We start from the raw sequence: 288,358 nt of genomic DNA on the forward strand, positions 1-288,358 counted from the left end.
TTCAAGAGGCTTCCTCACTAAGGCCAAGAAAGACTTTCTCGTTATGGTGATTCTGAAGAATTGATAATTTAGCACTGCCACAAAAGCCTAGGCATAACTAATCAAACTCACGATGTAGAACGGTCCCACAGACTTAGAACTTTTCAGGGAAAGAAACGGAAGTCAATAATAGTAAAACTTGCACACTTCAAGGATAAGCATGGCATCCTTCTTCAAGTGGTAAACTGAACGGCGCTGAGTACGGCATCAGCGAAAATTTCGATCTCCCTGGAAACTCGCCTGGCCCAAGGGCACCTAATCGAATTTGCAAAACCGCAACGATCTTTGTTTAAGCTCCGCCACGACAAACTCATCTCTGGGCGAAAAACCTACGATTACGATCATGCTACACAGTCGGTTGTCGAACGCCAATCCTAAGAGCAAGTGCAAAAACCAGTGAGGCCGGATCATCGTGTTAATTACAATCTATCATTGCTCTACGCTAACATCCGCAGCCTAATAGCTAAACGTGATTTGCTATGCAGCCTCTTTATATCGTCGTCTAGTATACATCGTGTTATTAATAATCGGCAGCTTGCTTGGTTATGTTCCACAGTTTACTTGATTCCGAAACCCTTCCTGATCTATCAGTGCAGGACATTTTTCGCGAAGATAAGAGCGATGGAAACCGTGGAGCAGTGTGGCTATTGCTACCCATCGCCAACTTAAGTGATCTTCTGTAAACATAAGAACGCCTCTAGAAATTATAGGGACGTGCTGCTACGCCACTGCATCGTTCATCGGCTGTTATCCTTCACTCAGAACTGATAGCACCTGTCTTTCGTTTGTTCGCGACGCGTTGTTAGAACTAACAATGGCCCATCCTGACACCCCTTTCTTGTTGCTCGGATAGTTCAACTTCCCATCTATAGATTGGAGTAATGTTGGTTCATGGTCTAACACGCACACACACACAAAAAGAAATATGGCTACCGAATTTATAAACAAGTGCTTGCTCTTCGGTCTCTCGCAGCTGGTTACTAAACATACGCGCATAACACAACACTCGTCGTCGAATATCCTAGACCTCGTCTTGACGTCACACCCCGATAATATGCCTCCACTTATATATGTACATCAATGGCCTTAGCAATCACACCGTCGTCCATGTCATGTTTTCTTGCAATATATATACTCAAGAGTAAAATACCAAATAAAGTACTAATGCTGTACGATAAAGCTGATCGTACCAGTATGAATCGTGAACTTTCATTCTTTCACGCAGAACTTGCCCTTGCCAGCGGTCGACCGCGAGTAACTGGACGCTTTTCGCAACAAAAATGTTGCGTTTAATAGGTCTTTGCATTACGACTGGCACAATAAACGATAGATTGCGTTCTAGGTGGTTGAACAGTACATTAAAGCGCTTGAACAATAAAAAAAACGATGATTTCGCTTAGCTAAATCTTCAGGCTCTCTTTCCACCAGCGAAAAATATAATGAGGCCTCTAAACAATACAAGTCACTAAACGCAGACATAAAATGTGATTTATTTTCTACTACCGTTCAAAACATGTCGCACTCCAACCGACGGCGTTTCTGGAAAATCATAAAAGCCGATAATTATAGCTCTATTTCACTTTGTAATCACTATGGTTCGCCCATTTCTGACTCAGGCGTTCCTGATGCCTTGAACTTTGCATTATGTTCAATGTTCACAAAAGAATCCGCCGACGAACTTCCAAATTTACGATTTTTCGATTTCCCCCCGTTGAAATGTACTGATCTTAGGTCAGAAGGCATCGTTAAGGTTATAGATGCCCTGAAGTGCTCATCGTCCTTTGGGATAGACAGAATCAATGCCGAATATGTTAAAAAATATACGAAGTATTCGTGTAGTTCGATCCTGTATCATTTTTGAACGATAACTGGACACACATACACAGTTCCAAGAGATTGGAAAATAGGGAAGGTCATGCCAGTCTTCAGGAGAGGTGACCGGTCTTCCCTAGGTAACTATCGTCCCGTTTCACTCACCAGCACATGCTCCAAAATCATGGAGCACGTCATCTACTCTCATGTTACTACCTACCTAATTTCAGTGAAGTTTTTTCACCTTAATCAACATGGCTTCCGGAGAGATCACTCACGCGAAGCGCGCTTTATTTGTTCATGCTATTCATTTAAACCACGACCAACCAACCAACCATTGCAACTGACGCCCTGTTCTTTCGGCTTTCGAATGGGTTCCACACCATCGTACTTTACTGAAGTAATCACGCCTAAACATTCATCCACTTGTTAAGCATGAAATGTTTTTAGCTCCCGTTGTCGGCTACCTTCAAGTGACCTTGAGCCTGAAGCCAGAACCTTTATCCGGGTACTCAAACGATTAACATCTGGCAACTTGCGAGAACAAAACGAGATCATCCGGGCAACCAGTCAAGACCGCATTACACACGCTAGTTACTTCCCAAACAAGTCACAAAAAATATTGCTTCCGAGTTCTTCCAAATGTTTGTTCACAATATCACTCAAGCCGTAACTTCTAGTATGCTGAAGTATTTGCCATTTCCAATAGCGACCTTCAAAAGGCAGATACAGGGCACTCTACACTTGATTGTCAGCTTTTGGCGCTGAGTGCGCTCTTCAACGCCAGCGGTCCGCGAGTTCCGCGGCGCGTCCGGCGCGCCGCGAATGGCTGTTTGACCGAGACGATACTTGCAATGAGGTTCTGTATGCGACAGGAAACTATTGCGCCCATGTGGACCAGTGCACAGCATGGCGTGTTGTGGTGTGACGTGGTGGGGTGTGCCGTTGCGAACATGCACTACGCCTATTTTAAGGCTGTGGCTAGCATCATCTCCAACCAATCTGCTTTGCCGGTAGCCATTTCACGCTTGCGTCTACTCTCGATTACGGGAGAGCTAGCAACTTTTTTTTTTTGGTTATACAATATTGCCGACATTGCACAGGCACAAGCAGGGTGTGTAAAGAAGCCGGCAAGTGCTTATGATGCTCCGGTTTCTGATGAATACGTTTCGAATACTCCTAAGTAACCTGCACACTCCGTCAGCGCGAAGTGCAAGGCAAGTGCTGGGAAGCTCTCAATTCAGTACTTGCTACTCTTGAGTAAGCATCATGGCTCATCCGCATCATTAATTCGCACTGAAGTCAGAACGGCTGGGGTTTAGCTTAAAAATATACTGCCACGCACTGCAACGTACTGCTGACGCCCACCGGCTCCTTGGTTTTCACTAGTGACTTCAACGTGCATCACCAGCTATGGAGCACCAAGATTAGCTTCAGACAGCAGAGTGACGGCAGCCTAACGTATCGACGGAGCACTTGCTTTGTCTTGACTGATTTCCAGGCGCTTTGCTGCGTGCACAGACAGTGTTCCCTATATCCCGCTTTCCTCTTTTCATTCCCCCAGTGTAGGGTAGCAAACCGGACGTTCTTCTGGTTGATCTCCCTGCCTTTCCTCTCTTCGCTATCTCTCTCTCACTCTCTCTCTCTCTTTGAATAGACTAAAAAAAAGCCTCACATGTCAATCAGTAGCAGGTACAATTGCATGGAGCCGGTATCCGGTTCCAGTCGTAGACAGTTCGTGGAAAAAAGAAACACTTGAACACTTCAGTTCATGCAAAATACGGGGTTGAATTGTGGAAGTGGTGGTGCCGGGTGTGTCTAGTTCTTAAGGGTTTAATATATACATTGATGGCTCAATAATTAATTTATTACTAATAAGTGCGACGCGCTGGGAAGCCGCGCTGCTCAGCCCCGCCCTCGAGGATCAACTATGGGCCGTCCAGCGGGCCGAGGATGCCGTCAGGACCCACGAACTCCTGGCCGTCACCTAGGTGGGGCCTCTGACCCTCCCCACCAACTCGCAGGGCACACAATAAAGTTTTTTCCTCCTCCTCATAAGTGCGAAAGAAAGTCAAGGCGCTTTTTTTTTTCTTCGTAAAGCTAGTAAATGTATTCCATTTGTTACCATTACTTTCGTGAGAGAATCGTACTGCGAAAGTTGAGAAACAAAAATTGAACTGATTTTCTCTGCATTCCTTAGAGCTTTTTAATGTTAACTTTGGTATAGGGATCCCAGACTATACATGCATATTGAAGTATAGGTCGAATAAATGATCTGTAGCAAAGACGTTTTACCCTAGCCGGGGCATTTCTTAATTTCTGTCGGAGTAGACTGAGTTTGCGAAAGGCTGATGCGCATACGTTGTCACTATGACTGTTCCATGATAAATTGTTAGTAATGGTGACTCCCAAATATTTGTAGTTAGTAACCTCCTGTAATTATAAGGAACCTAGATTATAAATGTGCATTAGTAGCTTTTTTCTGCGTGCAACTTGTAAAACATAACTTTTTTTTCCGCATTCAGAAGCACTCCCCACATGCATGCACCAATTTGAAATGTTGTTGAAGTTGCTAAGTTCAAGTTGGTCGTTACGGGAAGTTATATCTCTGTGAAAAAACACAATCGTCAGCAAATAGTCGGATGTGAGGCAAGTTCATTTACAAGATCGTTAATGCACAAAAGGAAAAGTAATGGTCCGAGTGCGCTACCTTACGGTACTCCCGATGTCACCGGTAGACGGTCCGACTGTTGCACGTCGAATAAAACATTGTTTTCGATTGCTCAAGTAATCAGTAATCCAATGTATATTAATAGGTGGAAGCATTGCATTTTTTAAAATTTTGTCATGAGTGAATCGTGAGGTACACGGTCGAACGCTTCGCTAAAATCTAAAAGAATCATGTCTACTTTTCCGTTAGTGTAAAGAGATGAGGCTAGTGAGTTAATCACCGTAATTAGCTGGCTTACCGTTGAGCGTCTTTTTCTGAAACCGTGCTGGTGAGGTGATAACTTTGAGTTTTTTCTCGAGAAACTGATTAATTAGTTTAGCGATGATGTGTTCAATTAATTTACAAGACGATCCGAACTGCCCGATGCATCCGATACAAACTGCACTCATTCGCGATACAGCGATCTTCGGACCTGCCATCGAGTGTTTTGACTCATCTTTGTAACGTCATCTTCATCATTTCTGCCTTTTACGTGCCCGCCCCTCATGCAATGCCCTATTGGGACCCTTGAGGTACCAATAACTTACTTAAAAAGAAAGAAAGGAAAAGAAAAAGGGGGCGTACCGAGGCGTTGCGATACTGCATGGCTATGCGGTCGTATGAGAGGCATGCCCTCCGTTTATAATATCTGCAGCTGAAAAGGGATTCTGGGATAACAGAAGAATAATATAGGTTACAAGCAACCTGGCAGCTGTTGCAAGAAATATGAACCGCCTTCTCTTGTGCAACCACCCGGTGCTTTGATGAACGGCGTGGTGTAGGGTCCCCTATATATGGGCCGGTGGATCGTTTCGCAGCGGACGACGTTAGAGGTCGGCGTAAATATGTGTCGGGGTCATTCATCATATTGAAACCAACTCAGTGTTGTACCTCCTACTATCGGCAGTGGTATACGCAACAGCGAGGTGATTAAATGTCCGTCTGAGCGCCAGATATTGCGATGTTTGTTGCCCTTATCACGCCTTGTCCGCTGACCTTCACTTACTCGGGCGATTTCTCAGTTTTGGCAGATGCCATACGTAGAAAGGAATGACGTGTCGCATTGTTTAAGTCGACCAGAAAATTTATGGTTGCACTTGAGCCATGAGAGTGCCGTACGACATAGATACCAAATGTACGATACGAAGGCGCTTCGACATGTCTCATATGTTTCTCGTGCATCGATTCAAGATAATACATTTTAAGGAAATAGAAGGTTCGGCTAGGCGGGATGCAGGTGTGCGTGCGTGCGTGCGTGCGCGCGCGCGCGCGTGTGTGTGTGTGTGTGTGTGTGTGTGTGTGTGTGTGTGTGTGTGTGTGTGTGTGTGTGTGTGTGTGTGTGTGTGTGTGTGTGTGTGTGTGTGTGTGTGTGTGTGTGTGTGTGTGTGTGTGTGTGTGTGTGTGTGTGTGTGTGTGTGTGTGTGTGTGTGTGTGTGTGTGTGTGTGTGTGTGTGTGTGTGTTGGTGTGCGTGCGCGCGCGCGCCTTATTGTGCGCGGCCTGCATATAGTGATTGTGTCTACAAACACAATAATGTCGGACTGCGCAATATTTCTGACGGAACACGCGGCAGGTAAACACACACATCGGAGCGTGTTTCCCTTCCGTGTGTTCCGTCAAAATGTCGCGCGATCCGACATCTAGCATGCTAAGTGCCAACACGCCCAGTCGTGGAAACTTATAAACAGGACATGTCGGAGGACCTTCGCGACCCCTCTCCAAACATCTCGGCTCGCGCTGCGAACGCAGCAGTCGTCTCAACCTGCGGGTCGCCTGATTACCGCCGCGACGACAAATGACGAGGAACGCAATTACGCGCTTAGCACGCGCTGCCTTGCGTCTCGCCTCGCGCTGCTCGAGCGCTCGGCAACGTGGGTCCATCTCCCGGCCTGCGAGCGCACTCAGCAAGGAGCATATATATGTTTACTCACCCTAAAGGAAGGGCGTACGCGATGCTAACGTAATTAACGCTTCTCCGCGTGCTCTAGAACACGGCGTTTCAGCGTTTCCCGCGTGACCTCGGGTGGAATCCACGTTGTCGCGAACACCCTGGAGTGTCGTTGTATATACTTTGTGGCCACACGAAGCGACGAGTCGCTTTCGGGTGGGCCCGCGCAGTTGCCCCAAGCTCTCACTTAATAAATGAGAGAAATGCAACCCATGCAGTGCAACGTTACGCGTCGTTCTTTAATTAGTGACTGAACCTGCGAGAAATGCGGTGACTGCGGCTTTCTGTGTCCCTGCCTCCGGGCATAGTATGGGGTATAGGAAATGAACCGCGTTTCTCCCTCGTGCCCGCTTACGACGCACACGACCTTCTGCGCCAAGGAATGGCAGAACTGCGGCAATATAATTCCGCAAGGATGGCGCTCGAGTTCCTTTCTTTTTTCTTTCACGCACGAGTAATTAATACACCGGTGTGATCGCGCTACAACATGTTCTTCTGTGATTACATGGTGCGAAAAAGCAGGGCTGCCCGTAGTCACAAAAAGCTCTTACTCTATAGTTGTTCGTAAGAACCAATTTTAACCAATCCTGACATTGGAGAGAAGAGAATGAAGAGAGAGGAAGTGCAGGTAGGGGGGGGGGGGGAGTTACTAGAAGCATGTCTTCGGCTTACTACGCTGCACGTGTGTCGAGGAAACAGAACTCAGTGAACGTTTTTAGTACTTCAAGCTTACTTCATTTGTGTTTCTTTTTGTCTGTTTCTCTCTCCTTCTGCCCCTCCGTTCATACTGGCTCCAGAAATATTATTAGTGAAGGCTGCCGGCCAGTTGCAAGAAGCACTTACGAACGATAAACCTTCGTCAAATTGGTACCAGGCGTCCGCATTCGCAACAAAGTTCAAGCTATCGAACTGCTCGCAAAAGCAGATGCCAGAAAAATCGGAAAGTCGGATCTGTCGTATTCGAAAGCGACCTGCCAATAGCAAACATCACTCGTCATCGAAAAGCTTTGTGGATTTCGGACCGACGCCGCACCGCGAGAACACGCATTGACAGCCGGAAGAAGTAAGTGCTGTAATGCAACTCTTTCCGTGCGGGGCTTTTAGACGTGGCTCATTTTCATGCAGGACGCGCGTTCCCCGCCCGCATCGCTGATTCTCCGCCATGACAAGCATCATACTCTCGCCCTTCAGAGACGACGCGTAGCACCAGAAACTGCTCGGGCCCGGACGTGTAGCATAAAAAGAGGCGTGACCTGCGTCCTAAGAAACGGGAATGCCATGCCGCTGCCCATCACATATTTTGTTCACTGATCCTTCGGCGTTCTGTGTAGCACGGCAACCTGTTTGCAAGGAACGGAAGTGCAAACATCGAAGTGACGCGAGCAATCTGGCAGTCGTTACTCTGGCACGTGACGTGCTCTTGCGCATGGCGCTCGCACTTCTTTGTGCCAATTGTCCGAAGGCTTCTCCCACACGTCTCACTACATATTACATCGCTTCGCGTAGGTCCTTGGCATTTGGTCGGTCGAACACGGATTCTTTTGATGTGGACTACGCTGAGAGACTTGCTGAGGCGTCCAGAAGATCCTTATAGGCATCACGATATGAGTGTCCGTATATTCCCGCAAAAGACTAAGATAAAGTTATTTACCTGCAGCGAGCGTACCTGTTAAGGTATTGTCTGTACTTATCGACACACTCACTCTAAACGACCTCATGTATTTAAGCCCTAGAAACTTCCCGGATATATTATATTAATCACGAAATACTTGAATGCTATCAACAGACGTTGGTGCATGTCGACACCACCACTAGGCTTTTAAAAAAATTACAAAACAATAAAATTAAAACAAAAAACAAAAGACAAAGCGTGTGTTCTGAAAAAAAAAAAAAAACGCCATGCCAAGCGGTAGCAAAATCCGCGAAGTGCCACCCACGATATCGATGGCACTCGAACGATTCCAGTTCGTTCCAGGCAGCACTGCGGCAGCATTTCTCCGATGCCGCGAGTGACCACTTTGGTACGTCCGATCACGTCCACTACACGGGGCGGGCGCCACCTTGGGGGTAACCAAGGCGGAAGGCCAATGCAGCACCGCCGTGCCTCTCTCTGGCATCGACCAAGTGGAACGCCCTTGGCGACCGCGTGATTCCCATGCGCGCACCGCGTAGTAAACGCCGCGCCTCCTGGCGCGTCCAGGCGGCGTGGCGACAGGCGGGCCGCTGCCGGGCTCGCGCCGTCGACGTCGTTGAATCATTCTCCGAACGATTCGCTGTCCTCTTGCGCGATCGATCGAGTGTTCCCTGCTTCCTCTGTGCACAGACACACACACCGATGCGCGAGCGGTGTTTGGTGCAGTGGCTTCACCGGCACCCTCCAGTAACCTGTGGGCTCTTTCTTTGCACTGCCATCTAAAAAGAAGCGCTCGCTCGCCTCCAGCTGCAACAAGCTTGATGAACGTGCGATTTCCGAAGAAACGCTACTAGACGATCCAGATCTATATTGTTATTAGGAGTTTAAGTACTCTGCTTCGCCTTTAAAAAACGGCGATCTTATGTTAAGGACTATTACTGTAATAGCGCGCGGTCGTAAGTCCTGGAGTGCGCAACGAGCGCATATACCTTCTTGTCTTTACTCCAGCTCTTTGCGTGCCGCAGTTGGTATAGCATTCACATTTGATACAACTGCGAAACCTATTGTGAATAATTATAATTTATTAAAGCCTATTTTATGTGACCATAGAGCGCATATAAGCTTGCGAGCCTGACGTCATGAGGATGGCGTGGTGCTACCACCACATTCAGCGGAGCCATAAAGAAAATAGAGAATTACACTATCACTATACTGACGTGCTACGTTCTGAGATACTTTTGCACAAAACGGCGAACAGCGCATGAGAAAAGAAGTGTCAACACATGATAGTCATGTGCTCGTGTATAGCTTGCGCTATGCCTGCTTGTTTAGAAACGTACATTGCCTATTGTGAAATCTTCGTCATGGACGATATTTAGAAGAATATGTTGCGGTATACACGTAGGTATATTGGGTATTGTTCGCCATGTGCCTATCAGATGTGGCCTCAGTGCGTTTCTTTCCGAGAAAAATGTCAATCCGAAGCCTCCACTTCTCGGTATTTCAATGCACGCGACACTATAGTGCAACGCCACTTTTCACTGCAGGATATATTTGCAAGCACCACCGCACTGAAAGTACAGGTACCAGCGGCAGCACAAACCTTGCGAAGTGAACGAAGGCCCATCGCTAAAGTGAGCTATGGGCCAAAACCAAGCGATACGTGAAAGCATAGGAGAAAGGAAATCTTAGTATAGTTGGAATATGCACCAGCTGCATGCCTAACCCCTTGTGGAAAATGGCCGCTTGTTGAATACGTCTCAGGAAGCACTGAGCGATAGAGCGAAGGCTGCGTGGACTCGCGTTGCACAATGCGCTAGGGACTTCGTGGTAGATGACATTGGATTTGCTGGAGGTCGAGCAGAAGAAAATCGAGAAACACGTTTTTTGGTTTACGGTTCATTCTTTTTGTGTGCCCGCGTCAGAAAGCAAATGCATACTGCACACTTGAAGTACAGAGCATCCACCGATCCAAAATTGTCACTGTGCCATACCTTCCTGCGTTTGCGTTTGCGATGACCATAATCATCAGTCATCATTCATTAATACCTTAAAGGCCCCTTTCCGGAACTATAGTTTCCTAGAAAGTTACTATATAGAGGCAACTAAGGCGCTTCCTTTTTTTCCGCCACCGTGGCAATATCAGTCAGTACATGGATTTGTTTAAGCTTCATGTTTGGGGCTTCAAAGGTTCTTGCGAGCTTATTTGTTATGCTTTATTGTTCTAAATTTCCAAGCAGCCATAATTTTCTAAACACAGTGGCATTTCCAACACGACATTTAGCGAGAAATAACTAATTTGTCCAGGAACAAGGCCGTTCTAAGCCAGAAGGACGAAGCTTAGGCAAATCCACGTGTTGACCATGGGCGCTCTTCCGGATACCGTCAAATTCCGTCGTATTTTTGAATTCCCTAATGGGGGCGTTTCGAGCCAATCAGAGAGGCTGTAGCAGCTCTCTGGCCCGATCAGAGCTTGCAAGATGGCGTATTCACAATATGGCGGAATTCGACAATTTACAGAGTAGCAGCAGTTCCCTCTAGCAGGTTCCCTCTAGTAGTTTTCGCAGGAAGCTCTGTGACGCCAGATGCATTTTCACAGATGGCATGCGCCTTACCGGCAGCAGAAGCGCAGCAGAAGAAAGCGAAAACTGCACTGTCGTCTGGCTTATTGACGTTCTTGTTTTTTTGTTTTTGCACCTGCACGAGAGAGCAAATGCACATTGCACGCACTGTCAGGAACTACAGGGCGCCTGCCCATCCAAAGTTGCGACTGGGCAATTCCGTTCGGAAACTTCCTTCTGGCTTTACCTCGGCGGCGACAGTCGATCGGCAACGCCATGTGCACCAAATGTCTGTCTTTGTGCAGCTTTATTCGAAACGACGCTCTCGAACTTCTCTTGTCTCGCAGCAAATTGTCGAGCTCGTATGGTGGGACGGCAAGATTTGTGCGTGCGACACAATACCCTGACTTCTCGGGTGATCATGGGAAGTGATGCCACCGATGGCTAGCAAAATATGCGAAACAGCTTTTTTTTTTTTTTTTTTTTTTGTAGAACCAAAGTCTTCAGAACCTTGGAAAAGTCCGAGTGCTATTTTTTGATTATTCGATCTTCTTTGTCTGGGCTGCATACACAGTAATGTTGCTGCGTTGAAACTAGATTTAAGGGACGGTGGCATTCACGGCTCTTTTGTTTTTCTTTTTCCTGGTGGAAGCTTACTGCTGTAGGCGAACTTTGAATCACGGATGTGAAGTGGAGTGCAAAAGTTTAAGGACCAGAGGTGCCACTAAAATATTCTTTTTTTCTTCGCAGCCTATGCATAAAGGCTGAATCAAGTGGTACTGCCTGCGTGTGCCTGTATGACCAGCGTTATGCATTAATACAATTTCACGTTGCGCGGCTGTGCTAGATTTTTTTTTTTTTTTTTTTGCTGATGCCGTGGTCTCTAGACTTTTGCACTCTACTGCACATTGTTGACATGCTGGCGAAGAGGCGAAGATTCGATGAACAGCTAGATTCCGCATTCACAAGTCATCGGTTGCTTACCCTCCGACTTGTGCAATCAGGCTGCAACCCTCCCCATTTAACACCAGCACTTGCAAGAGCAATATGACATGGCACGAACTTGCAAGCCCCGGTTCCCTTCACTCAAAACATGTGAGATCCCCTCGACAAGCTGTCATCGCTGATGCCGCTAAAGGTTAAAGCTTTGCGATATCATTAAATAAGGCGTAGCTGGGGAGTGATGAAGACACGCGATCCAGTTTATGTGGCTTCCCCCTGGACAGGGCATAAAACCTCTGCAGCGACGTGAAGCTATGCATGTCACCGCGATTGCGCCAAATCCCGACACACTTGCACCCGGATGGTAATTGAGAGCCTTCGCTGGCGTTGTCCGACAGAAGATCGTCTATTTCCAGAACGACTAGCGCTTGACCTTAGGGACGTATGCTTTCTCGAACTGAAGTGAAAAATCTTTCCGATTCCAGACAGCTCACGAGAACGTTCAGACTAGCACAAAATACGCGGGGTGTTCCAACCTCGTAGAAAAGCCTCCTTCTTTCTCCTTCCTCCCCCCACCCCCACCCCCCCCCCTCTTTTCACTTGACTCCAGTACGTATTTATCACTGCTCCGAACGCCGGACAGCTTGGTAGAGCTTTTACGTTTAAAATAATGTTGGCCTTGTGTTGTTTGTCCTGAGAAGTCCCCTGAGACGAAGACTGAAAGGAAAGCAAAGTAACGCAAATAAAAGAAAGAAAGAAAATGAAAAACGACACCTTACACCGATGAGCGCAAGACCTCTTCCTTCGGAGGACGCCAAGGATGTGAGCAAGACGAGATCTTGACAGCAGTTGAAGCTCACTACAGATCCAAAGCGCTTCATCTTCCTGTCCGGTTGTTGTCGTTTTTGTTAGGCCCGCAGAAAGAAGATGCCGTTCTTTTAGGAAGCGGCCGCACTACGTCTTACTAAATCCTGGAACGGTGTACTAGGCAATGCTGCCTTCGCCTTCCGAGACGATGCAACGCGTCGACTTGTGGTGTTCCATCCGAGCATGCGCATCCGCGGCTGTGCCGTCTGCTTTCCATAACGGAAGCAGACGACAGCGAATACGAGCCCAGCATAACGGATACCCTAACAAATAATATACTGCAGCCTTTCGAAGTTAATTTGCTTCAAGCAGGCTTATTACTAAGAAGCTTATTACCTTTGGTGCTCGGCAGCTGATAACGAGGTTGCGGGCGGCGACTGTATTACGGTGGTGGTGAAATGCAAGGAAACAGGCTTAGGTAAGTTTTAAGTAAACCCAGCTTATCAAATTTAACTCCGAGCCACCCCGCCACGAATTTTCTCGTAGAACAACTGTGAATCTTCGGAGCGCAAGCTACAAAACTCACCTGAAGACCGAACAGGTATCTCCGAAACACAAGTTGACTATGAAAACTGATAGCGGTAAAGCAAAAAAAAAAAATAAAATAAAATCGACATCTGCACCCCTAGGTTTGAGTTAGAACAAAAACAAAGCTCGAATCCGAAAACAGCTTACGTCACTGCAGCGAGATGTATAAAATATTTACATAATTATTCCGCCAAATTATCGCTAACAACAGCCTCGATCAAGTTTTGAGCTCAGTTTTTGCTAGGATCCACCAGTCTCGTTCACAGGAGACCGTGCTTGCAAAAATCTTCTTATGTTTGAACTTATATATGGCTTTGGCAATTCAACTCCAATCAGTCTGACTTTTCAGTTATACACATCCTTGTTTCTTGTCATTTTTTTACATATTTTTTCTCTTTTTTAAAATACTCCCTTGTCTTGCGCGTCCCCTTACCCACCCGATTCTCGCTCAGTCTCCAGATGTGCGTACGTTCCATAGTTCAGTATCATTATCATCAGGAGTAGCTGTATCATCATCGTGGTTGTCATCATCATAACCCCACCAGTACCGTAATAAAAGCATCATCATTGAAAAAGCACTCTAGGGCTGTTATTGTGGACACTGTATTCTCAGTTCTGATTGACCACCAGGGCGGCTACGCCCCCTCTGATTTGCTCAAAATGTCAACATGGTGAAATTATTGAGTATACAGAATAGTCACGTAGCTCGGCATACTTGAAATGCCTTCGTCGTTTTGCGTTATAAATTATTGTTACTATAATTTGCGGTCCTTGGGTGCGTCAACTCTTGGACACAGCGAAAGGTCGGTTTGAGCTGCCATCTAGAATTTCTTGTAGGGTAAATGCGAATTAAACTACAATATTAAGCTTTATTGGTTTCTTTCCTTTCTACGAACTGCACTTCAATTTGCTTTATTTTTTACATTTTCTCATTCATTCCCCGAATTTCTTAAATTCATACTCTCCAATGTCTTTCTTTTGAAAGCTCTTGAGCAGCTTTGAATGACGGGACAAAGACAACATAAGGACGCCCTTGTGTTATCGTTTTTTTTGTCCCGTTGTTTAGCGCCCCTTCAAAAGTTTCAATGTACCAACAAGCTCAATATCGAAGGCTTCTGCGATCTGTTTTGATCCCAACCTATCTATTTCGAAATTAAAATTCGTTTGAATTTTTAAATTTATTTTGAACTAAATGGTCCTTGGCCGATCACCCAGAACGGCTATGTGCCACCAACACACGAGGCACTCACATTTGCACCTACCTTCAAGGACTACCGACTAGAGATTGCAGTAATCAAACGGAAGAGCTGTCCTTTGATCCGTCATCGCTAACATCAATTACGGGCTCTTCGTTTGTTCGAAGTCCTCCCATCTTCTACATCTCATCTTCAAATAATTCCTGTCGTTATTATCATTAATCTGCGCGTTACCTACAAGCGCAACGAATCTTTGCCCATACTCCATTGTGGATACGTTCAAATGTTTAAAAAAGAAAGGGCGCGTCATCATCACAATATGCACGTCATCTTCATCACGAATCATCGTCGTCATCATCATCGTCATCATCACGAAAGCACGTGGCACGTGTGCCACGAGCATTGAGAAGAACAGCACGGAACTGAGGCGACGCTCGTCTTCCACGTCTCTGCAGCGGAACCTGCGAAAGGTATGGATTTACGGCCATAGCTATTTCGCCTTATTCGCCAGGCGGCCTCTCCCATTACTCACTCCCGACACGGGCGCCGACGCCGCGACGGAGATCGAGCGGAGAGAGAGAGAGAGAAGGAGATTCTTGAGTATGGGAAGGAAAGGTTGGGGTAAAGTGCAGCGCAGTAACTGTCTCTCAGCAGAGGACACCTCAACCGCGCTGCACAGGGGGTAGGGAATGAAAGTAGGGGGAGAGAAGGAGCACCAGAAACAGCAGCACGCCGCGGAAATGTCATGGAGCTAAAGGCGGTCGGCGAGGCCGACAGCCTCGGCGAATGTCAGGAGCGCACGCAGAAGTGTCCTGTGGCGTGAAGGGCAGCCCGAGGGGTGCAGGAGTTCAGTCACGGTGTCGCACGGCAGGCCGTGCTCACGGTAAACACGGGCAAGGGACGCGCGCGCGAGCGAAAAGTTGGGGCACTCACATAGCAGGTGCTCGAGTGTCTCGATCGCGCCGCAGTCGCGGCAAAGGGCGGACAATGGGCTGATGTTCCGCCACGGAGGAAAGAGAAAACTACATATGTGGTGGAGCACGGCGTCGATCAGGCGGGACAAGCTATAGTACTTTGACGGCGTCGCTTTGTCCCTGCTTACACTTGCGGTCTAGAAGAGTTGATTGTTGGGCTAGTCGGTTTTCCATAATTCTGTTCGTCCACCTTTCTTGGTTCTGTGGTTTTTGTCGCGCTAAGTTACCACTTCAACTGCACTTGTGGAATCGCGGCAGAATCCGCACATCGCGCGTCGAATCCCGGGGACAACCCGCCGCACGCGGTTCGGTTGGAGTACGCACTGCTTTGGTTGGAGTACGCACGGCACTGTTCGTGGCATAGGTTTCTGTGCCACCCCTTATTTGGATCGCACCGCTGGTACGAGTTGTTGTGGTCGTACCCGCTGGTACGATTTGTTGGGAACTCGGCGCTGACGCCCGTGGTTGTACCTGGGTCGCAAGCCCCAAGAATAGCGTTGGCCTGGCGGCCTGGGGTACAACTGGAAGCATCCGAAGGTCCCGGCAAAGCATGAGTCGACTGGTAACAACAAAACAACTTGTTTATTTTAACATCGCAAAGAGTTGGCGGTCAGGTTGACCGAAGTAGAGACGGGAGAGCACTTTACTCAACAGAAGAAATCGGAGCCCTTCCTTTTGGCGTCCGGGGGCAGCTGTTTTTATACTCTCGCAGTTGAGGGCAAGAAGGAACCCCTCAATAGACGAGCACGTGATTGTACAATGGGTTAAGGTGACGCATACTGTCGTAGCGCCGCTGGTCGGGCACAAAGACTGGGAGGAGAAGGTAACTTCTGCTCTCGTAGCGCCTCTGGTCGGGCACAATGACTGGGAGGAGAAGGTAACCTCTGCTCTCGTAGCGCCTCTGGTCGGGCACAATGGCACATACACTCACACACGCACATGAAGACACGTGGCATCGGAACATGCCTGGAAATGCCTGGAAACGCCTGGAAACGCCTGGAAACGCCTGGCGGGGAGCGTAGCGGCGACGCCGAACGGGCCAAAATGTCTGCCGCATTGTTGCAGTCGCGCCGGCTAAACCGCGCGTCGTAGGCGAAACGTAACAGACCGCCCCGCCGGGGGAAGGAGATCCCGATGGACAGGGGACTGCATCCGCTGTCCGGAGGGATGTCGCTCGATGATGCTCATAACCGAAGTCGGGCGTCCCTCGACGTTTCTTGAGCGCAGCGCACAGAGAAGGCCTCGTTCTCTCGTTCAGGTTCGTACGGGACACTGCAAAGTGACTTCGGGAGAGTTCACATTTTTGTTCTCGTTCCCGGCAAGCGTTAGAAATACGCTGAAACTCAACCGCTCAGTCAGCAAGCACGGCACAACCCTCACTAAGCCCTGCCAGGCTCTTTCCCCTTTTCTACCACTGCCTAGTTCCTTACAGTAGTCTAGCATCACTCAGAACGCGTCCACAAATTGGAAAATTGCACTAGAAAGCATATCATCACTTTGAAACACTAAACAAAAGCAATATGGTAAAAAATCCTGCCTCAGGAAGAAAAACATCAGTAACAAACAATTTTGAGGCTGATTCCTACGTTAGGGGCTTCGACTTAAGCCATCGGCGTTACCGTTGAGACTCCCCTTTTTGTAACGCACCTCAAAGGAATATTGTTGCAAAGCGAGGCTCCAGCGCAGGAGGCGGCCATTTTTGGGAGAGATGGTCTGCAGCCATTGGAGAGGGCAGTGATCCGTCTCAATGATAAACCTCGAGCCGGCTAGATAGCATGACAATTTCTGAACGGCCCACACGAGACACGCACACTCCTTCTCGGTGGCGCTATACGCCTGCTCACGACTGGTCAGCTTATGACTAGCATACAGGACGGGGTGTTCTACTTCTCCATTTTCCCGTTGGCACAGTACAACGCCCGTGCCTCGCTCACTAGCATCGCACTGAACAACGAACCCTTTTGTATAGTCTGGCGATCGTAGCACAGGCTGGCTTGTTAGGGCACTCTTTAGGGCGCTAAAAGCTCTTTCCTTTGTCTCGTCCCAGACGCCTGTTTGAGGCTCTGTTTTTCTTAGAGCATCCGTCAGGGGAGCCGCGATATCAGAGTACCTGGGGATGTACCTCTGATAGTAGCCGGCGACACCTAAGAACGACCGAATATCGGTCTTCGTGCGCGGTTGCGGAAAGTCTCGCACAGCGGCCACTTTTATTTCAGAGGGGCGGCGACGACCCTGACCAATCACGTGACCGAGGTAGACAACCTCGGCCTGTGCTAACTGGCACTTAGGAGCCTTTACGGTCAAGCCCGCTTCGCGCAGGCGGGTTAGCACTGCCCGCAAGTGTGCCATATGCTCAGACCAGGATGCGGAGAATATCGCTACGTCGTCTAGATACGGTAAAGCGAATTCTTGCTGTCCCCGCAACACTTTATCCATGAGGCTTGAAAAACAGTATGGCGCGTTCTTCAAACCAAAACTCAATACTTTAGGACGGAATGTTCCCATTGGTGAAATGAACGCCGCATACCTACTAGCCTCTTCTGTAAGTGGAACCTGCCAATAACCCCTGACAAGATCTAGGGTGGAAATAAACTGAGCGCTACTAACTTTCTCAAGGCGCTCCTCGATGTTAGGGATCGGATAAATTTGATCCTTAGTGATGGAATTAAGCCTGCGGTAGTCGACGCAAGGACGAGGTTCCTTGCCCGGTACCTCAACTAAAATCAAAGGGGAGGTATAATCACTCTCACCTGCCTCAATAACACCGAGCTGTAGCATTTTCTTTACCTCAGCCTCCATAATATCGCTCTGGCGGGGTGACACCCGATACGCCTTGGATCGTACTGGCTCTGGGGAGGTAAGTTCTATATCATGAGTAAGTACAGAAGTCCTACCAGGCCTCTCAGAGAACAGACCTTGAAACTCTTGTAAGAGCTGGTGTAGTTCGGTTTTCTGCTCAGGCGACAGCGGTGCTTTACTGATAAGGTCACTAATGACTTGACCGGTGTCTTCCCTGTTCGTCACTGAGCCTAGTCCCGGAAGCTCGACCGGAAGCTCTTCAGGAACGTTTACCATCATGCACACCACTGCTTCCCTTTGTCTATAAGGTTTGAGCAGATTACAGTGGTAAACTTGCTGTGCTTTCCGCTTTCCTGGCAGACTTACCACGTAGTTAACGTCCGACAGTTTCTGAACAATTCGTGCTGGGCCCTCCCACTGCACGTCTAGTTTGTTGTTTAGCGATGTGCGCAATATCATGACCTCATCGCCCACCTCAAAACGCCGGGCCCTGGCGGTCCGATCACAATAAACCTTGGCCCTCTGCTGGGCCTTTGTCATTGCTTCACCTGACAACTCCTGTGCCCTTCTTAAGCGTTCGAGGAGCTTAAGCACGTACTCCACCACGACTGGGTCGTCGCCCCTGCCTTCCCATGATTCTCGAAGCATGCGAAGCGGAGACCGAAGCGAGCGACCGTACACCAGCTCAGCTGGCGAAAACCCCGTAGCTGCATGCGGCGCGGTTCTTAATGCAAACATCACCCCAGGCAGACACAGCTCCCAGTCAGTTTGATGTTCAAAACACAAGGCTCTCAACACGCGCTTCATGACGGAGTGGAGCTTCTCAACGGAATTCGACTGTGGGTGGTACACTGAGCTGTGTAGCAGCTTTACCCCACACCTTTCGAGAAAAGTTGTCGTCAAAGCGCTAGTAAACACTGTGCCCTGATCTGATTGGATTTCTGCAGGAAAACCAACTCGCGCAAATATGGACAGTAGTGCATTGACTATCTCCACTGAGCTGAGTTCTTTAAGCGGCACTGCTTCAGGGAACTTTGTCGCTGGGCAGATCACAGTCAAAATGTGTCTGTACCCCGTGGCTGTTACCGGCAGAGGTCCCACTGTATCAATAACGAGCCGTCTAAAAGGCTCCGTAATGATAGGTACCAATTTCAACGGCGCCCTCGATTTGTCCCCTGGTTTGCCCACCCGCTGACAGGTGTCACATGACCTCACGAAGTGGTCTGCGTCCCGAAAACACCCTGGCCAATAGTACTCTTGCAAGAGACGGTCCTTAGTTTTCTTAACTCCTAGGTGTCCGGACCACGAACCCCCATGTGTCAAGCGCAACAGATCCTGACGATAGCATTGAGGCACGATCAGCTGATCGAACTCCACTCCTCTGCGGTCTAGATACTTCCGGTACAGGACTCCACCTCTTTCCACAAAACGCGCATTTTTCCTGGCGATACCTTCCTTGACATTGCAGCGTATGTTTTCTAGGCTACCATCCTTCCTTTGCTCGGCTATCAAAGCCGACCGGCTGACTTTTAGCAACCTATCAAGTCCGTCTGACGTAGGCGCGATGAGCAAATCTGTAGATAGCTCTTCTAACTTTCCCTTATCGGGCATTTCCTCTCCAGTATCTGGCGCCTTCAACGCTACAGACTCAATTTTATTCAGTTCGGGCGTGCTCTGAATATCAGCTTGCTGCGCCTCTGACCCTTTTTCGTTGTTTGATAACGTCGGCCCCGCAACTACCGCCTTTGCAGCGAGCTCCCGAACCTTCGATCTGGTTAAGGCCTGAACACTAGCTTCACCAAACAAAAGCCCCTTCTCGCGCAGGAGGTGATCGGACCTGTTTGAAAATAGGTACGGGTACTGGGGGGGCAGCATAGATGACACTGCCGCCTCCGTCTCAAGCGCTCCGAAAGGTCCTTCTATAAGCACTTTTGCTACCGGCAGACACACGCTATGAGCTTCCACGGCTTGCTTGATCCATGCGCACTCGCCCGTGAACATATGGGGTTCTACGTAAGACGGGTGAACTACATCCATCGTAGCTGCGGAATCGCGAAGCACTCGGCACTCTTTCCCGTTCACGAGGAGGTCTCGCATGTAAGGCTCGAGAAGCTTCATGTTCTCGTCAGTGCTGCCTATTGAAAAAAACACAACTTTTGGTGTTGTTTCCGGACACTGCGCCGAAAAGTGACCCGGCTTCTGGCACGTATAACAAACGCGCGCTTGCCTCATCTCGAACCGCTTTCTGCGTTTGGCTGCCGCCGTCTCTTTACGTTTGGTCGGACTGCTTTCAGTCGCATCCTCACTACGCGTGTCCCCCTTTAATCTCATGGGTGTGAACTTCGGCCTCTCAAACTTCGAGCCAAATTCACCCTTTTGACCGTCCTTAGCTCCGCGAGCCCGACGCGTCACAAACTCCTCGGCTAGCCCAGCGGCTTTAGCCACCGTACAAACGTCTGGCCTATCCAAGACCCAGTATCGCACGTTCTCCGGTAACCGACTATAAAACTGTTCTAGCCCGAAGCACTGCAGAACTTTATCGTGGTCACCAAACGCTTTCTCTTCTTTGAGCCACTCCTGCATGTTTGACATAAGCCTATACGCAAACTCTGTATATGACTCACTTTTGCCTTTCTCATTTTCCCGAAACTTCCGACGGAACGCCTCTGCTGACAGCCTGTACTTCTTTAGCAGACTCGATTTCACTTTGTCGAAATCCTCTGCCTCCTCTCTATCCAAGCGAGCGACTACGTCGGCCGCCTCGCCGGGTAACAAAGTGAGCAAGCGCTGTGGCCACGTTTCCCGAGAGAACCCCTGCTTCTCGCACGTTCGCTCAAAGTTAACCAGGAACAAACCAATGTCCTCTCCAAGCTTAAACGGCCGCATCAGGTCAGTCATTTTGAACAATACGCGTTCTCCTGCACCGTGTGCCTGACTTCCATTACGAGCGCGTTCCATCTCTACCTCAAGACGCTTCATTTCCAAAGCGTGTTGACGGTCACGCTCTTGTTTTTCTTTTTGTTCTTTAAGTTCGCGCTCTTCTTTTTCTTTCTGTTCTTTAAGTTCGCGCTCCCGTCTTTTTGCAGTCTCCCTTTCCTCAATGGTCTCAAGGCATTCCGACAGCTCGTCATCCTCAGCTTCTAACTCAAGAATAGCCTTTAGCAGTTCTGGTTTTCTGAGTTTGTCCGAGACATCCAGACCCAACTCTCTTGCAAGCTCCAACAATTTCGGTTTGCGCAACGACTTCAAATCCATGGCTGCTCTGAATGCTGCTTTCTCTACTGCCTAATATGGTCTTGCCGCAATCTAACCCGGCAGCAACGACAACCACAATTACCAGCTCTGTTTCTAACACTAACAAAAGCCTGGCAAAGCTCAGAAGAAGAAAGTCCCGCACTCACCAAACCTCGCAGGCAGGAATTCAGCGCAGTCGTTCCGCTGCAGGCAACCAGTCATCACACAGGGCTCGTTGCACTGCTCCCGGATCGTTGTTGAGCTGCTCAGCATACAGTCAACTGCATATCTTCGCTGCTGGCCTCCGTTGTCGCGATCTCACCGCTGGCAGACAGTTGTTTGGATCGCACCGCTGGTACGAGTTGTTGTGGTCGTACCCGCTGGTACGATTTGTTGGGAACTCGGCGCTGACGCCCGTGGTTGTACCTGGGTCGCAAGCCCCAAGAATAGCGTTGGCCTGGCGGCCTGGGGTACAACTGGAAGCATCCGAAGGTCCCGGCAAAGCATGAGTCGACTGGTAACAACAAAACAACTTGTTTATTTTAACATCGCAAAGAGTTGGCGGTCAGGTTGACCGAAGTAGAGACGGGAGAGCACTTTACTCAACAGAAGAAATCGGAGCCCTTCCTTTTGGCGTCCGGGGGCAGCTGTTTTTATACTCTCGCAGTTGAGGGCAAGAAGGAACCCCTCAATAGACGAGCACGTGATTGTACAATGGGTTAAGGTGACGCATACTGTCGTAGCGCCGCTGGTCGGGCACAAAGACTGGGAGGAGAAGGTAACTTCTGCTCTCGTAGCGCCTCTGGTCGGGCACAATGACTGGGAGGAGAAGGTAACCTCTGCTCTCGTAGCGCCTCTGGTCGGGCACAATGGCACATACACTCACACACGCACATGAAGACACGTGGCATCGGAACATGCCTGGAAATGCCTGGAAACGCCTGGAAACGCCTGGAAACGCCTGGAAACGCCTGGTGGGGAGCGTAGCGGCGACGCCGAACGGGCCAAAATGTCTGCCGCATTGTTGCAGTCGCGCCGGCTAAACCGCGCGTCGTAGGCGAAACGTAACACCCTGGACGCACCAGAGGTGCAGATCGCTTTGACCGACTCGCGCCGCTCGCTTTCTTGCTCGCCCGATTTGATGCCTCGCTTAGTTGATAACTCGGTAGTGTTGTTAGCCGTTGCGACGGCAACGCTGCCCCCCCGTAGCGTCCGCACGATTAGCCGCGCGTGGCACAGCTTCCCGTGCGGCTCGTCCGAAGCCGAATTCACAAGACTTTTCGTTCGGTAAGTGCCGTTCGGCATTGACTAGAATATTTCTTCTACGAAATTTTTAGCGTAAGAACCTCTCGGGAATCCGCACAGAGACAGACAAAGACAGAATCAGACAGACAGAATCCGCACAGAGACAGCAGACAAATCTAACACCGCAGCGCCCGGTGATATATATATATATATATATATATATATATATATACGTGCTTGGGTGTTTTCTTTTCAGTGACTCCTGGTTTTTTGTTTTATGACTATTGGCTTCATAATTGTCTCGTGACGCCCCGTCGTACTTTTCTTCTCCATGTGTGCAGCCTCCAGTGCTCTCGCGGGAGTGGTGTGAAGCAGTCTGCGTTTTCTACCGTCTGCAGTAGCCGGAGGCCGTTGGGCAGTGTCCGGTAATTTACCAAGAACGTCAATAGATTTGGTGAGTTTTTACCTAATAACATTGTTCTTAAGAGGAAATTCCAGCCAATACCTATGCTGGACATATTATTAGCGTACGATGCCGGCCAATGGCACAGAGCATTTACGAACTAAAAACTTTGTTAATCGGGCCGCAGTTTCGTGAAATATCATCCATAAACAAAAAGAGGAAAGGGGGGGGGGCGGATTGCATATAAATGCTGAATAAAGTGTGATTTGGCATCAAACAGAATCCAATGCTGTTAGAGTGTAGCCATTCTTTTCGCTCGATTCTATTTTCATGATCGTCCGGCGCTCAAGGGCGGCCGATACTCGTGATAACGCATAGACGGAGCACCGCTCGGACCACTGGCGAATCTCGCGAAGCAGAAGAACAGGAATAGAATCGCTCGAGAAGAATGGAATCGGAAAGAAAGGAATATGATATCCCTGTCCCGCTATTTCTGCGGTCCGGCGAAATGTGCTGGTGAAAGGCGAGGAGCTGAGCCGGTGTCTTGCCTAGAGGATGAAACGATTCTGATGGTAAGGAATGGAACCGAGCATAAGGAATATATATATATATGTATATATATATTGTTCTTTTTTTCAGGCAACCATGAGAAAAGGCAGTGCCAAGCACGGACGTGGCGGCAGACACGCTTACCAACGGAACGTAGACAAACCGGACAAGCGCCGGCCTGCAGAATCGCAAAGCGAGCAGGGCTCTCCAAAGCTTGTAACCGAGGGCGACGACCTGAGGACCCCTGCCATCGGCACCCCTCCCGCAGCCGCCATCACCACCGTGGTGGAAGACCATCCCGCGGATCCGACGGGTGCCCCTGAAAGGCGCGTTGTCAGTGACGTAGATAAGCCAGCGACATCGCTGACACCTATCGGCGGGACAGCTGCGCAACGGGAGCCTCAAGAGCATCGAGGGAAGGAGAAAGAGCACAGGGAATTAATTGCACCGAAGATTCCGTCCCCGGCGGTGCAGCAAGCGAACCAAACGACGGCAGTCGAAGCGGCGACGAAAGGCTTGAAGTCCCAGGTGCCACTTCTACTGCGATTGCGTTCGATTCGCATAAAGGGCCCCTAATGCACTTCTGTTAATTAAAAAAAAAGAAACACACATTCGCGTGCTCCTCTGCACTGCCGGTCTTCGAGCGTCCTAGCGCAAGCGGCGTCAGTCACGTGACGCTACCAGGGTCAAAGCTGTCGGTTGTACAGTTCACGAGAGACATCAGTTCCGATCTATCCGCTAGCATGTACTTGCCATGAACTCAGACCCCCACTTTTTCGTTGTCTCGCTTACCTGTCGTGCGCAATCAAGTGATTTAATCTCATGTGTCGCGTTTTCAAACAATAGCGCTAACGTGACGTTTAGTACTGACGTGATATCAAGTGTCTTCCAACGAAGTACGCGACGATGAAGACAGGGTAGCGAAGGCGAGAGTGAAGCCACCTGCTCACCTACGAACTCAGAGTGGGTTAGGGGCTCTTTAATTGATGCTACTACACTCTTTAAAAAATTTGCTGCCTTTGGGGTGCACCCTTGTTCCGCAACAATAATTGTCATATATCTTGGCCGCATTTCCTTTCTTTAACGCTGCGAACCCGGTACTTCCAGGTCACGAACGGCATGTGCGTTATCGGCGTGACATAACATTATCGACAGGAAAGTAGCGAGCGCAGAGTTTTCAAGAAATGAAAGGAAAGCGCAGATGATTATTGTTGTGGGTCAAGATAAGCTCCTAAGTGTGCAAGCTTCCTTAAGAGTAACTATACGTGCGGCGCTTTTTGAAGGCAATTTTTAATTCGAGCACAAAAAAATAAACACAATAAAAATAAAACAATAAAAAGAAAGAAGGGAGTCCAGTGACACGTTTTTGCGAGTCTGCTTATCGCACATATAACGCTTATTATTGAGAGGTCATTCAGAGCGCGGTGAGAAAGGCTTACTCTATTTCGCGCTTTAAAGAAATGTACGCCTTCCATTATGTGAATATGCAACACAAGATGAAATTAGAACTATACACAACATTGTCCCAGAACTTTATATTTCTTATGGGTCAGACATTTGCATTTGGCCTTCGAAATTGCCCCCCTCCCCCCACACAAAACAGTTATTTTCACTGGACAGCTTGCGACGCTCAGCTCTTTGAATTTCCGCCTACAGCATCGCAGCAATGACTTAAGAGCGATTTCGCTACACCCGGTATAACAAAGCCGAATGCAAAAGAAAATTTTAGAATTTACGACAAGAAAACGACTACGAAACTGCATTCACGATTGTTTCACCGCTCTCTCTCTCTCTCTCTTTATATATATATATATATATATATATATATATATATATATATATATATATATATATATATATATATATATATATATATATATATATATATATATATATATATATCCCAATCTGGTGTTGTAAAGAGTTTGCGTTACACTACAAATGGCCAACCAAGATTTTGCTCAAGATTGGCTCTGACTGGTGCAAAATAGACGTCAAAATGATTCAGAACACACATTTTAGAGCACAGAAAGGATCAAATGGAAGGAGGAATGCAATCAAGCCTTACCTTTGCAAAAGTTTACACATCTCGCTGCTTTCTTAAACATGTATCGAGCATGCGAAAAAAAAAAATGTTTTCGCTGTGTGATACCTCGTCCTGTCATGAATTTTCAATTTCGTTATAGTTATAACGCGTGGTCAAGAAAAAAAGAAGATAGAAAAGATTCATACGCATAGCTGTAACGATAATTTGCCATATCGGCGTTCATTCTATTAAGCATAGACTGCTTAACGTTGCTTCACTCTACCGCGAGGGCACCTGTTATGTACTCAGGGCCGTGGCTCCCAAGAAAGCCGGCTAAAGCATCAGCTTCGCGAAAGCGAAACCAAGGACTCGATAGGAAGCAACCTCTGCGGTCTGGTGGCTTGTTCCATATTGCAAGTATGTAGTACTGCGCGAGCTTACGTAGAAAAAAGCAAGCAACGAGAAAGGCTGGTATTCTATCTGCGTGTGTGATCATGCTGTACGTGTACATGGGCCGCTATAACGTAAACCATTCTGATTGTATTCCAATCTCCTGACGTGAAGCTTACGTAACCCCTTGACGCAATCACGGGCGTTGACACGTAACGTTGCTCGAACAGTCCAATCAAACTTTTGTTTGCTTTCAAAGCGAATAGCATATATCCTACCATGACAAGTTTTCTTTATATCATTGGCCGACGAAAGGCGAGGAGTTCGCAGAGGTGTAGAGGGTTTCAATTTGGCTACCACAGTGAAAGTATAGATAACCGGGTAGAGGAGAGTGGTACCAGCGTCTCCGATTGGTCGGCTTCTCCTCGCATAACTTGCAGTGGCTGGAAATCACGGCAGCATGTAACGGGGTGTTAAGAATGCGCTGGAAAGAATGGTTGCGAAGAGTAGTTGGCAGAGCGATGTCTTACACGTGCCAAAAGGGCTCGATAGCGTTATACTGCCACGCAAGATTTTTATACGCAAAGAAATTAATTCTAGCAGGCAGCCGAAAAGCCAGCGCCAGAGCGATCGGTGGGCAGCTGTCTTCTATTCCATTTGGAACGGGGCAGCCTCCGGCTATTAAAAGAAATAAAGCATTATTCGGCATCATAATGCATCTTTAGTACGTACATGTCAGATTGACGGGGTCGGTTCTCGCGGTTTTGTGACGCCTCGTGACAGGCAGAAAAAGTCCCGAAAATCTTTTGATCAGTCGCGGAGGGCTAATGAAGGAAACGACATAGAAACAGATTGCAAAAGCTTTGCGTTATAGCGTCCTCGCTGCGCACACCAACTACAGCCCAAAGAAACGTACGTCTTAGCTACCTCCAGTTGGTGTATGCACGCTTACAGCAACAGGAGCCTATACGAGACGCCTGGCAAGTATTCGGCGCAGAAAGAGCTCACCACCTGCACACAACGCGCTTACAGGTTGCAGTGCCGCAGCCAAGCGCAAAGCCCCTGGCCTTAGAGAAACATCGAAGTCGGCGTCAACGCTCACTGAAGCCACGCGTAGGCACCAAGAGCGCGCCCGGGGCGTCGCCGACATCCGCCGGGAGCCCCGCCGACGTCCGCAACGGACACGACGCTGGAGCGCGCAACGTACCCGGCGACCGACCTTCCGAAGTGGGAGCGCCGTCCCTCAGGTCATCGCCCTTGCGCGTCCCGGCCGGTGAAAAAGAACCGCAGCAGGGACCAAGCGTGCAATACCTTCTGGGAATGTCTCCTGACGCCACGTCTGCGGGACCGGCGGGGCCGCCGTCGAAGGTTCCTTCCCCTACTAGGTCCCCGCCAGAGGGGGTATGGCGTCATTCACTTGTGTTTTTTTTTTACGTCGTTATTCACTTGTGTGTTTTTTTTTACGTCGCTACATAATTATCGTTTTATTAGGCATAACCGCGGTGCGCTCACTGGTAGCACTCTGCGGGGGCGAAATGCGAAAACGCCCGTGTGCTTAGATTTAGCGGCACGTTAAAGAACCCCAGGTGGTCGAAATTTCCCGAGTCCTCCACTACGGCGTGCCTCATGATCAGAAAGTGGTTTTGGCACGTAAAACCCCTTTTTTTTTTTCGGTAGCACTCTGTCGGTCAACATTTCTAGCTGTATGCACAAAGTCTCAGCTAAGGGCAACACACCAACGGCGCGCGAAACCCGGTGGAAGAGAGAAGGATAGCTTCGCTTTAATAAGCTTATTTGAAATGGCCATGCTGGCACGACGCTTGCGACGTTTGAGGCTTGAGAAACATCGAACGCTGCAACGCCGCAACCGTCCTGGCATAACAAACGTACCGCTAGGAGCGGGAAAAAAAAACAGCGTATGATCACGCGGTCCACGCTGGCATACACGTATGGCGCCAGGTTCTAGCTGATCTACCATCTTCTGGTCCTTAGAACCGATCGTTGCGCGATCGTGGGTCAGATATCAAAACTGTACAATGGTGCGGTGCAAAAAAACAAAATGCATGAAAAATGAAGCAGTGAGGTTTAACGTCCCAAAACTGGACAGTGGGTTATGAGAGACAACGCCGTAGTGGAGGTGTCTGGATTTCGAACCCGCGACCTCTTACTCAACAGCAGAACGCCACAATCACAGAACCAGAAGAAACACGCTAACACGTGTCAACTCGCAAGCGAGGAAAATCCGTAGAAGAGCTGCTTCAGACGAAGTGTAATGCTAGAAATTGTCATTCTACAGCCCGGCTGTAGCGAGAGGCCACAAAGAAAGCTCATTCGGCATTCTCAAGAAGCAAGCTTCGCAGTTGAAGAACAATCAGTACTGATCCGGGGATGGAATTCGGGACCAATCATTTCCTGCGCGGTTCCGCTACTATACGAGCTAATCAGGAGGCCAGCAGATGGCACAGCTAGGTCAAATTATTCCAAAACTCGAAGCACGGGGACGGCAGCCCAACCGTAGTAGTGTCTGGAGATCAGGAGTGGTCACGCTCGGGGCACAAGACATTCCTAAAGATGCGCATGCGCATTCATTTCAGTGCTTCGTACCTATACGCATCTTTAAGGATTTCGTGCGGTGATTAAGGCTCAACCACATCACCTCGCCTTTGACCGACACATCTACAACGGTGCCCTCTATTCCCGCTGCGCGACGAAAAACTTCGAGGACGCTTAAACTCACGACAGCATTCAATGATCCATGGCTGCTTCTCACACTTCCGGGCAACTGCAGCGTACGTAACCAAAATGTTTAACCGGGAAACGCTTGCGGTTAACGCTGTGCACGAAGGCGAGCTTTCTGCTAGAAACGCGGCCTCTTGCGTGTACCGATCCCGGAGGCAGTGACAGCCGCTCCCCCCCCCCCCCAGAAGAACAGAACACACACACATAATTTTAGGATTTCTGCTATTGTTTCGCACTTTCACTACTTAAGTCTGAGGAGATTTAGCATGAAAGGCATGCACTATCGGTGTTAAGTTTCATGACGTTTGTTTGCGGGCTGTCATTCTCAAAACTCCGAGGAATAACTTCGTCAAGAATGTAAGACAAGGTATGAGCAAGTTTAGTAATAGAATGACGCGGCAATATAACCCGCATATACCGCGTATCATGTAGCAAGGAGTGGCATATACATACACCTAAATATATACGAAATATTTTTTCGCTCACGGATAACTGCGCACGACTCCGACGCCGACATCGGATTTACTGCGACACGGGGCACTTAACGTTATCGCGTTAAAAAGGCGGATTCTCTACCGCTTGGCTGCGACCCGTGCTTTTCCTGGACGGTGTTGGCCATGCCTGCACTTGTCCACTCGTGCCATGTACGCACCTGACGAGGCTTGAAGCTCAGCTCAATCAAGATGTTGGATGCTTTGTTTAGTGACCCTGAAAAAGATGCGTAAACATGCGTAAACGTACCATTAGCAGTAAATCAATGACATTCACTGCGCCAGTCTAGCCTGTGGCGCGAGCAGCGTTGCTATCGCGCGGCTTTCAATATGGTTACGTGCACAAATGTGTAACTACTTGTTTTGGTGTGAGCATGGTCAGCCCGCAGATTTCGCCGCATTCGTGAACCCCTTCTCGCAGGGCAAACGAAGCCACGACGAATCCATCACTCATGCCAAACGCGCGTCACCGAAATCTGCGAATCTGAATGCTATGGCCGCCGCGGAATTGCTCGCTTCGTACGAAAAACTCAAGGACATGGTAAGTGGGGCTCAGCTCTGTCCCCGAAAAATACAGGCTGAACGCGCTGTGCTCCACCAAACTCCGTGTTTCCGAAATACCATTGCCCGACTGTAAATGCTCGATCGGGACACCGTGTGCGCAGTGAATTTCCAAGAGGAGGGTTGAGGGTCCTCGGCACATGTTACCACTGCTACGTTTACCAATGTATAGGCGCAAGACAAGTCGCCCGAACGTTTGTTAAGGCTATCCAGTGCTGACGCATCAGACCAATCGCGACTATTCAAGCTGGTAAAGCTGAGTTCGCATTCGCAATTGCCAATTTAGTAATTTATATTTCCCGCAGGCAAAGTCGAGGACACCGGAGACTGTCATGACGAAAACAGGATTCACGAAAACGACGTTGACGAAAACGTTAATCACAGGAAAGGCCGGATGGCCCACGGTCGCCATGACCCTCGGCATCTGCGCCCTGTTCCTTGGCACCCTGCTCCTTCTGGCCGTGCGGCGCTCCTTCAGACCTCTCAGGCTGTGCCGCGCCGAAGACTGTCAAAGCCACGCGACGCTGCTCACCGATCGCCTGAACACAACGCTCGACCCATGCGACGACTTTAGGGCTTTCGTCTGTTCCGCGTGGCAGATGTCGAGAAAGCACAGTGAGCAATCCAGGTCGGTGATCGACGACCTCAGATTCACTTGGTTCAACCGTTTCGAGGACACCCTGACCATGGGCGCGCTGAAGTTTTCCGCCGGGAGGAAGCCGCTCGCCATGTACCGCATGTGCAAGCGCTATTTCCCTTCCAACGGTTCGCAGGTTGAGCTTATACGCAACTTCTTCGATCGCTTCAGGTTTCGCTGGCCGCAGACACCCGAGGAGATAATACCACCACTCGTCTTGCTCGTCGTGCTAAGCTACCAGTGGCAGTCGCCGTACTGGATAACCGTCCATCTTCTGGAACCTTCCGCCACTGGCAGGCAGCGGGTGCTGGTCACTCCGGGCATCTACGTTCCCATGCTTCGCAATCAACATCGAAGCGTCGAAGAGGCGTACGATCGTTACTGGCAGCTGTACCTGGAGCTCTTCTACCCTGACCCCAGCACACGACCTACATCGAATGAGGAAGCCATCCGAGAGATTCGTGACATGGAAGGTGACGTGCTCGACAGCTTACACGCCGCGGCAGAGTCTCCTCGAAAGAGGCCCGCGAAGTTTACTTTCGACGAAATCGACACCCACGTCCCGAATGCGTCTGGCGCCATCTGGGTCGACGCGTTCCAGACGGGCATGTTACTGCACCCGAGTCTGACCGTCGACGACGAGATCGTCACCACCGACGTAGCCTTCCTGAGCGTGGTCGCCGAGCTCCTGGTCAAGTACGACGCGCTCATGTTGAACAGGCACCTGGTGTGGTTGATTATGCAGTACTACGCGCCCGTGACGGACTACGCTTTCCTGGTGGGCTATTATGGGAGCAACGAGAAAGCAGCAGCGTACATGCCGGCGTTCTGTGCGCACGAAGTGGAGACCTCGTACAAGGTCCTCGTGCTCGCCCTCGGCGTCGTCACCCGGTTGCCGGTACACGACCGAAGAGTCATCAACGCCGGCTTCCAGAGTCTCGTCTCTGCCGCTTTCGCGAAGATTCGAGACTCCATCTGGATAGACGAAAAGGACAAGATTCGGATGATCACCAAGTTTGCCGCCATAAAGATGGACTTCTTGCCACCGGATACGCTTCTCGACGACATCGTGCTGAAAAGGCTTTACGCCGGCTTTCCGGAGGAAGAGCCGTCTTTAGCCCATTACTGGTTCAAATCAGTGGCGGCCATGCAGGAAATGAACAGAATTCCAGAGTACAACAAGGCGCTGCTGCTGCCGCGCAACAACTTCCTGAACTACGCTGGCTACGGCTACTTCTCAAACACCGTTCGGCTGGCGATAGGCGCTGCCGCAGCTCCCGCGTACTACGGGAACGGTACCAAGGGCATGCTGTACGGTGGTCTTCTCTTCCTGTTGGCCATGCAGATGGTAAGGGCAATCGATGACGAAGGTATCAGGTGGGCCCCGAATAATACAGCACTGACGGACACCATGCTGTCCAACGCTTCTCTACAAGCGTTCCACCAAAGGGCTGCGTGTCGGTATGGCGCCGGAAATGAAAGTGCGTTTCCCGAGGTGCCAGCCCTCGAGATTGCCTACTCCGCCCTCGTGGAATCTCACATTGTGGACAAAACCGAGCCATTGGCACTCGGCGAGCAGCTGCCGGAAGACAAGGTCTTTTTCATGACGCTTTGCTACATGACGTGCGACAGCACGAGTATTGCAGCGGACTGCAATAAGGCAGTTCGGAATTTCGACGCCTTCGCACGTGTTTACAGCTGTCCAAAAGGAAGCAAGATGAACCCGGAGAACAAGTGTTCGTTTTTTGTGTAACACTTCATCCGCCTAATCAGGGTCCCAGTGTAAAGGAAAGATGCAGGCTTTACATATGCGAATGCTCGATGTGACGTTACTCGCTTTGCCTTTGTTTGCTAGCAAACATTAGTCATCTTACAAACGCGTTTCAAACTTTTCTTGTGCCCTCGATGGTCGGCAGCGGGAAATACTCTGAAAAAGTCTTGCAGACTTCAACCCCCATGTCGTGCTTCTCGATTTGAGAAAGAACTTCGACACTATGAATTATCCGTGCTTTTCAGGGGCCTCACGATCGTAAGGCGTCCCTGAGGAACCGCATCTAATTGCGCTGGCATTTCATTATGTTGTTAATTACGATTATTGCTAGATGCACTAAGGATGGCAAAGTGTTCACGTGATTTGCCATTTCGAAAAAAAGAAACTAGCGATATTGCCTATGCCTGTGGAGTTTCGTTACACACAGTTTCGTCGCTGGGAGAGATTTTCGTTAGAATTACGCAGTGAATCGATGCATTTTGCTTAAGCTTGTTGAGGTATTTAGTGTCATGTTTCGCAGTGCTGCTACTTACTTTCTGGTGTGTGTGTCGGGAAGTGCACAATGGACCAATGCCGCTCATCCCAAAGCATTCCAAGTTAATGGATCACAAATGTTACGTACGCACATGTATTGCTGTATGTTTCTCCGAGCTTTTTAAGACTGGAATATGCCCACAGGACAAGCGTGCGACTCGCTGTCTTCCACATTTATTTATTTATTTATTTATTTATTTACTTATTTATTTATTTATTTATTTATTTATTTATTTATTTATTTATTTATTTATTTATTTATTTATTTATTTCTATACCATAAAGGCCCAGAGGGCATTACATAGGGAGCCTTACTATACAATCATAAGGTAAAACAAGGTTAGACACCAAGGAAAATAACAAAATATAGGTACAATATAAATGGAGCATTTACAAATCAAAGCAGAATAGCACCTCTGTGGTGCTATTCTGCTTTGATTTGTAAATGCTAATTTGTGATGTACCGCTTTGTGCGCATTTCATTACAACTTTCATAGTTTACTACAGTGTACCGTTGCTTACTATACGGATTATCTGACTGCTAATTTCACTGCAAAGAACAGGCTGAATCAACGATGTATTTTTCCATGCGTCGGCGTATCGCTAACGATATGACAGTGCGAATAGCTAATGCGCCGACCAATCGCAGGCCAATCGCCGCTTTGGTATAAGTGATTTCTATCCAAAGGCGCACGTTTGCGCACTCTCTAACATTAACACTTCCAAGTAGAAATATACGAGCGATAGTTTTCTTGCTTTATTGCTTTTTTTTCTGAGTCTACAGAGTGTGCATGGGGCTGAACGGGGCATGTAACGACGAGCGCGTAAGCGTTACAGTATTACCCGCAGACAAACGGACAGCTTAAATTGCCGCACGCATGGCGGGTACCATTTTCAGGCTTCCCTGCACTGCAGCAAATTAGGAGGGCACAGTTTATTGAAAAGCTGTGTTCTAAGTCGCTTCCGTTCTTGTTGGAAAATTTCAGGCTGCCACTACTCGAGATCGCGGTCGTGCAGTCGCCGAGACTTGTTCCCTAGTGAAATGGCGCAAGCCACTCTGGGGAATCGGCCCACAAATCGGGCGGTGATAAAAACTTGTAAATTATTTTTGAATAAATTAAGATGACGTGAAATAACTTATCTCTCCGCAATCCCCGTACTCTCTTCCTTTTACTATAGGTAGAGTGCTATGGAGCAGGGTACCGCCTTTTCCGGATTCATTTCCAAATTATTGTTCCCGACGACTAACTTTCGGCCAAAATTGTAATCGACGTAAGAGAACTGTCCTCGCGATGAGCGCTGATATATGTTCAACTTGAAAATATAAAGGGAGAGAAGTACCAAAACATTTCCACTCCTGGTTGTCCCTATCACATGAGCCGGATGGGCAGCTAGTGCCTACAAGATTCCACAGTCATTTCGGTTCCTCTGTCTCGTTGTGCTGTGTTCTTTGTTCACACGCCGCCTTGGTGGTATCTTGTCCCGAGCATTATCACAGATTTTTTTTTCATTCATTTCTTTAATTTGCTTTCATTCTCTGCACCCTTCGCTTCCATCACTGCTATTTTTTTTCTTTCGGTCATCGAGGCCTACCTTGTATTCACACTGAATTCTACCACTTCCTACATTTCCGTCTTTTATTTAATTTTCGCGTCATACGCGAGTCGTATGAGAGGCCAACCAGCCATATCACACCTGATCGTGTTTCCTCGCACTGTAGTTGCGAATAAGCTTTTTTGCAGCGCCGTTTTGCATTGCAGCAAAGTATCATTGCCAGGAAAAAAAACACGTGCATATCGTAGTGGAAAGGAAGCTCGTTCTTGCGCAATCAATGAGTGCACGTAACATTAGGTAAGTCATTCAAGAAGAAGAAGAAGAAGAGGAACAACAACAATAATAATAATAATAATTATAATAATAATAATAATAATAATGAAAGGGGAAAACGAATCGAGCGATATCGAACCAACTTCACCGGGGTTTCTCAAGGACAGCAACCCGACACCTTAGCAAGCGGCACCACAAATGCACTGGGTATGCACCGTTCTTGAATAAACCTCTCGGCAACTTGGGTCGCTGAGTGTGTGCTTCTGGGTGCGCGGCAAGTGAGGGAATACTTCTCGGCGTTCGCACCCAACGGCGCGCCACGCTTCTGGTCTCGGAGGCCACATGTAGACTTCCCGAGAGTGCCACTAGATGGCGCAGCGCGTCAAAAGAATGGAAGGGCGATAGAGGAGCCCGGCTACCACAGGACGCGTTTCTAAGCGTTAGCATGAACCAGTGCACTTCCATGCATTTCGGAGGACACGCGCAGGCTTCGCGACGGCAGTTCTAGATGGCGCCGAGTGTTCTTAGGGAAGCGCGAAAGAGGAGTCCCGCTCCAGCACACGTAAGTCATGCGTAAGTCCTTTCGACGGTCGCAGTATTGTGTCGCTATATTAATTCAATTCCAAACGCATTACCGTCTATTGGATCACAGCGCACAATAAATCGACAGGGACTGGCAGAGGAAAGACATCACGAAGCGCTCGACTTCCCGGCACGTGGGCGTACAGCGCTTTGTGGTGTCTTTACTTTGTCGGTACCTGCCGATTTATTGTGCGCTGTGATCCAACAGACATGTATACCCAACTAGCACGCCAGTTAGTCCTTAGCGTTACAGTCGACAGTCATCGTCACATAGGTTCTGCAGATTTTTTTTCTATCTGAGAGTACCGCTCTTTTCCCTCTTTGCTCATTCACATGTAATAACAAACTTCATTAACAACTGTAATACATTTTGTAATAAACTGTAATAACAATTGTAAGTTGTAATAACAAACATGTATTACAAACGGCGTGGTAGGTTTTGCTGTGAACATGCACAAAAAAATGCTGGCAACCGTACACACCACAAATGGTATATATATATATATATATATATATATATATATATATATATATATATATATATATATATATATATATATATATATATATATATATATATATATATATATATATATAACCACTTGTGTGTACGATTACCAGCTGTCGTATGTATGTATGTATGTATGTATGTATGTATGTATGTATGTATGTATGTATGTATGTATGTTGTTTGGGATCCGACTGCTGGTACGATCTGTTGGGAACTCGGCGCTGACGCCCGTGGTTGTACCTGGGTCGCAAGCCCCAAGGGTAGCGTTGGCCTGGCGGCCTGGGGTACAACTGCAAGCATCCGAAGGTCCCGGCAAAGCATGAGTCGACTGGTAACAACGAAACAACTTGTTTATTTTAACATCGCAAAGAGTTGGCGGTCAGGTTTGACCGTAGTAGAGAGACGGGAGAGCACTTCACTCAACAGAAGAAATCGGAGCCCTCCTTTTGGCGTCCGGGGGCAGCTGTTTTTATACTCTCGCAGTTGAGGGCAAGAAGGAACCCCTCAAAAGACGAGCACGTGAATGTACAATGGGCTAATGGTGACGCACACTGTCGTGGCGCTGCGCACGATCTCGTAGCACCCTGTCGTGGCGCTGCGCACGATCTCGTAGCACCCCGTCGTGGCGCTGCGCACGATCTCGTAGCACCCTGTCGTGGCGCTGCCGGTCGGACACAATGACTGTAACGAGAAGATGGTCCCTGCTTTGGCATCGCCTGTTTCGGGCACAATGACTGGAACGAGATCCCTGCTTTGGCATCGCCTGTTTCGGGCCCAATAACTGGAATGAGATCCCTGCTTTGGCATCGCCTGTTTCGGGCACAATGACTGGAACGAGATCCCTAGGCGGTCGCATCGCCGCAGACGCGCCTGGAAACACCTGGCGATGAGTGTTGCGGCGACGACGATCGGGCCAAAATGTCTGCCGCCCCGCCGCAGTCGCGCCGGCAAAACCACGTGTCGCAGGCGAAACGCAACAGACCGCCCCGCCGGGGGAAGGAGATCCCGATGGACAGGGGACTGCATCCGCTGTCCGGAGGGATGTCGCTCGATGATGCTCATAACCGAAGTCGGGCGTCCCTCGACGTTTCTTGAGCGCAGCGCACAGAGAAGGCCTCGTTCTCTCGTTCAGGTTCGCACGGGACACTGCAAAGTGACTTCGGGAGAGTTCACATTTTTGTTCTCGTTCCCGGCAAGCGTTAGAACTACGCTGAAACTCAACCGCTCAGTCAGCAAGCACGGCACAACCCTCACTAAGCCCTGCCAGGCTCTTTCCCCTTTTTATACCACTGCCTAGTTCCTTACAGTAGTCTAGCATCACTCAGAACGCGTCCACAAATTGAAAAATTGCACTAGAAAGCATATCATCACTTTGAAACACTAAACAGAAGCAATATGTTAAAAAAAATCCTGCCTCAGGAAGAAAAACATCAGTAACAAACAATTTTGAGGCTGATTCCTACGTTAGGGGCTTCGACTTAAGCCATCGGCGTTACCGTTGAGACTCCCCTTTTTGTAACGCACCTCAAAGGAATATTGTTGTAAAGCGAGGCTCCAGCGCAGGAGGCGGCCATTTTTGGGAGAGATGGTCTGCAGCCATTGGAGAGGGCAGTGATCCGTCTCAATGATAAACCTCGAGCCGGCTAGATAGCATGACAATTTCTGAACGGCCCACACGAGACACGCACACTCTTTCTCGGTGGCGCTATACGCCTGCTCACGACTGGTCAGCTTACGACTAGCATACAGGACGGGGTGTTCTACTTCTCCATTTTCCCGTTGGCACAGTACAACGCCCATGCCTCGCTCACTAGCATCGCACTGAACAATGAACCCTTTTGTATAGTCTGGCGATCGTAGCACAGGCTGGCTTGTTAGGGCACTCTTTAGGGCGCTAAAAGCTCTTTCCTTTGTCTCGTCCCAGACGACTGTTTGAGGCTCTGTTTTTCTTAGAGCATCCGTCAGGGGAGCCGCGATATCAGAGTACCTAGGGATGTACCTCTGATAGTAGCCGGCGACACCCAAGAACGACCGAATATCGGTCTTGGTGCGCGGTTGCGGAAAGTCTCGCACAGCGGCCACTTTTATTTCAGAGGGGCGGCGACGACCCTGACCAATCACGTGACCGAGGTAGACAACCTCGGCCTGTGCTATCTGGCACTTAGGAGCCTTGACTGTCAAGCCCGCTTCGCGCAGGCGGGTTAGCACTGCCCGCAAGTGTGCCATATGCTCAGACCAGGATGCGGAGAATATCGCTACGTCGTCTAGATACGGTAAAGCGAATTCTTGCTGTCCCCGTAACACTTTATCCATGAGGCTTGAAAAACAGTATGGCGCGTTCTTCAAACCAAAACTCAACACTTTAGGACGGAATGTTCCCATTGGTGAAATGAACGCCGCATACCTACTAGCCTCTTCTGTAAGTGGAACCTGCCAATAACCCCTGACAAGATCTAGGGTGGAAATAAACTGAGCGCTACTAACTTTCTCAAGGCGCTCCTCGATGTTAGGGATCGGATAAATTTGATCCTTAGTGATGGAATTAAGCCTGCGGTAGTCGACGCAAGGACGAGGTTCCTTGCCCGGTACCTCAACTAAAATCAAAGGGGAGGTATAATCACTCTCACCTGCCTCAATAACACCGAGCTGTAGCATTTTCTTTACCTCAGCCTCCATAATATCGCTCTGGCGGGGTGACACCCGATACGCCTTGGATCGTACTGGCTCTGGGGAGGTAAGTTCTATATCATGAGTAAGTACAGAAGTCCTACCAGGCCTCTCAGAGAACAGACCTTGAAACTCTTGTAATAGCTGGTGTAGTTCGGTTTTCTGCTCAGGCGACAGCGGTGCTTTACTGATAAGGTCACTAATGACTTGACCGGTGTCTTCCCTGTTCGTCACTGAGCCTAGTCCTGGAAGCTCGACCGGAAGCTCTTCAGGAACGTTTACCATCATGCACACCACTGCTTCCCTTTGTCTATAAGGTTTGAGCAGATTACAGTGGTAAACTTGCTGTGCTTTCCGCTTTCCTGGCAGACTTACCACGTAGTTAACGTCCGACAGTTTCTGAACAATTCGTGCTGGGCCCTCCCACTGCACGTCTAGTTTGTTGTTTAGCGATGTGCGCAATATCATGACCTCATCGCCAACCTCAAAACGACGGGCCCTGGCTGTCCGATCATAATAAACCTTGGCCCTCTGCTGGGCCTTTGTCATTGCTTCACCTGACAACTCCTGTGCCCTTCTTAAGCGTTCGAGGAGCTTAAGCACGTACTCCACCACGACTGGGTCGTCGCCCCTACCTTCCCATGATTCTCGAAGCATGCGAAGCGGAGATCGAAGCGAGCGACCGTACACCAGTTCAGCTGGCGAAAGCCCCGTAGCCGCATGCGGCGCGGTCCTTAAAGCAAACATCACCCCAGGCAGACACAGCTCCCAGTCAGTTCGATGTTCAAAACACAACGCTCTCAACACGCGCTTCATGACGGAGTGGAGCTTCTCAACGGAATTCGACTGTGGGTGATACACTGAGCTGTGTAACAGCTTTACCCCACACCTTTCGAGAAAAGTTGTCGTTAAAGCGCTAGTAAACACTGTGCCCTGATCTGATTGGATTTCTGCAGGAAAACCAACTCGCGCAAATATGGACAGTAGTGCATTAACTATCTCAACTGAGCTGAGTTCTTTAAGCGGCACTGCTTCAGGGAACTTTGTCGCTGGGCAGATCACAGTCAAAATGTGTCTGTACCCCGTGGCTGTTACCGGCAGAGGTCCCACAGTATCAATAACGAGCCGTCTAAAAGGCTCCGTTATGATAGGTACCAATTTCAACGGCGCCCTCGATTTGTCCCCTGGTTTGCCCACCCGCTGACAAGTGTCACATGTCCTCACGAAATGGTCTGCGTCCCGAAAACACCCTGGCCAATAGTACTCTTGCAAGAGACGGTCCTTAGTTTTCTTAACTCCTAGGTGTCCGGACCACGAACCCCCGTGTGACAAGCGCAGCAGATCCTGACGATAGCATTGAGGCACGACCAGCTGATCGAACTCCACTCCTCTGCGGTCTAGATACTTCCGGTACAGGACTCCACCTCTTTCCACAAAACGCGCAGTTTTCCTGGCGATACCTTCTTTGACATTGCAGCGCACGTTTTCCAGGCTGTCATCCTTTTTTTGCTCGGCTATCAAAGCCGACCGGCTGACTTTTAGCAACCTATCAAGTCCGTCTGACGTAGGCGCGATGAGCAAATCAGTAGATAGCTCTTCTAACTTTCCCGTGTCGGGCATTTCCTCTCCAGTATCTGGCGCCTTTAACGTTACAGACTCAAGTTTATTCAGTTCGGGCGTGCTCGGAATATCAGCTTGCTGCGCCTCTGACCCTTTTTCGTTGTTTGATAACGTCGGCCCCGCAACTACCGCCTTTGCAGCGAGCTCCCGAACCTTCGATCTGGTTAAGGCCTGAACACTAGCTTCACCAAACAAAAGCCCCTTCTCGCGCAGGAGGTGATCGGACCTGTTTGAAAATAGGTACGGGTACTGGGGTGGCAGCATAGATGACACTGCGGCCTCTGTCTCAAGCGCTCCGAAAGGTCCCTCAATAAGCACTTTTGCTACCGGCAGACACACGCTATGAGCTTCCACGGCTTGCTTGATCCATGCGCACTCGCCCGTGAACATATGGGGTTCTACGTAAGATGGGTGAACTACATCCATCGTAGCTGCGGAATCGCGAAGCACTCGGCACTCTTTCCCGTTCACGAGGAGGTCTCGCATGTAAGGCTCGAGAAGCTTCATGTTCTCGTCAGTGCTGCCTATTGAAAAAAACACAACTTTTGGTGTTGTTTCCGGACACTGCGCCGAAAAGTGACCCGGCTTCTGGCACGTATAACAAACGCGCGCTCGCCTCATCTCGAACCGCTTTCTGCGTTTGGCTGCCGCCGTCTCTTTACGTTTGGTCGGACTGCTTTCGCTCGCATCCTCACTACGCGTGTCCCCCTTTAATCTCATGGGTGTGAACTTCGGCCTCTCAAACTTCGAGCCAAATTCACCCTTTTGACCGTCCTTAGCTCCGCGAGCTCGACGCGTCACAAACTCCTCGGCTAGCTCAGCGGCTTTAGCCACCGTACAAACGTCTGGCCTATCCAAGACCCAGTATCGCACGTTCTCCGGTAACCGACTATAAAACTGTTCTAGCCCGAAACACTGCAGAACTTTATCGTGGTCACCAAACGCTTTCTCTTCTTTGAGCCACTCCTGCATGTTCGACATAAGCCTATACGCAAACTCTGTATATGACTCACTTCTGCCTTTCTCATTTTCCCGAAACTTCCGACGGAACGCCTCCGCAGACAGCCGGTACTTTTTTAGAAGACTCGATTTCACTGTGTCGAAATCCTCTGCCTCCTCTCTATCCAAGCGAGCGACTACGTCGGCCGCCTCGCCGGGTAACAAAGTGAGCAAGCGCTGTGGCCACGTTTCCCGAGAGAACCCCTGCTTCTCGCACGTTCGCTCAAAGTTAACCAGGAACAAACCAATGTCCTCTCCAAGCTTAAACGGCCGCATCAGGTCAGTCATTTTGAACAATACGCGTTCTCCTGCACCGTGTGCCTGACTTCCATTACGAGCGCGTTCCATCTCTACCTCAAGACGCTTCATTTCCAAAGCGTGTTGACGGTCACGCTCTTGTTGCTCTCGCTCTTTCTGTTCTTTACGTTCACGCTCTTCTTTTTCTTTTTGTTCTTTACGTTCACGCTCTTCTTTTTCTTTCTGTTCTTTACGTTCACGCTCTTCTTTTTCTTTTTGCTCTTTAAGTTCGCGCTCCTGTCTTTTTGACCTCTCCTCAATAGTCTCAAGGCATTCCGACAGCTCGTCATCCTCAGCCTCTAACTCAAGAATAGCCTTTAGCAGTTCAGGTTTTCTTAGTTTGTCTGAGACATCCAGACCCAACTCTCTTGCAAGCTCCAACAATTTCGGTTTGCGCAACGACTTCAAATCCATGGCTGCTCTGAATGCTGCTTTCTCTACTGCTTACTATTGTCTTGCCGCAAACTAATCCGGCAGCAACGACAACCACAATTACCAGCTCTGTTTCTAACACTAACAAAAGCCTGGCAAAGCTCAGAAGAAGAAAGTCCCGCACTCACCAAACCTCGCAGGCAGGAATTCCGCGCAGTCGTTCCGCTGCAGGCAACCAGTCGTCACACAGGGCTCGTTGCACTGCTCCCGGATCGTCATTGAGCTGCTCAGCATACAGTCAACTGCATCTCTTTGCTGCAGGCCTCCGTTGTCGCGATCTCACCGCTGGCAGACAGTTGTTTGAAGTCGGAGGCGATCCCACCGCTGCCACCAGATGTTTGGGATCCGACTGCTGGTACGATCTGTTGGGAACTCGGCGCTGACGCCCGTGGTTGTACCTGGGTCGCAAGCCCCAAGGGTAGCGTTGGCCTGGCGGCCTGGGGTACAACTGCAAGCATCCGAAGGTCCCGGCAAAGCATGAGTCGACTGGTAACAACGAAACAACTTGTTTATTTTAACATCGCAAAGAGTTGGCGGTCAGGTTTGACCGTAGTAGAGAGACGGGAGAGCACTTCACTCAACAGAAGAAATCGGAGCCCTCCTTTTGGCGTCCGGGGGCAGCTGTTTTTATACTCTCGCAGTTGAGGGCAAGAAGGAACCCCTCAAAAGACGAGCACGTGAATGTACAACGGGCTAATGGTGACGCACACTGTCGTGGCGCTGCGCACGATCTCGTAGCACCCTGTCGTGGCGCTGCGCACGATCTCGTAGCACCCCGTCGTGGCGCTGCGCACGATCTCGTAGCACCCTGTCGTGGCGCTGCCGGTCGGACACAATGACTGTAACGAGAAGATGGTCCCTGCTTTGGCATCGCCTGTTTCGGGCACAATGACTGGAACGAGATCCCTGCTTTGGCATCGCCTGTTTCGGGCCCAATAACTGGAATGAGATCCCTGCTTTGGCATCGCCTGTTTCGGGCACAATGACTGGAACGAGATCCCTAGGCGGTCGCATCGCCGCAGACGCGCCTGGAAACACCTGGCGATGAGTGTTGCGGCGACGACGATCGGGCCAAAATGTCTGCCGCCCCGCCGCAGTCGCGCCGGCAAAACCACGTGTCGCAGGCGAAACGCAACAATGTATGTATGTATGTATAACGCAGTATGCTTTTCCTGCCGACTCATGATTTCGGACCCACGGTTGCAGTCAAACCCTTTCGTGACGAACTGTTTCGTAACCGTCGTGGTGGCTTAGCGGCTATGGCATTGCACTGCTGAGCACAAGGTCAGGGGATAATCCCGGTCTAGGCGGCAGCGTTTCGATGGGGGTGCAATGTAAAAACGCCCTTGTACCGTCTAATGAGAGCACGTTAAAGAAACCCAGGTAGTCAAAGTTGATCTGGAGTGCTTCAGTGCGGCGTTTCTCATAATCATATCGGGGTTTTGGTACGTGAAAACCCTCCCAGAAGTGTATCTTCTAATCGGTATTGACTGCAATCTAACACCCGTTCTCTTTTGTTCGGCCCTGTCAAATTCGCAACTAACGCTGTGAGATGTTTCTCTGAAAGAAAAAAAATAATAAAAGCTGTTGCAGTTCTTCAAGAGAGAGGCGGGCCGGGATCGGAACCTCAGTGAAGTAACAGTAGGCACCAACTACGACGACAATGACGACAAAGTACACAAAGAAAACGCTTCCTCGTCCCAGTGATCCTTGGCTTTTCCATAAAGCTAGCAGACCTCATTTTTACCGCCTGTTAACTGTAGGCTGCCATAAGTGCATTGTTCATTTCACTTTTGTTTTTCTCGTAACGCGCCTCCCGGCAGTAGTGAATTACGAGGCACAATACTCCAAGCGCGGAAACATTTCATTTCGCCCGCACGTTAGAATAAATGACGCACGCACGCTCATTTATTTAACGGGCGCCTGAGCTCATTAGCACCCCCATCCGACGGTAATGGGACTCACGAGGCAAACACAGGTGTCATCGGCGAAAGAGCGTACCGGAATCACCTCCCGAAAGCTGACTCCCTTCGCAGTGGTACTGTGATAATTTCAACGTAGCGGCCACGTCGGTGTCGTAAACACCGAGTGCTTTCCTACGACACGAGGTTTCAACACGCCGACGCTGCGCACGCGCGCACGCTGTAATAACAAAATCGGTGCTGCCAATGGCAACTCCTTTTACGGGGGAGTTACTCGTGTACCTGCATTCACTTCATCTCCAGGAGTTTTCCCTCACGCGCTTCCCCTTCCCTCCTCCACCAACCAGCGTTGGGGAAAGCGCAGTAGCAGTCTTCCATACAGGCGAGTGCAGGGGACCACGGTCCAGCCGAGCGACGAGCCTCAAGAATCACGCAGTTATTTCCTAAAAGAACGCAAAATTTTATGCACATCTCTTGAGGCAAGGATACCGAATGTGTACAACCGCAAAGGCGAAAGTATAGGACGAACACGAGAACGCTTTGGTAAAACCTCCTTATTTCCTACTTACCGCCTTTCCCTGTTTTGCTTCCCTGTGTGTTTGTTCTATGCGCGTGCTTGTTTATACTCGCGCGTGCTTTTGTATGTACGTGTGTGCGTGCGCGTGCGTGCATGCGTGCGCGTGCGTGTGCGTGCGTGCGTGCGTGCAACCAACTGCCTTAGGTGATAACCACGTTTTTTTTTTAAAGTTTAATGACCTCAAACGCCCACGTTTGCAACGCGCTCGGGAGTTCTGTGCGTTGCCTAAGCTGACGCTTCCTGGTTATTCCAGTGAACATCACTGTAATGGAGCCGGAATTTCGTGAATGGATTCGCTCCGACTTCGTCGCTGCTCTATTCGTAAAGCCTTGCAGCAACACTCTAAAACAAAATTACACCCTTTGGGGCGTATATCTGCCACACAACAATAATCGTCATCTGCTTGCTTGCGTTTCCTTTCTTGAAAACGCCGCGCCCGCTACTTTCCGGTTGGGAATGCTATGTCATGCTGATAACACGCATGCCGTTCGTTAGTGAGAAGTACCGGGCTCGCAGCGTTAAAGGAAGGAAATGCGGACAAGACAGATGACGTTTATTGTTGTGTGGCAAGATACGACCCAAAGGGTGTAATTTTGTTTTAGAGTGTAAGCGCTGATCTAATGACAAACGAGCGATAGATGCGCTCAATGGCCGCTTCCTGCAACGTAGCTTCCGGGAACTTCTTCCAGCGTACAGAAAACTTATTTCCTTTCCTATAGCACCGAGCGTCTCTAAGTCGCTATAGTCGTCACAATTTAAGGATGAAACTCTCTCTCTCTCTCTCTCTCTCTCTTCGTATGCATAAAGTCATACACAGACTAGTGCTGTTTATTTATTTCATTTTTTGCTTCTTTTTTTTTTAGTCCGACCTACGCGAGGATGGCACCTCGCTTCAACGTGGACTAGCTGACTGCAAAATTCCTCCAAACTCAACAGCAATCAGCCATTGGAATAAGCATGAAGCGAGCACACGAGAGATGTCGATCGACCGGCGATGAGTAATGGAGGCACGCGCGTTCACCTTGCGAAAGCTGTTTTCGCAAGAGGCGCGAAAGAGATCATATGTCAGTGACAACTGGTCCAAACCCCCCCCGTGACTGCGTGAAGCGTTTGGGCCTCCGTGTAAGGGCCTTCGCGTCGTCCAAAACGTCGAGGGGGTTCGAATTGAGTCTACTTCTCTCTAAGCGTATACTCCGCCTGTTCGGAGTGATCGTTACATCTGCATAGGCCCCGATGCACTCAGGGACGTAACATCACTGCGCGCTGTTCATCATCTTGCTCGGAAACTTATGCGTAGATAGGCAAAGTCCTAGAGCGTACTATATTTGTGTGGAGGAAAAAGGAAGAACTTGCTCCTCTATAGGTGTCGCAAGGGAATTCTCCTTAGCCCGTCTATCCATTAGCCTTTGTCTTGAATATAGAGCACGTGTATCTTTCTCGTATTTGTTTTCGTACTTATGTGGTGCTAAACAGCACTAAAGAGCATTAGAAGCGCGTTCCCATGGCCTCCAAGATTGCATGCACGGCCGCACCAAAAGACGCTGCGGTGGGGATCTCGGAGGCCATGGTGTTCCACCGCAAACATCTCTTACGGGACGGGGACTAGGGAAAACTTCTTTGTGCACACAATTTTACATTTAATAACCGCGCGTTTGGTCGGTATCGCCGTTTCGCGTATGAATATACAGCAGACGTAATTGCTTACTACGTGTATCACACCCAAACGATGCTCACTTTGAGTTTTCTTTCTTCTGACTGGGAACTTGTGTATAGCTGAAGTGTTAGAGAAGTGTTAGAGAAACACATCAAGCAACGAGACATTAGAGCAAGCTTCGTAGACGCCGCGGAGTACAGCGATGGGAAGACTTTTGTCATCGTTGTGGTCGACTCCAGCGGGAGGATTTCCAATAACGCCTCCATTCGCACTTCATACCCCGGAGTCGCCGAACAAGCCACCATTGCCCTCGCCCTGCTCGACGGTCGTGGGTCCGAGATAAATAGCGATTCCAAAACGGCAGTTAGGGCTTTTCAGAAGGGTTGCATCGCCAAGCAAGCTGCTCGTCTTCTTAGCAGCTCGAGTCGATATGCTCTCACGCATCATTTAATCAACTGGTTTCCCGCTCACGTACAGGGTCGGTCGAGGGTGCTCCCCCGAACCTAAATGAGTCTGCTTACGACGCTGCGCGTGACCTCACCAACCGCGCTTCCTCTGCCAGAAGCACCGACTCCCCTCCTCCCTACGGCCACAGGGACGCTCCCGCTACTCACAACGAGATTGTTAAATTCTTCTACATGTCTAGAAGGGTCTTTCCACCCCCTCACCCCAAGTTGAATAGGGCGCAAGCCGTTTTGCTTAGGCTTCTGCATACCAGCACGTATCCGTGTCTGTCCGTTCTCCACGAGGCTTACCTGAACGTGTATCGCGACGACGCCTGCCCCTACTGCGGGCAGAACTCCAGTCTAGCGCACATGCTCTGGGAGTGCGGGTCGACATACCCCAAGTTCATCAAGGAGGAGTGGGACTCGCTTCTGCGTAGCCCCGCTCTAGAAAAGCAAATCCTGGCTGTCCGGCGTGCCCGCGACCGGGCCGGTGGGCTAGACCTGCCGGTCCCGACGTGGGACTAGCCGGGTGCGCGACAAGTTCGCGTCCTCGCCGGACCTGCAATAAAGTTTCTTCACTCACTCACTCAATTGTCACGCCGACCAAAGTCATTCTTCAAGCGCTCTTGTGTACTGAACTCCTGTAAGTGTATTTTGATGTTCGCCAGTTGCAAGTTGTTCCTTCTCTCGTACGGAGGTTGCAAGAAACAGCAAAATGTCGATAAAACGTATTCGATTATATGACCTTCAGTGGGGAATCGCATACTGTTAAGAACACTGTTACGTGAAACTAGATATAATTAGCAGACGAAAGAGGCGCTCGATACTGTGGCCTGAACAAACTCCAGTGCATTATAGCTCCAGGTATATTCACATCAAGATGCCGAGGCGTACGCGAAGGACGAGGGACTGAACGAAAAACTTCAGAACGGTCGCATCTGTGTAAGGAGCTGGGCAGACGGGAGGCAGATAAGTGGTTGCTTGTGCGATAGTTTGAGGGGCCTCAAACTATCGCGCAAGTTCAAACGACTTCATGAAGAATTCACGAACACGTATTTTTAACGCGTATTCCGAAATTCTCAAACTCGGCTGCGTATAATTGCGCAAGTAGATCTCGAAAAATGAAACGTTACGTAAGAAGTGTCAGAGGAAATTTTAGGAAACCCAACGTCTCTGGAACCCACGCGACATTCAAGAAGATCGATCGGGTTTTAACGCATGAGCTGTCTTTCATAACGTACTCACGCAAACGCCACGATATATATACTCGCCGTTGTCGCTTGGCCCACCTTGTGCAGTGGTGGACTTAGTCAGCAAAAAACTTTTCCGCCGTGCTTATAAAAAAGTGGCGATTAAATGCACATTAATGCTTCTTGCATGCCGATCAACAGACCCATGGCTTAACAAGTACAAGGACGTAATGTTTGACGCCGCCAAGGCTCATTTTGTCGTAAATCGACAAAATGAGCCAACCCAACCCTTTCCCTCCAATAAGAACGCAAGGACTACTTGCACCTCCTTCCTTTTTCAAGCGACAGAATTTCGAACAGCTTGACATAGTACAGAGGAAAGAGGCAAAAGGCAGCAGATAAAAAGGTTTGATTGTTAATCAGCGACTTGTCCTGCGCCTATTTTCTGTCTCCTGTGTCGCGCCGGTCAAAATTTTGCACTTTGACAAAATGTACCCACCAGCCAAAATGAACACGCTGCTCTCTCTCTCTCTCTCTCTCTCTCTCTCTCTCTCTCTCTCTCTCTCTCTCTCTCTCTCTCGTTATTTCCTTTCTATCATCGTGCCGGCCTTGTTCCATGGCCTCTTTTTCATTTAGTCTCATCGCCTGCAGCATAGCATGCACGCGAGTGTACGCCGGTTAAACACTCTTCCTTTCAATACGTAGCTTTCTCTCTCTCTCTCTCTCTCTCTCTCTCTCTCTTGAGCAGTTGAATTTCCAGCGTTCAGCCAGCGGACCCGCTTAGCTCTTGCCGTGAGCGTTTCTTAGTCATCTGGCTTGACGCGAGCCTAACACCAGTTTTTCACGATCGTGTTGCAAAAGGTCTCATGAATTCGAAACGAAACCTTTGCGGTCACCGGTAGCAAAGAAAATGAAGATATGGAACGTTCACTGGGCGGCAATATTAAGCGTTCAGTGGATCAGAAGGGAAGCTCAAGTGAAGACACTTCAATAAAGCATCGAAGAAAAGCTTCGCTCATCACCGACACACACTTGAGGGTGGGAGGCGCCGATTTTTATCTGTTCGGCCTTTATTTGCATACTGTTGATTTATTTTTCTAACTGCAATCGGCTGGCCCCGTGTTAGGCTGCTAATTGCTAAACGGCTGAAATGTTTCCCGCCACCATCCATCGTTCTTCATTCATTCAACAATTTAACGCCGCGGAGAAGCCGGCGCGCGATTGTGCGTGTTAGGAAAATTTCCTAACTAACTAACTAACTAACTAACTAACTAACTAACTAACTAACTAACTAACTAACTAACTAACTAACTAACTAACTAAACCACTAATCAGCTAACTAACTAACTAGCTAAATAGGTAGCTAACTAACCAAATAAATGAATTAATTAATAGTCTGAACTGGCCCATGATCGAAGCCGCGGCAAAAACTGTGGCAACCTTTTCACCGCTTTAAGCACGTTTAGACACGAAACAGACGCTACGTGCCGCCTGCGTGCCCTGTCCTGGAAAACCACCCATTTTCCAACTCTTTTGGAAAGTTGTTGCCGCCTCAAACGTGTAGCTGAACTGTCTCCGCGTGCCGCCATTTCCTCTGTGTCGAAGCCCAACACTGATGGTATATATGCTCCGAAAGGCTCGCCCCCTGGTTCCTATCGTCGCGTGATTCTGTCAATCGTACGAACGAACATGGCGAACGAAACCTTATCGAAGTCGCCGCCATGGCCTGCACGCGATCAGGTGTTTGATCAAGCAAGCGCGTCACTCGTTTCGAGTAACGTTCCGAATTAAGTTAGGTTAACTTTCGTTCCACGCTAAACAGTACGGTTGTAAAACAACAACAACGAAGAGAAAAATAACGCCAATGGAGTTCCAAAGCACCCTCTGGGCGTCCTGCGAAAGTGAAAAGGCAAATCCCTTTTGTAGAGTATATTCCACCGATATAGGTTTTATTTATTCATTTATACATACATACATACATACATACATACATACATACATACATACATACATACATACATACATACATACATACATACATACATACATACATACATACATACATACATACATACATACATACATACATACATACATACATACATACATACATACATACATACATACATACATACATACATACATATTGCAGCTCTTGAAATAGCAGGAGTGGAGAAGTAAACGAAAACACACATGCACAAACACAGCGAAGGCGAATGATGCGAAAATCGACCAACCGCGAAGTGCACAAGGTTACTACAAAATACAAACGCGAGGCATATGAACAAATTTGACATAAGGGCAATAAAACACCGCGATCCGCATGCAGGACAGTTTGATTAAATGCTTCGCGAGATTCGACGTCTCAACGCAACAGCCGGACTACGGGGGACGCGAAAGTGTGGGACTCTTGATTAATTTAGACCTCATGGAGGCTTTCTTTCTTTTTTTTTTAACGTCCACCCTAGTACCGGAGTGGCCTTTTTAAAAGTTTTAAATATATATTTTTTGGCCCATATAATTGAGACCATGGGGGCTGTTGCGTTTCGCCTGCGACACGTGGTTTTGCCGGCGCGACTGCGGCGGGGCGGCAGACATTTTGGCCCGATCATCGTCGCCGCAACGCTCATCGGCAGGTGTTTCCAGGCGCGACTGCGGCGATGCGACCGCAAAGGATCACCCTCTCATTCCAGTCATTGTGCCCGAACCAGGCGATGCGAAAGCAGGGATCATCCTCTCATTACAGTCATTGTGCCCGACCGGCAGCGCTACGACAGGGTGCTACGAGATCGTGCTCGACATGGTGCTACGGCAGCGCTACGACAGGGTGCTACGAGATCGTGCTCGACATGGTGCTACGGCAGCGCTACGACAGTGTGCGTCACCATTAGCCCATTGTACATTCACGTGCTCGTCTTTTGAGGGGTTCCTTCTTGCCCTCAACTGCGAGAGTATAAAAACAGCTGCCCCCGGACGCCAAAAAGAGGGCTCCGATTTCTTCTGTTGAGTGAAGTGCTCTCCCGTCTCTCTACTTCGGTCAAACCTGACCGCCAACTCTTTGCGATGTTAAAATAAACAAGTTGTTTCGTTGTTACCAGTCGACTCATGCTTTGCCGGGACCTTCGGATGCTTCCAGTTGTACCCCAGGCCGCCAGGCCAACGCTACCCTTGGGGCTTGCGACCCAGGTACAACCACGGGCGTCAGCGCCGAGTTCCCAACAGATCGTACCAGCGGTGCGATCCAAACAACTGTCTGCCAGCGGTGAGATCGCGACAACGGAGGCCAGCAGCGAAGAGATGCAGTTGACTGTATGCTGAGCAGCTCATCGACGATCCGGGAGCAGTGCAACGAGCCCTGTGTGATGACTGGTTGCCTGCAGCGGAACGACTGCGCGGAACTCTTGGCTGCGAGGTTTGGTGAGTGCGGGACTTTCTTCTTCTGAGCTTTGCCAGGCTTTTTGTTAGTGTCAGAAACAGAGCTGGTAATTGTGGTTGTCGTTGCTGCCGGGTTAGTTTGCGGCAAGACAATAGTAAGCAGTAGAGAAAGCAGCATTCAGAGCAGCCATGGATTTGAAGTCGTTGCGCAAACCGAAATTGTTGGAGCTTGCAAGAGAGTTGGGTCTGGATGTCTCAGACAAACTAAGAAAACCTGAACTGCTAAAGGCTATTCTTGAGTTAGAGGCTGAGGATGACGAGCTGTCGGAATGCCTTGAGACTATTGAGGAGAGGTCAAAAAGACAGGAGCGCGAACTTAAAGAGCAAAAAGAGAAACAGGAGCGCGAACTTAAAGAGCAAAAAGAGAGACAGGAGCGCGAACTTAAAGAACAGAAAGAAAAAGAAGAGCGTGAACTTAAAGAACAGAAAGAAAAAGAAGAGCGTGAACGTAAAGAACAGAAAGAGCGAGAGCAACAAGAGAAAAAAGAAGAGCGCGAACACGCTTTGGAAATGAAGCGTCTCGGGGTAGAGATGGAACGCGCTCGTAATGGAAGTCAGGCACACGGTGCAGGAGAACGAGTATTGTTCAAAATGACTGACCTGATGCGGCCGTTTAAGCTTGGAGAGGACATTGGTTTGTTCCTGGTTAACTTTGAGCGAACGTGCGAGAAGCAGGGGTTCTCTCGGGAAACGTGGCCACAGCGCTTGCTCACTTTGTTACCCGGCGAGGCGGCCGACGTAGTCGCTCGCTTGGATAGAGAGGAAGCAGAGGATTTCGACAAAGTAAAATCGAGTCTGCTAAAAAAGTACCGGCTGTCTGCGGAGGCGTTCCGTCGGAAGTTTCGGGAAAATGAGAAAGGCAGAAGTGAGTCATATACAGAGTTTGCGTATAGGCTTATGTCGAACATGCAGGAGTGGCTCAAAGAAGAGAAAGCGTTTGGTGACCACGATAAAGTTCTGCAGTGTTTCGGGCTAGAACAGTTTTATAGTCGGTTACCGGAGAACGTGCGATACTGGGTCTTGGATAGGCCAGACGTTTGTACGGTGGCTAAAGCCGCTGAGCTAGCCGAGGAGTTTGTGACGCGTCGGGCTCGCGGAGCTAAGGACGGTCAAAAGGGTGAATTTGGCTCGAAGTTTGAGAGGCCGAAGTTCACACCCATGAGATTAAAGGGGGACACGCGTAGTGCGGATGCGAGTGAAAGCAGTCCGACAGAACGTAAGGAGACGGCGGCAGCCAAACGCAGGAAGCGGTTCGAGATGAGGCGAGCGCGCGTTTGTTATACGTGCCAGAAGCCGGGTCACTTTTCGGCGCAGTGTCCGGAAACAACACCAAAAGTTGTGTTTTTTTCAATAGGCAGCACTGACGAGAACATGAAGCTTCTCGAGCCTTACATGCGAGACCTCCTCGTGAACGGGAAAGAGTGCCGAGTGCTTCGCGATTCCGCAGCTACGATGGATGTAGTTCACCCGTCTTACGTAGAACCCCATATGTTCACGGGCGAGTGCGCATGGATCAAGCAAGCCGTGGAAGCTCATAGCGTGTGTCTGCCGGTAGCAAAAGTGCTTATTGAAGGACCTTTCGGAGCGCTTGAGACGGAGGCGGCAGTGTCATCTATGCTGCCCCCCCAGTACCCGTACCTATTTTCAAACAGGTCCGATCACCTCCTGCGCGAGAAGGGGCTTTTGTTTGGTGAAGCTAGTGTTCAGGCCTTAACCAGATCGAAGGTTCGGGAGCTCGCTGCAAAGGCGGTAGTTGCGGGGCCGACGTTATCAAACAACGAAAAAGGGTCAGAGGCGCAGCAAGCTGATATTCCGAGCACGCCCGAACTGAATAAACTTGAGTCTGTAACGTTAAAGGCGCCAGATACTGGAGAGGAAACGCCCGACGCGGGAAAGTTAGAAGAGCTATCTACTGATTTGCTCATCGCGCCTACGTCAGACGGACTTGATAGGTTGCTAAAAGTCAGCCGGACGGCTTTGATAGCCGAGCAAAAAAAGGATGGCAGCCTGGAAAACGTGCGCTGCAATGTCAAAGAAGGTATCGCCAGGAAAACTGCGCGTTTTGTGGAAAGAGGTGGAGTCCTGTACCGGAAGTATCTAGACCGCAGAGGAGTGGAGTTCGATCAGCTGATCGTGCCTCAATGCTATCGTCAGGATCTGTTGCGCTTGTCACACGGGGGTTCGTGGTCCGGACACCTTGGAGTTAAGAAAACTAAGGACCGTCTCTTGCAAGAGTACTATTGGCCAGGGTGTTTTCGGGACGCAGACCATTTCGTGAGGACATGTGACACTTGTCAGCGGGTGGGCAAACCAGGGGACAAATCGAGGGCGCCGTTGAAATTGGTACCTATCATTACGGAGCCTTTTAGACGGCTCGTTATTGATACTGTGGGACCTCTGCCGGTAACAGCCACGGGGTACAGACACATTTTGACTGTGATCTGCCCAGCGACAAAGTTCCCTGAAGCAGTGCCGCTTAAAGAACTCAGCTCAGTTGAGATAGTTAATGCACTACTGTCCATATTTGCGCGAGTTGGTTTCCCTGCGGAAATCCAATCAGATCAGGGCACAGTGTTTACTAGCGCTTTGACGACAACTTTTCTCGAAAGGTGTGGGGTAAAGCTGTTACACAGCTCAGTGTACCACCCACAGTCGAATTCCGTTGAGAAGCTCCACTCCGTCATGAAGCGCGTGTTGAGAGCGTTGTGTTTTGAACATCGAACTGACTGGGAGCTGTGTCTGCCTGGGGTGATGTTTGCTTTAAGGACCGCGCCGCATGCGGCTACGGGGTTTTCGCCAGCTGAACTGGTGTACGGTCGCTCGCTTCGATCTCCGCTTCGCATGCTTCGAGAATCATGGGAAGGTAGGGGCGACGACCCAGTCGTGGTGGAGTACGTGCTTAAGCTCCTCGAACGCTTAAGAAGGGCACAGGAGTTGTCAGGTGAAGCAATGACAAAGGCCCAGCAGAGGGCCAAGGTTTATTATGATCGGACAGCCAGGGCCCGTCGTTTTGAGGTTGGCGATGAGGTCATGATATTGCGCACATCGCTAAACAACAAACTAGACGTGCAGTGGGAGGGCCCAGCACGAATTGTTCAGAAACTGTCGGACGTTAACTACGTGGTAAGTCTGCCAGGAAAGCGGAAAGCACAGCAAGTTTACCACTGTAATCTGCTCAAACCTTATAGACAAAGGGAAGCAGTGGTGTGCATGATGGTAAACGTTCCTGAAGAGCTTCCGGTCGAGCTTCCGGGACTAGGCTCAGTGACGAACAGGGAAGACACCGGTCAAGTCATTAGTGACCTTATCAGTAAAGCACCGCTGTCGCCCGAGCAGAAAACCGAACTACACCAGCTATTACAAGAGTTTCAAGGTCTGTTCTCTGAGAGGCCTGGTAGGACTTCTGTACTTACTCATGATATAGAACTTACCTCCACAGAGCCAGTACGATCCAAGGCGTATCGGGTGTCACCCCGCCAGAGCGATATTATGGAGGCTGAGGTAAAGAAAATGCTACAGCTCGGTGTTATTGAGGCAGGTGAGAGTGATTATACCTCCCCTTTGATTTTAGTTGAGGTACCGGGCAAGGAACCTCGTCCTTGCGTCGACTACCGCAGGCTTAATTCCATCACTAAGGATCAAATTTATCCGATCCCTAACATCGAGGAGCGCCTTGAGAAAGTTAGTAGCGCTCAGTTTATTTCCACCCTAGATCTTGTCAGGGGTTATTGGCAGGTTCCACTTACAGAAGAGGCTAGTAGGTATGCGGCGTTCATTTCACCAATGGGAACATTCCGTCCTAAAGTGTTGAGTTTTGGTTTGAAGAACGCGCCATACTGTTTTTCAAGTCTCATGGATAAAGTGTTGCGGGGACAGCAAGAATTCGCTTTACCGTATCTAGACGACGTAGCGATATTCTCCGCATCCTGGTCTGAGCATATGGCACACTTGCGGGCAGTGCTAACCCGCCTGCGCGAAGCGGGCTTGACAGTCAAGGCTCCTAAGTGCCAGTTAGCACAGGCCGAGGTTGTCTACCTCGGTCACGTGATTGGTCAGGGTCGTCGCCGCCCCTCTGAAATAAAAGTGGCCGCTGTGCGAGACTTTCCGCAACCGCGCACCAAGACCGATATTCGGTCGTTCTTGGGTGTCGCCGGCTACTATCAGAGGTACATCCCTAGGTACTCTGATATCGCGGCTCCCCTGACGGATGCTCTAAGAAAAACAGAGCCTCAAACAGTCGTCTGGGACGAGACAAAGGAAAGAGCTTTTAGCGCCCTAAAGAGTGCCCTAACAAACCAGCCTGTGCTACGATCGCCAGACTATACAAAAGGGTTCGTTGTTCAGTGCGATGCTAGTGAGCGAGGCATGGGCGTTGTACTGTGCCAACGGGAAAATGGAGAAGTAGAACACCCCGTCCTGTATGCTAGTCGTAAGCTGTCCAGTCGTGAGCAGGCGTATAGCGCCACCGAGAAAGAGTGTGCGTGTCTCGCGTGGGCCGTTCAGAAATTGTCATGCTATCTAGCCGGCTCGAGGTTTATCATTGAGACGGATCACTGCCCTCTCCAATGGCTGCAGACCATCTCTCCCAAAAATGGCCGCCTCCTGCGCTGGAGCCTCGCTTTACAACAATATTCCTTTGAGGTGCGTTACAAAAAGGGGAGTCTCAACGGTAACGCCGATGGCCTAAGTCGAAGCCCCTAACGTAGGAATCAGCCTCAAAATTGTTTGTTACTGATGTTTTTCTTCCTGAGGCAGGATTTTTTTTTAACATATTGCTTTTGTTTAGTGTTTCAAAGTGATGATATGCTTTCTAGTGCAATTTTTCAATTTGTGGACGCGTTCTGAGTGATGCTAGACTACTGTAAGGAACTAGGCAGTGGTATAAAAAGGGGAAAGAGCCTGGCAGGGCTTAGTGAGGGTTGTGCCGTGCTTGCTGACTGAGCGGTTGAGTTTCAGCGTAGTTCTAACGCTTGCCGGGAACGAGAACAAAAATGTGAACTCTCCCGAAGTCACTTTGCAGTGTCCCGTGCGAACCTGAACGAGAGAACGAGGCCTTCTCTGTGCGCTGCGCTCAAGAAACGTCGAGGGACGCCCGACTTCGGTTATGAGCATCATCGAGCGACATCCCTCCGGACAGCGGATGCAGTCCCCTGTCCATCGGGATCTCCTTCCCCCGGCGGGGCGGTCTGTTGCGTTTCGCCTGCGACACGTGGTTTTGCCGGCGCGACTGCGGCGGGGCGGCAGACATTTTGGCCCGATCATCGTCGCCGCAACGCTCATCGGCAGGTGTTTCCAGGCGCGACTGCGGCGATGCGACCGCAAAGGATCACCCTCTCATTCCAGTCATTGTGCCCGAACCAGGCGATGCGAAAGCAGGGATCATCCTCTCATTACAGTCATTGTGCCCGACCGGCAGCGCTACGACAGGGTGCTACGAGATCGTGCTCGACATGGTGCTACGGCAGCGCTACGACAGGGTGCTACGAGATCGTGCTCGACATGGTGCTACGGCAGCGCTACGACAGTGTGCGTCACCATTAGCCCATTGTACATTCACGTGCTCGTCTTTTGAGGGGTTCCTTCTTGCCCTCAACTGCGAGAGTATAAAAACAGCTGCCCCCGGACGCCAAAAAGAGGGCTCCGATTTCTTCTGTTGAGTGAAGTGCTCTCCCGTCTCTCTACTTCGGTCAAACCTGACCGCCAACTCTTTGCGATGTTAAAATAAACAAGTTGTTTCGTTGTTACCAGTCGACTCATGCTTTGCCGGGACCTTCGGATGCTTCCAGTTGTACCCCAGGCCGCCAGGCCAACGCTACCCTTGGGGCTTGCGACCCAGGTACAACCACGGGCGTCAGCGCCGAGTTCCCAACAGATCGTACCAGCGGTGCGATCCAAACAGGGCCGGTAAGCGAACACTCAACCTCGTGGTAAGCAGCAAAACGCCGTATTCTCGCTGTTCCGTCGCGGCGGGTAACACGCAGGACAGGGAACGAGGCGAGAGACAGAAATAACGCGGGCGACTAGTTGCAAATTAAAGAAGGTCTGATGTACGCATGCGCGTGGCTGTCCGACAAAGTGAGGGTCTCTGGATATGGCATATCATTTATGCGGGATCCCGCAAGGTGGAGGAAGTATCATGAAAGGGAGGGAAAAGAAAAGAAGTCATCCACACGAATGTAGAACGAAACTACAAAGGCAACCGCCCCGGAAAGGCGTTGATCCCGGGTTCGAATCCCGGACAGGGACGAATTTATCCCCCTCAACTGGGAAGCGTTCTTTCTAAAAAACGTGTATCATTTTTTTTTCTGTAATTTTGTGCTTGATTTGGGTAGATGAAAATTTTTCTCTTTCAGGCTTTCTGGACGTATATTTAGTTGCAAATTAGGGCTCAGTTTGTTTCATTCGTATATACAGCGCTCCAAGCGGTGTATTGCCCTGTTTTATTCATTTTATCATCATCATCCTTGAAAATGCTACGCCACCTGGCCTGCCCTTCTTAACTTATCGTGGATTTGCCCCCCATTGTCATAAACGTGTGTGTCTGTTTCGGAGGGAGGGGCGGCAATGTGTGTCCTTTGATATATATATATATATATATATATATATATATATATATATATATAGAAAGAGAAGAGAGAGAGGCTAGAGTATTTTCGGCTTGCTGTTTCGCTTAAGCTCACCCAAACTCTATCGTGATCGTGTGGGACCGTGAAGCAGCGATCATTGTCGACCGCGAGTGAAAAAATTCGATGTGGATCAGGCCCGATCACGATCACAGGTGACCGCGTGACAGCGACATTATCTACTCCAGCTGATCTCTAAAGGAGGCGCGCCGTTTTCCTCGCTACATCTGTTTTCCCTCTTTTGTAGCGCTTAGGAAAATACTCAGGTATACTGGCTAGAAGCCGTCGCGACGGTAACGTTTCGTTGAACAGAAACATCGTACGCTTTCGCGGCAAGAGTGAAAGCCGCATACCTACTTCGAAAGTGGCCACTCCCAATATATACGTCGCCACTTAAGGCGCCAAGATGTCGCCAACAAACTATAGGAGGGCTTTGGCTCGACCAAGTGGACAGCGTGAGTCACTTTTTAGCGGGCAGACTCAAAGTTGTAAACAGCCTCCAGCTGCGATATCTCACGTGCGCCGCAGACAGCACCATGACTCACCCGTCGTTCTCCGTCGAACAGATGGCGTCAGATTGTGCTTCATTCGTGCCACGTTTCTGGTTGAACAAACGTCAATCCTTCGTGACGCTGTTACTCGGCTGGAGACGCAGGGAGAAGGAAAAAAACGACAGCCTCTCAGTCGAAAAAAAAAAAAGCATCTGACCGCACGGCGTGACTGAGACAGTGCGCCAGCATGACCTCACTCGGTGGACGAGGAAAGGACATCCGCCCGATTGCTGCAACGCAAGCGAAGGATGCACGGGACACACAGGACAGAGTGCTCGGTTTGTGTGGTCTTCCTTCCGAGCTTGTGTAATGATTTGCGCTCAAAACACCAACAATAATTCGTGCCACCGAATCGTAAAAAGAGTCGGTGCATTTCGATCAAAGCTTTTTTATTTCTTTCTTTCTTTCTTTCTTTCTTTCTTTCTTTCTTTCTTTCTTTCTTTCTTTCTTTCTTTCTTTCTTTAAAGCGTAAGATGAGTTGTCGCGCCGCAATCAAAGAGACAGTAAATAGGAACATTAAAACGGGATAAGTTGGTCCAGTAAGTTGCGCTTGAGGAATTGCAATACGGTCAGTCTTGCGTATTACCGTGAGACGACACCTGTTCAGTCAGAAAAGGCAAGAAACCGTATTTGTTCTATATAGCTTGCCAGTTTCGGTACCGTACGTGAGTACCGACACATTATACTCAATGGACTCACTATAACTGAAGGTCGACTAATTCGAAATTCCGGTTAATTCAAGCAAACAGGTAAATTCCGGTCGGTACTTTTTCGTCGGTTTCAGAGAACATTGAAGCTGCCTAATTTAAATTCAGTGGATATTTTAGCAACAATACGCACTACATGACGGCGGGCAGGTGAGAGAAACAGAGGGGAGAGGAGACGCTGCATTACACGATGGCGGATGTAGCCGCGCAAGTTCGTAAAGCAGAAAACGTGATACCAGCGCCGGCGGCTCAGGCAGAGAGTCGTTTGCAAATAAAGTTGATCTCACTCGTATTATGGTCTCTCTCATAAAGATGTATGGGGTATGCTTGACCTAGCCTGCAGGCAAAAAGCGCGCGCATAATCGCTACCACCACTAAATAGTGCAAGTGATGATAGTGGGTAATGTACGTAGGCGCGAAAGCCAAATAAGGCAAAGGAGCGTCAAAAACGTCGACGTGAACACCGGAAAAGCGTACCTTTATTAAAGTCGAAGTAATATTCTGCGAGATCCTGCGAGCAAAGGGTGATAAATTATTGCCCACAGGCAATATGAAAGTGTTAGGCACGAAAAGAAAGAAAAGACGTTCTCACACTGTAAATGACGGATGCGCGAACCCCAGCGTGGAGAGTCCAAGACAAAAAAGCAACAAATATCCATTATTGTTGGTACAAAAAGGAAATTGCGCAGATCCAACGCACATCTTGAAATCTAGAAGCGGAGCTATCGTGACGCGGTTAATGAAACGCTATAAATTTGCCGATCTCATTCCTGCGTCACTGGCGTAAAGCAAACGCACGCGCATGCGCGCTGCGCAATATTGAACAACTCCTACATCGGCTTGTCTCGCGCCTTTTCTTCTTATTTATTTTCAATGCGCCGCCCGGCTCTCAGCCAATTCCCCCCACCCCTACTGTAGGTATGTGCCATAATATGGAGATCATCATCACCATCAAAATGCGTCGACCATCTCAAATAGCTATAGTCGACGTTGGCACGACATGTACCGCCCGCTTCTCGGTATGTGACATAGAATAAAATTGATCATCATTATCATGTAATAATGACCATCATCAACACGCGGCAATTGGTCATCTCAAATGCTAGACGGCGTTAGCAAGATGGTAGTATACGTGCGACTGTGGCCCAATGGTCTTATGAATGGAGCATCGCACCACTATGCTGGAGGGCCGATGTTCGCTCCCAGCGTCAGGCACGTACGTAATTTTTTTTTTTTTAACTGCGAGTAATTGGTAAGGCAGCAGCATCAGCTATCCAGTGTCCATGGTCGAGAAAGTCCAGGAGGATTTGCAAAGAAGGCTTCGCTTTAACCCAGCCTAACGTTCCGAGCAGGATATTTATCTGTAAACGAGATAGAGGCCACACATCACCCCCAAGCAAACTCGCGCGCCACACCACCGCCGCAACCAAAAACGGCATCGCCATCGATAAAATACCGAAGACGATGAAACAAACGCGAGTGAATCGCCACCTATCCCAAGCGTGAGCGTGGACCGAATCGGGCGCGGGACTCAAGGCGTGGCCCAAAGGCCTCCCAAAATTCCCGATCTCAGCGCTTCGACGGTGCGCCGCGGGGCGTCGCGCCGTGCGGCGGCTTTGAACAGCTGGCGGGGCAGCAGGCGGCGGTCGAGGCGGCGACGCCGGCGCGGCGAGGGGGCCCGGGCGAGGCCGCCACACCCGACGGGCCTCGGCGCGAGTGCGTGTTCGGCCAGAGTGCTTCCTTCTGCAGAGCCCGGCTGGCGGCTTCTCCGCTCCGGTTCCGCTGCCTCCGCCGTACAGGCCGGCGACCCTCACCGACAAAATCGGCCTGTCGTCCCTGACCGACCTTTCGAAGACAGTCCCGCGCTCCGTGGCAATTCGGCGGCGAGTCTCCTCTCCGCGGCGGCGGCCGCTTTCCCTTTTCGAGCCTGGACTTTGGCGCCGAAAATCCACCCGGTTACCCCGACCGTCTCCGCCGAAGCCACTCGTCGCTTTGCTGTGTGCTTGCTAGTCGCGCACGGAGGACTCCGTCTGCAACGCGCATTCCTGAGCCGTGGCGCCTTCTCGCCCTCACGCGGGCCCCGCGCGCTTTGAACACGCCGTTCGGCGACCGGACTGCCCCGACCGTTGCAACCACCCGGGTGCTGCTGAACCATGGAGGTGGCGCCGTACGTCTTCCTCCTGCTCGAGACGTTGTTTGTCGTAGGGCGCTGCGTGTTGTCGGTGCTTGTGTACATGCTGCGACTTGTGGTTCCCGCGAGCCGCAAATCGCTGCGTGACAAGCACGTGCTCGTGACCGGAGCGGGACACGGGCTGGGACGCGAGATCGCCCTGCGCTGCGCGCAAGTCGGCGCTAAGCTCATCCTGCTCGACATCAACAAGGTGAGTGGCGAGTAATTAGCTTCTCCTTAGTCTTAGACAACCTGCACGCCGGCACTTAAATAGTTAGCTGACAGCTTAACGCATATATGTTTCGTGTTTCTGGAGTTGTGTGAAATTGTAAAGCTACCGTTTTTTTTTTTTTCTACATCGCGCCTGAATTAGTGTTCAAGGCACAGAGACATATACCAGATAACATTCTCGATTTCGTTTTTTCAAATGTCACTCGATTCGCGAGGTTCTCTCGTAGCTTGCTAACTTGCAGACTCCCCCAGTCACACCGTTGTGAGAATTTTGAAGTACTTCCAGAGACGTCGAATACTTGAACGCACGGGCGTTGGATCTTGCACACGATGGCCACAGACGTCACAATGCTTTTTCCGAGCGAGATAGCGCAGTTTGAATAAGCACGCACGGAGCGAAGCCCGCTTTGACTCTGGGTCAAGTTCCATCAGTGATGGTCACACAAATTCGCACCATGACTTGCGCAGTTTGCGCGTTGAGATCTAACTGGAAAACCTTGGCTTTGTTCTGTGATTGATATTGTTGAAATCTAAGTTGGATTAATGTTACGACTTTCTTGTCCAAATTTACGTTATCATAAAAGCTCCGATTTCCTTAATTGTTTCATTAGTATGGCTTGGGCGGACGAGTACTTTCCAAAAACCAGCTGCTGGAGACTTAGTGACATGATTTGCTTACTTACTGTCAAAAAGAAATAAATGTAAAGCAGCACAAGGTGGCTTTTCTGTATGTGATTTTCACTGTCCGCTTAGTCTAGTCAAAGCCTCCTTCTGTAGTTTGCTGGCCTTGGATCGCGATCGCGTCCGATCCGCATCGAATTTTTCGATCGCGGTCGACAATGATCGCTGCCTCACGGTTCCACGCTCCGGATCAAGTTCGGATGCGCGTAAGCGCACCAGCCGTCTCTAGTGGATCCAAAGCACACATAAAGCTTGCCGAATACCCTGTAAAAACTGGGCTTTCAAACTCCCCCCCCCCTTTTTTTTGCCTGACAAATATTATTTTGTTTGTCATTTTTGTGTCAGGCTATTATCTTCTTGTGATCGTCTTCAACTTTCTGCAACTGCATGGTCGTCAGCCTGCCATCACAACCAAAAAGGCTCAATCGCGATGGACGGATCGCGATTCTGTGGATCCGGATCGAGCAAGATCGCCATCGAAAGTGATTCTGTAGCATCTACTCAATCTGCCATCGAGCTCAATCAGGATCTGGCCCGATCGCGATCGAAGGTGACCGTGTGACACCGGCATGAGCGAACGCCTCATTATGCTTTGTTGCAGAGCAAATCAACACTCTCCGAGATAACAAAAAATATATATTACGCATGCAGTATTCAGTGGGCTGTAACTGCAATGAGTGCATGGTTTACTACGATGTAAACTGTTCGTATTTGTCACAAAGGAAATAATGGGAGGGAAATGAAGGCTCAGAGGGGGCTGCGGCGTTGTGCTGCTGAGCACAAGGGCGCGGGTTCGACTGCAGGCCAACCACACGTGGTCAGAATATAATTACAGAACCCTCCGCTATATGCCCTACCCGTCTATGGTGCATTATACCCCACGAAGTATTTTGGGTTGGATGAAAAATCGGGAAAAGAAAACGCAGATTCAATGCGCATGTCGAAATCTGTCAGGCGAAGCTTGTGTGAAGCGGTTCATTAAGCGCTATACAACTAAATGCGTTGCGTACAACTTTCGTCCTCACTTCCCTTCTATAGCTCGACGATCCTAGCTCCACTTACGCTGTTGTCCCATTAATGTACACTTCTTTCGGTACACTCGGTTGCTTCTGCTTCCGACTTCTCCTCCACTACTCTGTAGCTGACATCAATTTTTCTGTTGGCGGCTTCACTTTTTTGTGCCTCTTGTTCTGTTTGCATATTCTGGCACGTACACGTTGACACGCACCCTTTCTGCGCACTGGGCAACAAATGACACGTTTTCAGTGGCTCGAGTTGTTGATTGGTACACAGGCCCTGTGCCCAAGTTGTTTTCGACTCGACAAGACAGCACCCTCACAGTGGAAGGAAGGGCCAACTAAGGCAGTTCACATTAAAAGAAAACTCGGCGCCAGCTTGTTGCTATCTTACAAAGTTCTTTTTTATCGGAGCGACAGCATTTTGCAGGTTTCTAACGACCGCGCACTCGTATAATGTCGCAACCCTCAACCCCTGCATTCCGCAGATACGCCGAGACGAACCGGTATATCTCTCTTAATAACCCTGAGTTGTGTACGGGGGAGCAATTTTTTCGAAGGTGGCCCATGGAACACTTAAACACCTGATTATACGACAGGAGGAGATAATGTACGGGTTTAAAATACGGTGCCTGACGGTGGTGCTGTTATTATTATTCTTCTCATAGAGCCGCGTTGGATGGACGTAACTCGCAGTTTGAACAACGTTGCTGGTTCTATCTGTGGAAGATCGGAGTTTTCCCACTTGATCCAAGCACCACTCTGCACAATCCGATGACCGTGAGAATGCGTGTAAAGGACGGAATATCAAACAAAAGCCCGTGTTTTTTTTGTTTTTTTTTTCCTAGACCGATCGCTTTGATGTCGAAGCTGAGCGCAAGGTTGCAGTTTTCGCATAGATGGCGTTTTCGTCAAGGTCGGTCGGTGGCCATGACATCGCGTCTCGCCGAGCGACCGCGAGAGAGTGGAAGCATAATTCGCAGGTCTCTGAGCGCCTTTCCAATTCCGAAGGCATCTATGTAGGCCGCTTGGAATAAACGCATGCGAATGAAGTGTAAATCACGCCTGACATATACAATTACTCGTAAGCACGTTCTTTAAAGCAAAAACAAAGAGCATACAACCGTGGTCCCCGAGATAACATGGGCGCGCAGTGGCGATCTCGGAGGCAGCGGTAGAAGTTTTCCTCAAGTTACGCTGCGTGATGGGTGTACCAGAACCCCATATTTGTCGCATGCCTAAACTAAGCTAATTTGACCTGACATAACTTATATACTCGACGAAAAAGAGCACTTAAGCGAGTATACTGTCCGGTTCCCTCGCCTATACCTTGATGTAACACTGCGCGTTAATGAACACTCAACAAGGTGATTCGTTGAAATGGCAATGACAGCTGCAAGCGCTATCTTTCCAATTAGCTTTAGGGAAATGAATTCATGCAAGGACAATCAGCACCCACTCAGCTCAATCTCGGCAACGGCCCTTCGCGTTAAGCCAATTCAGAAACTGCCGACGTGACGCAAGCTGTTCGTAATCAAGTGGCTTCGTGACTGTCACTTCGCAGTCTCTGCTTCGTAATTAAAGTTAACGCGACTGCATTTCCCCGACGCAACTGCAGGCCTGTCAAAGAAAAGTGTATACACGGGCGAAATTTCTGTCGCTCTAAGAAAAGTTTTGCACGCTTGGAACAACAATCGTCGTCTGTTTTGCGTGTTCTTTCTTTGTTTTTTTTTTTTTTTCTCTCTTCAACGCTACACGTGTACCCGCTACTTTCAAGTCACGAACGACACGTACGCCCGTGGTACAACGTTCTTAGTAGCAAAAAAAAAAAGCGATTGCATACTTTTAAAGAAAGGGAACGCAAACACGACAGCTGACGATTATTGGGACAAGATGCAGCTCAGAAAGGGTGTGTACGTTTTCCTTTTTCAGAGTGCACACAAATTTCGTGGCACTGAGCTATTTCTGTAAAGAATTACACGCCTAAACAGACACTAAAGTACTGCTTCTATGAGCTTATCTAGGAAGCATCGTAGTAGAACACTTCGGCATTTTCTTCTACCGATTACGGGACCTCAGTCCTCTTGGAAGGACGTCCCCTCGGAGGGAGGTCGCAAATGGGGCAGTCTACTAGGGCAGCGACATGTCCTGGTTTTTTTTTTGTGATTTTTTTTTCATGTAACGCTTCGCCGTTTTTCCCACTTGGTGGCGGGAAGTCTAAACCCCTGCCTTAAATGTTAAGCATCTCGCTAAAGCAATCCACTTGTTGCGCATTTTAATATGTCGTGAGCTGTAAGGCACATTGCAAAATTTTACTTTGTGTTATGTGAGCAAAACATAAAATCGGGAAGAGTCTGTATTAGTTGACCATTTTGAACTGTAGCGCAAGAAATGGCGCACGAGAGAAGAGGCGGCGAGCATGCTCGCGATAGTTGTGTGCGTATACAGACAGCGCGTGTTCCTCCTCTGAGACATGCGCTCCGTTCTTCTTCTTCTTAATTTTTTTTTTTTGCGCTACAGTTCGATATGTGTTGAATGAAATGAGTGAAAAGTGTATCGGGGTGCTTACTGTAACTCACTAGTTGGGGACATCAAAAGCCCGCAAAAACATGCCGTTTAACCGAAGACCTATATAGCGTTCGGCAGATCGAGTTTCACTGGAAATGTCGAAAATTGCGTTGATCAGCACAGCGACATGGCAGAGAATAGGCGATTGTAGAACGTTTAATACACCGTTTATTTGTGTCTTTGTTCGTTTAACTTATGTCGTCGATTCGAATGCGTGCCAGCGACGACGTTAACTCGGTTGCATATTTTGACAAGACTCCTGACGTCAATACGGAACTGTTGTTGTTATGTAAATGCTTATTTTTTTTTTTTGCGGCTAGTGGTGAAGGCCATGCAATTTACATACATTCGCTATTTGCATAGAATGAAGAGAACAGATTGCTTTTTTTTTTCTCGCCGTCAAAGCAATTAGTTTGCTGTGAGCAGTCGTTAAAGAAAAATACTGCGTCTGTCTCGTGTTGGGCAAGATTCCAGCATGGCGTTATGACGTGCGGGTGGATTGGCATTATGAAGCACGCGCACACGGGGGCCCATGTGCACAGTAAAAAAAGAAACGTATGACAAGCAGGACTAATACGGAAAAGATTACCCTACATACAAGTAATCCTCAAAAAAAAAAAAATGTTTCATCGGGCGAGATGTGAAACGTAACTGCCTTATACAGGCCCGCGTGCCTCTGTCAAGTTTCCTCCTCCTGACGTCACCTATATATGCTCATTTAACGACGCTCCCCGCATCCGCTCCCAACGTCAATAAGCGTGCGAACGACCGAGAATCAGATCTCGACGATCCAGATTGTGTAACAGCTATAGCGCGCAATGCGCCCGTTCTGCTTCTTTGCAGAAGTCTCATCTATACCTTTGCTATATCTCGTTCCTTCTCTTTATTTCTTATTTTTATTTCGCCATTGTGTCTTTTTCTTCGGGCTAATGACTTCGAGATGACCTGGCGTCACTTCGCGCACGCGAGCATCGGTTTTCGATGCGCACGGCTCAATTAATAAAATGCGTCTTGCATGCGCTGCAAGTCGCATTTGCGCTTCGCTTCTTTTCGCATGCTTATCTCGATAAGTAATCATGTGAAGTGATAACCGTTCGCTGGCTGCTGTTGTGTCCTGAAAGCGAGAACGCAGATAACGCAGGTCGCTCCCCGTGGGAGGCTTATGGAATGTGAAGCTATGGGCGAGAGAATACAGTTTAAACGCGCTTTATGCTCGTCACTTATATGGGAAGAAAGGGTTTTCCGTCTGAAACCGCAAAGGCACAGATATTTAGTGGAAGAGCACAAACGCGGCGCCCTTACTGAAACGGGCTGTTCCAGCGAAGTTTTCGTAACGTTTCTCATTGAACTGCGACGCGTCAGAAACAATTAACGTGCGAACTCGGAGATAGCTGCGAAATATTAAACTGTTCGCCTTTATGCAGCGTTCCTAAACCATCACGTGCATGGCGGCGTATTGTGCTGGTAACGGACGCCGTGCCGCTCACTTAAACTACCTTTAAGAACACTCGCTGACTGCAGTGGCGTTACTGAACGGGATCGTTTCCGCGCGTGAAGTATTCAGCGTCTAATGGAGCCCGAACCTTTACGGTCGTCTATCGCTGATTACGGCATTTATTATCTTCTCGCTGCTTCCCTGTGTAGAACGCTCGTTTGTCATTCGAGGCACGCGTACCGCACTGCGAGCTTGCGAGCATGCATGCTTTCTCTTCGTTCAAAGAAGGAAACTTACGGAATATTCTCGCAGAAATTGCAGCCACTGACACACGCTACGTATATTGAAAGCATTGAGATTTGAAGCGATAGCTGTAAGGACCCCATGACGCAGGAAATGCGTCGGCGTTGACCATGCGTTGGATGCGAGCGAAAACTCCCGATGGAAATAAAGAACAAATAAAATGTGTTGACAGGTCAAAGAATGTTCGCACTGACGGCAAAACCAAGGGAAAGCAGTTGAATTGCAAAGAAAATTGGGGTTTAGGTCGAAATCGAACCCAGGACCTTCTGAATGCCAAACGACCACGAAGGCTCGTTGGCTCAAGGTTGTTAGCGGGGGTCGTAGTGAATGCTTTGTGGTCTTTGACTTAGTAAAGTGTTTTTGAGAATTATATCGTTTCGTGCATAGTAATTACGATTTCGGTAATTAAGAATGGACTAGTTAGACTGAAGTGAGTGCGAGCGTTGGGGTGGTTCATTGTACTTAAACAAATGAATGTGTGTGTATGCTTGATGTATCGGCAAGCAGACTTTGTTCTGGCAAAGTGTTTTAGAGAAACGTAGTGACGTGTACGTGGTAATTGTGAGTATGCTAAATAGGAAGCAGTAATTATATTAAAGTAAAATCGTGTGGTGGGTCATTGAACTTAAACAACTGGATGCACATGTATGTGTGACGTATCGATGAGAAGGTTGTGGTTCGAGTATCTGGTATTGTTAGTGAGCGTGTACGATCATTAGTAAAATGATCTATTACAATAAAAAAGTTGCAATATCTGAGCTTTCGGGGACATTTCATTAAGTTTTTTTTTTCAAGTTATTTTGCTGACAGATTTCAGTGTGTTAGGTTAGGAGAAACACATCGAAGTTTGGAGCCACTAAAGTATGGAGCACCTCAGGGTAGTACGTTAGGACCCCTGCTTTTTAACATTTATGTTACAGAGCTCAGCCTTCTACCATTACATTATAAAATTTTGCAGTATGCCGACGACACTGCGATTACTATAGATGTTGCCAACATAGATGCAGGGTTCCAACAACTACACAGTGATATTGTTAAATTATGTGATTGGTTTCAGGAAAATTATATTTTCACAAACAAAGGAAAAACAAAGCTAATTTGTTTTAAGAATCCCCACAAAGCTATCACAATTAATAGGAGGATCTTTCTGCATTCATCAGACTGTAATTCATGCCATTGCCTACCTTTGCCACTCGAATCAACTGTAAAGTATTTAGGTGTACATTTCGATCAATGTCTTAATTGGGATAGCCACGTTAAACACATATGTAAAAAGCTAAGATCAATTGCTGCCATGATGTATCACCTTCGAGGCAGAGCTCCATTTAAAGTAAATCTTACTGTATTTAAGGCGCTAGCTGAATCTTTACTTATGTATGGCATTGCATTATACGGCACTTGCTCTGAAAAAAAAAACAAGAAATTAATCGTGTAATTCGTAAAATAATCAAGAGAATAACCTACGGTACAGCGTTAGATAGCGCAGGTATTAGGGAAAAATACCAAGCCCTGCGTATACTACCAATGAAAGAACTATTTAATTATGTAGTTTTGAAGAATCACTACGTCAGCAAAGAATTAAGGGTTGCCGTAAAAAAGAACGTGGCATTGCGACAAACTGGGAGGTACGTGAAACCAGGTGTCTACGCTCACTATGGGAAAAAAAAACCCGGAACTACTATCTCCCTGCAGTATTTAATCAATTGAGTGATGAATCATGTACCATAAACACGAAACGAAAAATGAATAAACCGATCAGAAAATGGTGTGCAAGCTCAACAAACACTTAGTAGGTAAAGCCAGTTGACTCATATGGAATTGTTTACCGGCTTTGTTTTCAACTTTTGTTTATGTTCACGCTTCGATACCTGTGTATAATTTTGAAGTCAGCAGTTTGAAAAATTGAGTTGTAGTCCTGTAAGTGACTGGTGTATTTGTGTATCGCTTTGATGTTTTGACTTTGTTTTGACTCTGATGTTTTTCTTGACAACATTGTGTAATGAAAAAACATGGACTCAAGATGCTTGTTATTTTTTGTTTCATGCACTGGACGGTATTCAGTGTATACATGCGAGATAATGTATTAATTGTGGTAATATGAATTTAATATATTGTTTCACCAACTGCCTGGTCATTTTACAAGCACTGCGTGCTTAGATTGACCAGCAAATTCATACTGTACAAAGAACTTTGGGTAAATAAATGAAATCAATGAATAGTAAGTTATAAAAGGTGTTATGTAAGTTATAACAGGTGTTATGGTTCATTGAATTTTAATTGACGTGATTGTGAGCATGGAGAAGCCTGTCACACGATTCAGCACACATGAGCGTAGTAATAATTAGTGATTGATATTTAAGTGGTCGTTAGTGATTGATCATTGATAGCGATTGGTAATTCGCGATCGATGATGTGCGATTCAATGCACGTTGCAATTTGCAACAAAGCCGCGGAGAGGCATCATTGTCCTCGCGCAAAGCGCCGTGCCTGTGTGTGTGGGGGGGGGGGGGGCTGCGTAACCGAACATACATGAGACTTTGTAGTGTGTGTGTCAAGTGAACAAGATACATTGCGTGGTCCATAAAGTCGTATGAAGTGAAATAGAACGATATACACAACAAAGAATTGTATAAAGTAGCGTAGGATGTCGAAGACAATGACGTTTCGGAGCGAGAAATTGTAAGTGTGAAAACATCCGATCAAAGCATTTGCAGTAAACAGCGACGCGATGGAAAGGAAATGGTGGTGTGGAGTAAACAATGTCCATGCGGTGAGAAGCAAGTAATTGTGTGATGTAAAGAAATTTATGAGCGAGAAAAAAGCAGGTTGTGGCGGGAAACGAGATCACGAGAATCAGTCAGGGACCCTTTAATGCTATCGCGCTCTACTTTTTAAAGGCGAACCTTAAGCGTCTGCCGTTTTTTTATTTGTTTGTCTGAGATTATATCTTACAGTTGAGCCTACGTTTACCTACGTTTATTCTATTTGTTTTGTGCCCTATCTGATACTCTTCTCGCTTGCCGCACTATATTCCGTTTTACTTATAGCTATTTATTTCAGCCTGATGAGAGTGTTGAACGTATTTCTGCGCATTCAACCTTATGCGTTACATCTATGCGATGCAAATAAGAGGGCACAAAAAAAATAAAAGGCAGGCATGAAGACAGAAGTCGAGGACGGAACAGTAGTCCACTAATGTCTTCGTCGCTGTCTCCTACCTTGTTTGGCCGGGTAGAGAAGGGCTCTTATGAGTTGTATCGACTGGCCCGAGCCCGGCTTGAACGTGGAGACTGGTATATCGGGTGACCGCAGCTAACCATCTGTCCCTCGTCATCTGGCAAGCGAGGGACGGGAACTGGAGTGACGAGTCGTATATATAGTGCAAGGCAAGAAGGTAGCGAAGAAAGCAAAGACAAGAAGCTTCACCGCTGCTTGCTTTCGGTTGCGACGTCCGGCTTATCGTGGGCTACCAGACCACCTCCAATCGTAACACTTGCTTCACGGTTTCGTCGGGCGCTGTGGGGCTCCCTTCGATGCTGGATAAAAAAAGCGATCACTCGCGACTGCGCTCCCTCGGGTTGATCGCAGACCCAACGCTAGATTTGTTCACAGAGTGGACTTTGTAATGCGCACCTCGTAACCCATCGTAGCAGAGGGCGACTACGCCGCTACAATTCCTAACGACGACAAAACCTGCGCAAACTGCTTTTTGGCCTTGCTGGTGTGCATTGCACTGCCATGACCCTGTGCTGTGATAGTGTCTGTGTTCTTTTGCTCTCTCTCTCTACTTTACTCGCCGCGGTAACTTAGTGGCTATGGCATTGCACCACTCAACTCGAGGACGCGCGTTCGGTTCCCGTCGCGGCGGCCGCATTCCGGTGGAACCGGAATGCAATCACTGTCGTGTACCATGCATTGGACGCAGGTTAAAGAACCCCGGATGGTTAAAATTAACCCGGAGTCCCTCACTACGGCGTGCCTCATATCAGATCGTTGTTCTGACACGTACATCCGTAGAAACTTTTTTTAACAGCGGAGCTGTTTAAGCTTTAGTTCCGCCGTGAAGCGTTACCAGAAAACTTACCAGACCAGCTTACCAGACCAGCTTTGCGCCGCCTCGCGTTGCCCAGCAACCACCTGCAAGAGCACCGAACCACGTAACCTGCTTGCATCCTGCGCGCGTAGGGCAGAGTGGTGACGTCACAGGCGAGTAAAAGCTCGGAACAACTGGCGCGGCGACACACCTCTCGCCTCTTCTACTCCGTGCGTACGCGCTGCTGCCATGAAAAAACCGAAGAAAGTCCGGACACCCGAAGAAGAAGCGGCTTACCAAGAAGAGCGCCGTACTGCCAAGCGAGAAGCGATGCGTCACCGCCGAGCTGATACGGAACACCGCGCCGAAGCTACGGCTGAGAAGAAGCGACGCCAAGTCGAGGATACCGAGTCAGTCCAGGGAACGCGAGAGCCTGAACGCTCGACCTCGCCGAGAAAGCGATCCCGGCCTGCTCTAAAGCTTTGAGCGTGAAGCCCGCCGAGACAACAACTTAGCCAAGCCTACCATAACCTCGCGAAACTTGAAACAACTTCACTAAGCCTACCAACAACTCAACAAAACCTAGCATAACCTCGAAAAACTTAAACTTCGGCAAGCAACGTAAAAGCTAGGTGATCACAAACTCCGCTGTTGGCTCCAGCCTTGCACCACTAATGCAAGCTGTGCACATTTTCTTTTTCTTTTTCATCGATAATGTTAAGGCCAGTTTCGCAGTCGTTATCGTGCAGGCGGGTGAATGACAGCGTGCGGTGGCGTGCTCGTTATCAAATGTCAAGAATCAGCCATCAAGGCAAGCTGCGTTGGAGTGACGAATTTTCGGCTTTAAAACGTAATTATACGTGACTATAAAGTAAAAGCGGTCCTTTCGTATATACCTCGCTCGAACGCACTTCCGTGCGTGGTTTATTTATGCAGTAATCCCTAATTCTTGCTTCTTGCGCCGCGTTTTACCGCCTCCACGTTAGAGCTCGGCTCTAGGATAACGTTTGCACAGCTGCGGCGGCGAAAGCTGACGGCGTGGTCCCGCAACGCAGCGCCAACTGCGGGGCAGCCCCGGAGCGTGCCGTATATGAAGACGCGTTCGCTATATATTATCACTAAGTTCAGCCAGCAAAAGAGACCCCCAACTACTTCTGAAGAGTGCGCGAACTCGCTTGAACAGCTTCGCTGTCTATGATGTATCAGTTGCTCAGAATGACATACATCTGGGAAGGCTTTCTCTCTCTGCTTTCTCCTTAACTTTCTATCCTCCAGCTCCCCCGTTCTCTAGTGTAGGGTAGCAAACCGGATTTTTTCTCCTGGTTGACCTTCCTGCAGTTCTTTATTTCATCTCTCTCTCTCTCTCTCTGTTCCGTGGTCATGTCAATGTATTGACTTCTTTTTCGTCACTTCTTTTCGCCACTACCGATGGCACGTGCAGTGCTATCATATCTATAGATTATGAACTCCGCGTAATTTTTGCATGGCTATGAGAGCTCGCTTGTTGCGTTCGTATACGAGTTCGAGTAGGTTACGATATCTCCTGTTGACGTACGCACGCACATCTTGCGTAATCGGCCGCGGGACGGACCTGCAGGAGTTAATTTAGATTAATTGCACACCCAGGCATGGATTCGCCGCATCTCTCTTGCGTCACAACACCCTGTACATCACCATCATCGTCTCTGTCTTTCTCCTTCTATTATTTTCGTGCTCGTTGCATGACCGCTTCCAAACACACTTTAAAAGCATATTTCGAAGCAAACGTAGGCAGAAAGGCGCCTGCAACGAGAAATAAAAGCACCCCGGATGAGTTCAAACAGAAGCACAAAAAGCTTGGGGTGGTACGCTAAAAACAGCTCGTACGAACAGGCGCCGGCCAATCACGATGGCGAGCATATTTGCTGGGGCAGTATGTAAATGGCTGACAGTGGTTACGAATGAAAAGCTTTGTTTATCCGGCCTCACATTGTTTTCCTGGTATATTTTCAGAACGCTTCGTTACTAAAGACGCAGACAAGGAAAAGTAGGCGGAAGTATTGCAAAACATTGGCACAATCGAGTGTCAGCCTTCTATCACATGATATAAATCGAACTCGCCTTACAATTGCACGCAACTACGCCTCGTAAACTGTGCCTTCGGACTTTCGCTTATCATTTTGCTAGTCTCGTTGTTTTTTCGGGTTTTCCCGTGGTTATCACGAGATATACAATCGTCACACTTTCTTTTTAATAAGCATTTAACTGAAAGACGGCGTTCGTGTCGACCATATACATTCCCCTGCGTGTCTATCATTTGTCGCTGTATACATTGCGAACATTCTAACTTGTCCAGTACTCTCTTGCATATGTATATCTGCACCCGTGCACGCAATTTGCATACTTTTCTTTTGCTAACAAGAACGCCTGACTAGCAGGTTTGCGCTTGTAATTTTTTCCTTTGACCTTGTCCGCTGTTTCACTCATGGTGCAACGCAACATTTTCCATGTCTTGGCGCCAGCCAGGCCCGCCCGTCAGCCTCGACACGGACGAGCCTTTGTCACGCTACGTTCGGACGCATCAGGGCTTTCTGTGTGGGGTGGCAACGCGTCCGTATAAATCCGTGCATTATACCCAGCGCGGCGGTTCGGTGGCGATGGCGTTCTGTTGCCCACACAAGCAGAGATAGAGGCCGCTGGTTCGATTCCTAAACGCAGCTGCAGCATTCCACCGGATGCGGAACGCAGTAACGCTTGCATACACAGATATATTTCGGTACGTGTTAAAGAAACCCAGGTTGTCAAAGTTAATGCCGTAGGTGCACTTCGAAACGTCTCCTCTTACACTGAGTGTACGGCTTCCCGATTAAGGTGCGCACGGCCCGTTACTATATACAGTGTGTGCTTTAGCCGGGACGAAGAACGCGCTACCAGCACTAATACCCCTGTCACACGGGAGAGAGAGAGATAGATAGAGAGAGACACTTTATTGCAATTGTAAAGATTTTAAGGAGGGGTGGTCGGAGCCTCTCAGTCCAGGGCACCACTGGCCTCTGCCGCCTGCCTGACCTGGCTAATTAAGGACTTTTGTCCTGCCAGGTCGGAGCGGGCGAGCTAGCCTCCCACTGCTCCATTGTCCTACTGGTATTTGGCCTGTGAGGGTGCTTAGTGCACTCCCAGGTTATGTGTATTAGGGTAGGTATGCCACCGCACCAAAGACAGTTGGCCCTATAACGAGTGGGATACATGGCGTTTAGCAATTTTAAATGAGGGAACACCCCGGTCTGTATTTTACGCCAATCGGCGGCCTCTTCCCCGTCAAGTTGTGGGTGAGGCGGCGGGTATTTTCTGCGGACTCCACGCTGATGAGCAAGGATGTCTTTGGCATTTAAATTGGTGGAATTTTGTGAGGGATGGTGCGGGTGGCTGGGGTTAGAAGAGGACGCCGTCGCTCGGTTAGTGAACCCTCGAGCTAAAGCGTTAACCTTTTCGTCACACGGGAAGATTTAATGTCATTCGAATCGAATGGCATTCGATGCATCGAATGCCATTCGGTCTCTTGCGGTGCTACACAGTAAAATATCGTGGCATTCACAAATGGATAACAATGACGATCTGGAACGAAATTTGTGAAATTCGAATACATTTTGTGTCTATTAAACGTGTTTAAGAACTTTTTCGATTACGTTTAAAACGGACGAAAACATTTTGACGCCAATTATTCACAACTAAAAGCGCTTCGATCAACACATCCCATATGGCCGAGCGCCGCAACAGATTCCTGATGCAAAGAGTAACAGCGCTAGAGCACAGCCCGTGGTGAAAATATCATCGCGGCAAAAATGATTATTCCTTTTTATAACTCTAAAAAAGGTATCTTCTGACTTTGCTGATGCACGCATTATTTTTTCGCTTTGCGTGTCGCTGTTGTCTATCTGAGGCCTAGAGTACACATTCGGTTCGAAATCGAATGCGAATGAGTTCCCCTCATTCGATGGCAAATGTCATTCGATGCGAATGACATTAAATTTTCCCGTGTAAATCCCGATTAGTGGCATTATATGCGAATGTAATTCGATTCGAATGACATTAAATCTTTCCGCGTGACAGGGGTATAAGAAAACTTGAAAAACACTTCGTTTTTTCTCCGCAACAATCTCCCCCCTCCCCCCCTCCCTCCCTGGCAGCCTTCTGCAGCAAGACTGAAAGCTGAGCCTGTTAGTATGGATCCACACTTAAGAACATTTTCGTGCTTGTGTCGTCTACGCTTCTCTTCGTCCCCTTGTCTTTCGTCGTAATGTTTTGTTCTTAAGCATGTCTTTAGCGTCCGACGGCGTTGCAGTGCGCCGTCTTATTTTATAGATAGAAAGGCCGCGACAAGGCGATGATGATAGCCCGGAACGCGCCGTCTGTCCACACGTCTTCACCGCCTCCTCCGGAAGTATGTAGCTGGCATACCCGGCAGGTTCCTATCTCGTACTGCCTTACGCTTCCAGGAAGTCAGGGCCTGACGCCCCGTGACTGCCCTCCGCGCCCTACTGGCGTTTCCTTCCTACGTTTGGCGGCTGCAGTTTTAGCAGGGTGCCCCGGTTACCGGCGATACACGGCAGAACGGAACATCGCCGTTGGCAGTTATCTTCGCCGTACGCTTGTACGACTCAACCGCGGCCTAGACGCTTCGTTAAGGTGTCCCCGACGCAGACGAGTTACGTGAGAAAAGTATGGCGCGTTTCGGTGTAGACATGATCATTGTAGATGTCCTGTTTCTTTTTTTTTTAAGCGGAAGCATTCCTTGGCGAGTACCGCAGCGAAATCTCTGTCACGCGAAAAGTGTGATGCCTTCTATCTGCACACGAGCGCATAATTAGCGAAGACATTTAATCATTATAATAGCGTAAATTTCGATGATCGGTAGCTTTATAAGCGATAAGGAAAAAAAGAAAATGGTTGATCCGACAGAAAACCATTCGCGTCAGGCCGCCTTGAAAGTTTACTTTGCCGCATTACAGTGTTATGTGCAGAAAAGCCTGCTGTAGGCTGCTGAGAATGGAAAGAATAACTGATTAGTACATGGGATAATAAGTTAATTAAAAAAGAGAAAATGAGACATCCACCCGATCGTAGCAATTGCTACAAAGGAAACCCATACAGATTCCTCGAAGGGAAAGCTTCGCAGTTGAAGAAAAATTCGTCCTGCTGCGGGACTCGAACCACCGCTTTTCCGGGGCAGCCGCTCTACCATCTAAGCTAACCAGGCGGCTAGCAGATAGGAGGGCGAAGTCGAACTTATCAACAACTCGAAGCAAAGGCAAGAGTTTGACGTAATAGTTCTGCGGAGACTCGCAAGGAGGAGAGAAGTAATTCTCTCCTCCTTGCGAGTCTCCGCAGAACTATTACGTCAAACATGTGGTAATAGTCTTATAACAAATTATTGGTGGCGCTAAAAAAAAAAATACTGGCGACGCCACCGTCACCGCGTCAAGGTCGTAATAAAAAGGAAAAAGAGAAAATAAAATAATAAAGGGGAAAAACGGCTGTGCTGAAACAGGTTGTGACGGCGTTCTGGCTCAGCTGATACGATTGCATTGAAAAGGCCATGCCGATCTTGGCAACTCATCCCCACACCGTTCAGTGCACAGGTTTCATTTCTCTAGCACCGGACAGGTGGTGGGTAGACAGGCATACGCCAGGAAAAGCAGTTAAGCAATAGTGAAGAGCCCCGAGTCGAAGAATGCTTACGCAATAGTAGACACTTCTCAGAATTAGTGTAGCATTTTTCTTGCTGTGCTTGCTGGTAGCACTTTTACGCGTCTGTCTTGTGAACGTAATCGGTTAACTGCTTTCTTTTTGGATGACATGCAAATAGCATGAGATGTTTTTGTTGTATATTTTCTCTTGTATTCCTTTGACGTGGCCACTCTTGACATGGCTGCCGAATGGTATAGCCTGCAGTGACTGATAAATGAAATAAGGTACAGCTACATTAGCGGAGGTATCTACAGCGGCGTAGCTGCTAAATGTGCTTCAGCGAAATTTTGTGGCGTCTTTCAAAGTTACCGTCGCCATGTTTTTTTTTTTATTATCGCTGCTCCTTGAAGAAGTCGTCATAACTCTGTTAGCCCCCCCCCCCCCCCCCACCTAAAATATTCCATCACGGTTCTGAGACACGTTTGTTGTACACACACATACACACATTGTTGGTCGATGGTGTTACTGCTCATAATGTCGGGTGATATTGAAGAAAACCCTGGGCCTACGGCCGCCCAACTGTTGCAAATGACATTAGATAACCTGGCCCCGGCTGAAAGTGGCTTTAATGACATTAAGACTCAGATGTGCGAACTGTATGCAAAGATAAACAAGGTACCCAGTGCACTAGATGTTATCCAGGAAATAAAAACCAGAATAGCTTATCTTGAGGACACTGTGCGGTTACAAATAAAAAAAAACTGGTAGAATACGAAAACAGAAGCAGACGCAACAATCTTCCTCGTTTTTGGTGTCGAAGAAAGTGCCTCTGAAACAGACATTGATTTGAAAAAAGCAGTCATGGAAAAGGTATTCCAGGACAAGCTCGGCGCTGACGTTAAGACGTTAGAAAGAATACATCGCCTGGGCAGGATTAAAAAAAGGAAAAAGTAGACCAGTGTCACGCGATTCTACTATTTTAGGGAAAAGGAGCACGTGATGAAAAACTGCTACAAACTGAAGGGATTCTCCTACTCCGTCAGCAATGACTATGCACCAGAAACTGTGGAAATTCGAAAGCAGTTACGGGAAAGTGCTGCTTCGGAAAGAGCTACTGGGGTGACGGTTTCACTGATCCATGAAAAACTGAAAACAGAATACGAATGTTACTTTTTGGACCAAACACGAGGAGAGCGTCGGGAGATACTGCAAAACGGGGACAAAACTGCACCAAAGTTGCACGGCTTTTCTGTAACTATACTGCGCCGGAGGGTGCTTCTAAGCAGCACGCATAGCTACGACTTGTTTTGTTGAACGCACGGAGTACTGCACATAATATCACGGAACTTCAACCTATGTTACTGTCTCATAACCTACAGGAAGTTATTATTACAGAAACGTGGTTAAATAGTTTAGTTCCCAGTGACTGTGTTGTTCATCGAGGGTATAAAATGTTCAGATGGGATAGGGCTCAAGGAGAGGGAGGGGGGGGGGGGGGCTTGTGTAGCTGTAGTTATTCATCAAAATTCATCGAAAGAACAGGCTGTGGCTTTTCAGAAGCAGTATGGTGCAAATTATCATGAAATGGCGTTGCTTTCATAGTGGGAGGCATGTACAGGTACCCTGCTACAATGCCTGAGTTCCTGGACGAATTAAACGTTTTTTTATGCACCCTTTTAAATAAGAGTACAAGGCTAATAATGACTAGAGATCTTAATTTACCCCACATCAACTGCAAAACTCTCGCCCGGACACACATAAGTTTCGAGTGCTGAAAAACTACTGGAAATTATGTTTTGTCATAATTTAAGGCAAATTGTTGAAGAAAATACACGAGAAACTTTATATTCTCAGTCACTGTTAGACATTGTGTTCCTATCTTGCAAAATAGCTGCTAGTAGGGTGTCAGTCGAACCAGGAAATGATGTCCGTCGATATACAAGTCCATATACACAGTCGCTGGCGATCACCTGCTTTTAAACTTATGAACGACTATACGCACGCTGAGCACGAGGTCGCGGGATCGAATCCCGGCCACGGCGGCCGCATTTCAATGGGGGCGAAATGCGAAAACACCCATGTGCTTAGATTTAGGCGCACGTTAAAGAACCCCAGGTGGTCAAAATTTCCGGAGTCCTCCACTACGGCGTGCCTCATAATCAGAAAGTGGTTTTGGCACGTAAAACCCCAAATATTATTATTATTATTACTATACGCACGGGCATGTGATACAACAATAGTAGACAACTTAATTCTATCACTTGGTGAATTTGAACTTGCGTCATCTAGTGAGTCTGTAGAAGAATTGTGGCAGCGTTTCAAAGGAATCGTCAACCATTGCGTAGATAAATTTATTCCTACCCGCGTGAAAAAAATAACAAAAACAAAGCAGCATAGCCCATGGATAACTCTGGATTAATACACACAACGCGCAGAATAAGACGGTTGCGCAAAAATAAACAAAACCTAGCCCTGGTGTCCAATTTGCGTGCTCAACCAAAATTAGCCTTACCGGCATCCAAGAAAAAGTACTTTAACGAAACGCTTCCTGGGTTCCTGAAATCTTCGCCAAAAAACTTTTGCACGTACTTAAGCGATAAAGAAGAGATACACCAGATAAAAAACGGATCTTGAAGGGTCACGAAAAACGACGCAAATAGCAAAATGCTTTAATGTATTCTTCCAGTCAGTACATACGAAGACGACGACAGAGCAAGGAATAAAAGGAACGCAGTGAATTGTGCGCCTGCGCAATCGGCCCACTAGAAATCACTCAGGCAGGCACATTTTAGCAACTGCTTACTCTTGATACCAAAAAAGCAAGCGGACCAGACGGGATCCCAAGTTAATCTTTCCGGAGATATGCTGAATGGGTGTCATTTTGTCTAACAATAACCTTTAGAAATCCTTGGAAACCAGTTCATTACCTCAGGATTGGCGCAACGCTGCTGTGATTCCGGTTTTTAAATCCGGCAGTCGAAGTCAAGTTAGCAACTATCGTCCCATATCACTTACTTCTTTTATTTGTAAGCTTATAGAGCATGTAATAGCAAAGCATATCACTCTTTTCCTTGAAGCGAATAACTTTTTCTTTTCATCACAACATGGATTCCGAAGCGGATTGTCCACTATTTCGCAACTCATTGAGACGGTTCATGATTTTTATCTAGCTTTGGATGCCTGCGAACAAATTGACGTCATCAGCGTAGATTTCGCAAAAGCCTTTGATAAGGTACCGCAATGCAAATTGCTTTTTAAAATTCAGAACGCAGGTGTTGCTCCAGACATTGTGAACTGGATTGCAGCCTATTTGAGTGGTCGCGTACAATCCGTCCGCATTGAAAAGTGCTTGTCTCATTCGCTAGAAGTCTTATCTGGTGTTCCACAAGGGTCAGTATTGGGGCCGCTATTGTTCTTCATTTACATCAATGATATTTCCAGTGTTCTTGAATCACCTGTTAAAATAAAATTTTTTTGCCAACGATTGTTTGCTTTACTCTACCGTGGCTGATCTATGCCTGGAAAATTTATCTATGCCTCCAAGGTTTACATGACTGGTGCATCAAATGGGGAATGGAAATAAATTATTCGAAATCGACATTTGCTCATAAAACAGGAAAGAAAACCGCGCCTTCCTTTGACTATAAGATCCGTGACAACTATTTGTTGAATGTACGTAGCTTTAGTGCTGGCGCCTCCAGATGGAGGAGGTCTATATATATATATATATATATATATATATATATATATGCTGGTGAGGTTGTACTTCTAAAATACGGGAAACGTCCGCCTTTGCCGAGTGTCGATGACATCGGTAAGTCAGCAAAGACGCATAATAACACTTAGACTTGCTTGAAGTTCCCGTTCCAAATCACCCCGCTACTATACCTCGCACTTCTTGCATTAAGTCCTCGTAAAGTGTCAATTGTATCTTCGCGGACTTGACATACGTTCCCTATGTGGTACGGCCGCATCGAGATAACCAACATGTCAAGCTGAGAAAGCGATCGACACGTGAATTGGTGCAGTTCCTCAAGCTTACAGGCTTTATTGACCAACTGTTGTGCCGATGTAAACTTCCATATGTAGCGGCGCCCTCGGCGTTCTTTCTCCTTGCCTGCTTTCTTCTCTTCCCTTACAGGCCCCTTCCCCCTTCCCTGTGTACCGTAGCAGACCTTATGGGCGTCTGGTTGTTCCCTCCCTCCATTTCCTCTTTCTCTCTCCTGTTGGGCATTGGTTAGTGGTATCTAATCAACACATTCGGTTTGTGCACGACGTACACTAAAAATTAAGTGAGCGGAACGAGGCGTTCACACATGTACAGTTGCGTGTGTGCGTTAACCATACATGCGGCGTTGCTATTTCGAAGGCGTCTTCGTGCACGAAAACGATCTACGCGTCCTCTATGTACAGATCATATGCATTCGTGGAGCTCCAAAGCGAATCCGGAACCGGCAAAGGAAAGAGAGAGAGAGAGAGAGAGAGCGCAATAAATCAAGAGAGTGAATAGGACGTTGTCGCACGCTCGGCTGCGTCCTCGGTACAAGCAGACGCGCCGCATGGGCGTCCCCGTAACCCCTATAGAATGTCTTGGTCGTGGCTTCTCGTTCCAGCCCTGCTATCTCCACTCCTGCTTTCGTTTTCTTTCTTTCTTTTTACGCTGGGAACGTTGTGCTAGTGGGACAATGAGAAAGCAAAAAAAGTGATAAATGAGCACGCATCGAGTGCGGCTTTTCGCCGCGCGGTTCAAGCGTGGCTGCCGGCGCCGTCGCGCGCAAGCATCCTCGAAGCGCGAGCGCGCGTTGCCAACTGTGCGACCCCCCGTTGTAACCGCTGCTTTGCTGTGTGTTGCCAGGGTCTCTTTTACGTGCACGTGTGTGACCGTGTTTGCTTTCTCATTTCGAGCTCTCGGGCGGTAACAGCGTTTTGTTCACGAACCGAACAAGTGGCTCTGGGCGAAGAGATTGGGCCCGCCGCCGCGGGCGTGCTCTCCCGCTCGTTCTAAGCGCTTCGTATACATGTACTACGCAGCCGCTGCTGCTATACGCCTGATATACGAAGACTGGAAGCTGTGCGCTATAAGCACACTCATACATAGGCGTAGTGCACGTTCCTCTTGAAATCCGGCGTTCGCCGCTTTGCGCGAAGATAAAAAAAAAAAGAGAATAACAGCGAGAGAGAGGGGGAGGGGGATCGGAGGATGAGTGCGTGGAAGAGAGCTGACGTACCCGAATCGGTGCATGATTTTATGGCTCGGTCGCCGCGGGTGCGTGCGGTCGCGGCGGTTGATGGGGAAAAACTGGGGAAGTAAAACAACGCTTCGCTCTTGCTTTGCTGTGCTTGCTTTGCTGGCCCGCCGCCTCCTGCTACTGTTTGCGGCTATGTAGTAGTCAGCGACGGGCTACACTCCGTGGCGCGTTAACCCCACGGGGGCGCCAAAAATACGCGCCGAATCGTGGGTGCGTTGAGTTTAAGGAATCGTCGAGCCTGTATGTAAACAACGAGATTTTGGGTCTGCGCCGTTCTCGCCGATTTAAAAGCCACGTGACTCGTAAAAGCGTTCGTAGCCGTCGCTGGCTGTTCAAACTCGCTTCTGCGTAGCCCCGCTCTAGAAGAACAAATCCTGGCCGTCCGGCGTGCCCGCGACCGGGCCGGTGGGCTAGACCTGCCGGTCCCGACGTGGGACTAGCCGGGTGCGCGACGAGTTCGCGTCCTCGCCGAACCTGCAATAAAGTTTCTTCACTCACTCACTCAAGCCACGTGGCGTTTTCTGTTTCGTTCCCTTGCGGACGCGTCTGTGTAGGTGGCTCAATGGATACGGAGAACACCACGCACACTCGTCGAGGTCAGACGTGCCTAACCGCTGCTCCACGGCACGTACTACGACTCGAACCGCCGCCCCCAGCCCCCGAGGCACCGCGAGCGGGACGGCTGGCCTCGAGACCCTGGCGGCTCCGGCTCCCCAGCTCCGTGCAGTTTCATCAAGAAGTTAAGCATCACCTTAGTGAGTACTACTGCTATCTTCACCATACTCTAACCAACGAGTCTACATCGCTGATCGCTGCGTTCGAAATAGCAGCTAAGTCAAACGACACCACAGCTCGGTAGGCCCGGCCAATCAGTGCACAGCATGGACACATACGAGCCTGCGGGCGACACCGAAGAATCAGGAGCTGAATTCACGCTGGTCACTTCGATCAGACGCACGCAAGAAACACAGAACGTTGTCCTCCGTCTCGGAAACCGCATCAACCTAGCTACCGCATCGGCATTCCACCTCACAAACGACATAGTCACGGCCGCCGCACTGACTGCATCAGAAACCAAGGACCTCGACATCCACATCAGGCGCACCCAGAACTTCATAATCGCTTCCACGAAGCGAGAATCAACGCTGCAGAAAATTCTCGCCTTGCACACAGTACCAAGCCACAGCTTACAAAGCCAGCGAGCCAGGAAACGCTCGCGGAGTAGTTCGAGGACTACCAATAGAAATCCCGGACGACAAAATTAGCGCGTACATCACCGTCAGGGACGCCGAACTTCTCAGAACACGACGCCTCGGCAAGAGTGAATGCGTCCTGATCGCAGTAAGAGGCCCAAAGCTCCCGCGCGTCGCACTAGTGGGACGGGTAGTCAGAACGGTGGCTCCCTACAGGCCCAACGCGGTACAGTGCGCATTATGCCACATCACAGGACACCGAACGGACGTCTGCCCCACAGCACAAGACTACATTGCATGCGAAGGATGCGGCACCCAATTCACCCCGGGAACTGACCCTAAATACACACCCCACGACTGCGACATGAAATGCTTAAATTGTGAAGGCGCGCACAGCTCCCGAGACCCCACCTGCCCCAAAAAAACAAGCCTCCGACAAGGCCACTCGAACAGCTGCCCACAGGAGAGATCATCCAGAATCTTCTATACCAAAGCCCAAGCGAAATCAATTGCAGGCAAAGGGACAACAGCCGCCGCACAATACAAAAGATAATTTCCCCCACATAAGCACGCACAACCGCTTCGCAGCGCTGGAAGAAATAGAACAAATCAAACAATTCATCGAAGTGGACGCGCAGACACAGGGCAACATTTCAAAACAAGCAGGAAGAACAAAACAATAACACAAAACGTATGCCATGGCAGCCCGGACCATGAAGCTCAAGCCCGTGCAAGGGGACATCGTACGGCCTCAAACATCAAAAACCGCAGGACCATTACAGCCACTGGAGAAAGGGCCAACGTCCGCTCTACAGCCGCACCAAACAGCCATGCAAGAAGGAACATCCAAAGACAGAAGTGAGGACCGCCCGACCGACCAACCGCCCAGGCCACAACCCACGCAGGTAAGTCAGTCAGCCACTCCGACAGCACACGACAGCCATGTTCCCAGCTACATTACTGACATCTTGCGCAGACTCGACAATGTAGAGAAACGGGAACGCGACCGTGAACACGCACATGAACTCATCACAAACCAGCTCACAGTGAGCATAGAACAACTGACCTCACGCTCTGAGCAACCTTATGCCGAACTAACTTCACAAATGAATATGCTAGTAGAGAGCATTTGTACTCTCAGACGTACAGTAGAAAGCATGCAGCAATCTATACATGCACTCGAAACACAACAACGGCATCTTCGCAAGCGAACAGACACTACACCAACCGAGGGCCCCAGCAAGAAGGCCACACACGACACCGACAGTGAATCCACGCACGAATATGGCCAGCCCTAAAACAGAGACGCCCCCCAACACATTCAATTCAACCTCAAGCCACGTGTCACCCCAAATAACAATCTGGCAGTGGAACTGTAGAGGCATTCGTCGCAAAAAGAACAACTTCGCTCAATTCATTCTCACAGCACCACACAAATCAGATATTATTACCTTGCAGGAAACAGTTGGCCCAATAACCCTTCCAGGATACACCGCCTACTCGAGCCCAAGCATTACACAAAAACTAATAAAACGCTCTCTCGGCAAGGAAACAACACCTTCTACTCACACGCCCACTATGACAACCACACTTATAGCGAACAAGCACACTACGACCCAAATTTCCACAGACTCCATCAACACGGCCACAGAAGAAACTGTACACACGCGCAGCTGCTTCTACGGAACGTACAACCTAGACGTAATAAACACCTATCGCTCCCCAAAAGCACTCAGGTATGGTCCACAATGGCGCAAACACCTCAACAATTACAGCAAACGTGATAACATCTGGTTGGGAGACTTCAATAGCCAACACATAGAATGGGGCTACACCTGTAACAAACCCAATGGAAAACAACTCCTACTCCTCTCCGAGGAATTCCACTTCAGCCTAGCTAATGACATCACCCAACACACGCGCACGGGAAACTCAGTAGAACGCGACACCAACCCAGATCTCACCTGGACACGAATAACACACGAACCGAAATGGGTAAACAAACAGGAAACACTCGGTAGTGACCACTGCATCATCACTACAAGCATCACAATACCAAAAAAGAAACGCAAACGCACAAGCAACACAGGATGCCTAATAGGCCCTGCTGCACTGACGGACTGGACAAAATTCCGAGCTAATCTTGAAAACCTTACATCATCCACGTGGGATGAGTGGACGCAGAATGTAACATCAACCTGCACCAAACATACCGCCGCCATACAACGGACAGAAGAGTTCCCCGAAGTAGATGGTCATTTGCTGACCCTCTGGGACAAATGACACAAATTAGTGAAACAGTGGAAAAGAAACAAGCACAACAAGCAACTACAGAAACGCATACAGGAACTCACAGAAGAAGCTGAAACATATGCCGATAGCCTCGCCGCCTCCAATTGTATACACACATGCGAACAGGCAGGGGAATCACTACACACAAAAAAATCCCTGGACACTTTTTCGCAGGCTCCTGGAGCAACCCCCGCGAAAGAACCATCTTGCCGAAATGCAACTCACTCACAATATAACGGATGAAGAGCTTGCAAAACAGTTTGCAGACGTATTTTTTCCGACGGCCAGCTCACAGCCAAAAACACCACACTTACAAACCCACCAAAACAACCTACCACAGGAAGCAGATGCACCGTTCACAATGCAAGAGCTTCTCACGACAATTAACAACACCAAACGCAACACAACCCCAGGAACAGACGGCATCACTAACAAGATGCTGGCCAATTTACCGGCGAAACAACAGAAAAAACTTCTCGAATACACAAACACAGTTTGGGAAACAGGCAAGATTCCACCAAGCTGGAAACACGCCTCTGTTATACCAATCCTTAAACCTGGCAAATCACCCAACAACCCAAAACACTTCCGACCTATATCACTGACCTCATGCGCAGGCAAAGCCATGGGAAAAAATGGTTGTAGCATGTCTTCACTGGCTCCAGGAACGAGACCAAACATCAGACCCGAGAGTCATAGGATTCCGCCCTCATATGAACACACAAGACGCCATGTATATGATATACCAAGATGTATATGCCACAGAAAGTACCAGCCAAATCAGAGCAGTTGTGGGACTTGATGTCAAGGGCGCCTTCGACAATGTCACCCACACTGCTGTACAAGGCCTCCGAAGACTTAAACGAGGCCCGCGCATGACACAATACATACACAACTTTCTTCACGATCGCAGAGTCAGCGTCAAGGTAAATGGAGAGGAATATCAGAAGCGTTATCTCACGCGGGGAGTGCCTCAGGGATTGTTTGGGATCGGACTGCTGGTACGATCTGTTGGGAACTCGGCGCTGACGCCCGTGGTTGTACCTGGGTCGCAAGCCCCAAGGGTAGCGTTGGCCTGGCGGCCTGGGGTACAACTGGAAGCATCCGAAGGTCCCGGCAAAGCATGAGTCGACTGGTAAGAACGAAACAACTTGTTTATTTTAACATCGCAAAGAGTTGGCGGTCAGGTTTGACCGAAGTAGAGAGACGGGAGAGCACTTCACTCAACAGAAGAAATCGGAGCCCTCCTTTTGGCGTCCGGGGGCAGCTGTTTTTATACTCTCGCAGTTGAGGGCAAGAAGGAACCCCTCAAAAGACGAGCACGTGAATGTACAATGGGCTAATGGTGACGCACACTGTCGTAGCGATGCCGTAGCACCATGTCGAGCACGATCTCGTAGCACCCTGTCGAGCACGATCTCGTAGCACCCTGTTGTAGCGCTGCCGGTCGGGCACAATGACTGTAATGAGAGGATGGTCCCTGCTTTGGCATCGCCTGTTTCGGGCACAATGGCTGTAATGAGGGGACGATCCCTGCTTTGGCATCGCCTGTTTCGGGCACAATGACTGGAATGCGAGGGTGATCCTTTTCGGTCGCATCGCCGCAGTCGCGCCTGGAAACACCTGGCGATGAGTGTTGCGGCGACGACGATCGGGCCAAAATGTCTGCCGCCCTGCCGCAGTCGCGCCGGCAAAACCACGTGTCGCAGGCGAAACGCAACAGACCGCCCCGCCGGGGGAAGGAGATCCCGATGGACAGGGGACTGCATCCGCTGGCCGGAGGGATGTCGCTCGATGATGCTCATAACCGAAGTCGGGCGTCCCTCGACGTTTCTTGAGCGCAGCGCACAGAGAAGGCCTCGTTCTCTCGTTCAGGTTCGCACGGGACACTGCAAAGTGACTTCGGGAGAGTTCACATTTTTGTTCTCGTTCCCGGCAAGCGTTAGAACTACGCTGAAACTCAACCGCTCAGTCCGCAAGCACGGCACAACCCTCACTAAGCCCTGCCAGGCTCTTTCCCCTTTTTATACCACTGCCTAGTTCCTTACAGTAGTCTAGCATCACTCAGAACGCGTCCACAAATTGAAAAATTGCACTAGAAAGCATATCATCACTTTGAAACACTAAACAAAAGCAATATGTTAAAAAAAAATCCTGCCTCAGGAAGAAAAACATCAGTAACCAACAATTTTGAGGCTGATTCCTACGTTAGGGGCTTCGACTTAAGCCATCGGCGTTACCGTTGAGACTCCCCTTTTTGTAACGCACCTCAAAGGAATATTGTTGTAAAGCGAGGCTCCAGCGCAGGAGGCGGCCATTTTTGGGAGAGATGGTCTGCAGCCATTGGAGAGGGCAGTGATCCGTCTCAATGATAAACCTCGAGCCGGCTAGATAGCATGACAATTTCTGAACGGCCCACACGAGACACGCACACTCTTTCTCGGTGGCGCTATACGCCTGCTCACGACTGGACAGCTTACGACTAGCATACAGGACGGGGTGTTCTACTTCTCCATTTTCCCGTTGGCACAGTACAACGCCCATGCCTCGCTCACTAGCATCGCACTGAACAATGAACCCTTTTGTATAGTCTGGCGATCGTAGCACAGGCTGGCTTGTTAGGGCACTCTTTAGGGCGCTAAAAGCTCTTTCCTTTGTCTCGTCCCAGACGACTGTTTGAGGCTCTGTCTTTCTTAGAGCATCCGTCAGGGGAGCCGCGATATCAGAGTACCTAGGGATGTACCTCTGATAGTAGCCGGCGACACCCAAGAACGACCGAATATCGGTCTTGGTGCGCGGTTGCGGAAAGTCTCGCACAGCGGCCACTTTTATGTCAGAGGGGCGGCGACGACCCTGACCAATCACGTGACCGAGGTAGACAACCTCGGCCTGTGCTAACTGGCACTTAGGAGCCTTTACTGTCAAGCCTGCTTCGCGCAGGCGGGTTAGCACTGCCCGCAAGTGTGTCATATGCTCAGACCAGGATGCGGAGAATATCGCTACGTCGTCTAGATACGGTAAAGCGAATTCTTGCTGTCCCCGCAACACTTTATCCATGAGACTTGAAAAACAGTATGGCGCGTTCTTCAAACCAAAACTCAACACTTTAGGACGGAATGTTCCCATTGGTGAAATGAACGCCGCATACCTACTAGCCTCTTCTGTAAGTGGAACCTGCCAATAACCCCTGACAAGATCTAGGGTGGAAATAAACTGAGCGCTACTAACTTTCTCAAGGCGCTCCTCGATGTTAGGGATCGGATAAATCTGATCCCCAGTGATGGAATTAAGCCTGCGGTAGTCGACGCAAGGACGAGGTTCCTTGCCCGGTACCTCAACTAAAATCAAAGGGGAGGCACAATCACTCCCACCTGCCTCAACAACACCGAGCTGTAGCATTTTCTTTACCTCAGCCTCCATAATATCGCTCTGGCGGGGTGACACCCGATACGCCCCGGATCGCACTGGCTCTGGGGAGGTAAGTTCTATATCATGAGTAAGTACCGAAGTCCTACCAGGCCTCTCAGAGAACAGACCTTGAAACTCTTGTAATAGCTGGTGTAGTTCGGTTTTCTGCTCGGGCGACAGCGGTGCTTTACTGATAAGGTCACTAATGACTTGACCGGTGTCTTCCCTGTTCGTCACTGAGCCTAGTCCTGGAAGCTCGACCGGAAGCTCTTCAGGAACGTTTATCATCATGCACACCACTGCTTCCCTTTGTCTATAAGGTTTGAGCAGATTACAGTGGTAAACTTGCTGTGCTTTCCGCTTTCCTGGCAGACTTACCACGTAGTTAACGTCCGACAGTTTCTGAACAATTCGCGCTGGGCCCTCCCACTGCACGTCTAGTTTGTTGTTTAGCGATGTGCGCAATATCATGACCTCATCGCCAACCTCAAAACGACGGGCCCTGGCTGTCCGATCATAATAAACCTTGGCCCTCTGCTGGGCCTTTGTCATTGCTTCACCTGACAACTCCTGTGCCCTTCTTAAGCGTTCGAGGAGCTTAAGCACGTACTCCACCACGACTGGGTCGTCGCCCCTACCTTCCCACGATTCTCGAAGCATGCGAAGCGGAGATCGAAGCGAGCGGCCGTACACCAGTTCAGCTGGCGAAAACCCCGTAGCCGCATGCGGCGCGGTTCTTAACGCAAACATCACCCCAGGCAGACACAGCTCCCAGTCAGTTCGATGTTCAAAACACAACGCTCTCAACACGCGCTTCATGACGGAGTGGAGCTTCTCAACGGAATTCGACTGTGGGTGGTACACTGAGCTGTGTAACAGCTTTACCCCACACCTTTCGAGAAAAGTTGTCGTCAAAGCGCTAGTAAACACTGTGCCCTGATCTGATTGGATTTCCGCAGGAAAACCAACTCGCGCAAATATGGACAGTAGTGCATTAACTATCTCAACTGAGCTGAGTTCTTTAAGCGGCACTGCTTCAGGGAACTTTGTCGCTGGGCAGATCACAGTCAAAATGTGTCTGTACCCCGTGGCTGTTACCGGCAGAGGTCCCACAGTATCAATAACGAGCCGTCTAAAAGGCTCCGTAATGATAGGTACCAATTTCAACGGCGCCCTCGATTTGTCCCCTGGTTTGCCCACCCGCTGACAAGTGTCACATGTCCTCACGAAATGGTCTGCGTCCCGAAAACACCCTGGCCAATAGTACTCTTGCAAGAGACGGTCCTTAGTTTTCTTAACTCCTAGGTGTCCGGACCACGAACCCCCATGCGACAAGCGCAACAGATCCTGACGATAGCATTGAGGCACGATCAGCTGATCGAACTCCACTCCTCTTCGGTCTAGATACTTCCGGTACAGGACTCCACCTCTTTCCACAAAACGCGCAGTTTTCCTGGCGATACCTTCTTTGACATTGCAGCGCACGTTTTCCAGGCTGCCATCCTTTTTTTGCTCGGCTATCAAAGCCGACCGGCTGACTTTTAGCAACCTATCAAGTCCGTCTGACGTAGGCGCGATGAGCAAATCAGTAGATAGCTCTTCTAACTTTCCCGAATCGGGATTTTCCTCTCCAGTATCTGGCGCCTTCAACGCTACAGACTCAATTTTATTCAGTTCGGGCGTGCTCTGAATATCAGCTTGCTGCGCCTCTGACCCTTTTTCGTTGTTTGATAACGTCGGCCCCGCAACTACCGCCTTTGCAGCGAGCTCCCGAACCTTCGATCTGGTTAAGGCCAGAACACTAGCTTCACCAAACAAAAGCCCCTTCTCGCGCAGGAGGTGATCGGACCTGTTTGAAAATAGGTACGGGTACTGGGGGGGGCAGCATAGATGACACTGCCGCCTCCGTCTCAAGCGCTCCGAAAGGTCCTTCAATAAGCACTTTTGCTACCGGCAGACACACGCTATGAGCTTCCACGGCTTGCTTGATCCATGCGCACTCGCCCGTGAACATATGGGGTTCTACGTAAGACGGGTGAACTACATCCATCGTTGCTGCGGAATCGCGAAGCACTCGGCACTCTTTCCCGTTCACGAGGAGGTCTCGCATGTAAGGCTCGAGAAGCTTCATGTTCTCGTCAGTGCTGCCTATTGAAAAAAAAACAACTTTTGGTGTTGTTTCCGGACACTGCGCCGAAAAGTGACCCGGCTTCTGGCACGTATAACACAAGCGCGCTCGCCTCATCTCGAACCGCTTTCTGCGTTTGGCTGCCGCCGTCTCTTTACGTTTGGTCGGACTGCTTTCACTCGCATCCTCACTACGCGTGTCCCCCTTAAATCTCATGGGCGTGAACCTTGGCCTCTCAAACTGGGAGCCAAATTCACCCTTTTGACCGTCCTTAGCTCCGCGAGCTCGACGCGTCACAAACTCCTCGGCTAGCTCAGCGGCTTTAGCCACCGTACAAACGTCTGGCCTATCCAAGACCCAGTATCGCACGTTCTCCGGTAACCGACTATAAAACTGTTCTAGCCCGAAACACTGCAGAACTTTATCGTGGTCACCAAACGCTTTCTCTTCTTTGAGCCACTCCTGCATGTTCGACATAAGCCTATACGCAAACTCTGTATATGACTCACTTTTGCCTTTCTCATTTTCCCGAAACTTCCGACGGAACGCCTCCGCAGACAGCCGGTACTTTTTTAGCAGACTCGATTTTACTTTGTCGAAATCCTCTGCCTCCTCTCTATCCAAGCGAGCGACTACGTCGGCCGCCTCGCCGGGTAACAAAGTGAGCAAGCGCTGTGGCCACGTTTCCCGAGAGAACCCCTGCTTCTCGCACGTTCGCTCAAAGTTAACCAGGAACAAACCAATGTCCTCTCCAAGCTTAAACGGCCGCATCAGGTCAGTCATTTTGAACAATACTCGTTCTCCTGCACCGTGTGCCTGACTTCCATTACGAGCGCGTTCCATCTCTACCTCGAGACGCTTCATTTCCAAAGCGTGTTCGCGCTCTTCTTTTTCTTTCTGTTCTTTAAGTTCACGCTCTTCTTTTTCTTTCTGTTCTTTAAGTTCGCGCTCCTGTCTTTTTGACCTCTCCTCAATAGTCTCAAGGCATTCCGACAGCTCGTCATCCTCAGCCTCTAACTCAAGAATAGCCTTTAGCAGTTCAGGTTTTCTTAGTTTGTCTGAGACATCCAGACCCAACTCTCTTGCAAGCTGCAACAATTTCGGTTTGCGCAACGACTTCAAATCCATGGCTGCTCTGAATGCTGCTTTCTCTACTGCTTACTATTGTCTTGCCGCAAACTAACCCGGCAGCAACGACAACCACAATTACCAGCTCTGTTTCTAACACTAACAAAAGCCTGGCAAAGCTCAGAAGAAGAAAGTCCCGCACTCACCAAACCTCGCAGGCAGGAATTCCGCGCAGTCGTTCCGCTGCAGGCAACCAGTCGTCACACAGGGCTCGTTGCACTGCTCCCGGATCGTCGTTGAGCTGCTCAGCATACAGTCAACTGCATCTCTTCGCTGCTGGCCTCCGTTGTCGCGATCTCACCGCTGGCAGACAGTTGTTTGACGTCGGAGGCGATCTCACCGCTGCCAACCAGATGTTTGGATCGGACTGCTGGTACGATCTGTTGGGAACTCGGCGCTGACGCCCGTGGTTGTACCTGGGTCGCAAGCCCCAAGGGTAGCGTTGGCCTGGCGGCCTGGGGTACAACTGGAAGCATCCGAAGGTCCCGGCAAAGCATGAGTCGACTGGTAAGAACGAAACAACTTGTTTATTTTAACATCGCAAAGAGTTGGCGGTCAGGTTTGACCGAAGTAGAGAGACGGGAGAGCACTTCACTCAACAGAAGAAATCGGAGCCCTCCTTTTGGCGTCCGGGGGCAGCTGTTTTTATACTCTCGCAGTTGAGGGCAAGAAGGAACCCCTCAAAAGACGAGCACGTGAATGTACAATGGGCTAATGGTGACGCACACTGTCGTAGCGATGCCGTAGCACCATGTCGAGCACGATCTCGTAGCACCCTGTCGAGCACGATCTCGTAGCACCCTGTTGTAGCGCTGCCGGTCGGGCACAATGACTGTAATGAGAGGATGGTCCCTGCTTTGGCATCGCCTGTTTCGGGCACAATGGCTGTAATGAGGGGACGATCCCTGCTTTGGCATCGCCTGTTTCGGGCACAATGACTGGAATGCGAGGGTGATCCTTTTCGGTCGCATCGCCGCAGTCGCGCCTGGAAACACCTGGCGATGAGTGTTGCGGCGACGACGATCGGGCCAAAATGTCTGCCGCCCTGCCGCAGTCGCGCCGGCAAAACCACGTGTCGCAGGCGAAACGCAACAGGATCGATATTATCCCCGATTCTCTTCTCCATGGCCTTGGACAGTGTCAGCGCGCAGCTGCAAAACGTACCTGACCTAGGATACAGCATCTATGCAGACGACATCACACTATGGGCACATACAGGGTCTCCAGGTGACATCGAAAGCACACTACAACAAGCGATCAACCTTATCCACTCCCATCTCAAAGAAATTGGTCTTTCCATCTCACCGGAAAAATCAGAATATATCGTAGTTACGAACCAAAGAGGTCACTCAGCAAACCCCTACCGCAACCTCATCCATCTCCGAATTGAAAATGAACCAATCCCAAGACGCAAAACAATTCGCATTCTCGGATTCCACATCCAAGATGATTGCAAGGCCGACACTTGGATGCAAAAAACTACACAAAAACTTCACCAATTTAAACGACTGCTATACCGCATCACACGGAGATACAAAGGAATTCGCGAGCGCCATCTATGCAGAATAGTCACAGCATTTGCAGTACCCACTATTCTATACCAGCTGCCATACCTTCACATCACAAAAGCGCAGCGCACAAAACTGGATAACCTGTACAGGCAAGTCGCCAAAATCACTTTCCAAGATACGCGCCAAATCACAGAGTAAGCCAAATCGACATACTTCAAAATCTTAGCAGACTGCTGGACGTTCACACCGAATCACAAATAAATAGATTGAAACGATCACACCAAGGTCAAGCGCTGCTTAAAGATCTCGGACATTCTCATGACAACATGCCTGAAATAACGCTGCCACCTCCACCGTGGCAAGCGCTTAACAACATTCACACGTTGCCAATTCCCCGAAACATGGACCCGCAAACAGACCAAGGAAGAAGGCAAGCACGCGCAAAACGCACCCAACATAATCCCCCGGACACCATTGTGTACTACACAGACGCATCCCCGGGTACAGACCCCACAACACACCGCACGGCGACATACAACGCCGCCACGAATACGTATGCTCAAGGCATGTACACAGGCCTCCCTAGCCAAGTAACAGCTGAAATAGTGGCAATAACTGAAGCAGTCGTAGCATTGCAGCACATACACACCAGCATCCTCATTCGCACAGACAGTCAAGCAGCATGCCGAGCGTTCCTCACGGGAAACCTGCCCAACACCATCCGTGAAATCCTGTATCGATATACGACGAATAATCCGGCACACCACATCACTATTCAGTGGGTACTGTTGCGTTTCGCCTGCGACACGTGGTTTTGCCGGCGCGACTGCGGCGGGGCGGCAGACATTTTGGCCCGATCGTCGTCGCCGCAACACTCATCGCCAGGTGTTTCCAGGCGCGACTGCGGCGATGCGACCGCCTAGGGATCATCCTCGCATTCCAGTCATTGTGCCCGAAACAGGCGATGCCAAAGCAGGGATCTCATTCCAGTCATTGTGCCCGAAACAGGCGATGCCAAAGCAGGGATCTCGTTCCAGTCATTGTGCCCGAAACAGGCGATGCCAAAGCAGGGACCATCCTCTCATTACAGTCATTGTGTCTGACCGGCAGCGCCACGACAGGGTGCTACGAGATCGTGCTCGACATGGTGCTACGGCATCGCTACGACAGTGTGCGTCACCATTAGCCCATTGTACATTCACGTGCTCGTCTTTTGAGGGGTTCCTTCTTGCCCTCAACTGCGAGAGTATAAAAACAGCTGCCCCCGGACGCCAAAAGGAGGGCTCCGATTTCTTCTGTTGAGTGAAGTGCTCTCCCGTCTCTCTACTACGGTCAAACCTGACCGCCAACTCTTTGCGATGTTAAAATAAACAAGTTGTTTCGTTGTTACCAGTCGACTCATGCTTTGCCGGGACCTTCGGATGCTTCCAGTTGTACCCCAGGCCGCCAGGCCAACGCTACCCTTGGGGCTTGCGACCCAGGTACAACCACGGGCGTCGGCGCCGAGTTCCCAACAGATCGTACAAGCAGTCAGATCCCAAACATCTGGTTGGCAGCGGTGAGATCGCCTCCGACGTCAAACAACTGTCTGCCAGCGGTGAGATCGCGACAACGGAGGCCAGCAGCGAAGAGATGCAGTTGACTGTATGCTGAGCAGCTCAACGACGATCCGGGAGCAGTGCAACGAGCCCTGTGTGACGACTGGTTGCCTGCAGCGGAACGACTGCGCGGAATTCCTGCCTGCGAGGTTTGGTGAGTGCGGGACTTTCTTCTTCTGAGCTTTGCCAGGCTTTTGTTAGTGTTAGAAACAGAGCTGGTAATTGTGGTTGTCGTTGCTGCCGGGTTAGTTTGCGGCAAGACAATAGTAAGCAGTAGAGAAAGCAGCATTCAGAGCAGCCATGGATTTGAAGTCGTTGCGCAAACCGAAATTGTTGGAGCTTGCAAGAGAGTTGGGTCTGGATGTCTCAGACAAACTAAGAAAACCGGAACTGATAAAGGCTATTCTTGAGTTAGAGGCTGAGGATGACGAGCTGTCGGAATGCCTTGAGACCATTGAAGAGAGAGAGACTGCAAAAAGACAGGAGCGCGAACTTAAAGAGCAAAAAGAAAAAGAAGAGCGTGAACGTAAAGAACAGAAAGAAAAAGAAGAGCGTGAACGTAAAGAACAAAAAGAAAAAGAAGAGCGTGAACGTAAAGAACAGAAAGAGCGAGAGCAACAAGAGCGTGACCGTCAACACGCTTTGGAAATGAAGCGTCTTGAGGTAGAGATGGAACGCGCTCGTAATGGAAGTCAGGCACACGGTGCAGGAGAACGCGTATTGTTCAAAATGACGGACCTGATGCGGCCGTTTAAGCTTGGAGAGGACATTGGTTTGTTCCTGGTTAACTTTGAGCGAACGTGCGAGAAGCAGGGGTTCTCTCGGGAAACGTGGCCACAGCGCTTGCTCACTTTGTTACCCGGCGAGGCGGCCGACGTAGTCGCTCGCTTGGATAGAGAGGAGGCAGAGGATTTCGACACAGTGAAATCGAGTCTTCTAAAAAAGTACCGGCTGTCTGCGGAGGCGTTCCGTCGGAAGTTTCGGGAAAATGAGAAAGGCAGAAGTGAGTCATATACAGAGTTTGCGTATAGGCTTATGTCGAACATGCAGGAGTGGCTCAAAGAAGAGAAAGCGTTTGGTGACCACGATAAAGTTCTGCAGTGTTTCGGGCTAGAACAGTTTTATAGTCGGTTACCGGAGAACGTGCGATACTGGGTCTTGGATAGGCCAGACGTGAGTACGGTGGCTAGAGCCGCTGAGCTAGCCGAGGAGTTTGTGACGCGTCGAGCTCGCGGAGCTAAGGACGGTCAAAAGGGTGAATTTGGCTCGAAGTTTGAGAGGCCGAAGTTCACACCCATGAGAGCAAAGGGGAACACGCGTAGTGAGGATGCAAGTGAAAGCAGTCCGACCAAACGTAAAGAGACGGCGGCAGCCGAAGCCGAACGCAGAAAGCGGTTCGAGATGAGGCGAGCGGGCGTTTGTTATACGTGCCAGAAGCCGGGTCACTTTGCGGCGCAGTGTCCGGAAACAACACCAAAAGTTGTGTTTTTTTCAATAGGCAGCACTGACGAGAACATGAAGCTTCTCGAGCCTTACATGCGAGACCTCCTCGTGAACGGGAAAGAGTGCCGAGTGCTTCGCGATTCCGCAGCTACAATGGATGTAGTTCACCCGTCTTATGTAGAACCCCATATGTTCACGGGCGAGTGCGCGTGGATCAAGCAAGCCGTGGAAGCTCATAGCGTGTGTCTGCCAGTAGCAAAAGTGCTTATTGAAGGACCTTTCGGAGCGCTTGAGACGGAGGCGGCAGTGTCATCTATGCTGCCACCCCAGTACCCGTACCTATTTTCAAACAGGTCCGATCACCTCCTGCGCGAGAAGGGGCTTTTGTTTGGTGAAGCTAGTGTTCAGGCCTTAACCAGATCGAAGGTTCGGGAGCTCGCTGCAAAGGCGGTAGTTGCGGGGCCGACGTTATCAAACAACGAAAAAGGGTCAGAGGCGCAGCAAGCTGATATTCCGAGCACGCCCGAACTGAATAAACTTGAGTCTGTAACGTTAAAGGCGCCAGATACTGGAGAGGAAATGCCCGACACGGGAAAGTTAGAAGAGCTATCTACTGATTTGCTCATCGCGCCTACGTCAGACGGACTTGATAGGTTGCTAAAAGTCAGCCGGTCGGCTTTGATAGCCGAGCAAAAAAAGGATGGCAGCCTGGAAAACGTGCGCTGCAATGTCAAAGAAGGTATCGCCAGGAAAACTGCGCGTTTTGTGGAAAGGGGTGGAGTCCTGTACCGGAAGTATCTAGACCGCAGAGGAGTGGAGTTTGATCAGCTGGTCGTGCCTCAATGCTATCGTCAGGATCTGTTGCGCTTGTCACATGGGGGTTCGTGGTCCGGACACCTAAGAGTTAAGAAAACTAAGGACCGTCTCTTGCAAGAGTACTATTGGCCAGGGTGTTTTCGGGACGCAGACCATTTCGTGAGGACATGTGACACTTGTCAGCGGGTGGGCAAACCAGGGGACAAATCAAGGGCGCCGTTGAAATTGGTACCTATCATAACGGAGCCTTTTAGACGGCTCGTTATTGATACAGTGGGACCTCTGCCGGTAACAGCCACGGGGTACAGACACATTTTGACTGTGATCTGCCCAGCGACAAAGTTCCCTGAAGCAGTGCCGCTTAAAGAACTCAGCTCAGTTGAGATAGTCAATGCACTACTGTCCATATTTGCGCGAGTTGGTTTTCCTGCGGAAATCCAATCAGATCAGGGCACAGTGTTTACTAGCGCTTTGACGACAACTTTTCTCGAAAGGTGTGGGGTAAAGCTGCTACACAGCTCAGTGTACCACCCACAGTCGAATTCCGTTGAGAAGCTCCACTCCGTCATGAAGCGCGTGTTGAGAGCGTTGTGTTTTGAACATCGAACTGACTGGGAGCTGTGTCTGCCTGGGGTGATGTTTGCTTTAAGGACCGCGCCGCATGCGGCTACGGGGTTTTCGCCAGCTGAACTGGTGTACGGTCGCTCGCTTCGATCTCCGCTTCGCATGCTTCGAGAATCATGGGAAGGTAGGGGCGACGACCCAGTCGTGGTGGAGTACGTACTTAAGCTCCTCGAACGCTTAAGAAGGGCACAGGAGTTGTCAGGTGAAGCAATGACAAAGGCCCAGCAGAGGGCCAAGGTTTATTATGATCGGACAGCCAGGGCCCGTCGTTTTGAGGTTGGCGATGAGGTCATGATATTGCGCACATCGCTAAACAACAAACTAGACGTGCAGTGGGAGGGCCCAGCACGAATTGTTCAGAAACTGTCGGACGTTAACTACGTGGTAAGTCTGCCAGGAAAGCGGAAAGCACAGCAAGTTTACCACTGTAATCTGCTCAAACCTTATAGACAACGGGAAGCAGTGGTGTGCATGATGATAAACGTTCCTGAAGAGCTTCCAGTCGAGCTTCCGGGACTAGGCTCAGTGACGAACAGGGAAGACACCGGTCAAGTCATTAGTGACCTTATCAGTAAAGCACCGCTGTCGCCCGAGCAGAAAACCGAACTACACCAGCTATTACAAGAGTTTCAAGGTCTGTTCTCTGAGAGGCCTGGTAGGACTTCTGTACTTACTCATGATATAGAACTTACCTCCACAGAGCCAGTACGATCCAAGGCGTATCGGGTGTCACCCCGCCAGAGCGATATTATGGAGGCTGAGGTAAAGAAAATGCTACAGCTCGGTGTTATTGAGGCAGGTGAGAGTGATTATACCTCCCCTTTGATTTTAGTTGAGGTACCGGGCAAGGAACCTCGTCCTTGCGTCGACTACCGCAGGCTTAATTCCATCACTAAGGATCAAATTTATCCGATCCCTAACATCGAGGAGCGCCTTGAGAAAGTTAGTAGCGCTCAGTTTATTTCCACCCTAGATCTTGTCAGGGGTTATTGGCAGGTTCCACTTACAGAAGAGGCTAGTAGGTATGCGGCGTTCATTTCACCAATGGGAACATTCCGTCCTAAAGTGTTGAGTTTTGGTTTGAAGAACGCGCCATACTGTTTTTCAAGTCTCATGGATAAAGTGTTGCGGGGACAGCAAGAATTCGCTTTACCGTATCTAGACGACGTAGCGATATTCTCCGCATCCTGGTCTGAGCATATGGCACACTTGCGGGCAGTGCTAACCCGCCTGCGCGAAGCGGGCTTGACAGTCAAGGCTCCTAAGTGCCAGATAGCACAGGCCGAGGTTGTCTACCTCGGTCACGTGATTGGTCAGGGTCGTCGCCGCCCCTCTGAAATAAAAGTGGCCGCTGTGCGAGACTTTCCGCAACCGCGCACCAAGACCGATATTCGGTCGTTCTTGGGTGTCGCCGGCTACTATCAGAGGTACATCCCTAGGTACTCTGATATCGCGGCTCCCCTGACGGATGCTCTAAGAAAGACAGAGCCTCAAACAGTCGTCTGGGACGAGACCAAGGAAAGAGCTTTTAGCGCCCTAAAGAGTGCCCTAACAAGCCAGCCTGTGCTACGATCGCCAGACTATACAAAAGGGTTCATTGTTCAGTGCGATGCTAGTGAGCGAGGCATGGGCGTTGTACTGTGCCAACGGGAAAATGGAGAAGTAGAACACCCCGTCCTGTATGCTAGTCGTAAGCTGACCAGTCGTGAGCAGGCGTATAGCGCCACCGAGAAAGAGTGTGCATGTCTCGTGTGGGCCGTTCAGAAATTGTCATGCTATCTAGCCGGCTCGAGGTTTATCATTGAGACGGATCACTGCCCTCTCCAATGGCTGCAGACCATCTCTCCCAAAAATGGCCGCCTCCTGCGCTGGAGCCTCGCTTTACAACAATATTCATTTGAGGTGCGTTACAAAAAGGGGAGTCTCAACGGTAACGCCGATGGCTTAAGTCGAAGCCCCTAACGTAGGAATCAGCCTCAAAATTGTTTGTTACTGATGTTTTCTTCCTGAGGCAGGATTTTTTTTTTAACATATTGCTTTTGTTTAGTGTTTCAAAGTGATGATATGCTTTCTAGTGCAATTTTTCAATTTGTGGACGCGTTCTGAGTGATGCTAGACTACTGTAAGGAACTAGGCAGTGGTATAAAAAGGGGAAAGAGCCTGGCAGGGCTTAGTGAGGGTTGTGCCGTGCTTGCTGACTGAGCGGTTGAGTTTCAGCGTAGTTCTAACGCTTGCCGGGAACGAGAACAAAAATGTGAACTCTCCCGAAGTCACTTTGCAGTGTCCCGTGCGAACCTGAACAAGAGAACGAGGCCTTCTCTGTGCGCTGCGCTCAAGAAACGTCGAGGGACGCCCGACTTCGGTTATGAGCATCATCGAGCGACATCCCTCCGGACAGCGGATGCAGTCCCCTGTCCATCGGGATCTCCTTCCCCCGGCGGGGCGGTCTGTTGCGTTTCGCCTGCGACACGTGGTTTTGCCGGCGCGACTGCGGCGGGGCGGCAGACATTTTGGCCCGATCGTCGTCGCCGCAACACTCATCGCCAGGTGTTTCCAGGCGCGACTGCGGCGATGCGACCGCCTAGGGATCATCCTCGCATTCCAGTCATTGTGCCCGAAACAGGCGATGCCAAAGCAGGGATCTCATTCCAGTCATTGTGCCCGAAACAGGCGATGCCAAAGCAGGGATCTCGTTCCAGTCATTGTGCCCGAAACAGGCGATGCCAAAGCAGGGACCATCCTCTCATTACAGTCATTGTGTCTGACCGGCAGCGCCACGACAGGGTGCTACGAGATCGTGCTCGACATGGTGCTACGGCATCGCTACGACAGTGTGCGTCACCATTAGCCCATTGTACATTCACGTGCTCGTCTTTTGAGGGGTTCCTTCTTGCCCTCAACTGCGAGAGTATAAAAACAGCTGCCCCCGGACGCCAAAAGGAGGGCTCCGATTTCTTCTGTTGAGTGAAGTGCTCTCCCGTCTCTCTACTACGGTCAAACCTGACCGCCAACTCTTTGCGATGTTAAAATAAACAAGTTGTTTCGTTGTTACCAGTCGACTCATGCTTTGCCGGGACCTTCGGATGCTTCCAGTTGTACCCCAGGCCGCCAGGCCAACGCTACCCTTGGGGCTTGCGACCCAGGTACAACCACGGGCGTCGGCGCCGAGTTCCCAACAGATCGTACAAGCAGTCAGATCCCAAACAGTACCTAGCCACTGTAACATCGAGGGAAACGAAAAGGCCCACGCTCTATCCCGCGCATATATTCCGGGACCTCCTCTTCAGTGGACAGACGCACTCAGTTCTACAGAGTTAAAACAAATATCTTCAAACATGCGACGCCTAAAATGCCAGGAACAAGAAACTACTCTCCCAGCTCCACCACACTCCTCAACACGCGAGGTCGCTGCCACTTGGCGCCAAGCCCAAACACACTGCCTACTCACACAAAACATTCGACACTACATAGCTGGAAAAGACGGCTCCCCCAAGTGCACACTTTGTGGAGGATATCCCAATACACCCCATACACTCTGGGACTGCCCGGGAAGTCAACACGCACTTCAATCTATACTTAGGACGCTACCAAAAAGACCACACACATTAGAGGAGTGGCTGGCTGACCCAACACCATGTAATGTGGCCGTGTTAACGGAGCTCACCATGGCGCTTGGGATTGGAGTACTACAAGAAGCGGACCAAGTCCAATCAAGAGTCGACGCCACCAACGTCGCACCTTCGCCCCCGTTTCCGGCAGCCTCTCACCACCACCCTAACGCGCAGTAGCCCCGGACAGGGGGCCGGAATGAAATAAATGTTTTTCTCTCTCTCTCTCTCTCTCTCTCTCTCTCTCTCTCTCTCTCTCAATGGATACGCGGCGTTCCGCTGCTCAGCACAAGGTCGCGGGTTTGGTTGCGGTGGAACGCAGTTATAGCAGGCGCAGTGTACACAGGCGTTGTGTGAGCGTTAAGGTACCACAAGCGGAGAAAACTGTTGGCGATTACGCACGTTCGCAGCAGAGACTGATTGCGTTGCAATGTTTATAAAACTATATGGATGCTTGCTTGGAAGTTTGGAAAGATAAATAAACAGCGCCACAAGAACGTGTTATGTCGCAATCGCGAGTGTTAGACAAAGCCATGTGTTATCAATCACCAGCATGGTATACAGCCGTATGATCGCAGCGCCAGAGTTCCCTATGGTACTTTTTTTTTCTGCAGTAAACTTATATGCTGCAAACAAGCACAATCGAAACCGCGCCGAAATGACTCAACGTAGGCGAGCTTGCGTATTGAGCACAGCAGCCCCTCCTGTACCTTTCGCCGACATCGAAGAAGCGCTGCGCGGCCTTGCGAGTTTTCCTCGTTACCTAAGTTGGCGCTGTAAGCGCAAGTCTTGAACCGATAACACATATGTCCGGGGGAGAAAAGCGGTAGCGCGATTGTTATCGCGAAGGTCCCACGTTCATGGTCACCGCCGTCGACGTGACTCGTAAAAGCGTTCGTAGCCGTCGCTGGCTGTTCAAACTGACCGCACTATATCCGTCTACGTAGGCGTATAGACAGTTTGCTGTCGCGTGCTGCGGAACGATTTCGATGTGTTTTAGATCTTACTTTGTGAAATTTACGCCATGTGCGTTCATATAAGGTCGTCAGGGAAGCCTTTCGGTGCATCGGTAACTACTGTAGGCAAAAATGTCTTGGGGGCGCAAAAAATGTGACGCGAATAATCAGCCGTGGTGTACGCGCATTATCAGTCGCGGTGCGTGTATGTGTTTACTATTTTGCTTATATCGATTTTAATTCAACAAAGAAAACCGGTGTCTCTGTATTACCAACATTAAATGGTAAATCAGCTCACTGTCTGATCGATTGGCGTAGGGAGTAAAACATAAAACATGAGAGCGCATGCTCGTGTACGGCCAACCTAAGGCAACCACGAAACATCTGAGCGGCAGGCGCTGTCAAATATTTGGGATGCACTGGCATCGTTCTCACGCATTTCAAGTCTAGTATGCTTGAAATTACCATATGTCTACGCTAGCCTTGCTGCATGAGGCCCATGGCGCTACTCAACACAGCGATCACTGCGGTTGGTAAGCCAGCACTATACATATATAAGCTGTGTGCTTCGGCATTGCCTGTTTGGCCTGTATACAGCCATAATATATTAGAGGGTTCGCATAAAAAGAATGCGATGTCTATTTTTGAGCGCAAAATTTCCGTAATACGTGTGAGTGCGTCGTAGAGAACTGAACGAACACAACCGAAAAAAAAGAATTCGGTTATCATCCTCTTTCTCTAAAAAGCAAGAGAAAACGGGATAACGCCGCACAACGTTTATAAAAATATAACCGCTGATGCCGTGTGCTTGGACAATGCGCTATATAGAACAAAGATATCTGTAATCCAGCACCTACTATTGCTTAGGACGCTCGCGAAGTTCGTAAACAGTCGCTTTGCTGGACAAGCTTAATTCAGACTGTAAGGTATGCTGCTATTACTAGCCAAAACTATCTTATTCATGGGTGGAAACCTCATCCATCCAACCAAGTAGTCACGCAATGTAACCTGCAGCGAACAGTTTGAACGCTTGTCAAAGTATAACAGCACAGCTCCTATCGTAGCAGAACGGTACCCCCGCTGTTACGATCGTCGCGTATGTTTCATGGCTCCTAAACCGCAACTCAGAAATAGAGGATAATACTGCAATAAGGTCACATTAGTGATTGGAACATTCAGAATTATACAATTGATCTCCGAGGCTAATTGTAGGCTCAAATATGCGCGCACACATCGCGCTGCGTGTTCCGTCCACCTCTACGCCAGCAGAAATTCCGGCCATGACGCCTTAAACCACTTCAGCACGTCTCACAGAACAGTTTACCACGTATAAGACGCACGTCATACTAAACAGACCGCACGACCGCGAAAACAAACGTCAGCACCTACCGCCGAGCGTATACCTGCCATGCAAAAGACCGCTTTCACCCAAGCCAGTATGGCGCTGCTCATAGGCGGCGCCACTGCGTTCACAATATGGCGGCGCCTACTAAAAAACGGTCTATAGTGCGGGTCTAGGCCCACTCGTCACAAGGCCAATGGTCGTAGGCTGGCTCATCGTAGGTAGGATTTCGTAGGATTTCTAGTAGCACCGCACTTTCGTTACACGAAAAACTCCGAGTTTAGGACTGGGTCGATCACGTGACGGGCAATTTGTTTTGCATGCCCGGGATTAGCTACCGCACGTCAGAGCGAGCCCATACAAGTATGCTCCCCACAGCCACGAACACGAACTTCAGTATAACCTGGAAGTGGATATTTTATAATAAAACACGAATTCGCAGTAATAAAATATGTCGTTATTCATTGGTCTGCCATCGCTAAAGCGGCATCTACCTAAACCCAACCTTATACGCCCCTCCCTCCCCCCCCCCCCCCCCTCCCGCTTCGCGCCGTGCTGCTCCGTTCCCCTTGGCAGGAAACATCCGTGTCAGGCGTGGTGGTCAAGCACCGGGAAAAAAAATATGTGCTGCGGAAGTGCAAAAAACTCAGTTCAACTCAGAACAAGTCAGAACGATCTCAGAACAATGCGAACAACTCACTGTTGCGATGGTTTTACTGGCTGTGCGTTCACCCACTGCTCGGACACTCAACGCGTTTCTCTTCTCCTTTGCCCCTCCCCCCTCTCTCTCTCGCTCTCTCTCTCGCGATGCCTCGATCTGTGACCTTTTAGTGACATCAATAAAGCGTCGCGACGGCGGCGTCAACAGCTGTGCAAAGTCATCGAACCCTACGTCGTGACAACAGAAAACGCAAAACACTTGAATTCGTACATAAAAAGTATTATAAGGGCACACATAACACATACCGAAGGTTATGCCTTGTGGCATGTCTACATAGAGAGGAAAAGAAAGGAAAAAAAGAAAGTCTTATGCAGATTCAACCCACATGTTCGAGAAAATAAACAATTTGTGGTAAAGCATGACGCAACATTATTAAAATTGTAAAACCAGCCCAAATTTGCGAAATCTAAGAAAAATTCGGGAGAGTTGGCAGGAATGCCCTGTGTCTTATACAGCGTGCCAAATTATAACGCGCGACGAGGTGCCACAGGAGGGCACTGACGGTAAGAGGAGCGAGACTGTGTTCACACACTTAATTTCGGGACATCAGTTATGACGCTTATGAGGCCGCTTTTGGCGGCTTAAATGACTCACAATCAACAGAGTTGGAAGAATGAGGTGATCTGAGGCGCTCGATTTTTCGTTGGTTAGAAACATATAGGAAAAAAAAGAACTTTGGGGAAGGGGGGGGGGGAGGGGATAATGGACAAGTTTAATTAGAATGGAAAAATGTGAATTCAAAAGGGAAATGAAAGCGGACGAAAAGGTAACTTGCCTTAGCTGTCAAAGGAATCGAACGCACACCCTCCACGTTACGCGTGCGGTGCTTCACGCCAATTAACCCTACCACGGCGGTCATTCTCCCAGGTCCACTTTCATGGGCATTTGTGTACGCGCACAATACGTTAGCCCCTAAGAATGTTAGCCGGCGCTTCTCACGGTCATTGGCGGCAGAAGTGAAACACCCACATCCGCCTGCTGCTAGGCAGACAAAGTTGCCCTTGTTGGGGGTAATTCAAGCAGCACTCATCGATAGCATCGGGCATCGTCGATAACAGGCTACGTCGTGAAAGACCAAGGTCACGGTCGCCTCGTCCTCCAAGTTCCTTTTTTTTCTGTTGCAGAAGCACGTGATCTATCAGAACGTATAAATCAGTTGTTTTCCAGTCCTTTCGCGAACGCTGTGTGATTGGCTCTTTCCCGTCGGTGTGTAAAAAGCCCGCCAGCGCTCGTTTCAAGCTTCCGAGATTAAGAACTGCCCCTTTCTACTCTAAGGATGGCATTGGCAAAGTCGGCGCAATATTAAGTTTGCCTCCGAGACACATGCAGTCACCGAAGCCACTTCTAACTCTTAGGCTTGTCTCTCAAGCACACTTTGAGCCCGAGGCCCATGGAATCCTGATGTCCTTGCGCCTCGTTTTATCAACTATCTTTGTTGTCCGTTTTTGCCTATACTGTCGAGTCAGATGCGGTTAGCGGTGCGGCGAGAACTGGGGAAAGAGAGGCGCTTCGTCGGTGACGCTCGTCCAGTTATTTATAGTGGAAAAAGTATAAATAAAAAAGTAAGATAGACGAAGAAGATAGGTGAAAAAGGTGAAAGAAAAGGCGCACCCGAGGTCATTTAGGGCCGATTATAGCCTATCGCAGTCACTCTTCGCCGGGGCGAGAGGAAGCCTGTCGTCGCCAAACTCGGCCGGACCGAAATGGACTGGGGAGTCGACCCGGCTCTAAACGATCGTCCGAGGGCGCACCGTGCGCGCAGGCAATCGCCCGCTTCTTCGTGCGCTCTCTCCTCCAACCCTTTCCTCCTCTCCTCCGGCGTTCTTGCACCCCGCTGGACCGCCTTATGGCCTGGCAGTTTCACAGACCAGACCAGAGCTGGGCCGAGGGTCGTTGTATAACGATCGGAGCGTCCGCGCCCCTTGGGCCTAACGGTCACACGCGATATAACGTCGTCTCCCTTTCGTTGAGTCTTCAGCATCGTCCCCCGTTATACGTGAACGTTTTTTTTTTCTTTTTTTTTTTTTTTTTTTTTGTTCAGAACTGCCCTACTAGGCGGTAATGTCTGGTCGTTACGGACCTGTGTAAATGTCTTAAGTGGTTACGATATGCTTCAGAGTGGCAGCGATGGAGAAATGATATTTTCGATACCGCTACGCGTGCGACTTCGCGGTCGGTGCCCTGTGCACATGTATTCAGACATTCGCGCCTCCGCGCGCGTAATTTCGAGGATCACGTGATTCGAAGTCATTGTATTCAAGTGTATTCAATGATCCTCCAGTGTTTATCTCCGGCATCGACTAAATGAACCAACTGTTATTTACGCACAGAACATAGCGAACATGGATTACGGACGATGGATCAATGAGCGCACGCTGAAAGTGATATTCGCTAATGTGATCGACGGAAAACTCAGCCTCAGGATTGTCCCGCTGTCGCCTTCTATCCCCAAGTACACGCAAGGGAGTGCTTATGTGATGAAAGCATTAAAGCCACAATAAAAACAAATATCAGTGGTGGTGTATTAGTCAATCGTCCGTCTACAATGCCGAAAAAAGTCACTGTTACTGTGAAAAGAGGTTTGGCACGGCGGTGAAGAGGGGCATGATCACAATTACTTGTTGCGGCACCATCTTGGACTTCCCCCCGCACTAGCCTGTCGGGACGTAATGGATTTTGACAGTGTCTCCTCCGCTTTCATTCTTCGTTATTTTTTTTTTTTTTTGTCGCTAGAGATAGACTATATTTCATTCTTATTTAGCCAAGTATTGAACCATACTTTAGGCATGGACTAACGAAGTTACGAGAAATTTTATTGAACCACAAGCGAACCAAATACGGAAAGGGCGAAAATGAAACGGACATTTTAATGCACGTTCCGGACGTTCCGAAGCAGTTTTCCGAACGTTCGCTTTGCCCTGTACGTCACAGAGTAGGCGGTGTTTCATTCGCGCTCCCGCTTCGCTGCGCTGATGTCGACATGACGTAGGTGCGGCCCCGGCGAATCACGAGAGCGCAAGCGAACTTCTCAGAAAGCGAGATGGTTGCGCGATCTCGTCCCAGGGGCGAGTTCAAGCAACCATCTTTATAGGAGACGTCAATGTCTTAAAGACGATGACGTCGGAATGACGCACCGGTTGTGAGGTTTCAGCGCGAACAATCGTGAACTTTGACTCACACGTCCCCTTTCAGTGATCAATTCACTACGCGACACTCTCGAAAATATAATTTTGAGCGTATACTAGCTTTATCAGTCTACAAACTTGTTTAGTATTTATCTTCAGTGTCCCCTTATAAGCAAAGGAAGAGGTCGCATTGCTTCTTTTTCTACACCTCATATATGCAAGTTCTCCACGAAATCTCTTTCTTACATTTCTTGCTGCTTCCTGTATAACTCTTGCAGACTCGTTCACTCAAGCATTCTTTCTTTTTTTTTTTTTCTGTGCTTAGCTCCAACACATACCCTCTTGCAGAAGTCCCACATTCATTCTTTTCTGCGGCGAGCCACTCTTGCCGGTCGTTGAGTGATCGCCATTGTTTGTTACGAGGCGGGTCCCACAACTTCGAAAGCTCGAAACTGGATCCTTTTTTTTTTCTCTTTCTCTCGTAGCACCACGTAACGATGCGAAGCCTAACACGTGCACAAATTTTCCGAATTCCTGCACATCCGCGAAGCAAGAAGAGTTCATTGTTTTCTCAAGTGCACTTTTTTATGCGGCGGCCGTCTCCCTCGTTCCCTCAAGGACCTGAGCGAGGCGGCCTTGCCTCGACCTCTCGGCTATTCTTTTTTTTTTTCTTTTTTAGTGTCCGAGCGCTTTAAAGTCGGTAGTATGCGAAAAACTTCCGGTGCAAGTCTTCCTCGCCGAACTTACGAGGACTTTCTAAACTAATTAACGCCACACTTGGCCAGGAATGTCTTGCTCACAGTGCGCATGCTTCTACGCTGGCGTGCGTTTCTTTCCCTCTTTTTCTCTTTTTTGTTTTCTTTAATATATCACGTCTCTTCAAAGTGGGATGCTCGGAAGGACGTTAGCTGTGGGTTAGCGCGAACTGAGTTTTGTCGGTCTTTCGAAGCGAAAAATAAGCAGCGACGTCACTGAGAAACGCCCCCCCCCCCCTCCTTTGTCCCGCTCGCTGTAAGCTGCACTTCCTCCCATAGTAGCCATTTGAGGGAAGCCTCACCTGAAACTTTAAAGAACGCGCCTTAACTCCTGTCCGGCTACGGAAGCCGGCAGAATGTTCGGAATTATAGTCAAGACTGTTCACATCGGGGTAATTTTTGGAGTGTTCTTGATGCCTTTGAGATCTAATTTACGCCGCCTCTCGTGGTGTACCGAGTTTGTCTATGCGGAGAATGTGTGCAGCGAGCTTTGCAAAACGCTCGCCGATTCGAGCTCGGCGTGGCGATCACACAGCTTAGTGCCGCGACGTGCGTTTGCGAAACGCTTCGCATATTGTCAGTCTGGAGAGCTTTGTGTACACTTGCACCCGCCAGTCGTGTGCAGAGTATATCTACGCCAGTGTTATTGACTGAGCGAGACCGAAACATGCTAGATTAATCGGCGTAAGAACGCTCGCGAATGGCCAAAGCCAACCGCGTCCCTGCCCCCGATTCTCGCATTTGCTCCCAACTTCGTACACCAAGAGTGAGTATCGCACGAGGACAAATAGGAAATCTTCGGCGAATTCAGCAAGGTCCGCTATTTGTTCCTCCCTCAACTTCGCCTTGAACTGAAACAAAGAAAAATTTAAAAAGAAAGGATGTCTGCACCCTCGATACTGTCGGGGTTCGACAGTTCCTGTCGTACCTTTGGGGCACCGTCCGCGTGAGGAAAAAAACGTTCCCTCGTTCGCTGGCTCACTGGTTCTGTCCGTTCGTCCGTTCGCTCGTTCGTTCGTTCGTTCGTTCGTTCGTTCGTTCGTTCGTTCGTTCGTTCGTTCGTTCGTTCGTTCGTTCGTTCGTTCGTTCGTTCGTTCGTTCGTTCTATTCGGTTCTTTCTTTTTTTTTCTTTCCTACACGCTCATCACGTTTGAAACAAACGCTCGTTGCAAGTCAGCGCTTCGACTATACGTCTGTTCGTTCGCTCTCCAAGCAATGTCCTCGCGCTGGTCCTGCAAGTGTCAGGATGCCGAAGCCTCAACTTTTAAAGCGAATTGCTTTCACTGGCCCGTAACTACCGTTTTCGCGGTCGGAGGAGCGTCGGGCCTCGGTCGCACTGACACTCCTCTCGCACCACGGCTGACCGAGTTGCCGCGTTTGTGTGAACGCCAACTGCGGCTATTACAGGCTCACGTTCTCTTGCGCGAAGGGCTTTGTGGGGCGTCCGTCCGAAGCTGTAGATGCTGTAGGCGGCACGGAATCTGCGTAATTTTAAAGTGATCGAAGGAGTATATAAGGCCTCGATGTAGTAAACGAGCGCGGAAGGAAGCGCCGGACGCGCAGACGTTGTCATGCCGTCGCCGTCAGCCTTCGTCGCGCTGTCGTCTTTCCGTCGACGTCGTGCCGCTGTCGTTGCTGTCATTTCGTCGTCGTCGTCGTCGCATCGCATCCGTGCTCGTGGCCTCGTCGTTCCGTCTACCAAACACATGTCAATTCGTGCGGGCGTCATTAAACTCCGCTATCGCGACGTCAACAGCTTAGTTCGGAAGTCTGGCCAGTGTGCTAGTTTGATTTCTGCGGCCCGCAGAAGAGATGATTGCTATGATACGATTACTATGACTATCATGTTCGATGAATTCTGCAAACGCTTTTGTCACTACGCTGGTCCCTACAGGCTGCCGTTTGTGCTGTAAAGTTGTGCCAGCTTCGTATATATGCTCAGGCACACAAAGCTTCGAGAGTTCCCAAAAGGAGGGACTGGTACTTTATCAGATTGAACTTGTTTTTCCCCTACCTTTTCTTTTTTTTTTACCCTGACGCAGTCATTTTAAATAAAAGCGTCAGAACAGGCTGTGCCTTGAGGGGTCAGTGTGTGTTTCGTCCCCCCGAGAAACAGCAATAAACCAGTTTAAAAACACACACACACACACACACACACACACACACACACACACACACACACACACACACACACACACACACACACACACACACACACACACACACACACACACACACACACACACACACACACACACACACACACACACACAGTAGGGATATGAGAGATAACAGACTAGCTTGAAAGTTTAGACAGTCGTGCCGCATCGCTGCGGCTGCATTAAGAACAGTGCGCCATTCGGGTCGCGCTTCCCAGTTTAGTAACTCGTGATTGCTGTGAAAGCTGAAAGCGTTAAAACTTCGCTCAAGCTGTTATTGCCCGCTGAATCGCGATACCATCGGGCCCCGTACGTCGCCGCGTGCTCTTTTTTTTCTGTTTAATTAAAAAGATTATCGTCGTCGCCTCTTGCTATTGAACCGCTTGTCACGTCTTTAACCGCAACCCTGCGGTTCTTGGGAAAATGTGCTAACGCAGAACACGCCAAATCATAACGGCGATTTGTCGTAATCGAATTTTTGCGAAGCAAAGCGCCCTCTTGGGGAGAAAAAAACAAGAAATACTTCCGTTATTCTTTTTCGTTTCTTCATTTCTTATCTTGTTCTGGGATTTTGCTATGGTGGCTTGCCTGCCCCGTCTCAGAATCACTGTTTTATTGATAAAGTTTCACTGGAAAACAGAAATACCTTATTATAAGAGGAGGGGAGGGGGTTTGGCTCGTTTGTTCCTCCATCTGTATTTTTTTTTTCTTCTCCGTTTTGTGACGTTCTTCGTTAGCTGACTTATCCCTGTAGTCAGGCTTTCCCGACAAGCAGCTTCGCCCAATATTTAATTGCGGTATCGGCTCAAACTTCCCCCTTTTCTTTTTTTCCCCTCTCCTTTTTGCTCGCCTAGATTGTATCGCCTCACCAAGCGCTGCCTTTATGTTCTGGCATTCGATTCTTCTCGTCTTCTTTTCATGTTAAATTATCTTATCGCGCATTTTTTTTCTCGTTCCTTTATTTAATTTACTCGCCGCACATATATAGAGCGCCCCCCCACCCCCTTACCCCTCACGATGGCGTGAGTTTTCTCGGCCCGACTTTTATGTCCGCGTCATGAGCTGGTGAGCGAGGTCTACGAACATTCAGAAATCAACGTCGTTTCTCGTATTACTTCCAACGCTTCTGTTAATTAAACTTTCAAAGAACTCGCCCTGGTGGCTTAGTGGTTATGGCGTTGCGCTGCTTAGCGCGACGTTGCGGGAACAAATTCCGGCCGCTGCGACCGCATTTCGATGGGAACGATATGCAAAAACGCCCGTATACCGTGCGTGGAGGTGCATGTTAAAGAACCTCGGGCGGTCAAAATTAATTCGTAGTCCTCCCACTACGGCGTGCCCCATAATCAGGTGAAGGTTTTGGCCCGTAAAACTTCAATATATATATATATATATATATATATATATATATATATATATATATATATATATATATCTATATTGTACCTTCGGAGAACGGCGGACTAGGCTGCTTTGTATTAATTGCAAAAGCGAAACTGTTACGCGGCTGTACTGGGTGAAACGTATGGAACTGAAGCACGATTCAAACTTCCGCAACTCAATGAAAAGTCTGCGCAGCTCTTATACTCATAACTGCTTATAGCGTAGCATGCTGTCTACCAATCGTTGTTCTTTTTTTTTTTATGTGCAGTGTACACCACTTGTAACAATGATGGCGAAACACGGAAAACTGTGTCGTTATGACCGCCGTCGCTCTACATCCGAACTCTGTATGCAATTGCGCACATCCTAACGTGCGAGTCTGTTTAATCAGCTATAGCAGCAGAACACGGCGTGCTCTCTTTTCGATCGACGCTATGGTGATCTTAAAGACCCTCCTGGAACTTCTGAACCCTTAACCCAGCCGTATTTCCGTGGAATCGATAGAGCCGTGACCTCTGACTCGGTCTTAAACGAAACTCTCAGGCTTTCGTGCCTGTTTTATTTTTTCTTCTGCTTCTTCTTTAGTTCCCGTTCCAGGCAGCACATGCATGGTTATATTCTCAAGGAAGCTTAAAAGTGACAGATCGTCCGTCCTCTCGAAGTTAAACGGAACTTTCTGTTGCATGAGAAAATTACGCCGTAGAGCTTCCAACCACGCACTAGTGTCTTTGAGCGAAAGACAGAGAATCCTCGTAACACGAGCCGTTCTCTTATTGAATCTGTTCCGCTCGTACGCAAACATAGCGATTTTCTCTCCCCGACCAAAGGTCCGCTTCGCGTCTTGGCCTTCGCTCTTTCGACATTCTATTCGTTTGATGGATTATTCTATGTATTTGGCTCTTTGGCACGCATTCACTGCATTTAAAAGGCCAAGTGGAAGTCCAGATCTCTCTCTCCCTCTTTTTTTAAGCGTTTGAATATTTTTTTTTTATTCGTTCCTTCCCATCGCTCTTCACGAAAAGCCGATCGTCGCCGGCTTCGTTTGACATTCGTTTCGAATCGATCGCTGAGCTGGACCAGCGCTCATCGACCCGGCGGTGTCTTCTTCTTTCTCGATTCAATGTTTGCACATAATTTCTCCCTTTGATAGCCGCTCTGACGGGCAGGATTGTATTCGTAACTTTGTCTTACTGTCCGTGTCGCCAAGTTCTCGCAAGCTTGAGCAAGTAAAGCAGAACGAAACGCGGCACGTTTTCTTTCTTTCTTAGTCTTTTTGCTATTTTTGATATGTAGCATATTTCTCTATACCGGCTGATGGCGCTTCCAATTTATTGGATTTCGGCGTTGGTCACGAGAGGCTACTGCGGGGTTAAACTTTCGGATTCTATAGGCAACGTGCCCCGAAGGATTCTTTTCTACCAATTATACTAGTTTCCTATATTACTAAATAGCGCTTACGACTCCACAATTCTCGGTAATGCGGCTTTTTAAAGGAAATCTAGTGTCTCGTAAACTTTCGCTGCCGACTGTATACACCCACTGAGCAAGCGCACACGCCAGTGTGAGCGACCTTCGCGTCGATGCCTTACAAAACGATTCTCGATCTTTTCGTTCGTTTGTGTCACCGCGCTCTACCCCGTTTACTCTCCACTGTCACTGCGAAGATTACCGCGTGGAACTTTGAGACTGTTCCCCAGGGCGATGGTGTAGATGTGCCTTTCGCCGATCCGATTGAGCGACGAAGCGGAAACGTGGATTTCTTCACAAAGGAGAGCGACTTTTTAAAAGAGTCCTTGTTCATTCCGCTGACTTCTTTGGTCGTTTTGATTACATCTACTACTCCTTCGACAGGCTTCTCCTTAGCGGGTATAGTACTCCTTTTTTTTTCCTCTTTCACGGGTGAACGAATCACCGGGGTCCTTCGAGCAGAGTCTGCGTAAAAGTCAAGTGTCTGGACGGAAGCTCGCCTCCTCGTCGCCTCGCGAGTTTTGACGAAACGCTCGAAATAATCCAGCCACTCTCACCCTACTCTATTTTTACCTCGTCTACGCTGTTTGCTTGCTTCGCCTTTTCTATTTGTAACGCCGGGTTCTTAAGTCATGGCCTTTCATAAAAGTAGCAGACATATCGAGCCCTTTGTTTGTTTGTCCTTCGAGTCGTATCACCGATAGCTTGTTCCTTTTCAAGTGACATTGTGCTCTTTTTCGCCTTCTCGGCTTGGAACAGATTGTGTGTCGTCTCCTTTATTGCATAATAACTTAAAGACAGAGCAATCACGTTGAAGAAAAAGAATGTATTGCAGGAAGTATGGCGTAGTACGCCTCAGTGCTGCGTCTCCGGTGTGTTGCATAAGTCCAGCGGGATGGTGCGCAGGCACACTACGGAGGCAGGGAAGATGTGTGGGAAGATCGGATGACAAAAGCCATGATGAAATAACGCCACAGTTGGCTGTTGCGCGCTGTGTGTTTCCGCATGCTTAGCGTTGCTTCTCGCCTTGCCAGTCGCGGATTGGTCGACTACATATAGTCGACCAATCTTGTATATATATTTGTGTGAGGTAATGGACTGATCGATCAGGTGTATTGACTATCGTGTACCAAAGATAGTGGACTGGGTGACAGGTTTACGCTGCTAAAGGGTTGTCAGCATCGTCCGCATAAATCGTCCATACTTTGAACAGCTTTTGTTGCCGAGTGGCATTTTTAATCCAGCTTCAATCTTGCTGCGGCGCATTACTGTTTTTGTCTTAGCACAGCCTGAAATGAGGCTGTACTAATTTTGTGTTGCGCTTTGATATGCTTTATTGGCCGTGCTCGATTTACTTGTTTAGTTTATTCAAGAATGCCCCCCAAAGGCCCTCAGATGAGGTTATTAGATATAGGGGAAGGGGGATGGGTTGGAAAGGGCGGAGAAATTATGGAAGTTATCACACAAGGATGCAAATTTATACACGTAGGATTACATTTCATACAATAGCTTAAAAAGAACACATATATTAGATATGTACAGTTCTTATATTTCTGCTGCTTCCTTTACATTTCCCGTCTTTACTAGTCTCATTTCAACATCTTCATTCTGAAACGAGTCGCCTCGTTTATTATTATAGCGGCAAAGCCGACTGCTGCATCGGACATTCGCAGTCGATTTCTGAAATGACAGCGCCTCCTCGCTTAGAAATTCAGTTGTGTCCGTCAGTGCGCTTCGTGACAGAAATACTCGACGCTATTGGTTTTCTTACTTTTATCGAGCGGCAAGCATCCATGAGGGGCTCTTTTATTTTCACAAGTCATTCGATTCGTATGCCACGCGCATTATACCCCTCTTCAGAAGGAAGTGCCGCCGTTTATGCTGCGCTATGCCCGCTTTTACTGAAGAAAAAAAAATTGATAGAAATGGCCTGCCATCTGGCCGTCCGCATGGAGAGAGTCGCTATACCTTACTGAGAATAAAAAAAGAAAATATTGAGCAAGTCGCATAAAAACAAAAACAATGCGCATGTTTGGCGTGGAAACGAGCGCGGCAGGTCTCAGCACCGCAACGTGAAAAGATGAGAAAACGGCCGTTCCTGTCTAAAAACGTGCCATCGCCTACCTGCAGCGAAACGCGCTCGTTAACGCCGACACACGCGGCTGACTGTATTTTTTTTTCCTTAACACGCCAATAATAAAGTGTTTTAAAGCACAATAATAACGTTATCACGTGATTACGATAACTCGTCTCCCGTATAATTTCTCTCTCTCTCTCTCTTTTTTTAATGAAGCGGTGTGGTTTGTGACCCCAGCTGTGCAACTCTCGCGGCAAGCTGAGACGGACAGACTCACACGGCGTAGACGACGTCTTGGTACACGGGCCTGCAGTTCGTCTATAACTGGTGGCGCATGTCTGCCTCGCGCACTGGCGCATGACAGAGCGGGCTGCTCCGAAGAGAGACGTCGATGTTACTCCACTCTACATGGTGCGTTGAGCGACGCGAACGCCACTCAACGCACCATCGCACTGCAGACGATACGCCCACGGTAGCGCGGTTGTTGCATCCCTATAACCGCATGCTGTATAATATATATGCTATCCGTTGCGCCAACTTCCGAGCGCAGCGTGAGTGTTCGGTGCTTTCCCAGTTTGTGTAATAGTGGAGTTTTCAACACACAGATTGCTGTAGAGGAAACTCTGGCGCCAGCGTATTGGGTAGCTGCGGGCATGGGCGTTCGGGCAGCGTTATAATGACCGGTATCTACAGTACACGGATTTGCCTAAACTTCGTTCTTCGGAGCTCCAGATAGGTTTCTGAATTTGTAAATGCGCCATTTTCAACGAAATTCTGCGTTACGAATGCAAAATCTCTGCGGTTATGCACGCTCGCAGAGAACTTATTTTCATTCATTCAGAATAACATGATTTCATGGAAACTTAGAAAAAGAAATAAACCGTAATAAATGCGGCCGCAAGAACGTGTGAAGCAACCAGCACGAAAATTACAGACAAATCAATGTTTTAACCATAATTGCCGTTCACAGTATAAATAATTTGTGCCCTTAAAAGTGAATGAGGGGGCAAATCAGTCTATAACCCACACCCTTACACTCAAAGGGTGTAAGGGTGTGAGTTATAGACTGATTTACCCCCTCGTTCACTTTTAAGGGTACAAATTATTTCACTGTGTGGTAGGCGAACGATGGAAGCGCCAGAATTCCTCCTGGTAACTTTTTGAGAGAGATCCTCTATAATCTTTGGCGTTGCTGCAACGCCTGCGCTCTTACGCCACCCCTACGACCTTCCCGTCAACGTCTCCTGGCCTCGGGTTAAGCTCGTCTCGTCGCGTCTGGCTTGATTTTAGCCGCATTCACTCCCTACTTGCAGACGGAAAACATCGATTGAGATTTTCTTTCTTTCTTAGCTGTCCCCTGTGAATTCGCAGTTACCAAGCTTTTGCGTGATCGGCTGCTTTTAGGAGGAAGTGTGCCCAACACGTGGAAAGATACGTCTCGGCAACGCTGCTTTCACGCTTTCCTGATTTCGGAGCTGTTCCGACGACTGCACGTGGTCTATTGATTTGTCGGTGTGCAAGCGAACATTCGGCGATATTTCTAATGCATGGAAGAGAGAGAGAGAGAGAAGAAAAAGTGCAGGAAGTACAAACAGTCATGCTAGGTTTGTTGCGGTGTTCTTTTTTTTTTTTTTCGTTTACGCAACACTACGTAACCAGTTTGAAAGATCTCTCTGACTTTGAAACGGGCGTCAATGGCAGAAATCCACGAAATTTGCAAACCGCAAGAATGCTTGCGTTTCTCGTTTAAAGCTATGGTCGTCCAAATTTCCGTTACAAAGCATGCTTCTTCGGTCTCGCACTGCTGTTTCTCCTTTCGTTCCGAGGCAGTACTGGGAACTGGGCCAGCAGAAGGCCCATGTTGGATCACATTGGCCCTACATTGGACATTACTGGCCCATCATTTGACCCGCCTACAATGCTGCTAAGGTTAATAGAAAGGCTATAGATGTGAATTCTGCAATTTTCCCTGAACTATCCTAGCTTCTCAATTTGTCAATTTTATGGGAAAATGTAGCTTTCATTCTCACGGGCGTGTTGTATGGGTGGACACGTTCAAATCGAATACGTCTTTATTTCTTGGCTCGCTACTCCCCAGGAAAAAGTCTCTTTAAATTATTTCAAGAATTTCGAGCAAAACGTCGCACAACTACTTTTGCCCGTACTTACAGGTACTAAGCGATCCGTGCACTAATCATAGTTGTTCGCCTATGAACAGACACTGGCTTAAAGCGCCCCTCACCAAGCCCCATTGCAAGTTTCGGTTGTGCAATGGAAATTTTAGAACGCCGCCTGAGGAGAGTGTTACCGAAAAAAATATATATATACGTAATAAGATGGTGAAGAAGGCAGCGAAACTGTGACTGACGAGACCAGCGTTTTACTGGACGAACCTGCGCCCTCAAAAGCAGGCTACACTGAAATAACAGCGGTAGCGGCGAACACAATCGGCGATCGGCGGAAATCTGATCAGCGGATCAAGCGCGTCGGCTTTTATACATCAGTCACCGAAGCCTCCAGAGTTAATTAAAAATTAAATTATGGGGTTTTACGTGCCAGAACCACTTTCTGATTATGAGGCACGCCCTAGTGGAGGACTCCGGAAATTTCGACCACCTGGGGTTCTTTAACGTGCGCCTAAATCTAAGTACACGGGTGAAGCCTCCAGAGTAAACGCTGGTGTCCGCGTATCTTCCAGAAAGTTCTGCACCATTCGCGTCGCGCATACATGGAATCAGCTTACACAAGGTTCGGTGACAACAAACGGCGGATAGAACCAACGATAATATTCGAGAAACTTCCGATACATGCAGGCGCATCCTGCGCTGTGCGACAACATTTGTTAGGCGGTGAAATGTGGTCACCGGTAAAAATAAACAAGTGTGTATATATATATATATATATATATATATATATATATATATATATATATATATATATATATATATATATATATATATATATATTATACTTATATTACTTATACTTATACTTACTTATATTATATATATATACTTATATATATATATATATATATATAATTTCATCACTTGAGGAGATGGGAGAAATTGACTGTCCTGTTACCATATGCCACCATGGAGGCGAGCGTCACTGCCAAGGGAAGCACTCTCCCCCTGCCTCGACTAGCGTTCGCAAGCCGCGTTCCCCGCGTTCCTTCTGTTGCGTTTCGCCTGCGACACGTGGTTTTGCCGGCGCGACTGCGGCGGGGCGGCAGACATTTTGGCCCGATCGTCGTCGCCGCAACACTCATCGGCAGGTGTTTCCAGGCGCGACTGCGGCGATGCGACCGCAAAGGATCACCCTCTCATTCCAGTCATTGTGCCCGAAACAGGCGATGCCAAAGCAGGGATCATCCTCTCATTCCAGTCATTGTGCCCGAAACAGGCGATGCCAAAGCAGGGATCATCCTCTCATTCCAGTCATTGTGCCCGAAACAGGCGATGCCAAAGCAGGGATCATCCTCTCATTACAGTCATTGTGCCCGACCGGCAGCGCTACAACAGGGTGCTACGAGATCGTGCTCGACATGGTGCTATGGCAGCGCTACGACAGTGTGCGTCACCATTAGCCCATTGTACATTCACGTGCTCGTCTTTTGAGGGGTTCCTTCTTGCCCTCAACTGCGAGAGTATAAAAACAGCTGCCCCCGGACGCCAAGAAAGAGGGCTCCGATTTCTTCTGTTGAGTGAAGTGCTCTCCCGTCTCTCTACTTCGGTCAAACCTGACCGCCAACTCTTTGCGATGTTAAAATAAACAAGTTGTTTCGTTGTTACCAGTCGACTCATGCTTTGCCGGGACCTTCGGATGCTTCCAGTTGTACCCCAGGCCGCCAGGCCAACGCTACCCTTGGGGCTTGCGACCCAGGTACAACCACGGGCGTCAGCGCCGAGTTCCCAACAGATCGTACCAGCGGTGCGATCCAAACATCTGGTTGGCAGCGGTGAGATCGCCTACGACTTCAAACAACTGTCTGCCAGCGGTGAGATCGCGACAACGGAGGCCAGCAGCGAAGAGATGCAGTTGACTGTATGCTGAGCAGCTCAACGACGATCCGGGAGCAGTGCAACGAGCCCTGTGTGACGACTGGTTGCCTGCAGCGGAACGACTGCGCGGAATTCCTGCCTGCGAGGTTTGGTGAGTGCGGGACTTTCTTCTTCTGAGCTTTGCCAGGCTTTTGTTGGTGTCAGAAACAGAGCTGGTAATTGTGGTTGTCGTTGCTGCCGGGTTAGTTTGCGGCAAGACAATAGTAAGCAGTAGAGAAAGCAGCATTCAGAGCAGCCATGGATTTGAAGTCGTTGCGCAAACCGAAATTGTTGGAGCTTGCAAGAGAGTTGGGTCTGGATGTCTCAGACAAACTCAGAAAACCAGAACTGCTAAAGGCTATTCTTGAGTTAGAGGCTGAGGATGACGAGCTGTCGGAATGCCTTGAGACTATTGAAGAGAGGGAGACTGCAAAAGAAAAAGAAGAGCGTGAACGTAAAGAACAGAAAGAGCGAGAGCAACAAGAGCGTGACCGTCAACACGCTTTGGAAATGAAGCGTCTTGAGGTAGAGATGGAACGCGCTCGTAATGGAAGTCAGGCACACGGTGCAGGAGAACGAGTATTGTTCAAAATGACTGACCTGATGCGGCCGTTTAAGCTTGGAGAGGACATTGGTTTGTTCCTGGTTAACTTTGAGCGAACGTGCGAGAAGCAGGGGTTCTCTCGGGAAACGTGGCCACAGCGCTTGCTCACTTTGTTACCCGGCGAGGCGGCCGACGTAGTCGCTCGCTTGGATAGAGAGGAAGCAGAGGATTTCGACAAAGTAAAATCGAGTCTGCTAAAAAAGTACCGGCTGTCTGCGGAGGCGTTCCGTCGGAAGTTTCGGGAAAATGAGAAAGGCAGAAGTGAGTCATATACAGAGTTTGCGTATAGGCTTATGTCGAACATGCAGGAGTGGCTCAAAGAAGAGAAATCGTTTGGTGACCACGATAAAGTTCTGCAGTGTTTCGGGCTAGAACAGTTTTATAGTCGGTTACCGGAGAACGTGCGATACTGGGTCTTGGATAGGCCAGACGTGAGTACGGTGGCTAGAGCCGCTGAGCTAGCCGAGGAGTTTGTGACGCGTCGAGCTCGCGGAGCTAAGGACGGTCAAAAGGGTGAATTTGGCTCGAAGTTTGAGAGGCCGAAGTTCACACCCATGAGAGCAAAGGGGAACACGCGTAGTGCGGATGCGAGTGGAAGCAGTGCGACCGAACCTAAGGAGACGGCGGCAGCCGAAGCCGAACGCAGAAAGCGGTTCGAGATGAGGCAAGCGCGCGTTTGTTATACGTGCCTGAAGCCGGGTCACTTTTCGGCGCAGTGTCCGGAAACAACACCAAAAGTTGTGTTTTTTTCAATAGGCAGCACTGACGAGAACATGAAGCTTCTCGAGCCTTACATGCGAGACCTCCTCGTGAACGGGAAAGAGTGCCGAGTGCTTCGCGATTCCGCAGCTACGATGGATGTAGTTCACCCGTCTTACGTAGAACCCCATATGTTCACGGGCGAGTGCGCATGGATCAAGCAAGCCGTGGAAGCTCATAGCGTGTGTCTGCCGGTAGCAAAAGTGCTTATTGAAGGACCTTTCGGAGCGCTTGAGACGGAGGCGGCAGTGTCATCTATGCTGCCCCCCCAGTACCCGTACCTATTTTCAAACAGGTCCGATCACCTCCTGCGCGAGAAGGGGCTTTTGTTTGGTGAAGCTAGTGTTCAGGCCTTAACCAGATCGAAGGTTCGGGAGCTCGCTGCAAAGGCGGTAGTTGCGGGGCCGACGTTATCAAACAACGAAAAAGGGTCAGAGGCGCAGCAAGCTGATATTCCGAGCACGCCCGAACTGAATAAACTTGAGTCTGTAACGTTAAAGGCGCCAGATACTGGAGAGGAAACGCCCGACACGGGAAAGTTAGAAGAGCTATCTACTGATTTGCTCATCGCGCCTACGTCAGACGGACTTGATAGGTTGCTAAAAGTCAGCCGGTCGGCTTTGGTAGCCGAGCAAAAAAAGGATGGTAGCCTAGAAAACATACGCTGCAATGTCAAAGAAGGTATCGCCAGGAAAACTGCGCGTTTTGTGGAAAGAGGTGGAGTCCTGTACCGGAAGTATCTAGACCGCAGAGGAGTGGAGTTCGATCAGCTGGTCGTGCCTCAATGCTATCGTCAGGATCTGTTGCGCTTGTCACACGGGGGTTCGTGGTCCGGACACCTAGGAGTTAAGAAAACTAAGGACCGTCTCTTGCAAGAGTACTATTGGCCAGGGTGTTTTCGGGACGCAGACCATTTCGTGAGGACATGTGACACTTGTCAGCGGGTGGGCAAACCAGGGGACAAATCAAGGGCGCCGTTGAAATTGGTACCTATCATTACGGAGCCTTTTAGACGGCTCGTTATTGATACTGTGGGACCTCTGCCGGTAACAGCCACGGGGTACAGACACATTTTGACTGTGATCTGCCCAGCGACAAAGTTCCCTGAAGCAGTGCCGCTTAAAGAACTCAGCTCAGTTGAGATAGTTAATGCACTACTGTCCATATTTGCGCGAGTTGGTTTTCCTGCAGAAATTCAATCAGATCAGGGCACAGTGTTTACTAGCGCTTTGACGACAACTTTTCTCGAAAGGTGTGGGGTAAAGCTGCTACACAGCTCAGTGTACCACCCACAGTCGAATTCCGTTGAGAAGCTCCACTCCGTCATGAAGCGCGTGTTGAGAGCGTTGTGTGTTGAACATCGAACTGACTGGGAGCTGTGTCTGCCTGGGGTGATGTTTGCTTTAAGGACCGCGCCGCATGCGGCTACGGGGTTTTCGCCAGCTGAACTGGTGTACGGTCGCTCGCTTCGATCTCCGCTTCGCATGCTTCGAGAATCATGGGAAGGTAGGGGCGACGACCCAGTCGTGGTGGAGTACGGCTTAAGCTCCTCGAACGCTTAAGAAGGGCACAGGAGTTGTCAGGTGAAGCAATGACAAAGGCCCAGCAGAGGGCCAAGGTTTATTATGATCGGACAGCCAGGGCCCGTCGTTTTGAGGTTGGCGATGAGGTCATGATATTGCGCACATCGCTAAACAACAAACTAGACGTGCAGTGGGAGGGCCCAGCACGAATTGTTCAGAAACTGTCGGACGTTAACTACGTGGTAAATCTGCCAGGAAAGCGGAAAGCACAGCAAGTTTACCACTGTAATCTGCTCAAACCTTATAGACAAAGGGAAGCAGTGGTGTGCATGATGGTAAACGTTCCTGAAGAGCTTCCGGTCGAGCTTCCGGGACTAGGCTCAGTGACGAACAGGGAAGACACCGGTCAAGTCACTAGTGACCTTATCAGTAAAGCACCGCTGTCGCCCGAGCAGAAAACCGAACTACACCAGCTATTACAAGAGTTTCAAGGTCTGTTCTCTGAGAGGCCTGGTAGGACTTCTGTACTTACTCATGATATAGAACTTACCTCCCCAGAGCCAGTACGATCCAAGGCGTATCGGGTGTCACCCCGCCAGAGCGATATTATGGAGGCTGAGGTAAAGAAAATGCTACAGCTCGGTGTTATTGAGGCAGGTGAGAGTGATTATACCTCCCCTTTGATTTTAGTTGAGGTACCGGGCAAGGAACCTCGTCCTTGCGTTGACTACCGCAGGCTTAATTCCATCACTAGGGATCAAATTTATCCGATCCCTAACATCGAGGAGCGCCTTGAGAAAGTTAGTAGCGCTCAGTTTATTTCCACCCTAGATCTTGTCAGGGGTTATTGGCAGGTTCCACTTACAGAAGAGGCTAGTAGGTATGCGGCGTTCATTTCACCAATGGGAACATTCCGTCCTAAAGTGTTGAGTTTTGGTTTGAAGAACGCGCCATACTGTTTTTCAAGTCTCATGGATAAAGTGTTGCGGGGACAGCAAGAATTCGCTTTACCGTATCTAGACGACGTAGCGATATTCTCCGCATCCTGGTCTGAGCATATGACACACTTGCGGGCAGTGCTAACCCGCCTGCGCGAAGCGGACTTGACAGTCAAGGCTCCTAAGTGCCAGTTAGCACAGGCCGAGGTTGTCTACCTCGGTCACGTGATTGGTCAGGGTCGTCGCCGCCCCTCTGAAATAAAAGTGGCCGCTGTGCGAGACTTTCCGCAACCGCGCACCAAGACCGATATTCGGTCGTTCTTGGGTGTCGCCGGCTACTATCAGAGGTACATCCCTAGGTACTCTGATATCGCGGCTCCCCTAACGGATGCTCTAAGAAAAACAGAGCCTCAAACAGTCGTCTGGGACGAGACCAAGGAAAGAGCTTTTAGCGCCCTAAAGAGTGCCCTAACAAGCCAGCCTGTGCTACGATCGCCAGACTATACAAAAGGGTTCATTGTTCAGTGCGATGCTAGTGAGCGAGGCATGGGCGTTGTACTGTGCCAACGGGAAAAGGGAGAAGTAGAACACCCCGTCCTGTATGCTAGTCGTAAGCTGACCAGTCGTGAGCAGGCGTATAGCGCCACCGAGAAAGAGTGTGCGTGTCTCGTGTGGGCCGTTCAGAAATTGTCATGCTATCTAGCCGGCTCGAGGTTTATCATTGAGACGGATCACTGCCCTCTCCAATGGCTGCAGACCATCTCTCCCAAAAATGGCCGCCTCCTGCGCTGGAGCCTCGCTTTACAACAATATTCCTTTGAGGTGCGTTACAAAAAGGGGAGTCTCAACGGTAACGCCGATGGCTTAAGTCGAAGCCCCTAACGTAGGAATCAGCCTCAAAATTGTTTGTTACTGATGTTTTTCTTCCTGAGGCAGGATATTTTTTAACATATTGCTTTTGTTTAGTGTTTCAAAGTGATGATATGCTTTCTAGTGCAATTTTTCAATTTGTGGACGCGTTCTGAGTGATTCTAGACTACTGTAAGGAACTAGGCAGTGGTATAAAAAGGGGAAAGAGCCTGGCAGGGCTTGGTGAGGGTTGTGCCGTGCTTGCTGACTGAGCGGTTGAGTTTCAGCGTAGTTCTAACGCTTGCCGGGAACGAGAACAAAAATATGAACTCTCCCGAAGTCACTTTGCAGTGTCCCGTGCGAACCTGAACGAGAGAACGAGGCCTTCTCTGTGCGCTGCGCTCAAGAAACGTCGAGGGACGCCCGACTTCGGTTATGAGCATCATCGAGCGACATCCCTCCGGACAGCGGATGCAGTCCCCTGTCCATCGGGATCTCCTTCCCCCGGCGGGGCGGTCTGTTGCGTTTCGCCTGCGACACGTGGTTTTGCCGGCGCGACTGCGGCGGGGCGGCAGACATTTTGGCCCGATCGTCGTCGCCGCAACACTCATCGGCAGGTGTTTCCAGGCGCGACTGCGGCGATGCGACCGCAAAGGATCACCCTCTCATTCCAGTCATTGTGCCCGAAACAGGCGATGCCAAAGCAGGGATCATCCTCTCATTCCAGTCATTGTGCCCGAAACAGGCGATGCCAAAGCAGGGATCATCCTCTCATTCCAGTCATTGTGCCCGAAACAGGCGATGCCTAAGCAGGGATCATCCTCTCATTACAGTCATTGTGCCCGACCGGCAGCGCTACAACAGGGTGCTACGAGATCGTGCTCGACATGGTGCTATGGCAGCGCTACGACAGTGTGCGTCACCATTAGCCCATTGTACATTCACGTGCTCGTCTTTTGAGGGGTTCCTTCTTGCCCTCAACTGCGAGAGTATAAAAACAGCTGCCCCCGGACGCCAAGAAAGAGGGCTCCGATTTCTTCTGTTGAGTGAAGTGCTCTCCCGTCTCTCTACTTCGGTCAAACCTGACCGCCAACTCTTTGCGATGTTAAAATAAACAAGTTGTTTCGTTGTTACCAGTCGACTCATGCTTTGCCGGGACCTTCGGATGCTTCCAGTTGTACCCCAGGCCGCCAGGCCAACGCTACCCTTGGGGCTTGCGACCCAGGTACAACCACGGGCGTCAGCGCCGAGTTCCCAACAGATCGTACCAGCGGTGCGATCCAAACACTTCCCTGTAATTTCCCATGCCGGAACCGAGGGACCGTGTCATGTTCGTCCGTCGAGCACCACGCATATGGTGGCTAGAAGCACCATGCATTAAGCCGCTCCATGCACCTGCTCCCTTTCTTGTTCTCTGGCTTTGTTGCTGCGCTGCGCATTTACAGCGCCTTCCGGATGGGATGATTAGTCGAAGTCGCGCGTCATACTGAGTGACGTAGCTAGCAGTGTGTTTTACGTCATGTCATTTGTGCGTGCGACCCTGACTTCCTGGCCTAGAGCGAAGCTCCCCCGAGGTGGAAGGCGCGTGGCGTTTGGTTTGAAATTTCGGCTGTCCCTCACGGGGCCGCGCAGCGCTGTAATACTTTGCAGATATGATCGTCAGCGCGTGATGTATGCGCTAGGCTTGTCTGTTTAAAGTGACCAAGCCTGGTGAAGGGGCCCCTTAACATGGCGTCGAATATGCTCTTAGCGAAGGCAGCTTGGCTCGTCTCGTCATCTGTCTCGTACCCGTCATTCTTGTGCTCTCTACGTCGTTCATCATGGGCGGAAACCAACCAGCTGTATTACTGCAAGGTCAAACAGTTCTTGCGAACGACAACCTTTGCGAATTTGACCTCCATATTTCATTCAACTGTTTCGTTCTCTCGAAATCCGCCAAAAAATCTCTCCGCTTTCACTGTTGCTCGTCTGTGGCCAATGAGTCAATGATCGCGGAGCCAAAATATCAACTTAAATATATAGAACCTCAGTGCCAGATGCCGGTGAGTGACGCAGCGCGTTACGTAGAAACAACTGAGAAAGCTCTACAAATGAGGAAGTTTCTTTTTTGAACGGCTCTCGTGTCTGTCAGGCTTAAATTATGACGTGTGACGCAGTGCTCTTCGCAGCGGGGAAATGAATTCTTCAAGTGCGTACGCGCTTCTTGCACGCTATCATTTAGCGTACCGAATTGGCTATACGCGCTGATTTATGTGTACCGACTCCCCTCATTGAAGTTGCGGCTCCTCGCTTCTTTTATAGGTGCAGCGTTTGCGCTTCTAAAGCCTCGCTTGGTTCAGGGAATGGTTAGTTCAACGCTCGCCGACTAATACCGAAACGAAGCCACGAAAATTGCACAAGCAGCGGACTCGGTAGTTGGCAGCCTTTTGCGAGCCGTTTCCAGCTCCTCGCGTCAGTCTGACGACCTCACAGAAGTCGCGTATACATATGTAGGACGACTAGCAGGGAGCCCGTCTCCGAATTAAGTGGCGCATAACTTACCGTGGCGCTGTTTACTTAAGCGGAAAGGGCGTGTACTTGTCTCATCCCAACGACGAAGGCAAATATAAGGTTTCTTCGACATCACTCCGGATGTTACATTAATTCGACAGGACGCGAACAGGATTACACGGCCACCTTCCCGTGTACGTGTCGCATAGTACATTAGCTCAGAGCCGCGGCTTTGGCAAACAAGCTCTTCTCGTCTTAATCTTCCGCCTGTATCGCGTGGCCCGTCGCGCGTAATTTATGAAGCCCGCCGCCAGCACTCGTGGCGAGAAGCAACAAAAAGACGGGTGGCGCGGCCTAGCGCACGCACTGGCTCGTCCACTTGCCGGCAAACAATAAGCGCCTCCAACATCACGCAGGAACCCGAAGAAGCACTCGCCGCATCATCAATTTTTCCATGGTGTTGCCTTGTTTGCTCCCCTGAAGCGGCTTTCGTTCTGCGCGAAGGAACAGCGTCGTCGACGCTTCCCTTCGACCTTCCGATAGCTTCATTCAGTTCTGCGCCCGAACGCGTCGCTAAGCGAAGGCGACACCCTCGAAACACCTGCTCTTACTGCTGCTGCTGCTGCTGCTGCTTGTGCTTATGTCCGTTGCAGTCGGCGAGTGTTTGGTTCCCATCGCGACGCGGGCTGATTCAAAGGTGGAGAATTACCGCGCGTAAGCTTTTTTTCTTTTTTTTTTTCCCCCACCTCTCGGACTCGCCACGCCATTACGCTCGATCTGCATTATCGTGCGTCGCGTGCGAAAATCTAGATGAGCCAGCGCCGTCTCGATGAGGAGAAATACGATGCGTTTCCAGACTTATAACAAAATGTGTCTAAGTCCCGAGCGCTGCCTCCGTTATAGAAGTGCGACCCTGAATAAGAAGAAGACAGGAGAAGAAGCTCGCCCAGTCGCACGTATAGTGTTACGTCCCTAGGATGTCGTTAACTTGGCAAAACCTGCCGTAATACGTGTAACAAAGGAACTTCGTTGGGACTATAAGAATATGGATATGTTTGCCCCCCCTCACACCCATTTTCCTTCCCTCTTCATAAAATGTATCACATATAAATACTGCGCAAAATAATTATATTTACAATAACTGCGCCGCTATTGCCCATGCGCTTCAGCCACGAATTATAATGGACTGTCAGTAAACGTGTTATAATTGCGTAATTTTATTCAAATGAGCTGTATACGACTACATAGAAAGTAGCGGTGGTAGTATGATTTTTCGCATAGTTTGTGGTGAGACCTCGTAGTTATAAAGTAAATCAGCCTTTGTTCAGCGTACCATCCATGACGTTCCGCTTTTTCTTAACAGGAAGTCAATTGCTTGCTTATAGCTCGCGTTCAAGTTTGCTGCTTGCAGGTTGTTTCTTCACGCCACTAAAGGACAAAACTGGGTAAAACATTTTGCTAGTTAAATCGGGTTTAAATCAGTTAACGGGGAGAAAGCAACTTATTCTACGCAGCTCCACATGGTGTTAGAAAATCAAACTACAGTTGAGTACGCAAGTGTCCACAGCGTGACTGAAGGGGCAACGCGTTTCAGTCATGTAGTCTGCAGTAGGAAGCTCAGCTTTCGCTTGCTCGTTACCGGCAGTCCTGACCCAAAAGGGACCATGTATACTCGGCCCTCGACTACGACGCCATCTCTCAACGACGCTTCGCCCTCCTAGTGCCTCATTGAGACTTGCGGCACGGGAAGTTCCTTGCGCGCGCGCACACACGCACACACAAATACACGCACGCTCACCACACGTACACATAGACCCGCACACTCACTCTGTCTCTCTCACGCACACGCACGCACGCACGCGCACGCACATACACACAGCGGCGCGATCGCTGGGCCCATGTCTCAAGGCCTCGCGTGGCTTTATGTTGTCGGTGCGCATTGACCGCAGTCTATCGCTTTCCTCGCAGCGGCCGCTGTCGGAAGCGCCTTTGTGTGGCTGCAGGAACGATTGGGCCGTTCGGCAGTGGCGGCTATTCGTTGGCAAATTTCTTGTCGGGCGGAACTTTTGCGGGGCACCGCGATGTCGAGAGCGAGAAAAAAAAAAAAAGAAAGACGCGCGCATTTTGTCTTTCGCCCGTCACCTATACCGTGCAGCGCGCGGGAGCCGTGTATGAATATTGGGTCCGGTCGCGCTCATAAAGCCTGTTCCACTCGAGAGCACTTCGTGAGTGGCTAGCGTTCAAGCACGTCGGCCAGTCATGAGAGAAGTTGGCATGACAACGACATGATCACCGTGGCCGTACGGCCAATCACGGTCTTTCGTTACTTCGTCGAATATTTCTTCTTCCCCAGCGATAGTCCTTGAAGACAAAGAAGCTACCTTCCAGAACGCCAGAAAGTGAGCGCCCGGTCAAAAGTCGGAGAGAAATTGAAAAGGACAGCTTCCGGCGGTGGACGTTTTAATAGCGTTTGGGTAATTGTAACGTACATTAACTCCCCTGTGAAAAAGTACGCGGACTACGGGATTCCGCGATAAAGCCGATTTTCTTCTCCACCTATGAATGTAACTTGAAAGTAAGGTCACCAATCCATAGGTGGCGCTGCAAACTTTTCAGTGCATTCGTCAATCTGAATTTGCGCGCCCGAATTTCTGTTTCTTTCGGCGAGCTTACTCACTGTTGCACATGTCTAATTATACTTGCGTTAAAACGCATCCACCGTGACCATTTGTTCAAGCGTAAGCCCTCGCCCTACGGGCCATCTGGATGTCAAAATTTCCACGAACCACTGTGGAATTCAACGGCTTTCGATCCCCGCGTCAGCGTGGCCATCACCAATCCACATGCCTTCATTGACGCTGTAAGGACTCGCTACTCATCTCGAATGGTCAAAGTGTCATCCTTTTTGCACATCCACTCCGTATGTAATGCCCCCTACAATGGGTCCTTTAAGGTAATAAAGTGAAAGTGAAAATGACAAAGGTGACGGCACTGCCAAGGAGTCTCCTTGTTAATTATTGACTGGCAGCTCAGCTATACCAGTATCCGCCTATCGTGATCTGAACATGATCATGCTCTGTCGGCGCAAATGCCTAATCAACATTCATACAACTGTTACGCCTCTACGTTATTATAGGAAGAACCAGAACCCGTTACGACACCTAACAAAGATAAGTTTCAATGGAAATTTCCGCTCCCACACTCCAAACTCGAACGCGCGCAGGCGGCCGCGTTTCGAATGCTACAAACGGACTCGTATCCGTCACGAGGCCTACTGAGTCACTATAACTCAGACATCCCGGCAAATTGCCCAGACTGCCAAGAACTCTATTGCTCACTCTCGCACATGCTATGGCAATGTACCGCGTTACCAAAGGGTCCTCTCTCTAGTGAGCCCGAATGGGAAGAAGCCCTCAAAAGCCCGGACCTCCAACTGCAGCTCAAGGCCGTCCACAGGGCCCAAGAACTGGCGGAGCGTCACCACGTTCCCGTCCCGACTTGGGCGTCGCCTACGGTTTCGGCCCGAGGAGCTCCCCGCATGGGATCTCTAACGGCTTAAAACTCCTCAGGACCTCACTGAAGTTCTTGACTGACTGACTGACTGGAAGATAATTCTACCGGCCTTAATTTCAAATCTCAGCTGACTTGAGCGCTCGAATAGTGAAGGGCTTCTATAGGTTTATAGGTCCGCATTTCCAGAAGCGTTCTAACGCTGAAGCTGCAGTATAACTTTTTTTTTTTTGCGAGTTAGTGTTTGCTGGACATGATAGTGTAGCGCAAGAACCCTGAAAAGAAAGATTCTAAGTGACAGACAGAAGAGCAAGAAGCTCTTCGCAAGACGAGAGAACAATTAATATTTGTGTTGGCCATATTATTAGTGTTGGCGACCAGCTAATGGAAAAGAGCACTTGCGAACCGAAAAGCTTCATTTGGGCTTCTAATTCTTGCTCAGTTTGGGTTGGAGGTCCCTCGCAGGGTAATCGCTTCTTAATTGATACGTCTTCCCCGTGGTGGAATGCCGGTGGCTTTTTTTCTTACAAATCCAACAAAACGAGGCGGGAAAGAAAATGTTTTGGACGTCGATTAGGCGTTTGCTTGTTTGTTCTTTTTGCAAGTTTAGCCCCGTACTACAGTGCAGGGTCGGGCGCGCTCCGGCTCCTGAATGGGTCGTTCTCGCTCCGGCTGCGTCAAGTGCTGCACAGCGGTCGCGAGACAGACGGGAAGGGAAGCCTCTATAGTGCGACAGCGCACACAGCGCGAGATATAGGAGCGGCCGAGTGACACGTCGTGAGGACGGGACGACAAGGCTCGCAATTGTCTTTGTTCTTCCGGGGCAGGGAGCCCATTAAAATGTGACGGCCGGTGACGTGTGTCTCGCTCATTCTGTCGTCTTTCCACTCGCATTGCTCGTTTCCTTTCATTCCCTTCATCGCTGGCTGGCCACTCTCGCCGAGCGCACGCTTTCTTCGCACCACGTCGCCATCTCCCAGTGCTTGTCGATCTCCCCCCCTCCCCTCCCCACCTCTTGTTTTTCTTTTTAACGCAATGTGAATGCACTTCCAGACCCTTCATTTGCCCGATAAGCTAGTCGGCTCCTACTGTCTCTCTTATGCCCTATTCGCATCTTTATTGGCTGGTCGCTATACGGCCGCCCTGACACCCCACATTCTTCCTTTTCAGCGCGCGTTCCTCATTACATTATTCAGTGGGCGACAACTCTTCGCCGATACTTCTTTCTCGACACGACACGCACCCCACCCCCCATCCTTCTGTCTCCTTTAGCACTGTCCTCATACCGTCCAACCCGACTCAGTCCCATTTTCACACTTAACCGAAGTCCACCCCCTCCCCTCTATCCCTCCACTTACCCGTCTAGCCTTCCCGTTCGGAAGCGCTATTGCGAGGAGACTCGTGTTGTTTCTCTTTCTTTCCCATATATTTTGCCTCGTTTCGGCTCTGAACTTAGTCCCGTACTTGTCCCTTCCGTCAAGGGTGTCCGCGTCGTCACAACACTCCATTTGTTCATTGTTCCAGTTCGCTGCCTTCATTACTGGGCTCACGCTGTCAGCCTGTCGCCCCGTAGTCTGTCATTGTCGGCCTCGTTGTTTCTCGTCAGCGGTCGGCCTCTTCGCTTCGTTCTTATCTCCTTCTGCGTCGCCATTAATTCGTTTCTTTACTATCGTGCTCCCGCGGCAGGAGTTATGAGAATTCGCGCCCCTTATTAAAGCGCGCTGCGCTGTTAATGAATGACAGCTTTTTGTCTTCGTCGCCGTGAGTGTGCCGAATCGCTGCATTGTTTCCGCGATTGTTTCTTGCTTCCGTATCATTAGCTATGTGTACTTCTACGTTTTTCATGTTTTTTTTTTCTATCGTGCCTAACAGCAAGTGCGTAAAATAGATTCAATTTACCTGCAACTAAACAACTGCTTCACGGTTGATACGTGACTTCATATTAATCGCCCTGTTCCTTCGCCGAGTAATCAAAATGTCTGCTGGAACTTATACGCGCTCTTTTCCTGTCTCTCGTAAATGTCGGTTTTCTCGCAAATTATTGAGAAACGAAAATAATGGTGATATGAAGACTGGTGCTGATAACATGTCTTCTTGAGGCAGGCGTATACAGGTAACATGCACCGCCTGAATTCAGCCGCCAGGTCCGGAGCACATAAGCGTCGATTCGTCTTTTGAAGTTTCTCCCAACACTACGTCCCGACAAGCCGAATTTGTTAATCCCTAGCTATGCGAAATGACTGTGCCGAAGTTTCGTTCTTCAATGTATCATTTATTGTTTTCTTGCGAATGCCAGGCCATCCTTGCGTGCCGATTCTTTTCGTTTACCAGTATATGTTCTACCGAAGCGTCGTTCGGGCTGTTGTGATGTTAGCCAAAACAGCCTTCAGTGATCTACAAAGCTCGCGGAAGCGAATTCCTTGTCGCGTTTTCTCCTACAGACGAAATGCAGTTACGCTTAACACATTGCCGTAACGACCTTAGGAGTAAGTACTACTGTGGCGCATATGGACGAGGACGCGAGAAGCCACATGAAAGACATAGACATTTGATGTCGAATGTCAATGTCACACACACACGCACAAACACACACACGCGCGCGCGCACGTACGGAACACACACAAACGCCAAAGAAGCCAATAAAGGTCGCCCGCATTTTGCTTATACTCTGAACGATATCCACATTATGAACGCTGGAGCTTTTCCAGTTTCCCAGTTTTTAGTTAGTTTAGTTACTGTTCCCGCTGTATGTATACATAACGTACGAACCGGTTCAGCGCACTCGCTTTGCCTGCGCCTCGCGAAAGCGAGATCCCAAGAGTATATAAAGGCAAGGCCAGGATGCAATAGACGCAGTCTCCCTCACTCTCTCTCTCTCTCCTTCTCCACACTTGCTGGTGCGTGTTTGCGGCGGCAGCCGTCTGGCCTATTCTCGGACCGAGGCAGTCATCACAGAGAGCATTTGTTGCTTTTCGCCACGCCACTTGAATCGCGCCCTAATGAACGCCTGACAAACGGTCATGCATGAAGCGAAGCTTCGTCTGGCATCCGCTGTCGCCGGGGTATAGGCGAGCATTGTGTATGCAGTGCGGACGGCAGGCGTCTAGAGAGAGAAGGACGGAGGATGGAAGGAGGGGGGGAGGGAGTCTCCGCCCCCCACCGCAAATAAGTGATGGTGTTTACTCAGCCGAGGCTTCGCCTTTTGCTATACCAGGCCACACGGCGCTGGTCCGCGCGGGGCGGGAGGCGACCGGAGCCGTTCCACCAAGGTGGACAAACAATCCGCCGCAGAAATTTTGTCAGCGTAGTTTTTGTTGCTCGCTCGTTATACCTTGGCTAAGCTATCCGCAAAAGTTATACGTGCTTCTTTCTTAACTGAACATTTGTGTGGTCACGATACGCACGACGTCCGAGGGAGTTTTCGATGACTGATTGTCTATGCAACGCATTTGCACGGAATAACACGTTCGTTTTTTTTTTTTTTTCCGCTTCCTGCTGAATCCGCTCCTCGCGCGGTGCTCAGAACCTTGATGCGAATACCGTTATGGAAAAGGGAAAGTTCTTTCTGAATACGCGACAACGTTTACATTATGTGACTTACAATTCCGAGTACATCTGTTAGCCCCCCCCCCCCCCCCCCACACACACACTCTTATCCTGGACATATTGTTTTTATTTATTATTATTATTTGCATGATTCAATTATATGCAGCCATTAAAGTGTGTTCTTTCTCTCCCTTTCTCCATCGGCCTTAGTGAAGCAGGAGGCAAGTTGGCGATATCGAAACTCGTAGATGTACTTCAACGAAAATATTTACACAGTCATATGCACAGTTCGCAGAACACTGATGAAAAATACACAAGTAACCAGCGCCTTGCTCCTCTGCTTTTTACGAAGTTAGAGCCTAGGACAACTGTTTCTACATGCGACCAACCGAGCATCACTGTTCGACCAGCATGTGGTTACGGCCCATACTAGCGTTGCACCGCACAGAGTCTTACTGATCTGTCAGTTCAGTGATTACGGCGTAGGCTGAAGGACAGGATATCGTCTGGATTACTATAGCTCAAACAGACAAAGGGTGGTGGGGCCATTGGCCCGTCCCACAGATGCAATTGCCAATGAGCGTTAAAAGTTTCTTAATCCACAACCCAAATGGGTTGGGCTTACTCTTAAAGGTTAACGCATTGGAAAACAAAACTGTTTTCCTTCTTCCTACAACTCTGTTCCCTTCTATTTACACGTAGTCAGTGAAGGCCTCAGCAAAACACGCCAGGCCCGCACAATTTATTGTTACGCCATCTCAAATCTCGGCGACGTCTCTAGCCCGCAGAGGAATCGGAAGTCGGGTCCCCAACGCCGAGTACCGCAGCCCCACTCAAGGTTTGTCCACGTGAAGAAATTACGATCGTTGGCGGCATCCCGACTAGGTGTTTTCAAGACAACGTTCTCCGAACGCGTTCTTGGCATGCGTACCGCGCCTCTACGTCGCGTACTGTAAGTCATCACTCGATACCACGCGGGCTTTTCTCGGCACTCAAAAACGAAGATCCAAGTGGTTGCCACCCGGACGCGTGGGGGAGTGGACCCCAGCTCCGTCCACGCAACATGTGATGAATACTATTAGGCCACTCTAATCTCGGTGGCGTCTCCAGCCAGCAAAGGACTCGGGGGTTTGTCTACGTGGGATTATTATGACTGTTGGCGGAATTCCAACTCGATTCACACAAAACTGCTTTCTGCGAATCCGTTCTCCGCATCCACATCGCGGCCTCCCTGGTGCGCACCGTGATTCGTCACCCGACACCACGTGGGCCTTCGGACCCACCAAAAGCACAAACGGCGCCGGCGTCCGGACACGTAGGGAACACCGGTTCTAGAGCGTCGGTTCGTTTTTGGTATGCGCTGTATAAAATGAAGAACCGCGTCAAATGAACTACCCTGCAAGCACACTTTTAAGAATTCGCCTTTACAACTTACATTCTGCTTCTATTTCCGCGACGCCAAATTTTTTACCGAAGTATACATTTTCCTGCAATTATGGATTAGACAGAGAACTGGCTGCGCAAATGAAAAAAAAATAATGGAAACGAAAGGACCGCGTTGTACCTTTCACATGCGTTGCTAACTCGGTTAATGCGTTAGTGTGCCACAGTTACGGATGGCCGGCTCTGCTGCCAACCGTCACGTGAGTTCTCACCGAGCTCAGCGTATAAAGTGAACACGTTCGGCTAATGGCACGGCTAATGGCTAATAGTGCGTATCCTGCCTGCCAGCCGGTTATGATCGCACTTAGCGGAAGACACACGGTACACGATTCACCATACGACGAGACATTCTACCAGTCACAGCAACAGCAGCCGCACGCAACAGGTTTCTAGATGGTTGCAGCACGTATTCGGTTAATGCGTTAGTGTGTCACAGTTACGGATGGCCGGCTCTGCTGCCAACCTTCACATGCGTTCTCACCGAGCTCAGCGTATAAAGTGAACACGTTCGGCTAATGGCACGGCTAATGGCTAATAGTGCGTATCCTGCCTGCCAGCCGGTTATGATCGCACTTAGCGGAAGACACACGGTACACGATTCACCATCCGACGAGACATTCGACCAGTCACAGCAACAGCAGCCGCACGCAACAGGTTTCTAGATGGTTGCAGCACGTATTCGGTTAATGCGCTAGTGTGTCACAGTTACGGATGGCCGGCTCTGCTGCCAACCGTCACGTGAGTTCTCACCGAGCTCAGCGTATAAAGTGAACACGTTCAGCTAATGGCACGGCTAATGGCTAGTAGTGAGTATCCTGCCTGCCAGCCGGTTATGATCGCATTGAGTGAGACACACGGTACACGATTCACCATACGACGGTACATTCGACTAGTCACAGCAACAGCAGCCGCACGCAACAGGTTTCGATATGGTTGTAAGACGTTGCAACGGCCGGGGCATGTCACCTCTCGGGGAGCGTCACACGTCTTGCCATGTGCGCATCAAAGTACGTCGACAGAGGTGGCCCGTCCTGCTCATCATAGCCCGCTGACCAAGAATAAAATTTTGTTTCCTTCTTTCCTCGTCGCAGCGCGGGCGCTTCCTGCATTCTTAATTCCACTCCTTTGAAGCCCCGATCCGGTAACTCTGCTAGCACAATTTCCTGGCGGCTTTGCGTCTCCTGACGCGCACGGTAAGGACGAGGACTAATTTAACTAACTGTTTTATATGTGGCGCGTAATCCGTGCTTCTTTTTCTTCATTAACGTTAGTCAATTACGCTGCAACGCAACACTCTGGGAGATGCAGGCTGTTTCTTGTGGTACGCTTTCTCTTCGTACACAAGGCACAGCCTTGCTTTGTTCAGCACGTTTCAGTAGCAGGAGGTAATTATTGGCAGGGAAGAAGTTTGGGCGTGTTGATGGGATACATACAAACTGGGATACATAGCGCAAGAATGACACAGCTAGGGACACGCAGGAACACAGGACGAGCGTAAGATGGGCGAGCAAGATGAGCTTCCAGACAGTATGCTGGCTCAATACTGAGGAGGAGGAGGAAAAACTTTATTTGCTCTAATTGGTTAGAGATTAGCGGCACAGCTCATGAGACTCCAGGAGACCAAAACGGGACGGGAACTGCTAATAAGGCTAGGCTTCGCGGAACTGAATGTGCGAAAGCGTACATCAAAGGAACGGCAGAAGAAAGTAAGATGCGCTGCCGCAACAAGGCATTGCACTCATGTAATACTGGCGTGGTACGCTAATCCCTCTGCACAAGGATAATGGGGAAGTTTTGGCAGTCTTTAGAGCCAGTATTCACTAGAAGGCTCTTGCGCCAGAGCTTGTTCGTATAAGCCCAAGTCGCCGTCTATCGTGATGCTAGACATATCAGCGAAGGCGGCTAGGCACTGGCTAAACATCACTTACGAAAGAAAAAGCTGTGCTAAGTTGTCTTCAGTCAAGGAATCCTGGAAAATCGATAATTATCAAGCAATCTATAAGTTCTAGAATGGTTAAAAGAAAAACAGGAAATGTTCAGTCCGGTTACTTTGAATCCGGGAAATTTGCACCTACAGTAGTTATGGCAATGCTATGGTGCACCATGAGGAAGCGAAGTTTTCAACTGGGATATACGCAATTCACAAATAATGGTATGTCTTGCTAGTTTTGTGAGCCTGGCCGAGCAGTTGCAATGTCATGAAACACATGATACCGTCAAACCTGACAGAGAATCCTACCCGATTTACATCTTGCTTACTGGTAGCAAATTACCATTTCTTTTCTTTGCATCAATCGCCACTGTACAGAGTGCCGGGGAATATTCATAAAAATATTCGGGTATGACCTGGAAAAGCCGGATAATTTGAAAGCACCAACCAAATAGACACCCTGCTTGTGGGTACGGGCCCCGACTCTCCATCGCTGGGCATAAACTTCAGCGATTATGCAACATTATTATGATGCTCAATGCAACAAAATATACGTTGCCCATCTCCTAACAGAAGAATGGAAAATCTGGAAAGATATGCGCTTCGATGTATCTATCGGCTTTGAGTACTCTACAACCATAAACACGAGATCAACGCAAAAATCCTTACGGATACAGTTTTATGCCACATTCGACTAATCGCTAGCGCACTCCAACTTGATTTGGACCCGCCGTGGTTGCTCAGTGGCTATGGTGTTGGGCTGCTGAGCACGAGGTCGCGGGATCGAATCCCGGCCACGGCGGCCGCATTTCGATGGGGGCGAAATGCGAAAACACCCGTGTGCTTAGATTTGGGTGCACGTTAAAGAACCCCAGGTGGTCAAAATTTCCGGAGTCCTCCACTACGGCGTGCCTCATAATCAGAAAGTGGTTTTGGCACGTAAAACCCCAAATATTATTATTATTAACTTGATTTGGAGTGACGCGGAGCCTCCCGAGATTGGAGCCAAAGAACAGCTGCCCCTCCCGAACGTGCAAGGTGCTCCCAGCGATAACGAGGTAGCCACGTGAACTAGTTTCTATTGGACCTCAGTCGCGTTCCCAGATAAAAGGTGAGAGCGCCTCCCAGTGCACCCAGCTGGAGCACGGCGCTCTGAATGGCTTATTCGAATATGCTGCAAGCACATTCCAACCAGTCAAATCTAAACTACACCGCCAGAGCGCTCTGTCGAGCGCTCGAAAGCGGCCAGCTGAATGTACCATTACTGCAACAAATCAGCAGTTGGGGCCGCCTGTGTTCCTTCGTTGTAGAGACAAATTCGCTGTAGTGGTCTTCGTTATAGAGGTTTTCACAATACATCACATCACTTCATTGCCTTAAAGAACTGCAATTTGGGGATATTGCATAAGGGCTGGATACAGGTATAAGTAATCGCATACACACAAAAAATGTTGGTTAAAGGCAGTTATACAACCAGAAAATATAGATTGGCAGGTGATTGCAGTGACGTCGTGTGGAAGGCCAAACCGGTCTATGGCTGAGTGAGGAAATAACGATGCAGCAAACGTTGTATAGTATGAGCACATGGACGCGCAACTTGCAAGGGATGACTGATGCGAAGTGAAATGCGTGCCGAGGAGATGACGTAGGGCGGAATACGAAGCGAGCTGCAAAAAGAAAAGAAAATTACGGAACAAGCACACATACCTGCGATTCAACGACGACAAGCAAGATTTGTTATACCGGATTTCGCTTTTAAAGATGGTGTGCTGGTATTATGATGATATATGACATACGTATGAAAGATTTTGCTGGAATGTAATCAATCCTTCGCAATACAGGTCACTTTGCAGTAGAGGCTTTCGCTGTAGCGGCGTTCGACAGTTTTCTTGTCGTGTCGGCTTTATGACATACCGAGATGCTTATACGAAGGCCTTGTTTTTCGTGGCCTCCTGTCATTAGGGTGTTGTCCCTATCCGTTTCCTCGCTCTTACTTTGAAGCACGTATATATATGAAAGATAGGAATCCGCAATAGCAAAGTGGCCTGTATAACGAATGATCGATATCCTTCGTTATGCAGGTCGTTTTGCTGTGGAGGCGTTCGACTGTATTCCGATCGTGTCGTCTCTATCACATACCGAGCTGTTTACGAAGGCCTTGTTTTTCGTGGCCTCGTATTGTTAGGGTGTTGTCCTTATCCTTTCCTTCGCTCTTGCGTTGAAGCGCGCAACCAGGGTCATAAAAATCCCGATGCACTGGATAAGGGAAAAAAAAAGGTATAAAGAAACGTTCCACTTTGCTTCGCTGGCTTCGTAATTTGCTGTAGTTTCTCAGAACTACACAAATCACCCGCTGCGCTGCGCGTCGAGGCAGTGTGAGACTCTGACAACAGCGCGTCAGCGAGCTGCTGCTTCTTTAGCAGCTATAAATTAAGCACGTGGAAGTTCGCGTGTCACGACTTCGCGAGTATAAAGTGGCGCCTGCTCAGTTTGCTATGTGTGCGCTTTAATATTAGCCTTGGCAGTGAGTTCAGTTTACCCATGTGCAAGTTAACTCATGCGCGCAACAAGTTCGCTTGTTGTTTTGTTTTGTCTTCCTGGTGCCGCATAAAGCAACCTTAGGAGGGCCGTGTTGCAAAGTCGAGTCCGCTGTGCAAAAACTGTGCATTTAAACAATATGTTTACTTTTTTTTCAGCTCCGCGAGGAAATTAACATGTTGATATCCGAAGGCCCGTACACGTGCTCCGAGTGGCAATACCCCGACATAAGAGGGGTGAATATTTCCCGTCGTGAATGATAACCACCAAAGCACGAAGAGTCAGCGCGTATACGAATAATTTAATTCAAACGTTCCAGTTCTCGTTTAGCTGCGGCTCTTCGTAGTGCACGCTTTGTCAGGCGGATTATTAACCAGAGGCACGCAATGCTATGCGACGCGCGTACCACACACACAATAGGACATCGCTCCCGACGAAGCTCTCAGTTTTATAACGCGCATAAAGAGTATACGCGATGGTTTTCGAACGCCACATAAAACACCTCAACTAGGAGACAGCGCCGCAAAGATGGGGATCAAGTCGTCCTTCGTGTGGCGGAATTTGGGCAACAAAAGAAACGGCGACGTCTTAAAGTCGCGGTCTCTTTTTCCACACTTCTCGCTAACGTGCGTTTCGTTGTTACGCCTCCCTCTCTTTCTTTCTCTTCTCCTCACGCCCACTCGTCTGTCGTAACGAGGCACAACTAACTGTGCCGCGTTCTATTTTGACGCGTCGCGCAGCGTTGAGTGCGCGCTAAGTAGCAGCTGTTGAGAGGGGCTCGCGAGCGAATCCACGCAAGGAAGGTTTCGCAAGCAGGCGCGCACCGTTCCTTTAATCGCAATTAATGTGGTGTTTAAAACTATTCTCGCTTCGCCCTTGTTGCAAACGAAGCGATGGGAGTAGAAAACAGGTCATCGAACAAAACCGCGTCAGACGCATTCCGTATTCAGACGTATAGTCAGGTTCTCGGAGAATTTCAAAGGCGTTGCACTCGGGTTGCAGTCTCAAGCGAGTAACTATGACGGTTACAGAAAAGAGAAAACGGACAGCGGAGGGCGGGAGGGGTGGGGGGGGAGGAGGGAGGGGAGGCTTATTTGATAATGTAAGCATAGCTATACATATAAGTTGCAACACTTTCTGCTTATTAAAGCACTCAACATTACTGTTCTTCGCTCAAGGGGGTAAAATTTAAAAAAAAAATCGCATTAATGTTCAATGAAACTCTGGAGGCTGTCGCGCGCCTGCTAACGGTGCTGGCATGCATTGTGAAAATTCTTAACGCGGCCCAGGTTTTTAATTAAATGTGAGCGGTACGCATTAACCATGCGTTAGGCGACGTCCCGACGAAGTTACATATGTTCATATTCGCGCAGAGAGAGAGAAAAAGAAAAGAAAACCTAGACGAGGCAGAATAAATGACACCGGAACGCAAGTGAAAGGGGATTAGTCGGCGAGCGGATGTGAAAGCCAGAGGGGGGCGAGATGTATTCACCACGTGCAGATATTTCCTCCGCATTTCCTAACCGCAGGCTTTTCGTTCGTTTGTTTGACGCGTCGGTCGTAATTCTATCCTCGCAAAGCTTATACGCTGCTGCCAAGGTAGGCGAAATCAAAAACAGCCAGATAAAATCCCTCGGTTGTTCCGCTTCCTATGCATTCCCATTATAGGCGGCGCAGCAAAATCGACATCTCCTTGGATGGTACCGCGAAGTGACAAACACAGAGATTAGAAGCAGATAGGATGAGCGTTCGTCCTGTCGGCTTCCAGTCTCTGTGTTTGTCACTGCGCGCTACCATCCAAGAATATGCTACCGTACCAACTCGCGCAACTTTCTATCCTTTTGCAAAATCGACATCGGTCAGTCCCAATATGCGCTTAACCACCCACACGGGCTCTTCCCGGTAAAGAAAAAAAAAGCAACAACACAAGCTCGCTTAGCGACAACGGAGTTAGGCAGTTAATGTCGCCGCACCGGTTCGTTTCTATACAGCTGAGAAGATATAAAGATCGTTGCAGCGCGAATAGCACTTTTGACCCAACGAGGTTGTGTGCGTGTGCGTGCGTGCGTGCGTGCGTGCGTGCGTGCGTGCGTGCGTGCGTGCGTGCGTGCGTGCGTGCGTGCGTGCGTGCGTGCGTGCGTGCGTGCCCACGTGTAAGCGCGCTGGCTCAGCGAAGCTGTGTCAGCATGGCGCCGTGATCGAGTTGTCTCTTGTCTCCACCTCGCGCTAAGCACCTCTGCAGCGAGTATAAAATGTCATTACGATTTATTTATTTATTTATTTATTTATTTATTTATTTATTTATTTTCTCGTCCGAATTCAACGAGGACGCCGTAGCGTGGGGCTCTAGATTACTCTTTACAAGCAATGTTTCTTGAACGCCCTTCTACACGGAAGTTAAACCCGCTACTATATCGTACTCGCCAAATCGACGCCAGAAGCAGACCTCCAAAGGGCCTCGATGGCGGGTGGTGAGACAAAGGACCTACGACGTACTCCAAAGTGCCGGCTTTGAGTTCCCAGACAGGCGATACAATTTGGCCGCCACACATGTAGCGTACGATATAACAGCGATCATTTGGCATCCAAATGAGCCATTGGTAACTTAGACCGCTTTTATCGTGCTAACAAGACATCAGGCAGATATATACCGAACCTTTTAGGTAAGGCAATCTGGAAGGACAAGAACAGAAAATAAAGAAGGAAACAATGACTCCATCTCCTACTGAAAAGGCGATACCGACAAAATCATGGGAACAATGGAATGCAGTGGTCAAGAGAATATTTTCTTTTCTTCTTCCTTTTTTTTATTTCTGTATAGAACTTTTTTTTTACTTTCAAAAACTTTAACCTACAGACAACCCTGCCATTTTTTCGCGCAATGACCGGATGGTTATCCTTCACCATAATGGGAAAGCTTTATGTGTTTTCTTTTTCTTTTATACCGGCCACATTCTATTCATGTTTCTCTTTAGATGTCGGCGGCTACTGTTGCGTTATCTTGTTCACTCAGCAAGGACCACGCCTGTAGTGAACACCGGTACAAAAGCGCACGGATTCGTGTCGAAAGAAACTCTCAGTATTGTCGGGGACTACGTGCAGTAGCGCCAAAGAAAAGAATTTCTAAAACGGCGTTAACAGTGCGACTGCAACTCGACCGATCAGTCAAGAGTTGTCAGGTGGTTAGCGCGATAGTATACCTGCAGTACCGTAACGAGCTATGCAAGACCGCTAACTATTCAGGGCTAGCCATCGTTCGATGGGGAGTCGTTTCGTCAGTCCCGATTCACAGTTCATTAACGTGGTAATTTTTTTTATTTCTAATTCGTACATTCTGCCTTACGGAAAATGGACCTGCGAAACTGCCGCGTTAGTTAAGGTAACACTACCTGAACTAACGTGACGAGAAACTAACGAACTCAGGTGACCCAATCTAGTAGGCGCTTCAAGTCGTAAACAACTATAGGGCAACCCGGCCGCGTAAGACTACAGAAGGTTGCGCAGCCAGCGTGCAGGTATTTCCTTGTTTTTCTTTTTTTTTTTGTCTTCACTTCCCCGGCAATGAATTACAAGTGAACCGTCTCTTTACAGTCCGAACACCGAGAACCCAACCAAATTGTCGCCTCGCTCACTTCATCGCACCTTCGCCGCTGCGGGCGCCAGTTGAAATCGCCCGTGATGGGCTCCCTGAAATGCTCCCAGAGCTCAGTTAAGCGATTCGCTTTCACTTCGCAGTCCATATTGACTTGGTACTTCGCTGATCAACGACGCGCGTGCGCTAATAAGCCTTCGGTTCATTAAGGACTTATCCGGCGAAAGGAACGCCCCCGACCCTTTCGTTCCATCACGAAGACCGTTCCCGAACACCTCCCGTGCATAAGCTCGTTCGCAATTAACTCGGCCTGACGCCATTCCTCGCTTCGTTGTGCGTCGCTTGCATGCTCGTCGCTGGTACGAAACACAGCTTCTGCTGGGCAAGCGCGTCTTCTTCTTTTTTTTTCGTTGATACTACATTGTTTATTGCGCGATTCAGCGTCAGCAAAGGGTATCCCCGTTACACGCATTAGTAACCCAGTCTTCGGCGTATTACTTTTTTTTTTGTTCTCACTGTCAGCTTGTACGACGATTGGACGCTTGGGCAGCTATTGCAGGCGTGTTGTGAAGATTGCTTACTTTTTCTCACCTGCTTGTAGTCTGTAATTTACAGGAACATTGGAAGTTCTGCTTACCTTCTCGACGTTTTGCATAGTCTATGTATGTATGTATGTATGTATGTATGTATGTATGTATGTATGTATGTATGTATGTATGTATGTATGTATGTATGTATGTATGTATGTATGTATGTATGTATGTATGTATGTATGTATGTATGTATGTATGTATGTATGTATGTATGTATGTATGTATGTATGTATGTATGTATGTATGTATGTATGTATGTATGTATGTATGTATGTATGTATGTATGTATGTATGTATGTATGTATGTATGTATGTATGTATGTATGTATGTATTTAAAGCTGCGGTAAATAAGCACGTTTCAGCGTTTCTATTTGTAACACTGTTTTGCAGGCACGTTATCACTGCAAACATTTTCAACTCTCAATTTTAGCTCTCACGTATGGGTTTTCTGTTGTCATTTGTTCAACGACGTCCTACTTACTCAATGCTCCCCTTGGGGCCTGCAAGGTACTTTGAAATAAATTAACCAGTGGAACCATATCGGGACCATCATGACGACCTTCCGTGGAGGTTGTTCTAACTAATATGTACATTTAACATATGGTCCCGGAGTGTAAAGTTAAGCGCATACGCTTTCGCGAGTAAAATGCAGCGCGACCGCAATCGTGCTGCCGGATTCACCGAAGCCACGATGCTTGTGGTGTCGATTTTTTGTCTTCTTTTAGCGTCCAACCACACTATGCCCTAGCTTTTGCTGTCTTAGAAGCTCAATTCACTAACGTAACTAACTTTACTCCTTGATATCCTTTTAAAAACACCACTAGTTGCGAAATCTAATTCGGGTCGTTTCGCTGTACGGTGTCCCTCAAGGCCATCGTGTCGCTTTGCCGAGTTATGAACACCGTCAGTCGTCCGATCACTGGTGGCTCAGGTTTCCAAAATAATTTTACTATACTGCCCTGGTTTTTTATTCATCCGTTGCTCGACTGATCGAACATCCTCGGCATAACATAAACTCAAATCGCTTGGTTTGTCCGAGCTACTATACTTAAGAACACAGGGAAACTGGGGAAAACATCGATCGAGAAGAATCGGGGGTACCGAGGGCCTCCATTTTTTGTTAGTAAAAACCACGCGCGTCAAGCACACAATGAAACCAAGGAAAGAACAAGGGAAGCTAACTGTGTTTAATAGGTACGCCGAAATAAGAAGCGGTAAAGGATGCAAAAAAAGAAATAAAGAAGCTTCGTGCCGCCGGTGGGAACAAAACCCACAATGTTCGCATGACACAAAAGTTGTGTCTCTAACTTTCGAAATCCTTGCACCTCTTTTCACGAGGTCAAATTATCACATATTACACGAGAAACGATACTTTACATGGCACGCTGCGTTCCTATGGTCTCCTTGATTCGATAGGGCGTGTATGTAAGTACTTTTTCTTTCGGTTTCATATTTGCTTCGTGCACGCTTTCAAACTACAGATGGAGACGGGCGCCGGCAGCCTTTTGCCACACGCGTGCGACACTACGTTCCCTCCCACCGCGCGTCGATTCAACCCCTTAGCACGGATCCGCAAGCCGTTGCCTCGCCTCCCCCTCCCCCCGTCACCTCTCTCTCTCTCTCTCCTCCCTGAGGGTCTGTGCTCCTGCTTTTGGTTTCGTTAGTTATACATCGGGTGTTTTCGCTCGACGCTGCTGCGGCCAAAGGAGTAGCGAGACAGCGTTAATCTTTTCCTCGTCTCCAGCGTGGCCTTCCTGCACCCGAGCACATGCCGTCGGCTTCTTAGGTGGCTCTTGCAATTTGCTTCTTTTCTTAACCGTCTTTGTTTTGCTCTAAGCGTAGACGTCGCTATATACGCAGCCAGATGTGCGGAGGCCGACGCATCGACCAACGACGAAGAAACTTTTTTGCTCCTTCGCTTGTCAACTAAATTGACCGAACAAAAAGAAAAATAACACGAAAAGGAACTATTCTATAATGCACTGCCGCTGTACTAATAGAACTGCCAATATTTCACTTTTTCTTTTTTTTTTTCGCATAACGCGCAAAGCCAGGCAAAGTGCGAGGTGAAAAACGAACTTTGGTTCCGGATCTTTCTCGCTCATGTTTCAGTGGCATAACGCGACGAAAACACGTGGACTCATAGAGAACACGCGCGCACACGGCGCTACAGCTGAAAAAAAATAAGCACGCGCTGTCCTGTTTTTTCGGTGCGCCTATCCATGGTTTCGTGCTTTTAGCGCTAAAGCGCTAGTTCAATGGAGTGGTATGACCCTGCATACCATTCGCTGCACTTTCGCGCCACGTTTAGGTCAGTTTCTTTGCATTTCCTTGCAGCAGCAAGCATGGCGGTGGCGGCTGTGTTTTGCAAGCTCCCCCGCAAGATTTCATTGATGTGATTGGTCGACTCAGAAACCAGTCAGAAGAACGCCAATCGTGCATTTCATGTTTAAAACTCGAGTGGCTTTTTTTTTGCTAGAGCTGGAGAATATCGGGCACGTGTTTTAATGCGACAGCATTAAAACACGTGCCCGAGCGTGGTCGCAGAGACAGACCGCGCGCTGGGCGATGCTTACAATGGTGGAAGGGCACGCGACACCACGCGCACTTCCGCCAATGAGAGAGGAGTGGCGCTAGTCACGTAGCCACAGAGACAGGCCGCGCCGGTGGCCGATCTATATATAGCACCGCGCGTCGCGGCGCTGCCAGTCGGTGCGGTGATTTCGCCGAGTCCTGTCGTGCGCTCCGATAACCGAACCTTCGACTTCCCAAGCAGTAGCTGCGCGCGGCTCCTTTCGACGTCCACGGGAATAGGCGAACGACGCCGGCGCAATGCTTTCATATTCGTCCGCGTATAGAGATGCCTAAGTGCCCTTGATTTTTTTCTTTATTTATGTAGAGAAAGGGCGTGGCGCGCACATTGATGTGATACCGGCTGATACTACCGCCCCGATAACAGCTGGTCGACAAGTCTCTGACGGGACATGCCGCTATAGGGGCATAGATGGCGCCAGTTATCCCCAGCAAGTAAGTTCACGACGTACCGTCGACCACTAAAGCGAACGGTACACGGAATTTGCGAGAAAAAAAAAAACTGAATTCACGCGCGAAGCCCGGGTACACAAAGCGCCTCGAATTCAAAGTTTAAATACGTAACATTTCTTTTTTTTTGCGACCTACACAACGATTCATTAAATAACAAGCGTAATTCTTTAGCAGAACAGGAAATGGCGCCTGTCGTGGAACTCGTGTTCCGCGAACTTTTGTGGCCGAGTGTATCCAGTAACACGAGCAGTTTCAGCGCAGGCACGAAAGCGCAGAAACGTGAAACTGTGAGCTGGAAATGCAGGTCATGCAGAGACACGGTTTATATCGTGCAGATAGATATACGAACGTGTGCACACAGGTGCATCAGGCAAAAAAAAAAAAAGAAATGAAAGAGCCAGTGTTTGTTTCGAAACAGTTCCGGGTGTTCCGTCAACTGCGTCACGTACTTTTCTCCCAAGCGAGGCGAGTGGAAAGAGCCGCCGTGGGGGAAATGGGGAAGGGAAGCAGAAAGGGACAGCCAGGAAGCGGGAATTTGCGGGCCGCGATGGCTGTTGTTATCTCTCACACCACTAAACAACTTGCGGTTGCTCGCCCAACTTCGCCTGCCACCCCGAAAAAGTGCAGTCTTCGTTGTTTTATGTATATATGTTCATTCGTTCACCGTTCCCGCTTTTTATCCTCATTTTAGCTGGCGCACGAACAAATTGTCTGCGGCCGATCTTGTATAGGTTCTCTCTCTCTCGCCCGATATCGCTGCCTGCCTCTAATGGCGCGGTCTGATTTACTGCGCGATCTTTCGTTCAAATAGCCTTCTCTCGGCAAGAACCCTCGCTCGGCGTGTTGCAACCGGGCCGCGGAGCGCCCAACATCAAAAAAAAAAAAAAGTATAAAGAAGTCGCTCCGCCACAGAAACAAACACACCAAGTTGCGAGAGACATGTAACAGAACTCGGCGCGAAAGTGAGATAACTACGTTGCAGAATGGTAAGCAAAAAGATGAGGCTCGCAGCATTGGCAGAAAGCTTGAGAAAAGGAGAAAGCGATGGAAACGAGGTCTTTGATCGAAAGCGTATTGTTTGGGATCTGACTGCTGGTACGATCTGTTGGGAACTCGGCGCTGACGCCCGTGGTTGTACCTGGGTCGCAAGCCCCAAGGGTAGCGTTGGCCTGGCGGCCTGGGGTACAACTGGAAGCATCCGAAGGTCCCGGCAAAGCATGAGTCGACTGGTAACAACGAAACAACTTGTTTATTTTAACATCGCAAAGAGTTGGCGGTCAGGTTTGACCGAAGTAGAGAGACGGGAGAGCACTTCACTCAACAGAAGAAATCGGAGCCCTCCTTTTGGCGTCCGGGGGCAGCTGTTTTTATACTCTCGCAGTTGAGGGCAAGAAGGAACCCCTCAAAAGACGAGCACGTGAATGTACAATGGGCTAATGGTGACGCACACTGTCGTAGCGATGCCGTAGCACCATGTCGAGCACGATCTCGTAGCACCCTGTCGTGGCGCTGCCGGTCGGACACAATGACTGTAATGAGAGGATGGTCCCTGCTTTGGCATCGCCTGTTTCGGGCACAATGACTGGAACGAGATCCCTGCTTTGGCATCGCCTGTTTCGGGCCCAATAACTGGAATGAGATCCCTGCTTTGGCATCGCCTGTTTCGGGCACAATGACTGGAACGAGATCCCTGCTTTGGCATCGCCTGTTTCGGGCCCAATAACTGGAATGAGATCCCTGCTTTGGCATCGCCTGTTTCGGGCACAATGACTGGAATGCGAGGATGATCCCTAGGCGGTCGCATCGCCGCAGTCGCGCCTGGAAACACCTGGCGATGAGTGTTGCGGCGACGACGATCGGGCCAAAATGTCTGCCGCCCCGCCGCAGTCGCGCCGGCAAAACCACGTGTCGCAGGCGAAACGCAACAGACCGCCCCGCCGGGGGAAGGAGATCCCGATGGACAGGGGACTGCATCCGCTGTCCGGAGGGATGTCGCTCGATGATGCTCATAACCGAAGTCGGGCGTCCCTTGACGTTTCTTGAGCGCAGCGCACAGAGAAGGCCTCGTTCTCTCGTTCAGGTTCGCACGGGACACTGCAAAGTGACTTCGGGAGAGTTCACATTTTTGTTCTCGTTCCCGGCAAGCGTTAGAACTACGCTGAAACTCAACCGCTCAGTCAGCAAGCACGGCACAACCCTCACTAAGCCCTGCCAGGCTCTTTCCCCTTTTTATACCACTGCCTAGTTCCTTACAGTAGTCTAGCATCACTCAGAACGCGTCCACAAATTGAAAAATTGCACTAGAAAGCATATCATCACTTTGAAACACTAAACAAAAGCAATATGTTAAAAAAAAAATCCTGCCTCAGGAAGAAAAACATCAGTAACAAACAATTTTGAGGCTGATTCCTACGTTAGGGGCTTCGACTTAAGCCATCGGCGTTACCGTTGAGACTCCCCTTTTTGTAACGCACCTCAAAGGAATATTGTTGTAAAGCGAGGCTCCAGCGCAGGAGGCGGCCATTTTTGGGAGAGATGGTCTGCAGCCATTGGAGAGGGCAGTGATCCGTCTCAATGATAAACCTCGAGCCGGCTAGATAGCATGACAATTTCTGAACGGCCCACACGAGACATGCACACTCTTTCTCGGTGGCGCTATACGCCTGCTCACGACTGGTCAGCTTACGACTAGCATACAGGACGGCGTGTTCTACTTCTCCATTTTCCCGTTGGCACAGTACAACGCCCATGCCTCGCTCACTAGCATCGCACTGAACAATGAACCCTTTTGTATAGTCTGGCGATCGTAGCACAGGCTGGCTTGTTAGGGCACTCTTTAGGGCGCTAAAAGCTCTTTCCTTGGTCTCGTCCCAGACGACTGTTTGAGGCTCTGTCTTTCTTAGAGCATCCGTCAGGGGAGCCGCGATATCAGAGTACCTAGGGATGTACCTCTGATAGTAGCCGGCGACACCTAAGAACGACCGAATATCGGTCTTGGTGCGCGGTTGCGGAAAGTCTCGCACAGCGGCCACTTTTATTTCAGAGGGGCGGCGACGACCCTGACCAATCACGTGACCGAGGTAGACAACCTCGGCCTGTGCTAACTGGCACTTAGGAGCCTTTACTGTCAAGCCCGCTTCGCGCAGGCGGGTTAGCACTGCCCGCAAGTGTGTCATATGCTCAGACCAGGATGCGGAGAATATCGCTACGTCGTCTAGATACGGTAAAGCGAATTCTTGCTGTCCCCGCAACACTTTATCCATGAGGCTTGAAAAACAGTATGGCGCGTTCTTCAAACCAAAACTCAACACTTTAGGACGGAATGTTCCCATTGGTGAAATGAACGCCGCATACCTACTAGCCTCTTCTGTAAGTGGAACCTGCCAATAACCCCTGACAAGATCTAGGGTGGAAATAAACTGAGCGCTACTAACTTTCTCAAGGCGCTCCTCGATGTTAGGGATCGGATAAATTTGATCCTTAGTGATGGAATTAAGCCTGCGGTAGTCGACGCAAGGACGAGGTTCCTTGCCCGGTACCTCAACTAAAATCAAAGGGGAGGTATAATCACTCTCACCTGCCTCAATAACACCGAGCTGTAGCATTTTCTTTACCTCAGCCTCCATAATATCGCTCTGGCGGGGTGACACCCGATACGCCTTGGATCGTACTGGCTCTGGGGAGGTAAGTTCTATATCATGAGTAAGTACAGAAGTCCTACCAGGCCTCTCAGAGAACAGACCTTGAAACTCTTGTAATAGCTGGTGTAGTTCGGTTTTCTGCTCAGGCGACAGCGGTGCTTTACTGATAAGGTCACCAATGACTTGACCGGTGTCTTCCCTGTTCGTCACTGAGCCTAGTCCCGGAAGCTCGACTGGAAGCTCTTCAGGAACGTTTATCATCATGCACACCACTGCTTCCCGTTGTCTATAAGGTTTGAGCAGATTACAGTGGTAAACTTGCTGTGCTTTCCGCTTTCCTGGCAGACTTACCACGTAGTTAACGTCCGACAGTTTCTGAACAATTCGTGCTGGGCCCTCCCACTGCACGTCTAGTTTGTTGTTTAGCGATGTGCGCAATATCATGACCTCATCGCCAACCTCAAAACGACGGGCCCTGGCTGTCCGATCATAATAAACCTTGGCCCTCTGCTGGGCCTTTGTCATTGCTTCACCTGACAACTCCTGTGCCCTTCTTAAGCGTTCGAGGAGCTTAAGTACGTACTCCACCACGACTGGGTCGTCGCCCCTACCTTCCCACGATTCTCGAAGCATGCGAAGCGGAGATCGAAGCGAGCGACCGTACACCAGTTCAGCTGGCGAAAACCCCGTAGCCGCATGCGGCGCGGTCCTTAAAGCAAACATCACCCCAGGCAGACACAGCTCCCAGTCAGTTCGATGTTCAAAACACAATGCTCTCAACACGCGCTTCATGACGGAGTGGAGCTTCTCAACGGAATTCGACTGTGGGTGGTACACTGAGCTGTGTAACAGCTTTACCCCACACCTTTCGAGAAAAGTTGTCGTCAAAGCGCTAGTAAACACTGTGCCCTGATCTGATTGAATTTCTGCAGGAAAACCAACTCGCGCAAATATGGACAGTAGTGCATTAACTATCTCAACTGAGCTGAGTTCTTTAAGCGGCACTGCCTCAGGGAACTTTGTCGCTGGGCAGATCACAGTCAAAATGTGTCTGTACCCCGTGGCTGTTACCGGCAGAGGTCCCACAGTATCAATAACGAGCCGTCTAAAAGGCTCCGTAATGATAGGTACCAATTTCAACGGCGCCCTTGATTTGTCCCCTGGTTTGCCCACCCGCTGACAAGTGTCACATGTCCTCACGAAATGGTCTGCGTCCCGAAAACACCCTGGCCAATAGTACTCTTGCAAGAGACGGTCCTTAGTTTTCTTAACTCCTAGGTGTCCGGACCACGAACCCCCATGTGACAAGCGCAACAGATCCTGACGATAGCATTGAGGCACGACCAGCTGATCGAACTCCACTCCTCTTCGGTCTAGATACTTCCGGTACAGGACTCCACCTCTTTCCACAAAACGCGCAGTTTTCCTGGCGATACCTTCTTTGACATTGCAGCGCACGTTTTCCAGGCTGCCATCCTTTTTTTGCTCGGCTATCAAAGCCGTCCGGCTGACTTTTAGCAACCTATCAAGTCCGTCTGACGTAGGCGCGATGAGCAAATCAGTAGATAGCTCTTCTAACTTTCCCGCGTCGGGCGTTTCCTCTCCAGTATCTGGCGCCTTTAACGTTACAGACTCAAGTTTATTCAGTTCGGGCGTGCTCGGAATATCAGCTTGCTGCGCCTCTGACCCTTTTTCGTTGTTTGATAACGTCGGCCCCGCAACTACCGCCTTTGCAGCGAGCTCCCGAACCTTCGATCTGGTTAAGGCCTGAACACTAGCTTCACCAAACAAAAGCCCCTTCTCGCGCAGGAGGTGATCGGACCTGTTTGAAAATAGGTACGGGTACTGGGGTGGCAGCATAGATGACACTGCCGCCTCCGTCTCAAGCGCTCCGAAAGGTCCTTCAATAAGCACCTTTGCTACTGGCAGACACACGCTATGAGCTTCCACGGCTTGCTTGATCCATGCGCACTCGCCCGTGAACATATGGGGTTCTACGTAAGACGGGTGAACTACATCCATCGTAGCTGCGGAATCGCGAAGCACTCGGCACTCTTTCCCGTTCACGAGGAGGTCTCGCATGTAAGGCTCGAGAAGCTTCATGTTCTCGTCAGTGCTGCCTATTGAAAAAAACACAACCTTTGGTGTTGTTTCCGGACACTGCGCCGAAAAGTGACCCGGCTTCTGGCACGTATAACAAACGCCCGCTCGCCTCATCTCGAACCGCTTTCTGCGTTCGGCTTCGGCTGCCGCCGTCTCTTTACGTTTGGTCGGACTGCTTTCACTTGCATCCTCACTACGCGTGTTCCCCTTTGCTCTCATGGGTGTGAACTTCGGCCTCTCAAACTTCGAGCCAAATTCACCCTTTTGACCGTCCTTAGCTCCGCGAGCCCGACGCGTCACAAACTCCTCGGCTAGCTCAGCGGCTTTAGCCACCGTACAAACGTCTGGCCTATCCAAGACCCAGTATCGCACGTTCTCCGGTAACCGACTATAAAACTGTTCTAGCCCGAAGCACTGCAGAACTTTATCGTGGTCACCAAACGCTTTCTCTTCTTTGAGCCACTCCTGCATGTTCGACATAAGCCTATACGCAAACTCTGTATATGACTCACTTCTGCCTTTCTCATTTTCCCGAAACTTCCGACGGAACGCCTCCGCAGACAGCCGGTACTTTTTTAGAAGACTCGATTTCACTGTGTCGAAATCCTCTGCCTCCTCTCTATCCAAGCGAGCGACTACGTCGGCCGCCTCGCCGGGTAACAAAGTGAGCAAGCGCTGTGGCCACGTTTCCCGAGAGAACCCCTGCTTCTCGCACGTTCGCTCAAAGTTAACCAGGAACAAACCAATGTCCTCTCCAAGCTTAAACGGCCGCATCAGGTCCGTCATTTTGAACAATACGCGTTCTCCTGCACCGTGTGCCTGACTTCCATTACGAGCGCGTTCCATCTCTACCTCAAGACGCTTCATTTCCAAAGCGTGTTCGCGCTCTTCTTTTTTCTCTTGTTGCTCTCGCTCTTTCTGTTCTTTACGTTCACGCTCTTCTTTTTCTTTCTGTTCTTTAAGTTCACGCTCTTCTTTTTCTTTCTGTTCTTTAAGTTCGCGCTCCTGTTTCTCTTTTTGCTCTTTAAGTTCGCGCTCCTGTCTTTTTGACCTCTCCTCAATAGTCTCAAGGCATTCCGACAGCTCGTCATCCTCAGCCTCTAACTCAAGAATAGCCTTTAGCACTTCAGGTTTTCTTAGTTTGTCTGAGACATCCAGACCCAACTCTCTTGCAAGCTCCAACAATTTCGGTTTGCGCAACGACTTCAAATCCATGGCTGCTCTGAATGCTGCTTTCTCTACTGCTTACTATTGTCTTGCCGCAAACTAACCCGGCAGCAACGACAACCACAATTACCAGCTCTGTTTCTAACACTAACAAAAGCCTGGCAAAGCTCAGAAGAAGAAAGTCCCGCACTCACCAAACCTCGCAGGCAGGAATTCCGCGCAGTCGTTCCGCTGCAGGCAACCAGTCGTCACACAGGGCTCGTTGCACTGCTCCCGGATCGTCGTTGAGCTGCTCAGCATACAGTCAACTGCATCTCTTCGCTGCTGGCCTCCGTTGTCGCGATCTCACCGCTGGCAGACAGTTGTTTCGGATCGGACTGCTGGTACGATCTGTTGGGAACTCGGCGCTGACGCCCGTGGTTGTACCTGGGTCGCAAGCCCCAAGGGTAGCGTTGGCCTGGCGGCCTGGGGTACAACTGGAAGCATCCGAAGGTCCCGGCAAAGCATGAGTCGACTGGTAACAACGAAACAACTTGTTTATTTTAACATCGCAAAGAGTTGGCGGTCAGGTTTGACCGAAGTAGAGAGACGGGAGAGCACTTCACTCAACAGAAGAAATCGGAGCCCTCCTTTTGGCGTCCGGGGGCAGCTGTTTTTATACTCTCGCAGTTGAGGGCAAGAAGGAACCCCTCAAAAGACGAGCACGTGAATGTACAATGGGCTAATGGTGACGCACACTGTCGTAGCGATGCCGTAGCACCATGTCGAGCACGATCTCGTAGCACCCTGTCGTGGCGCTGCCGGTCGGACACAATGACTGTAATGAGAGGATGGTCCCTGCTTTGGCATCGCCTGTTTCGGGCACAATGACTGGAACGAGATCCCTGCTTTGGCATCGCCTGTTTCGGGCCCAATAACTGGAATGAGATCCCTGCTTTGGCATCGCCTGTTTCGGGCACAATGACTGGAACGAGATCCCTGCTTTGGCATCGCCTGTTTCGGGCCCAATAACTGGAATGAGATCCCTGCTTTGGCATCGCCTGTTTCGGGCACAATGACTGGAATGCGAGGATGATCCCTAGGCGGTCGCATCGCCGCAGTCGCGCCTGGAAACACCTGGCGATGAGTGTTGCGGCGACGACGATCGGGCCAAAATGTCTGCCGCCCCGCCGCAGTCGCGCCGGCAAAACCACGTGTCGCAGGCGAAACGCAACAGTATACACAGAGTCGTGCGGGCTTTGTTGACCGCGGTGTATCGTGCTCGGCGCTGTACTCCCGTAGATGTACACTCCGTACACCGAGAACAACAAGAAGAAAAAGTTCTGGGATCGAAAAACAGGCAATAAAAGACGTTTTGCCCTCGTATGGCGGAATCGCATCGGCTGACCTAAGCGAACTGCCTCAAAGGCCTGTTCCTTGGGAATATTAAAGAAAACGCGCACAGATGCACATGCCTTAGGTCAGCGGAGAACACGAACCATTTGTTTACTCCATGGCTGGCATCTGAGCTTCCTCACCCCATTATTTGCTTCTCTATCAATTCTTAACTCTTTGGTATAAGATCTCCGTTTCTTATTTATTATCGTGATTTTTTTTTTTTTTTTTTGCAAGTGCCCAGCTAGTGGACATGTCCATTCCGTGTGTTGCTGGAGCTCTGATTGGCTGGGTTGGGATACGCGTCAGAAGAACACAGGTAATCCCAGCCAGTCAGCACTTCAGCAGCAGACGAAATGGACATGTTCACTAGGTGAATTAACACTTACAGAATATGCTCCCAGTAGTGATCTGGTCTAGATGCATGTAAAACATGTTAGGAAACTATACGATATCGTCGCCGCGTCCGATCAACACGTTTACTTTCAACCGCGTGTAATTCTCCCGCAGGGAGTTTGTGTATCATTTTAGGGACGTAATTGTACTGTAAAGCACCTTTCATCCTTAAAGAGGTTTCTGCTTTCGACATTGCGGCATGTTATCAGCCGGACGATGCATAAGACCTCATCGTATAACGCGTACATCAATGGCTGCCTGCTTTAGGATCCGTGACGCACCAGTGGTACGCGCAAACTGTTTCCAAGTGTATAGCCGAAATTTCAGCCACAGTAAACGTAGCAAGGTGAAGGGGCGAACCAACATCCGTACCGAAGCCAACGTCGGCCGTTAATGTAGGTAAGCGCGAACTGTTTATGACACTATTTTTCGTATAGCCTATATATACCATTACTACAAAACGTTCACCGATGACCCCCAAGCGAGGGCGCTAATACCCTTCCGGCCTAGCACCGGAACAACGCCAGGGACTGGACAAAGTGCCGGACGCGCCTACGTTGACACAGGGGCGACGTAGAGACAGCGGGGAGACAGGCCGCTATTGGAAGATCCGCGATCCCTTTCTTCTTCCCGAATCGGTTAGCTTTAGGTCAAAGCCAGCACCCCAATCGCCTGCCTCTATTTCTTTATATGACGTCGGTACCTTAAAAGTCGACGAAAGGGCTCTATATATCTAGCCTTACCGCTACGTTCCCCTGGCATTGCCGCCGCTGGCATCATTCTTGTGACCGTCGGCGACTCCAATATAGCCTCGGCGCCGCTGATGGGAAAAGGAGTGAAGAAGCGGGGACGAAAGCCAGAATGATGGGGCCGACAATGACACTGAATGCCTTCCGTCGCGTTCTTTTTGTTATTTCTTTTTCTTCTTCGCTGTCATCGTTCCCTATATACTGTTTCGGCTTCTCATTCCGCGCGCTCTGGTCTCTGTTTACGGGCCCTGCCGAAACCGCGACTGTATAGCGGTTCCTCGCACGTATACGGTCCGAGAAAAACGACTCGCGAACTCCGTCGCTTGTTTGCGGGCAAAGAGCCGGAAACCGGCAAAAGTCGACGGCGCTCACAAACAACGCGATGAAAGGATCTTTGAGTCTGTATAGAGCGTGCCTCGTGGGAAAGGCACGCGCGCGCGGACTCGGAGATGCTCGTACATATACGATTGTGGAGGCGACGGTGATAGAACGGTTCCTTGCCTGTTGACCCCTGTTTTGCCGCCTCGGTTACCCGGCGGCGCAATTAAAACCTTCACCGTCGCTGATTTGAAAGCGTTTTCTCGTGGTCGGTCGTTCTGGCGCGGGAAAAAGTTTCCGAAGCGACTTGCTCGATTTAGTGCTTGGCTCCATTAGAATGCGAGCTAGTCCTTCATTACCGACAACATATTAACCGCACCCAATGATCAGCGTTTCTGACGTCACAGCGAGGCGGTGTGCGCACTTCACGGCGGCGGCGCCACATGTGACTCGTTTTTTTTTTTTTGCGTCCTAAATTTCTGGCTTACCAAGGCTCGTCTCTCGGTATACGAGCGTCCGTTTCAGTATAACATAGCCACAAATGCTTCTTTGGTTACTAATTTAGTAATATAACTGTACGATATAATGCGGCCAATACAACTTAAACAGATATAATTCTCTTTCGGGGCCCTCTGAACTTTCTTTATATTCAGAGGTAGATTATACTTGCCAGCCACTTGTTGAGGAGCAAAAGCTTGCGTAAATGTCGCAACGAGTATTCAGAAATAGAACAAGTTGCTTAAGGTATAACTTTGTAACGTGCTGAGAATGGTTGACGCGAAAGGCGCTCACGATTGCAAGCGTCGCGGGTCCCTATTCGATGCATTTTTTTGTTGTTGTTGTTGTTCAAGACGTCACTCCGAGCGCGGCAGGATTCTGCTTCGCAGGAAAGGCACCTCGTTACGGTTCTTTCGCAACCAGCTGTTGGCGGCCTCCGCGCAGGCTTCGTCGACTCGAGGAATCACCAAGGGGGGTCGCTATAACTCGTATAAAGTTTTGGGAGGGCGCAGGTGCTCTGGACGCGGAAAACATTTCGACAGCTCTGCGGCGGAGGCGAAACTCCGCCGCCGGCCAATGTGCGGGCGAAAGCTTCTGAATGGCACGAGATCCATACCCTCCTGATTGCGCGAGAAACTTCTCCGAAATGGGCATCGCGCAAACGGTCCCGAGTGCTCGCGTGACCCTCACGATTTATTGATTTCGACGAGTGACTGTGCACGTATCTCCAGTCGTGCACATATCTTTTCCCTGCCTTTGCAGCCGTCGACACGAAGATTAACAGAGCTAGTTAACGGCATGAGAGAACATTCCTAACGATAGTAGCCTGGAAGTAAAAAAAAAAGACCAGGAGATCGTCGTTGTTTCAGACGATGACGAGGCACGATTATTGGCAGCTAGAGACTCGACGTAAGCTTCATGTACAGAGCCTCCACACATTGTTCATAGCGTTAAGGGTGTCTTGTGCCAGAAACGATAGAACATGCACTGCTCAGCACGAGGTCGAGGTTTCGACTCACGATGGCGGCGACCGCGTTATGACTGAGGCAGAGTGGGAAAACGTTCCGTACCGAACGTCGGGTGTAGATTGAAGGATTCCATGGTGGTCAGATTTACTCCAGAGCTTTCACTACGGCGACTTTCATAGCCCATGCTTTGCTTTACGACTTGGAACCCAATCGATCGATCGATCAGGCGTGTCTGCCCTTGGGACGTCGAAGTATGACACTCAGCGGTAAACCCCTGGGCACGCTTTCACTGTCGGTAACTATCAATAAGTGACATCTTGGAACTGTATCCTGACCAGCCACTTGCTTCCTATCGTTTCGTAACCCTCAAGGTTATCTCTGTAAATAAAGAAAGTAAAGGAGATCTGAAGAGTTGAAATCAATATACAGCGAAGCTTTGTGTAAGTGCATAAAGAGTCGAAACACGAGTTTGTGTTTATTGGAACTCCGCACAAAGGGGCACGGAAGGCTTTATTCACGCATTGTAGAGAGGCCAATGCAATGCTGCCGCGGACTTGTGAAGGCGAGCTTTCTGTCCTTTTCCTTCATGTTTCTTTCTTTCTCTTTTTGATCCGAAAGCATCAAATGGCCCATTGAGCAAAAGAAGCCGGCGTCTATCGTCTGGACAACCGAAAAACGGCACCTAAATTCCCACTGGCTGCAACGCCACGTCATGAACGCGCGTCGACGGAGCAGAGCGGGCGAAAGGGTACACCAGCTGCCGTGATAGCGCGCCATGTTTAGCGTGAGGGGAGAGGGCATCGTCGCGACGCCACGTCACCCTGTCTCTCCGAGGCCTGTGTTATCCGCGCGTTTCTTGACCGCGCAAGCTCTCGCCCTGTGTTATAACTGCGCTTCAGTAACTCCAAATCAAAACACGCCAAGCTTGACCAAGCGTCTCAACGCGCTCGCTTGCCCGCGAGGAGTTCATAACTCGAAGGACCACACAGCGGCGTTCAAACGGACATTAATGCTATCGCATTCACAACTCGTGTAAGAATTGCTTAGATGTTCTGGGATCTATATTATTTCCCCCGCACGCCCGGTGCCGCGGAAGCACGTGAGAAGCGCGGAGGCGATCGCGCCATCTGGTGGTGGTGCACGGAACCCAGTGCCGCGCGCGGTGCGCGTAGTCTGCTCTCATTGGCTGGCCTATTCGGCAAGAGAACAGCCATGGCGCAGCACCCACGGTCACGAAACCCGGCAAAGTTCGCAAAGAAAGGCTTCGCTTTTAATACGTTTTCGTAAAAACTTTTCAGCCATTGGAGACTATCATGCACGGGAGACAATGGAGGAGCCTATCCACAAATCTGCTAATGTTTAACTCCTCTTATATTTTTCTCTGTGTCTGGCTGTCTACTCTAGTTTCAAGTCCGGGATAGAAGTCTAGCTTCCTTTTCGTATATACCGGGCGAACAAGAAGTTATAAAAGAGAAAAGAAGTAACTAACATGAAATGTTAGTGCTGCAACACGCTCCTATTCGCTGACTGCCGACTTCGTTTTTGGCGCCAGCGGCTTTAGGCAGTGGTATCTGCTTCCGGCGCGGGAACTTCGCACTGCTTCCTTGCGGCCGCTGTCCCTGTCTCTATCGGCTTTTCTTTGTATGCGAGTACATGTACGTTGCGGTGTGTTTCCGGTGGCGTTTGGGACCTTTTTCTCTTCTGTTCGCGGTGGTTGGCCCCTTTGTGACTCGGAACGGTTGATTCTCGGACAATGATGAAACGAATTAGCCAGGAGGCTTCACTTCATGGCGATCGGTAATAATCACTCTGAGAATTGCAGTGGTTGGTGCTTTCTTTTATTGCATGTCTGTTGTCATCGTGTACATTTATTTTAGTTGCCAATCGCTTGCTTGCGGCCTTCGAAGGTTTTCCAAGCTATATTGGATACCACAAATGGTTCTAGAGTCAGTTATGCTAATGCTCTTTATAACTTACAGTGACAGCAGACTGCAAGAAAGAAAAGTAGACACCCACCGACACTCAGACGAAGCTACAAACGGTTTCTTGTTTCTTCGTTAAGAATTACTAGCAGCTGACATCATCTTCCGCTGGTGACTGAGCACAGCGCCACAGCCTCTAGGCGAGGTTCTCGCTCCTCCCATCCAGTGTAAAATAACTTACGCCCTTAAAAGTGAAAAAAGGTGCAAATCAGTCTAACTCGCACCATTACACCCAGAAAGGGTGTAACGGTGTGATTCATGGATAAATTCACACCATTTCTCACTTTTAAGGGTGCATTATTTACCGTGTCCAAGCTAACAATCAGTCTACTCGTTGGCACAGGGCCAAACTCAATAGTTCGATAGTTCGAAGCAATGGAACATTCAATAACCAAATGAGGTGGAATTAAGCCCGCAAGCTCGAGACAGATGCGTAAAAGCGTGCATGGTCGCCAACATCCCGTTTCCTGGTACAGCCTCGCCAGCGGTGGTTGTGGGTACCAATCCCGATCCAGGACGAATTTTTCATTCATCTGCGAAACCATCATCGCAGAGAGCTCGCGTATGAGTTTTCTGTTGAAGTATAAAGCGCCACTTTCAGGTAGATGCCAGTTTTTCATTTCCTCGTCTTGCCTATAATTGACAGTTTCTCTTGTCAGCCGTGGCGCAGTCCCGATGGCGTTGGAAACAAGAGCCAGAGGAACCGGTTCGCCAGTTCTACTTCCTTATACAAACCATACCGTACGGACCGTTGTCAGCTAAAGCAACGGCAGTAGTTGAATGGCTATGGCGAATCTGCTTGGCGTAAAAGAAGTCGCGGGTTGGATATGCGGGTGCAGCCGCCACATTGCGATGGGGCTTGCAGTGCAAAAAAAAAAACAAAAAAAAAAACTGGTGTATTTAGGTGTAGGTGCATCCTGGAGGAACTCCATCTGGTGTGAAAACTATCGGAGTCCCATACTGCTCTGTATGTATGTATGTATGTATGTATGTATGTATGTATGTATGTATGTATGTATGTATGCATGTATGTATGTATGCATGTATGTATGTATGTATGTATGTATGTATGTATGTATGCATGTATGTATGTATGTATGTATGTATGTATGTATGTATGTATGTATGTATGTATGTATGTATGTATGTATGTATGTATGTATGTATGTATGTATGTATGTATGTATGTATGTATGTATGTATGTATGTATGTATGTATGTATGTATGTATGTATGTATGTATGTATGTATGTATGTATGTATGTTCTAGCTGTCCGTCCGTCCGTCCTAGCTATCTGTCTAATCTATTTATCAACTCGTTTAAGCCCAAACACCACAGTTAAGCCCATGACGTCCCGATTAGGTGCTATGTATACCGCTCAACAATACTGTCCTGAGTTCGTAGCTTTCTTTTTCATTATTTCAGCATTTTTTAAACCCTTAAAGGTTCAGAGGCTTGAAATAACGGAGGAAGGCGTCTGTGTAAAATGTAACAAAGAAATGTTCCGGCAGAACCCATCTCAGAATGAATGTCGACGTTAATGCACAGTTAGCATTGAAGCATGTAGGGAATCAAGTCGCAATCAAATAAAGAAAATAAAGAGACTCGGCACTGGCATTCTCCGCTGTTCACTGCAGACCGCCTGAGCTTATATCTTGCGCTGCATCTTAAACGGTTACGTTCCTTTAATGAGGCAAGGTGCAGAGAGGGCGGGTGTTTGGAACCGAGGAATGTTTGGAATTCTGAGAACCTATCTCAGAATGAATGTCGACGTTAATGCACGGTTAGCATTGAAGCATGTAGAGAATCAAGTCGCACTGCACCACAGGAGCTGACGCTTTCATGTGATACAGAAATCGGTCTCTCCCAGCGCCCACCGGTGATGCAAAATGTGCCGGCAGCCACGCGCTCCCAGAGTATCGCGTTTCAATCGTTGAGCACTGCGCGTAATCATCGTTTCACGTGTCAATTTTACCGTAAGTTATGCGAAACGTTGTCAGTATTATTCCCGAGGCATTATGCGTCTTTCTTTTATCAGAAAACGCAGAAAAGATATGTTCAGTATATCGAATTTTGTGCCGTCGCAGTACACCGTTGAGGGAACGTGACCGGAAGTTTCTCGGATTCGCAGACTCTATACTGTTACCGCGCGAGCGAAACTGCCTTTCACGCCGATAAAATATAAAGATAAATTCTCGTCAGTTTGTTTGGTCAGCCAGAAGTTTGGCTGTTACACATATGCGGGTATTACGCGAGCCTGGGCAATAAAAGAGGCAGAGAGAGAGAGAGAGCGAGAGGCTTCGTATGCACGCAGGCGGAAGACGACGCCTCATGCCAGGTTGCATGAAAATTTTCTGCCAAGTCCTCGCGTGCCGAGCTCGCTTGCCTTCTCAAGTGCTGTTGCGCGTGCGGCGCAACGTATAATGAGCTCTGTTGTATGCATAAGTGTCCAGCCTGGAAACGGCAACAATTTGGCTTACTTGTTTACTTTTTCCTGCGGTTCACTTTCGTTAAAGTGTCCTCAGTCGCAAAAGCTGCATGCCACTTACGCAGTGTTTCTCCGTTAACAACAGTGCGCCTGCGCTATATAGCGTTCGAAAGAGAGAAATAAGTGCCGTTTGACGGTCGTGCCCGTTTTAAGAGCCTCTCCCTGCAACTTGCATCCTGTGTAATGAGCGTTGCGACGGTTGCCACTACTTGTGTGTGTATGAAAGCATGCTTTCTTTTTCTCGGTTTTCGTAGCAACTCGCCTCAGTCACCGATATGACGCTAATAATACCAGGCGTGACATTTTCTTTCTTCTCGCAAAACTTTTTTTTTTTTTCGCAGCGCGACAGATCGTTCTATAAAGCTGTATGCTTAAGCGCGTAGTTTAATTATAAACAAAACAAAAACAAACGACCTGCTGCGCATTTATTCGAGGCGATCTTTCCACGTTACATTTTTTGTATTGAGTGTGTTCGTTTTTTTAGAGCCCGATTCTGTTTTGCTCAGCGACTGCATTCCTCCAGCTACAGAGCTTTCAGTGAAATGGCCCTCAGCTATAGTGGTGTTGATTATACGCTAATTTGCTTGTGTTGTTTCGTTCTTTTTTTTTTTGACATCTACAGACCTTGCGACCTCCCATCTTTTCCCTTCTTCGCTCAATATGACAATTGCAATGACACCGGCAAAACTCTCTCGTTTCCATTAAACAGCGTTCTCTCTCTCTCTCTCTTCCCCCATCTCTCCCTCTGCACGAATAAACTAAAACTTAGCGTTGGGTTGTAAGAAGCTAGTAGATCGTTCTTCAAACTACAACTGTAACGCCAGTTATCACAACCAATTAATTTCTACCTTTTCCTACCCTCCGCTACCAAAACGATAAATAATTTGTGGTGGACTTTGGGACTCGCTGCGCGCTTTTTTCGGCTACAGCAAGTAACAGACCCCGCGCACTGTCTCGCCTAGCATCAAACACCGCTAAGCGAGACCACCCTCTTCCGTTATATCGCACAATCAGATTACGTACTACATCCAAGAGACCGATTCGAGCTCCGCGATTTTGGGGGGATGAACGTTACGATACCTTAAACCATCGCTTTGTCCCCCTCGAAGCCGTCAACCTGAACAATAAAGTCGTTTCTCTCCGCTACTACTGCTTAATACGTTCACCACCAGAACTAAGGAAGCCTCCATGGCGCTTCTTAACGAAGTGCCCCCCCCCCCTTTCTTTTTTCTTTCTTGCTCAGCAGTCGTTTCAGTAGATCCTCCGGTATATGAGGCCGCCGGCGATCAGGCGAGGCTGTGCAACCGCTCTGGACGACCCAACTCGATAGGCCTTGCACCAAATCCGGGATTGCCCGCCCTTGCGCCGTTTAATTTGTCTCGCATGAGTCGGCTGTCGCGGCCCTGCTAATGGGCGTGCGTCACTGGCACTGGCCGCTATAGCTCCCGGCATTTATACTGCGCGTACGTGCAGTAAAATCGTCGCCGCAGGGCTTAGTGCGCTCCGTAGGTCGGCCTTTCGTCTTTTAAACCCCCTTGGGAATCTATTCGGCGACTCCTCGTTTGCGTTCGTTTCTTGTATTTTTCTCTCGACTGGCATATATGCGGTGAAGGCGCCTTTAGATGGCATCGTCTTCGACGAGCGATCACGCTTTATTAACGTCGGAAGCTTAAAGAAAAAGAACAAAACAAGAGGGAGGGGAGGGTGATTAGCTCTCTATATTCTGTACACTATCTATTCCTTATACGAGAGTCGTCGATCGAGGCTCGTAGAAGCACGTCGCGAAAATAAGAACAATGGCACGGAGCACTTGGTGGTTGGCGTCTAACTCGGCTTCTAGATTGCCGCGAGCTCCGGGTCAAGGATTTCGGCCATTGCTGAGTGAGCGATGACCACGTGCAGGCCTAAGGAAGGCGTTTCGCTACGGATGTAAATTGCCGAGTTCCACGCGTGACAATGATGTCATTCAGAGGCTCGACGTCTCTCTTGTTGTTCGTTGCTCATCCTTTAGCACTGGATAAACAATAAGTGTATTGAAGCGCACTTTACTGTATCGTGAAAAATGTATTTTACCAGTGTACAGAGGAAAGCATATGGACGTTTATCCAGAAGCTCCTTGGGTTGTGCGTAACCCACTGACAGTATAGAGATAACGCAAAGTTTTACGTCCTTAGGCCGACCTCTCCTTTCTCTTCATTAAAATGTACTCCCCCTCCTCCTTTACGTCCTTGCCTCTAATCGAGCGCTATCTGTACTAAGTTGTCCATGTGTTAGGGATGAATATATGCATGTGGGTGCGAGGAGAGAAAGAACAAGAATGTCTATAATTAATGCCAACAGACTCTCTGCTGGCCGTATGAATCCATTTCGACGGTGTTGCGCTGCTAAGCACGAGGTCGCGGGATCAAATACCGGTCCCAGCGGCCGCATATCGATGGGGGCGAAATGGAAAAACGCCCTTGTCCCGGGCTTTGCGGGCGCGTTGAAGAACCCGAGGTGGTCAAAATTAACCCATATTCCCCCGCTACGGTGTGCCTCATTATCATATCGTGGTTCTGGCACGTAAAACCCCAGAATTCATTCATTCAAAGGTCATTGCACTGATGTTTGTAGCAGCTGAATGATTCTGTCAACGGTGATGCACAACGCGATTTACAGTATTAGATGGCTAATGGGTGTAATTTGGCTTTTCCAGTATGATACCTATGGTCAGACGTATCGCTTTCTCCTTCAAGCCTAATAATAAGGAAAGTAGTCGCGTTAAAGATGCCAAGAACCCGACGTGCGTAAAACTCGGCGTATGTGGCTCCACGTTAGCTGCTCTTACTCCCTGCGTTTAGGAATGCGCGTTCATCGTGGCACAACTGAGAATCGCAGGCCTGTTCCCCGTTGCCCAGAGATCAAGTTTCTGATTCAGTGCGTCGATTACTTTCTTTTTTTTTCTTTCGTCATCAAGGACGTTATCGGTGACTAAGCAATTCTGAAGCTCCGCCCATTCTTCGCAGGTCTTGAGGGGAAAAAAAAGAATGATAAAGCGCAATACATTTAAATTCCTACATCCTACCTCGTTTGAAGTTAACGTCAGCGCGTTTGTCGTTAACCGCATACGGCGCTTTCGCTGACGCAGCCAGTAAAGAGTTCGATGAGTTCTTTACTGGCTAAGTCAGTAAATATGAGCTGGAATGGTTGCGTTTATATGTTTGTGTGCTTTTTGTTTGTTTGTCCGTTTGTCTATCTGTCTGTCTATTTCTTCATTGTTCCTTCGTTAGTGTGTGTGCGTGTGTGTGTGTTTGTATGTGCGTGCGTGTGTGCGTGACTATGGTTGTGAGCGCTCAGCGTTTCCGCAATAGCATTCAGCGCCCGAATACGACGCCCTTTCTGTCACCAGCTTGGTGTGGAGAAGCGGCTCGTACTATTTCATTACTGCTGCTTTCTTTCAACGCGAGAAGAAAAAAAACACATAGCAATTGTACAAGAAAAAGAAGCTGACTTGACGGCAGAAGGCTATATCAGCGCCTGAGTTGTCGAGTCTCGGAATGTCCAGGGTGACTTCGTTAAGTTTGCGGTCGCGGTCACGGAGCCGGTTCACCGAGCTATAAAACCTGCAGTGGTAGCACATAGCGGGCGACTTCTTTACGCCCCGGCTAAATGAATCCCTAGCTGCCCTGCAGACTTCGGAAGTTATAAAACTGGAAAGACCGTTCGTCCGCAGTTTTTTTCCTCTCGCGGGGTATAAAAATGTGCGCGATCTGCTCGAGGATTACAAACCTTCATTCGAAAGAAGACACGAATAATCGTGGTAATGTATTTTATTGTCTCGATGCTTCATGTGTTGCGTTACCGTTGGTCTAAACGTATACGCCGTACGGCACGGCCCTTTAGTTCGTATGCTAATTGGAAATTTGCGCCGACTGTGGGCGGATTTCGCACGAGTGGGGCATTACGCAATCTCATATCTCCGTAATGTTTCTCTAGTTATGCGACGACATTGCTGAAACAGTTGAAAATTAGCCTCCTTCAGTGACGTGTCGGCTTACATAATTAAGGCTGACAACTTCAAAGCGAACACAAATAAATGTACTTGAACGCTACGCTAATACATGCTGGTTCTCCCGTCTGTTTAGCGGTCGACCGCAATAAATACACGGCGTTGTGCCTTTATTCTCAAAGGTGCGTGCGTGCGTGCGTGCGTGCGTGCGTGCGTGCGTGCGTGCGTGCGTGCGTGCGTGCGTGCGTGCGTGCGTGCGTGCGTGCGTGCGTGCGTGCGTGCGTGCGTGCGTGCGTGCGTGCGTGCGTGCGTGCGTGCGTGGGCTACCGTGTTTCGACTGCGGTTACAGCTTTCCCTCAACTAACGTGCGTAATGAAGAGTGATTCAGTAGACGCCGCTGATGCGAAATTCGATTCCTGATTTGATGGCTCGTAGGCCTAACACGGCTTAAGTTGGCTGGTGAAGGCACGTAAAGTTGGTTACGCACTACTAAGGGTAACAAAGTGCTTGATGCTAATAGAATAGCCTCTAAATTGTAATTAAATGCAAAGTCAGAATTCATCTTTTTCTGATAAAATGTTATATTTTGTTTTAATATTTTTTATAACTTTGACGCCGTAGTGGCGCTGCAAGCGCGAGACGTTATCCGCGAACGCAAAGCCCTGTTCTGAAACCCTTCACTGCTGCGTGCCCCAGCGCTAAGACCCGCAACTCTTTCTGGGGCCCCAAAAGTTCGGGGCTGCTATTCTAAAACTCCCTAATGACTCCGATGGCTCTTAAACAACGTAAGCGGCTTCGCGATATCGTTAGTTTCCAGCAGAGATGAGGCCACGGAGGGATTATCAAGTAGCTGCTTAGTAATTTTCTCCTGCCGCGCTTGCTTCACCGTTATGAACAAGACTTGAGTGGCTATACTTAAAGTGCTCGAGTTCTACCGTAAGTACTAGAGTTTTCTGAGCAGGTTAAAAGAAAAAAAAAGATAAAGAAAGGTGCTTCGAGTCGCTTGCGGGTTGGCCAACCGGTCAACGATAGGCGACTACCCTTCGGCCTGCTTTAAATGGATCCTCTTTTCAAGGATGCTAACGCAAATCCCCAGTTCATATGCATGACACCTTAGCGCTGCAGACACGGCGCCCCCTTTCCCTTCCTCCTCCCAATTGTTTACTACTTTCAATCTTTTTTGAAGCCCCTCCTTGCGCCAGTACGCACAGCGCTAACGCGCCAGGTGGTTGTGCGCAGACGGGGCAGCTTAGCCCGACCACGACGCCAGCTCCTTTCCTGCGTCATTCCTTTTTTTTTTCCCCGCTCCTTCCCCAACTTCCGGGCTCGGTGCATACGAGTGCACGCAACGCGCATGCGGCTTGCGAAGCGAGTGCGTTTTAGAAGGCGAAGTAATTAGCGCTTTCTTCGTAAAGTGCGCGAGGGAAGCTTGCGAAGGCATTACGCGTCCTTGGGCGAAATTGAATGAACTGGCGAAAAGAACTCATCCGTCATGCGTGTCTCAGTCGGACGAACAGGCGATTTCGGTGCGCTTTGAAAAGGTTCGTGCGAGCTTCCCCGTACAGCAACGACAGCGCGTGTAGTAGCACAGTTGTAGCTGGTGTTGCGTTTCGCCTGCGACACGTGGTTTTGCCGGCGCGACGGCGGCGGGGCGGCGGACATTTTGGCCCGATCGTCGTCACCGCAACACTCATCGCCAGGTGTTTCCAGGCGCGTCTGCGGCGATGCGACCGCCTAGGGATCTCGTTCCAGTCATTGTGCCCGAAACAGGCGATGCCAAAGCAGGGACCATCTTCTCGTTACAGTCATTGTGTCCGACCGGCAGCGCCACGACAGTGTGCTGCGCAGCGCCACGACCAGGTGCTACGAGATCGTGCGCAGCGCCACGACATGGTGCTACGGCATCGCTACGACAGTGTGCGTCACCATTAGCCCATTGTACATTCACGTGCTCGTCTTTTGAGGGGTTCCTTCTTGCCCTCAACTGCGAGAGTATAAAAACAGCTGCCCCCGGACGCCAGAGGAGGGCTCCGATTTCTTCCGTTGAGTGAAGTGCTCTCCCGTCTCTCTACTTCGGTCAAACCTGACCGCCAACTCTTTGCGATGTTAAAATAAACAAGTTGTTTCGTTGTTACCTGTCGACTCATGCTTTGCCGGGACCTTCGGATGCTTGCAGTTGTACCCCAGGCCGCCAGGCCAACGCTACCCTTGGGGCTTGCGACCCAGGTACAACCACGGGCGTCAGCGCCGAGTTCCCAACAGATCGTACCAGCAGTCGGATCCAAATATCTGGTTGCCAGCGGTGAGATCGCCTACGACTTCAAACAACTGTCTGCCAGCGGCGAGATCGCGACAACGGAGGCCAGCAGCGAAGAGATGCAGTTGACTGTATGCTGAGCAGCTCAACGACGATCCGGGAGCAGTGCAACGAGCCCTGTGTGACGACTGGTTGCCTGCAGCGGAACGACTGCGCGGAATTCCTGCCTGCGAGGTTTGGTGAGTGCGGGACTTTCTTCTTCTGAGCTTTGCCAGGCTTTTGTTAGTGTTAGAAACAGAGCTGGTAATTGTGGTTGTCGTTGCTGCCGGGTTAGTTTGCGGCAAGACAATAGTAAGCAGTAGAGAAAGCAGCATTCAGAGCAGCCATGGATTTGAAGTCGTTGCGCAAACCGAAATTGTTGGAGCTTGCAAGAGAGTTGGGTCTGGATGTCTCAGACAAACTAAGAAAACCGGAACTGATAACGGCTATTCTTGAGTTAGAGGCTGAGGATGACGAGCTGTCGGAATGCCTTGAGACTATTGAGGAGAGGTCAAAAAGACAGGAGCGCGAACTTAAAGAGCAGAAAGAAAAAGAAGAGCGCGAACACGCTTTGGAAATGAAGCGTCTCGAGGTAGAGATGGAACGCGCTCGTAATGGAAGTCAGGCACACGGTGCAGGAGAACGCGTATTGTTCAAAATGACTGACCTGATGCGGCCGTTTAAGCTTGGAGAGGACATTGGTTTGTTCCTGGTTAACTTTGAGCGAACGTGCGAGAAGCAGGGGTTCTCTCGGGAAACGTGGCCACAGCGCTTGCTCACTTTGTTACCCGGCGAGGCGGCCGACGTAGTCGCTCGCTTGGATAGAGAGGAAGCAGAGGATTTCGACAAAGTAAAATCGAGTCTGCTAAAAAAGTACCGGCTGTCTGCGGAAGCGTTCCGTCGGAAGTTTCGGGAAAATGAGAAAGGCAAAAGTGAGTCATATACAGAGTTTGCGTATAGGCTTATGTCGAACATGCAGGAGTGGCTCAAAGAAGAGAAAGCGTTTGGTGACCACGATAAAGTTCTGCAGTGTTTCGGGCTAGAACAGTTTTATAGTCGGTTACCGGAGAACGTGCGATACTGGGTCTTGGATAGGCCAGACGTGAGTACGGTGGCTAGAGCCGCTGAGCTAGCCGAGGAGTTTGTGACGCGTCGAGCTCGCGGAGCTAAGGACGGTCAAAAGGGTGAATTTGGCTCCAAGTCTGAGAGGCCAAGGTTCACGCCCATGAGATTTAAGGGGGACACGCGTAGTGAGGATGCGAGTGAAAGCAATCCGACCAAACGTAAAGAGACGGCAGCCGAAGCCGAACGCAGAAAGCGGTTCGAGATGAGGCGAGCGGGCGTTTGTTATACGTGCCAGAAGCCGGGTCACTTTTCGGCGCAGTGTCCGGAAACAACACCAAAAGTTGTGTTTTTTTCAATAGGCAGCACTGACGAGAACATGAAGCTTCTTGAGCCTTACATGCGAGACCTCCTCGTAAACGGGAAAGAGTGCCGAGTGCTTCGCGATTCCGCAGCTACGATGGATGTAGTTCACCCGTCTTACGTAGAACCCCATATGTTCACGGGCGAGTGCGCGTGGATCAAGCAAGCCGTGGAAGCTCATAGCGTGTGTCTGCCGGTAGCAAAAGTGCTTATTGAAGGACCTTTCGGAGCGCTTGAGACGGAGGCGGCAGTGTCATCTATGCTGCCACCCCAGTACCCGTACCTATTTTCAAACAGGTCCGATCACCTCCTGCGCGAGAAGGGGCTTTTGTTTGGTGAAGCTAGTGTTCAGGCCTTAACCAGATCGAAGGTTCGGGAGCTCGCTGCAAAGGCGGTAGTTGCGGGGCCGACGTTATCAAACAACGAAAAAGGGTCAGAGGCGCAGCAAGCTGATATTCAGAGCACGCCCGAACAGAATAGAATTGAGTCTGTAGCGTTGAAGGCGCCAGATACTGGAGAGGAAAATCCCGACGCGGGAAAGTTAGAAGAGCTATCTACTGATTTGCTCATCGCGCCTACGTCAGACGGACTTGATAGGTTGCTAAAAGTCAGCCGGACGGCTTTGATAGCCGAGCAAAAAAAGGATGGCAGCCTGGAAAACGTGCGCTGCAATGTCAAAGAAGGTATCGCCAGGAAAACTGCGCGTTTTGTGGAAAGAGGTGGAGTCCTGTACCGGAAGTATCTAGACCGCCGAGGAGTGGAGTTCGATCAGCTGGTCGTGCCTCAATGCTATCGTCAGGATCTGTTGCGCTTGTCACATGGGGGTTCGTGGTCCGGACACCTAGGAGTTAAGAAAACTAAGGACCGTCTCTTGCAAGAGTACTATTGGCCAGGGTGTTTTCGGGACGCAGACCATTTCGTGAGGACATGTGACACTTGTCAGCGGGTGGGCAAACCAGGGGACAAATCGAGGGCGCCGTTGAAATTGGTACCTATCATTACGGAGCCTTTTAGACGGCTCGTTATTGATACAGTGGGACCTCTGCCGGTAACAGCCACGGGGTACAGACACATTTTGACTGTGATCTGCCCAGCGACAAAGTTCCCTGAAGCAGTGCCGCTTAAAGAACTCAGCTCAGTTGAGATAGTTAATGCACTACTGTCCATATTTGCGCGAGTTGGTTTTCCTGCAGAAATTCAATCAGATCAGGGCACAGTGTTTACTAGCGCTTTGACGACAACTTTTCTCGAAAGGTGTGGGGTAAAGCTGCTACACAGCTCAGTGTACCACCCACAGTCGAATTCCGTTGAGAAGCTCCACTCCGTCATGAAGCGCGTGTTGAGAGCCTTGTGTTTTGAACATCAAACTGACTGGGAGCTGTGTCTGCCTGGGGTGATGTTTGCTTTAAGGACCGCGCCGCATGCGGCTACGGGGTTTTCGCCAGCTGAACTGGTGTACGGTCGCTCGCTTCGATCTCCGCTTCGCATGCTTCGAGAATCATGGGAAGGTAGGGGCGACGACCCAGTCGTGGTGGAGTACGTGCTTAAGCTCCTCGAACGCTTAAGAAGGGCACAGGAGTTGTCAGGTGAAGCAATGACAAAGGCCCAGCAGAGGGCCAAGGTTTATTATGATCGGACAGCCAGGGCCCGTCGTTTTGAGGTTGGCGATGAGGTCATGATATTGCGCACATCGCTAAACAACAAACTAGACGTGCAGTGGGAGGGCCCAGCGCGAATTGTTCAGAAACTGTCGGACGTTAACTACGTGGTAAGTCTGCCAGGAAAGCGGAAAGCACAGCAAGTTTACCACTGTAATCTGCTCAAACCTTATAGACAAAGGGAAGCAGTGGTGTGCATGATGGTAAACGTTCCTGAAGAGCTTCCGGTCGAGCTTCCGGGACTAGGCTCAGTGACGAACAGGGAAGACACCGGTCAAGTCATTAGTGACCTTATCAGTAAAGCACCGCTGTCGCCTGAGCAGAAAACCGAACTACACCAGCTATTACAAGAGTTTCAAGGTCTGTTCTCTGAGAGGCCTGGTAGGACTTCTGTACTTACTCATGATATAGAACTTACCTCCACAGAGCCAGTACGATCCAAGGCGTATCGGGTGTCACCCCGCCAGAGCGATATTATGGAGGCTGAGGTAAAGAAAATGCTACAGCTCGGTGTTATTGAGGCAGGTGAGAGTGATTATACCTCCCCTTTGATTTTAGTTGAGGTACCGGGCAAGGAACCTCGTCCTTGCGTCGACTACCGCAGGCTTAATTCCATCACTAAGGATCAAATTTATCCGATCCCTAACATCGAGGAGCGCCTTGAGAAAGTTAGTAGCGCTCAGTTTATTTCCACCCTAGATCTTGTCAGGGGTTATTGGCAGGTTCCACTTACAGAAGAGGCTAGTAGGTATGCGGCGTTCATTTCACCAATGGGAACATTCCGTCCTAAAGTGTTGAGTTTTGGTTTGAAGAACGCGCCATACTGTTTTTCAAGCCTCATGGATAAAGTGTTGCGGGGACAGCAAGAATTCGCTTTACCGTATCTAGACGACGTAGCGATATTCTCCGCATCCTGGTCTGAGCATGTGGCACACTTGCGGGCAGTGCTAACCCGCCTGCGCGAAGCAGGCTTGACAGTAAAGGCTCCTAAGTGCCAGTTAGCACAGGCCGAGGTTGTCTACCTCGGTCACGTGATTGGTCAGGGTCGTCGCCGCCCCTCTGAAATAAAAGTGGCCGCTGTGCGAGACTTTCCGCAACCGCGCACAAAGACCGATATTCGGTCGTTCTTGGGTGTCGCCGGCTACTATCAGAGGTACATCCCTAGGTACTCTGATATTGCGGCTCCCCTGACGGATGCTCTAAGAAAGACAGAGCCTCAAACAGTCGTCTGGGACGAGACAAAGGAAAGAGCTTTTAGCGCCCTAAAGAGTGCCCTAACAAGCCAGCCTGTGCTACGATCGCCAGACTATACAAAAGGGTTCATTGTTCAGTGCGATGCTAGTGAGCGAGGCATGGGCGTTGTACTGTGCCAACGGGAAAATGGAGAAGTAGAACACCCCGTCCTGTATGCTAGTCGTAAGCTGACCAGTCGTGAGCAGGCGTATAGCGCCGCCGAGAAAGAGTGTGCATGTCTCGTGTGGGCCGTTCAGAAATTGTCATGCTATCTAGCCGGCTCGAGGTTTATCATTGAGACAGATCACTGCCCTCTCCAATGGCTGCAGACCATCTCTCCCAAAAATGGCCGCCTCCTGCGCTGGAGCCTCGCTTTACAACAATATTCCTTTGAGGTGCGTTACAAAAAGGGGAGTCTCAACGGTAACGCCGATGGCTTAAGTCGAAGCCCCTAACGTAGGAATCAGCCTCAAAATTGTTTGTTACTGATGTTTTTCTTCCTGAGGCAGGATTTTTTTTAACATATTGCTTTTGTTTAGTGTTTCAAAGTGATGATATGCTTTCTAGTGCAATTTTTTCAATTTGTGGACGCGTTCTGAGTGATGCTAGACTACTGTAAGGAACTAGGCAGTGGTATAAAAAGGGGAAAGAGCCTGGCAGGGCTTAGTGAGGGTTGTGCCGTGCTTGCTGACTGAGCGGTTGAGTTTTCAGCGTAGTTCTAACGCTTGCCGGGAACGAGAACAAAAATGTGAACTCTCCCGAAGTCACTTTGCAGTGTCCCGTGCGAACCTGAACGAGAGAACGAGGCCTTCTCTGTGCGCTGCGCTCAAGAAACGTCAAGGGACGCCCGACTTCGGTTATGAGCATCATCGAGCGACATCCCTCCGGACAGCGGATGCAGTCCCCTGTCCATCGGGATCTCCTTTCCCCGGCGGGGCGGTCTGTTGCGTTTCGCCTGCGACACGTGGTTTTGCCGGCGCGACGGCGGCGGGGCGGCGGACATTTTGGCCCGATCGTCGTCACCGCAACACTCATCGCCAGGTGTTTCCAGGCGCGTCTGCGGCGATGCGACCGCCTAGGGATCTCGTTCCAGTCATTGTGCCCGAAACAGGCGATGCCAAAGCAGGGACCATCTTCTCGTTACAGTCATTGTGTCCGACCGGCAGCGCCACGACAGTGTGCTGCGCAGCGCCACGACAGTATGCTGCGCAGCGCCACGACAGTGTGCTGCGCAGCGCCACGACCAGGTGCTACGAGATCGTGCGCAGCGCCACGACATGGTGCTACGGCATCGCTACGACAGTGTGCGTCACCATTAGCCCATTGTACATTCACGTGCTCGTCTTTTGAGGGGTTCCTTCTTGCCCTCAACTGCGAGAGTATAAAAACAGCTGCCCCCGGACGCCAGAGGAGGGCTCCGATTTCTTCCGTTGAGTGAAGTGCTCTCCCGTCTCTCTACTTCGGTCAAACCTGACCGCCAACTCTTTGCGATGTTAAAATAAACAAGTTGTTTCGTTGTTACCTGTCGACTCATGCTTTGCCGGGACCTTCGGATGCTTGCAGTTGTACCCCAGGCCGCCAGGCCAACGCTACCCTTGGGGCTTGCGACCCAGGTACAACCACGGGCGTCAGCGCCGAGTTCCCAACAGATCGTACCAGCAGTCGATCCAAATACTGGCGAGTGATGTACACGTGAGGTAGTGATAGACTCCGTAGGTGGCAGGCTTTGGCATTAATCTTGAGCACCGGGGTTTCTTTAACGTGCTTAGAAACCTCCACGGTCGGCAATCGCACCCTTGACCTCGGGCTCGTTACAGCAGAACGGCAAGCTTTGGTGATGCGGCTATTTTTTATGTGCGGGCGTACAGTAACTGAACTCGCCTCTCCAAAGCTCCCTAAATTTGCCTCCTTCATTTTTAATAGATTAGTGTAAATGACTGTTTGTCGCCGTATGCTGGCAACCGCTACTCCTTTTCACGTGATCGATGATAATAATAATAATGAGCTAACAAAAAAACTAGGTGCGTACAACATCTTGCACTAGTGTCGCACTTATCTCTCTTGCACTAAACTCTCCTGCTTAAAAAGGAATATTTCCCATATGTCGTACAGGCGCGGCGCCCTGTACAACGCTTGCGCGACGTCTACTGTTCTAGGACCTGTCGCAAAAGTTCGTGTATCAAATGCATTCGCTAGCAGCTTAGACATGTTACCGTACGCTGACGCTGCTGTTACCAGAGCTGGGCTTATTTGAGAACATAAACTCGAATATATAAACAATATAAACGCGTACAAAAGCGCAAGCCAGTCCATCGCCGACGAGCGCAGCGCCCGCCTCACGACAAAATGCTGAATCTAACTGCGAGCGATTTCGGGCCTGCTGCGACAGACGGAGAATACATGATACATATGGTCCAAACCCGCCCTGCACACGCAAAGAAGTTATAGCTTAAAGGCGCGTTCTCTCTTTCTTTCTTTTTCGCCTTCAAGTTAACTTTCGAGCGTTACCAATCCTTCCTCTTAAACCCAACCAGAGTATCGTGAAAAAAGAAGGAAACAACAAAAGAGAAACATGGCAATAAACGTCATCCATATGCACCTCAGCGTGGATCCAAGGTTTCGACAGGGGGACTTCGCACGTCGGTTCGAAAGCCTGTCCCCGTGACGAAACGTTGTCTCCGCGCCGAAGATTTCCTCGCACGGCTATACTGCCGATCACTAAGTACATGTTCCGAACGGGGAAGCCGGTAAAAAACTGTCCTGTTTCTCATCCGGGCGGACGTATAATATTTTCGTGCTGCAATATACGTTTTTCGCAGCAATACCCGCCTCGCGTTACGCCTTTCCAAGGATACGCGCCTGTAGTTCCTTCAGATAGCCGAGAGAGTCTTAGTACTTTCCTCCACGTTGGTCGCCGTGTGTATTTCAAAGAACCGCTAACCCTTTGCATGCAAGACGGCCTCAGAAACGCGAAGCCACTCTCATCGGGTAATCCGCTTTCGCGCTCGGACATCATCGCCCTGATGCACTTCAAGTGCCGTATATATTGGATTACAGCCGCCTTCCCGCATCTTCTTTTTTTTTTTTCGCCCACCAGCTTTCGCTTCTAACGCATTGCTCAGCTTTAGCGCTGCGGTTAAAGATATCGTCGTGGCGCAGTGGAGACGGGAAACGCGAAAGCGCCAAAGCTGCGAGGTATTGCTGCTTCTGTTATAGTTTGGACATCAAGCGTGGCAGTTCATAGCCTGTTTCATTCCGCTTCTACTGAAGCCAGCGTTAGGTACGAACGGTATGCAAAAATTAAAAAAAAAAAGCGGGAGGGGGAGGTTATATGGGTGACATCGTCGCGCGGTTTGAATTTATGGCCGAGAACGTCAGGTAAACGAACTTCATCGTTTGAAAAACAACTCATACGACGTGGACAGGGATGCAACACAATGACGCGCGCAGTTTTTTGAACTGAATGACTATATATGCTGGACCAACAATAAATCAGCTGTAGTAGAAATTAATTCAGGGACCTCGGCTCCGTCAGGTTGACCTTCCATCCGTCCTTCTTTCTGAATAGCCTTTTTTTTTATCTATGATTCATTGAGTTAGTTTTTCATGATAGATGTATCGGTTCGTTCATTTAACATTCATTGTTTATTGTTGAGTCGCTGGAGTTTCTTCTCCGGCACCGTGACCAATATTCTTAAAATATTTGCATATACAAAAGTTACATATGCAGCCCTGTATATAAGTTCTATTAGGAATTTATTCAGAGCGCTGAAGAATTCTAAGTTAAAAAAATAAAGCTGCAGAGACTCGGCACTGGCATTATCCGCTGTTCACTGCAGACCGCCTGAGCATATATCTTGCGCTACATCTTAAAGGGCTACGTTCCTTTAATGAGGCAAGGTGCAGACGGGGCAGGGTGGTTGGAATCGAGGCCCGTTCCACTGCGCATTCTATGCGCACAGGGCCAACGCGAGCAGAGCCAAGTCAAGAACGAAAAGGTAATTTCCTATTGTACCGTTTCGCGCCGTTCTCCCGCAGCTGTTGCGCGGCTGAAGGTGTTTATCGATGTTTTCCGATTCCACCACCGCTTCCCCTGTTGCTGGGCCGTTTACCGCCTCGTAACGCGCGCCGGTCTTGCACAATGAGCTGGAAAACAGTTGCTTCCTACCCGTTAGGCAGCCGATCGAACCGCGCACGGCGAATGGCGAAATACGAGAGAGAAAAAAAAAAAGGGAAACCGCAATTACCGCGTTTTCGTAAGCATAAAAGACGTTTCCTTTATTTTTCGTTCGTAACACGTGTGGTGTGGGAGCGAAGTTTGAGATGAGACGTGACAAGGACGTGTACAAGGCACAGGAACGACAACGATAACGGATTTTTTCACTGCATGCAGGCTCGCCCGCCAAGCCGCTAAGCTGTAGGAGAAAACGTTTCATTTATATTCAGCGAACATGCTCCGCCACGCGCGCTTTATTTGCCTCTACACGAGAGGTCCAGCGTATTCTATCGCCAGTGTTACCAGCGTTGTGTTTTGGCTAGAATTTCTAGACTTTCCTTTCGCCATGGATGGCGTAGCCGCTTCGAAAAGGAAGGGTCCGTCTTTTCAAACTGCACACAGCGCAACGTCAGAGTGCACATCAACTTGATATGCCAAGTTTATGCAGGTTGCACAACTTAGCGTATTTCCTCTCCGAACTAGCACAAGGAAACTGAAAAGTTTAAATGCGGTGTACAGTTCTTTTTTCTTTTTTTTTTTAGTCCTTTGTTGGTTCCCGCATGACGAACAGGCCTGCACAGAAACTTCTCATAGAATCTCCGTGCAGAAGCATGCGTGAGCGCTCGCAGAACTCTCGTTACCTTCTTTTTAATTAAGGAAACCGTGGTGAATAACATCGCTGAGAACTGTTCCCGCCGAACAACCCATTAGCGAGTGCGTTCGAATGCACGCCATCTGCGAGTTTCTGAGCTCCCAGGTCGCGGCGGAATAATTCTATAGTCACCAGCCTTCAGAACTGGGGCCTTCCTCGCCAAAGAGTTGTTTTCATGGCGAGTCTTCTGGCCCATCAGTGGCTACGCGGCTGACGCTGGCGCTCTTGTTCATTTCAAGTTCTTGCACGCTCCCACCTACGTACTTCCTTATTTCGTTCCCGATGCCGTGAGGATGCAACACGCGTTGTTTTCGTATTGAAACTATAACACAGACTAACGCACCACCACACGCATCGTGCACGCTGTGTTTGTAGCACGTACAGTATCAACATCGGCTTTTTTCTGTCTTTTGTTTTTGTCTTTTTTCCCAGCTGTGAACCATCTTTTTTTTTTCCTTGCGGTCGTCTAGTTGAAGCCTATTGTTTGTGTTGCTCATCGTAAACTTACTTTTTGAACCGCCGGAGGAGTGATGAAATGGAAAGCCTCGGGGGCCCTAGAGGGCCCTACGAAGTAGCAGCCTCAGGGCATTTGCATCTACGCATCTTGTCCCTGCAAGAACATACCGCCACTTCGGTGCAGTAGCAAGAAACTTCGAAACGCAAGTTTCTAAGCAGCAACGACGACGACGACGACGACGACGACGACGACGACGACGACGACGACGACGACGACGACGATGATGATGATGATGATGATGATGATGATGATGATGATGACGACGACGACGACGATGATGATGATGATGATGATGGTGGACATTTCGCGATCATACTGGAACTTCGCATCAGATGTGACAATTTTAGTCCGTAAATGTGTACAACAATTAAGCACCCTCGGCGTCATGAGCGCGGTAATGGTTTGCTGTGGAATCTTACCCGCTTTGTGGTTCGCGTTTAGACTAAGTGCCATCTCCTCAGCATTCATACCTGCTTGTCATGGTCGCACGGATCCGCATATGAACGAACGAAGTTTAGAGAGAAAGGTGTTTTCGACTTTGTTCTTAAGTTTACTCATACCTGCAGCAACCGTACCAGTTCCTACGTCTGACCTTGCGCATTCACGCACAGCCTTCGGGAGAGGGACATGTCAACATTCAACTCTTTCTGCCACTTGAGTGTCGGCCATAATTGTGCTACTTTATACCGTCACATACACGGAGCTAGATTCGCTCAGTTGCAGTGGCGTATATTATCACGAAAGGCGGCTGCAGTTTCGCTGGCGTTATCGTGCCAAATCGGTGTGTTACCCTCCTCAGAGAAGAGGCAGCCCAGTAACTCCTGCACTCTATATACTAACAGCGGTGAGCTGGGGGCTAACGTCGCTCTGAAAGCTCGATGCGTGATGTGAAAGCGCTATGGGAGGTCCCGAATAGCTGTGCAGTGTATCGCTTAAGGCATCGGACGCGCATTTGCATGCTGCGGAAAGTTCGCAGCCACTGTTCGAGCATGTTGCAGTTGCGGCTGCTTGTATAGCGACGTTTTCTTCGCTTCTAAACAAAGCAACTGCCGCTCCCAAGCGAGGCTTCGTTTAGAGCTTTAGAGCTGGTGGTGTGTCTCAGCTGTACCGTAACGAAGCCTCCTTTCTGCGCTTCTTCCTGGCTGCATTAGCATTCAAAACGAACCTGACGGGCCTGCCACTGCTTTTCACTGTACGTGGCACGCTCGTTTACTCGCGATGAACATATATACATAAGCCAGTGCAACTAAAGTAACCTATGTACAGTAGATGTTTGCTGCTAGTATTTCTATGTAGGCGTGCTTTGTTCAGAGCATAACGTTCACCAAAATGCGTCAAACATCAAAAATGTATGCAGGCAAGAGCAATCGATAGTCAAATGTGCAAGAATTTCTCCGATGCATGTCAGAGACGGTCATTGGCTCCCTGATAGAAATCATAGGACAGCTGAAGTAAAAAAAAAATATTTAAAAAAAGAAATCTTATTCAGTTTCTTTCAGGTCTCTCATCCTAATCTGCACCATCCCTCCTTCTGGAGATACATTACATATAAGTTTGAAAGCTGCACTCTCTTTGAAACAACCACGTTCTGCTACTACTACTATTGTTACTGCTACTTATTACACAAACAATTTGGAATTTGTGTCTCATCGAACGTCAAGTAATACACGTTTCTAGAAAGTCGCAGACGCAGTTTTTATGAATTCCGTTTATGAATTTATGGATTTTATGAATTTATGAATTATGAATTTTATGAAACTCGCAGTTTTTATGAATTCAGATAATCTTCAGACTTCGGGAACAATCGGACTGCGTGAGAGACTATACAAGCATTAACCTCACTTGGCAGCGGAACTGCTGCCTTCGCATTATCAAGGCTGCAGAGGGCAGCCTACGGATCTGTTCACTTCAAATGCTGGAAGAAGCGCTCTTGGAAGACGAAGAATGAGCGCTTCTCTAATGTTGGCTCGGCAGCACGTTCTTTTATCCGAACCTTTCTTGCCGTCAAACTCGAATTCTCCTCTGCCCAGGAAGCAACACAACGTGTGCAGTACTCCGGGTAGTGCTGGAAATACGATGCTCTGCTGAATGTTGTTGCGCTCGCGCTTAAATACACTTCTATTCTCGAAGGACGCTATATGTTGGATGCATTTCCTACTCTGCTCATCTAGCTCAGCCCTTTTTGTGGGGCCGTTCTTTGAACTCCGCATCGTCTGTCGCTGCTCGCGTCGTCTCTCGGTTCATTGTTGACGTGGCGTTCGCGTTTCTTCTGAGCAAAAGAAACCGGAGGACCTGGCGAAACCACTCGTCTTTCACCGCACACGAGTCGGTGCTTCTCAAAAAAACCTTGTGATCATACATGCCGTACCCGTCGAAGCAAGGAATGCGACGATAGCACTCGCTTTCCCTGAGCTTCCAGCAAGGACTTTGAATAAAGTTTTCTTCCTCTCTCTCTCTCTCTCTCTCTCTCTCTCTCTCTCTCTCTCTCTCTCTCTCTCTCTCTCTCTCTCTCTTTCTGAGAAAGGACAGAGCTGCAGTCCCTTTCCGTTTTTTACCGTTTATTTATTTATTTATTCTCAAGTTTCTTTTTTTTCACATCATCAGTTGATTGCGCGCCAAAGGCGAGCGCTTCTTCGCTCCAGCGCAAATCGAGACCCAACCCAGCGTGACAAATGGAAAGCGGCGGTGCACGGATGAAATGAGGGGAAACCATCTATACAGGAGTGGGTCCTGCGAGGACTTCGTTATCGATTCCGTACGTTTCGACCCGCCGCGCGCCGCGTCGGAAGCTTCAATAACGCATAGCGTCGCAAGGAGAAAGCAACTCCATATATGTGCACGTTTGTCGATCCACGCCTAACAAGACTAGCGGAATGTGCTTTGTTGGCCGCGGCTCGGCCGGGACGCTTCCTCTGCGGACTGAGGCTACTTGGAATTGGGAGTGCGCCCTCGTGTGCCGCTCGAGCCGGCCGCTTCCAATCGACTGGCCCCTGGCGTGCTTTAGGACCACCGCCAAGATCTCATATAAGTGTCACGGATTCCGCCGGGCTTATACGTGTATGTGTATAACGTATGTGCATGTGTCTCGAGACAGCACAGTCTCGAGAGGTCTAGCGGTGACTCTTCTCGTTAGTCAACCCATGTTGGGAGATCACTCGGAAAGATGGCTCAGCTGTTCAGGAAGTGTTACTCTAACCGAATTAAGTATTGTGGCAGTTGCCGACTAGTGTTTGTTTATTCTTTCTCTCCCCTCCCCCCTCTCTTATCGCCAGCTTCAGAAGCGCCTCGAGTAATTCTATGTGTGTCTTTGAGTAGCCTCGTGTAGTAATACCCTGGCATTAATTCTAGTTAAGAACTGTGTAGCGACGAACAACTGACAGCCTAGCTGTGTTTCTCCAAGCAGAGAGACGTAGGCCTCGAGGACAGAACATACCACAAGCTTTGCTCGTGCCTGGCTGGCTTCTGTACCAGCGTTTATTACCTAGCTAGGAGCATCCCTGCAGCCATTACTATTCGCAAATTATTCCACTTTTTAATCAGATCTTAACGTTTCACCTACTGGACATACATTTTCTTTTTCCACAATTGCTTCTTACACAAAATCTTTCCTTTTGGGTTTTGACCTGTGTTCATTTATTTCGGATTGGTTTTAGCCTGCGATATCTATGGTGGTGCGGGTTTCACTTCGATCTTTGTTTGGGTTTATTTAACACAGGGGGTTCAAATAGTTGCCGTAGCGAAGGGTCCCAGATTAATTTTGACCACTTGGAGTTCTTTTCCGTCTTTCTAGCGTTATTGCAGCCGCCATAATGTTGTGCAGCTAGTGCTTCAGTCACAAAGGGCACTTTCAATACCGATCGGGTTCGATCGCGATCGAATGTGCCCCGTATGACTAGTATACACAACCAACGCCTCCTGGATAGCACAAGACCAGTGCACTTAGATCCGTGACGTCATGCTACCTTGTCCGACTGCCATAGAATCTAATGGGGACGCTCCCGAATAAGCCGCGGTGCTTTTGACGTCACCGCTTTCGTCACGCCAGGCTTGCAATGGAAATTTCGGTTCAAGAAGCATGCCGCAATAAAGGAGAATGTACAGGCCTGCTAGTTATGAGGCGTTGGTATAACACTGTTCAATGTATCGCGCTATGTGGATCCGCTTATCCTTAGTAGTGTTGGAGAAGCTGTGAAAAGGACAGCAATATAGCGTATTTGCGGCGTCGCGTGGCCACTTCTCCTTCAGCGGGCGTAAGTGTACCACTACACAAATCGAAGGTGCTTTACTGCTTGTCGTTCCAAACGTCATCGCCAGGCTTGACACAGGCAGCCGTTTAAATACCTCTGTCTAAGGGTGTGATCCTCCTTAGCGACAGAGTCTGCTTAGAAGCCGCGAACAGCTTCTGCTGCAGTTCGAAGGCTGCGCCTTGGTAAAGTGAGTTTTATTAGTCGTGGCATATAGGAGGGACCGGTATAACCACTCGTTGTCGATGTCAATGAACATTACGCGTATTGTTCAGAGTACCGCGCTTCATCAATGGAAAACACGTGGTCCTGCTCCGTGAGAGAGTGAAACACGGGAAAACTTAATTGGCTTAGCGTTATCACCTGACAAACTCCAGACCAGCAAACGGCGCAACAGGTAATTAAGGCGCGCAATGTTAAATACGCTCATTTATGTTATGTCCTTGTACGCGTCATTATCAAGCTACTCATACTATACATATACTAAGAGCCATATCCATGTCCATAGGATGAAACGAACTGAAATGTAATCTGAGGCAACGGTTTATGGATTTAGTAGGCGCTCCGGCTACAGTTAAACAAAACGCGAGCTCTCAGCTGGCCATTGCCTCCACTTGCCATAGCCTTTCTCATTTATTTTTTTATTCTTTATTATTTTTTAAATTCTGCTATATAGCAGTGTTGGTCGCATTCTGTTTTTCGCGCAATGTTCGCCTCGAGTTAAAACAAAAAATTGAGCACACACTGTTTCATTTCCCAAATGCGCGCAATCACTGAATTGAGCCCTCCAAAGCAGCCACCTGTAGAAAAGCTGTTCCAACAACGATGCAACGTTGCAACGACGCTCAAACACAGTGCACAAGCGCCTTCGCGTTGGGCGCTCAACTCGGCCAACCATATCGCGAAACCGCTTGTTCACAGCATGATCCGCAAAAAAAAAAAAAAAATGAGATCGCCTTCAACGCACGGGTGGATTCACATCAAGGCAAAAAAAAAAAGTATTCGCGGTTTTGTCCACTGTCGTAAACGTGCAAGGCAGAACACAGACGGCTCAATCGGGTGCAAACGAATGTGCGTGTCTTTTTCTTTTTTTTAAAGAACCCAAACATCGCATTTAAAGAAAAGGGGGAATAGAGGGGACTTCCGAGACTAGAGGTTTCTCGAAACTGAAATCGCTTGTTGCTGATTTCGAGCAGTCTCCATCCAGGTGTCCAACGTTCGCCTTGGAAACCCGAGCAACCTGGGTGTACAGTCTTTCTTTCTTTTTCTTACATTCTTCTTTCTCCATAGTTCGCCATACTGCGCTTCGTTCTCCTCTCGCAGCCGCAATCGCAGATGGCCCAGAATTTCTCGGTAAACAAATGCATTTACTGCACGCCACTGCCGTGCGTTACAAACTCCAGGGACCCTATACGGATTCATGCTTTTTTGTTGTTGTTGTTGTTCTTTTCTTACTTTTTTTCCAAATGCGCTGCAACAAAAGCGTTTCCGAGTGCTTGCGTTTGGCGCCTCGGCTAAACGAGTTGCTGCGGCGCTTTAAAAGTTACATTCCCGGTAATGAAGTCTGCGGGTGCCTTCGCTTACCGAGTTATTCTGCGTTCACTCTCTCTAATGGCTTGAACCCTCAATGGCTGGAACGCATATCTGTCTTCTTCGGGACATTGTCCTTCGCTTTGCAGTTCCAGATTTTTCTTGAAAAAAATAGAACGCGTCTGCCGCTTATCAACGAGAAGCGAGTTTCCCTCGTTCGGGTGCCGTTTTTTCGCGGAGAGAAATGTGGAGCTGCCGCACTTGCACTCTATGAAGTTGAAGGGAAAAAGCCAGTCACAAAAGACAAAAGGACAAGAAGAGATGTTCGCACCACAATGACTAGACTATCAACTGAGCTTAATCAGAAACGGCATAGTCCCAGCAAGGCCAGCAGAGCATGCGTAACTTTATGAAGTCCTGTAGAAAATTGCAGTAAAGGCTCGAGTGCGATTGTTTGCTCGCTACAGCACTTCACCTAGCCTCAGTGTTGCATTCGGAGGTTACAAGCACCGGACGATAAATCAGCCCATAAGTCGATGAAAGTCACTACAATCAATCAATCAATCAATCAATCAATCAATCAATCAATCAATCAATCAATCAATCAATCAATCAATCAATCAATCAATCAATCAATCAATCGATGAAAGCCACTGCGTTTAGCGTCCGTTCTCTCTAGCCCTAAGTTTCGCGCTGCACCACCCACATTAAATAGTTATCATATTGCGGGGACTTTATACAAGGATATGTATCACTATGTGTATAGAAATGCCTATATGTATGGAAATTTTCAGCATTTAAGCGCTTGATTTTCTGAAAACTGCGCATACGTGTTAATCATTAGAGTACCAAGCAACTTACCCGCAGAATGGTGTCTGGAAGCGAGACTTATTTGAAGAATCAAGATAAAGTCGAGCGTGCATGCGTTTTGCCTTCGAAAAAGAAAAATGAGTAGTAGTGGAGAACCGCCGCTCTTGTGTTTTCGGCGTCTCGTCTCCCCCGCTATGTTATTCTTTTTTTTTTTTTACGCGCATTCGACAGCTTGTCCGCAAAAGCCACTTCAATGCACCTTATCATCTACCGGAAACCTGCGCCACGATTTTGTAGCGATTCCCTTTTCCGATGTCATTCCTTTGCGCACTTCGTCAGTGGTCAGAGCGACGCTCCCCCACTGCAGGATCAATGGGATCAGCCGGCCGTGAACGCTAAACCGTAAGAGTGACATTGAATCGACCGGACGGCATCGCTGTAAGATCGCGGTTCTGTTCTGTGCACGTCTTTGCAATGCCTCCTTTAAATTGTTTTGGTCTTTAACTGGAGCACGTTTTGCGCCGCATTCACGCGGACGTTTCGGGAAATGCCTTTGTCACGGCACAGTAAACGCTGACTCTTCGTGCCGGCAGAAGGAACGATCGGTATACAGCTCTGGGCCGTGCGATCCATTGTCCCGCATTGCAACTGCCGCGAGAGGAGAGATGTCCAGGCGTGTCACTGCGTTTCTTCAGCCCAAGGTACCGGGGTCGCTCCGTGTTGTCAGGGGTGTGTGTGGACGTCTCTTGTTCATACTCGTAATCACTGCGCCAGCTGCAGATTCCTAAACGGTATTGTGTCGCAACTCTATAATGTGCTGACGCTCACATCTCCGTGTGAAGGACACGTACCACGAAGTCGACATTGCTTGGAAGGAATCGTTTTCGCTACACGTCGCCTGGCTCGGGTTTCTTTTTTTTTTTTTTTTTGGCCAGACTCATTGTATGTTATTTTTTCACCGTGACCCACTGGTGTTCTTCCGGCTTTGACTTGCCTCGAACTGTAATCTGTGAACCGGAAATAGCAGGGCTATCACTGCTTTTTTTTCTTGCGCTTAATTCTCTTTTGTCTCACTTGTTGCCGCGTTCAGTGGAAGTAAACGGCTTTCAGCTATAACGAGGTATAGGTGTGCAAATAAGCGATACACAGCAATCGCGCAACCTCGTACGCTTGCGCCCTCTGTAGCACATCTTTCGGTACGCAAGATAAGCAAGAATTAACCACAGTTCTTGCACTTGCCCTTACTTAGCCCACAAATTACGGTGGCGAAAGGGTCTGGTGCGGACAGCGAGCTCTCTTTCCAGCGGCACGGTTGCCGTGTTTACGTGCACGTCGCTGTCGAGGTCGCGCTCTGTAGTTCATTGAGCAAATGTTTGCGGGCCTGCGAACGATGGTGTTTGCGCGCGCGCGCGCGCGCGTCAGCGCCCTCATCGCCTTTTCCGGTAACCGCGTCGCTGCAACACTGCTGCTGCTGCTGCTTCTGGTCACGCGCTTTCTCTGGTGGCGACGTTCTCCCACCTCTGTGCGGAGCGCCTCGAGCTACGATTACTCGACACGTGTGCCAGACTCTGTTCGCGACCAGGCGGGTAGATCCTATAGGATGTTCGAGCGAAAGTTTAGTGGCGATTATTGTTATTGCTTGTTTGCTTTTTCCCTCTTTTTTTTCTTCATATAACTGAGAGCGTGCAAGAGCACCTTTTGACACAGGACCGTGTGTCACCGGTGCCGCCGTCGTCCAGTGTCGTGGCTTGTGCACTAGCCTAGCGCGGAACGATCGCAGGAGGAAACAACGAATTCGGACTTTCGTCTTGCTAGGATTTGCGTACCTGTATGTGACTATCATGGCCTCTGAGATCGGGCGATGCGAATATTGGGTGCCGCGAGATCTCGGACGCCACGATAGAGTCGTATAGATGTTGATATATATATATAAAAAAAAAATACTAGAGGAAAAATGTGGCGCTAGTTTCTACACGAGCTGCAAGCATTGTGGTTCAGTCAGCATATATATAGGAATGTCGAGTAGCGCATGGATTGTCCTTCTGACTACAAACGCCTGTGGGAAATTGCGAACTGATCGTGTACAACGAAACATTGCGTTAAAAAGGGAACAATTCGCAAGGATTATGTACGTGCGGAGTGCGTTACTGCCATCTGCGTTTAGAAGGGAAAAAAAACAGTGATTACTTAAATATTTAGCTCTCTAAAGGCCTGACCGAGCGAAATAAATGAAGCCAAAATCACGTCTGGACGCACGAGCACGAAGAATAAACAAATCCATGCACTACATATTATTCCCATGTAGCTGAACGCCGCAGCACCAGAGTTCAGAAACAGGATAATGTTCTTATTGATTAGGTGTGATACGTGAACGAAGATGCAGAAGGACTATCTCAACTATTTCTTAGCAGGATAGTACTATACGTGTGCTACGACGATGTAGCGGGCCACTACGCGAAAGTGAAGAGCACCGTCTGTTTCAGCACAGTTCGATGCTTATTAGTTTAAGGGAGGAATAAAAAAAATCACGGTACATTCGACAGGTTTCTAAGGTGCTCAACTCGGTTAGTAGCGATGCGGAGTCCTGTCGAGATTTCGAGGTTAAAGCCAGATCAAACCTGCCGGCAGCCGAACGTTCAGCTGTTCCCGCGCGCGTGATCCAGATTCCGTTGGACATCGGTCGCCCTCCCAGCTCGAAAGTGACAGCGCCTCCGAGCGCTCCGAATGAACTTCGCGAATGTGTCCCGAGCGTTCGATTTGGACCAACCGAATGTGGAACCGCCCCGTGGGAACGCTCTATAAAGCCCACCGAAAGCGCCCAGTCGAATGACTATCAGTGAAAAGCGAGGTAAGCGAGGTATAGCGCGTATGGTCTCGACGAAAAGTATTGAAGAAGCGTTAGTTGAGCGACCTATATATGCGCGGCGCAAGAGAGTCCCGTGCGAAACTTCTGGCGCTTCAAAGCTTTGTACGTTGTGGGGGTCATTCTGCTGGCTTTCCAGAGCTCCGCAGTTGTCACATCTGTCACGGAGAGCGCTATGACAGATTCGTGCGACAACTTTTTCTGTTGCCTTGTGAATTGCCCAGTGCTCTGTGAATTTTCACAGTGGACAGCGGGAGCGTTGTCCGAGCTTCGAGTCTAAAACAATATGCAAAACGCCGAAGCAAAAGACCGAACGTGTATACATCTTGTTTAGCGAACATGAAAGAGAGAGATATTAGAACGTGTTTTAAGAGAGTGTAATCGCTGCGAAAAATTATGGAAAGAGAACGCCTCTGTTCAGGTTACTGTGTACGAATGCCTCCAAGAACTTCTTGGCAATGCATGCTGTTTTCAGTTGGTGAGTCATTTCAGAGTCCGCCTTAACGGGCCGTCACAATGCCGAGTCCTACACTGCCGTGGTTTTTCTATGCTTGCTCCGCGCCACTGTCTCGTCTGGAGAGTATTTACTGGTACATCCTTCATTTTCTGCCTTCCTTTATTTCTTGAGAGATATTGGCGCTGTTGCAAACAAAGCCTACGGCGCAGGCTAGTCCACGTAAACAGCGCTTTCGCAAAGCTTCCCAGCTTTCCTTGTGCACCGCACACCGGCGGCGTGAGCCATTTATTCTGCAGCCTTTCTGCATGTGTGGTCACGTCTCCTTCGATGCGGCCACGAAGTCTTGCGCAGGCAAGGCATCAAGGTCATCGCCAGAGAACACCGGAGCCGTCATACACCGCCTCCCTTTTGTTCTTGTCGTAACACGTCAACTCTCGGTGCGGGAGCTCGCTGCTCCCCCCCCCCCCTCACCCCACCCTTCCTTTAGCTATACGCCTGATGACAGGGTGTCTCGCTTTAGTAGGCGTTGGCGCGTGCTACCAAGACTAGACGGGCTGGATCGCCATCGATCGAGTCACAGATGCCTCTTCTTCGTCGATATCTTTGCATGTTTACTGTTCTGTTGCTTTGCCTTGTTCTCTTACGGCTGAACCCCCGTTTCCTGCACGTAAGGGTCCCTCCCCCTCTAGGCCCGAGTGCGTTGATGTCAGCACAACACAACCTAAGTGTTTGGCGCTGCGGTATCCGCTGGCTACTCCTCCCCCCCCCCCTTTCTTTCAACCAGCGTTTAAGTGGCTTTGCGGCAGGGGAAATTTCCACGCATCCGTTACGATCACGTGCAGGCGAGCGATCGAACTTCAACGTCGGCATGTGGCGCTTATGCTTGAGTAGGCCAGTGTAGTCAAGTAGTGCTAGACCGTCTGTAGGGAACCCATCCTGACGCGGTCCTCAGCGTAATCAGGAAGCCTCCGTCGCCGTAATACATGTATCCCGCTGTGTAAATTCACAACGTCTGGGCGTGGGAGCATCGTATGACCAGATTCCACGACATCACGACACACTACTAGTTACAAAAACGCGTATGCCCATTCCCTCACGCTACGTTAGACAGGACGCAAGCAGTACACTTCAGACAATTACAAATGGATTATTACAGAAACGCCAGACTCGTGCACGCCTTGTATCCAGACATGTACACTACAAACAGATGCACATCGTGTGGCGAGGTTTCCACGCTTACATGTTATGGGAGTGTCGGGACTTAACAAACAAGTCGGGCAGTGCCGACCCCTCCGTCTGTTCCACCAGGAGCCTCCACTCGCGCTAGAAGACCGCACTGTTCAGCTCGACCCTGACAGCACAACTCTGGGCCGTCCAGCGAGCCGACGAAGCCGCTTCGAGAAAAGGTCGCGGAACCGCGTCCGCGGCGGGAGCCCTGACCCACTAAAACATGCCGGACTCAAATCTTATTGATTTGAAAATAGAGTTTACACTCTCTCCTCAGTGAGGGGCTTTTTACCCGGGATACTCTTGGCTGTTTCTTTCCAAAGGCTCGCCCTGCGGCATCTTAGCGTCTTCTCCCCCTTCTGTGGGAACGCTTCTCCTCTGTACATTTTCTTTGAAAAACCGAAGCGTTCCAATTGCCTCGTTCTCCCAGTTTGCGAGTTCTGTTTTGCGGAGCAGACAAGTTGAACCGCTGGGTATGTGACACTGGTTATGTGGCCGAATAGACAATTTGGGCCACTGGGTCAATGTACCAGAGAGGGTGTGTAACACTGGCGGTATGTGTCCAAACAGATGAAACGAGGGATGGGATGCAAATTTTGGAGCTCTGTATACGCGTGCTCAGCGGAATCTGGACGAGCAGCCGAGAGGCCGCTTGGGCGTTGCTGCGCTTGAGAACGTTTTGAGTGCAGACAAGAGAACACGCGAGGCACGAGTCATGACACGGTGCCCGTGCAACAGTCTCAAATGGTGGTATTTCAGCTCGCATAATCGGTAATGAACACTGACATGGTGTTACGTTCGCGTGGTCGCGGTACGTTCGAATAAGACATTACATTGCATTTGCGTCATTAGTGTTACGTTTGCGTAAGTTCACATTTCATTAGTGTCATATTGTACAAACATTTCCGTTATTCGCGTTACATTTGTATAATATTTGTTTTAACTTCTCCGGAAATATTAAAAAAGAAACGATACGCTTAACACCGATTCCTGCATAAAGCGATCCGCCGATTTTGTTTTTTAATTCTTCTTTTGTATGACGAACGGTTATTGCACAAGTTTGAGCTTGGCACCATTAATTACTCCTGCAGTATTCGTCATTTCGTTTGCTCATAAGACCATCAGATCTTAAAACACATTTGAATTCATTGACCTTTCCACTGTTTGCAGTCGGAGTTCTGGGCGCGTGCTTTATGAACTTTTCAATTACGAGCAGGCGCAGAAGGCTGGTCGTCTACCCTTCATTTGCGTTCATGCTCAGTCACGTGCGCTCACAGAAGTCCAGTGCGCATAATGGCGGTGCCCAGGGATCTGCACTTTGAAGGGCCTATAACGTCTTAGTCGTATAAGACGCATTCGTACTTGCTTAATTCTAAACGGGAATAAGGAAGCCCCAGTAAAGAGGTGCGGTATACAGGGTGTCCCAACTATCGTGTACCAAGTATGCGAGCGCCGCACAGCTGGAAAAAATCAAGGTAATGTTGTTTGCCGTCGCTTGGAGATACGCGGATTTTTTTTTTTTGCATTTCACCTAATTACATAATTAGTCTTAATAATTAATATACTTTTCAACTATTATGTTTATATGAAAAGTGTCAACGAGAAAATTGTGGAGTGACATGAAAAACTCCTGATACAGCTCTCTCTTGCTCGATACGTGCTACAGAAGTGTTTTTTCTGAGCCTGAAAGAAGCCCGCGAATAGACGCAAAGTGCCTCGAGCGGCCAGTCGCGTGGCAATTTTACGTGTATTCGCGGGCTTCTTCCACAATGTTGGGGTTGGTGGACAATCCCACCGCTGGCAACCAGTTGTAAGGTTTTAGACGTTGTTGAAGGGAGGAGCATCCCACCGCTACCACCAGTTGTACGAGTTGGGGTTGGGCATGAAATATGTGGTAGCTGGCCCATGCCGTCGTCCAACTCACCCACGCTTGGGACGTGGTTGTAGGGAGGAATTTGCTCTCATCGTGAACTAGAGTACGGGATTTAATTACAGTATTTACATTACGACAGGAGGTACATTTCAACATTCTAGCATGACTCCCAAAGGGAGCGCGAAAGACGAAGCACCAAGCCCTAGGCACACAGCACGACTAGCAGCCGACAAAACGGCTGCTTAAAAACCCTCTGTCCTCCCTAGATACCTAGCTGAGGGAAAACTGCCGTTCAACCTCCGTCCAATGGGAGCGTCCAGCGTTATCGTAGTCGACCCGCCTTTGAGAGGGAGGGTTCACACACTCACTTCCGCACTTTGGTTTCGCTGAAAACACTAAGGTGAGCGGGTCCTCGTAGACAAGGGTTGATACGCTTGACCCAAACAGGCGCCTCTTGATTGCAGAGCGCACTCCTCAGGTAGCCGCCACGACTGTCAGCAGACTGTGGCGAATTCTGGGGCCCGTGAAAACGCACCGCAAAACACCCTTTTACGGGAGTCCTCTTGCTCCAAGTAGACCGTGAAGGCGACAGCGAATCAGGTAACAATACTTGGTCCGCCGAACGTGGCTAGCCTTGCTGGCGTCGCCGGATCTCCGAAGAAGGTACATGGTCAGTTAACGTTGCTGGCGTCGCCGGTTCTTTGAAGGAGTGCATGGTCGGTTAACCTAGCTGGCGTCGCCGGTTCTCTGAATGAGGCGCATTGTTGGCTCCCCAAAACGGCTTGTCGCAGTGGGCCGGGAAGGGTTCGAAGGTCGCTTCTCCGAAGGACGCCACCCCGCAGGTCGATCGAAACAACTGCAGCGGGCTGTGAAAGGTTTTCAAGTCAGCACCCCTGCAGGCTGAGCGTAACAACGCTCGGAAAAGCACATTTATGTAGCACATATTGCGCGCCTAGTGGATGTCTGATTGCACACGTCGCTTCGCAGCCATCTCGACGACTAGTACGTTCGTCATTGGGCGGCGCACGTGATAGTGTGGAGGAGGTGGCGCCACGTCATGAGTGCGCAAAATCGGCGCGTTGATGACGTTCCGAGGTCTACAAATGTCACAACGCTTTCGCATTCCCACAGACAACTTTAAGTTTAGCAAACGCTGTCGCGCCAGGTGTTGCTGCGCAGAAAAGCGGACGCGCACGCTGCGCAATGACGTCGCAGTCGAGGCGGTTGTCGGCGGTGAGAGATGGAGGAGCGCGCAGGCGCTCTTGCGTCTCGCGAGGACGGCGGCGTGCATGCGCCACTACGCAGGAAGGGCGTGCCGCTGCACCTTAGGGAGGAGGCCGCCTTAGTGTCACACGTGTACCTTCCCATGGCGGCTCGTTATGTCTTGCAAGAAGTCTAGCCCCGATTGTATAACTTGATGCATTACCAAAATTCCTTGCAGAGAAGCCTAACCCCGATTGTGCAACTTCGTGTATTACCAAATGTGCAGTGAAGCTTTTAGCTTTCTTGTGTTACAAGAGTGCAACACCGGCCGAGTCTCTTTCTTTCTAATAGTTTTAGAATAGTTTGAATCCTCCTGCCCGACCAATCAAACACTGGGGCAGAAGTGCGATCAATTTCATCCCAGCGGCCATAGTAGTAAGCATAAAGCACAAGAAATCACGCCAGTGGAGCACGCTAAACATAGCTCAGGGAGTCAAGCCGCGGCCATTCGCACTTCTCAAGAACGTTGGGTATGCAACTAACTGCCTATATGTTTCGAATGCTCTATTTGGACTTTTAATATAGAACACCGCTTCATAAATACGCGATGTTATGACAGAATCTTGCTGATGATATGAATATTAGGAAATGAACATCGCTTTATATTGATAGTCCAAACGACCTTTGCTTATTCGAAAAGTATGCGATATATAATTGCGTTGCAATCGCTTTCGGCAGTGTTGGGTTTGTATTGGACTCGATCTCAACGATTACTCTTCGCGTACCCCTACCTTTTATTTCTCCCAGCCTGAAAAAAAAAAAAGAACACTCAGACGTAGTTTGGCTCTATTACCGTTTCCTTCTATAACAATGGCATTCACCGAACGGTTTAGGAACAGCAGTTCGATTGTTTAGGACGGCGTCGGTTTCCATTATTTTACCCCACAGCATCGTAAACTAAAGAGGGTTGAAACCATATAAGCACGTGTACTACCATGATAAAATAGCACCGCGATGAAAGCTCTATCTGTGAAGCCTTTACTAAAAGGATGCGGAGAGCAAATTATCGACCACGACCGCTGAATCGTGAAACGCTGCGGACTGCGTGCTGTCGACAGTGGGGCAAAAGGCATCTTATGAGGCCGCCTTCCAGCAATTGTTCGTAGCGCGCTCACCACATGATCCCCGACTTTTGTCCCGCTTTCAATAAGCAGCCCATGGATCGGCGCCGTTTGCACCACTTGCGGAGGGACCATTGCGCAACTGTAGTGAAATCGTTCAGAACATAAAACTAGCTCCACCTTACGTTTTTCCGAACAAATTACTCGGCTAACAACAGCCGTGTAAACATACCGGGCGTTTCTGAGAAGACTTTCAGTAACATTTAAAAATAATCTATGACACACAGCGTAGTTCTAGTGCTTGAGCTTGTCTACTTGAAGACGCGGATATTACTTGCACAAGAAGTCGAAGTGCCTAATCTACTATTTAAAAAAGTTCACGCATTAAATTTCTAGCTAATTACCTTACGTCACATACTGCTATTTGCAAATTTCAGCTCGCGAGCCCTCAAGGCATATCCACTTGAAAAGAATCAGGTGGATGGCATCATTTCCCAGATATGCATGCATCATCAAAGTTGCTGTAAAAATGCACCGTCGTTGCGCTTAATTTCTTTATAGCAAAACCACGTATTTTGCATTGAAGCATAAGAGTGACTAGACCGCCTGTGCGTTTATTCGCAAAGTTCGGGAATTAATATATGGAAAATTTATGCCATCCTGAGTATTTGTTCCAATTGAATCTGCCTTGCGGACTCCCAGGGTTTATAACTTATAAATTGCGATATGTGCTGTAAATAAGTTATTTAAAAACATAATTAGTGAAGTTTCGTCAATTATTCAATTATGCACCTCGATTTCTCACCCAGATGACGTCCGCCCGTTTCTGCAATCCAGCTCAAAAATTATAATTGCGCTATCTGCCACTGATGTTTGTTTTTTCATTACATTATCGAAACACCCGGTATGTGAATCCTCGTTGACTGACCAGTTGTTGCAGTCACTTTTAACTCGAGCGAGATACGATGGTGTTGCCAGGACAACGCGCGTTCGCCACACACCCCGCCGCGGCACTTGCAACGGCGCCCCTCCGTCGTCTACCGGCATCCCATCGTGCCAGACAGAAGAAACGTCCCCCTCCCCCACTCCCACCCCACGCCACCCCACCCTTCGGCGAGTCGATGTTTGTTCTATCGCTTCTGGGCTTATTCTCCTCATCCGCACCCTCATTCACAATATAAGCCAGCCTCATGCCGAAGCACCGACACTGCAAGCTCGCCTAATTAACGACAGGGCGGCTTCTGTGAGCAAAGTTAGCGCCAGTTCGGCACAGCCGACGCGGCAGAACACGTATGCTCTGAGAAACTTGCGCGTCCGCGCTATTTGCTTCTTTTCCGCCTCCTCCGGTGTAAGGCAGCGCGTCGTTTCTTCGCTGCAGCGGTCCACCGATTCTCCCTTTATTTTTTATTTTTTTCCTCGGCTCGATCGGCTCGCACTCCGCTTCTCCCGCTCAAGATATCGCGCGGCCAGTATTTGCTCTGTCCGCCCGCTGCGAATAGCTCCGGACTTGTCTCTGTGTCGGCGAGGAGGCGACCGAACGGCGCTCCGTTTCATTGCCTGTACAACTGCCGCCGGGCTGTTTGAACAGTGCCGCTGCAGCGATGGTCGTATACAGACCTGGGAGACCGATTCGGTCTCTGTTGATCTTCCTTTGTTCTCTGGCGACTTGGTTTAGTCAGGCACGCCGCTGCGGCAGCCGCGAGTCTCGTCGAATAAGCCCTGGGATCTGCTGTATGCGAGGTGTAGGTCGCGGAGGATCACGTGAGAGCTGGACTCGAGCAAGGCCGCAAGGCACAACTCGCTGCGAACGTTGCGAGAAGCGGGCCTGTATTTGTGACATGACTGTGAGACCGGGCTGGTTGGTATTCCATGCTGAAGTGGCAAGCGCAAGAGTGGGCGCGGGACACTAGAAAGGCGACAAGGACAAGCGCTTGTCCTTGTCGCCTTTTTCGTGTCCCGCGTCCATTCTTGCGCTTGCCACTTCAGTCTGTATTCGCGAATTTCTTGCCAGATGCGTGCAGCGGTCGTCACGCACGTGCGACATCTGCATGCGCATTGTTCAGCATAGTAAGCAAGATTCGCCGTGTTGGGTAGTACGTGCGTATATCGTGTCCATAAAGCAGAACTGCTATACTCAGAGCTTGCGTTCCAGTGATATAGATGGACCGACGGGTGGACGGATATTATGACATCATCCTCTAAACAAGTTCTTTTCTACCTTTTCTCTTGCACTCTGTATTGGCCCTTATGACTTGTGATTCGTTACGAGCGGCGAAACAGCGCTGAACAACAGGACCGGGAGAGGGACACAGACACCAGCGCCCTCTCCTCGTCCTGTTATTTAGCGCTGTTTTACTGCTCGTAATCATGAACCAACCAGCCCAAATGCGTACTCTCCTACTCATGTGCTTCGTGTTGACGAACCACCGAACCCGATAGTAAGTTAACAACCTTAAGTTTATTCTATGTTTTGCCAACTATTGTGCCGCCGATATTCCAGCTGGCGAACGTCTTTTACTCTATTCTACTTAGCGTATTCGTTGTACCTTTCCGGTAACAGTTACAGCGCCCCTTGTAGGCATATACTAAACGCCCTTCTGTTCTCCGTTTTGCGATCCCAAGTGTGCGATAAATGTTCGAGACAGGAGGAAAAAAAAAAGGAATGTTGACTTATCAATGTTAATTTGGTATTACCAGGCGCCGTACAAAATGTGGCAAGAGAACATGAGACTACTATGTTCCTGCATACCTTACTAAATTATCTGAAAGTGTCTTGAGCGCTCAAACTAAATACAATATTAAAAAGGCACTCAGACAAATTGACAATTAGTCGCCTCAAAAAATTGCTCGTTTTTTCAGTGATTTACTTAGAAATCTTTCTATTATTTTTTTTCTCCTTTATGGACTATGCAAATGTGAAAAAATATGTCGCTTACAGTTACTGTTGGTTCTGCTGCCTGCCAGCCAGCCACTGCCGCTCAAACCATGTGTGGCTTTGGTATGTTTTGTACACTGGTCTTTTTTTTTTCCTTGTAACTTCGTGGAATAAAGTATTATTATTATTATTATTATTATTATTATTATTATTATTATTATTATTATTATTATTATTAGTCGCGTCATTGTGGAGCGTGCTAAATGCGCGAGACGCCAGCAGTAATGTGCTCAGCCGTGGGCGTAAATGCGGAGACACGTTAGAAGAAGGGCCCCGAGAGTATGCGAAGGCATCGCTGTTTGTCTCTTACCATTGTGGCGACGTTGCTACAGGCTCTGAAGAACACGCCACGGTGATGCTCAGAGACAAACTCGTGTCGCAAAGGGCGTCGCCTGCATTGACGAAGTCCAAAAAAAGAAAAGAACAAAGGAAGCCAGCGGGAAAGGCCTCTTAGGGACCCGGTGCCTCCATTGGTCCAGTGCTTGCTGACCGGCTGGCTGTGATGCGCGCCTAACACGTAATGGCGCGAGCGAGGCATTCCTTGATCCACGACCGCCGTCGACGCGAAGCTACCCACCGGCAGCGCTTGTCAGTGTATGCCTGTCGCTTCCTGGCCAGTGATTTAGAAAACATGTGTAGAAGAAGTATCGGAGGTTGCAAATCTTGCAATAAAAGGAACTTTCTTTCATCTCAGTCTGTGCCCATCGGGTGTACCTCCAGCTAGTAATTTTCTGCCTCTCGTCTCATCGTTCCGCGTTTGACGTAATAGTTCTGCGGAAGCCCGCAAGGTGGAGAGAAGTAATTAATAAAGGGAAAATGAGATCCACCCAAACGTAGCGTAGTTTTTACAATGCATTGTTTCTACAACTTCGTTCACCTTACGCAGGCATACATGGTTCAGCTTAGGCAACAACACGCCGTCGTTCGTTAAGCGAGCCTGTTTCGCACACTCAGAGGCGCTATTGTGCCTCACTTCTCTTATTTATATCTTTTTACTTCAAAATGGCTCTGCTTCGCATTTTGCGCCGCGGTATACCTGACACATTGTCACACCTGCCGAACGAGGGCTGATTGTATAAAGCGCGACACAGCACTGAAACGATGCTCCGGCTATGCGCCAGAGGCTTGCATTTTGCATTTTCTTGGGAGGCATTCCCGGCCCCGTCGTTTCGCTCCCTCCTTCCCCAAGGCCGGGGCTCAGCGGACATAAGACGCAGAGTTCCGCCCTCGAGCGTTATATCGCAGCTTCGGTTTTTGGACGCGGCGGGGAACATTGAGATACGGCTGGGATGCTCTCTTCGCAGTGCAGGTTAAACAACTTCAAGTGAACCGAGTTCATTCGGTCTTTACTTTTTTTCTGCCACCGTGGTCACCTCTTTCGGCCTAGTGAGCACGTCTTTCGGCCAGTACCATTAGCGTCGAGAACAGTAGCTTCTGCCGTCCATCTGTAAGCGAGCTCGAGAGCTGCCGTGGCCGGTTCGTTGAACCGGTTCGTCATTCCGAATGCGGTCGCAGCTCGTCCACGGAAAACAGCAGCTTCGAGGACTGGAGCCACCGTTTGTTGCATTTCAATTAAAGCAAGCGGGGTCGTTCCATCGGTCTTGCCAAGCTGGTAGTACGGCGGTTCCTTCGAGATTGCGGAAGTTAAGCAGCACTCCTTTGAAGGGAGACCGCTCTGGACCACCAACTGCCCGATTTCCCTGTCGCGCAATACTTCAGGTATGTCCGCCGTCAGCAAAATAGTTAATATGCATTCGACGACGGATTTCCTCCCACTCTCACCAGTAAGCGCCCCACGCGCCATCCGCCGATGAACAGTGGCAGAACAGCGAATGTCGCCGGAGCCAAGGTTTCTTGTTGCACCGGTGTTCATCACTTCGAGCGTCCATCTTCCTGTGAACCTCTGCCTTGGTTCAGATTCCCACTGTTCACCGCCATTCTATACTGACACGCTATGTACGCTGACGCGTTGCACGCACTCTCCCGCGCTAGACTGTGCGCGTACAATCGTTAAATCTCGTCACGCCTTGCTAACGCTCCGTCCTTGTGTCACCCGCACGTGTGACCACCCACCCCCCTCTTATTCACCGGCGAGATGGGAAAGGAGACGTGTAATCGCGCGCCGTATCATGTCCCGGTCGTCAGATTCGTGATGAATGAGTGTCGTTTTCGCTCCGTGTACCGTCCAGAGCACGCAATCTCCCCGAGCGTGGCTCGCTTCGTATATATACCGTCCCCACACTGTCGCGATCTAGGCCCACAAAGCCTGGCCGAGCAGCAGCACTTTTTTCGGGTGCCGACGACGCAGTCCTAAGGAAGTCTGGGACAAACTCCTGCAGCGTCATAAACGGGCGACGTCTCTATTGTCCCGTGTGTAGTTGCTGCCTTTTGTTTGCTGTTTTCCTAGCAGGCCCATTGGTCTCGCCGCTCAGTATGTTGGAGCATGCCCGCTCTTAACGATGGCCATCAGACGGTATTGTTGGGATGCTCTTTCAATGTTGTGCACGTTGGACGCTGCTGTGCGCCTGCCTGATGGTCGCGGTGTTACTCTTCGCTTCGGTGGAATTATAGAAGTGCGCTTTTGTACTTATTCTATCGAACGTCGCTGCACAGACGTCAAATTCGCAGTTACTAGCATGCCCCCTAGGTTTACAGGTAACAGTTTGGGTATGTTCGAAGTTACTATTTTTGGTAATGTTTAATGTTTCTGGTAACCTTCTACATAATGAAAATAAAAATGGGGGATAGGAAACATACATAGACGCAGGTATAGAGAAGAAGACACAATGCGGTGTGTGCATTGTGCACCCGTCCTTTTCCGGGTTTGTGTCTTTCTTCGCGTGCGTCTTCTCAATATGATAGACACGTGCCATCTACAAAACGAAAGCAGTCTGCCTTGACGAAACCCAAACACCGTTCCACGTAAAACAAAATTAGAACAACCTCTTTAACCCTCATTTCTAGTCATACGGAGTGCATTCGTGTATAGTAAAAATGGAAAGTTTTGTTTCTAAATTAGTATAGTAAATCAATATTCAGCAATTAGTTTGCTGACCTGACCACAAGTGAAATTCCGCCCCAGTGTGTCAGGAACGCTACTACGTGTATCTGGTTAAATTGCACTCGTCTAAAGCAGCCTTTTTAGGTATCGCTCAGCGTAACAAAAGCGGTACAACTGACTTTCTGTGATACCACAAAGCTACGGCAGAAGTTTAGACGGAAGCCCGCTCCCAACGCCTCGCGTTTCAGCGCCATCGAATTCGAAGTTCGCTTGAGACTAGCAACGTTGCCCTCCGTGCAAATTGAGCGAATTTACTTGCGTTAGAGCGTTCTACAGGGAAGCATGTAAGCTCGGCAACGATGTTCGCAGCGTGCTGAAGGTGTCTTATTTCAACGAGTGGTAGGACATTTATGGCGTACGCTAGGTTGAGGCAACCTATATAAGTGTGTACAAGCCTATACCGCTTCCCTCGAACGTTCAATTCTTCCAAGGAGCCAGGCTTGGCTCGCACGCCACGTTCCCATTGGACGAGGCACGCAGGGATGCAGTGTAGTATCTAGATATACTAAAAGAAATACCTCCCGCCTGCGACCTCCTTCGATATGTTTATCATGCAGCACAATAACTTAATGGCATAAAGAAAACAAAAAAAATTAAGCTCGCACGCGTTGTCACTAGCGCTCGATCTAAAATGCAGCCCTTCTGAGTCTTAACTCTGAGGGCCCGCGGCACTTTTCTTGCCTCCGCGACGAAGTTTCATCAATATCTGTACCATGGTTGGCGAACGTACTCGCTATAGGCACCGCTCCCGAGAGACTCGCAGCTGAACGAGCCGGGAGAAAGCGACGATGTAGTTTTAGACCACACTTTCGCAAACACTGCGCGTCGCAGGGTGGGACGCCGTTATCGAAATTACGCGCATATAGAGCCGCAACATACTCCACTGTGACGGCGCGCTGGGGCGCACGCGAGCAACTGTGTACAGCTCCGTCGAGCGTATAGGTGAAGACGTATACGGGACAAACCAACCGAGTGCCGAGACTATTCGAGACGCCCTATAGCAGCCGCGTGATAAAACGCCCACGAAAATAAGTTTATAACTCGGTGCAGGGAACACTTGAAAGCACGACACCGAATAGCGCACGTAATTGGGGCCGATTGATTTCTGAAGGTTTTAGCGTGTGCCCAAGCTGATCGATGGCCGCGTTGGCGAAACCGCTCGGTGCAGCGCAATCGGCACACAGACAAAGAACAAAAGCGGAATACACAAACGTGGAAGTGATAATGTGGGTGTCCTGTTCCTCCGTGGTGTCTGTGAGCAAGTTGCGCTGCGTTGACCGCATTTGCGTGATGGTATATCGACGAGCCCCCACCGCAAACTTGGTCAGTCGCGGTGAGGGCCTCCCGTTTAATTGTGACCAATTTGGGTTCTCTAACGGGCGCTTGCGTATAATTACGAGCGAGCGTTCTTGCATTTCGCCTCCACCTGAAGGCGACCTCCGTGCTCAGCACCAGGAGCCTGTAAGCACTTCGGCGAGCGTACAAACTTAGCGTGAGCGATTCAAATCGCACAGGACGGCCGCCCAACTACAGGGTGCGTTTCGAAGGCACGCCACTTTCTCCTCATTGGCATTCGCCTCACTGCTTCCGGAATGCGCATATTTTGCAAAGAGAAAGCGAGGGGAGAGGGGTTAGAAAGCTTGGATTGAAAAGGGCGTCCGCTCATAATAAACTCGCCCATATGACTCAACCACATGCGAAACTCCGGTACGACTATGACGCACGATGCGGAATTGCAAAATGGCATAGCGTCGAGGACATGCGCGCATTTGTGATTCTTCGTTCGCTTGTTTCAATTGCGCGCCACTTTCCTTTTGTTTTTCTTTTGTTTTCGATTTTTTTTTGTTCTCTTCCTTTGGTGTCTGCGCATCTCTCGAGCGGGTCCTACCATGGCTGCCGTAAAACGAAACCGGATTGGGCAACGCGAACGCCAGCCGCATTCTTCCTCCAAGCCACACCGCGAGCGTCGTACGAATTCACGCAAGAACGGCACAGCGTCAGCGTGTCTTTCTCTTGAGTTGCCGCAAACCCCTCGAACCCTCGTTTTTCATTTCTCTCTCCCCTCCGCCCCCCCTCTCTCTCTCTCTCTTTCGTTGATTTCGGTGACCCGCAATCGCGGTCCGTCCCGCGGCAAATTTTCGCATAACGACCATGCCACCGCCCCTCGGGTCTGACAATAAAAAAAAAGAAAGATGGGTGAACGCTTGGCTGCATTTTTTTCTCCTCTTTCTTTTTCCTTTCTATTCGCGCTCCGCGAAATGCATTTCGCGCTCCTCTTAGCTAAATCTGTGCACCGCGCTCGAAGCCACAGGTGGTGTATGCATCGACCGAGCTGCGAGCTTTCACGGTGATTAAGTTCTGAAACTGGCCATCTTTTCTGTGGTTTTTCGATAACGTATAATGTGACCTCCCAATGTGTGTACGCCTCGCTTGCACGCTGAAGAGTCAGCAGCATGCACATCGCGTGTTTCGCGCGACAATTGAATTATATTATTATTATAATGCGGGATTCAAAGCAAGAATTATAATTTTAAAGACCAAGTTGGCCGAGATTGACTGGCCGCGGCAAAATTTAAGAAGGAGCTTTAGTTAAACTTATTTTTCTTTTGGCCGTCCAGCAGGCCCGGGGTGCGCTCGAAAAGCACAAGCCGCATAACCCACTACAAACGGGCCCAACTGGGCTAGTGCAGAGTATAGGGTGTAACCCCGGGTCGACGCTTGGCCAGCGTCACGACGCGTTAAACCGTCGTTTGCCGGCACTTTATTAAGGTTAACCCTATCCTATCCTATCCTATCCTATCCTATCCTATCCTATCTTTTTCTTTTTTTTTTTGACCGGATATAGCCGCAACGAGCTAGTCAGCTACGACGGAGGTGTTTTATTCGCTTGAAATATTTGTCGACGTAAGTGAGCATTGAGTTGCCTTTCGCCTTCCAGTGGGAACGGTACACCCGGTTTCTTCGAGAAGTTCTGTTTTTCACTAGAGAGAAACGGTATTAATTAATTCTAATCCGAAGCTTTCGCTGTCCGCAGGCGTCGAGAACGTGCGCCTGTCATCACTACCGACGCATAGCTAACTAGAAAAATTTTCGCGTCCTTTAGATTCCTACACTGTGCCGGATATTCTTGCGTTATTATTATTATTATTATTATTATTATTATTATTATTATTATTATTATTATTATTATTATTAGGTCGTTAAACTTCCATTTACACCAATGCTCTAAAGCTAGGGCGGCAAAAATTTCAACATTTTGTGGAGTCCACTGCGTCCTTGACAATCTGATACAGTCGCCGCGGAAAGACACGATTTCGAATGAGAAGCGTAGCTATCACGCTTAGCCAACCCAGGGATACCAATGCGGGCGACACCGCTATAGAAATCTGCCGAGAATACCTCTAAAACACGTCTTACGTATACGTCTAAAGTACGACGCACATACGTTCTATGTATGTGATTGCTACTTTATTTAATGACGCCAGGTTGTGTAATGATGAAAGTTTTCTTTTTTAGAATGTCACGTCACAGCTAACGAGATAGAGAGGGGGAAAAGGCTAACAAAATATCAGCGCCACCGCAGTAGCAAGGTTGAAGCATAGCGCTGCCGCAAACCACGAGATTCTCTCTCTCTCTCTCTCTCTCTCTCTCTCTCTCTCTCTCTCTCTCTCTCTATCTATCTATCTATCTATCTATCTATCTATCTATCTATTAGCCTTCGCTGCACTTTTATTCTTGATCATTCTCTCTCTTTCCACAAACGCTGACACCCAATTTTTTTCTTCTTTTCTTTCTTTCGTAGAGGATCACCTTTCGCGGCGGTATTTCTTAACCTCGAGGGGTTTCGGTTCGACTATGACTTCGGTGCTTTTAACTTTTCCATCTCGATGCGTGCCACTCTGCTCCTCTCTGTCTCCCGTGTTTCCTTTTCTCCTTTTCTATCCTTCTTCTTTCGTCTCCTTAGGCTCGTAAAATTGGCGAGTGTTTTCCTGCCCTTCTCGAGGTGAGGAGCGAACGGAGCTCGGAGACGACCCGCCCAGTTTGCGCAAGAGAGATAGATCGCCGCGACGAATCGCCCGCGGCTGTGGCGGAAGACAAAAGGAAAACCGCGGCGCGCGCTTCTGCCAACGCATTCGGCGAGAGGGCGGGATTTCGAAAGGAAACCACGGTTAGCGGAGATTAATTCCGCACAACGCTCGGTACCGGCGGCGATCTTTAGGTGTGCGCGGGCGAGATGAGGTAATGTTGGGTGGGAAATGGCGCAATCTATCTTCGCATTAATGCTATGTGAAAGTTGCATCATTATTGTTGTTGTTGTTGTTGTTGTTGTTGTTGTTGTTGTTGTTGTTGTTGTTGTTGTTGTTGTTGTTGTTGTTGTTGTTGTTGTTGTTGTTGTTGTTGTTGTTGTTGTTGTTGTTGTTGTTGTTGTTGTTGTTGTTGTTGTTGTTGTTGTTGTTGTTGTTGTTGTTTCTTACGTCCCAAAACCACGATATGATTATGAGGCACGCCGCAGTTGGGAACTCCGGATTATTATTATTTTTTTATTTTTTTACTACCTGGAGTTCTTTAACGTGCACCCAATGCACGGTACACGGGCGTTCTTTTTTTTTTTTTTTCATTTCGGCCCCAATTGAATTCCGGTCGCCGCGGCCAGGATTTGATCCCGCGCCATCGGCCTTCGAGCGGCGCAGTGCCATAGCCGCTGCGCCACCACGGCGGGTAAAGTTAATTTTCGATGCCTGTGATGTACGGTGCGCTTCGCCGCACCTTAATTCGCGGTAGGTAATTTTTCTTTTCCCCTGAGCCTTAAAATTAGTTTCTCAGTTTGTGTGCACAGGAAGATACACCTGAGCGCATACTTTTATTACAGTATGGGGAAATTACTGGCCGCTTGTATATTATCCCTTCTGTAGCTGTGATTGGCGTCGCCGTGGTTGCTGTTGAAAGGCGTGTATACATTCTGGTTATTCCCGCATGATCGTGCAGCTACTTTTCTTCTCCTTTTTCTTGTTTTCTTTCTTTGCTAGTAAAAAGAAACCTTGGCTTTTTTCTTTATTTCTCTAGTGAACAAAATACATTTTATATTATTCCCACAATCATATTTTTGCTGCGCTGAGTTTGATACCTGTAAACTGTGATTTACAGCAAGCCACGCAAAGGGCGTAGTTGTGGATTTGGTGTGCAAGAGCGAGCTTATTTCCGGTTTGCATAGTTCAGAACACTATTTAATAAAATATGATTACTATACTGAGTAATTCTTTACTCATGTAATTTTGTTGTACATGCTCCCCATGACCAGAACTAAAGGTACAGTTCCCTCGCTCCCCACCCTTCCTTTTCTTTTTTTTTTCTTCGGGAGGGGGGGGGGCGGTTGGTATCACTACCTGCGCACTTCGTTACTATGGCCGTTCTTGTGCAGAGCATCAGGTGGCTGGTTCGATCCCCGCCGTGACGACCTGAAACTATTGATGGTAGAATGGAAGGATGCGCTCGCATATATCTACGCTAGGTGGAAGTTAACTTTAAAACCTCATGTAGTGAATAATAGTCCCGCATCGCTACAGTGTAGCTTAGAGACGTAAAACCTCATCACTAATTGTTAAACACGATCCAGCAGCTTCTTCTGCACTCACGCAAGAAATTTGCTAGTAATGAGCATATAGCTTGTTGTTGCTGTTAATTAGTCCCGTAGTGACTGCTGATCGATAGTGCTGATTAGTTTCAGTAAGTTTCAGTAAGGCTATATGTTGCTGATTTTCTTATCACGATCCTTGTGAGGCACTGTCCTTCATCGTGCGTGTTTGTTGCCGACAGCTGCCTGTACGAATGTAATTGCCTGAATGCCCGCCAAAAATGTATAACAAACGTTTTCAGATGCGATAGCATTTGACTGCGTGCCCTCTCCCTCTTTACTGAATCTTAGCGGCTATCTGTCCCTGACATTATCTGACTTCCCTTATTTTACCAACGTAATATAGAAAACGAAGTATCGGCATTTGTATGGTTCGAACCAAATAAAAAAAGAAAGAAATTATGTTGCAACATTACCCTACTACTTCGCCAAGTCGCTTTAACTGGCCAGCGCTAAAGGTAGTAGCGCAAAATACTACATTCTTCTTTTTTATGACTTAGTTTAAACTAGCGCCTCCTGAACCTCGATCAAGGAACTGCATGTTGCACAAAACTTGAAATTTAGAACTTACATGTCGTATATACGTTTTCGACATGCCGCGTCCCGCACTCGTCGTTCAGGAGTAATTGATTCATTTACGAAGTGCCAGTAATCGCCCGTAAACGTCCTCGGCATATAGTCACACTAAACATGAACGGACTTGCAAAATCGCGTCGTGCATTACATACGCACCGCAGCGTCGAACTGCTGTCGGTTTCTCGTAGGCGCAGTCACGAGACGTGACTTTTGCACTTTTTTGCACAAAGAGGACCACAAGAGGAACACACATACATACATGCTACAGGCACTCACTACGGTTAGACAGCACCTGTTCCGCATAAATACAGCGTATTTTGAGCTAACACTTCCAAACATTTTTAAAGGTTACTTGTGGCATACAGCACAATTCTAATTCGTGAGCTGGTCTACCCCAAGAGGCGGACATTAGTTGCACAAAAAAATTGAAATGCGTAATCGACTAATTAACAAAATCACCCAATTAAGCGTTAAGCTAGTTACCCTTATGGCCCATACAGCAATTTACAAATTCTAACCGTGGAGTTCGCAAGGTGGATTCACTTGGAAATAATTCTCGGGATGACACCAGTTTGAGATACTAATTCCCGAACTTTGCGAAGAAATGCACTGGTGTTCCAGTTACTTTCTTAACAAAACGTCGTTTTGTGCATTAAAGCACAAACGTAACTGCAACGCCAATGCATTTCTCCGCAAAGTTCGGGAATGAATGCCTCGAAACTGGAGTCGTCCTGGGGATTCGCCTTGCAAACTCCGAGCCAGAATTTGTAAGTTGCAATATGGGTCATAAGGTAATTAGTTAAAAACATAATTGGTGACTTTTTGGTTATTAGCCCGTTATGCATTTCAGCTTTTTGTGCGATTAATGTCCGGCTCTTCGAGTAGACGAGCTCGTGAACTAGAACTGTGGTATCTGCCACGGGCAACCTTTAAAAATATTCCGATGTGTTCGCTGAAACAACGGATATTTGCGTATCTCTTGTAGTCTGTCTCGTCAACCTAATAATCTATAGATGTTTATCGTTACACACCGGCTAGGACCAGCAACATGTTCTTCTCCAAGACGGTAAGCCCGAGTTGTCAGCCGAAATGCGCGTTTAGCGGTCGCTGTCGTCGTTCCGTCTTGCTTCGAGTGGGATGACTTGGTTTCGTTTCTTCCTTTCTTTCTTTGTTTTTTTTTCTTTTTCTTTTTTTTTAGACCAGTCGCGTGCCGCTGACTCGTTGCCAAAAAGAGCGTGCGCGGAGGATCGCTTCCCCCGAGGGAGCGTCGATGAGGGGAAAAAAAAAAGAAAAGATCGAAGTTGACTAGGCGAAAGACGAAACGGATAAAATGTGCAATGAAAAACTTCTTAGCCTCTCATGTTTCTATCTTTTTTCCTCTCTTACTTATTTCTCCTCCTCTGAAGAGATACTAAGCCAGCTTATTCTCCGTAAATCAATAAATATAAACTGAAAGGAGACGGCTTCGCAGCTCCTTGCCTTTCGTTCTTGTTCCTCCTTATTCTTTCCTCTAGCAACAGTGGCCGTAGTTTCTCTATTTGTGCGTACGTTGCTGCCGCAGCCGACTTTTGCGCTCTCTGCCGTTCGATATTTATGCGTGCGCCACTGCTTCAGCTGGTTGAAAGAAAAAGAAACGTAAACAATTCCGGAAGGTGCCGCAGAGCAGCTCAGCCACTGACATGCCTGCGTTTGCAGAAACGGATCAACTTCCTTTCTTTTTTTGCCTTCGGCTATTAAGAACTCTTAAGTTTTCTTTTGTATAAACGCCAATGCGACATTTCGCCTTTTGCGGCATGTCGTGCCGTGTTAATGAGTGGTGGTTAGCACCGCCTCACTGGTTTAATTGATTTAGTGTTCTTCTTTCTGTTCGACGAATTCGACGAGCGCGATATACAGAGTAAATTCGGTTTCCTCTCGGGTCGTGAAGTGGCGGACAAGACAGGCTATGCACTGTTCCGTTACATTGTAGCCATTCAACGGGGGGGGGGGGGGGGGGGGGCAATCGAAAGAAAAACTTTTTAGCACGTGTCTATACATACATACATACACGTGTCTATGCATGTGCGTGCACGTGTGTGTGTGCGCACACGTGTGTATGCACTGCTTCAGCGCAAAAAAAAAAAAGCAAATGACACGACGACTACACAGACGCGTGACAACAGTACAAGGTTAATTCAGCTTTCGCGAATCCCTTCATTTTTAATTTACGCCGAGGGGATGCTTAAGTAGAGACGACGACAACAGCGTGTACAGAAAGGCCATCGGTTCCAGGCAGCGTAGGGGGGGTCTTGGGCGCGCGTGCATGTTTATACGGGCGGCAGCGTCATTTGCGGTTCTCCCCAGAGCCGTGCGTATAGCAGCGCTCTGTCTCCCAAGGCGCCCATAAAGAACTGGAGCGGCGGAAAGCTCCGTCGCGCCTCTCGCGCGCCTTATGCACGCGATCCACCAAGCCGCGTCGCTAGCAAAAACGAGCGTGCGCAGTAAATGACTGCCTAGTGGGCTGTTTTGGTGAAAGCGTCCCCCCCTTAGCCACCTCCCTCCCCCCCCCCACCCACCGTCTGTTTGTCTGTCTGTCTGTCTGTCTCTCTCTCTCTCTCTCTCTCTCTCTCTCTCTCTCTCTCTTCCACTTCCCCTGTCTTCTCCTTGCTGTTCCTCCTGTCTGCGGCAATTTTTGGCCCCTCGAGTGATGTGGCGAAGCCTGCCCAACGTGTTCTGGTCGGCTGTCGTCGTAGCATGCGCTTAATTGGCTGTCGAGTAGGAGAGGAGCCGAGGTTTGGGTTGTGATATAAACCAGCAATCTTCTGTTTTGTTTTTCTTTGTTTTTCTTTTTCCCTCGTTCTGTCTCTCTCTGCATTTGCTAGGAGGCGGTAAGCCCGGTTACTTCGACGTTGCGCTGGTTCCTACGAGAGCCCGGCGATCTGTGCGTTTCGCCGCTAAAATCACCGCTTTTGTCCATCCGCAAACCTCAAGGACTACAATGCATTTTCGCTGCTACGAGGTCGCGTGTTCGACTCTCGACCACGGCAGCCGCGTTCTCCTAGGAGCGAAATACGAGATAACTTTCACGCACTGAAGTTTGAGTTCACGTTGAACTATTCGAGGCTGTAGAAAAAGAAAAAACAAACAATCCGCAGCCCTCCTATGACGGCGACGACGACGTCGCTCGTCGACTCTGTGCTGACTTAGAACGTTGAACCCTGTTGTATGTGGACTGACGCGTTATCAGCGGTGCGCCCAATGCCGTCGCCACGTCAACGCCGGCCACAGCCGTCAATGGAGAGCTACAAGCATGATCTCACACGCGTCTTAACTTCCGTCCTAACTTCAGTCCTGTTACCACGCAGTCCGTCAGTTTCGTCGCTTAAACAGCAAACTGCTTCATTTTGCTGCTTACATTTGGAGTGACGCTAAATGATGGAAGGAAATGAGAACCGCGTGGCACACCGATAGACACTGGCACGCAGCTGAAAAAAAGTGCGAAGCTTGCATGTCGCGTAATGCAGTAACCACGACGTGAAAAGCATTCCCGACGGATTTTAGACATGACATTTCGCGGCATCAGCGCGTCTATATTGAAGGTGTGCGTGGCAAACTCATTGTAATCCCGGCCTGAATGCATATGTTTCATGCGGTCTCCGACGAAAGCCAATACATGAAGCACGTATGCTTTGGACCCCCATGACAGCTTTGTTACCACGTGACGTAACGCGGGCGCGTACAAGCCTCACGACGCCGTGCCGCAAATACGCAGCAGGTAATGACCTTCTATGTATACAGGTGTGCGAAGTGGCCACACTACAGCTATGAAATGTGGTCCTTGTGCACCGGTTCGGCAGTGAGCGCTGCCTGGGTCCCTGCATCTTGTCTCGCTCCCCGCATGCTGTGCTTCGTTCGGCGAGGCACCAATGCGCTGTCATCCCAAGCCATCATTCATGAAATTACGTTAGGGGCGATCGGATGTGATGGATACGACGCAAGAAAAGTACTTTGTTGATAGCGTTACCCCGCAACGTGATTGCGGGCCCCTTTCGGCAATACATGTGGAAATGAGTGAGAGCCGCTGATCTACATCCTGCCGTCCATTTCGCCCGCTTAGACAGAAGAAAAACTGAACAGCAAGAACGCAGGTCGTCAGCAGATAGTTTCCTTTTGATCGTGATGTACTTCCGCCTTTCTTGTTGTTCCTTCAGAGGCCGTTGCACAAGCTGCTTTCGGAACCCCTCCGTGTTTCTATATACGCCTCGCGGGCTAACCTGGCAGTCGTTCTTCTTGAGATACGTTTTACGCCCAGGACAAAATCTTCACAGAGGAAATCATCGTAACCATAAACGTAGTTTCATGCGGCTACACAACGTGCAGGAGCAGACTGCGCCAGCTTCCAAACGATTAGGGTGTAAACGTCTGTTGTTGAGTTGACACCTTCACCTAAGGTGTCAGTGTCGTGCGGCAAAGACTTCCAGCCGCCTGAAAGTTTCACGTTGTGATAAGTGGCGAGTGTTTAAAATCGAGTTTTAATCGCTGTCTTTAACGTCCGTGTGCCCCCGGCGTTTTCAATAAACCTTCATCCTTGATTTTGCCGCACAAATAAACCAGACTAAAGACGAGGAAGCACACCTGACAAGGTTGCAATGAAGACAACGAATAATTTCTCCTATGCATTTCTTGACTTCGTTATCTGTTGGCTTCATATTGCCGTGGATAATAAAAAAATAGGGTGCATGGGTTCCCCTTCTTCTCATCCACTACACAGCGAGGTTCTAGAATCCGGCAGGTTTGGTGCGTTCGGGTAGCACACGCAAGTTGATCGGCCGGCAGCTTTCTCCTAAGGTTCACGGACTACGTGACGCCCGCGGTCAAGAGGATGCGCCACGTCCTCCGCCATGGCCTTGAGTGTCGCTGGCTAAACCTCTCAGGGTCCGGTGTTGTACGCATACATAAATATCGAATAATGTGAAAGCGAGAACAGCCGCCGCCGCAGCTCAATTTTGTAACGACATCCCACCTGCAACGGGGAGCATGCGGGTTCAAATCCCACCGGCGGCAAGTTGTTGTTCTCTCTTGTTTTTTTTTTTTCGTCCTCTTGCATTTCTCTGTGCCTAAACTTTTCTATATTTCAATTAAAATAGCAAATAAGTTCCCCTATGCTTTCCTTGGCTTCGTTACCTGTCGGTTTCGTACGGTTGTGACTAAGGCCTCGCTGAGCTACTCAGGGGAGGCCCTTGCATTAAACGGCAAACCACCTTAAACGATTCTCAGCTCTGCTCCGCCTTAAGAAAAAAAAAAGAAAAAAGACGGTTCTTTCTAAATCGCGGTTCAAACTCGGGTCCTCGCAGGAGAACAACGACGCGGTGTGCGAGGAGCTCCGGCAGCTCGGGTACGAGGCGCACGCGTTCCAGTGCGACGTCACCTCCGAGCAGCAGGTGGAGGCCGTGGGTGACCAGATCCTCAAGACCGTCGGGCCCGTCGACGTGCTCGTCAACAACGCGGGCATCGCCATGTGCAAGGGACTGCTGACGCTCAAGCACAGCGACATCCGCAGGACGTTCGACGTCAACACGCTCTCGCAGTTCTGGGTGAGCGAGGTTTTCCTCTCTTCCTTTCTCTTTTTTTTCTATCTCACCCCCTTTCAGCACGCTATAAGAACACACGCCAGATTGTCGGCGCGTGTGAATACGGTGAATAGAGCGAACGAACGAACAGGCGTTTCTTGCCTTGTCTGTTTGTTTTCGACCGCCTTTTCTCCGTTTCTATACCTTCCATCCGCCGTGAATTCACATCACTTCTCCGTCTCTCTCTCTTTTTTTAGACGCTTTAACATTAGTATAACGCACGCTGTGGATATCCTAATCAGTACCGACTATTGAGGGTCCTTAGTGACGGAAAACGAACGGAAATTGCTCAAAGGACTCAGCTGTCGAAACCCCGCAGGGGCGTCTGCGTCAGCAGGCGTTTGGTGTGTTGCGACACCACGTACCCGAGCACACGAGGGTTGGACCCTCCCGCGTGTAGCCGTGCGCGGCTTAGCCGTGCGCGGCTTAGCCGTGTCCGGGGAAAAGGGGATCCTGGAGGTTGAGCCGATGCCGGGCGTTCGGACCTTTAAGGCCCCTCGGCGGAGGCAACACACCTCTTTGGCCTCTGCTTCACGTAGACGGCACCCCCGGACTGACCCACCCGGGGGAAATCGGCAGTCGCCTCTTCCTGTCTCTCTCTCCCCAAACCTTCGCCTTTATCCCTCACTTTTCGATCTTTCCTGTCTTCTTCTCTCTTCCATTTACTTCCTTTCTCCACGGTGGCAAGGGTTAACCTTGTGTGGATATCCTACCTTGGGTACACCATATTTGGTTATAGCGACGGCGTACGGCTGGCGTCGTGCAGGCTTGTACACAAGCTCTGCCGCGTCCCCTCGTTGGGCTCCGTGGTGGGCGGTCGGCGCTGTTGCCGAACATACTCATTTTCTATGGCAGCACAAACCTCTCTCGTCTATGATCGGCGTCTGAAAAGATGCCGCACCGAAGTACCATTCCATTTCTCCTTTCGGAGCAACGCTCCATCCTTCCCCAAGTACTATGTAGTACATAGCGAAAGCAACATGCCAGTAAGAAAACTCTCACCATTCCTTGTAGCCAAATGCTTGAAAGAAAAAATCTCGTTCTTCGAAGCCAGAAAACGACTGTCGTACCTTTCGCGACGCAGTTATGCCGATGTGACGCAGGCGGGGGCAGCGTCACAGAGGCCTCCGGAGTCCTCCGAGCCCACGCGCAGTGGTGCCGCAGTGACTCCTCCCGCCCCCATGGTGGAAGCAGTCAGTACTGCTCCGCCCTCTTCAACGACCCTGAAGACAGCAGTCCCGCAGGGCCCTAAGATCAAGCGCACTCCAAGGACCGAGACACGTGTCTCGGCGCCAAACTCTCGGTCCTCCAGCGCCTCAGAGAGAGCAATGGAGGTCGAAACAAAAACCCCGGTGTCCTCGACACCAAAGGACACGCGCTCTCTCGAGCGCGGTAAGAGGGACAAAATCCCAATAACAACTATAAATAAGAAGGCGATAACCTAAGGGTTATCGCTCTGTTGTATCGGCCTTATTCAGATCCATGTCACCTAACATCTTTCTTACCTCCCATTCACTCGTTAATATAATTTTTTACCTTTCAATTTTACAATGGCTTTTATGATCCAATAGAATTGTAGAGGTCTCTTACGTAACTTAGGTGACATAAAAGACCTGTTAATAAACTTCTCTCCTGTGGCCCTGTGCTTACAGGAAACCAACCTAGGCGATAAACACAAAAACATTTTAAAAGGCTTCACCGTTGTACGGCGCGACCGTACTCAGGCGAACTGGCTGTCAGGTGGTGTAGCCATTGTTCTTCCAGGTGGTATAGCAGCCAGAGAAGTTCCCATTAACACTCACATAGAAGCCGTTGCTGTCACAGTTTTAGCTCACAAAACCATCACCATTTGTTCAGTATACATTCCGCCGCATTCACATTTTACCGTAAGAGACCTAGAGTTAATTTTAAACCAGCTACCTGAACCATTTTTAATAGGCGGTGATTTTAATTCGCATAACACGTTATGGAGTAGTAAAACTACTGACAACAGGGGTCAAACGCTTGAAGATTTTATCCTAACAAATGACATATGCCTTTTAAACACAGGTGCGGCTACTTACTACTCCCCAAGCACAGGAGCTATGAGTTGCTTAGATCTAGCACTGTGCTCTCCATCTCTTTTTTGCGATTTTCAGTGGAATGTTATTCAGAACCCCTATGGTAGTGACCATATGCCCGCTATCATTAAAAGAACATCTACTTTTCCTACCATCCCACTGAGGCCACCCCGTTGGAAACTCCATCTAGCAGACTGGCCCCTCTTTACCGAAAAGGCCACTCTGGATAACATATCAGATGAGCTAACCATAGATGAAATGAACGATCAGATCACCGCCTGTATACTTGCTGCAGCAGCAGAAACAATCCCACAATCGTCAGGCTTCCTAAGAAAAAACCTAAAACCCTGGTGGACGAAAGAATGTACGCAAACAAAAAAACTACAAAACAAAGCGTGGGGTATCTTTCGGCGATACCCATCACAAGATAATCTACTCTCTTTCAAAAAAGCAAAAGCGAAAGCCAGGTACACACGCAGACAAGCAGAAAGACAGTCATAGAAAAATTATGTATCGTCTGTAAATAGTTCAATAACATCCAAACAAATGTGGGATCAGCTTCGCAAGTTTAGAGGCGATTACGCTTCTTACACTATCCCCATACTGTCACCTCCAGGCACACAAACAAATATAGAAGAACAAGCAGACATATTAGGGCAACATTTCCATGATATATCAAGCTCGAAAAACTACTCTGCTGCATTCCTGAAACATAAACAATTAGCAGAAAAACTAAAGCTTCCGACCACAGGAAGTTCAGAAAGACTGTATAATGGCCCTCTAACACTTCCAGAAATCAGCAGAGTCCTTACTAGTGGCAAAAAAACAGCACCCGGTCCGGACAGGGTACACTATGCAATGCTAGCTCACCTATCCCCTAAAGCAGTTGAGACCCTGCTTCATTTCTTCAACATAATCTGGGAAACGGGGAAAATGCCCAAAGAGTGGAAGAAAGCTATCATAATCCCGTTCTTGAAAGCCGGAAAGTCTCCCACAACAGCAACCAGTTATAGACCCATAGCACTCACAAGTTGTCTTGCAAAGTCCTATGAGGCCATCATCAACATAAGATTGACATACGTCCTTGACACAGAAAACATGCTAGATAACCATCAGTGTGGATACAAGAAAGGCTGCTCCACAACAGATCACCTAGTCCGGCTAGAAGACGAGATACGTGCGGCCTTCCTACACAAACAATATTGTCTCACTGTTTTCTTTGACTTAGAAAAGGCGTACGACACAACATGGAGGTTTGGTATATTAAGGGACTTAGCAAATTTAGGAATCCGAGGTAGAATGCTGAAATGTCTAGCCGATTTCATGTCGGACCGAACATACCAGGTGCGTTTAGGAACGGTGCTGTCACGTGTATTCATTCAGGAAAATGGTGTGCCACAAGGATGCGTACTAAGCACAACACTCTTTATAGTAAAAATGAACTATGTTAACAAGGTCATTCCCCCCTCTATCATGCACTCCATATACGTCGATGATCTGCAAATAGCGTGCCGCGCCTCAAACTTACATACATGTGAAAGGCAGCTCCAGATAACAATTAATAAACTAATGGAGTGGGCTGAAAAAAATGGCTTCCGTTTCTCTACTCAAAAAACCGTTACAGTGCTATCCTCGCAAAAACGAGGATTGTACTTAGACCCGCTTCTAAAATTGAATGATGTCGCACTGCCGGCAAAACAAGAATGTAAATTCTTGGGAGTAATGTTTGATAAAAAACTAAACTTCCTAGCCCACATTAAAACACTAAAAATTAAGGCAAATAAAGCATTGAATATCCTAAAAGTTTTGTCTCATAAGCACTGGGGTTCCGACCGAACCTGTCTTTTACGTATTTACCGGTCTCTTGTGCGTAGCCTTTTAGACTACGGCTCCGTGGTTTATGGTTCAGCCAGGCAGTCCTACATCCAACTACTTGATCCAGTACATAACGTTGGATTGCGACTGTCAAGTGGTGCCTACAGAACGTCACCCATTCAAAGTTTATATGTTGAGTGTAATGAACCCTCCTTACAGCAGCGCAGAGCATTACTCACTTTTTCCTACGTACTCAGAATTCAGTCATCACCTCAACACATATGCTACAACATCCTTACGCAGTGCAACTCACGCTTACACTACACAAATAAACCGAATATGATTAGGCCACTTGTCCTGCGGTATGAGCAGTACTGTCGGGATTATGACATTCCCCACGAAGTCCTCCAGGTTGCCAAGAAACCACAACGGTTGGCCCCATGGTACCATTTCACACAGTTGTGTGACTGGACACTAACACATTTAAAGAAAAGAGACACTCCACACGAACACATCATACAAGAATTCCGTGCTCTTCAGGAGAAGTATCAAAATCACATGGAATTCTACACGGATGGCTCCAAAACAAAAGAACACGTGGGCGTAGGGGCCGTAACAGACAATTGGGAAACAAGTATTCATCTACCAAAACATGCTTCGGTTTTCACTGCTGAAGTTTATGCTGTATGGGTAGTAGTTAAAGATTATCAATGGCAAGCACAAAAACACAGTCATATACACTGATTCCTTAAGTACACTGAAAGCTCTAAATCTGAAATCTGAGTGTGAACCCCTGTTAGGGGATATACTAAACATGGTCGCGCTTAATAAATATGGGAGATCAATCCGCTTCTGCTGGGTACCAAGTCATGTTGGGATACCGGGGAACGAAGCAGCCGATAGATGTGCATCGATGGCAGCGAACAAAGAATAACAAACACAACACTTCCATACAAAGATAGCATCTGTGCGATTAGAAAAGCCTTAACGGCGAAATGGCAACGCGAATGGGACCGTTGTGCTGACAACAAACTACATCTCACGAAACCCATAGTTGGCGAGTGGAAGTCATGCTATCATCAGGAGCGGTTCATCGAAGTAGTTTTATGCCGACTACGCATTGGGCACACACACCTCACACACAATTACTTACTTACGAAAGAAGACACACCAACATGCGAGAAATGTCAACAGCCACTAACAGTTATACACATATTACTCACATGTACCCAGACTGAAACACACAGACGAACACTTTTGCACAAACTATATCAACTACACATACCTCCACACCCTTCTCTAATTTTAGGTGATGATCCACTAGTGACATTATGTGACATCCGTAAATTTCTAGACGACGCTGGACTTTTACATAAAATATAGATTATTAACAAAGCATTTTCCTTCATTCACTGGATTTTAATTGGCGCAGCATAGCCTTAGCCGCTTTTGCGCCATTAAACCCCATTTAACTAACTAACTATCAGCTGTCGAAACTATTAGTGCGCCCATGACTCGAACCTGGACACGCTGCGTACGAGGACGAGCATTCTACCGCGAAGCCAGTCCTGTAGCTCGTAAAACGCCAAGCTAGTATACGTACCGATAACTGCGGGCATTGGCGCCGAAATTTCGCGCGCGGGGCATCACCACTCCATAGCAGTGACTAGAGTGTGCTAAAGCAGAGACCTTGGATGCCCTTGCCCGCGTCTATGAGTAGCACCGCGCTCGCTAGATGTCACCACAACGCTACACAACAGACACAACGTTTCCAACAAAAATTAATAGAGGCAACCCTGACATTATAGTGTCTAAGGGAGCTACAGGTACGGTGGTTAATCCAGCACGGGCATAATGGGTAGCGTTACAGCGATTTGCCTAATTTCGTCCTGATTTCCAACGGGTTGGTGCCGAGTTCTAATCCCGGACCGGGATGACATTTTCTTCAACTGCAAAGCTTTGTTTCTGAGAAACCTGTATGGGCTTCCTTAGTAGCTTCGTGCTAGATTCGGGTGGATAAACATTTTCCCTTTCATAGCATATTGTATTACAAGTGCAACAATGCGTAATGATGTTGCGTGATCACAGAGACATTGCCTCGCTGTGTTTAGAAACCTACGATTGTTTGGAAATTTAGAAAAGTATAGCTTTCTTAAGTAACAACGCAAGAACGTCCGAAGCCACAAGCTCAAAGACTGGGCAAATCCGTGTACTACTCGTCATTACCATGGCAGCTGAAAGAGGTGAGCGCCAAATTACTTTCAGCGACTTTTTGGAGAACTCTATGCGAAGGCCATGGCATCAGACCGCTGAATAGAAAGACGCTTGGACGCATCTCGTCGTGACCGCGGGTCTCATAAGCGGCTTTCAGAAATGGGGGAATCGAGTTTGTTGTTGTTGTTGTTGTTGTTGTTGTTGTTGTTGTTGTTGTTGTTGTTGTTGTTGTTGTTGTTGTTGTTGTTGTTGTTGTTGTTTTTGTTGTTGTTGTTGTTTTTGTTGTTGTTGTTGTTGTTGTTGTTGTTGTTGTTGTTGTTGTTGTTGTTGTTGTTGTTGTTGTTGTTGTTGTTGTTGTTGTTGTTGTTGTTGTTGTTGTTGTTGTTGTTGTTGTTGTTGTTGTTGTTGTTGTTGTTGTTGTTGTTCATCGAGACCGGTCGAGACATTTGGCATTCCTGCTTCCTTTCAGATGGTCAAGTACTTTCTGCCATCCATGAAGGACAGAGGAAGCGGCCACATCGTGTGCATCGCATCCGTGGCTGGCCTCCTGGGATCGCCCTTCATGACTGACTACTGGTGCGTCTGCATCGGCGCGTTTGCACTGCCCGTGTGTCGCCTTTGAAGCTGATTAGCACCGCACACCATCGCACCACGTGTACTGTATAGTTAACGGCACACCAGTTGATACAGCTACAGTTCAGGCTAATAGTTAACTGATTAGACTGAGCGTTGTTCTTGCAACGTCTTTCCTTTTCTCGCGTGTATGACTTTCTGGATGAAGACCAGTGGATAAAATACGGAATTCTAATTTTACAACGCCAGCTTCCGAGCGGCAAAACAGAGCGTACGTGATTATTTCGCCCGCATGGTGAGAATAGTTCAGCACATTCTTGAACACACGTATTTTGTTCCACTCGTAGTGACGAACCCGCGAAGGTTAGCGACGAATCCGCGAATCTTCGCGCTCTCGCTTAAGTATTTGGCTCTTGCGCCCTTATTAGACTTGAAAAGCAGTTGCGGTCACTTAAAACATCTTTACATCCCGAATCTGCCTCGTGAGCGACGGCAGCGCTGTGACGGCTTCTCTGACTTCCGTTCATCGATCTGTAGTAATGAGAAACCTAATTTAGACTAAGTGAACATGCCGACAGACAACAGCATCGCTTATATATGGGGTTATGAGCAGTCAAGGAAGGAAAAGAAATACTTTGAAGCGAGGTAATTGACTTACCCCTGCGCACAGGTTCTGCACGCCTCATAGAATCAGTGCGCGCGGCGAAACAGCGTTGCCCGCGCCTAATTAAATCAATCAGCTACATAAATAAACTTGCTCTGTGATATTTAAAAGTAAGGTGAGGTACCCTAATTAGCTCACGTGGGCAAGCTTGCGTATACAGCTCGTGGTTATCGGCAGCGAAGTTCAAAGCGTTCCGCGACGAAATCAAATCAATCAGCCCGCATGCCTTAGTCTCTATTAAACAAAACTGGTTTACCAAACGTAACCGCGGGCTCATAAAACCCAATTCGCTCTCCTTCGAGCGTGTTTTTATTCGTGTTTGCTCGTCCGCATTTTCGGCACTCGAACAAAAAAAAAAAAAGAAACAGCGCGATTCGAAAGCTCCGCTCTGTCTGTGGATCCTGTCTCTCGTCAAAACTGCGGCTGACGCGGTTTGATCGGATAGCGGAAACTTGAGCCGGGCCGCTGTAGTCTGTATATGTTGGGCCAGTGGATACACTTACACTAATTGGCCACGCGGTCGCTGAAAACAGCGGCTTTCTGACGCATTGTTGTCCCTCGGGGTGCAAGCCGACGGAGTTTTGGAGCGCCCGTCAATGCGGCTCTGGGGGTTGACGGCCGGGATTGGTGGCATCGCTCCCTCGGGGACTGCAAATTGCGGCGCGTATAGATGCACGCATCTTCATAACAGGAACGGCTCGCTCCCGCTGACGCCTCTCTCAGTCGCTGGCGTTTCGTAACGCCGATCGTCGCCACAGCTGGGCGTCACTCAGTTTTCTTGCTTTTCTTTTTTTCCTACAAACTTATAGCCACGACCGCGTGCGGAAAACACGGTGCACCCCGCCCCCGGTCAGTCCGTCCACAGCGCGATAGCGTTAAACCTCTTATTAGATACGACCAAGTTGGGAAGTGACAGGTCTCGTGCGTAGTGCCTAATCATTCATTTTAGTATTGTTATCATTACTAATGCGAAAGCATTATATGCCCCGTGAAGCGGGAAAATCTGGCCACGGCGGGCCACGGCGTCGGACGGACGCCGTGGCCCGCAGCCAAAAGGTAGATCTGGCCCACTTCCAAAGCTGGATTAAGGTGGATTAAGGTTCGTACAAATTAGAACAAGCTGGATTAAGGTTGAGCTGTAATATATGATGCTTACTTAGACAAATCCTCATGCTCGACGTTTTTTATTTTATATTTATTATTTTGATTGTTCCTAATGTCCCCATATATTATTTGCATTGTACACATTCAACTTACGCTTGAGCTTTTTCGTCCCCCCCCCCCCCCTATGTAATACCCTGACGGGCCCTTATGGTACTCAAATAAATAAATAAAAAAGAAAGTAACTGTCAGCGTTGTCCATAGACAAGCGGAAACCCGCCTGGCGAGCGAAATAAATGCACGTTGCGGTAACTGAGGCTTCCACTCGCCACAATTGTGGGGAAAGGAGAGCAAAGAAAAAAAAAACGAAGTTTCAGAGACCGTATAAAGACACATTAGCAAAATAGACGGAAGAAACACGTCATGCATGTTTGTAGAGGTGGCGGAGGGAACACAGGTAGATTCTTTATAATACTTGTTTCAGCGTAGACTGGACGTGCGCAAATTTCGAAAATAAGATAATCGCTCACGATCTTTTGTTGCTGATGTATATGTCCGACGAAATAGTAGAGGCAGGCGAAATATTAAAGCTAGGTTATGGCTAATGTGTAACAGGGCCTCGGACGGTTTCGACTGAAAAAGTAGTGTTATATATCTATAGGAACTGGTAGCCAGAACTCTTTGAAGTTAACGCACGGCGCAACTGTGCTGTTCCGGCGGCTGTCGCGACGTTTCGTACGAAAAGGCGTGCACTCACAGCAGGCGAAACAGGAGCGATCGGATACGTCGCTGTCGTTCAGCCCTGTATACGCAGCGCTAACCGGCCCCGTACGAAGCGGCGCCGATGCGCCTGACTGACGCTTCTGCTTCGTTAGGTTTGTCCTCCGGAGAAGACGTCCTCATCCTGGCGACCTAACCAAACGTCAAGGGAGAGGGCTCGAGCTTATCTATGCGAACAATCTCACGACCGCTGGAGACGCTGATCAGAATACGCAGAGACGGGCTCTACAACAACGTTCGTGGGGAAGAGGCTTGCGCCGCCGCGCAGGAAGGGCCATGATATCTGGGGAGCAGCTTGGAGGAAAGGCCGGGAGCTACTGGCGAAACCCGAAGCCAAACCGAAGAGTGAGAAGAGAAGATTCTCAGGGCCACCAACGACGATGCTTCTGGCGGGACTGATCCACCGTCGTGAGGCAGCGGGCCAGCCTGTCGGCGTTCTCCAGCATGCATGCTGCGCTGCTTGAGTCGCGTGAACACATTTCGAAGGGTCAGATTGGTAGGGGAAAGTTGTATCGACGGTGCAGAAAGGTTACAGTAGGAGAAACGGTGCAAAACCAGTGGTGGCTCGAGTGGCAGTAATGCAGACTCTTTGATCCCTGCTACGGCGCAGCAGTCTGTTCATGACCGTAGAAAGCTTCCGGTCGTGAACTTTTGGCAGCGAAGTTATACATATTTATGGGCTGTTGTAACTTCTCATTTTTACCCGCTAAATTTGGCGGCCTGTTAAAGAGGGCTTAACTGGAAGTATTTTGGAACCATTGTGTGTAAACATAAAGACGAATGCGACAAAAGGAAGCACAGCACCTTAATCCGATCTTGTTACCTTAGACCAAGTCGTAGTATGCGATGTTTTTTTTTTTTTTTAATTACCTCGTTTCGGCGATCTTTAGGCCGCATCACAGTTCGTGCAGGAAATCTTGTAGACATTTCCGTGGTAATCTACAATTGCTGGCGTGTCCCATCTGGTCTCCTGGCACAACTCCCAGCAGGTCCCTGACGAAAAAGAAATGAACACGAGTTGACCACATTGGTCGGAACAGAGAAACTGGTGATCTATCATAGTATAACATAATTGAATTGGCAGAGGTAAACGCTGTAGCTGGCGAAAGAGAATTAGCTGGTGTGACGTGATCAGGCAATTCGTCGAGGTGACGCAAAGCGTTGTAATTGTAAAGCTTTGTTAGAGGAGGTCTGGTTTCCACTTAGCCTAATTAGACTGCAATTATGTATACTGACTCTAATTATGACGGTTATAGAAAGACACACATGCGAAGGGAGAGAAGCTTATCGGTGCGACGGATCGCGGTGTGCTGCGGCTCGTTCATTTCAAGCGTGAAATTTGACTGTATAGTTACCCGCTTAAATATTCCGGCTCTGTTATTCTTTTTTCTGAGCCTCTATGTCTATCGCTTTCTTTCAGTTCAATCTAAACAGAGTGATAAGACGAAGACACAAACACGTAGACACGAGTCTTGTGTCTAGGCTCCGTGCGCAACCGTCTACCTGTCCCCGTGTTTTCGCACTGTTTGGCTTGCACACTGTCTCACCAACTTGGCCAAACGGAAATGCAACTCATCAACCAGCTTTCTTTTAGTCTGTTGAATACTGCGATCAAATGTGCAAAAACAAAAACAGAGAAACGAGATATGAGAAAAGAGGGAGAAGCCGTTGTCACTAGACAACTCTGAAAGATTCAGCCTTTCTTCAACTTAGACGGGCCACGAACGCGAAGCGCTGCAAGAACTGTTCTTTGTTTTTCACAGCGCTCCTAATTGGGATGCATACGCGGAGCTCAAAAGAACGCGTGGTTGTTTTAAGCTGCTCGTCCTTCTCATGTACGCACACATGTAAGGATACTTTCGCACTACTCAGCGTGTCGTTCAGCTCAGCGCTCAAAGTGTCATTGGGTGCCCGGGCACACCCCTAACCAACAATTGCTGGAATTGAGGTGAAACAGCGCGGAAAAGACGGACACAAGGAAACAAATACCACAGACAAGCGCTGTGGTATTTGTGTACCACAGACAGCGCTTATCTGTGGTATTTGTTTCCTTGTGTCCTCGTCTTTTTCGCGCTGTTTCACCTCAGTTCTAAGTATGAACCAACTAGCCCTCATCAAGATCTTACTAATTACTGGGATGCACGTTCGTGCCACGCGTCCTAGCATTATTAGGTGGTGCCCAAATCCGCGCCCCAGAGACGGCTCTCTTTGGATATCAGAAACACATCTTGAAGGCTATACTGTTGCCGACTAAGCGCGTCGCAAGCTATTTGAGAGCCGGAAACACGTCATAGCCTCCAAGTTTCGGACACCACCCTATTATTGTTCTTTCGCTGTAAGGAAATCGCGCCTGACTGCACAGGCAGGCGAGGAATAGAATAAACAGGATGTGGTGTACGCGGGCTTCCTTAAGAAAGGGGCGGCTGCTTTTGTTATCGTTCTTTTAGCGCGGTTTAGGGGGTTTTACGATGCGCCACCTTCCTCTATTAGCGTTATTTTTGTCTTTGCCGTTTGTTTATTACGACACATAGACATTGCTCTTCAGTGACTCGAGCTATATCGCTTTATTCTAGCCCTCTATTATTGCGCGAGATTTAAGAAGCGCCAACCTCTCCTATAGCGTGTCTCCTTACGCGTTTATTTGTAAGAAGAAAGAATAAGAAGCACTCCGCAAATTTGCGCGTTTGCTTTAATGAATCTCGACATGCGAAACCGCAGTTTACGATGGACTCAAGGTCGGGCGTAAAGGACTTATACGCGTTGAAAAGATAAATAGACGTTCCAAAGATGAAGGGGAAAAAAAAGAAAGCAAAGTGAAGTAATCTTTACTCCTTTTCGGAAAAACGATGTGAAATATCGCTGCTGTCTGCCGGAATCCCACGGAACGGACGCCGTTCCTTTGTTCGCGTGGTTTCGCGAGCTTATTACGTCGCTAGTATTTCCTCCTGCGCGAAGAATGCGCGAAAAGTTGGGCAGTGCCCGGCTCACGGGCCGCAAAGGCCGCGGGCGGCATAAGAAACTATCACTCTTCGCGGAGCCGGAATCCCGTCGCTCGGTGGTTTTATGGGATCACGAATGGCGGCTCCACCTGCGGTCGTGATTTGTTGCCCGCGAGCTCGGGTTTCCACGTTTTGAAGGGGACGTTTCCTTGAAGCTGCCTGCGCTTTTGAAAGGCTATAGTGTTGCTATAGTACGCGAAGACGTCTTGGTTTGAGTTCCTCCTGTCCATTGTGTCCATTCCTCTCAGTTCTCCCCCCCCCCCCTCTTTTTTTTTCTTTTGAAAAGCGAGTGACGAGCGCTAACGCAAAAGGCGGGGAATGAGAAGGGAGAGAGTGCCTGCAGTGGGCGAGCATACGAGATAGGAATGTGCAAGCGCGTGATACTTCTACACACTGTGGTGTTATTGAATCACTGTGTTCGCGGAATTGTTTCACTAAAGTGTTCCGTTATTTCTCATTGCGCCGCTTTACACCGCGCACTGTTTGTGAAGTCGTTTTGCTGCATGTATTTTTATTAACTTATACGCCTCCCTCACGCTCCCACCTTCTTTATGTAGAAATACCGTGCGAAAAACGAAAACAAAAAATAAGTAGATAAGGGAATTTTCTCCGTCTCTGTATCGAAGCAGCTAGTGTAACGAATGTTGTCAGGCTCAATTTATCCTGCAAAACAGCTTGCGTGTGCCTATACCTATTCTTAAACGTCATCTTCACGACGCCCCTCAAAATGTAAAGCTACTTGCTTATAAATCATTAATCAGGCCAAAACTTGAGTATGCATCCGCCATCTGGAATCCACAGCAAGCTTACCTCATCGACTCCTTAGAAGCTGTTCAAAACAGAGCCGCCCGTTTCATTCACCGTTCATACTCATCCTATATTAGTGTTTCATCTCTCAAGCTACAGTCCCAATTATGCAGTCTTTCCCTCCGTCGCCGTATTTCTAGCCTGTGCCTATTTCACAAATTTTATTATTCCCAGCTCAAACAGCAGCCATACATCTGCGCACCGCCATCACGCACGTCTCGCCGAATTGGTCATCCGCTGAAAGTCTCACGCCAACGTGCCCGTACGACTACATTTTCCAAGTCATTCTTCCTCCGAACAGCAAGCGACTGGAACGACCTTCCCCATCAAATTGCAGCTATCACCTGTCCATCAACCTTCCTAGAAAAAGTTACATCCCACCTGTCATCATGAAAAAAAAAATGTTTTACTTTCTCACGTTAACCCCACCCCTTATGTAAAACCCCCTACAGGGGGTCTTTAAGGAAATAAAAATGAAATGAAATGAAATACGGTTGAACTTGATGGTGAAAAAAGAAGTATTCTCGGGGTATGTGCATGCACTCCTACGTTGCACATTCGCTTTTACCTCCGTTCCCTGGACATTGGGGATGGCAGGCACTGTACTATTTGTAGTTACCAGCTCATAAGAACCGTTATCGACTGTAACTATATCTTGCGCAGTGCTTCCAAATTTGCGGCCCTGGGCTTCATGTATGCTCTGGAGGAGGAACTCTTCCATACCGGCTTCGAGTTCATCAAGCTCACCACCGTGTGCCCTGTCTTCATCAACACCGGCCTCTTCCCCAACGTAGGCGCCAGGTACGTGTTCGATATACACGCGGGTAAATGTGCACGTTATGATGATAAGCACTGTAGAATAGCGCAAGGGCCTTACGTGCAGCCGGCTTCAAAAGAATACGGACCGCGGGATCTGAGAAAAAAAAATGATGAAAATTTTCGCAGCTTTCACAACGCAGCCTGATAATTCGAATTACCGGCATGTACAATATTGTGCTACATGCGAACAACATAGCGTTTTCATGGTCTACGTTGTCAATCCGTCCGTCTGCGTGCTCCGAACGTCTTCGAGTGTTTGCTGCTTACGTGCGCTGCGTTAACGTACCTTAGTTGTCTAGGTAAACGTCCGTGGCCTTTACATACTCTATATGAAATAGTGTTGGTCAATATGCCGGCTCCCTTATTCGGTGCCGACGGTCGTGATGACTGCGTGCTCCCTACCGCCGATCACTGTCTGATTCGCACGTTGTGAGAGGCTAGCCTGCCCAAGGACTGACGTCGTTCGGCGATCCCAGCGTCCGTAGCCCTGCCGAGACAGGTTGGATTTTTAATGGATTTTCGTGGCCCGTACATGTTTGGCTCTATCGGGGCAGTGTCCATACTTAGTGCCGAAAGCTATTAAATTTCAAAGAGATTGAAGCACCGCATGTATTACTTATCCATAACGCCGCACCAATTACATGTACCACTTCTCCATAACATAGCACCGGTTGCACATCGCAGTTGTATAAAGTGAGTTTATTAGAGCACCTGACGCGGTGGATAAGTGACTATGCCGTTCTGACATTAAGCACGACGTCGCGTCTCGAAAATGGCTGCCGCTGGCGGCGGCCGCCTCTTTAACACTGTAACGCCTGTTGTCGCCAATTCGTCACACACCGAATAAGTAAGTACAGCCTGGTTTTCTGGTTCGAGTGCGAGCTGTCACGCATGCGCGACAATTCAATTCAGTCTTTATTTTTCTCTTGGACAATGTTGGACAACAGGGACAATGTTTTCCATCCCTTTCATGTGGTGCCATCTATAGCAGCAAAAGCTGGATACTGGCAACCAATGTTTGAGGCCGCGATCAACGAGTTGCCCGCACGCGCAACTCCCGCCATGCGCTGTAGGTGTCAGTACAGAAACGCCATTGTCCTTGCGCTAACTTTTTTTTTAACCCCTTCAATAGTGTTTCTTTTTATGTGCAGTTGAATATCACGTACGATTATCCAAAAGCGCCGAAATCCGGTGGGGCGGTGTGCAAAAATACTAATCTGTCAAGCAGTGGGTGCACGTTAAAAGCCCAGATGGTCAACATTAATTAATTCAGAGCCCTCCATTGCGGTATTTCTCATAGCCACTGTGACGCTTCGGGATGTCGCACACAATCAATCAATCAATTCAACTGACCAAGCAAGTCTATTAGACCGTTAAAATGTATATGTGCGTCCATTGTTGTAGACAACCTGCAGGCATATGGCTCATATCTTGCGGGCGCTTCAGTCGCCCGTGCCTGCGGCAGTGCTATCGACGTAGTATGCAGGTATACACGAGCATAAATTGAAACGCGAACAAACGAACAAAAGAACGATCAGTTCATTTGTTACGCGTAATCACATTAAAGTACTACGTGTAATCGTCCTTCAGCCGCTTCCGAACGACCTAATAGTCATAGATCAGTTTGTTTGTTTATTTGTTTGCTTGTATGTATGTATGTATGTATGTATGTATGTATGTATGTATGTATGTATGTATGTATGTATGTATGTATGTATGTATGTATGTATGTATGTAAGTAAGTAAGTTCTGCGGCTGTTGTTGTTTTGCTTTTGTTGCAAGCGTAGAGTGGGCCCCTATTCTGATTCCTGCTCGCAGATTCCCGCTGCTGACGCCCATCATGGACACCCGAGACGTCGCCTACCGGGTGGTGGACGCCATCCAGCGCGACGAGTCGCTAATCGTGGTGCCCCGCATAGTAGAGATCATGTACAAGTGTCTCAAGTAAGAAACATCTATATATCCGTTTTGACTCTCCCCACCGCAACCCCTCAGCGTTGACATACCGGTGACCGATGTATAGTACTATATCCAAGCCGTATCAGTCAGTCCAGCGAAAAAGAAAAGTAAGAATCTAAAGCCACATAAAAAGACGTATTTTTCCCCGTGACCAGGAAATATTCGCAACGGCAGCGTAATCAAACGTGAGAATGCATGTTTCTTTTGCTTCTGCGAATTGTTGCTAACATAAAAGAAACAGGGGGAAGGGGGTGAGGCAGACTGAAAACATTTACAGTCGTGCTAAAGAGCACACCAGTAACACGTGATGCTGTGTACGCTAGTTAATCACAACCATATGAAAACCAACCGACAGTTAAAAACAAAGAAGCCTTTTCTTGGCTTCACATGGCCATGATAAGCCAAAATCGGGGCCCTCGGTTCGCATTCTTCTTCTCGTTCTATACTCTCGTGTTTCAAATGTCGCATTAGTCTGCCGCAACGCTTCTAACACAAAGTGTACCGACAAGAAACACGGCAGTCTCGCCTCAAGTGACGAGCAGTGACAGTAACGGCTGCGGTGGCAGCGCTGTTCGCCGTGTCAGTTGCAGCGAGTGGTCCGCGCGCCGCTATCCGCCCGAAGTCCGGACATTGTACGAAAGCGACGAAAGGAGTTGTTTGTGCCCGTCCATAACTCTGCGCTAAGTCACCTTACTTAGATTGCAATACCAACTGTCACAACAGACGGTCCTTCTCAAGTCTCTTTGATAGATCGCCTTGTTTCTTTAGAAAAACGTGCCCCGTGCGTGTGTAGCGGTTGATCTGATCTTTCCTTCGTCTCCTGCTGCGCGCAGACCTCTGCCGGAAGACGCACAGAAGCTGATCCAGCGGTTCCTCGCGTGCTCCATCCAGAAGCCGAGTGCGTGATGGCGGCGCCCACCTAAGCTTCCCACTAGGCACAGCCGGCATCATCAGACATGCACATCTATCCATTCGCTCGTCTCCGGTGGTCCTCCGCCGCAGACGAACCAAGACCGACGACTAGCGACGTTCGCTGAACTGACGAATGAGAAGGCGTCGGCAAAGAAGCCGATGTGTGTGCTAGAAAGGACTTGGGGGGAAGGGGGGGGAATTGCGCCCTCTGGTTTTCTTTTCTGCATCGCGTGATGCCGATATATATTAGAAGAGGTACTATTCGGCCGTCTTCTCGATGTGCGCGTGTGACTGCGGCTTGGCCATGCCTGCTGCGAAATCTCTTCAGCGCTGCGCGCATTGATCCAGGACACGTCAAAAATGTGTGTGTGCTTGTTGTCGCGTGGTGCACGGATGAAAGAAAATGGCGTGAAAAAAAAGAAGCGTATGGATGTACTCGTCGTGTTCGTATAGAAGAGTGGAAATGCACCTTTAAGGTTAAGACGAAAATGGAGTTCATCTATGTGTAAGGCGGTAAAGCGAGGGAAGCACTGTGATTTATCGCTCGCGAATTGCGAGCCGGTTTGCGTTTAAAGCTTGTGTAACAGGGTAAGTAGATTGAAGAAAGCGTACGACACAGACGAAGGCCCGTCGGATCTTTTCGTTGTAGAGTTAGCGACGAGCTTGTCGTGCTTGAAACCTTTAGAAGAGCGTACTTGACATTTCGAGAATATTCTTTGTTATTGATCTAGTTTGCACGTATTGATTATAAAATAACTTTCAGTTTTTTCGTACTCTTCAAGCCAAAGCGACCAATAAACGACTACTGCATCACTGTACCTCACCACATATAGCTGTCTCTCAAGCATCACGGTCATCATCTGCCATATAACGGTTTCCAGTAACTACGGAGGCGATAATTGGGCTGCGCAGTCATCTTACGCTCACGTTCACTAGTTTCTGCAAATTGTTCAGTGTCTGACCTCGAGAGAATAAGTTCGTTTTCTCTAGCACAGCTAGGACCTCGAGTAGCCTTCGGCATTCGCCGCACAAAACCCCGAGGACGCATCGCGAGTGCTGTCGGACAGGGACGCGTCAGAAGCGTTCTTCCATGGGCATAGCTATTAAAAAATCTAGAGAAAGATAACTATAACCAGTTTGATACTACGAATTATGCTTTACAGGATAGCACGACGGGAAGCACTCAACTCAGCCGCCCTCGCGTTGTTCCACTTTCTTCGGCGGCTTGTAGTTGCAGAATCAGTTTGAGACATCTTCACCAACGACGACAAAGAAGTGTTGCGCCAACTGCGAAGCCACGCCCGAGTCAAGATGACGCAGTGAAGAGTCCAAGTAGAAAAAAAAAAGTTGGGAGAGGGTAGGGAGGCGCTGAAGGAGAGCGTAGTAAATGCCAAACACACGGCTAATACTTTTCGGTAAACGGCAACTTCACAATCTTTTTATTTGATAATTTACAGCGCGGCTTTGTATGCAAAAGAAGACACGTTCATTATAAAAGTAACTCTGTCTCAACGTGTGAGGCTGTGTGAAGTGGTTAGGGTCTCGTTTCCGTGTTTTTTTAACTTTTTTTTTCTTTTCGCTTTGGGTGCAATTGTTAAGCAAATTGCTATCCAATTACTATGCAAGGTGCAGCTCGCTGTAGAGTCGCAAAAGCGTCTCGCCTTGTCTGTCTGATGGGAGGTGGCAAAATGCTTTAATCTGTTTATGCATTTTTATGCCTCGCGTTGCGGCAATACATTTAGGATCAGTGGTGGTTGACTTTGCACCGTAAGATGTATGAAGAAATGTGCCTGCGGTACAGTGCAAAGCATTATGGCGGGAATAATTTTTTTTTAAGGAAATGTTAGACATGTGTGCTTCTTATTGACGTTTCGATGTGATGGCTCATCTGCGTTTAATGCTGGTTCTGCGACGAACGCCTACTTCTACTAGCGTATTAAGACCTCGTCACGGTTAACTATATCCTGCTTTTTTTCTTTCCTAGAGTAGTTACAAAGAGCGTGGCTTCTCTGTTTGCCATATCAAGGAAAAACTGCTTCAAACCACAATTTAGAGCAAAACGAAGGACATTTCTGAGCGATCCCGCGCCAACTTGTACCAAGCCCGCTTGACGTAGTCACGACCGAACGCGTATAAATGACAGGGTCTGGCTGCATTCTGGGATTACAGCACAAGTTCCCGTGAAATTACGTATTTCATTTTTTTTTCAGTCTTCTGTGACCATCAAACCTTTGTAACAATCATGTTATGTTTCCGGGTAACTTAAAAGCACTTCGTCTAACAATAACTGCTTGCTGTCAGCATCGAAACTCAATAGCAGTTTCCCCTTCATTTGGGACTGATACCTCCTCGCTCAGACAGAAACTTCACGTGCGCGTCGTAAACGGTGTTTACACGCAAATCCAGTAACCTTGTTCGGACAGGACTTAAAAAAAAAGAAAACCTCGCTTACGCCGCCGATGTGACAGCCCAAACAAACTTGTTTCATGCGGCTGAACATACCCAGTTTGTACATCCCCAGGGTACATTTCGTGACTCGTCATAACAGGTTCTCGTGTCCATAATAGAAGCTGCTACATATCAAACATATTCGTTTCATAACGGGTTCGTCCCATATGCGAAAAACGTGCGTGCACGTGTAGAAACGAGCGAGAAAAAAAAACTCAGAACTGCCGAAATCGCTGCTGCCCGTGCTCTGTGTTCTCATTTCAACATGCAGTCAAACGGTTTTAGGATAAACTTCTTCGAATTCTTTATACTCCACGAAGTATAATATAAATAAATGGTCACATGGGTACCCTAAATTTCAGCGTCTAAGTATGAGTGTACTCAAATGTCTTCGTTCACATTATTTTCTGTCAGATTTTGCTCTCAGCATTTCGCGTACGGAATGTTACTGTACTTGAATCGCAATGCGCTCTTGCAAATCAACATGTGAGCCATTTGGCTATGCCTGAGAAGAGTTCTTTATCGTGTTTTGTTTTTTTCGTACGGGGCAAACGCCAGGGTCACTCACGTTAAAAGCTTAACCATTTTGCAGGACCTTACACATTGTATTAAGCAAGCATTGAGTCTTAGACTTCAGTGTTTTCACTTGTATATTTTCACGCCCTTGTGCGCAATTAATGGTTAAGAAGAGGAGCCGCTTGTGTACGCTCTGCGCTGTGCAGTCGTTACTATCAAAGTATGCACAAAACGTAGCCTGGTCTGTCGACGATGTGTCTAGCTTGATTTGGTGCTAAAGCTTCATGTTAAGCTTAACTCGAACAAGCCTTTCTTTTTGGGTGCTAAGTGAAGCGAAGAAAAGTCCTGGCTGGCCTTGGAGGACGCAGTTGGCCATGCAAGCCGATGTGCGCTTGCAAGAAGTTCGCCAATTCGTTGTAGCATAGCTTTTCGCGCCGGCACGAAATGGCGCGACAAACGGGGTCCCTCTTTCGGTGACGACTTCACTGTAACATGATTTACACCCTTAATAGGAAAGAAGTGTGTAAATCGGTCTATAACTCGCACCCTTATACCCACAAAGGGTTTAATGGCGCGGGTTAGAGACCGATCTACACCCTTATTCACTTTTAAGGGTGCAATTTTGCTTTCTTTCGCGATTTAGATTGTCCTCTCTTGTAGGCAAGCGGAGAGGTCGTAGTGACCATTCTACAGCGAAGCGGTTGAAGGGAGTTCCACAAGGATTATCACGCAGATGCGGTGAACGCTGGCGTGCGACGGGGTCGACGTCAAATGTCAGCCTGCGAACAGCCTGCGTCGGAGACCGCGAAGCGACCGTGTGGCCAGGGGTGCTGCTCTGGACGTCGGCGAATTCTGCCATATCGTCAGCTCTGATTGGCCCGAAGGACTGCTACGGGCTCTCTTATTGGCTCAAAATGCCGCCACGTTAAATCTTGAAATATGGCCGACGCAGTCAAACGCCTTCTGCAACGAAGTGCTTGGGTGCTCCGATGTCATTCGTTCGTTCGTTATACGGGACACTTGTTTGTAAAGGGGTCGCGCACCGCACAGCTCACGATAGAAGCGGGACGAAATTATTCTTTCGTTATACAGGTGTCATTTCGTTAAAGAGGCGCTGGACCGTAAATCACCGATGTCCTAAATGGCACCCCGAGGTCTCAAATGAGAGCGCTCAGCCATACGCTGGCGTCTGTAATGTATGATCACTGTATGAGTCAGCAACGCAGCCCTAACAAGTCATGGCAAAGCGCAACCCGATGCCGGCGCTACCTACAGGAAATTGCGTCGCATATAGCAGAGTACAGAAATGCCAAGCTCGGAATTAGTGAAGTGCTTGAAAAGGACTATCTTATGTTGAAGAATATGCAATAGTGAAGCGTTGGCAAAAGCCAGGTAGTTTACGAGCAGTGCCGAACCAGACCCCCTAAAAGTACCGTGGGGTGTCAGAACTTCCTTTTACAGCTTCGCTTTATTTCATGTATGAGTTACTCGGAGTGGCATGCATTTCCGAAATCACTTTTGCCTTTTGCTTTTGTAGTCAACACATTTATTTCTGCACAGTGCTACGTTGCTGTCTAGCGTGCACCTATACTATTTGATGGTGACGAATTTTCTATGCATTCTTTCTTTTTATGTTCTCTCAAACGCTGTTACCTTACGCACACAACGAAGTATCTTGTTACGGAGGTGGACAGCACTTTCAGATTGAGTTGTTGAAGTTGTATCGAATAAAAGAACAACAAATGAAGCGCCTCTTGGTTCGCAAAGTATACTTTCGGGCAGACCGCCTCGCAGCATCCGGCTGCCTGCTCTTCGATGAACCGTGACTACAGACTTCACAGGAGCTGGAAAAGGTTCGTAAAATTATTAACGCTGGCGTTATCGGTAGTGTTTCCACATGTACAAATTTTTGCGCTATTTCAGCCTTATCTTAGGCTCGCCTGACAGCAAAATTATGTGTTTTAGAGGATTCAGCAGTTTTCAGCGAAATTTTCCACGAACTTCTTTTATGGGTTTTTGGAGAATTCACAGTATATATACCTAACGTATTCTGGCATACCGTAGTGTTCTGCTCTGCTAAAGCTAACCTTTCATGAAAAGAATGTCAACATCGATCTGCAGAACCTTCCTTTGATGACACCATAGACGTTACGATTAAATTTCTTTTCAAGAAAACTAATTTCGGCTCACTGCAACTTCCCGTTGGCGGAAGCGAAAGCGAGACAACAAGGAAGTGCATGTCTTAGGTTTTATTTACTAATATGTATGGCTTCGCAATAAATTTTTAATTGACACTTGCGCTACTTAAAATACGCCTGCTTGCTCAGGCGATCTCATTTGTCGTTGGAATTTCTCGTAGCGGATTTCGAACAACGTCTTGCTGGATGTCCACAATTAAGAAAAACCTGAAATTATCAGAATTTGCCATGAATTTGAGGGATGAAACAGAACTTGCACCCCGGTTGCCTTCAATCAGGTATTAGTAGTAGTAAACGACATTATTGGGGTCCCGAGGAGCTAATCGGGGGCCTGCAGGTCCCTACCGAGCCGTTGGCTAGTCCCATGTCGGAACAGAGAGGCCATGCCTCCCCGCTCGTTCAATCAGTTAAGCGAAGTTTTCAATGGACCTCTTCAGAAACATGCAGTGCCGCGCTTTCGCCTGGTGGCGTCTTTTGGAAAGAGAGTGCGCCGGGCAGCTGCCTTCAATGAGAATGTGAAGGGCGTCGTGCTAAATGTTAGTCTTTTTTTTTTTCTTTAACTCTGGCTTATCCTTCACGGTGGTCTGTTGCGAGCTGCTAGTGTGCACACTGCGGGACCTTCGGCAAGCCTTCTACGATTCTTTCACTGCCTTAAGCATGCTGTAGAAGAATAAGAAAGGTGGCGGGCGGAGGGGCTGTGTACCCGGGGAAATGTTCGAAAGGTAACAACAACAAGAAGAGCTTAACAAAGAAGACGTCGCTGCAAGGGGCTTCTATTGCTTCGCTGCATCACCGTTGTACAATGTGGTGAAGCGTACACGGTTTATTGTTGAGAAAATTTAGAAGCGCGGACAGACCATACTGTACGCGAACACCCCCCCGGCACCCTCTGGCAACCCTAATTGCCGGACCGAACCTGAGATCCTGCGCCATCGGCTTTATCATAATCTCCTCAGGTCCTGAGGCCTCCGTTGGCTGGTGTTATCGTTATCTTCGCGTGCTAAATGGTCTCACAACAATACACATCTGTATTGCGGCGAAGCTTGGCTCAACCATTATGGAACGCATACAGTCGTAGAAAAACATTTTACGCTTACCGCAGCATTGTTCTCACAAAGAAAGATCACATCTTATAGCTTGGATCGTTCATTGTAACACATGTCGTTATTACTTGCCAGGTCTGTCAAAAAAAATAAAACTGCGAATTCGTTTTTTTATTTCTCCACCTCTCAGATGCAACCCCGAGCAAATTACATTTGAAGCGAATACTCGAAGGCCATGCTCTGCCTTATAGCTAGTGTCCAAAATCAGACGTCTATGACGTGTTTCTGGCTCCCGCAATCGCGTCCGGTGCATTCAACCAGCAAAAGCATAGCTTTTAAGACCCGCATGTTAAGTACAGAGCGCTCCACCCAATAAGATGTGGATTTGGACACAGCCTATTACGCTACGGAAGTGTTATAGCCAGCATGTTTTAGACATTATTTATACGTATAAAGCTTACTCAATTGCTTGCCAGGTTTCTCAAGAAAAAAACTGTTTAATTGTCGTCGTCTGCGCTCCTCTAAGTTTGTCTAAACCATGCCTGTAATATCACTTTCGCCGTCTGCAATACGGCAGAGAAGAGCCTTCGAAATGCGATTACAATAATTTCTCTGGGGGTGCGTCTGAGAGGTGCGGCCGAACACCATTTCGCAGTTCTTTCTTAACGAACCAGACAAGTATTAACGTCAAGTGTTCCCTTAAACAATCCGGGCCAAAAAGAATGCCATCCTTCTGCAAAATTTGTGCAAGAACGGAACAGCGGTAAGTGCAAGATGTTTTTCCCCTACAATTTTAAGGTAAAAACAAACGTCCCTGTATAAGATCCTTGTCCATGGTGCTCCCAGAAACAAACAACGTAAAACTTGCTGACTTACATGATTTTTCGAGCTTTGAAGCGCGATGAGCGAATATTTGTACATATGAGAAAAATTCACGAAGTTTGCATAGCAGTTGCTGGCCTAAAGCAGTAAGAAAACGCTTGATGTTGCTTGCGCCCGTCACAACGCCCATGCAAATACGTACATATGGCGCTAACAGACGATAGCTGAGTCGGAGCACTTTCATCCGGGTTCCTCAGCGGGCTGCCGGTAGGGAGCATACGTGACTTTCAGAAAAGCTCCATTGAACCTCTGTAATCCGCAAAAGAATGGTGTCCTTGGTGGTTTTGTGACTGTGAGCCTGGGCGAGTGGTTGGAATATAAGGAAACATTCACTCAAACGTGATAGTGCACAGTACCTTATTTGCAGCTTACTGGTTGTAGGTTTTACAAATTATGGGCTGACATAGTAACTTGGCAAGCTATAAACCATTTTTTTTTCGCTTCCGCCTTGATCTCCAGTGTCATAGGCTGCCAGAGAACGTTCATAAAAGCAGTCGAGCAAAACCTTTAAAAAATGCTACAGAAATTCTGAGCTCTACTAATACGTAAGCATCCTTTGACTCTTCGCTTTTGCTTACTTGCTTTATCTAGCTTATGCCTGTCTACCCATCGCTTGTCCGATGCCAAAGCAATGAAATCCGTGTGCTGAACAGTGTGGAGATGAGTTGCCTTCAAAACGATCATATCAACCGAGTCGGAACGCCGCGACAACCGGTTTCATGACAGCTTTCTTCTCCTTATTTATTTTATTTTCTCTTTTTAATTTTTTCTTATGACGTTGACGCAGTGACGGCGAAGTCAACAGTTTGTTTTTAACGCCACAAATCATTTATTATTACTGTTAATAAACTATTCAGCTATTAATAAACAATCAGTTATTCTTATTTTTATACTCAGCAGCCCCACAGCAGGCTTCTCTGCACACGCCGCCGTAATGTGGCTGTGTGTGGAGGTGGCCTGACGAGAAATATTTCTCCCTGATCAATTATTTTTGTTTTTAATTGTTCCCTATCGTTTATAAAGCTACCATTCATGTACATTTACTCCATCATAAAGAGTAAATGTCGTAACTTCGCAAATTACGTATTTTTGTGCAGATACAAGGCATTACACTTTCCGCGTGACAGACATATTTTGCTGGGCTACTTGCCAAAGAGTACTCGTGCATTAAAAATCAGGACATATGCATCTGAGCCTACGTATACGTATACTGTTTTGTCACAATCTTTACTACATAAAATGACAACGCTGATCACCTGTGAAATTACGTCCAGGTACGCGATGATGTTTCCATGCTACTTTAGATTCACATGGCGCATTGGGATTTTTGCTCCGATTCAGCAAATATTTCGCGAATCTAGCAGACGCACACTTACGCTTCCCCACTTTTAGCATCATTCGTGTCTCATTCCTTTCTCAGGTAATTAGATCAGATGTTTGCATTTAATCTCGTCACAGTATGGTCAACATTTTAAGTGTTTCATGGTCGTTTCGAGTCCTTTACAAACTGCTCAATAGGGGGCCATATCGTCGCCAGTCCAGGATGTGATCACTGATACCTTCGCGAACTAGGAGCGCGAACGACAGTCAGCCTCAAAGCAAGTTGAAGGAGAAACAATTGATGTAAGCCGATGAAATCCTACATGCCTTTCTATTTGACAGCAAGGAGAGACAACCCAATAAATATACCAGATCAAAGTATGTGCACTACGTCGATTTTTTTTAACCTGATGCCTTAGTCACCAGTGACATTTTCGCCGGAATCCTGCAGCACAAACGCTATGGTGCATGCAAGTAAGAATTAGTGCCACTAATTAGGCACTCTATTGTCATTCTCACGAAGTTACCTGGTCACTACTTTTCTGCAAGTTTGTGAATGTGTGAATAATAATGTGAAGAGGTCACATAGGGAAACAAATTTTAGCATGCATTGTCAAGCAGAGTCATGTACTTCTCGAAGAAAGACTCCGATAAAGTTTCTCGAAGTGATATAGCGTATACCTAGCGTAAAAAAAGTGCATACATCTCTGCGGTTGTTTTATCATACATGATACCAATGTGGGAGCCGCTCTCCCTTTATATGAAAAGTTGAAAACATAAAAAGCTCAACATATTTAAGCAATATAGGGTAAGCTGCTTTGACAGTTCGCAAACTTTAACAGATGCTTTGCAAAGCTCACACGCCAGTATCGGAGTTCTGATGGACTCTAGCCATGTTTGTAGTACGGATGCAGTAAAATGAATTACCTGGGGCCGAAATCACAAAGTATTTCGTTCGTAAGGGCTATTTGCCTTTGACAGGTCATTTGGCTAATAATATGTCCAAGTTTTTAACAATCTCGCGAGAGCATCGACCGACACCACAGTCAGCGCTTTGTCACGATGCACATCTGCAAAAGCAGCGATATGCGGGGACACAGAGCTTCCTCCTGTGCGAGCATCGATGCTAGGCTATCTCGATCCCGCGAGATTAGTGAAAAATTTGGAGAGCTGTACAAAATTACGATATGCCTGACAACTGCTCTTAAGAATAGTACGAACTAGCGTACAAAACTAGTTTTTGCTATTTCATTATAGGTCCTCCTACAAAGACTAGTGGGCTTTTTCTCTTGGAACTTACTTCCTTTGCTGAACAGGAGCCTAACGATGACTTGTGCTGGAAACGGCACCACAGGACACTGATGCAGGCAAGTATACTTTCCACCCGTTCACCAAGTGTCATGAAGGTTAGCGTGTTATGTTGCGAAAGGCCAGTAAACTGTCGTGCTTTGCAAGCTTTTGAGACTTGCACACGGTCTCGGATTTATGTCTAAATGTAAGAGAATGCCTGAAAAAAGACTGTAATGCCCAAAACACCTCATTTCACAATCTGTATGCATACATCATTGGAGCAGTGAAAAACATTCGCAATTTCGCCCTAAAAGCTAAGCATTGATTGCGATAGCAAATTAGTGGACAGCTATACGAAGTAAGGATAGCAGCTTTATCGGCCTTATAAACCTGTAAACATAGACATTCTGACAAAATTAACAAGCGCGGTGTTACGCGCGGACAAGTAAACATGAACACATCTGACATCTCACTCGATGACCGCGTAAACTCCCTGTCAAAACACTGGGGTGAGGAAGCGCGGCAGCAGCAGTGAGCGAATTGACCTTTGTGCTGCGTCTCGTATCGACGCCAACTAAGCCGCGAAAACACAGCGCGCGGCGGACTCTTTTCCCTGTCGCAAGTGGCTTTCAATATACAGCAGCCCGGAGTAGAACACGCCTTCTTCTCCTCCCGGGCCTGAAGCCTAGCACGCAACGGTAGACGGCGCGCTTCCTGTCCAGTTTCCTCCATTGCGTGCGCGAGATTGTGCCGCGATCGCCGGCTCATCCTTGCATGCTTTTACTCGCACATACAGCGTACGGCGTGGGGCGACAACTTTATAGCCTTTGGACTTTATATGCGACCTCGCGGCGACGCCGACGGCAGAAATGCGCTCGGAGAGTCCATATAATTGCTATCGCAATAAAAGAAAATATTACCAGAGAGAGGCACCATCATTCGACGTAAAAATATGCAACTAAAAATAACATACAACGATCTTAATGCGCAGCATAGGTAGAATTACAGTTATAGTTAAATATGCGTGGCGCGTTCACCTTTGAAGAAGTGCGACCAATGTTGCCACATCATCTCCTCTGTCTTACTGCTGCGTGTGTGCCGTGTTCTACGTCCGCGCGCTTGCGTGGTGCCGAAGTTGGTAGTACGGAGGTGCCTTTATGTGATGTGAAGCCATAAAGCCCCTCATTAGGTGCTAGGCCAGGTAGAACACCGGAACAGCACGCAAAAAGTATGCTTTATCGGCTTTGTCGTTCAAAGATGTGCTTCCACAGTGTTCAAACTGTGTGCGTGGCTTGTCGTATATTTTTTTAGGAGGCAAGCTACGCTGGACGTCGGTAACGTGCCAAGACGACGACGACGCAGTGACTGCTAGCGCACAAAAAAAAAAACAGCAACAATATATTTAGAGATACAACAGTCTGGACCCCATGCCGACCTTAAGTACATCTCCGCATATTGCTCATAGCGATATGTGTAGTGAAGGCAGAACCTTCCTGTCCATGAACAAAACAATCTCCAGAGCAACGCCCGTTTCTACCATCCTGCTGTAATTAACAGCCTTTGTGGAGTGTGGTCATTAATTCAGAGACAACGTGCACCGAAATGTGACCTGCGAAAGTGTGTCGACCCACACATTATTGTAGAACAAACACGCCTACTCACGAACTGGTAGTAAGGAAAGAATGACATTGATAAAAATAATCAAGCATTTCACGCGTTCATTCGTTTGTGCGGCATCGGGTGACATCTTTGTCCCGAAGGGCTTGATCGTGAGTACCCAACTTTCTCGTTCTTAAGCCGACAGGTCACTACATATTTCTGGGTTCGATATCCTCCTTATATAACTCTAAATATTTTCCAACTCGGTTCAGGGTTTGCCTGTAACAATGGAAGCAAATAGAAATCAATGTGAAAAAAAAATCAGGAAATCTTATCTTGCCAGTTCAAATGTAATTGGTGCGAAAATATGATTTTGATTCCGATGCCTCATACAAGTTAATGTAGGCAGGACACATCCAACACAACTTTCAAAATGCAATGAAAAGCGTTTTCAGTCTGCTCCAGGAGCGCTAATTTGCGCGAACTGGTGGTTGCGTATAGCAGATCAAGAATGATGTCAGTGACACGCATTCGCCAGGATGAGTCGTCAGATATAGTGACACCTAAGTACTTGTAAGGCTGCGAAGCACACACGGGAATGTTATCGATTGTGTATTTGTAAGGAACTAGATCGCACCGACGAGAAAATACCATCAAGTTGCATTTCTTAGGATTACGTTTCATTAACCAACAGTCGCACCATAGCTGTAAACAGTTAATCTCCTCCCGAAGTAAGCCTTGATTAGATGTGCTAGTGATCGTTCGATAAATGACGCAGTCGTTTGCGAACAAACGAAGTTTGTAAGACATGTAAAGGGGCAAGTCATTAATATATTTTAAGAGAAGTATAGGGGCCCAAGAACAGATCCTTGGGGTACACCGGAAGCCACTGGTAGAGGGTTTGATGCGCGGTTGTTAACTGTAACGAACTAAGATCGCTTTGTTATAGGAACGCTTCGATCCATCGTAAAAAGTCAGGGCTAACGTTCGCAAGAGAAAGTTTTAGCAATAGACGTTGGTGTGGTACCTTGGCGAACTCTTTTGCAAAATCTAGAAGTATAGCGTCTGTTTGGATGTTATAATCTAGGTTGGTGTGAATATCATAATGGTTTCTTAAAGCAAGATCTTCATAAAAGGTTTTCATTCACCCATATTACATCTTCGTATGAAGTTTACTCACCTACAATGCATAGCCAAGCGTAGAAAACCAAGAACAGACGACAAACAGCTTTAAAGCAAGCGCGAATCTTGTCGTCTGTCCTCCAACTTTAGCGGCCCGCTAATACTTCTTACGTTTCATATAATTGTACATGCAATAACAACTTCTCACAATAAACAAAACATGTTTTTTTTTGTGTAATAATAAATCTAAAACAGCTTTTTACGTGCTGTTTTAGTAGAGAATGAATGATTGTGGCAGACGCAACGGTGCTTGCCAGGCGCGTCTTCAAGGTGTACTGGCTCTCCGAGAACTATGCATCCGAAGTCACAATATACCCGCATTCCCATGCATACCACAGCGCAGCAGCGCCAGATTTCCCTCCAGGTTATTACCTAATATAGTGAGAAACTCCATGATGCCACCAGACCTCCAGCAAATGCCTCAGGAATGCGAGAGGAAGACGTGAAGCTCCCTTGCGCGTTATAGCCGACCCTTTGCAAACACAAGGCGACGCACGAGGAAGGCCTTTCTTCTGTAGAATCACTTAACTGAGCCTCCATTAAATTTTGCTTTCTATTCGGCAGCCAGTTCTCCCCCCCTACCCTCCCCCCATACACACAAGACTGGACCATTTTGTGCAACACGGGGCGGTATGTGAACGTAGCTGGAAAGCAGGAACGCTAGTGTTTGTGTGTGCAATGCTTCGTGTCCGCTCTGCAAATCCAATTGAGTGGAGAGTGCCGGAGCATCCACTTAGTCTTTCTTTCTTTTTTTGGTCGACAAACGCAATTCGCGTCTCTGGAAGCGTTCTGCACCTCCACGCACGGGCCGCGCGTGCGCCCTGACAGCACGGCGAAGGCGGCTCAGACGACGCGAACGCGTCTCAAGTGCCCGTGTAGCTGAAACGTATAATTAGCGATCACCTGCTGCATGGCGAATTCCTCGTACAGGGTAAGTGCTACTGCTCACAACAAGCACGCGTCTTCACGACCATATAACAAACACTTTACCGCCCACAGCCGTGCCGCGCGTGACCGCGTGTTTTAGAGAAGACGAAAGCGAACACGAGGAGCATAAAATCTATACTTTTCCACATTCACAGATCTCGCCAGGCTACTTCTCCATTTGGCTAGAACAGCAGCTTGGGTTTGTTGGTTTTCCATCCTGGTGTTAACAGCGCAAAACTTAGACAGGGACACGAGACGAGAAGACGACACCGCAAGCGCTTTATTTTGATCTCTTTTGCAATGAAATAAAATGGGCCGTTTCACCCGTAGGACGAAGCATTGAAAGCGATAGCAAGATTTGTGTAGAACTGAACCTATGGCTCTAACAAGCAGAGGCGACATATTGGCGCGACGCAGCATTTGAGGCCGCTTAGACCTGCTGCGTAGCATATACAACGAATTAAGCGTCACGGTCTTCTATAGATCACTGTGATTTATTCAACGTCATGGCCCCTTGGCAGCTATTAGGCGTGACAAGGCATGCAGCCAGAGGCATTGCAAGCGTCGCACCTCGGTGGGGCACGAGCCGTAAGCGTTTGCACCACGAACTTTACTGTCGGTCTGCTCAGGCCATATAGTTTCATACAATACTTATTGTAGGAAATCCTATGGCTCAGACCACCGTATGCACACAGCAAGAACGCTCGCGTTTGTTCGCACCAGCGCCTCTATATTTTTCAATGATAATGATGACAGTGATCCAAAGAAAGGAATGACGCTTGATTCTGCACCCCGTGAGGGAGCACGGCGAAGCATCGTCAGGGGAGAGGGAGTGGGAAGTGAAAGATGATAGAGAAAGAAGGAGGATGTCAAATGCGGCCGATTCGACCGCTCACCGCCCTCTCCTATCGCCCTTTCCCACCATCCCCCGTCGGCTAGCGTTCGCGCCTGCTTTGCGGTCGTTGGGGAGAGTACCATATGGGTGGCGCCTCGAGACGGAAGGCGGATGAAGTTTGACAGACGCGTCATAGCCTGACAGGCGTAGGGGCGGAGCGTCTGCCGCTTCTCCAACCTTGTAACGGCAGCGGCGCGCGCTCAGACGCACGCGGGACGCAAGCAGTCGTACCTGCAAAGGCGATTTAGCGGAACCTGACGGCGCGTCCACTCGGCTTCGTTGTTTTCGCAGCCAATCGCACTGCGCGCATGTCGCGCCACGGCAGACCTTCTTCCACGCGCGAACCGCGCATCGACCGTGACATCACGGCACCGACGACGGCGACGGCGAAAAGACGAATCGCGAGCGTCTGTATAGATGCTGCCGCAACAAGAAAAAAATAGAAAAAAACACGGTCTTCAATCCACGCTGTGAAGGTGGTTGGACAACGACGCTGTAGACAACAACTAAAACGATTACCCATTACGACGTATTCCTTGGAATTATTCGCCTGGCGACATTCACATGCAGTTTACCCAATTATTAGCCTAAGAAGTTTCGACAGCCAGCTACTTGGCTTGCGCTGTTACTTCGTGCACTTACAGAGTGAGCCAAAGAGAAGAGAAACGCACTTAACCACACTTTCGCTGCGGCTTGTATGCACGCTGCTGCTCTTCAGGAGTACTCACTGTACGTGACCTTTCCATAGCGCTGTCACAAAAAACAGTTGTTGACGGGTTCTTCTTTTACATTCGAAAGTTTAGTTACATCCCCCCCCCCCCTGCTTCGTATGCTACAGCTTTTCTCTTCGTTCTAAGTTTTTATTTATTATGTTCTTTCAAACAAAGACAAAACATTCATGACCAATCCCCCCATGACCAATCCCCCCAGTCATACAGTTGCGTATGCATCGGTTTTATTGTATGCGCCACTGTCTTTAAGGTCATCATCATCACTTCACAGGGACGTTTGGTGCCAAGCCAATCAAGATCCAGGTGCCCGCATGATGTTCGAAGCCAGAGTCATCGCAGTCGACGCCGTTATGTTTGTGTTCGCGGCCTTCGAAGGACCGCCCTGCTTCGAGTACTGATGTCCTTCCTGGCGGTTAGTAATTCTCACTTGAAATTATGCGCCAGAACTATTTTGTTCTAGTCTTCAGTTGGAACATAACAAAGAGCTTTGTTTCGAGGACGTGAGCCGAGCTGGTCGAGCTCATATGGTGCGTGAGAGGGGAGGTGGGGTACGGGCGCCGTTCCAGCGCGAGAGACGCGGGAGCCGGCGCCGATCAGTGTTCACATAGGCGAAAGTGCTTATCAATCTGCACGGATCGCATACCACAGCCTCCTATATACACTTGCGTATATAGGAGGTTATGATGCTGCAAATTATGCACGCTCCTCGCGAGCACAACTGCAAATGCTACAATATGTTTCATGGTGCACGCACTCCAGGCGTGCTCGTTTGTACTGCAACGGCCTTATGCACAGGTGAGAGCTCCCACAGGTAACGTGGAATCACTGCTGTACTTCGTCTCGCAGGTACCTTGCTGCACTGCCGAAGGTACGAGGCATACACAGGCAATGTGCTAGCGCAGAGGAATATAGCTCCGGGCGTGAGTAGCTGATTATTAGCTGCAATAGAAATTGAGAAATAGAGATAGAGCAATTATTTGTGCTCGCGACATGATACGGCACAGCGATACGTGACATGTTGGGACCTTTGCGCATGCACGTCGTATAGTGAGAATTACTGTGGCAGTTACCGCCTGTAAACAAACGTAATAGCCACCCTAAGCGTGATCACGACCTTACTGGAACTCCAGACCTGCACAGATGTCATGGAGCCACGTGCTCCAACTCGTTCAATCGGTGGCCGTAGGTGGCGCTTTTATAACATGTACGTCTGCTACTCGGCGGGCGTCTGGGCGGTGTTCGAATCTGCGCGCCAGCTCTTCTTCTGGGAAGGACTGCTAGTGTATGTGACAATTTCTTGCGAAGACAGCCAGTATGCCAAAATTGTTTAAGTGTACTCAATGTGGTGCTATGTGATAACGTGTAAAACAGTACACGAAATATTCAGAAATTTCGCCCCGCTCCAGACAAGAAAAAGAATTAACCGATACAGTGATTGTTTACGGGCTTGTTCGGCACGTCATATATGCATTTCGAAGCTTTTATGAAACTGGCGAGTCTAGACTGTTTAAGGTTGTGCATGATGCGTCACTTAGAATCAATGCTTCTATTGCGCCAACTTCGGGACAGGGAACATCTCGACTACGATTGCGATCATAAGCGAAGTAGCAATTCTCAGTTACTACAGTGCAGAAAGAGACGAGATAAGAATAGCAGGAGCAAACACACGCACCGTAGACGTTGTCGTTGTGGACTACCGACTCTTTTGCTCATAAAACTTATTGCAGTTGTCTGTACATCATACCACGAGAAACTGATCGCTTCGAACGCACTGCCAGCTACATTTACCCTCCAAATATTTGCGTATCATAACAAACGTACTGATAAGGCCATTGACATAACTGCCCAGGGTTTTTTGCTTCGTTGTCGAGGGTCCACATAATTACGTACGTACGATGTGATAAACAGCGTTTTTCATAATCTTTCGATCGCCTAAACAGACGTCTAAAGACATGCCGAAATAGCGGCACCAGCGCTGGAACAGATCGCAGAAGCAGACGACAGCGAACAGGTTGTAACTAGCGCCATAGAGTTTCATACACTAGCGCCACTCCGCTGGTCCGTTCTACCCCTAGCGGCAAAAGGGGTGGTGAATTAGACCAGGCGTGCTGGAGCACGGAGATCTGTGCAGGTCTGGAGTTCAGTAAGTCGTGACCGTGATCGCCAAGCAACATGACAATGTCCATACAGCGCGAACCACCCTCTTCGATCAAAATTCGCGCTTGTTACAGGTTCTGCACTCTGTCAGAAAGAAGCAAGCTGCAAAATTCGTCATCGGTAAGTTTCATCTCAAGCTGAGGTCAAAGCATTAGGTATGTTTTGTCGCGATTATTGACATCAGCTGTTTCTTTTCACGCTGTTCCGACTACAGACACGGCGCCGAGCCGTAAAACTGGTTCGATTTTTAGTTAGCAGATGGTGCCGCAGCATTAGGACTGGGGATGCGTTGACGATGCGGAACTCTATAAAATCTTAATTGTTCATTGCATCATTACTTTACTACCCCGCTCTAGCCTGGGACGTGATGACGGTAGCGAGCCAACGCCAAGTAGACGCCGTGCAGACGCTGTGGCGCAGGTAAACATTTATAAAGCCATTCGCCCTTACTACTTGCTAAGGAGCCTGCAAGGTAACTAAAGGGAATGCATGCATGTAAACGCTGCTTATGGTTCCGGAGTCAAAACATTTTTTGCGTTAATCCACCAACCCTGGAGCTTGTACCGACATGATGGCAAGCAGATGCTGAGCAGACGACGCGGCGCGATGAGCACATCTCGAGGGGCACTCGGCCTTCTTCCTAGTGGCTATAATGCATGTAGCTTCTGCAGTGTTGCAAGGAGCTACTCAGATACGGTATAGTTTTTGTGTGAACGTACTTATTAGAACAAAGTCTCCTCCCGTCCTAACTGTTGTCAAAGATTGATGAAGTTCTTTGCTAGTGGATCCGCGCACCTAAAGTAAACTTTGCATTCGCAGCCGCTGTGCTTGCAAGACACATTTCCATTGTTCTACGTTGCACGGATTAGGGCCGTCGGAGCTGCCATTTCTAAGTAAAGAGGCCATGCTTTCCAGGCAACACAAAGTGCTATCGTACCCAGAAATTTGGGATATCAAGTTTCGTTCGTGTTTTGAGCCGCTATGCGTCACTCGTACATATTAGCTCGTCTTGCAGTAGTCATTGTATCTCTTCGATGTCTCTTGCGTAGATACTACTCCTTTTGTGTTATGTTGGTCGCCCAGAACTTCGTTTCCCACCTCTAGTTAGGAGAACACCCCTGCGCCCTTGTTTTCACTGCTCTGCGAACGTGCTTTGCGATTCGGTGGCAAACTTGCGCTTTGGTCAAAGGTCCCGAGGTGGTTTTTCGCTACTATAACTTCAAGGTTACCGTTCAATAGTTGGACTTTTATTTTACATGTAGAGTATCAAAGTGTCATTCTTAAAGTAGCATGATTAGTGTTTTACTGTAAACGGCTCCTATTACTTCTCTATCAAATGATGGTGACGGCGAGTGTCAATTTACCGGAAATGCACGGTTGTCTGGGGTATTCTTACATTTCACTGGGTAATGGGGGGATGTGATTCCTCATTTCTGTGTGATACAGCTTATGGTCGAATTCACTATATAGTTATTGAGTTCTGTTGAATACACACTTTCAGTCAGCTGCGGAGGTTTCCTTGTTTCTGCATTTTCGTTTAGCTGAAAAAAAAATTGACAGTTTCGCCTAAATGGCGACGCTCTGACTGCGATATCCAGGTCTAGCGTTGCGTTGGAGCTTCTCGGACGGTGTTCCGACTATACGTGGACCTGACTAACGCAGACACGACTTACACGGGTGCGCTAAAATTTCTGGCCCCTTAAAAAGCTATAACACGCCATGTAGGGCTTGCAATGGCTTTCGACAGGAGGCACTACGCGGCCTGTAAGGAGCCGCGCAGTGGCACGAAGAAGTGGGTGGTACGTTTACAATAATGAAAAAGAAACTAGAAAATACAAGGCAGAGTAAGAGTTGTCGCATTGAGTAGCGCGGGTGCGGGACATGCTCGCGCCGATTTCGCTTCCACAGACACGCTGGAATGAAGCGAGCAAATTGATTACATTTCATTAACCGCTTCACAGAAGCTTCGCTTCACATGGATTCCAAGATGTGTGCTGGATCTGCATTCTTTCTTTTTTTTTTTTTCGTGCCGGTCTAAGAATGGCACGTCTTGGATCGCAGCTGCTTCGTCGTATATAAAGTCATTGCGCACGTGAGGAAGGAAGCCAATAACTCGTTATTTCTCCTTTGGTGGTGCGCGCTAGTTGGTTGTATATCGAGTGTGGACGGCGGTTTTGCGTTCGATCTAACCGCACATTTTGATGCGCATTCTGACTACAGCTTCGCAGTGTTCCGAATACGTTCTGCATATTAATGCATGCACGTAGTTTAACAGGAATCGGTATAATTGGGTTTGACTGTAGTAGCACGCTTCACGTTTCACTCACGCCGTCTGTGAGCTCTGCGTGCAGAGCGCTACGTTTACCCTTTCTTTCTCTCTCTCTCGGCATTTTTCTCGCCTTGCAGGTAGGCGGATTGAACCTCGGAAGCCAGAAAAAGACCAGCCTGAGATGGAAGACTTCGGGCCTCCATACACGGACGTAATTCTCAGCGAACTGCTCAGCGCATTCGGCTGCCCTAGCGAGTGTAGCGCAGAGAACGAAGTCGCTGCCGACAACGATTCCTCTTCGTTCCTCCCGCTCTCGGATGAAATTTTGGAACGGCGCGAGAACGCCCTCTCTCGGGACGCGTCAGAACCTCCTCGGCATTCCACTCCGGTTAAGTTGGGGCAAGACGCGCGACCTACGCGCTGCCGCTCGATTTACGGGCTCTACTTTGAGGGCAACGAAGAGATAAGCCTCGAGTACCTGGGTCCTACCTTCCGAGGTGACTACGATTCAGAGTCGGACAGCCTCGAGTCTACGGACGATTCTCTGGAAAAGGACAGCCGGACCGAACGGAGCGTCTGCCTCGACGACGAGGAAGCGTACGCAGATACACGCCAGCTCGAACACGAGCCACAGGATGACAAAGCGATTGAAACTAATCCGTCCCCCGAAAATGACGAGATCTGTAGCGACTTGAGCAATGCAGTGAGGAACGAAGACAGTACCGATGGCATGCCATCGCATGTCCTTAACGCTTTGCTTGTCGCAGGCGCTAGTGAGCACATCCCTGCGGAAGAAAAATGTGCGGGCGGATGCTCCACTGAAGCGACCTCCTCGGCTGCTCGAAGAAAAGCTTACAGTTTTATCCTTGTGATAGACGGGCAAGATAACGTCCCAAGTGTGCGCAGCGCAATCGCCTCTTTATTCCCGAAAGCTCGCAACGCTTCAGTCGAGGAGACAGGTGCAGAGAAACCGAAAGTATCGGTGTACGAGTTCGAATACGAGGTAGTGAGTGCGGATGAACTTGAAGCCGCTTCCGCTACGGAAAAGAAGTCTCCAGACGAGGAAACACGAAACAGTAGGCTTGGAAACGAAGAATTCGTCGATGGACCGCCAACACACGCTCGTGAGTCGGTGCTTACGGCAGGCTGCCGTGCGCATTACGACGGTGAAGAGTACAGGGCCGCATGTTCCACCGAGGCGCTCTTTCCGGCACCTGTAAAGGCTCTCCATCGTTCGACTGGCGCTTTACACAACGAAAATAGCTGTTTGGAGGGTGTGCGCTTCCCGGGTGCTCCATCGCCAGCGCCAGAAGTCTGTGACAGTTGCCCTGAGCCCCCTCGGAGCTATTTCGACGGTGAGTGCATCACGGTTGCCTCGTCACCAGACGTCCATGACAGTGCCCCCGAGCCCTCTCTAGAAGGTGATTTGAGCTTATCGGCATATGACCCTCAAAATGAACAACTGGGTGAGAACGGAACCGAGTGCATTCAGATTCTGGATAACACGCCCGAAAAAGGCGAAACCCTGGACGTTGCGGTTGCGTTCTGCCGTCAGGAATCGCTATCACGTACTGCTGAGCCAGTTATAATCGCAAGCGACCATAAGGAGGACGGGCACACAGGCACGCCTTCTTCTGAGAGAATCTGCCCAGCAACAGTAACAGATAGCAATTGTTCGGCCGTATGTTCAGGCGACAGAGATGACGAGGACGGTGCAGGCAGTGCGGTTACCTCGTTGCCACGAATGCGCTACGGTTACGCTGAGCGCTTTCGTGAAATTGAGTCCCTTTTCTCGACCAGTCAGCTTGAACTTGAGCCAAATATCGAGAAAGTATCCGGAGCCAATAGCGCTACCGAACAAGGCTTTCGAGATGACCAAGCCCCGAATGCTGCGATTGAAGACCGCAATCAGTCATTATCACAGAAATCCCTGCACATTCAAGCTGCCCAATCGCACAACGACGAGGAGGAAAAGTACAAAGATACATCTTACACAATGACGGTCTCTCCAGCGCCTGAAAGGTCTAATGAATGTTGGGCGAGAGGTTTGGAGAGCGAAGAAGACTACAATGGTACAGTCTACATTGTAGGCTCGTTGCCAGGAGCTCATGACAGTCGTATTGAGTTTGCTCGTCGAGATGATTCAAACTGCGCTGATAATCAAGCTGAATATGATCTCGAGATTAAAGAAGCAGCTGAGCACGTTCTCGTTGCGGAAGACGAATCTCAGGACTATGGCACACTGAGCTCAGCGATTCAAACTCTGTCCTCTCCTCAACGCAGACCTGAATCTCAGCCGGTTGCCGGGGCGCGAATAGGAGCTGAGCCCTCCGAGGATAATGCTGAATATGATCTCGAGAGTCAAGAAGCAGCTGAACACGTTCTCGTTGCGGAAGACGAATCTCAGGACTATGGCACACTGAGCTCAGCGATTCAAACTCTGTCCTCTCCTCAACGCAGACCTGAATCTCAGCCGGTTGCCGGGGCGCGAATAGGAGCTGAGCCCTCCGAGGATGATGTTTCACACGACACGATGCCGGTCATGGTTGATGATACTGAAACAAGTGAAGCTAAGAGCATTTGTGAGAATACCCCAACTTCAGTCCTGGGCTTTTCAGTGTCAGCAGCTCATGACGTCTGTTCAGAGATTTTTCGTGAAGTTGATTTGACGTCATCGGCTGATGGAGCTGCATACAACCAACAGAATAAAGACAAAGATGAAGTCGTTCTCATTGCGGAAGACGCGTCTCAAGATGAGGACCCACTAAGCACAGCGATGACAAAACAAAGTGTGCTATCACCTAAACGTAATCCTGAATCGCTACTTGTTGCATGCACTGAAGTACGGCGCGAAGCCTCCGAAGATGTTTCTTGTGACACGTTGGCGATCACGATTGGTGATACCGAATTTAGTGGTGCAAAGAGCGCTTGCCAGAATGATTTATCTTCAACCCTGCTTTCTTCATTGTCAGAAGCTGGTGACACCTGTACTCAGAATTGTCATGAAGTTAGTTCTCGCTCCTCGGCTGATCAAGCTCAATATGACCCACACCTTCAAGAGGCAGATCATTTCTTTATGGTGGCGGAAGACACGTCTCAAAACGATGATACACTGAGCACTGAGATTAGAAAACAAAGTATATTGCCACCTCAATTTATTCCTGAATCGCAACTTGTTGCTTGCACTCAAGTACAACGTGATGTCTCCGAGGATGATGTTTCACATGACACGATGGCAGTCACCTCTAATGATGCTGAATTCAGTGAAGCAAGGACCACTTTATATTCTGTCATGCCTTCATTATCAGAAGTTGATTCGGCTGATCAATTGATTAGAGAGACAGGTAATGTCGTCCTCCTTACGAAAGACGGATATCAAGACAATGATACACTCAGCTCTGCGATTGGAAATGGGAATATACCGCTACCTAAAGGTAATCAGGAATCGCTGCTACCATGCACGCAGATACTACTTGACGCTTTCAAAGCTGCTGACACTGACACAAGTGGAGCTAATAGCACTCGTGAGAACAAATTGTCATCATCCCCGCCTTCTTTAGTGTCCGGAGCCCGTGACAGCTCCGATAAAATTTGTGGCGGAGTTTATTCTCACTCTTCAGCTGATCAAGCTCAATACGACCATCGGATTAAAGAGGCAGGTGAAGTCGCTCTCCTTACGGAAGGCACATCTCAAGAGGATGATACACAGAGCATCGCGATTGGAAATCAAAATAAGTTAGCTCGATATAATCCTGAATCGCTACTCGTGTGCACTCAAGTACGGCGTGACGTATCCGAGGATGGTGTTTCACATGACACGGTACCGGTCACGTCTAAAGATAATGAATTCATTGGAACTGAAAGCACGCGTGAGAATGACTTACCTTCTGCCCTGCCTTCGGTATTAGGAGTTGCCTTATACTTATCCGCTGATCGAGCAATTGAAGAGGTGAGCAAAGTCCTCGCTACCGAAGAGACACCTCAAGACAATACTACACCGAGCTCTGTGGTCCGAAATCAAGGTGCACCATCACCTAAAAATAGTGCTGAATCGCCGCTTACACATACGCACACGCCACTTGAGGTTTCCGAAGCCGTTGTTTCACGTGACACTACGCCTGTCGTGGCTGACGATACTGACTACTGTGGAGGTAGTAGCACTCTGGGGAATAACTTATCTGCAGCCCTACCTTCTTCATTGATAGTTTGCGACAGCTACATAAAGCTTTTTAATGGAGTTAATTCCAACTCATCGGCTAATCTAGCTGAATACGACCTGCACACAAAAGAGGTAGATGAAGTCGTTCTCGTTACAGAAGACAACTCGCAAGACAATGGTACACTTAGCACTGCTACTCGAAATCAGAATGTCGCATCGCCTAAACATAATACTGAATCGTTACTTGTTGCGTGTACTGAAGCTCAGCGTCACGTCTCCGAGGATGATATTTCACGAGAATCGATGCCAGTCCCAGTTGGTGTCACTGAAATAAGTACATCTAAGAGCATTAGTCAGAACAACCCACGTTCCGACCTGCCTTTTCCTGAAGATCGTAGAGACGCTTCAAAACTTTACGAAGACGACTCGTCCAGGACACTGCTCCGTGAATCGCTACCTCCTAATATCAAGGCCACTCCACAGCCCTCAGCGTCTGAGCCTGCAGCGTGGCCACCCAAGCCAGTAAAGCAGCTCGCCATGGACGTCCTTGAATGGATCAAGACGACGTCTTTTTTGCCAATCGTTGATTACTGTCCTCCTTCTCACAGTGGTTCCGTAACCTCACGTTCACCGTCACGGCCACTGCTAACGTTGCTAAGCGACGGCGAGATTCGCTCCGATAGCGAAAGCGAAAATGTTCTTTCTTTGGCCCTCCTTCCCAAAGCAGCAGCATGTGAAGGCGTGTATGCAGACCCTGAGTACGACCCAGAAGCTTTCCTTCCTTTATCATCCATATCAGCGCCCACAATGAGCGAAGGTGAGACAGCCGACTCTGCCAGCGACGAATCGAATACGTCACCATTTCTGGCATCAGGATTGAACGAAGCTGAGAAATGTGAGTCCGAGGATACATCAACGGGGAGCGATAGTACGACGACTGACGCCAACGACGAAACCACGAGTTCTTGTTCGTCGTCGTCCTCTACACAGTCGTATTCTTCATCGTCATCTACACAATCTGCATCTGATTCTGAAGATAGCACCGCGGGTACTCTTTCTTCTTCACCACTTTCAGGGCTACCTAGACACGAAATACCAGAAGCCCAGACTTCGAAAGAAGCGGACATCAGCGAAGAGAGTGCAGTTGGAACTGAAGACGCCGCGGCAGCTACGCATTCTGAGCCGGGTTATGCCCAACCTTTATCTTCCAGAACTGATCTATTTGACCATCAAGATAATCAAGAAAATGACAATGCTACATCCTTGGCATCGGCACCGGCGTTAAAAATGGACAACAAAGACGATCTCCAGTATGACGCTGACATTTTGATTCCATTGTTGTTGCCAGTTTCCCTGACTTCGCCAAGCAGTAGGCATTTTGAGCCATATTATACGCAACCTGCATGTTCCGCAACTGACCTACCTGACCGTGAAGATAACCAAGAAAATGGCTTTTCTGCATCCTCAACTTTAGTAGCGCCATTAAAAGAAGACAAGAAACGCGATTTTGAATATGACGCTGACATGTTGATTCCCTTGTCATTGCCAATTTATCTGACTAGACCAAGCCAAAACGACACAGTTGAATCGTGCCTCGACCACACAGCTCCACCTGCCGCCCCACCTTTTGCAAAATCCAATATAAGTGGTGGCAAGAAAACCGTCTCTGAACATCCTTCCTTAACCTTGCCTCGGCTATCGCCGTGTCCGGAACGTCTTTCAGGCGACGGCAAGGCAGCGAAGGTTCAAGATGAATTGCCTCACGTGCCTAAGATAAAAAAAGAACGCAAACAAAAGCTTCAACGAAAACGCCCTCTGCAGAATCATTTGCGCAGACGCTCCAAGAGGACCATCGCTGCCATTAAAAAACCAGTACGACCAGAAACAACCGCACCTCCAAGACCCAATAAACGACCTCCGCTCATAAGCGACGACCCAGCGGAAAACAGGGACAACAACAATCCGCAATGGGAATCAGTACGTCGACTCAGGTCCGATGACGAACGATACAGGGCTGTCCTCAGAGTCTGGCACAGCAAGAGAATTCCAGATCCTCAAAAGGACCTCACTCTTTTTCACTATCGGCCACGCTTGCTGGGCCTCAAGCGTTGTGTGCTTCCGTCGTCTCGACACCAACGCAAGCGTAAAGCATCGTGCAGCTCCGGCTCTCGATCTGACGACGCCAAGCGTCAGCGATTAGACACTGACATCATTGACAAGAAAATCGAAGACGTCAAGAAGAGCAGGGATCGCGAAATGGCGAAAGCTGAAGATAAGCTTAATCGCTGCCTACGCGAAGTCCGTAAACACAAGAGAAGCGAAAGACGGCGTCACTCAGCAGGAGACCACAGTGGCTCTTCACCTACGAGACCCGGGAGATACCGACGCCAATCTTCCGGAGACCGAAGCGACTCTTCTCGGAAGAGGCGCAGTCGAAGACGGCGCAGTTCATCTGAAAGCTATAGCGGCTGTTCGGCGAGAAGACGCAGGAGCCGGTCTCGCTGTTCTTCTGAAGATGAAAATGACTCGTCACCCGGGAGGTCCGGAAGAAGGCGACGCCATCCTTTTGAAGACACTAGTGACTACTTTCCACGAGGGCGCCGAAGGGGACGTTGCCAGACTTCTGGAGGAAGTAGTGACTCGTCCTCGAAGAGGCGCAGGACGCGATGGCGCCGCTCTTCCGAAGATGGAACCGATGGCTCACGCAAGGAAGTATTCCGCCATCGATCTCAAAGCATGAGTCGCAACGGAGGATGCCGCCATACCTCAGAAGACGACAGTGATTCATCGCCAAGGAGACGCAGGAGAGGACGGCGCGATTCCCCCGGAAGCCCCAGCGACTCCTCGCCCAGGAGGCGGTCCAGAGGGCGCCGCTGGTCTTCCGAAAGCCAGGGCGACGACGACTCTTGCACGAGGAGTCGGGTCAACAGACAGCGCCGTCTTTCTCACAGCGACAACGACCGCTCACCGAGTAAACGCTCAAGGGACAGGACGAAGTCCGAGAACTCGCCGTACTGGAGAAGACGGGAGCGAAGGATCCGGGAGGACTTTGAGGCCGACGTGCAAGGCATCACCAGCAGGTATCATACCAGGGTAGACAAACTTGTCGCTGCGAGAAAGGAGGTGAGGCGGGTGAACAGCTTCTACTCAGGCTTGCGAAACACCGACCCACGGATGTTGTCGGCTCGTCAGACAAAAGACCATTGGAAGTTAGAGTCGATGTTAAGAGAGATGAAGGGAAGTTATGAGGAGGTGCAGGACTGAGAGTGTGTCGTATGAATGTTGCGCTTACCTTTGTGATTATAATGTTAAATGACGTGTGTATCTTGGCACCATTTTATGGACGGTCCCAAGGAACGCTATAAACGCTTTGTAGGGCCAAAGTGGCGAAATGTCTATCGACTGCGTAAGCAGAACACATTTACAAGTTAGCGCTATTGTGTTGATGTCATGAGTATACATTTTTCTTATGTCACAAAACAAAGCTTTGTGGATTTCTTGTGTTCTGAATGTGTTCCGTTTATTATTGTTGTTATTTGGTTTTTAGTGCTTTGCCCATCTTTTAGAAAATTATATAACCGATGCGCAATATTCTTTATATACGCGGCTAGTAACGGTGACATTGTAATGCTTCTATGCCTTCTATGCGAAGGGGAGGCGTCCTAATGTACGTTACGGTAAGCATATTCCGAAACATTTTCACTTGCAGTTTTATTATTTGTGCGTCTCCATCTCACAGTTCGTGCGTAGTTTCGATTTTATAAGTGATGGACAGGAACGTATTTTTCGTACAAAGTTCAGTAAGTATGCGTCGCAGCAGAAAAAGCATCTCAGGTTGAAAGACTTCTCGCCATTTTCACCCAGTCGCATCACTGGCGTACGCCCCCCGCCCTCCACCCCCGAGGCTCCGACCATATGATTTGGACGAGATGTCACCGTGATAGATTGACTTCGGCTCACTCTTTAGAATTACATTTATCGTCGAGCTCTGATTAGCAGTCCTCCTGACGCGGTTCGTCGCAGGCCGTGGATCCTCCTGCAGCGTACTATGTAGGGTGGACAAAAAATAATAACGCTTTACTTTTCTTTCCTTGACAAACTTAATGCATTCAACGTGCGCGGAGTTTGCCTCGAGAGTAATCACTACTAAACAATACGCCGTTACGCCAGCACTAAAGCAGGGAATACATCCGTATTTCCTTCCCGTCTGTGTTATTTGTGTATTTACTTTTCACATTTCTTAGCCGCTGTGTTTTTGGTTTTGCTTAGATAAAGGGCACACTTCATAGGCCTTTCTTCTTCCCCAGGGTCACGCGGGATTTAGTAACAACGGGGAGAACAAGAACAATTAACGACATTGTGATCGCGTTGTTATCAAAGCTTCGTGCCAACCCATTCCGCGATGAACACAACGCGTATCGTTGCGCCATACGAATTCGCTGGATAGAATGTCTCGTATTCCGCACGGTGAGCGAAACGACGGCCTTTTAATCGTATATTCTTTCGGGGCCTATGCTGCACTCTTGGCGCATACGCAAGGCCTCTCTGCGCGAACACTCCCGAATCACTGTTTTTTTTTTTTTTTTAGCGACGCGACACAACACCGTACAAAAGGACGCATGTCGAAGCCTTGATGGCGACGTTCCTGGAGTTCGGAACCGAAATGCGCAGAGGTCAGGCTGAGTAGCGCCCGCTCGTTATAGTGACAACCGTACAGTGAAGATAACGAATAGGCGAGGCCTCACCGCCTTTTTACGGCTGCTGTGCTGGGGGCCGTTGCCTGCGCTGCGAGGTCACACCGTGAGTAACACACGCCCACTAGGAGAAATACATGGTGCCGGCGGCAGCACCAGGAGCGAGAAATTGCAAAGGAGAAAAAGAAGTTTGCGCAAAAACTTCGTAACTGCGCTCATATTTACGACGACACTCTTTACAAACGCCGCGCAGTACGAAAAGACCGGAAGGGTTGGGGGAGCAAATGGCCGGAAAATAAGGGAAAAGGCGGGAAATTGGCAGCTCAGTTTCAAAGCAGGGACACAGCTTCAGAGGTGAATCGACAGAAGAAAAAAAAAGAAACGCAAAGGCAAACGTGATTTCTTTTCTATCTCTACTCAAATGTAAAGACGTCATACTATACAATGGGTGCAATAGCAGTGAACATAAAGATGACGCAACTGAGAACTGTACAAGGTGCGCCTAATTTGAATTTAGATGAACTGGGCCAGGGTGAATGGGTTCGAAGGTGGGGTGCGCTTCAATTATGCAGAACTCTCGCTTTTTCAGCTCGAGGAAACGGGCGGCATGTTAAGAAGTATGAAGTCAGAAAGAGTGACGGAAACGAATATCGATAAGAAAACGAGCTCGAATTCGTCGGAGCAAGGCCGGCGTTAAACTAGATCGAAAAGTAATGGTTACCGAAACAAGTTGAGCTCCGGAAAGTCGGCAAGCGAGGCGAAAGTGAAATGGCTTGCCGAAATAGGTGTAACTGCAGAGAGATGCGTCGTCGATTTTCAACGCTTCTTTAAAGTCTGCACTTTCTTTGTAGCAAGGGAGCCGTATGACGACAACTGTGCTTTCTGCGGAAGGCGCTGAGGGAGTGGTCTTTTTTTTTATTTGATTTCTTTTTCTGCTACATTTTTTTAACCTTCTTTTTAAGGCTAATTGATGACGATTGGTGCCGGGGCTGAAAAGTTAGGTTGCAGTCCACTTTTTTTTTTTTTCAGAAAACTTACGCCTCTCCACTGTCAGCGCAATTCACGAATGAAAAACGTCAAGATAGCTTTGCCCCGGTGCTCCTCTTGATCACAACCGGAATACCGCCATACCAAGTTCTCTCTTTAATCCACACCGCTATATCCCTGTTTTTTTTTTTTACGTATCACTTTTCTTTCTTTTTTTTTTCGTCACTCGTTGCGTGGTCCTCAATATTTTTTTTTAATATTCTTATATCAGATAAGGCCGTAAGTGTATATCGATTCAGCAAGCACTCTATGAGATATATGTACTTACAGTCCATATAACCTAATTATAAAGAGAATTCTGGGGATGACATCGTCTGCAGGATCTGTCTTTAAGCTTAGGCAGCCCTTACATTTACACAAGAACGTTCAGAGGCGGGTGATACACCACTCTGTATAGGACTTCCCTCCTGCTCTTTTCATTTTGAGCTCCCTTTTAGTCACGGATCCGCAGAAAGCACCCCAGAAATAAGAAGCAGGGTTCTGAACCCGAAGGAGGCGTCTGCTTGAGCGAGGAAACAAGCGAATGGCTTAACGAACGAAACAACGCAGTCGTAGACAAAACATTTTTTTTTTTTTTTTTTTTTTTTGTTAACAATCAAAGCGATCGAGAACGCTCAGCCAAGTTTACAACGGTAATCCCGCCAAAGCCATTCACTTGCTCCCGGAGGGCGGTAAGGTCTTTTTCATTGTCTTTTTTTTCTCGCCCCCTTTTTTGCAGAAGGAACGTATGAGTCCCCTCCCCCTTCCCCCGGCGACAGCAGCGTCTATCTCTCTGTCTGAAAATAGAACTGGGAAAGCAGAAAGCAGATGGGGTAATGATTTAGAGACGAACCCGAAGAAGGCGGCGCTTGGCACTCTACGAGGACCGTGTGCGACCGCCGCTGTCATCTTGCCCTAAAAGCGGATCTCTACTTTTATGTTTTATGCTTATTCTTCATGTCTCCTCTTTGCGGAAGCAGCAGACATTGCCGGCTGCTGCAGGCGGTGCGCCGAACAGACGCTTCCTTTTTTTTTTCGTTTCGAATCATCGCCACTACCTTATGCGTTACGTTTTTATCGATTGTTGTCTTTCTTCGTGCAGTCTTTTCTTCTTTTTTTTTCTTTTTTTTTTGCTTAAGTGAGAGGGGGGGGGGGGGCGGGGGGAATGGTTGGACTCGGGAATTGACGCAGGTGATGGGGAGAATCAGCCTCAGCATAGCGTAACGACTCTAATTATCTTTTGCTTCAGTTAGGATGCAGCTCAGTATAGAGACAATCGAGAGCGGATATGAGAATGAAGGACGAGTACGAGGAATATAGGAGGTAAAAGAGAGGACAAGATAAAGCTGTGAAAATTGAGAAGACGTATTGCAAAGAAAATGTGAACAAATTCCAATGCGACTTCGACGATTCCATCGCGAGCTTCCTCCCTCTTTCTCTGAGGTCGCATTGTGCGCCGTATTGATTTGCCCACAACGGAAAATAACGGGAGCACTTATTTTCTCTCTCTCTCTCTCTCTCTCTCTCTCTCTGCTGGTGCTCCGTCATGTATTATTAACCAATACCACATTTCGAGCGAACAACATTGAAGAGGTAGAGTTTTTTGAATGAAGAACCCAGATAGCAATCTCTCTTTCAGGCGTTATTGCTGGGACGATGGTCCCAACAAAGCCCTCCGCTGGAAGGATCGACGCTAAGCACTCGGTTCATTTCCTCATTGCTCTTTTATTCTTTCAACATACGGGACGCGCTGACATGAATGTTTCGTATTTACCTTTTTTTTTTCCAACTGAAGATGTTATAGGCATTTCTTTGTTTCCTACATTAGAATCGCCGTCGCCACCGCCGTAGCCCCATATACCGTGTGACATAGCTAATATGAGCGAAGCTGTTCAAAGGGGAAAAAAATATTAAAAAGTCACGGCGCAGAACACGTTTATAATAGCTGCAGTGTTCGGTTGTCAGAGGTCTGACAACTGAGCAACGTAGGTTTCAACATTGTGCCTGGCGCCGTGTATTTTAATATTTCTTTTTCTTTTAACAGCTTGGCTAACGTTAGCTAGCTGGGACGTGCACCCTACATAGTAGCGTCTCAGAAACATCTATTAAAAGTTATTAAGCATCTATTCAAGCATCTACTGAACGTAACGCGTAGAGAAAATATTACGCCAATTATTACAAACCCGATCAGCATCTGGTCATCTTCACAGTCCTGAATCTGCTCTGCGGCAAAAATTACGGGTAGTTCCAGAACTTATATCTATTGCTCGACGCAATGAACAAAGCCAGTTGTTGGTCAGTGCTCGTTTCGTGTCTTTCTGTTTGCGTCCACACTTTTATTATTTTTCTGCGCTGTTTCCAGCGCCTTCTAAGACGAACAAACTAGACCAGCTCGCCCTATTAGACTATAAGGCTGTGCGTAAACCACATTCGGTACACACAAAATGCGTAACTAAGTTTTCTAGAACATTCTCGCCCAAAGTGCAGAACGAAAACGTCTATCAAAACGTCTATCAAAGGACCCATTGGGGGGCCTTCAAATCAATTGCCTATTCCCGCTTCAAAAGAATTCGGCTTAGCTATTCATTTCAAGCAGTACAAAGGTCGCCTCTCGAGGTTTAAAAGACTAGAGGAATGCCCAGGGGGCGGGCAGTGGGAAAGTGGTTGGAAGCCCTTCATTAATGTTCCCTCTTCAGTGAATCTCATAAGTTTATCCAAAGTCAGGAGTGAGGGCGGACGTAGACAGATATACGCATACCATCCCAGAGGCGTTGCAGAGACTACATTTCGCGTCTCACGACTACTCCACGAATAGGAGCGCTTTAAAAGCACGGCAACGCCGCGCGAGGCAGTTTTCCTTCTTTCTTCTTTATTATTTTTTTTTTTGGGGGGGGGGGGCACACCATAGTTTTTCCCTCGGGTGCTGTTGGTACGAATATAGCGGAGTACGACGGACGGCTAAGTGATGGCCAGTGGAAAAAAATAAATTAAGGGAAGTGCGCTGCACTTTGTGGAGTCAAATTGCCGCCCAGGGCGCTTGTCACTTCGCCCCTCGTTGACCTCCTCCTACCCGCGGGTGCCACCTAACCACTTGTTTCTTTTTATTTTATTTTTTGCGTCGTATAATTGAAGCACGGCTGCATATGTGGTTGGAGGCGGGAAGCGAGGAAGACGGTAGAGCATGGTGCAGGCTGAGGGCAGCGAACTTTTGACTGAAACGACGCGCAGAAACGCCCCAAATACTTAAGAGGTCAGAATTTAGTTTGCGAACGAATGAAATATATATATATATATATATATATATATATATATATATATATATATATATATATATATATATATATATATATATATATATATATATATATATAGAGAGAGAGAGAGAGAGAGAGAGCGTGTGGAAGAAACTGCGAACGTTAGAAGAGGAGGTGAAAGACGCAGAAGACGGCGCTCGCAGAGTGTCGTATTCTAAGATGACGTCGTCCCACGCCCCGGCGCGAGTGTGGTGCGCATGCGCATACGCTTGCGTGCGTGTATTCGCGCGGACACTTTGCGCTATTACGCATGTCTAAGACCGCGATCACGGCCAAATGGGCGCGCGCGACAAGACGTGAATTCGCGAGGGCTCCATAACGCGCCCTTCGCACGGGTTCTGCATACAAGAAGGCGAAGCGGCCATAACGCTACTGTACGACAGCGAAAATAAATGTCGCGGGGGGATGGAGGCAGAAGGTATCGTCACCGCGTTGATTATAGATATATATATATATGTGTGTGTGTGTGTGTAGCATTGTTTACATGATTATTCGGCGCTGCGTTAAATGATGCTCGCGGCCACGCCAACCAATAACAGCAAACTGGTCATGGGCTGCAGTGAATGGTTGTCAGGAGCGGAAAGAAACGTGGAAAGACAATGCAAACAAGCAAAGGAAAAAAGAAAAAGGGGGGGGGGGGCAGGGAGGAAAGGCCACAGCTACAACAGCTCACTTACAATGGCTGAAACGTGACGCTCTACGTTCCGGTTCCATGGCGTTGCGTTAAAGCAGCATCGCAAAACGACGCGTGGCCGTCGTGCATACGAAGTGGCCGCGCGCACTGCAACGACAAGCCAGCATGCAAATGTAAGCGCCAATGCCCTTCTCGGTATACGCACGGAGCCGCGCTATCAGTTATGAGAAAGCTTTGAGCGCTATGGTGACGACAATGTATTTCGCGTCCGCAGCCTATACCACACTTGGATTTTGGGATATAGGAAGACGTTCTTTCACTTCACAGGTCGCGTCATCGTTACAGCCGCAAAACTTGCATGAAGACCATGGGACAAACCAAAGAAAAAGCAGAGGCAGCACGGTTTTGTTGAGGGTGTTTCTTTCAAGGCATTTGTTGCAGGATAATGCGAGTTCGAGAAACGAGTACCTGGCAACTCTTTCTTTCTTTCTTTCTTTCTTTCTTTCTTTCTTTCTTTCTTTCTTTCTTTCTTTCTTTCTTTCTTTTATCACTGCAATATTTTATAAATGCGCCACGGTGTATCGGCTGGTGATCCCTCTTTACGACTCAACCCGCAGACTGCATAAACACACGTGAACAACACGTATTCATCTCCATTTCACTCATCCGCCGTCACTATCAGCGACTACTGGGTTGATATCCAAGTTACTCGCGTCAACTATGCAAGCCGCGACGATTTGCGGCGCTTTGCAATCACCGGAACCACATGCGTACGGTGCTATACATGCATGCGTATGGCGCACCACATGCCTTTGCCCGTGCCATATGCGCACGACGCGGGCGGAGCGTAGCTCCAAAGAAAAATGTATTTCTCCCTCAACGTAGTTATTGCACTTTGGAGAACGACGAGGTCAAATGTCAGTCTCTGCTTCAGTTTTCGGCTGCGCGATCCGTTAGACTGCAAATGCACCCGCCTCCACAAGCGCGCTGAATCCACCTCGGTACAGGAGCTGAATTTTCTGTACGATGACGCCGTTTGGTGGTACGGTAAGACCATATCGTTCAGCATTTACATAACCTTCCTGGCTGATGCGAACTTGCGAGGAAGATCCGCTTGTAACAACGTTCGAGGTATAGAAGACATTCTTCCGGTGCTGAGAAAGAGCACGCGGGTTCGACCCTCGCCTCAATGGTCGCCGCATTCCGACAGGGGCGGAATGCAAAAAAACGCTCGGGTATTGTGCTACGCCGTCTGCACTGTGCGGTGTCCCTCACAGTCCCGACGTTGCTTCTGGGCGATAAACTCTTGGTGGTGGTTGTTGTTGTTGTCGGTCGTCGTCGTTATTGTTGCTGTTGTTGTTTTCTGTCGTTGTAGACTGCACTTGCCTTCTCCAAGAAATGGGAAAAATATTTTTCTCAATAAGAACAATATTGTACAATAAAAGGACCGGAAAACGCACCAGTTATACGTATATGCGGGTAGTCCTGGTCACACGAATATATACAAAAGCAAAACCGACGAAAGGTTGCACCCTACACTACACTCACTCACACAAATCAATCGATCGATCAATCAATCAATCAATCAATCAATCAATCAGCTGGGTAACATAACGCCTACAGTGAAAGAGAGAGCGAGATAAATCCCCTCAATGAAACGCAGAGATTTCTGCCAGCGTCCGTATACCCTCCCGCATGCTACTCTGCAAGGGCGGGGAGGGTGCGCACTGCATGTTTGTATACCGTACACATCGCGGCGTTCGGCGGATCTCTGGAAATGGGCTCTCGAGATGCCGATCCGTTACCACGGTCACCGCGCCTGTTCTTTTTCCTTCTTGAAGGCGTCGCGAATTACGAGGCCACCCCGGACGCCTGGCAACAACAGCGGATGCTCGCCAGGATCGGAGCCACGGGGTGCGGAGGCTGTAGCCGCCTGGGAGGGGGCGGCTGCAGGGACAGTGGCGGGCACCGAACAATGCGACAGGGCGGGAAATGGCCTCTTTTTGCCGCTGACTCCTGCCGCTCGCTGCCTTCTTCGAGAGGCCGCTTCGGCCCGCATAGAAAACGGTGGGCCGGGCCGATCGATTCGTTCGGACGCTTGCTTCGACACTGCTGCCCTTGGGAACAACGGCCACGAACCGCGCGTCACCGAAAACAAAGGCGGTCACCGGACCGACACTGATGGACGAGCTCGTAAGAAAGCCGCAATAAAAGTTGAATGCGACGGTACCAGTCAATAGGGAGAATAGGTACGAAACTACGGGAGACTTCCTATCGTATGCCAGTGCCTGCCTGCCTCACGCCACCGTCGGGTTTGAAGATAACTGAGGCGGAGAGATAAGGGAAAAAGAAAGAAGGGAAAGTAGGAGCGATGTCAACAAGGGGATGATCGAGGTTTCTACGCAACGGTGGTGAAGGAGGAGCAGGAGAACATAAAGATAGGAAAGAGAAAGATAAGGCTTGGCGAACGCGCGCACGTGCATCGACACGCAGCCAATAGCAACACCTCGCGTTGCAGATGCAGCGACATTCCATTGCTCGGGCGCGCGCTATACTTCAACATATCGGCGGAAGGAAAATATTTAGAGATCGTCAACGCGGCGAGAAAGGTATTTTACGGATGGAGGCGTTCTCGTGAAACTTCAGAACAGTCCGCCTTCTCGAAACCTTCGCGCGAGTTTTGATGTAGCATCGCATTAAACTCCCGTTTTCGGTGACGTCGAGTACTGGAGGCATTATTGCGCAAATCGCGCTGCCACGCTCACTGTCACCCGTTATACTGCACACCGCTGAGGCACCAAGGCGTGGTTGCAGGCTGAAAGACCTCCGGAACGCGGAACTGTCGAGCACATCGCACTTCGTGTGCTTGGGATACACTCGTGTTCCTCTTCCACGCTCTCTGACATGTCATTTAACACCTGCTGCCTCCCACAACAGGCAAATGGGACAGCCCAATGTCCCTCTTTGATTGTAGGGGCTTGCGAAGCCCGTGGCAACGAACAAAGGTTCAATAGTAACGCGCTGTTTCTTTTCCGCGCTATATGTGCTTCGCGCTATATATACCGGAACTACACGTTTATGTGTCGTCGTCGTCGTCGTCGTCGTCTACTAAAACGAAAAGCACAAGCGCCTGTCGACGTTCGCTCGGTGCGTGCCGTCGCCAGGCGTGGGCGCGTCTACTTCACGGCGCGCACAATAAACACGATACGGTCGTAACGGAAATATGTGGCCTGACGTTTCATTTCAGCCGATAACCACGTGGAGAGTCCACGTTTTCGGTCCTCGTTATACCGCGCTGATGCCGCAGTATAACAGGGGCGCTGCGATGCCGAAGATGCGAATCAAATGCGCTCCTATAGCAGTTGCCTCACCTGCGGAAAAACGCGAGCAGTAGCGCACTCGTGTCAAAACATTGCCAACGGTGGCACCTTCACCACACCGGGGACGTCTCTGCCGCCGCCGAAGTCACGTGATGACTTAGCTCTCTGTTGGAATGACTGCGCGGAAACAGTCAGTGACGATTTCTCGCGTAACCGTCAAAAAAAAAAAAAAGAACTATAGTTCCTCTAGGAGCCACGGGAAAAGAAAACATGCAATGAAGCCAACCTTCTATTTCGAAAAATCTACCTTAGCGTATAAAGTATTTATCTCCACCAGAAATAACAACGTTTGTGGCATAGAGTTTCTCACTACAACACCTAGAGCGTAATCTGGCGCCACCGTCTATGGGAGTTTCTTAAGGGGGCACCGTGCCGTCATGGGAATGATGGTATATGTGTCTGCGAGGCTCGTGTTGGCTGGTGTTGTAAGAGGCTTCGCCTAAAACGTGGATATGGCTACGCAAATAACGCGTTCTCAAAGTAAAATCTTCATAAAATGTTTCCGTTCACGCATATTACACCTTTACTCACCCACAATGCATGACCAAGCGAAGAAAAGCAAGAACAGACGACCAACTGTTTCAAAGCGAGCGCGAACCTTGTCGTCTGTCCTCCAACTTTAGCGGCCCGCTGATACTTTTTACGTAACATGTAGTCGTACACACAATAACAAGTTCTCATAGTTAAACAGAACATGTTTTCGTGGAATAATAAAGCTAAAACAGCTTTTCAGGTGCTGTTCTAGTAGAAAATGAATCATTGTGACAGACGGAACGGTACTTGCCAAGCACGTCTTCAAGGTGTCCCGTCTCTACGAGAACGATGCCAATCCGAAGTCACAATATACCGGCATTCCCATGCATACCACAGCGCAGCAGCGCCAGATTTCCCTCTAGGTAATATAGTGAGAAACTATGGTTTGTGGCATGCCACCAAGCTCGTGTCTTCATCATCTAGCCGAAATAAATTACAGAGAGAGAGAGTAAATATATTTATTGTGCAAATGCACTTTTGCAGAGGCGTCCTCATAATGCCTTGAGATCGGGATGCGGCCCGACCTCAGGTAAATAAATCGGCCGCTTATCATTGGTTTCCTCGAGCGACCGGCAAGCAGTAGGGTGGCTATTGTAAGCATCCTCTCGGTGGCAGGAAGATGTCGATTTCATACTTTCGCGGCACGCATTTTTTGCCGCCGCTACACGGCATCCCGCGCTCCTTTTCCACGCGACTAGGACTGCGCCTTTAGAACGATCATAAAAACGAGAAGAAATGAGTTCAAAGAGTATCAACGTTTCAGGTCGGCTTTCAACGGGCTGCGGTAAGCACACGCGCGGATTCTGAAACTCGACTTGAATGAAGAAGAAATCGGGGCTTTCGCGACAGCCGAATGAAGAAGAAGAGAAGAAGGATAAGCGGCCGGCACCCACCTCCCAGTACGAAGAAGAAGAAGGCAACGCTCGTAGGTGGCCGTCATCAATCTTTTAATTTTAAAGTGCCGAAGAATCCTTTAACGAAGAAGATAGTCTGACTGCAACTTCGGGCTCCAGGCGTTCGATCTCCGCCCCGGTGTGCCCAAGTTGGAACTTACTTGGGGGTTTGGCTGAGTTTTGGGTGGATTTCACCTTGTTATCTTACTTACCTTATTTTTGTAGGACTCATCCGTGATTGAAACAACGCTGATGTCTAAAAACTCTCCTGGGCAAGGGCCTAGCCCTTGGTCAGCCTCCCTTTCCCCTGATGATTTGCCTTTGCAATCTTTCTTCCGCAGCGGTGTTAGCAGCATCCCTGTCGCGCTGGTGCCCTCGAACGGTGGATTCATCCGGCTGAACAACCCACAAGCTGTTCAGGCCGAGCTCCAGGCCATGACGCGTCATTTCCAGCTTATAAGCGATGTCCGACAATTTGGAAGAGGTGGGATAGTCTGTAGGTCATCAGATTCGACCTGTGTCGCAGACCTCCTAAAGTGTAAGACTTTCGCATCTGTCCCGGTGAGTGCGTTTATTCCTCCTCATCTAGCATGCACTAAAGGCATTGTCCGGGGCGTAGACTCTCGATTGAGCCCAACTGAGACTCTGGAGAAACTGTCTGATGCTGGCGTCATAGCTGTATACCGGTGTAACCGACTGGTAAATGGAGAAAAAGTGGCCACAGAATCAGTTATCGCTACGTTTGCTGGCCTGTCCTGCCCTTCTGAACTGAAAGTGTGGCCGCTTATTTTTAGAGTGGAACCTCTCGCTTCCCGTCCACTTCAGTGTCGGAACTGTTGGCGTTTTGGCCATAGTGCAGGAGGCTGCAAATCAAATGGACGCTGTCGCGCCTGTGGGGCCGATCATTCTCCCAATGAGTGCACAGCTGAAGCCGAAACTTGCTGCTTATGTGGAGGAAACCATGCGGCTGACTATGCAAACTGCTCGGCTAGAGCTAACGAAATACAGGTACTCGAGGTAATTGACAGGCGACGATGTTCGCGGCGAGAAGCTATTGCAGTCGTCAAGGAAAGAGCCTTTGGATACGCTGGCGTCACTGCGAGGCAATCTATTTTACAGGAAGACAACTTATCGAAGCTCATTGAATCAGCCGTAGAAAAGGCAATGACAAAGGCTATGCAGCATATTGTCACAAGTGTTACCGACTGTCTTTCCCAAGTGTTTACTGCGCAGATGACACAGCTATTGCACACAGCTGCAACTCCAATCACAAAATCAATTGCTTGTGCTGCAGAACAGGTAGCCAGTTCAGTCCTGGTGCCGAGTGCCACATCGGATCCAACATTTCTTGGATCCGATCCTTGTTCTTCGCGTCAGTCAGACTCGCAGGTCGACATGGAAACAGGTCATGATACCAGGCCGCACAAACGAACTGGGTCTCCAGTAACTGCTTCTTGTCCATATACCAAAAACAAAAAGGGTAATCCAATTTCTCATTCTGGCATCCAAGAAAGTTCATTGCGACGGTAGTCGCTGAAGTAACTATATCAGTTAGATCATCACCATAGCTTCCTTAAAAGTGCTACAGTGGAACTGTCGTTCCCTGTTTTCTGCTTCAACGGACTTATATTGCTTAACAGCTCATCTTAATCCTGACGTCATAATCTTACAAGAAACCTGGCTTACTCCTGAGAAAAATTTTCATTTTAAAGATTTTCGATCTTTTCGATTAGATCGCCTTACACAAGGAGGTGGCTTAATGATTTTGTTGTCATCTAAATTCTGCCATAAGGCGAAAATAGCTTTCAAGTTAATGTCTTCGGAATGTGAAATTTTGGCAGTGCACCTTAGTATCCCAGGCTACCGTACATTCTCAATTATAAATGCTTATTTCCCTACGGGCGTACACAGTACATATCAATTGGATAGTGCGCTTGCCAGCTGCAAAAATGAAGTCATTCTTACTGGTGACTTCAACTCGCATCACGTGTCTTGGGGTTACAAAACAGATTCAGGTGGGACACGTCTGTGGAACTGGACCATAGATAAAAACCTTTCATGCCTTAATAGCAGTGGCCCGACATTTGTCCGCGGACAATCTCGCTCAGTGTTAGATTTGACGTTTTCTAGCACAAGTGTCACTGTGACATCTTGGACAACGATTGATTTCTGTACAAACAGTGATCATCTCCCGGTATACTTTGAAATTGCATGCCCTTTGACATCAGTTGAACGACAAGGCAGAATATTTGTTAATTGCAAAAAATTTAAAGACTGCTTGCGGTCCACCATTGCATCACTAAATAATAATAATGACGAAGAAATTGGCTTGAATGTTTGCTCAGCATTACAGACGTCCCGACAAAAGTCCGAATTTGTAATTCAGACAGCTAAGCGTTCCTCACCTAGTCCCTGGTGGAACAGCGAATGCACACGAGTTTATAGAAGAAGGAAAGCTGCTTGGAAAAAACTTCTACATAATCAGAGCCCACAAAATTGGAAAGATTATCAATTTATTTCGGCAACCTTCAAACGTACTATTAAACATGCAAAAGATGAGTACGATAAAAACCATTTTAATTATCTATCTAATTCCAAAAACAAACGTGCTTTATTTAATTACCTTCGTTTTAGAAACAAACTCCCAATGAGCATTAATGTAGACTCAGTCGTATATACCTCACAGGAAATGCAGGAGTCCTTAGAACTACTAGCTAAAGGACTGGAGGGTCGATTCGCAACGCGTCTTCAACCTTCTGCTTTTTCTCCTTCATTCTCAGGCTACAAGGAGATATCCTATTCGGAAGTAGCAAAGGTTATGTTACAGTTGCCAACTACAGCGCCTGGCCCGGACGGCATAACAAATGCAATGTTAAAGATTTTCTTTCAAGAAGCTCCACGTGAGCTTCTGAAGTTGCTAAACTACTCTGTTAGTAATGCATGGATTCCACAAGAATGGAAGATCGCCAAAATTATTCCGTTAATTAAAAAACCAGGGGCAGGGTATACTATCGACAACATCAGACCAATTGCGTTGACATCAAACATAGTGAAACTTATTGAAAGAGTGCTTCTCGGGCATATTTTAGAGTTTATTGACGACAATCGATTGTTGAGTCCGTGTCAAATTGGATTTCGATCTGGCTATTCAATATGGCACGCGCATGTAGACCTTGAAAGTCGCATTAACATCGCCAGACAGGAAAAACAATACGCGGCTCTAGTTACCTTAGATATATGCAAAGCCTATGACAGCATTGAACATACAATTTTAACGAATCGGTTACAGAGCCATTGCTTTCCAGGCTATATAATAGCATGGGTGCATGAATTTTTAAAGGACCGGGAGTTCTATTGTTTTCGAAGCGGCTATTCTTCCAGTAAATATAAGCAAACAAGAGGTGTGCCTCAGGGATCGGTACTTTCACCAGTATTATTTAATATTTTACTGAGCAGAATCCCCGTTCACCCAGCTGTCAGTACATACGTTTATGCTGATGACATTGCCTTTTTTGGTATGGCTAGCGACATATACTCTCTTTACGAAATACTGCAGTCGTATCTAAGGGAACTGGAAGGCTGGCTGGATAGCTTACACTTAAACCTGAATGCTAATAAGTGTGCTATCCTCGTTTTTCCCGTTAAAGACCCAGTATACATATCGCTTAACTATCATCTCGAAGATATCCCACAAGTAGAATCACTAAAATACCTTGGAGTGATTTACAACGGATATCTTAACTGGCGGCCGCATATTGAATATATTGCGACAAAAGGAGCTCGTTCAATGGGCATTTTGCGCAAGTTGAGCAACCGAAGAACAGGTATGCGGAGAAAATCCCTCTTGATGGTGTATAAGATGTATGTTCGTCCGGTGTTAGAATTTGGATGCGTTTTATTCTCAGGTGTCCCAGCATACAAGCTTCGGCCGCTAGTTTTGTTGGAACGAGAGGCGCTACGTATGTGCTTAGGCCTCCCAACATTCGTTTCGAATGCCGTACTATACCTGGAGGCAAGAATCCCACCCATAATATGCCGATTTCGCCTTCTGACGGTTCAGACTTTCCTAAGGCTATATGAATCCCCATTAAACCGCCTTCAAATTATTTTCCTCTCTAATCCAGAATTATTTTTTCCTATTCATTGGCCCAGGTTTCATAGACCACAGATTATATTTGTGCAAACATTACTTGAACCACTAAATGTGCACATTCGCGAGGTGCTTCATGATAATACGCATTCAAATTACCCAGAGATCAGGTTTGATGACATTTTGCCAAACCACGCGAAACTCCTCCCTTACGGCATTTTAAACGCCATGTTGCAAGACCACCTGAGCAGCCTAGAAACAAACGTTATCATTGCAACAGATGCCTCACAGTGCGAGGAAAAAGCTGGCATTGGAATATTTTGTCCTGCGCTCGACTGGTCTTTTTCTTTAAGGTTGCCTGATTTTGTGCCTATTTTTCTGGCCGAGTTGTTAGCAGTAATCCTAGCTTTACGTAAATTAGACCCAATTATTACAACGGCTGCCATTCTGACTGACTCCCTTTCGGTATGCTCTTGCCTTACCGCTACTAATGAGTCACCCATGCTAAAGCTATTCCGCTTACTAGTTCCTGCCCATGTGCGATGTGTTCATTTGATTTGGGTGCCAGGGCATAAAGGTTTGTTTTTTAATGAAACTGCTGATTCACTGGCAAATGCATCACTATCCGGCCCTGTTCTTCCTATTCTACCAGTGACAGCACAGATCACAGCGACAAGATTTCGGATGCGATCAATAAGATTAGCCTTATCAAACCCACATTTGACTGCTTCTCCAGAGTATAAGCACCTGGCATTTCCCTGGCATAGCGAATCCTGTGACACAAAGATGCTGGAGGTCTGCCTCACCAAATTACGCTGCCGCATACCCTCGCTGAATTTCTACTTACACAGGTCGGGTTTGGTTCCCTCCCCCCTCTGTTCTTTTTGTAATGAGGAAGAGACGATACACCACTTTCTTCTATCTTGTCGCCGCTTTACTGCGCTTAGAAAAAGATGGTTGGAAATACCTTTTCGAAGAATTGGCCTGGACTTGACAGAACCTGCAATTCTTTCGTTCGGAGCGTCCACTTTAGGATTCAGCCACACGGATGCATGCTACGCTGTCCGCACATTCCTTATGGAATCTAAACGAATGCCCTGCTAAATTCCTTTATTTTTGTTTTTACTTTTAAGTTAATTGTTACCAATTCAATATTACCTTTCTGATGTTATTTAACAGGCAATTCTGCGCTATTCAATGCTATTTCAATAACTATTAGGTAATTTATGCTCCATAATAATTTCGAATAATCCACCCATCTCTTGGCCAATCCCCCACCGTGGGTAGGAGCCACACGCATCACAGGCCACAACAACAACAACAACATGCGAGCGTCAGTGAGCTAATGGCCCGCGGACATCCTAATTCAGCATATCACCCGGCAATTCCTATCTTAGCTGTTGGCTGTTAGCTCATAGGCACCCTGATTCAGCATATTTCCCGACACTACCGCAAACAAACTCTTTACCCGCCGACATTCCGCTAAGATGGGCATTGCCAAATACCGTGGCGAAACACTTCCCATTACGTGCATTAAAAGCTCCTCTAACATTTTTTTTTATAACTGCGGGCCTTAATAATCCTTTATGATCAGTTTGCGTGTGTTAGTGTTTATAGGTTAAAAATTAAATTAATTTATGTGGTTTAACGTACCAAGTAGTGAAGGACTCCGGAAATTTGGACAACCTGGGGTTCTTTAACGTCCACCTGAATCTGAGTACACTGGTATTTTCGCCCCCATCGAAATGCGGCCGCTGCGGCGGCGATTCGATCCCGTGATCTCGTGCTCAGCAGCCCAACACCATAGCCACTGAGCAACCACGGCGGGTGTCTATAGGCGTACGTGCCGTTTGTGTGTTTGTCCAGTTGCTGCGTACATCTTTCACCTAACGCCTGGATGTAGCACTCCAAGCCGTTAGCCAGGCAACCATCTACAGCTTTCATTAAAGACAGCGTCTCTCTCTCTCTCTCCCTCTCTGTCTCCCTCTCTCGGCCCGCCTGCGCAGCATAAAAAAAATCGGAAATGAAGTGACGGCGACGCGTAATCGGAATTAGCGCCAAATTGACTGCATTCGCTGTTCAGCACAAAGGCTGCGTACGCTCTGGGAGGCGCTGATCTTGCGCGACGGATGTCCGAGTGCGCACTATAGGGCCGACCGGAAATCCTTTGCACAGGGACGCTTGTGCCCCACACTTCGCCCCCCCCCCCCCACACACACACATAGGGATGGCTGGTTCCCATACCCACCGATTAGGCACACGTTGATACCAGCAAGAGGCGAAGTATACATATTGTAGGAACTAGTCGGCATGGTGTACCATTGCTGTACCACGCTTGAATTCTGGTATGGAACGTTTGTGTTTCTCTCTGCCATCTCTTTTAAACTATTATCAGTCAATGAATTTTGATTTATTTAGTTGCTCCACTGTTACACTTAGAGACCTGTTTGCTCATTGACTAACCTGATTTCAGCTATTCTGGTGTTTGTTTTTATCTAGCTCAAGACTTTTTCTTTTCTTCTGCATTTATGAGGCGTCCTGATACGCTTATTGCTTGTTCATTCTTTTGTGTTGACTGTGTTTGATTGATCTGGCTCAGGACTTCTTATTTTATTTATTTGCTTTGATCAAGTGTCTCGATTTGTTTATCGCTTGTTTATGCTCTGGTGCTGTCTAGACGCTGCCTTATATATGGGTCTGCGGACTCGTCAAGCCGCCAAGTGGCAGCTTTTTTTCCGTAGCCCCTCCATCTGTCGCACCTGATGGAAAATAAAGATTTGATTTGATTTGGTCAAACAGCTATGCAATGCGCGAACGCTGCGAAATGGCGCTAGACGTGCGGTGCGCAATACTGCGCCTTTGTTTTCTAGGCTACGCTGAACAAGTCTGTGAGTATGGCTATTACACAAATAAAAACGCGTTTTCTCTTATTCTAGGGCGGACAGTTTTTATAAAGAAATTGCCCTTTCTTTCTTCACGAAATGAAACTATATCATTCACTCGTCTGAGGCACGAACCGATAAGAACATCAAGGCAATGCGTGTACAGCTGTGGTTGTGGCTTGGCAGTGTTACTTTTGCTTACTATTATATTATTACCATTATATATTACTAGTATATTATTTCGCAGCAAACGGGCCCGTTTCACCTAAATAAGGTTTGGCCATCGATTTACGCTCGAGTGAATCGAAAATTAGTTTGACGGGCGATTGTTTATTTAATGTAACGAGTGAGACATTATGTTACGCAGGTGACGATGTTGCACAAGCTTTGTTGACTGGCTGGAGAAACCATTGTTCGCGTCCTTTCTGTGCGTTTTCCCGAGCAAAGGTAATAAAAGCGGCCCTGTACGTATGACAGCTTTCATTTTTTTATTTTACCCTTACGCACATGAAGTCAAACACATAAAGACAGATGTCTTCACACTGTGTCATCACGTTCTATATTTGTCAGCAGTTGAAAGAGACATTCTAACAAATTTCCTCCCAGCTTCGGAAGCGCACGAAGAACTGCGAGGCACTGCAAAACTATAGCGCTTCGATCATAGATGTCAGGCTCCGTGTTGTGTGTTCCATCACGTTGCTAAACCAAGCGGAAACGAAATGCTCCCTCAACCTGAGGCTAATTTGGGGATTGATTCGCCATGAGCCTTTCTTCTGGTCCGTACTTCGCTTTTTTCTTCGTTCTCACAAATCCTCATTTCCAATTTAGCTGTTCTTTTACACGGCGGCACCATAGTGTCAATCCTACGTTAGTCTCTGATCCGGAATTCAGTGAAATGGACCTTGCTCATCCGCTACGGACTGCTGAGTGTTTTTTTTTTTCTCATGTAGAGGCAGAAACAGGCCTCACCGCGCGTGAGAACTATAAGCATTCCGCTACACTGTGGGCCAGAAATGAGAAAGGTCTAGCGGCGGCTTCGGGCCTCGACATTGAGTGCAGCTCAACAGAAAAGTACAATGTGAGCCAAAGAAGGAGCATCGGGAGGTCAAGATTATACTGCTCGAGTGCGAAGCAACGTGCTTCGTTTGTCAATATGCTCCAAAGAAAGTATCGAGCGAATTCGCTTTGCACAACGCACAGTCTATCTTTTTCGTTTATTTGATCCCTCTACCGCTTACTACATGGCGATGAGGTGCAGCCAGGGATGTCATATTGCGACACATTGCGCCAGATTGGATATTTTTTCGGAGCTTCTAGCTACAAGAATTTTGGCTTGCCTACTATACTCGGCCATTATTGGATATATCTGGCACCAGCACCAAATCCCCCATGATAGTGTCAACAATACTTGGTATTAACATAAACAGTAACCCTTCGTACTGCATAAATACTACTTCTGAAGCTGCACAATGTGCACGACTCTCCGGTGCTTCATTAAAACGCAGTACAGCATGCTAGCATAACCGATGCTTGCTAAGTCGCGCCGCACACGTACCTGGCGCGGATTAGCTGTGTACATGTGTAAAGCTGTCAGGTGGCGGAGATGGCAGCGAGCGGTAATGGTAAAGCTGCAACGGTATACGAAGCTCTTTATTTAAAAGAGTAGCTGCCTTCCTATGGGCATCCCACGAGGAACAAACGAGGGACAGACAGTGGGAATTGAGCCGCAGAAACTAAGCATAAAGCATCGCCGCGTGCAAATAGTTATATTTTGTTCTTTTCTTCTCAAACCATATGCATTTATTCAACTTATATTTTAGCTCTCACTAAGGTCGAAAAAAAGACAGAGCGGATTGAGCTAAAGCGATAAAAATGGCAGATGCTCAAGAAAACTGAGAAAAAAAAAGGGACTGAGAAAGTGAAGTGTAGAGCAAACTCAGGAAGCGACATACCGAGCAGCTTCTTACCAGCTAAGGTGAAGCCACTGCTTGCGCCTGTACTTCACCTCTGAAAGAGAGTTGTATCAGCTGGAGCCCCCTCACAGCTCAGGTGCTCTTGCTCTGCCGATGTAAATGTTAGGCCAACTGTAAAGAAAAAAAAGCTTGTTGTTTCTGGCTGAAATATTACCCTTGCCAGAATACTACGATCACGATCTCTCGTAACATTGGCAGGACTCTCAGGTTTCATTCTGAAAACATTGGCACGAACATGCACGGCAAGCTGAGCGAGCGACGCTAGTGGCACAGTGGGTTGCCCGTTGCCGTGTGAACGTCTTTGACTGTGCGGTGATGATTATAATGATTTAGAAACAGAAAAAAAAACAATAAGGTGCATTGTTCCATTTCTAAATTCATGTCGTCTTCACGGCACAGTCAAAGACGCCCACACAGGCCCAGACACCCTACGAAGCACAAAAGCACCTTCACTGCGGCGGACGGGAACGGTGCTACAATAGCGCCTGCATAGAAAGCGGCCGATTATTCAGTACGTTGGAGGTTGACTGTCTTTATAATCGCAATCGAGGACATCCGCTTTGCAAACCACAACTAAACCCTTGCGCCGCACATATTATGCACTGCGTGTGTGATTTTTAAAGAGAAATGGAAGAGATAAGTGCAGTGCCGTAACTATCTCTCACAGGAGGACACCTCAACAGCACTGCACGGGGAAAGGGTTGTGGGGAGAAAAAGATGAAGGAGATAGAGACCGGAAGTAAAAAGGAGAGAGAGACCAGAATAGTGAGAAAAAAAAAAGACATAACGTAGCTAAGCGTTTGCGGGGCCTACAGCCGCGCTCTGAGGTGTGTTGCTTAATTCCATCAATGCTGAAAATGCACGCTTGGTGATATATTTGGCATTGGTGTCAGGAGCGGCCCACGAAATCATCACGTTTGATTACCGTTTCCTAAATCGGCCAGTTTACTATTACATTGTCTACAGGATCGACCCACTTCCGTAATCATCATCATCAGCAGCAGCAGCAGCAGCCTTTTTCACGCCCACTGCGGGACGAAGGCCTCTCCCAGTGATCTCCATTACCCCTGTCTTGCGCAAGCTGATTCCAACTTGCGCATGCAGATTTTCTAGTTTCATCACCCCACCTAGTTTTCCGTCATCCTCGACTGCGCTTCCCTTGGCACCCATTCTGTAACTCTATCGGTCCACCGGTTATCTGCCCTACACGTTACATGGCCTGACCAGCTCAGTTTGTTTCTCTTTATGTCAGCTAGAATATAAGCGATCCCCTTTGCTCTCTGATCCACATCACTCTCTTCCTGTCTCTTAATGTTACATCAAACAATTTTTCTTCCATCGGTCTTTGCATGGTCCTTAACTTCTTCTCGAGCTTCTTTCTTAACTTCCAAGTTTCCTCCCCATATGTTAGCAGCGGTAGAAAGCAATGATTGTACGCTTTTTTTTTCAACGACAGTGGTAAGCTCCCAGACAGGATTTCGTAATGCCTGCCGTACGCACTCCACCTTATTAACATTCTTCTGCAAATTCCCTTCTGAGTGGGGTCCTCTGTGAGTTATTGACCAAGATAAACGTACCCTTCCACACTCTAGAGGCTGACCGGCATTACCTTTGCCTATTGCATATTAATCTTCAGCCCCGCTTTTACACTTTCTCGGTTAAGGTCCTCAACATTTGCAGCACTTCATCCCCGGTGTTGCTGAGCAGGAGAATGTCATCGGCAAACCGAAGGTTGCCGAAATATTCGCCCTTGGTCCTTACTCTTAAGCCTTCCCAGTTTAATAGCTTGAATAATTCTTCCAAGCATGCAGTGAATAGCTTTAGAGAGATTGTGTCTCCTTGCCTGACCCATTTCTTGATAGGTAATTTTCTACTTTTCTTGTGGAGAAGCAAAGTAGCTTTCGAATATTTGAAGGTATTTCCCAAGATATTCACGTATGCCTCCTGTATTCTCTGATTACGCAATACCTCCATTACTGCTGGTATCTCAAATGAATCAAATGCATTTTCGTAATCTATGAAAGCCATATAGAGAGACTTATTGTACTCCGCAGATTTCTAAATTACCTGATTGACGATATGGACGCGATCCACTGTAGAACACCCCTTTCTAAAGCCAGCCTTTTCTCTTGGTTGACTCAAGTGTTGCCCTGATTCTATTGAATACCTTAGGTGGATATTTCATACAATACTCAAAGCAAGCTAATGGGCCTAATCTTTTTTTCAATTCTTTAACGTCTCTCTTCTTATGGATTAATATGGTGTTGGCATCCTTCCAGCTTTCTGGTACACTTGAAGACGTGAGGCACTGCGCATAAAGAGCCGCAAGCATTTCAAGCACAATATAACCTCCATATTTGATTACATCCGACTGTTATTCCATCTTCTCCTGCCGTTTTTCCCCGGGGCATATCTTGCAAGGCCCTCCTAATTTCATCGCTAGTTACAGAAGGACCCTCTATGTCCTCTATCGACCCACATTGCTCGGCTCAAAACCGACCAACAGACAGACCGGAAACCATTGGGGGAGTAGGCAAAGAAAGCTTCGTTTTAAAATTGGGTGCGGGAGAGCGAGGAAGATCTGACAGTTGGTAACAGGTGGAAATCTCCGAATGAAATAGCTGCGAGAAAAAGAAAGAACTACAAAAAAGCATAGACATCTTTTTTCCCCCTCTCTTTGGTGCTCTAATCTATCTGTTTTATCGAACGACTTTCACCTGATTCTGTCGGGATCAAAGCGTCGCTACTACGCAGGAGCTGAAGGCCGTCGTTTCCATTTCGTGGATGCCCGCAAAACGACATGAGTGGAATAAATGGGGCAAAAAAAAAAAAGAGAAACGGAGAACGACACAGAAAGAAAAGGAAGGTAATGGGATAAAACAATGCTATGGAAACCGAGGACGAAGGAAAACGCCGCGCGGTTTACTGCACCTCGACGATGTTGTCGCCCCAATTATTTAGCCACATTTTTTTTTTCGCTTTCTCTTTCTCTCTTGCTCTCTCCTGTGGCAACATGGCTGCGCTGGACGTGTCGGAAGAACAGTGAATACGAGGTGAATGAGAGCGTGATCGACAGGGAAATGTTGACCATGGATGTGTAGCTATCCGAGAGCTCCCCATCACCGCTCACTTCAGCAACGGGATTCGCGCGATCTTCCGACGACCCTGTAGCTGCTGTTTCCTTGTCAATACCGGAACATCCGGCTGCGCTGTGGACCTTCTCCGTACCAGTCTGCCACCACCGGTTTATTGATCGCATTAGTATGAGCAAATGGACTAATGCAAGAAGGAAATCTCGGCTTCAAGCGATGGCTCGTAACGGTTTTTTATCATTTATCTCAGAAAAGTGCACTTGTTGTTCACACACACACACACACACACACACACACATATTATATATATATATATATATATATATATATATATATATATATGTATATATCGATCCAGCTACGAAGGTTGGACAAAGAAGCTAACAACCTTGTTACAACCTGTTACAACCTTGTTACACCTGTTACACAACAATAACCTGTTACAACCTTGTTACATTACAGACATTTGCCTGCGCAGTGAAAAAAAAATATGTCATTTCAAGTGAAAGGAAGTCACAGATGATGGAGCTATTCGACTAAAACACAAAATAAAACTTTTCAACAAAGAAACGATCTGCGATTGGACGGATCTCAAGTATTAGGAGGTCACACGGTAATATTATAATACACCCGTGGCGTAGCCAGGAATTTTTTTATGGGAGAAGGGACTGGGGCCACGCGCATGACCGGGGAAGGAAGGGAAGGGGCAGGAAGAGGTTGTCGCACGTCGTTTCATGTGCCACCTATCCTGGTACACTCCTGGCTGCGCCCCAGTTATATAGATACAGAACGTGACGATACGGCAAACAGGTGCGCGTGAAACAATTGAGGCAATGTACCTGCAAGCAAAATTTCATTATAAAGATGACAGCGATAAACAACGCTACACTATACAGGGTGTCCCACGTAACTTGAGCCAAAGATTAAAGATATGTAAATGCCACGTAGCTGAACAGAACCAAGGTAATGTTGTTTACCTTCGCTTGGAGATACTCAGATTATTTTTGTTCGTGCCGCCTAATTCGATAATTAGTCTTAATTCATTATTCAACTTCTTGAACATTTTCATTAGATGAAAAGTTTCAATTAGAAAATTTTAGAGGAACATGAAAACTCTCGACACGGCTTTCTGCTGCTCAACATGTGCGTTACATAACATTAACTTGGAGAGGTTTTCCTGGCAGCACACCTGACATGTCACGTTATATGCACATAATGAAGTGAACTTATATGTGCAGTGCAGTCACGTCACAGATATACAACATACACAAAGACGGCGCAACAGGCGACATTCAAGTAAAGTATCTTATTCAGACCAGTCCCTCTCGAAAAACACTTAAGCAGCACGTATCGAACAGCAGAAAGCGGTATCGGGAGTTTTTCACGTTGCTTACAACTTTCTCATTGATGCTTTTTATCTCATTATAATATTCGAGAAGTCGATTAATTAATACTAATTACCTTATTAGGCACAATGAAAAAAAGTAATAACCTGAGTATCTCCAAGCGACGGCCAGCAACACTACCTTGGTTCTGTCTAGCTGCGTGGCATTTGCATATTTTTTTTTAATGCTTAGCTCAAGTTACGTGGGAAACTCTGTGTATGTCGATATCTGATTCCGGCATCACTGTCGCTCTCAGATTTGGCGGCGGCGGCGGCGGCGATACCGCATTTCGCGGCACAAACACATCTATTATGGGCATTCCTGACGTGTTTGTGTAATCACGGGTTGGTCGATGACGACCAAAAAAGAAAAGAAAGTGTGTGCGTTCCATGCACTTCTGACTTTATTTTTACAGCTAGTTAGTTGGCAAGTCCGCCCGGTCCGGTTCGCACCATCCGTCCGTCTCTCTCTCTCTCATAGTCTCACCCACCGTAGTGGCTAGGCGGCTATGACGTTGAGCTGCTAAGCACCAGGTCGCGGGTTCAAATCTCGGCAGCCGCATTTCGATAGGGGGCGAAATCCAAAAACGCCTGTGGTCAGGTGGGGAAAATTATACCGGAGCCTCCCCCCACGCCTTCCCCAACTACGGTATGCCTCATATTCAGATGGTAGCTTTGCACGCGAAACCCAAGAATGCTTTCGTTTCTTTCAGAGAACACAGCGTTTCTACACTCGCCCGTGTGTTAATACATTCTCTGCCTTTATTCTCTACGCGAGATACCAACTAAGACGAAAGGTTGGAGTGACAACACATATTTACGAGATCCTGAGCAATGAAAAAGTGAAGAGGCGCTTGCAAATATAGCCCAGACGTATTTTACATTGTCTTTTTTTTTACATTACATTTCCTCGCAATTTATGCGCCAAATGTACCAACTCCCTCTTTTTTTTTTTTCTGCTCGCTTGCGCTAGTGGGTTATAAACGTCACCGTCCTGGAGTAGAATACTCAGGCCAGGTTTCCACCGAAGTCTGTTTAAATCACGTTATAAAAGACGCATGTTGCAAGGTTGAGTGTCGCATAGAGTCTCTCAAATAAACCACTTTTCGCGCACAGATGACAACACCGACTGTCTCTCTCTTTCTTTCTTTCTCTCTCTATCTTTTTCTCTCTTTCCTCATTTGTTTACCTCCGTTCTTTGTAATGCTTCTTGCTTGCCTTCGAGGAGGATGAAGCCCCGGCTAATCTCGTTACCTTGGCGTCGCATTTTTTTTTTTACTTAACCTTTGCGACTTAAATACGCTTGCCGCCCAATGACACATTATCCATATTTTTATTGCTTTACGATCAGTTTCTACTGCTTCCTTGCAAATATTGCACTCTAGGCACTCTAGGTGACAATTTGAACTTATTGTTAGCGGAATTGGTATTCTGTCTTGCCCTTCTCCTGATATTCTTGCGTTTTATCTTACTTTTTTTTTTGCTCTCTCGTGTCGGAGCTGTATGTTATTATGTAAGGTTGGACAATGCATCAAGACGTTGTACATTTTTCTCTTTCTTTATGTATCTTCTCTTGTTCTTTATTTCTCACCTGTGATATGCAGGGTATGTTGCAACGCTTGAATTGCAAGCTATTAAGAAAACTGTGCTTCAGCTCTGCCGCTACTTCCTTTTGTTTTCTTTTTTTTTCTTTGAGTGTATTGGGGTCTGGTCAAGCTAGCACGAGCAGCTTTCATCCGCATTTTCTATCCGCAATGCTATATTTTGTGTTTTTGTAGACATAAAACGTATACATACCGTGCCATACCATGCTACACTATACCATACCATACCATACCATACCATACCATACATGGTGTTAGGAAGGTTGACATGGGGTTAGGGGTCTTTGGCGCCGTTTCTGTGACTTCTTTTCCTCACCACCTCCTTTTTTTTTTTGAAAACAATAAAAGAAAGAAAGAAAGAAAGAAAGGTCATTACTCAAGATGACGTTACACGTTCTACCATAACATGACTTACGGAAGGTTAGAGGAACTCACACGCTCGTGCTGCTCCAACCAGTATTCAAGGTCGTCATCACGAAGTCCAGCAAACACCTGTGGATCCTTCGGATGGGTGGTGACCGTCCAAGAAAGGGTTCCTGCCGGAGCAGGCAAGGTGGATGTCGCGTTATTGGCCTAATGGTCTCACGACAAGGTCGAATGCAGTTGATAGAGGGGGCGCCGTGAGCGTATCTCCGGGGATGGAGTGTAGGTGAAGCTGGAGAGGGATCGAGAGCGAGAGAACTGAGGAACCGGACAGCACACTCCACCGCTTGTGAGACAACGTTTAGGCCTTCAGACTCTTCTTTATTCTCTCGAGCGAGAGCCCCACGAGACACAGGCCCAAAACGGTGACGAAATAAATCTGTATATTGCGATTTCGCTTCGTGCAATACTTTGAGACCTTCCCTTCCCCAGCTCTTCCAAGACATACATATCCTGGGGGCGCTAATGGTGAGGACGTTGTTTCAGAATCGTCCGCACGGACAGTAAAAACAATCGTCTACGCGCCTCAAAGCATTAGAGATTGATTGCCTTTGTAGGTCAAATCGAGGACAGATACATGCTCTTAAAGCCACAAAGCAACAAAATGGCTACCCGTCGCGGTTGCTTAGTGGTTATTATGTTGGGCTGCTAAGTAGGAGTTCGCGGGATGAAATCCCGGCCACGGCGGCCGCATTTCGATGAAGGCGAAATGCGAAAACACCCCCCCCCCCCCAGGTGGTCCAAACTTATGAAATCAACCACTACGGCGTGCCTCATATTCAGATCGTGGTTTAGGCACGTAAAACCCCACATCTTTTTTAACACGACGGCTATATATGAGAGGTTGTAGTGAAATGCTGCGGTTTATTTTTGATGAACCTTGCGTTTTTTAGCGAGCACTGAGCCTAGTGCTCAGAACACGAGGATGTTCGTGTCTTCCACCTCCATTCAAATTCACCATCGCCAAGGCGACAGAGACTCTCGAGGCGCCTCATTTTTGCAGTGAAGTGACTGTCGTTTCGAACAGTCATACAAACGTGTCTCCTCGAGTAACCTAACCTCGAATATCAGAAGCATGTTCACGTAACTTTATGCAGGCCGCGGGCAACAAGCGACAACGACGTCGAAAAGCGACGGCGACTCTCGAGGCTCCTATCCTTCTTCGCGAGGGAACCTCGTATGAAGTGAAAGCGGTCGTGTCGTGCTGGAAAGTGAGCTTGCAGCTGTCGCAGGAAATATGAGTTCGCGTTTCTTCCTACCGCAACGAACTACCAGCGCTCTGATTAACGGCTCGAGGAAGCAGCGCGTCCTCTCGGTCTCCCTCCGCGGCACCTTTCTGCCGGCCTCGAATAATCTGTCAGAGGCCAATGTAAATGAAAATCGAAGGCACCCACCCATGACAAAGACAGTGAATCATCTGCGAAGCAGCCGGTGTAAATAGGAGGCGGGAACGGTCATTTATTACGAGGATATACTTAGCGGGTAAGACGAAAAAGCGCGACGACGCGAAATACCATTCCTGCGGACCGCTGGTGCACAACAAGCGAGTTATTGCCGTATTTTCTCGAAGATAAGTAAGCTCAGTTCTGGTTTTCTTTTTTTCCTATACATCATGAACACGAAAGCGGGTACGTGCTTAGAATCAAGACAAGAAAGAGTACGTTACAATAAATTAATTAAATTCTGGGGTCTTGCGTGTTAAAACCACAACATGATTATGAGGCACACCGCAATGGGGGACTCCCGATCAATTTTGATTATTTAGGGTTCCTTAACGTGCGCCTAAATCTAGGTACATTAGCGCTTTTTCTTGCATTTCGCCGCCATGGAAGTGCGGCCACCGCTGCGGTGATCGAACCCGCAGCCTCGAGCTCAGTAGCGTAACGCCACAAACACCAGATGTCTAGAAACGCTGATAAAATGTCTATGAACGTATATAGACACTGGGCTAACGCGACGGTGTGGCGTTACAAAACACCAGCGAGAAACAACACTTCAATGAAGTGTCTCAATGTGTAATCTGCAATCTCAAAGCCACCATGCTCATTCACAGTCACTCCCTTGCGTTGTCACTTGACAGTGCCGCCCCTAGAGCTATTGCTCCGAATACCTTCAGTATCCATTAAAAGCAGCCATTACGCTCCCCTCGCCCGCTTGTGATAGTTCATATATTATAGAGATGTGGCCATGACGTTCGCAGCTGAGGACAGTGTTTGTATTTGCTTTTAAACTATTTTTTCAGCTCTGCCGTTTTAAGAATACGTGAGGAAGGGGATGCTCTAAGAAGTGAACTAAATGCGGTCCGTCCGTCCGTCCGTCCGTCCGTCCGTCCGTCCGTCCGTCGGTCGGTCGGTCGGTCGGTCGGTCGGTCGGTCGGTCGGTCGGTCGGTCGGTCGGTCGGTCGGTCGGTCGGTCGGTCGGTCGGTCGGTCGGTCGGTCGGTCGGTCGGTCGGTCGGTCGGTCGGTCGGTCGGTCGGTCGGTCGGTCGGTCGGTCGGTCGGTCGGTCGGTCGGTCGGTCGGTCGGTCGGTCGGTCGGTCGGTCGGTCGGTCGGTCGGTCGGTCGGTCGGTCGGTCGGTCGGTCGGTCGGTCGGTCGGTCGGTCGGTCGGTCGGTCGGTCGGTCGGTCGGTCGGTCGGTCGGTCGGTCGGTCGGTCGGTCGGTCGGTCGGTCGGTCGGTCGGTCGGTCGGTCGGTCGGTCGGTCGGTCGGTCGGTCGGTCGGTCGGTCGGTCGGTCGGTCGGTCGGTCGGTCGGTCGGTCGGTCGGTCGGTCGGTCGGTCGGTCGGTCGGTCGGTCGGTCGGTCGGTCGGTCGGTCGGTCGGTCGGTCGGTCGGTCGGTCGGTCGGTCGGTCGGTCGGTCGGTCGGTCGGTCGGTCGGTCGGTCGGTCGGTCGGTCGGTCGGTCGGTCGGTCGGTCGGTCGGTCGGTCGGTCGGTCGGTCGGTCGGTCGGTCGGTCGGTCGGTCGGTCGGTCGGTCGGTCGGTCGGTCGGTCGGTCGGTCGGTCGGTCGGTCGGTCGGTCGGTCGGTCGGTCGGTCGGTCGGTCGGTCGGTCGGTCGGTCGGTCGGTCGGTCGGTCGGTCGGTCGGTCGGTCGGTCGGTCGGTCGGTCGGTCGGTCGGTCGGTCGGTCGGTCGGTCGGTCGGTCGGTCTTTCTTTCTTGTACTAGAAACTTCGTGTGACCGCGAAGAATCCATCGCTGTAGAGACGGTGTTATAAGAGTATATATATACAAGACCTCATAGTAGGAGACCGTTCAATTTCACAGCCTGAGTCATCTCGGGGGTGTATCTTCCTTTGTGTAATTTTCGTACACTTGGCTATCACTAATACTGCTTCGCCTTTCCGGCGAAACTGCAGCCTGTCCCTCTCTCTTTTTTTCTTCTTTTTCCGCGAGTCCAAGCATAACCGCTGCTGTGCATGACTGCTGTTGATTCTGATTTCGAGTGAATCCGGCTTGGCCTCATTTCGGTTCCTAAGTGAATTAAACTCTGTTCCCCAACTATCATGCACCAATACTTAAAAAAACATCAATTACGTTACTCCAGAAAAACCTAGTGCATATTGTTTCCAGTACAATGGAATGATATCACCAAGAAGAAGCTTGCAGAGCGGGTTCAGCACACGGGAGAGTTATACACTTCGTACATAGAGGACGTCCTCGCCCTCTGCTACTGTGTGAACACCATACTGGCGGAGAGTGATCGTGTATGCGACCTGCTCAAGGGTATCGGGGCTCTGGCATTCAATGCTCTTGTAGTGCAGAACGCTACAACCGTCGCACCATCATCAGTGCGTGTCAGTGCCTGGATGAGCTTCATATGCTCAGCTTACACCCTGACACATCTGATTTCAGGGCGTCCAACGATGGCGAGCTACATGCACTGAACCGCTCTATCATCAGAGAGGAACTGCACGCACAAGTTTCGTCAGTCCTTCCTGTGCTCCATGTAACGCCTCCTGGTGGCGGCCTACGCCATTTCGTGAGGGAAGAAACATCTACCATGACGTGCCCGCAAGTTCCGAGCCCACACTACATGCCTACGCCCTCTTACGCTCAGACTACCATTATGTTGCCACACTCTCAGCAGCCACCACAGCAGGCATCTGCAGGGCACGGTTCCCCGAATCATATCACAGCAAGACCACCACCGCTTCAGTCTTACGACCCCTGGGGCCCTTCTCGACCTATTTGCTACTTTCGCGGCATCCGCGGCCGCATTTCAAGGTTTTGCCGACGCCATCAACAAGATCAACGCCGTGGCTATGCCGGATTTGAAAGGGATGTGTTTTCTGGAGTAGAGTAGCCACCAGTAATTCTTTCCTTACCGAGATTTAATTCGGTAATTGTAATTAATTAACCAACGAGAAGTACCTTCCTAATTTTCAAACTGACAATGGGGAATTTGTAGGCACCCCACAAAATTACTTGTAACTGCAGTGTTTTCAGCGACGTACTAATTGCGCACAATTTCTTTCCGACTGGCAAAGAAACCTCACGAAATATGAAATATACCACCAGAGTGCGCTCTCTCACGGAGCTCTCCGCAGATGTCGCCGGCGTATCCGTGGATCTTCGTGAAATTAAGACAGCGCCGTGTCCACTTCGTCGACGAGGGTGCCCTAGGCACGCGCTAGTCTGTTCTACAATAGCCGGCTACGCTAGTCCTCTGGTTCTGGCGCTTAGCTGCGACCCCTCGGTTCGCGACGTCGACGTCGTCGTCGTCGTTGTTGATGATGATGATGATGATGATGATGATGATTATGATGATGATGATGATGATAGCAATATTAATAATCATAAGCAAAATCTAAATTCAACCGCCCGCACAGACAACTATGACAGCGAAGTGCAAGCGTCCAAGCCTTGAGAAATACTCAGGGGCGACAGTAAGCTACAGAAACGTTAGTGCGACGCCGTTCTTGAGAGAGTAAGGGACGTCGTCTGTCAAAAAAGCAAAGCACAAATAGGCTCCCACGCGTTGTTAGTTAGCATAATAAAATCAGACGAACGCTATGTTGCTGCTGCCATTGATGTGTGTGCACGCGTCCTTTTACATTGTACTGGGATCCACTGCATTCCCCGACTCCCTTTTTTTTTTCTTCTGTAAAGCTGATTTCTTTCTAAGCACTAGTGCTATGGGAGAAGACACCTTGCCTGACTATGTCTATAAAGCATGATTGAGCTTCTGTAGATTCACTTTAGTGCGATCATGCCCGACTTAACAAAAGAAAGGCGGCCAGTCTTAAGTAAATGTAATGCGTTTTTTTTTTTCAATTTCTATGCTCTGAAGAATAGATAATGCAAGGAGGTAAAAGTACGAACGCGTCTTACCTAAACGTGAACACAGGCTTCCACTTGCGATGTTCTGAGAGAGAAGTGCAATAGATAATTCCATGCCAGGCAGCACTATAGGTAGATGAACAGCCGTCCATTATACTGGTCAAGTGGTTACCGACGGAGAAGCATGAAAGGTATGGAGGATTCGTCTACATAAAATAGAGACACTTGTCACTCCTGATTTCGATGTTTCTAGGTCGTCAAGATAAGAAAGCACAGGCTTCTTTCGAATGACAGCACTGCTATAACCATCCTAATTGCGTTTTCGCTATGATAGAACAGAAAGACGTGCGGGGCGGCACGTGCTCGAAATCAAACACTATAAAAAATTAATAAATAATATGGGAAGCTTCCTAAGTCTACGAGCAAACACAGATTGGAATAGAAATAGATTATAGCTCTACCAAACAAAACATAGAGGCCTGGTTGTGCTCTTGCATGAAGCAAGCACACAATGTCCACTTCCTTTTTATCTTTTTATTCTAAAGAAAGAAGCACGCTCGACAACATCCCGAATTCACCCGCCGCGTCTTTCCGTGGCCTAACCGCCCGCTTAGTTGTTGCACTCTGTCTCACCAATCCGGTGCAGCGCCCTGTATCTAATCCACTGTCCTACACAGTGATCTAAGCTTTGCATCAGTGAATCAGCAACCACAACCCAAAGAAGTGTTTGTATATATTCACCCTTTAAACCTAAAAAAAAAATGTGCGCCTGAGCAAGCGACGCACGCCTGAGCCTTAGAAACAGCTCGTTTCTAAGGCAACACCGCGCTCACTAGAGGCGCTTTTGTACCGCTTTGAAGCATCGAACTCATGGCTCAGTGGTAACGTCTCCGTCTCACACTCCGGAG

General features: G+C 48.7%; 3 protein-coding genes across 4 annotated transcripts; all 3 read left to right on the plus strand.

Annotated features, from left to right (window-relative positions):
- The first annotated feature begins 14,630 nt into the window (after positions 1–14,630).
- On the plus strand, positions 14,631–32,825 carry LOC142584418 (endothelin-converting enzyme 2-like). Of its 2 annotated transcripts, XM_075694566.1 has the most exons (7): positions 14,631–14,704; positions 22,828–22,940; positions 23,240–23,461; positions 23,529–23,966; positions 26,887–27,255; positions 29,506–29,625; positions 29,951–32,825. In XM_075694566.1, the coding sequence occupies exons 3-7, from the start codon at positions 23,360–23,362 to the stop codon at positions 32,033–32,035; spliced, it is 3,114 nt and encodes a 1,037-aa protein (XP_075550681.1). In that variant the 5' UTR covers positions 14,631–14,704; positions 22,828–22,940; positions 23,240–23,359; the 3' UTR covers positions 32,036–32,825. The 2 variants fall into 2 exon arrangements, with proteins under 2 accessions (XP_075550681.1, XP_075550682.1); XM_075694567.1 differs by lacking the exon at positions 23,240–23,461.
- Positions 32,826–60,260: 27,435 nt separating this feature from the next.
- Positions 60,261–233,329, plus strand: LOC142585562 (17-beta-hydroxysteroid dehydrogenase 13-like). Its single transcript, XM_075696403.1, has 6 exons — positions 60,261–61,008; positions 211,654–211,893; positions 218,488–218,594; positions 225,606–225,743; positions 227,580–227,705; positions 228,554–233,329. Exons 1-6 carry the CDS (start codon positions 60,781–60,783, stop codon positions 228,624–228,626), a joined length of 912 nt encoding a protein of 303 aa, XP_075552518.1. The 5' UTR covers positions 60,261–60,780; the 3' UTR covers positions 228,627–233,329.
- A 12,473-nt stretch (positions 233,330–245,802) lies between these two features.
- Positions 245,803–255,754, plus strand: LOC142585561 (uncharacterized). Its single transcript, XM_075696402.1, has 2 exons — positions 245,803–245,940; positions 248,227–255,754. Exon 2 carries the CDS (start codon positions 248,271–248,273, stop codon positions 255,510–255,512), a length of 7,242 nt encoding a protein of 2,413 aa, XP_075552517.1. The 5' UTR covers positions 245,803–245,940; positions 248,227–248,270; the 3' UTR covers positions 255,513–255,754.
- The last annotated feature ends 32,604 nt before the right edge of the window (positions 255,755–288,358 follow it).

This window comes from Dermacentor variabilis, chromosome 6, assembly GCF_050947875.1.
Source record: "Dermacentor variabilis isolate Ectoservices chromosome 6, ASM5094787v1, whole genome shotgun sequence".
Classification (NCBI taxonomy): Eukaryota; Metazoa; Arthropoda; class Arachnida; order Ixodida; family Ixodidae; genus Dermacentor; species Dermacentor variabilis.

What these genes read in the sequence shown, in the direction of transcription:
- LOC142584418 (XM_075694566.1), top strand. Translation starts at nt 23,360, where the DNA reads ATGATATCCCTGTCCCGCTATTTCTGCGGTCCGGCGAAATGTGCTGGT. An exon ending in CTAGGTCCCCGCCAGAGGGG is followed by an intron (nt 27,256 to 29,505) that starts GTATGGCGTCAT and finishes CCCTTCTCGCAG; the next exon opens with GGCAAACGAAGCCACGACGA. An exon ending in ACGAAAAACTCAAGGACATG is followed by an intron (nt 29,626 to 29,950) that starts GTAAGTGGGGCT and finishes TATTTCCCGCAG; the next exon opens with GCAAAGTCGAGGACACCGGA.
- LOC142585562 (XM_075696403.1), top strand. Translation starts at nt 60,781, where the DNA reads ATGGAGGTGGCGCCGTACGTCTTCCTCCTGCTCGAGACGTTGTTTGTC. An exon ending in ACACGCTCTCGCAGTTCTGG is followed by an intron (nt 211,894 to 218,487) that starts GTGAGCGAGGTT and finishes GCTTCCTTTCAG; the next exon opens with ATGGTCAAGTACTTTCTGCC. An exon ending in TTCCCCAACGTAGGCGCCAG is followed by an intron (nt 225,744 to 227,579) that starts GTACGTGTTCGA and finishes TCCTGCTCGCAG; the next exon opens with ATTCCCGCTGCTGACGCCCA.
- LOC142585561 (XM_075696402.1), top strand. Translation starts at nt 248,271, where the DNA reads ATGGAAGACTTCGGGCCTCCATACACGGACGTAATTCTCAGCGAACTG.